The sequence below is a fragment of the Hyperoodon ampullatus genome (genome assembly GCF_949752795.1).
Source record: "Hyperoodon ampullatus genome assembly, chromosome: 11".
In the NCBI taxonomy this organism is placed as follows: Eukaryota; Metazoa; Chordata; class Mammalia; order Artiodactyla; family Ziphiidae; genus Hyperoodon; species Hyperoodon ampullatus.
The window spans coordinates 11,263,085-11,551,442 of NC_136924.1; the positions used below are offsets into that span (position 1 = coordinate 11,263,085).

General features: G+C 35.9%; 1 pseudogene across 1 annotated transcript; it reads left to right on the forward strand.

The window, feature by feature from the left end:
• The first annotated feature begins 39,729 nt into the window (after positions 1–39,729).
• On the forward strand, positions 39,730–200,357 carry LOC307059970 (annotated as a pseudogene). The gene is made up of 5 exons: positions 39,730–39,772; positions 42,265–42,324; positions 43,780–43,877; positions 60,993–61,102; positions 199,847–200,357. The product of its transcript is annotated as an uncharacterized misc_RNA (transcript).
• The last annotated feature ends 88,001 nt before the right edge of the window (positions 200,358–288,358 follow it).

Genomic DNA, 288,358 nt, shown 5'->3' on the forward strand with positions numbered 1-288,358 from the left:
CTGTTCATTTCCTTTCCACAACTACTTCCTTAACACTTGGTTCTTTCTGTTACCCTCTAATTGTTTCTCTGCTACCATCTTTTAAAGTTGCTTGTCAAAATTCTTACCCTGATGTTCAAAACTCCTCATGATCCGGTTTCTGCCTCTGACATGGATCTCTATCCACTCAGATTAAATCTCTTGGTTAAATGGACATGCCACACCATTCACTGTACTCCATTTTAATTTTGTGTTATTTATTTATTTTTTTCCATGTTTGGATACCTTCCTTGTCCTTTTTGGACACTTTCTGAAAACTACTTTTGCTTTAAAAGGCCCATTTCAAGTTCTGTTTTCTCTAAATATCCTCTGAAAACACATTTGTTCTCATCCTAGTCTGATTATCTTTAAAATTAAAGTCTTAGAGTTTAGCGGTGAAAGAACTTTAAGAGGTCATGTAATTCAACTTTTTGGTGAGGTCTGAAGAGTTTAAGTGAGCTTGTCATGTCAGCTAACTCCTGCAGAGCCGTGATTAGAATTTACGTCTCCAGATTTTATGACACAGGATAGTGCTCTTTCCTCAGTAGCATGCGGTTTTGTTTTGACATTTAATCACATACTACTTTTTGGTATTATTTTATTATCTCATTGCATGAATCTTGCTTTCCAGTTTGGTAGAAGCTTCTTGAAAATTAGGCTCATACTTGTATATCCTCCAAATGCGTAGCGTGATCTGAGCCATGGAGCTATTGTTTGTGCATTCTCACTCTGCATCATCTTGGCCACACCCCCCCTTTTCTTTCTCTGTTCGCTCTCTTGATCTCTGTGTGTATGGTACCCTAGTTCCAATTATAGACTTAGTAGATGTCTGTTGTTTATTTTTTTATTAAAGATTTCATTTTTAAGAGTAGTTTTAGACTCACAGCAAAATTGAAGAAGGAGGTAGATACTGAGTGAAGTAAGTCAGAAAGAGAAAGACAAATACCATATGATATCACTTATATGTGGAATCTAAACTATGACACAAATAAACTTATTTGTGAAACAGAAACAGACTCACAGACATAGAAAACAAACTTATGGTTACCAAAGGGGAAAGGGGGTGGGGGAGGGATAAATTAGGAGTTTGGGATCAGCAGGTACAAACTACTGCATATAAAATAGATAAACAACAAGGTCCTACTCTACAGCACAGGGAACTCTATTCAATATCCTGTAATAAACCATAATGGAAAAGAATATGAAAAAGAATATATGTATAACTAAATCATTTTGCTGTACACCAGAAACAAACATAACATTGTAAATCAACTATACTTCAATTAAAAAAAGGAGGTAGAGCTTTCCCATTTACCTCCTACCCCCCCCCATGTGCATGGCCTCCTGCATTATCAAGACTCCTACCACAGCAGTACACGTGTTACAACTGGTGCACTTATATTGACATGTTATAGTCTCCCAAAGTCCATAGTTTACATTAAGACACTAGGGTTCATCTTGCTGAGATGTCTCTTTTTAAGAGCTTTGTATACCCCATATAAGTTCTACTAAGGAATTTTTTGATCCTTTATAATTGTTTAGTTTTGACTAAAAATTAGATCATAATGACATATTGAATGATTCTCTGACTCTCCTCTGCCACCTGAATTGTTATTAATCAGACCTATTGCTTTCTTCCTTTTGCTTTCCTTGGTGGTAGGAAAGGCAGTCATCTTTATGGGACAAGTTCTCACTTCTCTTCCACCAAAATAAATCTCTTTGACAGGACACAAAGGCCAGAGTTCAGTGTAACAAAACTTTTTGCATGTTTTTAGGATCTACCTCCTTTCTCTCCTGGTCCATTACATACTTCTTATTAGTTTAGGGTTTTTTTTTTTTATGTGTGTGTGTGTGTGTGTGTGTGTGTATGTGTGTGTGAAATTGTGACAAGCGGTACTCACTGTGTTCATTAGACAAGGTATATCTTTATAGATCCAGGTGTAGTTTTGCCTGTCTTCTAACAGTCTCACCACAAATTCAGAACTAAGTCTATAAGACAGAACACGTGTGTATGTGGTGGGGGGTAGATTGGGAAGTAGCTGCTATTAAGATAGTCATGTGGAAACCACATGACTGAGTCATAAAATGCACTACATGAAGAGAGAAGAGGTTTGAACATAAGGAAGTCTTACAGTGAATTGCTCTTTCACAAGGGAACAGTCCCTCTGGAACATCAAGTTAGTAATCTAAACTATATTTTACTATTAAAACTACACAGGCTTAAAATAAGTTGTCTTAGTCATTAATTAAATCATAAAACCGCTGAATGAACTAACTGACATCTTTGTAAAATGGGGATTTAATTATAAACTTGAATCTTGGCAATGCTGCTTGAACGAAACTTAAAACTGTGACTGACCATAACTGTGTATACTCAATAAAATGTAACCTTTCCACTTATTAGCAACACTTCCCTCACTTAAGGGGTTTCCTTTTCTTAAGCTGTTGGCACATTTGACCCACTCTCCAATTTATAGGGCCTTGGGAGACATATGTACTTCTTTAACTATGGAGACGACGTCCAGAAGCCTCACAAATGACTTATGAATTAAAATTTGGGGAAATAAATGTTAAGTAGCAGAATGACATTCCTTTTCATCTGTAATTTAAGTTTTTCTTTATTATGAGACCATAATGTTTATTAACTTTAGCAAAAGGAAATTAAAGAGAAATCTTGCCTGCCTGCTGCAATATCCCTTCCCTCTTAAGAATACTCTGCTGGGCAATGTACTGCCTTAGAAGTACTTTTTCACTGAGATGACCTGAGCCCATAGCAGAAGATGCCACCTGTCCTAGTGCATGCTCATCCCTTGGATATCTCTTTTTACAGCAAGCCCTAAAAGCAGTAGCTCTGTAATGCAGCCTGTCCCAGGGAATTGTTTACATTAGTGAAAGTAGGCTAATTTTGCTAATAATACTCCCCGAAGCATATAATGGTTCTCACACAATAGTTTTTTTTTTTTTTTTTTTCTCTCACATAGATTACCTGCCAGGTGAGCAGTTGGGTAGGATGTCCTTCTGAGCAGTCACTCAGGCTCCTAGGTGAATAAGGGTGGTTCATCTTCAATAAATGTTTCCGAGGATACCCTATGGGCCGCCATCCCTGTCAGCTTGAAGGGAAATGTACATTGATGAGATTGTGTGGTAAATTTTCATGGACCAACCTTTGTAGTAGTGCATATCATTTCTGTTTCCCTTCTATTGGCTAAAACTCAGTCACATGACCAAACTTAAGTACAAGAGAGGCAGGGAAACATGGTCTCACTCTGTGTCCAGGAAGAAGAGATGCTCATGGATTTGGGTGAGCACCAGGCTGTTTCCGCCACACCCATTAAGGCTCATTCAATTTCCACTGGCATAAGAAAGGAATATCTTACCCTCAGATCCTAAGAAAGTTTTGGTCTTCCAAAGGGAGATCCAGTTAGGCCATTTTCTGGTTTTTAATTCAAGAAGGTAGAGCTGAATTCTCTCAATGAAATTGGGGCTATTGATATCAAACACATGTATCTTCAAATACATACAGTTTGCAAGAGAGATTTTACAAAATTCGTAACTGTACTTTTTGTGTTTGGAAAAAGTCAAGCACCTCTATCCTTGTGTAAGCCTGTCTTCTCTATCATATTCTTTATTGACAATTATAGGTGTAGGTAAAAAGTTCAAGGTCTGTAGAACTGACTTGAGCTTTTGGGTCTCAAAACTTGCCAGATTCCCTAATGAGATTTTTATTCTCTTTCATTTGAAAAGAGTTATACTGAAAAACTGGGATGAAGAGTTACAAACGAATGCAAAGGAATGACATGTTAATGGAATTGGAGGCTTCAGAAGACTTCACACTAAGTTCAGTCTTACATTATTCAAATCAAAATGGCTTTCCTGATAGCAATTTATGCCAAATTCATTTCCTCTTCTACCTTTTATTGCCTGTTGATTTTACTGATTTGCAAAAAAAAAAAAAAAGGGAATACTGAAGCTTAAAAAAGGTTGCTTTTAGCAGGACAGATTATCTACTGCTCCTGTGATGACTCCAGTCAATGAGCACTTCTGAATAGGACCTCTTCCCTGTTGTTAACAAAGGTAGTTGCTCTAGTTGGGATTTTCACTCCTCCTATTCGTATAATTCCTCACAGTGATTCCCCAGCAGCTAAGGTTCTTAGTGCGAATGACCTCAAGAGGCCCTCTTGTTCTTTGCTAAGCTTGCTTCTGGAAGCTACACCTGTGTACAACTCTTTTAAGATGGTTTCTTCAGTGGGGTGACTAGCTGTCCCGAGTTACTTGGGACTGAGGGTTCTCCTGGGGTGTGGGAATTTCCATGCTAAAACTGGGAAATCCCTGGCAAAACCGGGAGGAGTTGGTCCTCTTATAATCCGATGGTCCTCTAGGGCAGCCAGGTAACAACAGCAGCACAAACTATACTTCACTGTCCCTCACCGTTACTTTTGCTTCCTCTGAGGCAGGAAGTCTCAACTCACTTGGCCTTGGCTCAGCAGGAAGTAGTTCTTAAACTGTGGTCCCACACCACCTGCATGAGAATGGGGGTGGTTTTTAAAATGTACATCCCATGGTCCTACTCCAGATCAACCCCCAAATCTCAGCAGATGAGGCCTGGAGTCCCCCATTTCTAATAAGTATCCATAAGATTAAGATGTACTAAGATTTGGGCTCTATTTCATTATGGAGTCCATCTATAGAATGGCAAGAGACAGGCCCTTTTTCTACCTGTCTGGATCAAGTTTAGGTAAATACAGTGTTTGGCAAAAGCCTCACACTTCTTTTTCAAGGCACTCAACTTTATTTAGGAAATACAGGCACTTATGCAAATAAAGACCCAAGTTATATTTACACACAAGGGGTTTGCCAAACTCCTTCCGCTTGCAGGAATCTTAGGGGTATAACTGGGATTCCAGTGATCTTTGTCTCAGTGTTCCCTCACCTCCCACCCTCAGGGCAATCATCAGACTTCCAAGCTCCCATCAAGCTAGGCTTACTCTTGCACAGTCCCTAATAGCCATCATTAAAATTCACATTACTGCAGTCATATCTTCACAGCTGTCAAATTCTCTTGAGGGAGTTGCATTTTTCTTCAACTCCTGGTTATTTTCTTTGTCATTTCTTCTGTCTTGCAGTAGTTACCCCAGTGAGAACTCCCCCTCCCCCCAGAATCTGAGCACAAGTATGTATTACACAACTCTTTCGAGACACACAGCAGACCTCTTCCTCCTGCTCTTTCACTGCCTCTAAGCTGGGGGGTAGGTTTTCGACGAGGGGAGAGAGAGGGCAATGCTAACCATTACCTTGGTCTCTAGGTTTCAGTTTCTCTCCTCCGTTGCCAGATACCAGCTAGGAATTTCCTTTGCTGGACAGTAGGCTCTCCCCCAATTATTTTCTTTGTTTTAAGTAAAGCCTGTGGAAAGATAGTAACCTGTTGTGGTCGTTTCTAGATTTCTCCACTAGATGGCATTCCTAGGTTAGTTTTGTATTCAGTTTCCTACAAGGGGGTGGATTGATTTTTACCCTGAAGCAAGAACAGAGAGCCACGATTTACGTTTCATGATTTACTTGGCTGATTACAAGGACTAAGATAGTTTACGTTGTCTTGGAAATTGAGCTGTGCGTTGTACTGTTGAATCTGAGATAATTAGACTGATATATTGGGGGGCACCTCATAATGTAGGCAAACAGTCATAAGCAGGCAAATGCCTCCATTGGGCTCCCCAGCTCTATGTTGCTGCAGACCAAAGAGTCAGAAAGCACAGAGTGCCTCTTTTCACCAAGATGGAGCTTGGGCCCTACTGTATCTCTTACTGGGACAACTCCATCTCCACCCGTAGTCTCTCTTCTCTTCTGACTCCTAATTAAACAGCACAACCACTGTCCTGCACCTTTTCACTAGATCTGGTCTTCTTTCTTGACCCTCTCTACTTATACAAACTAAGTGTTAATGATGGCTCTGGTTATACTTCATGTTTCTTATTCCACTTCATGACTACTTAAAGAGAAAACATACTTTCCGAAGAAGATATGGCCAGGATTTTGGAAGAAGATAATTTTTAATTTTAAATACTCTGCCCAAATTAGTAAAATAACATTTAGCAAGTACCAGAACATACAAGGAGGAGGAATGGTACCCTAAAACAGCGTGAGTAATAACAATACATAAGTAGAATTCAAGGTATAAAAAGATAAATGGTCTTAAGCTGGATGCCCCTATTAAGAAAGTGGTGAGAATATATGAAAATGTGTAAATAGAATTGTAACTTTGAAGGATGTTGAGGCAAATCCCCAGTTTTACTTAGTTCTGATTAGACCATAGTGAGAGAATAATAATGATGGCACAAGGGGTGCCATCCTTCTGGATACAGAAGGAAAGGAAAAGTCAGTAAGGTTATTGAACCTAACTAAAGTGACACTATCTGCAGTGTTGTTTAGATTATGGTAAATGCTGGAAGGCAGGAGCCCCTTTTCACATTTCATTTGTCCCTTCTTTTGAATAGTACCATAAACGTTCCCTGGAACTGTCTACTTGTTTATCTTAAGCAAATTGCTTAACCTCTATAAGCCTCATTTTTCTCATCTGTAAAATTGTGATCACAACATTCAGTCTCCTTGCAAGGCATTGGTGAGGTCTCAATTGTACAATGTTAGGGCTTCCCTGGTGGCGCAGTGGTTGAGAGTCCGCCTGCCAATGCGGGGGACACGAGTTCGTGCCCCGGTCCGGGAAGATCCCACATGCCGCGGAGGGGCTGGGCCCGTGAGCCATGGCTGCTAAGCCTGTGCATCCGGAGCCTGTGCTCCACAACGGGAGAGGCCACAGCAGTGAGAGGCCCGCATACCACACACACACACACACACACACACACACACACAAATTGTACAATGTTTGTAAAGCACACAGTAGATTATCAGAGTATAATGTCTTTATTAGTATAGTAAGATCTCAATTAATGGGAAGCATTAATATTTTTACAATTAGTCCTCTTTAAATAGTTTTTAATAAACAAATACATGCTGTATCACCTTGCTTTTATGCTTTAACACACTTAGCAAGGAACTTCTAATTTTCTGCATATAGTTTATCTGGGAAAGAGCTCTCTAATTTTCACATTTGTAGAGAGGAAAAAAGGATGGCAGATGGGCTTCCCTGGTGGCGCAGTGGTTGAGAGTCCACCTGCCGATGCAGGGGCCACGGGTTCGTGCCCCGGTCTGGGAGGATCCCACATGCCGCGGAGTGGCTGGGCCCGTGAGCCATGGCTGCTGAGCCTCTGCGTCCAGAGCCTGTGCTCCGCAACGGGAGAGGCCACAACAGTGAGAGGCCCGTGTACAGCAAAACAAACAAACAAACAAAAAAAGAGGATAGCAGAGCCTGGTTGGAGGAATAACTGGATGAGGTTTTAATACCTCAAAATGATAATGATAAGGATTAATAAGAAAAAGGGGGTTCAGAAACCACAAATACAAATTAGTGGGCATTAGTGGGTCTTCAGCTTATGGAAAAACAATTGAAAAACTGGTTTAATATATTAATAAAAGTATGGGCTTAGTCTTCAACTCACTTTCTCCTTTGTCATGTATTAAATTTATGAAAATTCTTTATTTAAACTTTGACAATAAAAATTAAAATGTATAAATTATAGAGGCCATTCTAGATTTTCAAGTTAAGTGACTGAATGTCTTAAGTCTGTTTCACACTGATGAAGTCCTTGAACATTAACCATCAATCTCAAAGGTACTAAACTAGACAGTCTCTTCCTCTAGTCTTTTTTTAAAAATTGGATAAGTTTCTCTGCTTTATTCCAGGCTTTTGAATGTACATGCATTGTTGGAAGCAGCTTCATAGGTTTCTGTCGTATAGGGAGTCATGTTGTCAAAGAAAAAAGATGAATCAAATATTTTCTTAATATTCCCTCTAACAGACTGTTTTTCTTTTAGTTTTAAAGCACCAGGAATGACCAAGTATACTTGGAAAAGTGGTTTGCTGAAATTTTTGTTTTCTTTGTCCAAGTGAAGCTTTAGTTGGTTGGTAGGTAGATTTATGTATCACTTCAAAAGAAGCTGTTGGTAGAGTATCCCAAATAAACTGAAGTAATGCTATGAAGAGTGGACACATGAATAGCACAGATGTTGCAATAATGTGAACTTGTTTCCCTTTCTTTATTTCTGAACATTTTTATGTCTTACAATGGCATTCTGAATTCCCACCACTCGTAAAACCAGGCAACTTGACACTGTTTGTATCTTCAGTAGTTCGTACTCAGTAATTCAGATCAGGAAAAGATAACTCTCTAAGATATAGGGTTGAGGACTCACTTCCATGAACATGTTCTGCAAGCTGACAGTGGCATTAATGACAATTTATGGAAGTAAAATTCTTTTTATCTAGTTTATTAATTTGCTAAGTAAACTTTAAAAATTATTTACTGGAGTCAAGATAAGAGAGCACTGAAACTAGACATATTCAGAGTTCTAATCTGTGTAAATTTTCTAGAGGCCAGAAGTCAGCAGAATTGGAGAAAGTGCAAGAAAAAAAAAAAACCCTAAACTTTGCTTTGAATGAGGTTTTGCAGAACTATGAAAGAATATTAGAAATGTATGACTGGTATAGCTTAAACCTTTAAAATTTCAGCTAATTTAAAGCAAATGAAAGAGCATACTTAATAAAGACAGAAAGAACCTTAGCATTTCATTAATCCAAGAGAAAGTCGTAATTTTTGCTGAGTGCAAAATTAGTATCGATGTTTCTTTTCTCCTGGAAACTTTGCTGACAACTACCAGTAATTGCACATTCCATATAGCCTGGCTCTTAAAGGCTGGACTACTTATAGGAATGATTAATAGTATAGAAAATTCTCTAATTTTCTTTTCAATTTTAGAGATAACATAAAAATCAATCTAGGTATAAATATTAATGAGCACCACATTTAAATATAAGCCACAGTGTAAATAAAAATTTTAAAGAAATACAAACAATAAAATGCATTTGATATCTTTCTCCATATTCACTTTACCAATGTCTGCTAATGTGCCTCTATTTTTCATTTCAAGCCTGAATTAAATGCTAAATTTAATAAGGCTGATTGAATCTTTATTTTTAATCTAAAATCTTTTAGGACTTTATGTCTAGATCTATCACTTTGGACTTCAAGGCAACGTTTGTTGTCCTTATTTTATTTTTCATAGCCATCTGCTTAGAAGTAGAGGAAGGAAGGAAGGAAGGAAATGAAAAGACTGAAAGAATAAAAAAGAAGATAAGAATGAAAGGAAAGAGGGAGAAAGGGAGGGAGGGAAAAGAAGGAACACATTGACCTCTGCTGTTTTCACCTCTTCCTTCTCTCTCATCTCTTGGTATATGAGTGTAGAAAGAGAGCCTTGATTAGGGTTGGACATGTCATTTAACAATCAGCTTACTTATCTTACACAGTAGTAAGCACTTCACTGTGAGGACTCTTTATGTGAGATGATTCACAAGAGTGTTTCATAGATGAATCGTAAACAATTAAACCATAAACACGTAGATGCTGTTGATTTGTATAAATCTCTTAATGAGGTCTTTCTTATAGTCTACATGGAATAGTCCATGAAGAAGTCTCATCACACCTAAGGAACATGTTCTCCGAGCAATGGCTACTTCAAATCCATCTGTAAATAAATTCAGGGAAGATAAAATATACCATGGGTTATATAGGGAATGCTCTTAGACAAAGAGATTGATTGAAAGGATCATCCTCTCTATACCCCTAGTATCATTGTGGAAGAAACAACTATCTAGGAGCACTGTAGATATTCCTGAGTTCTTGAGTAGTAGCCAAGTTAAACCGTTGGCCATCTTCTAAATATTTGTCTCTTCAGCTCAGATTTTCAGAAGAAAGCTTTCACATTAAGGAGATCATGAGATAAGAGAAATTCTCAACCCTTGCAGATCCGATCCCTTTTCATAACAAGTATCCTAAAAATAATTCATAGGCAATATATCTCATCTACAAACATAATTTATAAATCTATATAATGCTCATTTATAATATAAAAGACAATTAAAAGAAATAAATAGGTGACAGAATGATCTACATTTCCATGTGTAAATACTCCAGGTACAAGTGTAATAGAAAACTTAATGAAGTAGATAGATGTCTGCACTTAAACACAAAATCATCATACTCAGCAGCTAGACAATGTAAACTAATCAAGAGGTTTTGTTTTGGCAACAAAAATACCGTAATACCATGAATGATGTTGATCAATGTCATCATTTTCTAAGATGGTGAACAAGTCTTAATAAAGCTTTAGAAAATATAAAAAGTACAATTTTTCTTTATTATATAGTACTTGCCTTCTGGAGAAAGCAATGTGTATTAAAATAGATTAAAATATTAGTTTTAATTTGCAAAGTAGAGTTGGATTCATGTAGGTGACATCCCTATTGATGATGATCTCAGCAGAAGACACAAGGTTTCTCACAGAGGGAAAAATCAGCTTTCTGAGTTGGAGATTTTTCTCTTAACCCCAGTCAGACACTTTGTAGTACTGGGGAGAAGACAGTACAATAGACATGAAAGTGAAGACAGCTAAAGAGGAGCCCAGCTCCAGGTTTTCTTTTCATGGCTCTCAAGTCCAAACTTTCTCCCACATGGTAACACAGGTTGACCCCTTCAGCAGCTTCTGGTCCAAAGCAATTCTGGTACTTAGGTCAAGTCAGTCATTCATGAACATTATTTGTACTTCCTCAGACTTGTATATATAATATGTAAGTAGCAGTACATCACATTTCCAATATCAGTAGGCTACCTAAATTAAAAATTCCTTAGAGAATGGAATGGAGGTTGTTGCTAGCCCCAAACATATCTAACCAGCAATAGAGAGGTAGATTGGTATAGTAGCTTAGAGTCAGACAAATCTGTTTTCAGATCTTAACTTTGCAGATGACTGAATGTCCAATACATTACTAAGTCACTCTGAAGTTTTCTATATGTAGTTCATGAGGCTGTCATAAGGATTAAACAAAGCTTAACTAGTGGACTCTAACCTGCTTCATTCATTCTGTTCTCTTATGAAATACCCCAGGAACAGAAATAGAAAACTAAAGAAGATGTGAGGATAGGAAACAGAAGTCAGAAGGAAAAGTAAATTTTCCTGGGAGAGAAGAAAGAAAAGAAGAGTATCAAACTGAAAAAGAGATGATAAATTTAAGACCTAACTTCACTCTCAAAATTAAGATTTTGTGCTTTTATTTGTCCAGGCAAGAAGTAACTAGAGCTCTTGATTATATGAAGGAGATAAGAGGGAGATCATTGTTCTCATCACTTACTATTTAGATTTGATGTGTATCCCCACCCACCTTTTTAAATAATGGGCTTAAAAGGAATAATGAGGGCTTCCCTGGTGGCACAGTGGTTGAGAGTCCGCCTGCCGATGCAGGGGACACGGGTTCATGCCCCGGTCTGGGAAGATCCCACATGCCACAGAGCGGCTGGGCCTGTGAGCCATGGCCGCTGAGCCTGCGCATCTGGAGCCTGTGCTCCACAACGGGAGAGGCCACAACAGTGAGAGGCCCGCGTACAGCAAAAAAATAATAATAATAATAAATAAAAGGAATAATGATATCTGGGAATACCTTTTGTTAGACTAACATCACTGTGGTTTTTGGAATATCTTACAATATGTAGCTAATCTGCTTAAATTTCACAATTTAAAATTGACATTGGCAGTAAAAAAATTATTTTCTAGAAAGAGAAGAATAAAATCTCATGATATTATAAAAATAAACATTGGGGGACTTCCCTGGTAGCACAGTGGTTAAGAATCCGCCTGCCAATGCAGGGGACATGGGTTTGAGCCCTGGTCTGGGAAGATCTCACATGCCGCAGATCAACTAAGCCCGTGCGCCACAGCTACTGAGCCTGAGCTCTAAAGCCTGCGAGCCACAACTACTGAGCCCGCGCCTAGAGCCCATGCTCCACAACAAGTGAAGCCACTGCAATGAGAAGCCCTTGCACTGCAATGTAGAGTAGCCCCTGCTCGTTGCAACTAGAGAAAGCCCACACACAGCAACGAAGACCCAACACAGCCAAAAACAAACAAACATTGAAATTTAGACTTGTAGTCAGAAAAATATTACATAAGTCAAGAATTAATTCTGCCCTAAGAATAATAATTAATCCTGCTCCCAAATACAGTTTGGGCTTACTAGGAAGGGAACCCTCATTGATTCATTAATTCATTTATTTAAAAAATTTTTTTAAATTACTACTTTAGGTTAGATTTGTGTTAAGTGCTGGGAATCCAGTGATGAATAAGGTTATAATACCTGCCTACAAGGAGATAACATCCAGTGCTAAGTACACTCTTTAGAAACAAAAATGTATGGATTTTTACATCTAGTTTACCCACATAGGCATACTTTCTACTGCTTTTTCAGTTTTTCTTTTTGTGTTATGTACCATTCATATGAAGACCAAGCATAAAATTCCTTTAGTTACAAAAATACATTAAAAAGGAAAATTAAGCACTCACAGAAATGAAAATAAGTTGAGGTGGTTTACGTAAAGCTTTTTTTTTTTTTTTTTTCAGAACTAGAAAGTAAAATTGTCAGGTAATTTGTCATGTGCAGTAATCTTCAAGGTGACTTTGGCACAGCAGTCTACAAATTTCGTATGGATCACAGTACAAAGTAATTCCTATTAAGGTTATCAGGAAATTTTAGACTGTCAAACATCCTTCTTGGCAATCCCTGCTTTTAAGTGTTAGAACATCACACTGTGATGGCTTACAATGAATAAACCCTGGAGTATTTTAGTTAAATTTTATTCTGATGCTTGGAACTAATGACTCACTCCAGTGGTTATTGCTAGAAATTTAAGGCCTTCAAATAAAAATGAAGTATGATGCTATTTCTCACCTCAAAACTCACAGTCACAGTCTCTCTCACCCTCACTCCCAAGCCAGAGCAGTGATTTAGATGTGACAAGGTTCCTGAGAGGTTGGAAATTTTCAGCTGACTAGTTTTTAAATGACAAATTTAGTTTTACTGTTCACTTGAACTCTGAAAGAATTTCACATTGAATAACACATGGGGAACTTAATTGGAAATATACTAGAAATCATAGCTTTGTTCTCAATGGACTTACTAGATATTTGTTTCATTCTTTAATTTCAGCAAAAACCAACATTTCAGGAAGTATCCAAGAGATAAAATTGGGATTGGTATAAAAATTGTTGCTTAAATTCAAATGAAAATGGTCACTGTATATACTTGTTTCTAGAAAAGTTATTGTTCATAAATCCCTGTTTCCTTCCCAAGAGTCTCTATAAAGTGACCTCTTATTACATGTCCTTAAAATATATTATCAGGTTTCTATTGGATATAGTTACTCAACTTGATGAAGTGTTATTGAAGTTTCACTATATAAGGCAGAGTGTTAGGCGCTGGAGCCCCCACAATACCTGTGATATGGCCCTTATTTTCAATTTGGTCACAGTCTATCTGGATTTCATGAGCGGGACAGATCTGTCCCTTGAAGCCAACTTTAAACACAGACTTCCCTCTCTATGTGGATCATACATGAGCTACAAAGACACAATCTTTCTTTGCTCTGAAAAGGCAAGATTTATATGCCAATGTGTGACTTGACTCATAAGACATTTTAAGCCAAAAATATAAAATATATCTTTTAGCTTTGCTGTGACAAACTTTGAGAAGTGGCAGATGTTTATTTTTCTTATATTCCATGGTCCAATTTACCTTTCTTTTGATGTTCTGTGTTATGGACTTGAATTCTGGTTTGTAAGAATAGAAAGGCAAGGAAAAAAGGAGGGCCACAGGATTTAGAACACTTATCTGGACCTTATCTAGAAGGTCAAAACTCATTGTTAAGAATTTTTTCAACTGATTCAACTTAAAAAGAAAATGTGATGTCTCTTGGGATTGAAAAAAAAATCATTAATTTTGCTCCCTTATCTTTGGTATCGATATGTACACTACATACAGGTATTCATAAGAAATAAGTTAAAAATCAACTAATTAAATAAATAAGAAGTCTCAAGTTTAGTAACTAATGTTGAAATATTTGATGCAACCCTTTTAATAAAATATAGCAAAAATATTATTATCATATGGGAAGTTGAATTTTACTTCCTAACTATATGCTTTAATGGACACACACACAGAGACACAAACACACACAAACAAAGATATTTCAAATATAAAAGACAGAAAAGGGAGAGTAATTTGTAGTAATATATTTTTTTCTTATAGAAAATTAATGCTTTTGATACATTTCTAGTTGTACCACTAGATGGAGCTCCTTGATAGAAAGTCACCTATCTCTCACCAAATGAACTACTTGAGGAAAAAATAAATATGTATTATTTTTCATTATATATTTCTTTAGAAATATGAAAAAATTAAACTGTAAAATGTAAACTAAATGTTTAATAAAATTTTCTTAAAGTTGACTAACCTACCTGGGAGTGAGATTACACATGAATATTTGAACACTAACAAATTTCAGAAAATTTCCAATTGCCCTTTAGTGAAAAATGTGGCTCAACCCTCAGAAAAATAGTCTGAAAATGTTTGGTCCCACAGAACATGTGTCTCTTACCAATTCATAGATAATACTGTCATGGGTATCCAGAATGTATATGTTCCATTCTTATAAAAATAATACTCTAAAAAATTACAAATTGCAATGACAGACTGTAAGGAGATGGATGAGGATGGTTTATGGAGACTCCTGTTAAAAGCATAAGCAAGCAATCAACATAATTATGAACAATAGGGCACCATGTTCTCAAGAACTGAGCAGCCTGGTGGAGAGATGCACATTGATCTTTGTTCCTAGTACTTTGCATACTTACTGCAATTATCATGTGACCAAGAGATATCATTAAAAATATAACTTAATAGAAAGAGGTGATGAGTGAAATTGGACTTTGTGGTCAAGATGTCCTAATTCAGAAAATGCCCATGATCACAGAGTTACCTTCACCTGCTCAGTCAAGGAGTGATTCCAAGCCCATAACAAGTTTACAGCCCAGCAGAAAAAAAGTCTTGTCAGGCTAACCATTTATTTATCTATTCATCCATCCCAGCAGTGGTATCACTGAGGGCCTATAGTTTGGGAGGCACTATGCTATTTCATGAAAATGACAAGCACTATTCATTATAAATTCTACACTAGAGGTATGAATAGATCGTGATGAAGTAGAGAAGGAATTGACAGAAGGTGCCCAGATTTGTAGTAAAATGATTTGTCAAGAAGGGGTTATTTGAACAGGCTCTGGAAGCATATTTAGAGAGATTAGCGATAAAGATACTGAAAAAAAAGAAGAAAAATAATTGGGTTGCATTGAATTGCATACAGGTATAAAGATAAGTGAGATTTAATAAAGTGAGTTATGAAAATAAAATGTGTGACTTAGTTATCATGTCATCTCTATTGAAATCCTAGCCTGGATGTAACTATGTGGAAGACTTGATGGTGAGAGTTCTAGGATGGGAGCACTCCTAGTTATCTCTCTTTAACCTAGAATATTTTCTTCATGAGCGTTTGAGGCTATAGCCCCTAAATCTGAGATGCTTTTCTCAGAAAACTACAGGTGCCTGAGTCTTTTATTCTTACAAACTCTCATGATATGTTCAATGATAAGATTGGAAGATAAAACATTAAGAAATAAATATTTGGAAAATTCTTTGGGACCACCACATCATGACCAGGTATGCCCATCATAGCTTGTCTCTATATGGGAAGAATTGAAGAGTATGGGAAGGTAGTCACCAGGAAAGCAAGCATTGTTTTTGTTTTTGGCTCTGGGAACACAGAACAGAGAGTAATAGGGACAAGGACAGTTCAGTTAATATCTTGTAGTATAGATCATTGTGATGATCCAGTAAAAAAAATCATTCAATTAGAAATGTCTTTGTTTTTTGTCTATTAATGGTGGGAAAAATACTGGTGTTAGAAGGTCTGTTGGCAGCTATGAGCTAAACCCGGAGCTCCTCAAGTGTCCTAGAAAAATATTGTGCTTTTTAGTGCATTTAGAGGTGGCTTTTGGCAGAGATTGGGCTTCTCAATTCCTGGATGATGAGGGAAAGTCTAGGTAGGATAGAGATTTGGGAGAGGGAAGTAGAAAGCAATAAGAAGGGAAATGATAGTAAAACAGAGCTTGCTTTTGTCTATTTTAATGCTTTGCTTAGAGTCCAGTACTAAAGTCTAATAAAATATTTGGTCCTTCTGGCTCTAAAACCGATGCTCTTTTCATTGTTACACTAAGTGAGAGAGAGAGAAATAATTGCAACTATAGGAAGGAAAGGAGAGAATAAAGACATATTTCATGTTGACAGAGGAACTAGTTATGTTAGCACTTCAGACTAGAACATAAATGATACAGAACAAAACTCAGACTCTCTTCCTTTGTCCCATGGATGCCCTCCAAATATTTGTCACGTTGTCCTAAATAGGTTCTAGGGCCTAATCTTCATTCATCCATTATTCAGCGTTCACTGAGGCACTGTAGTAGACTTCTTAAGAAATCTAGTCTGGACACGATTCCCTTGGCTTGGAGTATTTCTGAAAATTAGCCATCTATGTGCTGTCCCAGAAGGAAAAAACAAAAACTCTTCAATTATCCCTTTGCCTTGTGTTAATCCATCAAACATAAGTATTCTTAAGTGGAAGTCACTCATTTCTGGCATCTTGATAAATCATCTGTGTAACCACACTTTGAACTGCAATATTGTACAACAAAGGAAATGATCTTGGAATGAATATCTTAGAAAAGCATATGAAAACATATTTTCAACCACTTATAACCATTATTTTTTTTAGCAGAGGAGAAAAAGAAATACAATTTTGTAATGATGGTTGTTTAGACGAATCACTCTTTCCTTCCTCTTCCTAATCTCTCCTCTATGACAATATAATATAAATATGGGAAATGACATAAGAGATTTAGTTCCTATACTATGAGGTAAACTGGTCAGCCTCTAATAAGATAACTGAATTTTCATTCTTCTGAAGAGTTGAGAATCTCCAGTGTGGAAAGTAAAGAATAATAAGGAAAAGAAAGGTGAGGCGGGCTAACCACTGGGATTTATGGGTTAAATCTAAGAGTATTGACTTGCTGTTTTGGGGATCTTACAAATGCTTGTCTCCATAGACAGAAAGTTAGCAAATACCTTTCATATTGCTTATATAATTCATTATCTTTTCTAAACTAATGAAATTACTCTTTGGCATCCCTTCTAATTAAGATCATCTACTTATCTGAAATATCAGAATCTCCAGCCAGGGATCTAAGATAATTTGATTACGGACAAGAACTTTTTATGGTACAGAGTAAAACTGGTTTGTATTTGATAGTAGAAAATCTGCCATTATTTGGGAACTCATCACTGTAACAGCTGTTTGACAATAGAAAGTGTTTATTCATACTGACTCTATATGGCTAAATATTAAATTAATACTGAACCAGTCAGCCATCCAGCTAAAAAGAAAAATGAAAATTGCAATGTTATTTTCTTGTTTTTTCAATATAATTTGAAGGCATCAAAGTTAGATGGAACCTCAGAATTAAAACACATTACACAAATGTGTTCAGTAGAGTATAAAATATACAGGGGAAGGGAACAGGAACCAGAAAAGCACTTATTAGGCAAAGCTATTCTAAACTGGCAAAGGTGAACTTCTGCTGCATAGAAACTGGGAAGTGACATTGTTTAATGTCGACAAAAGAGATGCCAAATACTTTCTTTACAAAGGCCAGAGAGAAATAATTTGCCATGGGAACCTTACCCAATATCAGACAAAGGATGTGGTTTCCTTTCCAGTCAGGAACACTTTGAGATCTAATTCTTTGTAGAGTGTAAGAGAGGTCACATGCCTGTCTTCATTCCTTACTTTAATTTTAGCAAAAACTTGAGTATTTATTTTGTATCAGGCACTAAGCTAGATGATAGGAATACCTTTGACTTGGAATACTGTGCTGGATATACAGGAAGAAGAACACATAGACTTTTCTATGTCCCATTTTTCTATTGTTATTTCATTGAGTAAGACAACCATTGGTGTAGGCCATGGTAATCATTGTATGCACAACTAGGAAAGAGAAAGTGCTGCCAGTTAAGCTAGACAAGCTCAGATTTTTAAAGCATGTTGCAATTTCAAGGGAAATGTTCCTTTTCAATGTGAAAAAAAATGTGAATTACGGTGTGTCTCTCTCACAAGGGTGATACAAGGGCCAGGTGTATTTGAGTAGTTCACAAACCCAGCATTTTCTATGGAGTGTTCTATGAAACAAGCAGCTATGCATATACACTTGAATAAGTGTATCTGAGAAACATCAACAACTGCATAGACAACAAAATATCCCATGCTCAGAGAAGTTAGGAAAATGATAAATTAAACAACATTAAACTCTACTGTAGGATACCATAGTGTCTTTTTTTTTCATGGAATATGTGATGGCATTAGGGCTCACTAGAAAGAATGCATTCAGAATTTAATGGAAAACAAGTCCAAATTTATATCAATTGCTTCCCTAATTTTTAGGTTTCTAAGAAACACAACAAAGTTAAAATATAAGTAAAGTGCACACTCTCTCTTCCTTGGTAGTATGTCTATGCCAGAGTTCATGCAACTTTCCTTCCCTATTGATATGAGTTGGGCAATAAGGTGAGCTCAAAGATACCTGTTTGTTCTTGAGGAACACTTACTAATATTTCCCATCCTCTGGTTCCCTGGGAAGCAATCTCCATTAGAATATACTCCTCCTCCTTGCTCTACCTCTTAGTCATTCCTCTCCACAGGGAAGCATGTGTTTTCTCTCTAGATTGGAGGCAGGTGCTGTTCCAAGGTCTGGACTGAGTGTTTGTGTAGGGAGGGTGTTAACAAGCCCATGTGGCCACACACTTAAGCAACATACTCCAGCCTAGGTTTTATCTGTAATAAACCTCCAATTTTATCTCTAACTCTTGTATCTCTTTGTTGGTTCTAAACTCTGGCACAGAAGAGAGAAGTCTTATTGCTTAACCCCCAAAGCTTCAGAGTTTTTTTACATTAAAAAACTTTACATTTAAAGTGCCTGAGAGAGTGCAACCCAAGCAGATAACTGTTTACTATGTATACTCTGAACCTTACCCTGGCACCTCCCAGCCTTCAAAGAGTATCTTTTTTTTTGAATTTTAGAATTTTATTTATTTTTTTATACAGCAGGTTCTTATTAGTTATCCATTTTATACATATTAGTGTGTATGTGTCAATCCCAATCTCCCAGAAGATACATGTAGGTACTACTCAAAAGGTAAGCATAAATTAAGAGGAACTGTAGAGGCCCACGGATCTAAAATCCCACATAAAGACTCTTAAACCAGCATTACTTTACACAAGCTTTCCTAGAATAATCCATTCATTCCTACTGAGGCCTCAGAGGAGATGTTTCTCTATTTTTTTTCTACTCTCTTTATTTTGCATTATATAAAACAATAGCAACAACCAGTAATATACTGCTCTTCTTCACATTTTTATGGATTTTAGGAAGTTATTGTCTCTTTCTCTGAAGAAATAACCCACAGACAAAATGTAGTACCACTTTGTGAAATCTGCAAATCCCGGAAGTCAACAGCTTGAAGATACCCTCAGGAGAAGGGAAGAAAACTAGTGTTACAAGAGATGAGACAAACCAGGGAAATGTAGATTTCAATGCCACTGACGCAGACAGTAGGTACATTTTTCCTCTGGCACCCACTGCCACCATCTCAATGGGGTGATTTTTGTTCTCTGATATGAAGAACTGTTCTTCAAATGACAGAAGAGTTGCTTTGAGGAAAGGTGCAACAAGAAAGTTTCAAGTATGAATAAGAATCACATCAAAGTCCAAAGTCGGGGAAAAAATCCACAGCGATAAGAAAGCCCAGAAGTGTCAGTGTCTTGCTACTTCAAATGAATGCCTTCATTAGACCCAAGAGAGAATCTCAAAAACATTTGAGGGTTCCAATCAGCATATATATCATGTCCCTCCACCCTGTAGGGATATTTTCTTGACTATATGCCAGAAACAGAGATAACTAAAGAGTTGAACATCCTCCAGTTGTTTTAGCTCTGAGATACTTGATGCCACTCAAGCCATTTCCTCCCTGAGAAAATTGAAATGACAGGGGAATAGGGTGTGTGTAACCAACTCATTCCTTCACCTTCCTTCCTGAAAAGTCAACATTTTAGGAAGAATGAGGACACCTCCTATCTTTCCATTTCTCTCCAAAAAATTACACGGTTGTTGGTCCAGAAGAATTCTGAAAGCTCAAAGAAATATAAATGCTTCTCTTATTGTGATCTTAATAGAATTCTTAGGGACAGTTAACTTGTATCCCTCTTTTACTCTCTGAAACTTTTAATTCTTTTCCTTCAATTCTGTGTGTGCTGTGTGTAAAATCTATGAAGGGTGAGACTAGTAGATTAAAAACATCTCAGCTTTTCCTAATCTGTATAAAAGTCTAAAATAACTTCTCCTCCCTTACCTCCTCCTCTTCTTTCTCCTTTGAGGGGAAGATTTCTGGCAAATTTTGGGTTGGGAAACTGCAGTCATTGTCACAAAACCTAACTGTAAATCCAGTGATTACTTTTTTTTTTTTTTTTTTTTGCGGTATGCGGGCCTCTCATTGTTGTGGCCTTTCCAATTGCGGAGAACAGGCTCTGGACGCGCAGGCTCAGCAGCCATGGCTCACGGGCCCAGCCGCTCCGTGGCATGTGGGATCCTCCCGGACCGGGGCACGAACCCGTGTCCCCTTCATCAGCAGGCAGACTCTCAACCACTGCGCCACCAGGGAAGCCCTCCAGTGATTACTTTTGAAAGGCAATTGCAAAACAGGAGTATAACCCTCCAGAAAACAGTTAATTTTGACTGAGTCTTCCTAACATTGAGCTGTACTTTGAAGAAAATTCTTTATCAGGTTATTGACATTCTCAGTATTGGAAAAATTCCTAAAGAGGAAACATTATAGGCAGCTGACATTTTCTTTTGGGGATTTTGCCCAGGATTTAAGAAAATGAATGAGGCATGTGAGAAAACATTAATAGGTGATGTTGGCATACTGTATAAATGTAACTATGCATTATTTCTTAAAGCTGTACAACATATTTTTAAAAAGTGGAGATTTTAAAAGATAAAGGTCACTGTAGCATAAGGAACAGTAAAAACATGTTATAGACTCCAAGAGACTAAGAAACCAGAGTGGAAATAGTAATTTTCCTGTCATGAGGGAAAAGTGGACCATTTTTTGTCAGTCAGTTCTGCTTCTGTATCCCCGTTTGGCCTTGGAATCCCTCTCTTTTCTCCTTATATGGGACCTGAGGGGAATTAGAATATCTGGGGCATATGTTTCCTTGGTAATGTAACCTATAATAATTTCTCTTAGGGCTGGATCCTTGTTGAAACTCAGGGCAAACCTGTTTTGCCAGTAATTTCTGAGCCATTGATCATGTTCTGCAATCTGTCCTACTTCTGTGAGATAACTTTCGAGGATGATAAAAACGAGAGTGTATTTCTATGCACCTCATGTCTCCTCCATTGTCGTACTTGGTTTTGAGCTCAAAGAAGAAAAGTAGAATCTGTAAATACAATATAGAGCATCTTTTATTTTTTTTCCTGTTGCTTCCCTGTCAGTGTTCCATGGTTGAGATATTAAAAATCAAGGCTAGTAAATGCAGCATCTTAAAGTATACTATGCAAACAACACTATGCACTTGTCCAAATTAATGAAATAAGAGGTTCTGTTAGAAAAACTTCAATTCCTAAGGAAGTGTTCATCTTATTTACAGCATTGTGTTGTTTAGAATAAAAACCCTAAACACTCTTTATGTGATCATCAGTGTAAGGAAATTAATTTTCTTCTTTTGAAGTTTACATGAATTATTGGTCTTATCATTGTGGAAAGCCTGGACTACAAGTCAGGCTGCTACCTTGTAAAGAATTATTTTAAACAAAAACTCTTCCATTTCTCACTTGTATGAACCAAAATACAAATGACTGAAGACCTGCTGAAGAGCTCTATTCACACTGTGCAGTTTGGTATGGCTATAAAGGTACTATCTGAACATAAATTTTATAAAATGCTTTAAACCCAGAGAAACATGTATTTTTTTTTTTCCTACAAAAGTCTTCAAAGCCACCCTAAGGAGACAAATTATTGGGCATGAGTCTACTGTCATTTGGAGAATATGACATAAGATCAAATTTTATTTTCTTTTTTTAGAGTTTAAAAAATGATTCTTTTTCCCAGCTCCCTTCACAGTTTATTCTCTTGTAAGCCTTAGTATATCCTTTATATTGTTTAGTTTATAGAACTGGCCATTAGAAGACTCGAACTATAAATCACAGTATGAAACAGATTTTTTGTTGACCAAGAGAAGGGAAAAAAAAAGAGACTATAGCTGCCTTTATGTCATTTTACTCCAGGTTGGTGAAAATTATATGTAATGAAGTCCCCAACTGTAAATGGACATGGTCAGACACAGATTGCATTGAAAAGTCAGAGGATAAAACTAATGAAAAGCACATTTTATTATTAGGGGATTTCCATTTCTAAATTCTAATGTATTTTAAAAATGATAAACTGTAAATACATAGATATATAATAACTATCATTTAAGAATATGTTTAGGTTGTGATGGCTGAGTGGTTTATAACTGTCCTGAGTAAAGGACAGTTATAAAAATCCCCAGTTGAATATGAATATGAGCAACAAAAGCTCCTCTGGATTCTATGGACAATGGATACAAGATGAAAAACTAGAAAATAGACACCGAGATACCCTCTACTTAAAATCAACTAATTCAATGGAAGGTGTTAGGAACTAGACCTTTGCTTCCTCCCTGCTCCACATCACCCATGGGCACAAACAAGCTCAGGGCACAGGGAATTAGAATTTAGTCTATGGTAATTAAGGTCATAGAAAGTAGAAGAAATACACCATGGTACCTGAAGCACATAACTTTTTAGGGGAAAAAAATCTCTTATATATATATAGTGCAAAATAATGGTCTTCATTTGGAGAGATCATGACTTTACTTACATATTTTGCTAGGATTGAATTTTACTAAATTATAGTTTTCTGTGTTCATTTATTAATAAAGATACCTCATTAGGCAATTTGGTGTGCCTGACAAGTACTGCAACTATAATTGCCTTCAAATTAAACCTAAACACTAGGAGGTATTCATCTAAATTGAGCTAATCATAATTTAATTGCTATATACTGAGACATACCCATTACAGAATTCAGACCGTATTGGCCAAATAATAGATTACAAATACAGTATTATCATATAAGACTGGATAATAAATTCATTTATGAGATGCTTGAGAAAATATTTTAGGAAAGATTCTTAACCTAGTTCTAATGAAGAGAAGAAATCCATTTATTCAGATTTAGATTCTTTATTTTCCAGACTCATTTTTCTAGTTTGATGGCCAATCAGTTCAAAACCAACTGCACAATTGGCTTTCAAAATACAAATAGAAACTCATGGCAACACATCCTGGCTCCCACAGGTTTAAACAATTACATATCTAATTGCCGTCTGCTATGACATAAAAATAAATAGAAATGGAGCAAAATATTTTTACCCCTCAATACTTTAAATAAGGACAGCTTATGGTGGGAAATGCTTATCTGCCATGGGGGGAAATCTGCTCCCATATTTTCAAGATCCCATCTCAATTCTTCTCAAGAGAGTAAATGGTTTAAGAGTCACCTTCCTAGTTAGAACAACCAAGTTGTGGGATAAGAGGACTGTTGTGTTAGAATACAGGTTTAAATATATTCAAGTATGTACTGTTTTAGCAAATATAATTTTTTATTGTGATTTCAGTAAGAAACAGTTTTGAGGTAAGCTCATACTTTCAATTTAACTCCACAAATATTTTTAGAGCCCATAGTGCTTCTTAAACACAGTACTGGAGATTAAAATCAGGTCCAGTCACAAACCTAGAGACCCACCAACCTATGATCTTTCAGTGAAAGTTCTTTTCTTTGGGCTTCCCTGGTGATGCAGTGGTTAAGAATCCGCCTGCCAATGCAGGGGACATGGGTTCGAACCCTCATCCAGGAAGATCCCACATGCCCTGGAACAACTAAGCCTGTGTGCCACAACTACTGAGTCTGCGCTCTAGAGCCCGCGAGCCACACTACTGAGCCCGTGTGCCACAACTACGGAAGCACGCGTGCCTAGAGCCCATGCTCCACAACAAGAGAATCCACCACAAGAAAAACCCATGCACTGCAATGAAGAGTAGCCCCCACTCGCTGCAACTAAAGAAAGCCCGTGTAGTAATGAAGACCCAATGCAGCCATAAATAAATAAATAAAAATAAAGTTCCATTAAAAAAATAAAGAAAAAAAGAATGTTCTCTCCCCTAAAGCAAAGCTTACTTTATGCAGGTCACAATCCATGGAAACTTAAGCACAAAGGGAATTCCAACTTGCAAAGTCAGGGACATGGAGTCATTGCTCCATACCACTCTCTACACAATCTAAATGTTTTACCTTCAAGGACAAGTTACTCCAGAATCTGGTGCCTCAATTACCCAAGAGTCTTTCCTAAAACCCCTAAACTGATCAGATCTTTTTTTTTTCTTTACATATTTATTGGAGTATAATTGCTTCACAATTGTGTGTAAGTTTCTGCTATATAACAAAGTGAATCAGCTGTACATATACATATATCCCCATATCCCCTCTCTCTTGCGTCTCCCTTGCACCCTCCCTATCCCACCCCTTTAGGTGGTCACAAAGCACGGAACTGATCTCCCTATGCTATGCGGCTGCTTCCACTAGCTATCTATTTTACGTTTGGTAGTGTATATATGTCCATGCCACTCTCTCACTTCGTCCCAGCTTGCCCTTCCCCCCTCCCCGTGTCCTCAAGTCCATTCTCTACATCTGCATCTTTATTCCATACAAATTGTGAAATTTTTTGTTCTAGTTCTATGAAAAATGTCATTGGTAGTTTGATAGGGATTGCATTGAATCTGTAGATTGCTTTGGGTAGTATAGTCATTTTCACAATGTTGATTCTTCCAGTCCAAGAACATGGTATATCTCTCTATCTGTTTATATCATCTTTAATTTCTTTCATCAGTGTCTTATAGTTTTCTGCATACAGCTCTTTTATTTCCTTAGGTAGGTTTATTCCTAGGTATTTTATTCTTTTTGTTGCAGTGGTAAATGGGAGTCTTTTTAATTTCTCTTTCAGATTTTTCATCATTAGTGTATAGGAATGCAGGAGATTTCTGTTCATTAATTTTGTATCCTGCTACTTTACCAAATTCATTGCTTAGTTCTAATAGTTTTCTGGCAACATCTTTAGGAGTCTCTATCTATAGTACCATGTCATCTGCAAACAGTGACAGTTTTACTTCTTCTTTTCTGATTTGGATTACTTTTATTTCTTTTTCTTCTCTGATTGCTATGGCTATAACTTCCAAAACTATGTTGAATAATAGCGATGACAGTGGGCAGCCTTGATTTGTTCCTGATCTTAGTGGAAATGGTTTCAGTTATTCACCATTGAGAATGATGTTGGCTGTGGGTTTGTCATATATGGCCTTTATTATGTTGAGGTAAGTTCCCTCTATGCCTACTCTCTGGAGGGTTAATATCATAAATGGGTTTTGAATTTTGTCTAATGGTTTTTTGCATCTATTGAGGTGATCATATGCTTTTTCTCCTTCAATTTGTTAATATGGTTTATCACACTGATTGATTTGTGTGTATTGAAGAATCCTTGCATTCCTGGGATAAATCCCACTTGATCATGTGGTATGATCCTTTTAATGTGCTGGTGTTTAATGTTTAATGTGCTGTTTGCTAGTATTTTGTTGAGGATTTTTGCATCTGTGTTCATCGGTGATATTGGCCTATAATTTTCTTTTTTTGTGACAGGTTTGTCTGGTTTTGTAATCAGGGTGATGGTGGCCTTGTAGAATAATTTTTGGAATGTTCCTCCTTCTGCTATATTTTGGAAAAGTTTCAGAAGGATAGGTGTTAGCTCTTCTCTAAATGTTTGATGGAATTCGCCTATGAAGCCATCTGGTCCTGGGCTTTTGTTTGTTGGAAGATTTTTAATCACAGTTTCAATTTCAGTGCTTGTGATTGGTCTGTTTATATTTTCTGTTTCTTCCTGGTTCAGTCTTGGAAGGTTGTGCTTTTCTAAGAATTTGTCCTGTTTTTTCCAGGTTGTCCATTTTATTGGCATAGAGTTGCTTGTAGTAATCTCTAAAGATCCTTTGTATTTCTGCAGTGTCAGTTGTTACTTCTCCTTTTTCATTTCTAATTCTGTTGATTTGAGTCTTCTCCCTTTTTTTCTTGATGAGTCTGGCTAATGGTTTATCAATTTTGTTTGTCTTCTCAAGGAACCAGCTTTTAGTTTTATTGATCTTTGCTATCATTTCCTTCATTCCTTTTTCATTGATTTCTCATCTGATCTTTATGATTTCTTTCCTCTGCTAACTTTAGTGTTTCTTTGTTCTTCTTTTTCTATTTGCTTTAGGTGTAAAGTTGGGTTGTTTATTTGAGATTTTTCTTGCTTCTTGGGGTAGGATTATTGCTATAAACATCCCTCTTAGAACTGCTTTTGCTGAATCCCATAGGTTTTAGGTCATCATGTTTTCATTGTCATTTGTTTCTTAGGTATTTTTTTATTTCCTCTTTGATTTCTTCAGTGACCTCTTGGTTATTTAGTAGCATATTGTTTAGCCTCCATGTGTTTGTAGTTTTCACAGTTTTTCTCCTTTAATTGATATCTAGTCTCATAGTGTTGTGGCTGGAAAAGATATTTGATATGATTTCAATTTTCTTAAATTTACCAAGGCTTGATTTGTGACCCAAGATATGATCTATCCTGGAGAACATTCCATGAGCACTTGAGAACAAAGTATATTCTGTTATTTTTGGATAGAATGTCCTATAATTATCAATTAGGTCCATGTTGTTTAATGTGTTATTTAAAGCTTGTGTTTCCTTATTTATTTTCATTTTGCTTGATCTGTCCATTGGTGAAAGTACAGTGTTAAAGTCCCCTACTCTTATTGTGTTACTGTCAATTTCCCTTTTATGGCTGTTAGCATTTGCCTTATGTATTGAGGTGCTCCTAGTTTGGGTTCATAAACATTTACAATTGTTATATCTTCTTCTTGGATTGATCCCTTGATAATTATGTAGTGTCCTTCTTTGTCTCTTGTAATAGTCTTTATTTTAAAGTCTATTTTGTCTGATATGAGAATTTCTACCACAGCTTTCTTTTGACTTCCATTTGCATGGAATAACATTCTCCATCCCCTCACTTTCAGTCTGTATGTGTCCCTAGGTCTGCAGTGGGTCTCTTGTAGACAGCATATAGATGAGTCTTGTTTTTGTATCCATTGAGCCAGTCTATGTCTTTTGGTTGGAGCATTTAATCCATTTACATTTAAGGTAATTATCAATATGTATGTTCCTATTACCATTTTCTTAATTGTTTTGGGTTTGTTTTTGTAGATCTTTTCCTTCTCTTGTGTTTCCTGCTTAGAGAAGTTCCTTTACCATTTGTTGTAAAGCTAGTTTGGTGCTGCTGAATTCTCTTAGCTTTTGCTTCTCTGTAAAGCTTTAAATTTCTCCATCAAATCTGAATGAGGTCCTTGCTGGGTAGAGTATTCTTGGTTGTGTTTTTTTCCCTTTCATCTCTTTAAATATGTCCTGCCACTCGCTTCTGGCTTGCAGAGTTTCTGCTGAAATATCAGCTGTTAACCTTATGGGGATTCCCTTGTATGTTATTTGTTGCTTTACCCTTGCTGCTTTCAATATTTTTTCTTTGTATTTAATTTTTGGTAGTTTGATTAATATGTGTCTTGACATGTTTCTCCTGGACTTGATTTGACTACTTTAAATATTTTCTCAATCCCTTTCTTTTTCTCTTTTCTTCTAGGACCCCTATACTTTGAATGTTGGTGCATTTAATGTTGTCCCAGAGGTCTCAGATTGTCCTCAATTCGTTTCATTCTTTTTTCTTTATTCTGCTCTGCAATAGTTATTTCCACTATTTTATCTTCCAGGTCACTTATCCGTTCTTCTGCCTCAGTTATTCTATTGATTCCATCTAGAGAATTTTTAATTTCATTTATTGTGTTGTTCATCATTGTTTATTTGGTCTTTAGTTCTTCTAGATCCTTGTTAAACATCTCCTCTATTTTCTCCATTCTATTTCCAAGATTTTGGATCATCTTTACTATCATTACTCTGAATTCTTTCTCAGGTAGTCTGCCTATTTCCTCTTCATTTGTTTGGCCTGGTAGGTTTTTACCTTACTCCTTCATCTGCTGTGTATTTCTCTGTCTCTCATTTTGCTTAAGTTGCTGTGCTTGGGGTCTCCTTTTGACAGGCTGAAGGTTTGTAGTTTCCAATGTTTTTGGTGTCTGGCCACAGTGGGTAAGGTTGGTTCAGTGGGTTGTGTAGGCTTCCTAATGGAGGGGACTGGTGCCTGTGTTCTGGTGGATGAAGCTGGATCTTGTCTTTCTTGGGGGCAAGACCACATCTGGGCATGTGTTTTGGGAGGTCTGTGACCTTATTATGATATTAGGCAGCCTCTCTGCTAATGGGTAGGGTTTTTGTTCCTGTCTTGCTAGTTGTTTTGCATGGGGTATCCAGCAGTGGAGCTTGTTGGTCATTAAGTGGAGCTGGGTCTTAGGGTTGAGATGAGATCCCTGGGAGAGCTTTCGCCATTTGATATTATGTGGGCCTGTGAGGTCTTTGGTGGTCCAATGTCCTGAACTCAGCTCTCCCACCCAAGAGGCTCAGGCCTGACACCTGGCTGGAGCACCAAGACCCTGTCAGCCACCCAGCCTTGTACGTTGGGAGTTTCTTGTCTTTTGGGAAGTCTGAGGTCTTCTGCCAGCTTTCAGTAGGTGTTCTGTCAGTGTCCCACATCTGGACGTATTTTTGATGTATTTGTGGGGAGGAAGGTGATCTCCATGTCTTATTCCTCCGCCATCTTGAAGGTCCTCCTATTCTGAGTTGTCTCATGACAGGAAGTCCTGATCAGATCTTTTCATTATATGGTTCATTTCATTCCCCTTGGCAGCTGGAAAAGTCCTACCTTTATTTTAGTATCCAGATGTGGTAATACATCCTTTGAAACCTCTCTCTTCCTCAGGGAATATTGCCCCATCCACAGTTGATTGATTATGTCACTGCATTTGTATTTACCACACTATGTTGTAATTTAAACATATACAAGTCTCTCTTTCTCTCTAGAGCAAGAACCCTCTGTTTAATATTTTAATACTTTAATACTTAATAGTGTTTCAGGAATATTTTGTCTAAAAAATATTGAATGTTGATTGAGGATCAGGTTCCCCCCTTCCCTGGAAGAACTCATGCTCCAGTATTACAACGAGCATGGAATGAAACAAAAAAAAAAGACTGTAACACAAGGATAAGAGCTAACTTTTATTAAGTCATTACTGTATGGCAAGTATTGTACTAAAATGTTTTCAGGAATTATCACATAGAAACTTCATGGCAATCCCAGAAATAGTTGTTATTATGTTTCCTGTTTTACAATTTCCTCTGAGCTCTTCTCACATGATATTACCATTTCTTTGGTATTCATCAATCTAATCCATTCTAGACTGTAAGCGTTTTGAGGACATAAACTCTATCTGGCACTGTTTCATTCACAGCACTTGATACTGTGTCTACCAGCTAATAGGCTATCAAAATATTTGTTAATGCATTTGTTAGTGCAGTCATACTTTAATCAACTTTTTTCCCAGTGTATGAAATATTATTGTAGCATACATTTATGTAGTGCTTATGCTGTGCCAGATGCTCTTCTACATGTTTCACAAATATTAGTTCATTAAACCTTCACTACATCCTGTGAGCTAGCTTTTCTCACTGCAAACTACGTAATGTTTTACAGGCTAGGAAACAGAGGCAAAGATAGGTAAAGCAATTTGGCCAAGGCTATATGGCTAGGTATCTATCTTGGATGTTGCTCTTTTTAAAAATTTATTTTTATTTCTAAAGTTTATTTTATTGAAGTATAGTTGATTTACAATGTTGTGTTAATTTCTGCTGTACAGCAAAGTGATTCAGTTATACATATATATACATTCTTTTTCACATTCTTTTCCATTATGGTTTATCACAAGATATTGAATATATTTCCTTGTGTTATACAGTAGGACCTGTATATCCTATATATCCATCCTGTATACAGTAGTTTACACCTGCTAAACTCAAACTCCCAGTCCATCCCTCCCACCTCCCCTCCCCCTTGACAACCACAAGTCTGTTCTCTATGTCTGTGAGTCTGTTTCTGTCATGTAGATAAGTTCACTTGTGTCATATTTTAGATTCCACATATAAGTGATATCATATGGTATTTGTCTTTCTCTTTTTGACTTACTTCACTTAGTATGATAATCCCTAGGTCCCTCCATGTTGCTGCAAATGGCATTATTTCATTCTTTTTTATGGCTGAGTTGGATGCTGCTCTTAAAGGTGAACTGAGATTAAAAATCTAGACTATGAAATCAGCCATATGTAATCTACTAAAATGGCAAATTAGGAAGATTGTAAATAGTTTTAGGTAGTTTGGTGATCATTGTTCATCTTTCTTTCCTGGTAAAACCCTTATCCCATCCTGGTCATTTCCCTTTATGCTGGTTCAGCATCTCCAACCTGAATTGTGTGTTTGGCTTTCCTTTACTGATGCAAAGTTAATATGCTCTCTGAAAATTGCTCTTCTTGCATTATAATGTATGTTTTTTTCCCTGAAACTGCTCCTTAAAGAATAGTATCTTGGTTACAACTACGTAGATTTTAGCACCTGCATTACAATTGTCTTTTCAATTTCTGTTCCTAATTACTATTGCATAAATTTGTTTAGGTTAGGAATTGCAGGAAATGTGGTCTTTTTTCAAATGTAAATATGGCTTCTGCAATAATTAGTCTAGTGGGTTTTGTAGATATTTGCAGTTCTAAAGAGGGGGAAAGAAATCTTCCATACAGATTTTCCACATTGTTCAAAATTTCTTTTTCCAATATGGTTGTTTCCTAATTATTGCACGAGTGTCCCCATTTTAAAGGAACTATTTCAAAGGAACTTTGGTGTTCAGCCCAGTTGGTTGAAAAGTGTTTTTTTCTATTTACAGTAACACATCCATTAACATTGAATGTTCATTAACACTCCTCTCCCATATATTGTATATCTATTTTTGTGATTACATCTTTTCTATGCACATGGACCCCTTATTGAACAACAATGATCACTAATTTATTATTGGCAAAGTTGTTTCCTAGTGGTTATGAGTAATTTAGAGAGTGGTTCCTTGGTGAGTTGTAATTACACATTAATCACTTTCCTACACTAATAACACATGATATAGAAATTTAATTGCTTTCAAAGGTATGCTACTATAGAATAATAGGATATTCTAATGAATATTTAAAAACCATTAAGACCAAAGGTTAAAAGATGTTGAAAATATAAGAACATTACTCATTTTTGTAATCTTGGAGTCAAATTTTAACCTATAGAAGCATGAATGTACTATTGTAGCTTCTTAAATAGTCCTCGTATGTATTTTCTAATGCTAGATAATAAATTTCCACAAATTTCGAAGTTTAAAACAACACGCATTTATTAGTTCCTAATTTTCTACGTCAAAAGTCCAACAAGATGTGGCTAGGTTTTCTGCTCTGTCACAAGGCTGAAATCAAGATGTCTTCAGGGCTGACTTCTCATTAGGAGGAGCTGAGGAAGAATCTGCTTAGAAGCACATCCATAGGGTTGGTAGAATCGAATCTAGCTCCTTGCGGTTTCAATACTGAGATCATGAATTTTTTGCTCCTAAAGAGTTTCTACAGGTCATTCACAGGTCCTTTCCACATGACCATGTCCATCTTCAAGCTAACAATGATGTATCAAATCCTTCACCTGTTTCAAATCTCTCACTTCTGCAATTAGCCTGAGAAAACTTTTGGGTTTTATATTTGAATTTTTTTTATTGAAGTATAGTTGATTTATAATATTATATTAGTTTCAGGTGTACAACATAGTGATTCAAAAAATTTTAGATTATATTTCATTTATAGTTAATCTAAAATATTAGCTATATTATCTGTGCTGTACATTATATCCTGTAGCTTATTTATTTTATACATTGTAGTTTTTCCTCTTAATCCCCTAGCCCTATCTTTCCCCTTCTTCTTCCCTCTCCCTACTGGTAACCACTAGTTTGTTCTGTATATCTGTGAGTCTGTTTCTTTTTTGTTATACTTACTAGTGTGTTTTATTTTTTAGATTCCACATGTAAGTGATAACATAAAGTATTTATCTTTTTCTGTCTGACTTAATCGCTAAGCATAATCCTCTCCATGTCCATCCCTATTGTCACAAATGGCAAGATTTCATCTTTATTCATGGCTGTAGGGTGAATGCTTTTTTAATTGAATCTGACATTCTTCTTTTTAATTGGGACATTTAGTCATTTAAATCTAGTGCCAAACAATCATTTGGAAGAAACTTGAAAAATGCATAAGCAAGCACAGGAAAGGTAACACAGGTGCATCATGAGAAGACAGTTTGTAGAACTGTAGAATGAACACTTGGAGTGTGGAAACATATATGAAGATGTCTAGTTTGTTCTATATGGGCAGGTACATATATAGGCAATAAGTGAATATCTGTATAAAAAACAATTGACTATTGATTGAAATGAGAATGAATGAATGAACGTATGAACAAATAGAATGTTAAATAGATTATATAGAGGTTAAAAAATGAGCCCAATTAATTGGATCCAATACGAGAGGGAGGGAGTTTTTGTGGATTTTGAGCATGAAAATATTTTTGTATAATAACAATTTAATTGGATAAACCCAGTCCCTGCAACTCTTGGGATGCTCTTTCTCTTTAATATTCACACTCCTCTGTAATAAGAAGGCCTAACCATACACACACTTCTCCAAGGGCCACGTTCTTCTAATGATATTCAGAGGAAAAGAAGCAGTCAGTTCACCAGGTGCCAGGCTATTCTGCTGTCTCCTGGCACCACTCTGAATTCGAGGCTTTTCTCACTTTACAGCAATTTGAGATCCATGATGATTTCTGCAAATCACCACCAACTCAACATTGCCAAATATAATTGTTTTTCTTATGGAAAAATTTGGAGAAAACAATAGAATTATAAAGCAAGCAAGAAGTAATTTCAAACTTAATGCCAGACATGCCATTTTATGGGAATTCATGGGCTATCACTCATCACATGAAGTTTCATATGGGCAATTTCCTTTTATAGGCCCTGAATTAGGCCCATTACTTTCTAACAAATTCTGCTCCTTGGTTTACTGAAACCAACATGTTTGCCCTTTCTATTATTCAGAGCTAAGTTATGCCCTTTTTGTTTCACCCTTTTCTATCTGTGATATAGAGTATCTCTTTATTTTATTCAAACAATAGATCTATCAACTCAAAAGTTGAATTACCTCACTGTCCTAAAGGGTGTATATCACTATACTGGGTTTGCTTTTGTTTTGTTGTTTTTTATTCCCCCTTATAATATAATAAAAGAATTCTTGCAAATTTACTGTGAAGTGATGTGCAACATACTTTGAAAGGGTGATGGTTCTTTATTTAGTATAAGGAGCATACATTCATGGCTTGGACTTTTGATTTAAACAATGCTTCTTTTATACTGTAATGGGAAGAGTTCAGCCGTTTTATTCATCCATAAGATGGGATTGTGGGCTTGTTATGAGGATTTAAAGGGGGTGCTGCTTAGAGTCTGATGCATAGTGACTTTCAGCAAGTGGTAGCTCTTTATTTTGGTGCCAGGGAGCTCTGCTAGGCAGTTCTTATAGTCACCTAGACCCCAGACAGGGAGAGAGCAAAGTGATAGAAGTGAAAAGAATAAATGGAGATGCAGTTTTGTGGAGGAAATGGCAGAAGTTTGTGAGAGAGAGGGAATAAGGGAAAGGAGAGAGTGTTATATCAAGGAGAATGGCAGTATCACTGACAAGGCAGTACATGTTCTGATACAAACTCTATTTGATCTTTGATTTAAGAAAACGGACAGGTCAATGTAGCTGTTGGGCATGGTTGTGGAGGAAGAATGATTTGTATGCTGCAGAAAAACCAAAACTAAAGTAAGTGGAGTAGAGAAAGGAAGGCACATTAGAGGTAAATATGCATCATTACGGGGGTGATAATTGGTAAGGTGAGCGGGGAGAGGTAGTGAGGCTGTAAACCCTCCTGGAACAACGGATTCATATTGTGAGTCACAGTATGATTGGTAGGACATAGAACAAATTGGGTAATTATTTACCGTGTATATCTGATCAGTCTCCAGAGCCTATTACTAGCCCATTTTAAATGTCTCTCAGATTTGCTATTCCCCCCACCACATTTCTTTGTTTAGAATGTCGGTTGTCGTCACCAAACTCTGTGTGCATTAGGAAAAATTCTCGTCATAATTCTCCCCTAACTCCCACCGAGGAATTTCTCCCTTCTCCAGTCCTTGCTGTGTGCTGTGTCAGTCAATCATCATAAAGCTCTGTTATCCTCCCGTCACTTGTTATGATGAGTCACATCCAGGACTTAAGTGGCAACAGGGAACCAGGGCCAAAAAGCCAAGGAAAACCGTGAGAATATCTTGAAACAGTGAACACAGCCTTGGGTGCCTCAAAGGTGTTTGCTACATGTAAGGTGCAGGGTGGAGGATTTCTTAACTGCACTTGACTTTTAAAGGTCCTGCTCACCAATGAAAATGTCTCTTGAAAATTACTTCTTGGTTCAGTGTCTGCTCATCTTCTATTGTATAAAGAGCCAATTTAATAAACAAGGAGGGCAGGAAACTACAGAATAGAAATAAGGACAGTAAGGTGTAAAATTTTACTAGTATATCACTGCATCTAAAATAAAGTAAGAACACATAGCTTTCATATTGATTAGGACCAGCCGATGAAAGTTATTTCTGTCAATTATTTTTGGAAGGCAGTGGTAGTAAAGAGGGGAGAAGAGTTTAAAGATTATATTATATATATATATATATATATATATATATATATATATATATATATATATATATATATATATATGTATATATAAATGTCTATGTTTATAATATATTTAGAAAAATACCAAACAATAGTTAGAACGGTATACATAGCTGTCTAAAGCCGGGTCTGTGTCTCTCTCAGTGTGCTAAGTATTTTCAGTGTTTGTTCATGGAAGAAATTTACATGACTTGTGAAAATAATAAATGAATACAGGTGCCCTGAATTTAAGTTACTTTTTTTTTTTTGCATTTTCCTTTAACAAATGATTCAAATGAAAATTATTTTGTACATTTTATAAATAATTTAAAACCAGCGTTTCCCTTGAGAACACAATATTCTTGGAGTGAAATAGTTACTGGATTGGAAATCAGCTCCAGGCACCTTCACTGGTTTTATTGAGTGACATTTCATCCCTCATCTGTAAATGTAAATCCACTAAAATATTTCGGGATAAATTGCTATTATTGTTGCTTTATACAATAATATCTTTGAATATACTAGAAGGAAAAACCACTGTTTATAATCTCTATACCCTTTTAATATATATTGTTTTTTAGAGGGTGTTTATCCCTGAGGGTCTTTAAACAAAGCACAGGCAAGTTTCAGAGTTGGTTTCAAAATAGTAATTGTGATTTTATTAGCTACTGCATCAAGAACACTTCACTATATTACTTCCAAACAGTTGTTGTCTTGTAATAATATTTGTTCCCCAGAGAACTGGAGTCGACTCAGCTTGGAGGTGTTCACTAATGATCTTTTGAATCACCTACTCCTCCATAATTTTGATTCCTTTATCTTAGAAAGCTTACAATATATTGCTAATTTTTCAATAACGATACATGAAATGTAATGAGTTGTATGGGTTTCTAGATTATTATATGAATGACCTTTAGTCTTATGTTTCACTGGGTACTCCAAACTCATATCCCATAATTGCATGAAGATATTTTTTAAAATTTTGCAATCTCCACTTAATAACATACTAAATTGCACTACGTGCTTTTCCAGTTTAGCTAGTTAATTTTCATCAACATGTAAGCACAACTATCTTTTTAGCTGTGTCTCTCAACTAGCCTATCATAATTATTCTGAAAAAAGTAAACGCTGTTAATTGAAACAGACTACCTCAAGGCAGGTATATATTTTTTCCTTTTCAATTCATTTCATAGTATCTGTTTTTCTAATTACTGCTTTATTTCCTTTACAGCTCTTGTTACACTCTGAAACTAGCTTGTTTGTTTATTGGCTTTTTGTCTGTCTTCCTCACTGGAACGCAGCATCTGTAAGCAAAGGAAACTTCTGTCTTGTTGCGTGCTATATCGCCATTGCATAGAACAGCACTTGTCAAATCATAGACTTTTAATAAATAGTCATTTGACATCCTCTGCCATAGAATGCTAGATTTGAAAGCTGTCCTTAATCACAACGTCTAATAGCTTTCTTCAAAAAAATGTAGGAATATTCTATTAATAATAAACAATAAATATACTGACTAAACTATGAACATACTAAGTCAAATTTTTAATCTACCTGTGAGTACCATGTGTCCATATTCTAATAATTTTTTAGTTAAATGAAAATTTGGTAATTTAATTAAAACACAAAACAATTTCTAAAATTATGCTCAGCATGGGCTTAGGATAAGACAGAGAACTTGCTTCAAGAATATATTCCTAAAATAAAAGCACAGCTTTTTTATAAATCAAAGAAGACTTTAAGAAGTCAGGAATCAGCAGAATACATGTTCAAACCAGGAAGCTATGAATTGCTTTTAGGACACTAAAAGATAAACTGGTGCATATTAAAATTTTTTCAAGTTTATTTGAGCAGAAATTAATTTGAATCAAGCAGCATCCAATCTAGTGGATAGAAAGGAGCTCTGAGAAGCTGCACAAAATCAAAGACTTTTATAGGCGGTAGGTATCAGGAGCAAGAAAGTTCTATGAGGCAAATGTTGGTTGGTTATCACAAGGTAACTTTCCTTCAGCGGTTGGCAGGGGTCTATCGGGCAGATTTCCTCACTGCTTCTAATCAGGAGATTCCTAATTGACTGGTGTAAGATTCCATTTCTGGGAGAGGTGAAACTATAATTAAATCTTGGTTTGGTGATGTGGGGCTTACCATAAGTAGCTCCATTTGGGGCCTGTTGTCTTGTTTTTAAGAAGGGGAAGTTATCTTTAAAGAAGTAACTAAATGATTTTGAAAATATCTTAGGATGTGTCAGTAATCTATAAGTAAAAATGAGGAAGTGGAACATGAAAGAAGGCAAGAAATGCTGGAAGCTATTGCATGCATTGGAGAATTGAGTTTGGTTGGAATTGTGTGGCAAGTAAGGTTACAAGAAAGGTTTGGGTGTTGCTGTACGAAGTGTAGCATTCCAGGTTGAGAAATTATATTTAATTTATTAGGAAACAGAAACATTCCATGTTTCTAATTATGGGAGTGAAACTGTAAGAAGTCTGCTTTAGTATGATTAGTATAAGCAGGACTAGCTGATTTGACAGAATGAAAATGTAATGTGAGGCAGGAGAGTAGGTAGTAAGTGTCTGAAAGTGGTCAGGAGAGGTATCAGGCATTGCTGAAATTCAATAATGGCTCTGGGACTCCAAAGAAAGGCATATTTCAGGATGCAAAGTTAGGAGTCTCCAGAGCTTAGATGTGGATAAGATCTTAAACTAGCTCTGAACTATGATCCCAGTGCTGATTTTGGTCAATTCACCAATTGTGCTAAAGAGGAAGCTCTTACACCCATTCTATCTGTCCCATTTTTTGTTAGGCCCCTAAACAAAGGTAGTGGCATACAGAGAGTCATTTTTGTGCTGACTGTTGCTTTTGTAAACAACCCCAAATTAAAAATTTTATCAGTATTCTAATTTTGTTTCATATATGTTTTAAACCTGGGAATATCAACAGTGAAAAATCTGTTCCCATATTCCACTGTATTTTGCACGTACACTTATTCATGACCTCTTAGGAAATTTAATGATTATCAAAGACGTATTTGGTAGCATTAAGTGGTGTGATATGAAACGGACAGACAACCCTTTTTCTCTTAAACCTCCAGTTTCCAATTTGTCAAGTTTTGTTTTTGTAAATCATATTATTTATAGTGGCTAAGCTTAAGGAGAATGTTTTCCAAGAATACTGCTTCCTGGGACAGGATGCCTCCTCCTTCTCACGATGAAGAGTCTGGGGTCATAAGTTTCTGTTCTATGTCCTCCTCTTCCAGACTTTGCATACTGCTTAGTTTTCTTTGCCCATCATAAGTTTTAACTCATAATACTTGACTCACTCTAAAACTTCCAGACATAGAGACAATACTGGAAGATTTTGCTTAGGAGCTAGGAATGCACCTTTCTTTCTTTTGGGATCCCCATTTTCCCAGTCTTCTTAAGTCTTTTATTCCATCACTTTTTTTGTAAAATTAAAGTAGCTTTCTGATTCTTCTATAGAACTTTTATAGCAGAGCAATTGGGAGACTCTCCTGCCAAGGTACTCCATAAAGTCATTGAAATGTCAGTGATTTTCTAGGTCATGTCAACTTATACTCTTCCTAGGTTATTGAGAGTTAAACACTTATCTCTTGGACAAGAGAAGACTCTTTATCTCCCCTAAGGCACAGTCTTACCAATTTCAAAACAAGGCCACATACTCTTGGTCTTTTATAATTAGCCACATTCCTCCACTGGTTTCCATAAGTTCTGAAATTGAATGAGGAAAAAAAAAGATCCAAATGAGGTTATTAAATTATAGAATACTAGCAAGCCCTTTCATCTTCTTGTATGGAATAAAGTAAAGCTTAGCAAGAAGCCTGTGCTAGCAAATACCTCAGATGTAGTTCTCTTAAAAAGAGTCTTTTAAATAAAATGACCATCTTCTTTTAATGAATAACTAGATGAAAAACAACATTGAGTTTCTAATGGTATTTTGGTACTATCTGGGGTGAAGCACAGCACCTATTGAATTATAAAGATTTATATCACCTAATTAACTAGAAAAGCTAAGAAACACAACTTGTGTCTTTTTTTCTGTTAAAGTCAACATAAGCAATAATTCTAGCCTGGGCATTCTTTTGTGGGATTGATATCTAACTTTGGAGACTCAGAGTACTTCAAAGTATTGCAGGTGTTTTGTTGTTGTTTGGCTTTGTTTTGTTTTTTGGTGTTGAAACATTATCAGGGGCTACACTGGAGAATTTGAAGCCCATGTGGAAGAAGAACCACAAAGGCAGGGCAGCCATGTGTATCTCAATTTGTCTGGGCCAGTCCAGTCCGGTTCAGACCAGTTGTCCTCAGGTAATTATTAATAACTCTGCCTTTCACTTTCAAAAGCATCTTGGTTTGGATCATACATTATATGTCAGTTTTAAGGCACAGGTTAAACATTTCTTGTCACCTAAAATCAATATGTTCACAGTTGAAAGACCAGACTGGGACTGTGAAAGGGGCAGGCAGGAGAACAGAACAAAAAAATGTAGTAAACAGACCTGGATCTACTTACATGAAGGGTGCGGCCATAAAATCATTAGACTGTATTGCCACACACTAAGTTTTTTAGGTCTAATTCCATTTGGCTAGCCTCATATCACCAATGACTAAAATATTCTTTGTTGGAAATTTGGCTAAATGACAAGTAGAGAAAACTGTGTTGATAATGGCCGTCAGCCAAGTAAAGCCCATTGTTTGAACAACAACATTAATTTGCAAACATTTCTTTACCAGAATTGGAACACTTACTGATTCAGTGACAGATTAAAAATAGAATATAAAGTTTTAACTCAAGCCTGTTTCTATTAACTTATACTTATGGTTGTTAACACAAAGTTAGGTAAGCAGTATGAAGAGAGCGCTGATATTCCAGATGTGTAAAAGAGAGAGCAATTGGGGTAGTAAGTGTACTAAAAAATAAAGGTTCCATTTTGGAAATGAAATTATCAGCATGTTATATAATTCTATGATATTTTAATTGAAAATACCTAAAAAATATTACCATAAAATAGACATTTTTCACAAAGATAGAAAGTAAACATGTTTTTAAAATAATGTTCTTAAAACAATCTTTGTGGAATTTTTAGACATGATATATTAGATCCTCACGGAACCATACTTATAAAAGGAAGGAGTCCACAGTTTCATGCTCATGCCAGCGTCTCCCTTTCTCTGAATAGGGGATAGCATTGTATAGTGTCAAAGCCTACTTATTACCCAGTGAATAAATTTTTATAATTTATTTTATTTTGTATTTTTATAAGCCTATTAGAGAGTATTAAAGTTCTGTGAAAATATAGATTTTGGTGTTTTATGTCTTATAGTTTTCCTATGGATTCATTTTCATAAGTGTACTCAATTTTGGCTTTCTGATCCAGCTATTGCAACTCTGGGAGATACAGGAATATTTTACAAGATGGTGACGTGTGTGTTCACAAAACAAATGTAGTGGAGAAGTAATTTTGACCATCAAAGAAGTAAATGGACTTTGCTTTGGCAAATAGTTTTTCCTTCCTTTTAAAAAACTATTTATTATGGGAACAAAATCCAAAAATTTACTCTATTTATATCTCTTTCAATTCATGTATTATCTTTTGTCCATATCAAATGCATATATACAATGTACAAGAATTTAATCAAGGTATGTTGTCATTTTTGTTCTTTTTTCAGTATATAATATAAAATAGTATTTATATATATAAAAAGTTTTCCAAATCATTCATTTCATAGTTGGTCTGGAATAACAAAATGTTTTCTGACCATATGCCTAGTACTGGAAATTTAATTTCCACTTGTGTGCTATATAAATGTCACTATAATCAATATCTTTAACATATACATTTTTGTATTTCTTTAATAAAAATTCTTTTGATTGAAATAAATAGATCAAACATAAGAAGAACTATGTATTCTTTAAAATCTTTGGCCAAATACCTGTACATAATTTATAATACTAGTAGCAGCATAGGAGTTTTTGTCTTAGTGCAACTTCACAAGAATTCTTTTAAATTGTTAATTTAGTAGGTTTAAATGGTACCTCAAATTTTGATTAATTTGTAATTTTTTTATTTCTTAGAAGGATAGATAATTTTTTCTAACGTTTGTTTAGTATTTGTATACGTAAGAGTGTGGAGATGGGATGTAGAGTGTGGGAAGAAAAGGCACTCAGACTCTGTTGAAATTAGTAACAGATATATCATTTATTTAATACAACTTGATGATAAGACTAATTTCAAATTGAATGTTGACTATTCAATCAAATCCTTAACGGGAGATAATAGCAGATGTAGCTAAGATTATTTTGTATTTGCAGGAATAAAAATGTTTGACCCTTTCTGTAAAGTAATTGGCAGTCAATGATAAATATATTCAAACAGAATACTCATTGAATCATTACTAAGCCAAAAGATTATTCCTCTATGCGCATTCTCTGAATCCTGATTTTTTAATTAATGCTTTATTAAGATGGAAATTGGAAATAAAATCATTGAAGTGTAGGTGTATATTAGGTGATACAATTATATTTTCTTGAGATATTCTGTTTATTATTAGGCAGATAGTACTTAATGTTAAAATTTTCTTTTCCTCAGTAAAATTATTAATCCGCCAGATCTTTTGTTAAAATTTGACTTACATTTTCAGAGGTTATTATATTTATATGTTGATGAGTGAGACAAAGAAACAAAACTAAGGATATCTACTTTGAATTATCAGTTATATATTAAAAATAAGTAAAAATGTATGTATGACTTTGTGTACATAATTTGAATTTATTATGTGATTGAAGGAGACAAAACAATGTGCATTAAATTATACACACAATCTTAACTTTTGATGAAAAACCATTGCCTTCAGAAATACAATTTTTAACATTTTGAAATATATGACTCACATAATTTCCTGCATCTTATTTTATTAAGAAAATGGTTTATCAAAAATTCAATTGTAAATCTTTTAATATTTGCAAAGGCTTTTAAGTTAATATAAGTAGCTATTTGCATAATGATTATACTTGAGAGAATCATAAATGTTGTTCTCTTTTTTTCACCTTGTTGTGGCTCAGCAGTGGATCAAAAGCAAATTGTGATAATTGTTCAATCAGTTAAAAGTCAAAAAAAATTCAAGGAGGAAAACTCTTTTCACCTTTTTCTAACCATTGTTCTTTTATCACAGAACAATGGGAAGATCTGGCTGTCAACAGATTTTCTGTAATAAATCTTAGCATCGCCAATGGTAACACAGGCAGGCGTTACGCACTTCCTCTTGTGGTACAAAATATGGTACACAACATCAGGTAGGGTATTATTGTGAAAAAATATTTAATTTGAGTCCAATCAAGTCTTTGGGTATTATTTTCAGTTTATGAGAAATAAAGAAGATAGAGGAATAGTTAAGAAAATTCCTCTGTTAGATACTGAATGTCATTGTGTATAATAAAATGTGTATCATTGCATTCGATTTGTTATTGTTATTGTTTTGTATTGCTTTATAAAAAAGTACTGTACAAAACAATTATGACTTTTATTTTTATGGAATTTGAGGTTTGCCTGTGTCATCTCATTTGAAACACACAACAACCTTGGGAGACAGATACAGCTGTGCTCATTTTAAAGATGAATCTGACTCTAGGGCTTCCCTAGTGGCGCAGTGGTTGAGAGTCCGCCTGCCAATGAGGGGGCCATGGGATCATGCCCCGATCCGGGAAGATCCCACATGCCACAGAGAGGCTGGACCTGTGAGCCATGGCCGCTGAGCCTGTGCGTCCGGAGCCTGTGCTCTGCAACGGGAGAGGCCACAGCAGTGAGAGGCCCGCCTACCACACACACACAAAAAAGATGAATATGACTCTGGAAGAGTAACAGTGTTCTACTCCTAAAATATACCGCAGTTATTAAACATAACAACATTCCTGAGGAACTGCTCAAGTAGCTGGGGAGGTGGACAAGTTGCAGTGCTAGGGAGCTCAGTGTTCTAGGGGATAAGTCAGTAGAACTATTTAATTGGCATCAGCTATATGAAACTGCACAGAAATTTTTGAATCATTTAGTTGGTTGGAACATCATCTTTAAGAAGTCATTCATTCATTCAATGAATATGACTGTCAACTATGTACCAGACAGCTTTTGAGGTGTAGAGGAAGCAGCAGTAAATAAAATGCCCCTACCCTCATGGACCTAACATTCTCATGTGGAGGAAACACACCTTAAACTTTTTTTTTAAAAAACACATATAGAATTTCTCAGAAAGTAAATACATTTTATAGAGAAAAATAAAGCTGGGTAACTAAGTGAAGGGATTAATAAAGGGGAAGGCAGAGCAGAGCTATATCATTCAGGTGATTATGGAAATGCTCTCTAATAAGAGACTTCAACTGTGTCTGAAGTAAGTGGGAAGTTGAACTATGAAGATATCTAGAGAGAGACCTGCCCAGACAGAGGGAACAGAAATGGCAAAGGATTAATGCAGACATGAGCTTGACAAGTTGGAGAAATAGCAAGAAGGACTTGTGGCTGGAGTGGAATGAACCAAAGGGCAAATAGAAAGAGAGAATCAGAGAGGCAGCTGATAGCCAGATCGGCACGAGCTTTGGAAGCCATTGTAAGCACTTTAAGTCTGAGTGAGATGGGAAACCAGTGGAAGGTTTTGTCAAAGGACTGATGTGATCTGTTTCATGTTTGGTGCTTTTAGAACATTTCTATTCTGGATTATCGGGTGGCGGTGATGATGGAGGCGTAAAGCAGCAGCAGAGCCTGCCAGAAAGAAAATTCAGTGGCTTGGACGAGATGGTTAGTAGTGGAGGTGCTAAGAAATAGATTCTGGATGTATTTTGAAAGCATAATCTAAAGAAACTTACTAATAGGTTGGCTATGTGAGAGGAAACATGAGAGAAAGAGTTAAGCCAAACCTCTAAGCTTTTGGACTTAGGCACATGGAAGGAAGAAGCTGGCATTTACTGAGATATGGAAGTCTGTGAAGAATCCGGTTTTGGCTGGAGGCATCAGGACAGAGAAGGTCAGGCAGAGAAGGACAATGAATTGCATGATGAATATTATGACAACAGAAACAGACAAAACCATTTGAAGTAAAAATAATTCAGCCTGATTTCATTTTAATAGCTATATGAGTTGTGGCCCTACTATGTAGGTAGAATGTGATAGAAATAGAAAAACAAAACAACAACAACAAAACTCAACCAAAAGCAAAAAACAACAACAAATTGTAGAATTGTGTGCCCTCAAATGAGGGGATGGATGGAATCAAGAAATTTCAAAAGAGTGGCATGAAAATAACTACCAAATGACATTAGTAAATCTTGATAGACATAAGGAAAGGCACAAATGTTTTAAGAGAATGGAAGAAATGCAAATGAAGCGGGCAAAGGAAATAGCAAAAATCTTAGCAGGAGTTCAGACTTCTCTGAGTAAAAACTAAAGGAATTAGGTAACAATGTGGCTTGCACTAGGACACAGACTTCATTTTTTTAAGTTTTAGAGACTTAATTTGTGTGACCAATAATGGGCTCAGCATGTGACTTAAGGTCACAGACAAAAAAAAAAAAAAGTCCTGTGATGTGAACAGAAGTTTTAATGATTTATATGAAATCTCAATGCATTGGCATAGAAATTCTAATTTTCATGGATTGGGATATGTTAAATAAATATTTAGAATAAGTATAGAAATTATAAATTAGCATATAAAATCAAACACAAAATTGGACAATAAAAATAGCTTTTAAAAATGTATCATTTTGTCATGTTCAAAAATATCTAACTTGTTTCCCATGAGAAAACTACATTTTAAAAACTGCTAGAGCTCTATACAATCAAAAAACTATGACTGCACTCTTCCATTTGGAATAGCTGCCATGCCATTTTATACCTGTGGCTAACGTGGTGAACTCCTTTCTCAATTTTATATAGGATCTTCATTATCAACCTGGCCTTGGGGGAATCAGAATATGCTGAAATGAAATTCCTTGAGCTTGGTTCATATCTGAGGTATGGGAAGTGACACAAGTCTGTTGACTGTCACTCAATTAAGGGGTGAGCAAGTGATGTCAGGGTGCACAGGGTGAAGAAGAAAGGGTGTCCACAGACATCTCATTTTGCACATTTACAGTTCACGATTCACATTCCAGTTCAAAAATAAGATGTAATAATCCTACTGTATGATATACAGAGACAGTTTACTGTTTGATAGCAATTAGCTTTAGATGTTAATTTTCTCAGTATATGGCAGCTAGTAATTATTGATTGCTTTGTGGCATCAACTACATACAAGCAATTTTAAAGTAAATGCATCAATATCACTCAACAATGATAAATATCACAGAAACAAAAATTATCTCATTCTTTCTTGCAAATATTTAATCTTCTTTTTTGACCATATATCATGGAAACAAAAATATTTCCAGAATAATTATTTACTTCAGATTAGAAATGACAATGAACTGTTTGAAGAGGAAGTCAAACCCTTAGGTTTACTGCATTAAAATGTGTACTTTTCTCTGGAAAACAGAAGTGGGTCAAGATATATTTTGGAACTCCTATTGCAGCTACATCTTAAATTAAAACTTCCCCCAGAGAAGGAACTTCTTGTCAAAAGGCAGGTCTAGGTGGTCATTTTTGTCTTGTATGATACTCCTACTTACCCTTGACAGGGGAGGATCAGTCCATGATAGAACTATCTGTTAGAGGATGAGGAGTGTACTGTATTTTCCCTTTGGGAATTGCAGAAGAAAAATGAGGTTATACTGTAAGTTGATGCTTGTGACTTCTCAAGTTGAAACTTAATATAAAATCAGACTTGAATTTGCACTCATGGCAAACCTAATTATGGGCAGTAGAAACTATGAGTACGTAGGGTAGACCAGCCATCAGAGAAGGTATGGGAGATGTAGAGAAAGAAAAAGAAAAAAAAAAAAAATGAGAGAGAGAGAACCCAGAGCTGGCTTCATGAAAGTGGAATCTGTTTAATCACACAGGACCCCCAACACAGAAGGGCCCCACTCTTGGTTTAATGCTCTGCTGTCACTTGCTTGAAATTCTTACTTGTTTTTGAGCAAGGGATCCTGATTTTCATTTTGCATTGTACATTGCAAATTATGTAACTGATCCTGCTTGTTCCCTTACAATTTCTTCTCTACAGAGCAGCCAGATTAATCTTTTAAGCCATAAATCAATCATGCATTCCCCTACATAAGATCCTCTATTTTTTGCCTGCCAAACTTTTAGAATAAAACCTATGCTCCAGACTTCTGCCTTAGAGAACCTACATGATATGGCTGCAGCCTGACTGGCCCACCTCTCTGCTGTGCTGCTTACTCTTGCCTCATTGGCCTTCTTTATGCTCCTCCCACAAACCGAACTTTTTCCCTAGGTCTCCGTGCTTTCAAATCTTCAGCTCTCCTCCGGCTCTAGAGCGCAGGCTCAGTAGGGCTTAGTTGCTGCGTGGAATGTGGGATCTTCCCGGACCAGGGCTTGAACCCGTGTTCCCTGCATTGGCAGATGGATTCTTAACCACTGAGCCACTGGGGAAGTCCAACATCACCTCCTCTTGTCATGACACTAGGAGAAATCAGTTCCTCCCTTTTAAGGCCAAGTCTGTCACTGTCCGTGTCTGTGTTAGCTATGATGCCTATCCTTAACTTTTCCATGAATTCATCTTTTCTTGAAATAGCTGGAAATCTAGTTTCTCTCTGTACTAGTCCCTGAAGGTTGCCACAACAAATTATTATTAACTGAATGGCTTAAATGAACAGAACTTTATTTTCTCACGGGCCCAGGTGTCCGAAATCAAGATGTTAACAGGGTTCTCCTGGAGGCTCTGCAGGAGGATTTGTTCCATGCCTCTTTCTGGTGGTTGCCAACAATCTTTGTTGTTCCTAGGCTTGTAGAAGCATCACTCCGATCTCTGCCTCTGTTTTCACATGGTGCTCTCTTCTCCATGTTTCTGTGTGTCCCTTCTAGTTCTTCTGAGGACACCAACCCTTAGATTTGGGGCCTACTCTAATCCAGGATGATTTCATTTTAATTGAATTAATTACATCTTTAAAGATCTTGTTTCCAAATAAAGTCACATTCTGAGGTTCTTGACGGACATGAATTTTTGCACACCGCACAACCGACTGAACTTCCCAGCCGTCCAGCAGCTCCCATGAAGGAAATTCACCTTTCTCATTCCTTCCATTAATGAGGCAAGATGAGGTGGCCAAATATCTCTTTGAGTCAAACAATTACTTATAGATTATCATATTTTGTTTTGTTGCTTTTTTGATAACCCTGTCTGGCATTTTTGACACTCTTCCTTCTCATTGTAACCATATACCAATATCCAAGACACTTCAATTTTGTCAATGTCTTGGTAACTTACCCATTATCTTTCTTTCATCCTCATTTTCTGTCATTAACAACAGAATGTCCAGATTAGTATTGATCAACTATGATTCCAAACTTTTTCCATGTACCTGAATCCACAGATCTCCATTTCCATTATCCCTGTGACTTTCTTTACAGGCTCTGCTTTACATATAAATTGGAGCTTCTTCCAGGATCTTAAACTCAAAAGTCTGACTAGAATCTTCAATCTGGTCATTTTACCTCTTCACTCATATACTATGGTTTCATCTGTAGTATGGCCTTTAGTTTCTCCTTCCCAACCCTAGTACCTCAGTCCTTTTATTTATTTATTTTTCTGACTTTTTAGCCTTTTAAATTCTTGAATCTACCACCAGACAATTGAGGAAGCCTTTGTTTTTCTTATATTACAAGGGTTTGGTTTAAGCAAACATTAAAAATACCATGAAGGTATAAGGATCAAATCATATTAAATAAACAAAAGGTCAAATTTAATTAAATGTTAATTTCTATCTATTTTATCCCTCTGTAATCCTTAAATTCTGATGAAAAGAAAAAAATTCAAATTGTTTTATACAGCTTTTCTATTTCTAAAATAAATATATTTCCAAAATTATTTCTACTTCTAAAAAGTAGAAAACTTCCTTCTAGGAATGAAAATGGTGATCTTAAAAAAATACCAGCACCATAAAGCTTCCCCTCCAAATATATATATATATATATTTCTATGAGTCCCTCACAAATTCTGCCAACATGCTTAATATTCTGCCTTAATTATGCCTAAAATAGGTAGCTGGCTTTAACTTTATAATTCAATAGATTTAAATTGTTCATATTAATATTTTCTGAATAATATATGACAATATATAATAAATCACAATTAAAAAGTTTTAATGTTTAAGTGGATTTTCAACCCCATTTAATTCCTATGCTCTTTTATAGGTTTTCAGAATAAACTGTCTTTTTATTTTACCCAGGTTCATAATTAAGACTGATCTATACAACAATACTACATGTATTAGAATATTTATGACAACAATAATAGTAACTAAAAAAAACAGTGGTAATAATAGCAAAATAACAATAACAATAATTTATTAATACATCCTTCAAGCATGGACTAAGATCTTTATATATCATTAACTCTGCACAAAAAGCCCCACTATAGAATGGCTAATAATTCCCCAATTATACAAATGAGAAAACAGGTACAAGGAAGTTAATTGCTAATGATTACTAATCATTTAAGAACTGAGATTTGAACTCTGTTTTGTCTGACTACAAAGCCTAAGTTCTTAGTCATGATACATCATGACAACCTAAATTTGTACTGATTTTTAATTTATAAAGACAATGTTAAAAATAAGCTTTATGTCATTCTTTTATTAAGTCAGTCATGCCCATATGAAGGTGTGATGTTCAGATCAACTCAGAGAAACAAAGCTCATTCCTCCTTAAAGCAGTCTGCATTAAAAAGCATCCTTACATATGTTCTTATGAAATTTTTGTTTTTGCCACACATGTACAAAAAATCAAACTCATATTTCTTTAGCATTCATCAGACTATTGAGACAATAAAGCTCTGTGGTTATCTTATTCCCACATTTCTTTTTTTTCTTTTTTTTAAAATTTAAACTTAAGCCAGGTATAGTATTACAAATTGCAGCCAACCATCAAGTCTGACAGTTGGAAGGCCCTGCCCCTAAATCCCCTGAGGGGTTCAGGTTTATCTGCTTCTGAAGCCAGGTTCACAGGGATTTGATCACAGCATGGCAGCATGAGTGGGATGATATCTACCTTGATTCAAGTCAGAGTTTATTCCGTCAAAATTGTGTGATTTTAAGCAAGTTACTTAATCTCTCTAATATAATCACTTTTCTCAATTACAAAATCTAATCTAATCTCATCTACTCATATAATCTAGTCAGAATTTTTGTGCAGTTAGCAATAACAGAGATAAGGCACCTAGCACCCTCCTTTGAATACATTACAGAATATTTTTCTCCTCAAATCCCTATTTTAATAATAACAGTGGGACGAGCCTTTTTTTCTTTAATCAATTTACCCCATTGATAATGCAAACCACTTATTAAAAGGCATTCTACCTTATTTGTCTCTTAAACGTCAAGTTGTGGCACAAAATAATTACCTATTAAGTAGAAATGTAGAAATTAAGTAGAAATTAATTAGAATTTGTACCAAACAGGTAAAATAGGATAAAGAGCTGATCGCTACTATTGCACTTCATAAAACACATATTTATTGTTTCATTAATTCCAGTAATTTACTGGCCCATTAAAATCCCAACCTCCAAGCAAAACCTGGAGAAGCGACCTCACCTTATTAAATAGAAAATTATTTCAGAAAATGGCCCTTGTAAATTTCGTGCTTATTAGTTTAGATTGTTTTCAGCTTAGAAGTTTAGAAATAAATGTGATTAAAGGAGAAAACTGAGTTTCAAATTCTGAGACATTTAGGATTTTCACCATAATCCTTGTGAACAATATTTGGCTTGAAAATATGTCCAGTTTTCTTCCCAAATCCTGTCAATCCCAAGGATGATTAGCCTTAAAATTTCATTTTTCCCTTTAGCTACCTGAAAATTTGTGTAAAAAATACCCAACTTTCTTTATAACTGGCATTTCTATGTAATCATTTTATAAAATATAAAAATTGCTTTTCTCTCAAATGAATGAAATTACTTTCCCCCAGATTATCTCAAATATTTTCTTTGGATTTTGTGCCTGGTAAAAATTAATTGATAAAATATTATTCTTTCCAACAATTAGAAATTTTAAATCATTCTTTGTCAGATTTTTCTTTTATGAAATTTGATTATGAGAATGTATCCAACTTTTTAAAAGATTTTTATACAATATTCGTTTTATGAGAAGCAATTTCTATGTATAATTTAACACCCACTTACCTCTCAAAAAAGAATCAAAAGCATTTAGGAGCATCATTAAACTGCTCATCTTCAAATATGACAAATTAGTTTAACATTACCCTTCAGGTTTTCCTTTAAATGACTTTGGAAAAGACCATAAATGTGCATTTTCATCCGAGTGAACTGAGAAAGCAGTGTAAGACTGGCAGTGGGTATAATAAAATCATTTTGTGGACAATTTGACCTCACTGCTGATAAGAAAGAGAAAGTATTTTTCTTTTTTTTTTCTGTCACCAGGACTACAATTTTTTTTAATTTATTCTTTTTTTTACTTCCCTAATTTTGCTGTTCAGGGAGACACTGCTTCTACAATTACATTTTTAAAAATAATTTCTGGAAAATGTACAAGCCTTTCATTGCGTAGCTTTCTGAAAGATAATTCAGTTGCGGACTTGGACCCTGAGAAATTGTCAGATGCTAAAAACTAAGTTTTTCAGTGAAGGGTGAGACCAGGGGTCATTTAATCACTTTTATTCCTTTCCAGAATGAGGGGTCTGGTTGGTACTGGGAGCTTTTCCCTAGAGGGCCCCCATTTAAGAGTAGGCACACGTTCCCAGAGTCCCTGATCTCTTGTCAAATTGTATCCTAGTTATTATCTATCTCTTCTCAGAATCTCCTAAATGAGTCTGTGTGTGGAGAGTATCTTTGCAGATTAAGGGATGCTCTATACTTTTATAAATTGCAATCCTGGACCTGCTAGCTATTCTGCTTTCAGAATAGGTAGTGGACTTATACCTTCATACTCTCAACTCTTTCTTCCCTGGCCACATCCCCTGAAACTGTAAAGTAGGTGAAAGAGAAGTATGGTGGTTGAAAGTGTAGGGGCAACTCAGAGTCCTTCTCAGCCTACCCAGAGGCCTGCTAGCTCCCTTGTTGCAGCCCTGGCCTCACATTCAAGGAGCCCAGGTGCTCTGAGTGGCATAGTATGGAAACCATTGTACATGTTCTTCTGCCGTTTTCTATTTATTTTGTAATCCCTTCAAAACTTATTTCAGACACATACATGGAATCCACTCTCCTTCTCCAGGAAATGTTATTTTATGAGAGCAAAGTTTGCAGCTAACACAGAAGAGAAAAAATTCTAATATGAAATAGGTATAATAGAAATATACTCGTCCTTTTTCCTAAAATTTCTCTACCATCATTGAAACGATTCATTCATGGGTTCTAATAATTTTGATTATGTATGTAACACTGGACTTAGGTCTTTATTCTGGCTGAATGATTTGAATAAATAAAAACTTTCAGTGGCATGTAAGTTGTCACACTTCATGCACATATGATCAATGTTGTATGAATCTATAATGTAGGAAGGTGCATATAATGTAGGAATGTAACTGTGAACTCTGTAGGGTAGTAGTTAAGAGGGTATGCACTGGAGATCAATTTTCTGCTTTAAATACTTGGGAAAATTGTTTAACCTCTCTGTAATCACTCTCCTCATCTATTAAAAAAAAGACAATAATATTACTCATTTAAGATAATTATTAGGCAGACACAAATAAGATATTACTTGTAATTCAGTTAGTCTTCTTCTGGAATGTATCAAAGGCTCTATAAATATTTGGTAATAGTATTATGAACAAGCATGGAAGATTTTGGGTGTAATGAAGGCTGAATAATGAAAGGTTTTCTTTGAAGATTGTTTCTGAAGAAGCAAATATAGTTGAGAAAGAAAATTGATACATAATTATTAAATATGTAAGAAGCATTGGGCTTCTGTCTACTGTATGGTTGTGTTCATTTTCCATCCATGTGTGACCACAGAGAAGTAATATTCAATCCTGGTTTAGTGCACAATAGAGAAGGAAAAACAATCCAATACTGTTAAACTCTGAAAACTGAGATTAAGTTTCCAGTTTCGTTCAGTTTCCAGGAATAAGAAAAACAAATTGTATTTTAATGGGCAATTGATTGCTGAAGTTGGAGGTTTCCTTTAAGTGAAAAAACACTTTGTTGAATTACTTCTCTCTTCTAAGACTTCATTAAAAGTAGTAAAAGTGTACCAAATCATTCACTGTCTAGTATTTCAGAGTTTGATATTTCATCACAGCTAGCTTGCCCTCATATTATCTCCTTATTTCTCATGTCATTACCTTTGAAGAAAGATCAACTGACAATCTAATGCCTTAAGTTTTTTGTCTAAGATATATTGAGTTCCTTGCTCAATAATCATTTCTAATATTTTATTCACTTGCTAAAAACATGATCCTTTTATTTTACTGTCCATGGAGAGGAGAGGAATGGTTTGCTGTCCTCGGTGAATGCACAAAACCCTTCTACTCTACCCATTTGCACAGCCCCATACCAACCTTACTCACAGTAACCCCTGTGTGTTCCATGTTGTGATCCAAGGCCTATCCTCTTATACCTATGGGGGCCTACACAGCTCCACAGCCTATTTCTACCAAAGTTACCTGCAGTACCACTGGTAGTACAAAACTTAGGAGTCTCCAAAAACCGTAGAGCATATGGTAAGAGACCAAAGTCAGGACCGCTTGGGCCTATCCACCTGTCTCATAGCTAGCTGGACAGCTGCCTGGTGATGCCGCCTCCCTTGACTCCCCCAGCCCTCCTTCCTCCTGGTCAGCCCTGCTGCCACCTCTGGTGGGCACATCTTCACCAAATCCTCTGATTTCCATAAGGGATTACTATGGATATATCTGCATAGATACCTTTTTTTCAAAACAGTGGGATATAGATTAATGGATTGGGTGCTATATAATTCAGCGACCTGATCTAATGTTCAAAATTAAGTTCTTCTTATTATTTAACAGCTATACTCAATCATTTTGCATTCCAGTTTGGCCCAATACTAAGCTATAGAATATAGATTTATATTTTTTAAATACGTACTGTTTATAGCATTGGCAAGATATATAGTATACCACTGATAGCACCCAGGTGATTTTCAATAAATACATTTATATGTCTAAAAATATTAAGCAAGATCATGTAGTATTGTTCAACGTATTTGATATGTTCAGTAATCCACAGTTTGGAGATGTAAAACAATAACAACTACATATTCTCTGGGTCAGAAATTCTGTCAGGCAAAATTGAGGTGACTTCTTTCTGTTTTTCAATGTCTTGAATCTTAGCCAGGAGGATTGAATAGCTGGGGGCAATGAAGATTTATGCCGGGTTCTGAAGATTTAAGCAGAGTTCAGCTTGGATTGTCAACCAGAGCCCCTCCATGTGGGCTCTCCATATGGCTTGGGCTCCCGGCAGTGTGGTGGCTGGTTTCCAGGAGGGGGGTGTCTCAAAAAGAAGTATCTGGAGAGTGAGTACACCAGATGATCCAGGAAGAAGCTGCATGGTCCTTTGTGACTTAGCCTTGGAAGTAGTTTATTGGTCAGTACAAACCTGCCTCTATTCAAGGGGAAGGGATAGAGACAGAACCTCTTAAAGGTAGGAATATCAACAAATTTGCACACTTTTTTTTTTTAAAGTTCCACAATGTGAACCCTGGCTACAATATATGTATATTCTTCTTAAGTGAAAAATACATTCATTGTCTCCAAAGACCCACCCAAAACTTCATTTTATTTTAGCATCAGGCTCAGGCTTGATCTTATCAATTAAACTAGATCGAGGAGTAGAAAAAACACCTCAGGATCAATTCCTTGGCACATTATTATTATTTTTTTGGTCAGTTTGAAGACCTATTAGCTACCCCCAAAACACCCAATAAATGTGGTTGAATAGGCACAGTATAGTTGTAATAGAGACTTCCATTCAAAAAAAAGGGAAAAGAGTGGCACTCAGCAAACATGGATCCATAGCATTTCTGAAATTCAGTGAGGTACCTGTGTCATTTCCTTAATTATAGCCCAATGATGTTCTCTAGGACTGATTCCCCACAGGTCTTGACTGAATCTCCTGGAATCTTCTTTCTTCTAAGTCATTTCTCCTTGCCCTTTGATTTTAGCTGTGTAGTTTTCTTAATCGGCTCCTACATATAGAAGTTGAGGAGTCCAAATGCCTCTTTTCATTTTGTACTGCTCCTAAACTTTTCAACCCAAGCTAGTATGTAATTCCTTTATAGATTTTGTGAGCTTTAGTATTCATCAATTTGTAATCCACCACATCAGACAAAAGCCGTTCCCACAAATCTCCTTGAGATGAGTCCTTCTCTACCTTGGGTTTCTTGTGCAGCTCTGCTACACTATACTCACTATAATTCTTAGAAGTTTCATTGCTTAACATAGAGACTCTGTGAGGCACATCCTCAGTATTCTTAAAAGGCCTTCTGTCTGCCTGAATGAATTTATGAAGTTCTACGTGAAACCATCCTAAAGTCTTAACAAAGCCTTCAGAGTCATATCCTTGGTTGTATCTTCACCCAGAGATTAGTGTATGAGAAATATCTTTATTTTGAACCCCCAAACTCCTGGTTCTTTTACATTTTCTTTAAATTCTGTTTGAAAAAAAATTGAATAATTCATTGTTTAGTCTACCTCTCTATATCCATGCCTTATAATACAGTGTCTGAGTCTGCTTGGGCTGCCATAACAAAATACCATAGACTACTTAGCTTAAACAACAGAAATTTATTTTCTCACAGTTTTGGAGGCTGGAAGTCCCAGATCAAGGTCTGGCAAGGTTTGCTTTCTGGGGGGTACCCTTTTCCTGGTTCGTAGATAGCACCTTTGTTCTCATATCTCCTTTCCTCTGAGTGCATGCAGAGGAGGAAATGGAGAGGGATAGGGGGAAGGGGAGAGGGAAGGAGAGAGAGAGGTTGAGAGAGTGAGAGATTGTCTTGTAAGGCCACCAACCCTGTAGTATTATAGTCTCACTCTTAGAAACTCATCTAATAAATTACCTCCTAAAGGCCCTATCTTCAAACATAATCACATTGGGGGTTAAGGCTTCAACCTATAAATTTTGGGAAGACAGAATTCAGTCTACAGTTTATAATTCAAAGAAACCATTTGTCACTGTTGACAATCTGCCAATAATCCCTTCAGCCAGATCCATTACTTTAAGATCTATTTTCTTAGGTATATTTTCTATTTTCCATGACACTGTAGAATCATGCCAAGAAGTATGCGTCATCCCCTCACTTCCTTCAGGTCTTTACTCAAATGTGTTACTTTTACTAGAATATAAGGTCCAAGAGAATGTTATATGTTTCTGTTTACTTTTGAGCCCTTAGGATAACACCTAACATAATAGATGGTAAATATATATTGAATGAATTAATCTCTAATTCCCACACTAATCATTTCTTATTATTTTTCCTACTTTTATCCATAAGCCCCACTTAACATAAACTTGAGAGTCTGAATGTGAGAGAATAGGAAATTAAAAATAGGTGATAGGGAATAAGGAACACAAATCAACCAAAAGGATTTCATTAAGTTAAAATTTCCTCTACCAAATCATATTTCTACTACTGACTTATAGATCTAACTCAAACACTGAACTTTTTTCCACATAATAGTCTCAAAACTATAAGCTTGATTTGTATCTTATACTAAATGATTAAATATTTGTGAAATGTGGTTGACTAAAGAGGTTTGATACAAAGTTTAAATGTTACCAAATTAAAGCATGGCCTTGTTTGAGCTTTGAGTTAAAATGATACATTGTAAAAATTCATGATTAATCAAAATTGAGCCAAATTCATAAATCGAGTTAGGGAAGTCCTCACTTTGGTTTATAACAAATAAGAAAGTATACAGTTTATATTTCTTCTTTCACATCTGTAGTCCTAACATTACTGCCATGTGCAAAATATACATACACAACCTTTACAAAAGTCCACTGTTCTGTTTTCCTTGAGGGCATCCTAGTTCTGGAGTTGAAGAATGCCATTCTCTGCTAAGCTTAATGCTGAAATATTTAAGATTCTGTGACTCAATTCAAGATTGAATCAATTCATGACTTACAGGTTGTGGAGAACATCACTAGAAACAAAGGACTGATGGCTTTTTACAGTGAATACTTTTTTTGATATCTCCCTAGTGCATTTAATTTTATTTTCATTGGAATTCCATATAATAATGAAAGAAAGAGAAGATATGCTTATCTTGGAAGGAATACACAGTAGAGCATTCTAATCAATTGTGTTTTTAAAAAGTTCTTTGGTTTTATTTTTGTTTGTTTTTTGTATCTTAAAGGTAACAAATTCCATGTAATTAGAATATAAATAATGCCATTTTGACTAATCATATAAATTGTTGCAAAAATTGCTAAAATTGATTAATAGAGTGATTAAATATAATAGCTCATCACTGATTCAAAATCACACTCTCTAAATTAAGCTTGATGGGATTTTATGGCTTAGCAGATAGATAATTATCCTCAAGTATCTCTTTCTAATACATTATGTATTCAAAACTTGTGTCAGTGGGTAATAACCAGAAATTACCATTTCAATAATTGCTGTCTTAGATCAGAGTAATCAGCCATATCATTGTGAAAGTTCAGCTTTTCTTTGTGAGTTACCTGAGTTGTAGGGATGTCAGGTGCCTGGGGATTATGTGATACTTTCCAGTTCAGTTCATATTCTCTTAACGAAGGTGAATGAAGTCATGTTGCTGGTCATACATTCCATTTACAGTTTTCACTACTAAAATGTAGAATTTTAACTTTTCTAACATTTATTTCCAGATTTTTCATATTTGAAATGATTTTTAAAGTAACAAACACTTCAATAAGAAATGTAAAGATTTTCTATTTTTTATTGAAATGAAGACATGAAAATCTGTTCTTAGAGTATAAGTGCTGAGTCAGCCACTTATCCCAAAAGCTAATAGTCACTAAGCTCCAAGACAGAGAAGCAGCTATTATAATGATATGGATCTTCCCTCATTCTCTGAACCGCTCTTTCTGACTTTTGAAAGCGCTACCACACATTTTATCAATTCAGTGTTATCTAGTTTATTCTTGTGAAAGAATTGCATTTCCCTATTTATGGAATTTTAGCTTCTTGAAGACAAAATCCATTTCTTATTTTTCTTATACATGTTTTTGTGCACCCATAATCTCTCTCTTTCTCTGCACTTATAATCAAATGGTGAAACATTTAAAGAAAAATTTCTTATTGTAACATGTCCATATTATTATTTACATTATTACTTATTCTGATTACCTATTAGACTTATATATTTCTTTATTTATAGTAATGCTTTGTCTTCTGACAGAATGAGGAATACACTCTGATGGAGCAATGGGCAGATAAATCACCAGAACAGATAGACAACTGCATGATTATTGGTGATGATTTCTGTTATTTATATTTAAAAGTTAGATAGTATATATTGCATGCTGTTCAGTTTCATCAAATTACACCTATCTGGTTTATTTCTATTTTAAATGCTAAAAATAGTTGAAAGGTAAATGTTTTCATAGAATCATAATGCTAAAAATGGACCTCAACAGTTTAACATTTTCCTTTGCATTCAAATGGATTTTATCTAAGACACTCCAAATAGTTACACACTAACAGATATTATATGTAAACATATTTATATGTATGTATTTATATAAATATATATTTTTAAAGCACAGTATTTTATAATTCTTTATAACTAATCAAAATACATTAAAATTTATTCCTATGCCAATGGAAATTCTTATACATTACTCAAAGGAGCCAAAATTAATTTAATGGCTATTATCTTGTGGACATGATGGTAGAATGACAAGTTATATTGCTCCAAGGTTAAAATATCTTATAGTAATTACAAAAAACCCCCCACAACCCTTTAAAATGCAGACAGCAGAATATTTACATGTGAAAATAACAATGATTTCATAATAATTTCCCTTAAAAACTGAGTTTTATCCATACTATTTTACTACAAGGTAGCAACTTTTTTGCTGAAATAATCTTGCTATAACATAGTTTACTATTTTATGAATATTACATGACCCTGAAAAATTTACCAACTTTCTCAAACATATTTTTTAATCTACAAAATGGGAATAGTAAAGATCCAATTTGGAATTCTTAGTAATGCTGACAACCAAATAATTCCAATTCTCTTCCATGACACATGATGGGATTGTACTTCCCTGTCCCCTGGCATTTAGCTGGGAGTTATGTCTTGCTTTGGTCAATAAGTAGAAGTGATGTTTGACACTTCCATGTAAAAGCTTTAAGAGCTTGTGTGTCAACTGCCACACTCAATGTTCCAGGTAGTGTCTCCTCCGTCAGTCTGGTTTTAAGTGTCAGGGTAATGTCAACAGAGCCCCTAACTAAACAGTAGCATACATGTATCAATACAAAGAGCAAGAAATAATTTTTTGTTGGTTTAAACCACTAAGATTTGGGGATTACTAATTAATGCAGTATAATCTAGTCAAAGTATGAGATAATACATAATACAAAATGTAGACCATAAGTTTCAGTACAGGTATTATTAGTAATATTAATATAAAAGTTTCATATATGATCAATATAGGTCAAGTAAAATGTAAACACTAACTAGTTAGAACACATAAAACCTAAGTACTGAGGATTGAGTATATTCCCTGATACTAAATGTAATAAGGGAGAATGATTTATTTTCTTTCATCATTCGTGCTGAATCTTTCCCAATAATGGTTAATATAATTATTATGAAATTATAGTTTATACGGGGAAAGCTTCAGTGTTTTGAGAGGGTATTATATGTAAAGATAGTGATACTTAAGAGAATATAGAAAGCAGAATTATTGAAAAGGCAATACATATATTTGTTTACTCTCTCAACAATTCATTAAAATCATAACTCTAGCATCTAGAATAACCTCTGGTTTATATAAATTTGTTGAATGAATGAATGAATTTGATAATTCATACCAAAATGTTATTGTTTTATCATCACTTTCAACTTTATATGTGTGTTTTTTTAGTGGAATTCTGTATTTAATTTTTTTTCTCTATAGGAGGGCTATACCTTCTGTAGATATTAAAAATATATCTTCCTTGATTGTGCATATTCCTCAGATCTTTATCTAGCTATATGATCACATCCCCAAATTCTTATCATTGAAAACTGCAAATGCATTTGTAGCCTGTCCATTCAGGTAATACACTTTCATTACTCCTGAAATAGTTCTTTTCATATAGGAATTGTAGAAGGTAGTAAGAAGAGTAACTTAGGAAAGCTAATCTCATAACACAGAATTAATTATAATAGATTAAACTCGGCAACAATTTGGGCAGAGGTATAAATACAAATAGTTAAACCACAAAATTGTCATCTTTAATCACCAATATGTCTCTAGTAAGAGTTTGAGAAAATAAAAATATAAATATCATCTTTGAGATGAGAAAAGTGTTTTCTCTTATCTCAGTTGCAAGTAAATAGTAACTGAAATTAATACATCAAGGAAAAGAAATATGAGCTAATTTTCTGGAGTTATGGGTTAAATACCAGAATTAATTAACAACAATAACAACAACCTGAAATCATTAGAAGAGATTATTTGAGGAGAGTGAAAGAATAAAATTGAAAATTATTACTTTCCACCATAAGGTCTTCTGTTTTACTTGATTTGATAACATGTGCAAGTGTTGTTTCGATCTAACTCTCTACTTGACATCTCCATCTGGTTGTCTCAAATGTATCTCAAGTGAAAGACATCCAAACATGAATTCACAGTCTCCATCTTCTTCCACTGTCTCTTATATCAGTTAATGGTATGGATCCATTTATCTAATCATCCTAGACACTTTCCTCTCCCTCATCCTCTTTGTCCCATTTCTCACTAAGCACTATCAATTTTGATCTCTTAAGTATCCCTTGAATATATAGGCTTGTCTTTTTCTCCATGGTTGCCTTTAAGCTCTAGTCTTTTCTGCAATAGTGCAGTAGCTTCTTAATGGTGCTCCCTAAATCTACTGTGAGCTCTCTCATCAGATCTTGAGTGATATTTTCAAACTGCAAATGTGATTGTGTTTCATATTCTTGGTTAAAACACACTGATTACTTCCAATTGCTCTTAAGGTACAGAACAACTCCTCCTTAAAAGATCTAGGAGGCTGTGCATAGTGAAACCATAGCACCCTCTTATACCACCACATACTTCACTCTTGGTGCTCTTGTCCACTTTAACTTTTTAGTATTTTTTTATTTCTTATTTTTGCTCTTATTTCTTTTTTTTTTTGAGTTTTTTTAAAAAGAATTGAAGTATAGTTGATTTACAAAGTTGTGTTAGTTTCAGGTGTACAGCAAAATGATTCAGTTATACATATATATCAATATATATTCTTTTTCAGATTATTTTCCATTATCGGTTATTATAAGATATTGAATATAGTTCCCTGTGCTACACCGTAAGTCCTGTTGTTTATATTTTACATATATAGTAGTGTGTATCTGTTAATCCAAAGTCTTTACCTTTTTAAAACTCACATAGTCCATCTATTCACAGAACTACATAAATTTCTGCTCACTATTACAAGTACAGCAATTAATATAGTGACTGGGCAAATTGTAGAAAATCAAAAGTATTTGTTATGAATTAATATATGACCCACTGGTCACTTACTCCAGCAATAATGGAAACTTTCTCAGTCTTTTTAGCAATATTCCTCCAAGTTTTTCGCTACTTTATTTCTTGTTGGACCCTTGTTTCTATTCTTAATTGCTCTTGGACAGTTTCATACAATGCTGAGACAACAGATTACTCTAACTGTAAATGAACTGCACCCTGGAAAGACTTCTGCTACTTGGGATTTGCTAGACCCTTATGGATTTAAGAAGGAGAAGTAATTTCTTCCTTATTTAGTGCTGACCATAATTTTTCTTTAATGTTTTTATTTTTGGTCATTTTCTCTGTGTTATATATTCCTTACAGAATAAATAGATACCTATCTCCTGTAAATATATTTAGCCAATTAAACTAATTTTAATATTTTTATTTTCCAGGTAATTATATGTAGGCTATTATGTTTCCATAGAGAGAAACTTTCACATTCACCTGCAAACTGTAATTGATGTCATTGCCAAAAACAGAATTATGTTCTAAGAACTAAGAATCTACTGTTTTGTAAATTCTGAAATAAATAAAGCACAAGTTTAAAGACAGAATAAGTGATTAATGACATTTTGCTTAATGGAATAAAATTGCATCTTGCTTGAAGAGGAAAAACAAATAGAAGTCAACTTTAGTGATACTTGTGGGCTTGGCTTTGTTTTGGAACTATTATGGTGCAGGAAACCTTAAGTATCCTAAATAAGAGGTGGGCGAAGAACTTACGAGCTTATACAATTACCTTCTCTATTTTCAGGTGTGAAAAACAAGCACAGTGTAAACAGATTTTTAATTGTCCAAGATAGTAGTATACTTGTCTGTTTTTAAAAATTATATTCTTCCTGACTACTCTATATTGCTGCCCCACATCAAGGTTAATTCATTAAAAAAAAGCAGACTTAACATTTTCTATGTGTTATCAATTGGCAATCAATCTTTCTAATTCTGAGGCCAACTTATGGATTAATTTTGATTAAATAAAATTGTTCCCAGGAGAGAATTGTAGAAATAAAACTAAAGTATGTTATGTCAAGATTTTCTGTTAAGTTTCAAACTGAATGAATTACTAAAGAAATGACAAGGTTTCCTTAGTTTAACAGATGTGGTATTTTGACTTGGATAGGAGAAAAAGATTGAAGAGACAGAGATAAATTTCCACTTTCTCCTGACTTCATCAAAGTGCAGTAGAGTTTGACAAGCTCTTTTCTTTTACTAACTCCCACATCCCATAAATCTGAGCTGAGAATTCTGAATAAATGTCAAAATGCAGCTTGTCACTTAGTTTTTCTTGCGTGAACGATCCAATGAAGCATTTTCCAAACTAAAGAAAAATGCTATAATCCAGTTATAATTAAGAGGCAATTACATCATGGAGATAGTTCCAAAATGACTGCTAGAACCTATTATCTGTGTTGCTTTAATTCTCTGGAGATTCCAGGATTTACTATGCAGACAGATATCATTCCTTGAACTATCACTGAAAGTTACATTTTTATGACAGAGGCTCAATGTTGTTCATGTATGTGATACTTCTTTGTTGCTTCTTTCTTTTAGAAAGATGCTAAGATAAAACAACCTAAAGATTAATATACAACTCTCTAGCTATATATAAAAATCATATTTCACTGGCATGCACTGACTTTACATCTAATCAAATAAAATGTCCTGTATTTGGTCTACTTGTTAAGAATTAAATACAGAAATACTTTTATTGCAATTATTTTTGGTTAATGGACGGAATTATAAGTGAGACAAAGGTAGATGGCTAGTTAGATGTCTGTTGTATTTCATTTATTCTTCGATAGGTTGGATTATGGAAGTGTAATTTCATTTATCTTGAAGCATGAAAATCCATGTAACTTAAAATAGATGACACCTTCCTCCCTAGAAAATTTGAACTGATCCTTCATGGCATTTACCTTTCCTTCACAGAGAGCTATAAAATATCTGACAGATGCACACAATTTTAGTGTGAATTTGTTTGTTTGTTTTAGCTATCACATTATTATTTACTATATTCCTCACACTATACACACTTGTGACATTAATTTTGTAGCTAAAATTTTGTATCTTTTAATATCCGTCACCTATTTCTCTCATCTCCACATGCTCATCCCCTCTGGTGACCACCTGTTTATTCTCTGTATCTATGACACTGTTTCTGCTTTGTTATGTTTGTTCTTTGTTTTATTTTTTAGATTCCACAGATAAATGAAATCATACAGTATTTGTCTTTCTCTGTCTGACTTATTTCACTTAGCATAATACCCTGTAGGCCATTCCATGTTGTTGCAAATGGCAAGATTTTATTCTCTTTTGTGGCTGAGTAATATTACATTATATATACACACACAAACACACACCACATCTTTTATCAATTCATCTATTGATGGGCACTTAGGTTGGTTCCATATCTTGGCTATTGTAATGCTGCAATGAGCATAGGGGTGCATGTATTTTTTGAATTATTGTTTTTGTTTTCTTTGATAAATACTCAGGAGTGAAATTGCTGGATATTACAGTAATTCTATTTTTAATTTTTTGAGAACCTCCATACTGTTTTCCATAGCGGCTGCACCAATTTATATTCCCATCAACAGTGCATGAGGGTTCCCTTTTCTCCACATCTTCACCAATGTGTGTTATTTGTTATCTATTTGATGATAGCCATTCTAACAGGTATGAGGTGATATCTCATTGTGGTTTTGATTTGCATTTCCCTGACAGTGCTGTTGAACATCTTTTCATGTGCCTGTTGTCCATCTCTATGTCTTCTTTGGAAAAATGTCTATTCAGGTACTTTGCCCATTTTTAAATTATTTTTGTTGTTGTTGAGTTGTATGATTCTTTGTATATTTTGAATATATCATTTGTAAATATCTTCTTCTATTCAGTAGGTGGTCTTTTCATTTTGTTGATAGTTTCCTTTGCTATGCAAAATCTTTTTAGTTTGATTGAGTCCCATTTGTTTAATTTTGCTTTTTTTCCCCTTGCCCAAGGAGAAATCTCCAAAAAGTATTGTTAAAACTGATGTCAAGGAACATACTGACTGTTTTCCTCTAGAAGTTATGTCAGTCTTACATTTAAGTCTTTAATCCATTTTGAGTTTATTTTTGTATATGGTGTGAAAGTAGTTTAGTTTGATTTTTTGCATGTAGCTGTTCAGTTTTCCCAACACCATTTATTGAAGAGGCTGTCTTTTCCCCATTCTATATTCTTGCCTCCTTTGTTGTAGATTGATTGACTGTATAAGTATGGGCTTATTTCTGGGTTGTCTATTCTGTACCATTGATCTGTTTCTCTATTTTTGCGCTGGTACCATACTGTTTTGATTACTGTAGCTTTATAGTATAACTTGAAATCAGGGAGCATGATACCTCCTCTTGTTCTTCTTTCTCAAGATTGTTTTGGCTATTTGGGGTCTTTTGTGTTTCCATACAAATTTTAGAATTATTTGTTCTGGCTCTGTGAAAAAGGCCATTGGTATTTTGATAGGGATTGCATTGAATCTGTAGATTGCCTTAGGTAGTATGGTCGTTTTAACAATATTAATTCTTCCAATCCATGAGCATATTTTTTGAGGTTGTCTTCAATTCCGTTCATCAGTGTCTTGCAGTTTTACAAGTACAGGTCTTGCCTCCTTAATTAGCATAATTCCTAAGTATTTTATTCTTTTGGATGCAATGGTAAATGGGATTATTTTCTTATTTTCTCTTTCTGAGAGTTCATTGTTAGTGTACAGAAGTGCAACAAATTTTTGTATATTAATTTTTTATCCTGCGCCTTTACCAAATTCATTGTTGAATTCTATTTGTGTATAGGTGGAGTCTTTAGGATTTTCTACATATAGTATCATGTCATCTGCAAACAGTGACAGTTTTACTTCTCCATTTCCAAATTTGATTTCTTTTATTTCTTTTTCTATTCTGATTGCTGTGGCTAGGACTTCTAATACTATGTTGAATAAAAATGATGAGGGTAGGCATCCTTGTCTTGTTCCTGATCTTAGAGAAAATACTTTCAGCTTTTCACCATTGAGTATGATGTTAGCTGTGTGCTTACCATATGTTGCCTTTATTATATTGAGGTATGTTCCCTCTATACCCACTTTGTGGAGAGTTTTTATCCTAAATGGATGTTGAATTTTGACAAAACTTTTTTGCATCTATTGAGATGATCATATGATTTTTATTCTTCAGTTGTTCAGAATATCACATTGAATGATTTATGGATATTGAAAAATCCTTGCATCCCTGGGACAAATCTCACTTGATCATTGTTTGTGACCCCTTTAATGTGTTGTTGAATTGGTTTGCTAATATTTTGTTGAGGATTTTTGCATCTATGTTCACCAGTGGTATTGGCCTATAATTTTCTTTTCTTGTGATGTCTTTGTCAGTTTTGGTATCAGCGCGATGCTGGCCTTATAAAATGAATTTGGAAGTGTTCCTTTCTCTTTAATTTTTTTGGAATAGTTTGTGAAGGATATGTGTTAACTCTTCTCCAAGTGTTTGTTAGAATTCACCTGTAAAGTTATCTGGCCCCAGAATTTTCCTCATTGGGAATTTTTTTAAATAACTGATTTAATTTCATTACTGGTATTGGTCTGTTTATATTTTGTATTTCTTCCTGATTCAGTCTTGGCAGATTGTACATTTCTAGGAATTTGTCCATTTCTAGGTTTTCCATTTTATTGGCGTATAATTGTTTGTAGTAATCTCTTATGAGCCTTCATGTTTCTGTGGTTTTTGTTGTAAGTTTTCCTTTTTCATTTCTGTTTTACTGATTTTTGCCCTCTCTCTTTTTTTTTCCCTAATGATCCTGGCTAAAGGTTTATCAACTTTATCTTTTCAAAAACCAGCTCTTAGTTTCATTGACTTTTTTCTATTTCATATATTTTTTAGTCTCTATTTCATTTATTTCTGTTCTGATCTTTATTATTTCTTCTACTTACTTTGGAATTTGTTCATTCTTAGTTTTCTAGTTCCTTTAGGTACAAGGTTAGGTTTTTTTTGTTTTTTGTTTTTTGTTTTTGACATTTTCTTGTTTCCTGAGAGAGTCTTGTATCACTATGAGCTTTCCTCTTAGAACTACTTTTCCTGTATACCATAGATTTTGGATTGTTGTGTTTTCATTTTCATTTGTCTCCAGGTATTTTTCATTTCTCTTTTTAATTTCTTCAATGACCCATTGTTGTTTAGGGGCATAGTGTTTAGCCTCCATATGTTTGTGTTTTTGGCAGTTTTTTTCTTCTTGTGGTTGACTTGTAGTCTCATAGCATTGTGGTTGGAAAAGATGCTTGATATGATTTCAGTTTTCTTAAATTTACTGAGGGGTGGAGTCAAGATGGCAGACTAGGAGGATGTGGAATTTGCATCTCTGCACAACTAGGGCACCTTCCAGGCACTGGTGGGGGACCATGGACACCTAAATGGATGGAGGAACCTCCAGTGACTGAGTAGGACATGGGGCATGGGGGGAGTGAAGGGGGAGGAGGAGTGGAGGTGGGATGGGACTGATGTCCCTGAGGGGTGGCTGGGGGAGGGGAAGGGATCCCATGCCCGAAGGGGGAAATTGAGGAACCATTGGGAGGACAGAGGATCAAAAGGGAGTGTTGCCAGGTTTCCCCTGCCCACTGGGGCCCCCAGAAGCCTTCTGAGATCCTGGGCCTCATTCTCTGCCCACCGAGGTCCCCTCCAGCCGTACAGGTCCTGAGGGAGTGGGAAGGAGGGAAGGGGGAGCAAAAGTAAAGGCCGGACCTCAGGGACCAGCACCCCTGAGGGGTGGCTGAGGTAGGGGAGGAGTTCCTGTACCCAGCGGGACTCACCCATGGTTAGGGGTCCAGCATGGATAGGGGAGACCCTGGGAGGGGAGTGTGGAGGAACAGACGGGAATGTGGCCAGCACTTCCTCTGCCCACTTAGGCACTGGGGAGCCTGTTGGGCTTATGGGCCTAATCCTCTCCCCTCAAGAGTGTCCCTCCTGCTGCACAGAGCCCAATCCCTGCCCCTACACCCCCACCCAGGGCCCTACCTCACACTCAGAGAACCCCGCTGAGACCCCCTCCAACATGCTGGGCCTAAACCCCACACACACACACTCACCCAGGGCCCTACCTCCAAACTCAGGAACTCCAAACTCCAGAGACCCTCCTTGGACATGCTGCCTCTCCCCTTCCATGCAGGTCCTAAGGAGAGGCCCCGCCCCATGCTTGAACATCACCCCACCTAGGCCCCACCACCAAGGCCTTTTTCAGTCCTGAGCGTAGGCCCTGCCCCACTCTCAAATGTCATGCCCCCACCTTATCTTTGATAAAGGAGGCAAGAATATACAATGGAGAAAAGACAACCTCTTCAATAAGTGGTGCTGGGAAAACTGGACAGCTACATGTGAAAGAACAAAATTAGAACACTCCCTAACACCATATACAAAAATAAACTCAAAATGGATTAAAGACATAAATGTAAGTCCAGACATTATAAAACTCTTAGAGGAAAACATAGGCAGAACACTCTATGACATAAATCACAGCAAGATCCTTTTGGACCCACCTCCTAGAGAAATGGAAATAAAAATAAACAAATGGGACCTAATGAAACGTAAAAGCTTTTGCACAGCAAAGGAAACCATAAACAAGACAAAAAGACAACCCTCAGAATGGGAGAATATATTTGCAAGCAAAGCAACTGACAAAGGATTAATCTCCAAAATATATAAGCAGCTCATGCAGCTCAATATCAAAAAAACAAACAACCCAATCCAAAAATGGGCAGAAGACCTAAATAGACATTTCTCCAAAGAAGATATACACATTGCCAACAAACACATGAAAGGATGCTCAACATCACATATCATCAGAGAAATGCAAATCAAAACTACAATGAGGTATCACCTCACACTGATCAGAATGGTCCTGATCAAAAAATCCACAAACAATAAATGCTGGAGAGGGTGTGGAGAAAAGGGCACCCTCTTGCACTGTTGGTGGGAATGTAAATTGATACAGCCACTATGGAGAACAGTATGGAGGCTCCTTAAAAAACGAAAAATAGGACTTCCATATGACCCAGCTATCCCACTACTGGGCATATACCCTGAGAAAACCATAATTCAAAAAGAGTCATGTACCACAATGTTCACTGCAGCACTATTTACAATAGTCAGGACTTGGAAGCAACCTAAGTGTCCATCGATAGATGAATGGATAAAGAAGATGTGGCACATATATACAATGGAATATTACTCAGCCATAGAAAGGAACGAAATTGAGTTATTTGTAGTGAGGTGGATGGACCTAGAATCTGTCACACAGAGTGAAGTAAGTCAGAAAGAGAAAAACAAATACTGTATGCTAATGCGTATATATGGAATTTTAAAAAGTGGTACTGATGAACCTAGTGGCAGGGCAGGAATAAAGACGCAGATGTAGAGAACAGACTTGAGGGCACAGGGGAAAGGGGAAGCTGGGATGAAGTGAGAGAGTAGCATTGACATATATACGCTACCAAATGTAAAATGGATGGCTAATGGGAAGCTGCTGAATAGCACAGGGAGATCAGCTTGGTGCTTTGTGACGACCTAGAGGGATGGGATAGAGAGGGTTGGAGGGAGTCTCAAGAAGGAGGGGATATGGGGATATATGTATACATATAGCTGATTCACTTTGTTGTACAGCAGAAACTAACAGAACATTGTAAAGCATTTATACTCCAATAAAGATGTGGAAAAAATAATTTACGGAGAATTGATTTGTGGCCTAGCATATGATCTATCTTGTAGAATGTTCCATGTGCAGTTGTAAAGAATGTGTATTCTACTGCTTTTGGACTGATAATCTATATATATTTATTAAGTCTATCTGATCTAATACGCTGTTTAAGACCAGTATTTTTTAATTGATTTTCTGACTGGATGACCTGTCCATTGATGTAAGTGGGGTGTTATGTACCGTACTATGATTGTGTTACTGTCAATTTCTCTTTTTGTTTGTTAATATTTGCTTTACGTATTTAGATGTTCCTATGTTGGGCACATATATATTTACAATTGTTATATTTTCTTGTTGGATAGATCCCTTTATCCTTATGTAATGTGCTTCTTTGTCTCTTGTTACAGTCTTTTTGCTTTAAAGTCTATTTTGTTTGATATAATTATTTCTACCCTAGATTTTCTGTTGTTTCTATTTACATGCAATACCATTTTTCATCCCCTCACTTTCAGTCTTTGTGTCTTTAGATCTGAAGTGAGTCCCTTGTACGCAGCAGGCAGCATAGAGATGGGTCTTTTTTTGTTTTTGTTTTTTTGGCCGCAATGCACAGCATGCAGGATCTTAGTTCCCCGATGAGGGATGAAACCTGCACCCCCTGCAGTGGAGCACAGAGTCTTAACCACTGGACTGCCAGGGTAGTCCCAAAGGTCTTTTTTTTTTTTAAATCTATTTAGCCAGTCTATGTCTTTTGTTTGATGCTTTTAAGCCACTTACATTTAAAGTAATTATTGATTGTAAGTACTTATTGCCATTTTGTTAATTGTTTTCAGGTTGTTTTGTAGTTGTTTTCATTCCTTTTCTTCTTTTGATTTCTTACTTTGTGATTTGATGAATATCTTTAGTGTTATGTTTAGATTTCTTTCTCTTTTTCTTTGTTAATATAGGTTGCGGTTTGTGGTTACCATGAGGTTTATATATAACAACATATATATATGATTATTTTAAGTTTATGATCTCTTAAGTTCAAATGCACTCTTACTCCTCTCCCAGGTTAATGTTTTGGACATCACAATTTATATCTTTTGTTTAGTGTTGTCTTTACTCATTGTGGATATAGATGATTATACTACTTTTGCCTTTTAACATTTCTCTTGCTTTATAACTAGTTAAGCTACTACCTTTGCTGTATATTTGCCTTTACTGATGGGACTTTTCCTGTCATATTTTTCCTGTTTGTAGTTGTAGTCTTTTCTGCTTAGAGAAGTCTCTTTAAAATTTCTTATAAAGTCAGTTTAGGAGTGCTGAACTTAGCTTTTGTCTTTTTGTAAAACACTTTATGCCCCCTTTAAATCTGAATGATAGCCTTATGGGTAGGGTATTCTTGGTTGTAGGGTTTTTGGTTGTTGTTTTTGTTGTTTTTAAATCACTTTAAATATATTGTGGCATGCCCTTCTGGCCTGCAAAGTTCCTGCTGAGAAGTCAGCTCACAGCCTTATAGGAGTTCCCTTGTACACAGTTCCCTTGCTGTTTTTTAAAAATTATTCATTTATTTATTTAGCCACACCAGGTCTTAGTTGCAGCATGCAGGATCTTTAGTTGCAGCATGTGGGCTCTTTTAATTGCAGCATGCAGGCTCTTAGTTGTGGCAGGTGGGATCTAGCTACCTGACAAAGGATCAAACCTGGGACCCCTGCATTGGAAGCACAGAGTCTTAAACACTGGACCACTAGGGAAGTCCCTCCCTTGCTGCTTTTTATATTCTTTCTTTATCTTTAAATTTTGCCATTTTATTTACAAAGTGTCTTGGTGTGGACCTCTTTGGGTTGATCTTGTTTGAGACTCTTTGTACTTCATGGATCTGGATGTCTGTTTCCTTTCCCAGGTTAAGAAAGTTTTCAGCTATTGTATTTTTCAGTATGTTCTCTGCCCCTGTCTCTCTCTCTTCTCCTTCTGGGACCCTTATAATTCAAATTTTGGTAAGCTTGATGTCATTCCAGAGATTTCTTAAACTGTTCTCATTTTTAAAAGTTCTTTTGTCTTTTTCCTGTTCAGACTGAGCAATTTCTACTACTCTGTCTTCCAGTTAACTGTTCCATTCTTCTGTATCATCTAATATGCTTTGATTCCTCCTAATATACTTTTTGTTTGTTATTATATTCTTCAGCTTCTTTTGGTTCTTCTTTATATTTTCTAGCTCCTTGTTGACATTCTCACTTTGTTCATCCATTCTTCTCTTGAGTTAGTTGAGCATCTCTATGATCATTACCTTGAACTCTTTGTTGGGTAGATCATTTGTCTCCCTTCATTTAGCTTTTCTTGGGTTTTATCTTGTTCCTTTGTTTTGAAAATATTCTGCTGTCACCTCATTTTGCCTGATTCTGTTGTTCTTTCTATGTATTAGATAGGTTGGTTATATTTCCCAGTCTTGAAGAAGTGGCCTTGTGTAGAAGATTTCTCATGGGGCCCAGCAGCACACTCACCTCTGTTCACCAGAGCTATATGCTCTAGGGGTACCCTCTATGTAGGCTGTGTGGGCCCTTTTGTTGTGACAGGATCAACTACTGTGAGTGCATAGGTAGGCATGGCTGACTCCTAGTTCAGCTGGTTGCCAGGCACTGCCAAGTTCAGAGGCTACCAGCAGCTGGTGGGTGGTACCAGGTCCCCATTTGGCTGGCTGTGGGGCTCCTGTGGGTCCTGAGGCTAGTACCAGCCCACTGGTGGTCAGAGCTGGGTCCCGGGGGTGCTGGCTGCTGGGCTCAGGGGTGTCAGAGTAGGTGTTGGCCTGCTGGTGGGCCAGGCTATGGCCTGAAGGCTCTTGGGGCTGGTGCTGGCCCACTGGTGGGTGGATTCAGGTCCTGGGACCTTTGTTGGGTAGAGCTGGGTCCCAGGGTGGCTGGGAGCTCAGAGAAGCCTACAGCTACTATTGAACTTCTGGTGGGAGCGGCTGCTTCCCAACATGACTAGCTGTTTGACCTGGGGGTGTCCTAGAACTGTTGCCTACCTCCTGGTGGGCGGGGCTGGATTTCGGCACTAATAAACTAGAAGGAGGACTCCAAAATGCCACTGGCCAGCACTGCTGTCCCCGTGGTAGAGCGAGCTCCCCAGAATGGCTGCCGCCAGTGTCTGTATCCCCATGGTGAGTCCTATTTGCCTCCTGCTCTCTGTGAGTCTGTCTATGATTAGCAAGATGGTCTGACCCAGGCTCTTTTCAAATTACTGCTTATGCCTTGGGTCTTGGAATTTGTGTGATTTTGTTTGAACCCTTTAAGAGTGAAGTTTCTATTTCCAACAGTCCTTCAGGTTTCTTGAAAGCAAGCTCCACTGGCCTTCAAGTCAGATGTTCTGGGGCTCATCTTCCTGATGCAGGACCCCCAAACTGCGGTGCCTGGTGTAGGGCTCAGGTACTGCAATTGTGATTATCCTCTTTGTTGTGGGTCACCTACCCAGGGGTGTGGGTCTTGACTATCTCACCTCTTACCTATCCCTCTCACCTATCTTGTGGTTCCTCCTTTATATCTTTAGTTGTAGAAGATCTTTTCTGCTAGTTTTTGGGTTGTTCTCATCAATATGTGCTCTGTAAAAAGCTGTAAGTTTGGTGTGCTGGTGGGAGAAGGTGAGCTCAGGGTCTTCCTACTCTGCCATCTTTGCCACTCCCCATTTGCAGTGTGGTCTTCCTTGCCATCTGCTGGGTGGCAGATGTTCCAGCTCTAAATTCCATCACAGTAGCTGCTCTCTTATACCCCTTCCAATTCCAACCATCAAAAATTGGGTTGCCTTAGAATGTCAACATGAATAATGTATAGAATTCTGCTTGGGAAGCCAAAGTTCACTGGCCACTGACCCCAGGAGAAGTTTTCCCTTTACAAGTTGTCCCAATTTCAGTTTTACAAGATCATCAATAAACATTTATTAAGTAAGAACCTACTGTATCTTAGATCTTTTTCTAGGCACCAGTGGTTCAGAAAGAAATAAAACATGGTCTCTGATGTTGAAGAATTTATTTCAGAAGAAAGACCTATCATACATATTGACAATATAATGAGTGCTTAACTAGTGTAATGCGTGCTTAAAGAGGATTTTGTTGGAGTATAAAGGGGACGCTAATTCTATCCTTCCTGGTAGACATTTGAAAGGCATCATATGGAAATAGATGTCACAGTGATACCATTGCTGGAGGGAGCCATGAACTAAGGAATATGGGTGGCTTATATGAGGAATGGAAAAGGCAAGCTGGAAAAGACAAGGAATGGATCCTCTCCTGGGGACTCCAGAAATAAACAAACCTGCCAACACATTGACTTTAGTCAGATGAGGCTGATTTTGGACTTTCGACCTTCAGAACTGTAAAATAATAAACTTGTATTGTTTTAAGTTACTAAGTTTTTGGTGATTTGTTACAGAAGGAATAGGAAACTAATACAATTACCATAAATGGTGGTATAACTTTACAGAGTGGTGTATAAATATCTGGGAAGTGAGTCATGTGTAGTTTAAAATTAATTCAAGTCATTCTCATATTTCTTATTAAGGAAGCTTGTTCCTACCTACTCTTCTTCCTCCAATTCTTTTGGGAATCACTGCAGAGGGTAGAAACAAGATTACCTTTTTATAAGGATAAACGGAAAATATAAGCCTCAAACACGATGCTTTACATATTCCTGTTGCTTCAAGGTCTTAAGTAAGATGACTTAAGAGCATTCTGGGAACTGCTAGGGTTTGGGACTACCTTCATCATCAGCCTAGCAAATATCACTCTCTGACAGGATTTTCTTTGACTGCCAGACGAAATACTCTAAACTAGTTGAAACCTATAGACTTTAAACTTAAAGCTGGATAATGTAATAGGGTTTAATTCTAGGCATTAGTGCTGTATTTGAAATGTAGAAGTGTGATGGATGGGTTATTTTTTGCCGGAGCAACCCAACACCTGAATTCATGGTCACTCTGAGAACTAACCTCACAAATATATAGGCCCTCATGGTGATCACTCCAGCAGGCAATAAAAATATTGGAAATAGAGAATGTTTTTCAATGCACAGCCTTTTATAGACAACCCACTCACCTCTCCTTCTCCACTGGTAGTATGTTCTCTGTTATGCCTGGAGTACTTAGAAACCATGACACTTAACTCCCTCTTTGGATATGGATCTCCCCCACATTTTTCTACCTTGATCTGAAGATAAGAGGTAGAATTAAATATCAGAAATTTTCTGTGAAAGTGAGAAAAAACAAAACCTGTTCCCCCTCCACCTCTCAAAGAAGAAAAGATTCCTTTAATCACATAAATTCCAAATCCATTGATTTTTTTCTTAAAACATAACTAGATAAGTCTTGGAAAATCTAATTGCTACAGTATCGTGATCTGCCTTGATGGGCTGCTTCTAGACTTTGGGTTCCATAAACCTCATATATGCATTTTAAGGACAAATTACTTAACTCAGTATTTAGTCTTCTAAGTCATGCTAAAAAAGAGGTAAAGCAAAGTTCAAGAACTCCTCTCAATGTATGGTGGGGAAAATTCCTGGAGAAGTTTCTGTTCCATAAACAGAAGTACTATCCCTGCTGCTGGGAAACTCTGAGATCAGTAGAAAATTGTTCAAATTTCCAAGCTAGAAAAATTCCATTTAAAACAAATAGCTACATAACCTTAGAAACTTAGAAATAAGCCTGAGATGTAAATAATAATGGTTTAAAGAAAAGCCAGTGAAAACAGCAGGAAAGAGAAAAGTTATTTTTGCAGGATTTTTCACCTCCCAAACTCTGTGAAGAAGAAAGAACCTCAGCATGGCAAAAATCATTAATGTGTAAAAGCAAAAAAGAATAAAAAAGAATTGTGAAACCAAGTAGTTTGAAAATAGACAAGATTTTAAAGAAGAATAGAATCAGGAGATAGACTGGGATTCAATAAATAGACAAAATAGAATTTTACTATAACCCTGGGGAATGGATTGAATGTGAAAGAATCAGAAGTTGTGCTTGAATAAACAAATTATAGCAACCAGATGGAAGCAACTGTAAGTATTCTAAATTCCAAATAATATCTAAAGACTTTTTATAGTTCAGTGGAAATTGTAATAAGCTGTGCTTCAATGGGTCCTGTCAGGCCAAACTGAAAACAACTTTTCTCTCAATACCGATGTTGAAAACACATATCTGAAGGTAAATTTTTGCTACTATTAACTAAAAGATCAAGAAGTTTTTCTTTTTCAGTGACCATGAACTCAGAACTCCTGGGGCACTTTCTTTAGTAATCATTGTTAGTAAGATATCGATAATGGGGACTTGTCTGATAATTTTGTGATACCAGTGATAACTACTGCATCACAATACTTGCTGGCAGCTATTTTAGAGAAAACAATATTCTGAAGGCAAATTGGAATCTAAATTATATACAGATTAGATTATGTGTGAATAATAGCACTCAAATGGCCCCTATTAGCATAAGTACTGTCCTCTTCCAGGTCATTTTTAACCTTTCAGCAAAAATGAAGATCATTTTGTAATATAGTTTAAGTCAGCCTTCTTTGTAGTTGTCCTTACTTTTCCAAACATGTTTAATGCTGATGTATTTTTCTTAATTCTCTTGGTTACTACAGAAATAGGGTTGTTTTGTCTCCAAGCCTTGGAACCCATTTCTGGCTTTCGATTGCTGTATATCATCTTGAAACCATGCAAATCCAGTTTAGCCATATGCCCCTGACTTCTGATCACAGACATGTTTTGCATAGGGTACATTTTTTTTTTTTTTTTGTCCTGGGCTTATAGTGTTCTGTTTAATAACTGAATGATTTCATATTCTTGCTTTGGTACCTTCTTTATCTCCTTCTTTCCCATATGATTTATGCCTTGGCTTAATTATCTCTTTAAAATTGATTTCCCATTTTCATTATGCTTTCCTCAACCTACCCAAAATTATCACTAACCTTGGTAGACTCACCTCTTCAGCCTACACCTTCTAATTATGATAGTGGCAAAGATGAATGTTTGAAAGGGGAAATCAGTTTTTGTTTTCTTTTTTTTCCTAGAGGAAGGTTGTTTTAAGTATGCTTTCAGAAAACTTCTCTTTCTAACAGAAACATGGCAATAAAAATACGTAAGGGATTCCTCATAGCAGGATTTAATGTTTTTAGTTAAAAAATATTATGATAGGATGTATGAAAGATAAAGCTGTCACTGTGGGGTGGGTACTGGGCACTAGGCTGTATGTGTCAGTGGGTGAGTAACGTCTGCACCAAGCCAGAGAAGACACTGAGAAGTAACCCTGGATTGTCATTGGTCTTGGAGCAAATTGGAGTTGCCACCAGTTGTGGCTAAAAATATTGAGATATGTGGTAATTCCCTTCCTTAAATGAAAGATTCGAATTTGCAAAGACAAGGGCAGGTAGCCAAATTCAGCCTCAAGAAAACAGAAAGGAGATGGCCTCCCAAAAAAGAGAGTTTAAGAAAGTGAACCCAGAGTAAATACATAGAATGCAATGTAACCAAAGTAAAGAACTTCCTACAGTTAAAAAAGTATGTCATGTATTATATTGAGCAAGTGGTATGGAATCTGAAAGTTCTAGCCAAATAGCTAAAACCTATGCTGTATCCAAACAATTATAAAAGGGTCAGCATGTAGCATAATAATAATAATAATAAAAATTTAAGCGTGCTGATTCTTTATCTTTAGCAAAAATTACCAAATCATTTTGAAAAGGGATTTGTGATTATTAAGGACGTATCTTTGCTATACATACTGAAATTAATCATACGTGTGTATCAGTCAGAATCCTAGAAGGAAACAGAACTAACTTCAGGTGGTTAAAATGAGAATACTTCGAAAGAGGACTATGTAAATTGGTGTGGATTGTTGCCTAAGAAAATAAACAAAGAATGATGAGATACCCAGAGACTAACAACAATGGGCAGCTGCTATCATAACTAGAGGCAACTAAAACAATGCAGGCACCGTCACTTGAAGAGAACCACAGTCAAGGAGGGACAAAGCTACTGCCAGAGATGTAATGACAAAGAGGGAAGAAATATCCCAAGTTTTATTTTTTCTGTGCTCTAGTTTCCTGTCAGTATCTCCTCTAGGTCAGTTCCTTCCTCAAGCTGATCAGTGGATAAGCCTAGTGTAAATAGGTCATCCTTAGAATTCAGCATCTTGGGGCATGGAACATATCAGAGAAGCTGAATAATGGGTCTGAATAGAGGAAACACCTAGTAAAATATGGACCTTATTTGACTCCTTAGTAAATTTCTGTGATAGACTGAATCACTGGTCCCATATTAGTCTTATAAATCCACTTTCAAGCTCACCTTTCCACTTTTTCACTTTGAGCTTGGCCATATAATTTACTTTGGCTAATGTTAGCAGATGTGGTACAAACAGAGGCTTAAACCTTCTTGCACAGTTTGGCTTGCCCTCTTGTACTTTTGCTGTTGCCAGGAAACTATACTCCAGTAACCCTTTAGCTTGGGTCCTCTGCCACCCTCTCAAAAAATGACCTATGGAGCAGAGTCCTACAACCAACTCACAGACATGAAGCCTGAAACAGAGCTTTTCCAATTGACCTGTAAATGTGAGAATAAATTATTGCTTTTTTAAGCCACTGAATTTTGCAGTGATTTGTTACACAGCAGTTCTGCGCAGCTGACCAATGTAGCATGCATGGTGCTCATTCCATTATTACCCTTTAAAAATTCTGAGTTATTAAAATAGCACTTCACATAAATTGAAAGATAGAACTATCTGAAACTGAGAGAGCCCAACTGATTCTGTGGTCATTATCTAGTACTATCCTGGTGTCCACTCTTAAATACTAACTTTAATTCAGAAGATGGGATACTGAATATTATAAAATCAGTGCCCTGATAGAGACTTGTCTTGCATAAATTATTGGAGAAATGCTTTTTAGTCTTTTTTCTACTTGTATACTTTCTTTTCTTTTCTTTATATAACATTATATACATTTAAAAAGAATATTTATTTATTTATTTTGGGTTGCGTTGGGTCTTCATTACTGCTTGCGGGCTTTCTCTAGTTGCAGCAGGCAGGGGCTACTCTTTGTTGCACTGTGTGGGCTTCTCATTGCAGTGGCTCCTTTTGTTGTGGATCATGGGCTCTAGGCGCATGGGCTTCAGTAGTTGTGGCTCGTGGGCTCTAGAGCACAGGCTCAGTAGTTGCAGCACACGGGCCTGGTTGCTCTGCGGCATGTGGGATCTTCCTGGACCAAGGCTCAAACCCGTGTTCCCTGCATTGGCAGGCGGATTCTTAACCACTGCTCCACCAGGGAAGTCCTAAAAAGAATATTTAATATACATGTAAGGTATATACATAACAGTATAATGGATTTCTAGAACCGCCTTCCCAATGCATGTACTAGAACGTTTTCAATATTGAGTCTATCTATGTGTTCTCCCCTATTCTATTCTCCTGTCTTTCTGATTGGTGAAAATTATATCATACTGGACCTAGTCTTTGGATACTTGAAAAAAAATTTGTGTCTAAAATTCATCGATAGTGTTTTTTGTTGCTCTACTTTATTCCTTTTTGTTGTTGTATAATATTCAGTTGGGTTTATATATTGTACTTTATTTGGTAATTTTCTTGTCAATGGATATTCCCAAACTCTACCTTCTGTGGGCATAATGTTGTATAAATGAGGATAGTCACATGGCAAGAAGAGGTATAATTTAACTTACTGGTTAGTATCATTCCACCACAATGTGCAAGATTTTGGTTACCAATTCAAGAAATGTGAATTATTCTAGTAAGAGTTCTTGGACTCATTTGACATCGATTTTGAGTACCTTACTCTCTCAAATTATAATAAATCTAATAAGATTGTTATGAGAAGTCAATAAAAATTCTAGCTTTTGAGAGATTAGCTACATTTACCAAAGGAAATAAATTAGCATTTATTTAACACTTACTAGGACATAAAATTTACCCCTGCTGTGATGAAAGACTCTTAATGGGTGCAGAATACATGTTAATATTTATACAATTGAGGGAGCTATTTTCAGCTTGTACTCCAAGGGAACATGACCCTTTCAACAAAGATCCCTAATCGTTGCCACAGTGTAATACAATCCAATGGAAAGTAAAATACAGATGCTTTACAGGAAGCTCAAGCTCACTTTAAAAAGAGAGACAATGAGACTACCACAAAGCTTAACCATTTCTATTAACCAGCAAGACTGATATTTTGAACAGCAAGTTAGAGGAAGGCAAAACCTTCAGTAGAGATCAGCTGATACAAATTCAGAAACAAAGGCTCTGCTTGAGATAACGCATAAGAACTCTGCAGTTAACCAAAAGAATCCTGAAATAATAAATAACTCTCCTAACCATGGTAGTTTGGAGCAAGATAATGGGGGACCCTCTGAAAAGAATCTTTTTATGTTCAATAAAAAGAAAAAAAGCGAAGTTCACACACACAAAAAATCAACATTTTATTCATCTGATGGAAGCAAGATTAACATTATAATCCTTCTGTACATCATTTATCCTTTATAGTCTGTCATTCATACACACACACACACACACATACATATATATATGTACTTTAATTTTAAAAATCCAGTCCAGTCACTCTCAAGAAACACTTCAGTCACATTCATAAGTACCCAAGCTTAAAAAAAGTCTCTAAATATCAAAATATATAGACACATGGACGGACCGGGTGAACACATCTTGATTATTAGAGTTGAAGTTCTGGTGCTTGCGTTGTGGGCATACTTAGGTAAGTATCCCATCTTACACAGTACCATTCCTACGCAGCTTAACTCTCTCTGATATACCACAAATGTGCTAACATTATCATCTAGCTAGTCAGGAGCAGAAGCCACAGAGCTTCAAACCATTGGTTTAGTTCTTTTTCTTGCACATCTTTCTGTCTAAATTCCCATCCCAATTAACAACATCTGCTAAAATAAAATGTTGAGACCCTTTGCTCCTAAATCTGTATGTCTATTTACCTTAGGTAGCCTGAATGATCACCATGCTAATTAAGATAAAGTTACTTCCAAAGAGAAAGACCGTACTTTAACCCCAACTAGCTATCTCTAAACTCTGTGCTGTCAGTCACAACATAGATGGAGTGAGCAATTATGAATGGATGAGAGCACATCCACAATCATTAGAGGAAAGCCAACTCTAATGTATTCATATTGCTGTTAGACAATCTGCGTCATCTTTGTATTCAGAGTTGTGCATTACATTCTATGACGATCTTTGCCAGGGACAATTAAGTCTTAAGTATATGAGGGGTTATTGTACCAAGGATGCTGGTAAATTGCCAGCCATCTGGCAATGATGAAATGAGCTTAAATTTTAGCTAATGGGATTTAGGATGCTCATGATCATTGCTAATATTGATGGAACATTCCTGGAGTATGGATTGGTGGATAAAAGATGTTGGAAAACATACTGATGTGGGATTAGAGGCACTGGCACGCTAACAGGTTTCCAAGGGAGACTTGTAAATCTCCTCTCCAGGAAATTGTTGATGGACACCTTCCAGTCTGGCATAGTGAAAATCTGTCCTGCCTCAATTAGAAGTGATGATCTAATGTCTAGAGGTCCCTTCCAAGCCTATGACAGAGAACTAAACACAAGACAACACAGAGAACAAAGCATGTGTCAAATAAATTTTTTGTATCCTTCTTAAAGCTTCTCTATTCCCTGTAACAACAGATGACTCTGAGCACCAGTTATATGAATAAAATAAATCATCTCACAATTAACTAGGGTGTATATTGCATGTAGTTATCCTGACAACTATTATCCTTGTCATTTAATCATAATTTAAACTAGATTAAAAAAAAGAAAAACAGATGTGGTAGTAAAAATCTTGTAATGATTACAGTGTTTTTCTATGGGGTACTGTGGAATGATGGTGATGATTTTATAGGATAAAATTCTATGGGGAGTTCTTGGCACATGAAAGAGTAAGCACGTAAGACTTCTCTAATAAATCTTTCCTTTCCCTGTATTTGATTTAATAGGAGGGTCTGGTTCTACTCTAGTCTGGCATCATGTTTCACACACTATAGAAACTTTAACAGCAGCCCTTTTAAAGGAGCACTCATACCCGCAACTGTTTTGCTCTCCCATTGCTTCCATCTCAACTCAGACCTTTCATTGTTTCCTTTCCTTTTGACTACTTTGGTTCAAGCGTTGTTTTATCACCTTGAAAGCACATTATATCATCTGGAAAACAGGTACCATGCTGACTCCACTTCTGCTGAAATATGCTATTGCACTTACTCTGCATTTCCCTCCCACTGTTTCAAACAAGCCTTTGCAACTACAGATCAAGACTTTTAAAGTTCACTTCCTGACTTGTAAGCAGCTCATTGAATGTTTTCCAGGCTTCGAACATGCTGTTGCAAAGAAACAGTGAAGCTTTTAATGTTGAAAAGCAGCAGGGGTTCATTTCTTTAATGGAGAAAATTCAAATTTGCAGTCCCAGCTTGGCAACATGGGGTGTCACATTTCCTACAATCTGTTGTGAGGCCGGCAGGTGTATCAACCCTGCCACATGTCTAAAGGAACATAACTGCTCCTCCTGTATGTTGCAGAGTTAAGAGTTTATCTTCCTCTGTTCCATTTTCTTGCTACAAATCATTTTCAGAATCCCATTTAGAAGGCTGTACTGCAATCCAGCATTTCTGCTTTGTTTTCTTCTCATTGTGTATCTCCTGATATTCCTGACCATTCACAGGTGAACCAAGTATCATTCCCATGCATTGAATGAAACTGTATCACATTTAAACACAGACCAGAAATCAAATCTCAGCTTTCAAAAGAATACTACAGATATTGTTTCTTTTAACTCACTACTATCTCATCTTTTACCTCAAGCTACACAGTAGATAATAAGGCAGTGGTAGTACAATCAGGATATTTAGAATCAGAAGACCAAGAACAGAAATAGCTTGGTCAGCTGTTTTTTGTGTGATTTCTGTCTAAACTTCCTAACTTTTCAACCTTCAGTGTTCTTCTCTGTAAAATAAGGCACAAATTGGTTTAGTATGAGGAATAAATGAAATTATTTCATCTATCTATCCAATGAGTCACTCAGCAAACATTTATCAAGGACCAGATCACTCTATGGATCAGATTAATGGGTATACCGATAGATAAAACAAAATACTGATCCAAAGTGAAAAGCACTTAATCATAAGACATTAGACTTCTTTCAGATGTCGCTATTACAACCTAAGGTGGGAGTTCAGAGCTAGCTAAGTAGTCAAGAAGCAGTATAGATAATCTTACCATTTGTAATCATAGACAATAAGCATGTACTGAGGTAGGAACTATAAAAGTATGAAATTTGCAGAAAATTGTATCTCTCTTGTAGAGATTCTGCAGAAAAATCTGATGTAAAAAAACCCAACAAACAACATTATTTTTTCTTGTTTCAATCTTAAGAAGATACAAAAAACACTTTGTGTGAGTCAAATTATTGTTTATAATGGCAGATAATGGTTATAAAATTACATTGTTGCTTTATTTTCAATCCTGTATAAAGCAGCCTAGATTTATCAAATAAATGGAAAGAAACGTATCTTCAATCTTCAGTTGTATCAAAGGGAATTTTAATGTAATTCCATCTGTCTTCCTTCACAATGAGGGTGTAGCTCAGAAAAATCAAGGCAAACTTATTAAACAGCTGTTGGACCCAGTCCTGTGCAAAGCCTTGTGGGAGAGGTTAGATTAAGTGGAAGCACAGATTTTGCCTTTAGATAGTTTACAAGCTATTTGAGAGAAGTAGGCTTGACTTACATGAAACAACTAAAATACTGTGTTATGTATTAAGGTAGTACACAAAATTCATTAGATTTACCATAAGTATTCCAAAATACTTATACAATAAAAAATGATCATTGTAAAATAGAAATTTCAAGGACTTTCTCTAAAGGATAAATTCTATAAGCAATTCAAATACAGGACCAATGTTTTAGTCCCCTTTCATTTTCCCTAGAACTGGGTTCAAATATATATGTGTGTGTGCATGTGTGTGCATGCATGTGTGTATATGATATATACATTAGCATGAATAAACCTCAAAAACAAAATATTAAAGGACACATAAAATATGACTTCTTATATCATGTAAATATATAAATTCTGTATATTAATCATGAATGTATACATGTATAGTCAGTATATAAACCAACAAGGAATGGCATGTGCCAAATTCAGAAGAGTGATTACCTCTGCTGTTGAATGAAATTGGAGACAAATATATATAGGGGCTTACATTTTGTCAGCAACTAATTTTTCTACAGCTAGGTAGTAGATATGTTTTTTAAAATACTATCACCTAGGGCTTCCCTGCTGGTGCAGTGGTTAAGAATCCGCCTGCCAATGCAGGGGACACGGGTTCGAGCCCTGGTCCGGGAAGATCCCACATGCCACGGAGCAACAAAGCCTGTGTGCCACAACTACTGAGCCTGCACTCTAGAGCCCATGAGCCACAGCTTCTGAAGTCCATGCTCCTAGAGCCCGTGCTCTGCAACAAGAGAAGCCACCGCAATGAGAAACCCACTCACCACAACAAAGAGTAGCCCCTGTTCATTGTAACTAGAGGAAGCCTTCACGCAGCAACGAAGACCCAACGCAACCAAAAATAAATAAATAGATAAATTTGTAAAAAATAAATAAATAAAATACTATCATCTATATTTGTAAGAGTTAGTTTATAATTCCAAAAATGACAATGCCATAATGAAAGTGGTGCTTTGAGAATAATAAGTTGAACTTGTTATACAAAATGGATTGAGTGGGAGTGATAGGAAAAAAGGCAATAAAGATACCTGTTGAGAGGCTACTGTTCAGATTTCCTTTATTGCCACTGGATTTCCTGCTATTTCTATGACCTTTCTAAACAATGCTTTGCTCAGAACTTCACTTGAAGTTAATCGTCAGTAGAGTATTTTTTCAACAACATATATAATCTTAAAATTCATTGACCTTATTTTTAATAATTAGCCCCATTCAATTGAAACTGTATTTGTTTACCTGATTAAACTGGCAGTGCTTAATATCTTAAGGGAAACGGAGGCAAAGTGGTGGGGTTCAGGGAGAAACTCAATCTCACTTGATTCTGTAAAACTATTTGCAGATAATAAATAAAATATTAGCATTAAACATTCAATAATCTTCCTCTACATATTGGCATGTCGGGCCAACATTGTCAAAAAATATCTTCACTTGTGAAATTAATTCATTCTTAATTTGTGGGTTATATTATTAATATTCTGAAAACTGATGAAATAAGCAAGACATGTAAGCGTCTCTTGGAAAAAATGAAACATATTTCATTCAATGAATATATTAAAAATTGTAATTTTCAGGTGTTTCTGCTATTAGCCTTCCTAATTAGTCTCATTTATATTTATGAATGGTTTTTACATATTACTAATTATATTAAGTTTGATAAATATTACATAATCAATTATCAGAATTCAGTGATTTAAACCTCACCAGAAATTAAAGAATAATGAAATCAAGCAAAGGGATAATTCTTGAGTAATTGGTTTATACTCTGGATTACTGTCACTGAGGTTTCTTATCTATATCAACTTTTCTATGTTAAGCCAATTTCCACATTATGGAAAATAACTGTCTCTTCTTATTAGCTACTGCTGACGTGGGTGGTGGTGTAATTTATACTTTAAGCCTATCAAAATAGAGCACCAGAAAAAGCAAATGTATTTTTATATTTAGTGCATATACCTGATGCAGTTCAGCATCTAATATAAATTACTTTGGAAGGATCAGTTCTTTTGGAGAGATTGCAGAGCTGTTTCCCTATTTATTTTTCCTCTATGATTTTAGAAAAAGTCCAAAGTGGTGATGATATATGTCAAAGTAATTTCCATGGGGCCTAACAGCTAGTCAACACTTGGAAACTTACTTTTATGTGACCAAGTGAAATACAGTTAAGATGTTATGAAAAATGATGATGATAAGGGTGATGATGATGGTTTGAATGCTGAAATTGAATTGTAACTGGATATCTGGATCAAATTAAAGACACATTTAATTACAGACTTTCACTTGACCAATTGCTTAATTTTCTATATTGAATAAAACAAATAATTTAAATAATTGTGGATAGATCATGAGATGCAAATCCTCATATAAAGCAGAATAATGTGGAGGTAAGGAACATGGACATGGGGACCAAGCTCCCAGGGTTTCATCCTTGGTTCTGCCACTTAGGCTATATGACTCTCGGCATGATACACAGCCTTCTCATGCCTCAGTTTCTTCATATGTAAAAGAAGGATAACGATAACATCTCCCATATAGAGTTGATTTAAAAATTAAATGGCTTAATATCTGTAAAGTACTTAAAAGAGTGTCTGTCATGTAGTAATTACCAAATATACATTTGTTAAATAAGTAAATTCACATTTAATACAAACAACTAGTATGGATAAAACTAATGTTGAGATTATGGATCCTGGTGTTAAGCAGGCTATTGAACTCTATATATTCATTTTCCATTGGCTTCCATGCCTTCCCTCAGTTTCCTGCTTCTCCAAGTTTGGATGTAAACTTTATAGATTAGCAATAGAGGGATTTAAAGGATAAATAATTACTATATAGCTAAATACTTCTTGCCTTTATTCCAACATAGATTTCTAGGAAGCATAATTAATAATATTATTTTCCTTTCCCCATCATAAAATACGTAATCAACAGCTGGCATATAATGTTTCTTATCAAGTGGGAACACTAAACTATTACCTACTTAAGTTTTTAAATGAAAGAATCATTAAAATTGTATTGTCTTTAACAAAATTTCCCCTTCTACATATAAGAGTTTATCAAATAGATATGTCCTCTTATACTTGGGGTATCAAGGGGAATTGTGTCATCAATCAGGTAAAATGGCCTGTGTTGCTGAGTTTACGCTCGCAAACTGACTCTTTTAATTTGGCATCATGGATGCTTTTTCCCTTAGCGCTTAGGTCTTAAGCCAGGATTTGCAGGAATGGGGCATCTGATAGTTTCTCCCATGGCTTCTTCAGCTTCCCCATGGCTTCTTCAGCTTCTCCCATGGCTTCTTCAGCTTCCCCATGTTATAAAAACTAATTATTCAGTCATAGTTAATGTGCCAGTTGCTGTTTAAAGTATTTCCCATATATTAAGTCATCTTCGTCTTCACTGAAACCTTTACAAATATCTATTATTATTATTATTCCAATTTTACTGATGAGAAAATTGTTACAAAGAACAAGTTAAGTAACTTGTTCAAAATCACAGAGAAAATAATACAGCTGGTATTTAAATCCGGGCAGTTCAACTTCAGAGCTATGCTTTTAACCATTAGAATTTACTATCTCTCCCACATTATATGCATTGGAAGGGAGGAAGGAAGGAAGGGAGAGAGGGAAGGAGGGAGGAAGGAAGGAAGGAAGGAGGGAAGGAAAGAGGGAAGGAGGAAGGGAAGGAAAAGAAAGGGAGAAGGTAGGAGGGGAGAAAGAAACAGGGGAGGGGGGAGAGAGAGTGCAAGAGCGAGCGCAGGGACAGTAAATTAAGTCTTGTGAATTTCTCTGCATGTTTTTTCTCTATTCACTTTTATGAAATAAAGGACAATGGTGTTGAAACACAATGTTTACCAAGCCAAATAAAACTAATATCCACAACAACAACAAAAAAGATGCAACCAGCAATACCCAGCTTTTGAAGTCGTTGCACCAAAGCCCATCTTTGGGAATTGGCGTGGGAGTACTTGGTTGAAGGTAGATGTATACAGTTATCACCATTCCTACCATCAAAATGACACAGACGTTCAACCTCATAGTCAATGTATTTTATTTTTTAATACAAAATAGTAAATCAGGCTTGCAAAAGGTCAGTAAACATACTTACATGATTTTTCTTTCAGTATCTTCTATATTTCATTATTGATCCTTGTAATATTATGCCATCTTTTAGCAGCCTAATTTTATTACTTTAAAGACCTGAGGATATACACTTTATTGTATTATCAATAAATATTGAAAGTCATAATAGTGTTTTCTTTAAATGAGTTAAGCAATCAAGTATCTATAATGTGAAATATTTGTTTGAGACAACGTAGTTCATTTACTTTTTAATTTCTTTTAAAAAATTTTAGAAACATCTTTATTACAAGTTTTTTTTAAACACTTCATTATGTGAATGATAAAATGGATATCACTTATAAGCTTCTGTTGGCAGCTGGCTGTTCTTTTAATATGTCTTTTCTTTAACTTGTAGCCTTTACTGATTCTTCAGTCTTGACCCATGGCAAGGCATAACTTGGCAAAATAATTAAGATTCCTTATAATAACGTATCTTTGTTCTTACAAAGAACTCTATTATATGAGAGAGTATGATATCATTTAAAAATATACCAGATGTATTCCATACCAAAAAGTTTTAAGACACGTTGCCTTTTCCCTTTTCCTTATTTTTATGGGGGTATGGTTTAAAAACTATATGGTTTAAAAACTCTATAGTTTAAAAACTGAAAGTGACCAGAGTTACCTAGTTTAATTCCCTGATATTTTGAAATAAGGAAACTGAGTTCTAAATAGATTAGATTATTTCCATTGCAAATTAAAGACTTGACTGATAGATGTCTCTTTACATTTATACATGGTTGACTTTTCTACTCCAATACTAGAGAAGAAATCATGAATACATTTTCCATGATGAAATATATAACTGTATAATCTTCTCTGAGAGTTAAAAACTTAAAGCATGCTTTGGAATAAGATGAAAACAATTTGGATTAATCAAGTTTTCCTGACAGTCTTGGGAACAGTTCAGAGAAGTTAAACTTAGAATATCTCAAAGCAGGTACTGCTGTGTTGTAGTAAACCCTGTTTTTATATACCACAAAACAGTATCTATTATAAATACTTTCTCATATGACATATATAACCAGAAAGAAAATGATTCCTGTTAGTGAGTACAAATAAACACATTATTTAATTTGATATTTTAAAACATTGTGGTTTTTCTTTAATTTTTAAAAATCCCTTTTTGCTTGTGAAAATAAAACAGTTATGTCACTAATTAAAATAATTTATAAGAAAAAAGTTTTATATGTTCTGTTTTTATGGAATGTAAAACTTCTTTTGAGGAAAGACTCCAAATAAACAAAGTTCCATAATAATATATCTCCTATGTCTGTACTTAGGCATTCTGGAAAGTATCTAAAGAAAGGTCGAAAGTCTTTCACTTTTGGCTTTATAGGATACATAACTAATATTGGAGTCAGATAAAAATATCAAGGAAAGATTCATAACAAATCAGAAGTAAATGTGAAAATTCCACCTGGTGCATAAAAATCAAAGGATTATAAAAGGATTACCCAATGTAACACTTAGGAAAGATCACTCTTCAAAATGAGATATTGCTGCACCATAACACTTAAATCAACCAAAATTATTGAATAAAATTATAATTATACTAAAGTCAAGGGGAAAATAAAACATCCTCCAAGAATACTTTTAGAACTATATGATATGTATAATTTGGATGAAAACATTGTTTTTCTTGGTAAAAATCTAAAAAATGGAATTGGGTTGCATTCTAACTTTTATTGGCAGATGCTAGTAAAAATATATGACCAGAAAAGTCAACATAGACAGCAAAGAAATTAGGAAACACAGTGTGATTTTATGTTGTGTGGTTTGAAGTATATCATAATCTGTGTAGAAAATTATTATAATATTTTTGACTAGTGAGGGTGCCAGTTTGCTTTAAATGTTCAGTAATTGTTCAGTGACTTACCAAATTTAAACTATAAATTAATTGGAAGTAAGGAAGCTTAAGTATAAGCTGTGGAAATAGACAGTGAATCTATCATGCAAAAAGTAGTCACAGAAAAAGTGAAATGACCAATGCCTTATCTTTTATTGGCTAAATATATTTTGTCTACAGTCTACATGTGCTAAAGTGTTATGTCTTGTAAAAATAAGTAAATTTTCTTTACAACAGAAGCTAAATGGATATATAAAGTTAAGCAGCATTTTTTTTCATTCTCAGAAACCAAAAATCATTCAGTACTAAGTTAGGTGTTTTTTCTTTTTTAGTAGATATGCTTCCAGTGCCTGGAAAGACTATAAAATTCTTGATTCTTACATAAATATTTTAAATGGATCTCTTTTTCTCTAAGGAGAGAAACTTTTGCATAAGAGACATTCTTGTGAAGTCATTGTGAAAAGAAAGTAAAAAGTTTAGGGTAATTTATCCAGGAAAGTTCAGTAATAATGAAAACCCCAGTTGAAGCTACATGTGAGTTCTTTAGGAATTTTTCAAAGTGGATGCTTCAGGAACTTAGCCCACATGAACTGAAAACATAAAGATTAAAATATGTAATACCCAATTAGCAAGAGGGTTATGGTGGCGACGGCCTAAAAGATCTCAGAATGCTGTCAGCATACCCTCATTCAGAGAGGAATATGGATTTTTCAGAAAGTTCAAGCTTAACAGCTTATAGGACAATCACTTAATGTGAGATGTGTCATAGTTATCTTGGAGAACAAGTAGTACTCAATGAGTGAATGAAGAGAGAAATACTAGAAGATGAGTAATACTGGGATTATTAATGCCCATTTCTTTGTGTTTTTCCTTTGTAGTTTTCTCACCATTAGAGACAGCTCATCCATCATCATGTTATTAATGTGCCATGTTAGCCTCTTTATCACAGAAATGTTTGGGATTTGGATAATTTCACATTTCAGATCCAGCTAGTATGTTTATCATTACACACTAAGTGACAATCCAGCGCTTGTCTTTTTTAGTTTTTGTGAAAGCTCTGATAAATAGAATAATGGTTTTATCTTTTCTTATTAAACTGACAGATGGGCATATTATACTCAGTATACGCTATGAATGATGCCATTTATACTTTTATGTTCAATAACAAGGTTGAAACCAAGCTAGTTAATTCATGAGAGTTGAGTGAGACCCTCATGACTAAATTGTTTTTCAATATGATAGAAAGAAGATGTTCTGTAGGCAGTTGTAGTCTAATTTTCAGGTATTTCCATTTAAAATGATCTTCCGACTCCCATTTTCTTTTTCTATTGTAAGGTATATCCTGTCATTTTGTTTTTTACCTAGTATTAACACTGTTCCTGATTCTAGTAATAGAACACTGATTTTCCTTTACATGCAGTATTGATGGAACATCTTTTCCAAGACTTATGTATGTGAATGGCACTACCAAATAGATATCACTTTCTCTAGCCAAGGTGTGGTCATATTATCTCTCCTGGAAATATGGTCTTTGAGCCAAATGTAAATTCAGGATCAATCATTTTATTTCAGTGAGATTATCCAGTAGTTCCTGCTACCAGGATCTCAAGAGCCATTCTAATTCCTATCCTCACCAAGGCCTAGTTCTTCAACTTTATTTTGTGACATAGCCTATTTCCTTCCAATAAATTCCCTTTTTGCTCAGTTTAGCCAGATTTAATTTACTTTGCTTTCAACTAGAGAAACATAACTTTCATCTCCATTGCATTCATGTGTAACACCCCATTCACTATTCTTTCATTAATGCACTCATTCATAAAATATATGTTGAGCAGCAGATTCTGAAATGCAATTGGGAAAACATGCTTCCTCCCTTAAGGAATTTGACATCTGGTAAGATAGAACAGCAGCTGGTAAACCTTTTTGTAAAGCATCAGATAGTAAATATTTTAGGCTTTGTGGGCTGTATTATCTCTGTTGCAACTACTCTGCAAGAGTAGTACAAAGCAGTAATAGGAAATACGTAAGTAAATAGAAGTGCATGTGTTACAAAAACCTTATTTAAGAGCACTGAAATGTGTATTTCATAACATTTTTATAGATCTTGAGTTAGTAATTTTGATTTTTTTCAACTATTAAAAAAAAAGTTAAAAAAGCATTTTAGCTTTTGAGCCATAGAGAAATAAGCAGTAGACCAGATTTTGCTAATCCTTGAGATAGACAGAAGAGAAGATGTTCACTTGTAAACAACATAATTAGGTAGTAAAAGTTGAGTAAGGAGGTCTGTCTTAGAAGTAATTACAGGGAAGCATGGTGTTGTAGAGGTAAGACCCAAACTCAGTATTTCAAGGAAGAAAGGATTGGGGAAGCCTTTCTGGAGAAATTGCATTAAGCTGTACCTTAAGAGTAGAGCAGGAATAAGCTAACAAAAGGGAAGATATCAAATCAGAGGGAATAGCAATTATAAATGCCCATAGGAAAGGCAGAGAATTGCAGCCTTAATGGCTGGACCAATGTCCTGGAGAGTGTGAGGGAAGTAGTTGGAAGAGGAGCTGAAAAGTAACGCCTAGAGTCTTAAGAATGGCCTGTGCTTCGTTACCTCGTAGGCATATTCAATATGTGCTTACTGCATCAGCAAGGAGAGACTCCAGAGCAAAGGGATAGGAAAAGACTACTTTTGAAAGAATGCTATTAAAAATTAGTCATTATGAAGATAAAATGAGTATTGTTATATTTTCTAACATTTTATGTTTTCATTTTGTATGCTGTCTATTTTAGATTCTTACGGGAAAGAATGTAAGAAATTTTTAGTGCCTTTAAAATTTTAATTTAGACCAACTTCTAACTTAGGTTAAGTGTTTTGGATTTCTATTTAAGAAGAATGGGGAGTCATTGAAAGCCCTTAAGCAGGGAAAACACATGATGTGATCTTAATTTTGGAAAACCACTCTGGTTTCCATGTGGAAAAACAGATTAGTGGGAAAATTAAGAGACAAAGAGGGTCAAGGATATGATTTAAGGGATTGTTGCTGTCACTTTCCTTTAGAGAGATGATGATGACCTAAAATAAAGGAGTTACCGCTGAAATAGAGAGAAATGGACCCACCTCTAGTGCTATTAAATAAGTAGATTAGAAAGTCCCTCGTGGTTCACTGGATATGGAAAATAACTGTGAAAGTAGAGGCTAGGATGACTCCAGGGTTTCTGATTGGAACAAATTCTGTTGACATCTTCACTACATAGGGAACACAGGAGGAAGAAAAGCAGGTTTTGGAGGGGAAAGAGTTTGATTTGACATACTGAGTCTAGTTTGCTTTTAGACTTACAGGTAAAGATAATAAGTAAGTTCATTGGCTATACCAGAAAAGAAATCTGGACAAAATTTGCTGTATGACACAGACTTTTGGAAATTCATTATAATTAAATTTATCAAACACATGATATGTATCAAGCATAATAGACGTGCTCTGTAATCTTCACAAACCCAACAGGGTGTTATTATTATTACTATTATTGTTGTTGTTGTTGCTGTATTATTAGTGAGAAACTAAAGATTATATAGATTATGTAACTTTCCAAAATTATTGACGTTAAAAATAAATGGCAAAGATGTGATTTAAGCATCAGATTTGTTAGTTTCCAAAAGTAACACTCTTAATCACTATGTTGATTCAAACGAGCATAATATGGGAAATGGTTTCCTTCCACATTAAAGGAAATAATTCAGGGGAGAAAAGTCAGGCAAGATCTTCTTACTTCAGGAAAACAATTTTTTCTAATAGTTTTGCCCATAGTGATGCAATTTATCAAGTCTTTTAAACAATTCTAGTAAGTGAAGCAAAGAGTAGAATAATTATAAATGTAATCCCTGTAAATCTACCAAAAGGTTATCAATTTAGATTAGATGAAATCTTAATGTGCTGTGGGTGCTTTCACACATTGTCCATGAATTTGCCCAAATTAGCTAATATACCTAATAGACTATCAACCCAAATCATTATGGAAAATAGTTATTTTTACCATTTGTGAGCACGTCTAATTCAAAGTCAGTAGTTAACAAAGTAAGTGTAGTAAGTATATGACATAATGATGTAGTATCTTTAACGATTTATGCTCTCTATGGCAGATCAGCTTACACCAAGATTTTCCCACAGAGCAAGAAAATTTATTTACATATAGTAAGAGGAAAATAATCATCCCTCTCTCTCTCTCTGTCTCTCTCTCTCTCTCTCTTTCTTTTAGTCACTGCCGTGGAAACAGAATGTGTTGCATGCTTAGTAATACATTAGTGTGTAAATTATACAGAATATTCTCATCTCCCCTTTCTGTCCACTAATGTGATTTATAAAGCAGTAACAGCCATCATTTATTGGAGATGTGATGCACATAAATGTTCCCCATCCTCTGTTCTGTGTAGACACTTTCAGAGTGAATCATGCCATTAGGTATTAGGCAGCTTTCTTGTTACATATGCTTCACAGATTGGATGATGTGACTAAGTGGAAAACTGCACACCTCAATTTGGACTAATGTATAAAGGAGCTGTTGGAACTAAAAATCAAATGTGGGAGTCCCTCTCCATCAAGAGAAAAATAGCAATTTGACAAATTTGGGGAATCATAAGTTCCCTCTCCATCAGGGTTTCTCAATTTTGACATTACTATTAATATTTTAGACCAGGTAATTATTTGTGGTGGAGGATTCTCCAGTGCAGTGCAGAATGTTGCAGCTTCCCTGGACTAGATGCCGGTAGTACCACTTAAGTTGTGACGATCAAAAATGGGTCCAGACATTGACAAATGTCCCTGGGGTGATGAAATTGTTCCTGGCTGAGAACCATTACTTAATATAAAATGTTCTAAATCATAATAATACCTATAATGTATTTACGTTTTTTTTTAATTTACATTGTTTTGCCTTATTTATTTATTAGCATCATTACCCAATTAGATGTCAAGGACCTATGGAATATTTACATATGATATTTTGTAGGTAAATAGGATGGAATTAGTGAATATAAGATATACCAATTCTATCAGGCTCAGTTAAGATACTGGGAATTATGCCATATGAAATTTTGACATGTTCATTTGACTTAATACAATTACTTTTGAGAATTTTTTTCTTTCTGTATAAAAATTAACCTTCAGGTAGGTAAGGTTAGATGATATATGTACAAGAAACTAGGGGACAACAAAAAATAAGAGAGATGAATGTTTGAAAGAATTACTGTGCAAAGGAAAAAGAAAAATGATTGGAAGTTGGAGAAAGTAATTCTCAAAAACACTTCTTCCAAGGAACAGTTGTCTCAGAGTTCACTTCAGAGGAAATTTAAGTCACATATGATGGAATAGACTATTTTTGTATCACACAGATTGATTATTCTGCTCTGGATCAAACAGGAAAATTATGCAGTCTTGCTGAGCAGTTTAGAATACTTGAAGTAAATGGCAGTAAAGTTTCACTAAGATAAGAGAAATTAGCTAACATGAGAGACAATTTAATTCATTAGTATAAAAACTCTCCACAAAAAATATTTACCAGTAAGACACATTCAAATTCTGGATAAATTGTTTTTTGAGATGAAAGAGAAAGAGCAGTTGGAATGATATAATCATAATTTTTAGCAGACTGAAATTAAATTAAAGCTGATATCACAGTTTTAAATTCTCAAATGAAAATCTCTGCATTTCAAGGAACTAAAATACAGTTCCTTAAATCCACAGCAGTGGATATAGGACATAATTGTGTTGAATTACTTATTAAAGGCATATTAATTTCAATCATGTTTTCACCTGTGCCCCAAATTTTTCCATGGTGGTTTTGGAGCAACTAAAAAGTTTTTACCTGAACATGATTTAATCTTTATGACTAAAATCCACTTGCAAAAGCACTTTTGTAGGCTGCAGTGAATGCAGTTTAGAATTAGAGATTGACAACATCCCGTGAGCAAGGAATATGGACCCAGGAACACTGAGTACTACTTCACTTGCACTTTCATAAAATGTTCTATTACTTTTTAATTGTACCTTTGTACCTTATTTTGATTTCCCTATTCAAAAGATTGAATATGTATATATAAAAAACAAGTTAGAATTAATAAGCAATAGCTTACTTTAGTAGTATATACTCAAATTATAATTATTGCATACAGTAGTTTTATATGTAGTCTTATATAACTCTCACAGGTTACCTTGCAAGACTAGCAGGAAAAAATTTATTGCAGTTTTGCAGATGTAAAATGCCTTGCTTAGCTATATGAAATGCTTAGCTATATGAAATGATTAAATGATCATTTAGAGTTACTAATTAGGAGAGTTTGAGACTAGAATCCAAAGCAAGTAAATGTCTTTAAAGTACATTGAAATTTATACGTATACAAATGTTGGTGTTACTTTGGTCTCAGCAAGCTTTAATAAGCCTGTTTCAGATAAATTTCATGATTTTATAAACCTGCCGTGTTTAAACCTTTCTCTCTCCACCTTCCAGCCTGTTTTTGTTTTCACATAAAACATCTTCCCTTTCCCCCCAACCATATACATCTTCCAGACACACGTAAGTTGCAAGATCACTATAAAAATTTTTGAGCAATAGCTTAGAAATATCTTTTCACTCACTTCTTAGAGCTTTTAGAGTCATCATGTTTGCACCCAAGTACATTGCATACTGTGTTATTTGCTGTCGGTTTAAGTATGTTTTTCTTACCTTCTAAACTGTACTGTAATTTGTGAAAAGGATATATATATTCATAGTTCTATTTCCCAAAGAGTGACTTGATGCATAATGTATATATATTTAGATGCTCAATTTTACACTTGTCTTTAGTTGTTCTGTATGGATCCCTTGATGATAAAATGCTAGGTTCATCAGTTAGTTACTGACATAAACTATCTTAAGCCTAGTGGGTTGGCCAACCCTTTAATCTACTCCTAATAACCTCTTATTTTTGTGACAGCTTTTATACACACACATACACACACTCTCACATTCACACATTCTCACATATACAGAAATCTTATGCCCTAAGCTCATGTCCTCAGGAACTTATTTTCTGCTGGTTGGTCATAAGATCACTACTGTAATTTTTCCTCTGAAAAAAAAATTTTTTTATTTGGGTAACAGAAAGATCTGTATATTATTTACTGTGATAGAATAGGAAGGAACAGAATTTAATAACAGTGTTACAGGGGCAGGGTTTGGGAGTAAGATTGGTTTTGGAGTTGTTGAGTTTGAATGGCCTCTGAAAAATAAAGTATCAGTGTTCAAAGGACAATAGATACCATTTTCCAGTGAACGAAACCAGGGCTTCTTGACGAAATGGCTGATTCTAGCACTAAGGCATATCATGCGTGTAGTGCCAGAGAGTGAAGATAAGCTAAAAAAAAAAAAAAAAAAAAAGATGGGGTATATAAAAGTAACAACAGGAGCCAATTTAAAAATGCTCTCAGTGGCCAAAACTGAGTTAGTTTTAGCAACAAAATAAGCCAAGCAGTATTAGATTATAATTCAAAGTACAAAATAAATAGATATGAATATACATTTATATAAATGAAATATTGAATAAATGAATGAATGGGGATAGGGACAAATCTTCCTTACAGAAGAATCCTCAATGGTATATATATTAGGGATTATACACACACACACACACACACACACACACATGTATATATATATATATATATATTTATATATACACCTTCCTCTTTAATACAGAGCCCAGAAATAGACCCATGTAAATATAGTCAATTAATAAAGGGGAAAAGGCAATACACTGGAGAAAAGATTGTCTTTTCACCAAATGATGCTGGAACAACTGGACATCCACATGCCAAAGTAATGAACTTAGACACAAACCTTACAGCCTTCAGAAGAATTAAGTCAAAGTGGATCATAGACCTAAATGTGAACTGAAAAACTGTAAAACTTTTAGAAGATAACAGGGAAAAATCTAGATGACCTTGGATTTGATAATGACTCTTTAGATACAACACCAAAGACATGACATATAAAAGAAAGAATTAATAAGCCAGACTGAATTAAAATGAAAAAGTTTTGCTCTATGAAAGACACTGTCAACAGAATGAGAAGACAAGCCACAGACAGGAAGAAAATATTTACAAAAGACATATCTGATAAAGGACTGTTATCCAAACTATACAAAGAACCCTTAAAATGCAACAATAAGAGAACAAATAATCCAGGTAAAGAAAGGGCAAGAGACCTGAACAGACACTTCACCAAAGAATATATACAGATGGCAAATGAGCATATGAAAAGATGTGTCCACACAAAAACCTGCACGTGTATGTTTATAGCAGCTTTATTCATAATTGCCAAAACTTGGAAGCAACCAAGATGTCCTTCAGTAGGTGAATGAATAAAATTCACTGTGGTACATATCCAGATAATGGAATATTACTTAGTGGTAAAAAGAAATGAGCTATGGAGTCATGAAAAAACACAGAGAAACCTTAAATATCTATTACTAAGCTAAAGAAGCCAATTTATAAAGACTCTACACTGTATGATTCCAACTATATAACATTCTGGAAAAGGCAAAACTATGGAAAGAGTGGAAGGATCTGTGGTTGCGAGGGGGGAGGGAGAGATGAGGGGGGAGGGAGAGCACAAAGGATTTTTAGGACAGCGAAACTCTGTATGATACTCTGTGTGGTGGATACACGCCATCATCCATTTGCAAAACCCACAGAATGTATACGCTGAGTGGACCCCAGTGTAAACTATGGACTTTGAGTGATACTGATGTGTCAATGTAGGTTCATCAATTGTAATAAATATACCATTTGATAGTCGAGAGGCTGTTGCCTGTCTAGGTGCAGGGGTATATGGGAAACCTCTATGCCTTCTGTTCAAGCTGTGGATCTAAAACTTCTCTAAAAAATAAAGTGTTTTAAAAAATCTGACACAGCCTGTAATTTAGTTAATAATGATGTTCCAATGATAATGTCCTAGTTTTGACAAATGTACCAAGAGAAGGCAAGATGTTACTATTAGGGGAAATGGGCAAAGAGCATAGGTGAATTCCATGCACTGTATTTGCAACTTTTCTATAAATCTAAAATTATTACAGAGTTAAAATTTTATCTTGGGCTTCCCTGGTGGCACAGTGGTTGAGAGTCCGCCTGCCGATGCAGGGGACACGGGTTCGTGCCCCAGTCCGGGAAGATCCCACATGCCGCGGAGCGGCTGGGCCCATGAGCCATGACCGTTGGGCCTGCGCGTCCGGAGCCTGTGCTCCACAATGGGAGAGGCCACAACAGTGAGAGGCCCGTGTACCGCAAAAAAAAAAAAAAAAAAAAAAAAAAAAAAAGTTTATCTTTTAAAAAAGTCAATTAACTACATGTGTTTGAAAGTCAGGCAAATGCGATTGGTTATGCTAGGTGCTGTCCTACTTGTCCTGGATATCACAGATCATATTCAGATACATTCTTGAAAAGTAAGTAAGATCTCAAGAGACAAGAGAGTGTCTTTGGGGGGGTCAAATCCTAGCTCTGTGATTTATTTTGGCAACTTATTTAACCTCTCTTTTCATAGATCCTCATCTGCAAAATGGAGATACCATAAGTCTCTATTTTATAGGGCTACGGTAAGAACTAATTGAGATCAAGTAAGTTCAGTGCCTAGTACAGACTGCATGTTTAATAAATGTTAGCTATTGTTAGCATTACTGTTATTGAATCTTTTTAAATAAATTTTATTTCTTCTGTGCTTGACATCCATACAACCAAATTACCCTTTCTCCAGTTATACCTTGTGATTATAGGCAGGTATTTCTGTGGTATTTATGCTTCATGAAGTCCCCATGTAGTAGCAGCACCATGAGTATACCTGCAACGTCATAAAGGTAGGAGTATCATATTTTCATAGGACTCCTGGCTGGACCCATTCTATCTGGAGAGAACTGTGGCTCTCCAGTGCACTGGCTTCTCGGTTGAGTCAGTGACTGCCAGACCCCTCTGTCTCAGTTCAGAGCAGATGAGGAACCCAAAATGACAGATTGAAATCTCTGAACCCTCCTGTTTATGATTTTTTTTAATTCCTGAAATTACTTATGGCCTTTCTTCCCTGATAAATTATTCTCTATTGATGCAAACTGCATAAAATTATTCCTAGTTTTTATAGTTTTCATCTGTCCAAACTTCAGAAATCTTCTATCAACAGCTCACCTGCTATTTACACAGAATTGTGGTGTTACATCTCATCTTGAATTCATGCATGTGACCTAAGATAGAACAGGGAGTATGCTGATACAGCCATGGTTTTAAAATGGGCAAGTGCCTATGAGTTGTGATGCTCAGAAATACTGGGATAGGCCTTACCTGGAGCCAAGCTATGTTGGATTTTGTGACTTAACAGCTGTTATTTGAAGGCAATGAATTTTTCACTTTAGGGCTTTTCAAGTATACGAATATATGTATATAGGTGTGTGTTTATATTTGTGTAAACATCATAAGTAACTGAAAATAAATAACACATATATATGGAATTTAAGAAAAAAAAAGGTCATGAAGAACCTAGGGGTAAGACAGGAATAAAGACAGATCTACTAGAGAATGGACTTGAGGATATGGGGAAGGGGAAGGGGAAGCTGTGACAAAGCAAGAGAGAGGCATGGACATATATACAGTACCAAACGTAAAGTAGATAGCTATTGGGAAGCAGCCGCATAGCACAGGGAGATCAGCTCGGTGCTTTGTGACCACCTAGAGGGGTGGGATACGGAGGGTGGGAGGGAGGGAAACGCAAGAGGGAAGAGATATGGAACATATGTATATGTATAATTGATTCACTTTGTTATAAAGCAGAAACTAACACACCATTGTAAAGCAATTATACTCCAATAAAGATGTAAAAAAAAAAGATTTTAAGTTCTATATAAAAGCTGTGGGTGCTAACATTTTTATAATGACCTCACTGTTATTATGTTTTAGCATGTTTCATGAGTGTAGTATTAGTTTTTTATTGCTACATAACAAATTACCTCAAATAGTGCTTAAAATAACACATATTTATTATCCTGTGGTTTACATGTGTCAGGGGTCTGTACTTCTCAGACGATTGCTAGGCTGCAGTGAAGATTTTGGCCAGCATGCATTCTCATCTGAAGCTTGGGGTCCTCTTCTAAGTTCATTCAAGTTACTAGCAAAATTCAATTCCTTGTATTTTTAGGACTGAGGCCCTCAGCTTCTAGATGCTATTCTCTCCATTGGTGGCTCAGAAAGTAATTGTTGCTTCTTCAAGGCCAGCAGGTCAGCATTTCTGCTGTTTTGAGTTTCTTCTTTCATGGAATACCTGTTTTAAGGGCCTCACCTCATTAGATCCCATGTATCACAGACTGCTCTAAGTTTGGATCCTGTGAGCTGGGCCACAAGGCCAATTGCGCAACACCTGTGTGCCTGTCGGGCCCATGATCCCCAGCTAATTTGCACCTTGTATCCCCAGGCCTATCTTCACTGCTCACTGACATGCTTCCTTGTCTCACGGACTTCAATTCACGTTCCAAGATAAAATTAAGAATTTCAAGGTTGAGACAGCAGAGCTTTAAACCAAGTGCAGGGCTCTTCTGAGAGCAAGAGCCTATGCCTGTCCTGTCTGTGTTTGCTTATTAAACTAAAAGACTAGAATTATGATACCTACTTTATAGGGTTGGTAATGATATTAAATGAGAAAATGTATATGAAGAATTTATAGCAGGGTCTGTTACGTAGCAAACACTCCATAGATATTAGTCCTTATGTTATTATAAGGACTAGTTATAAGGACAGATGAGACTCAGTCACCTACTCAAAGGTGTCTAGTTAGAGAGACAGGCATGTGAACAGCTTATTACAACAATACAATAAATAAAAACCACTAGGCATTGAGAATTTTAAAATGCACTGTTTACAGAAATTTATAGAGGTGAAACTGACAGATATGTAATTATAGTTCAGTATGATTAGTGTAATTTCCAAATCTACTAATCCGTAGAAGTTCTCAGGAGAATGTTGCTCCTACTCTAACATTAAAAGAAAAAGGAAGATAATCTAAGAAATCATAACTTTCCTGGGCTCATCACAGAGCCAAAGTCGTAAGGTAACTAGGTAAACTGAATTCCAAGGGGTGACAAGCCCCTCCAAAAAACCTTGGACATGCAAACTATTTGGCCTTCGGTACAGTGTGAGAGCGAGCACAAGTGGTAGACATAAATATGTATAAAAAGGAAACAACTGAAATTTTAATAAATTTTCAAAGATTCTGTGTGGGTCATCAAGAGAATTTAGAATCCCTAGAAACCCAAGACACAAAGGTCACCTAAGCTTCCTCACCAGCTTTTTAATACAGGTCCGTGCTGGGTGCATATGAGAAAGAGTGGGATCAGGAAAAGGAGACTTGAAGAAGCAGCCGCTGGAGGAGAGGCATGAAATCCATACTCTTCTCTCATAGGAAGCAAAGTCTTCCTTCTACAGTGGCAGAGGAAGAATGCTCAATGGTCAAGATTTTGTACTTTTGTAGTGGCGCAAAACAACGCTGCTGGGGGGAGGGGGCAGGAAACTCACTCTTGCCGAAGACTTACCATCCTTACGCACCAGGGGAGATGGAAGGAAAGCTGAGAAAACCCCACCCTCAAGATGAACTGCACAGGGCTTACCTAAGACTGGGACTAGAGCAAGAGAACTGAGAAAACTGCCTGACCCCACCATGAGGTTTGCACCAAATAATAAACACCAACAGGCACCTGCTGGGGTAGCATCAGGAGCACAGAGACCCTTCCTACGTCATGAACGTGGGGCCTGCTCAGAGCTGGCCCACTGAGGGCTAGGGTGGGTGGGCGAGGAGGAGAGCCCTTCAGGACTCCAGGCTTCACACTAAGCAGGAGATAACAGGGTCCTCCACTCAAAGACCCAGAATCATCTTCACTGATATTTAGGCTATAACAGAAAACTGCCAGTAGATGGCATCAAATCTCAACCAGGCCCTGGACAGGTCAAGGTTTCATAGATGGACTCCTGCACCACCTGTCTTGCTAGACATGCGGGCTGGCCCTAGTCATTTCATTACCTTGTCATATTACAACCCTGTATTTAATATTAATTTTTTTCCCTTAATCACCACCTGCCATTATGACACTGAAATATCTTTTTCTTTCTTCTTCTTTTCTGTCTGTTTCCAAAACCACGTATTCCAAAAGTGGTATTACTTGAGAGATGTTCTGTATGTATGACTCCTTGGGAAGAAGTGAACACACAGCACTCACACACACTCACACACATGTGCACACATGTCACTTTAAGATGAGATAAATGTCCTGGTTTAATTTGTAACGAGTAAAAACTTTTTGAAGGACAGTGGCACACAAGAAAAGAGAGCATAGGCATGTTTGAGTGTAATTTCTCATGATCCTCAGGGATCCTAATGGAACAGGAAGCTATCATTGACAACATAAGCATGGTAGTATTTGCTGGATCTGGAAAATTCATTTCTTGCTTTATCATAGATGGCCATGGGAGGATGGCTGCCAGATATGGCCAATGAGGAAGTGCGTTTTTCTCTTTGCAGCAACTTTTTACTTTTAACATGCATTGATGATCTTGCCTGTATCGGTTATTACACTGGAGATTGGAGAATGGTGGTTTGTTCCTTCTAGGTTTATGCCTTTTAATTTCCTCTCATTTTATTTTGGTTCCAAGAGAAAAAAACAAATGACTATGCAACATCAGGCCACTGGTTTAACCGAATATCAGATCAGTTTAGAAGTCATTATGAGAGGAAAAAGAAATATTTGAGTTGAAAGATGTATTAAAAACCCTTTCTCATTGTTTTTGATGAGTTTCCAGCAGGTAAGAGTTTACCTTTTTTGTTTCTCTTCATCATTTTGTTGGTAGTTTGATGTCTTAAATAAACCTAGACAGGCATATGTGTTACTTATTACATTTCTTATCTTGACCTGCAAGGCTCTATATGATTTTGCCCTTACTTGACCTCTCAGCTTCTTCTACAATTCTCTCTTTTAATTAACACAGTACAGATGCACTTGCCCTGTCTTAGTTCTCAAGCACATACAACTCTGCTCAGCACTTCAAGGAATATTGTCACATGACTTGTTCTTGTCTTTAAATTCTTACCTTAAGTGTCCTCTCCATAGAGAATTCTTCCCTGACCATTCAATGTAAAGTAGCTGCTACCTGCTGTGTATTACAGGACTCTCCTTAAAAGCCGTCATAGCACTGGTGATATCTGACAGTTATGTTGGTCTTTTCTGTCTTCCTCTAGTATTAGAATGTAAGTTCCAGGAGAGTGGGCATCTTGGCTATCTATTCCTTGCTATATCCTACCACTGAGAATAGGATTGAAAACAATATTTTTAAATAAAAGAAACATCTCAGCTTCTGCACTTGTTAAACTTTTATCTTTCCACCATCTTTAATAGGTATAAAATCTGGACTTAAACTTGCTTTAAATATATAATGGCCAAGGAGTCTTGCTTCCAGTAGGGGCAATGGTACCTTGGGTCAACCCTTGTACTGAGATGGATTAAGAAAGTGTGGTATGTGTGTATGTGTGTGTGCATGTGTGTGTATAATATCATAATGGGATGCAATCAAGGAAATTATAGGGCCAAATTCCAAAGTAAAAGAAATAAAACCTAGAGGTGTGAACTTGGTATTTGGCACCATTTTTCCTTTACAGGGGATTTGCCAATTCTGGAAGAGGTGACTGAGAGGCCAAGAAACTGCTGAGAAAAGTTTTTGAAAGGTTTACAGAAAGAAAAATTCAGATTGGGTTCAAGGCTTGCCAGGGGCATTGGTAAACCACACAGTTTCTGGTGAAGATCCTTATGGTCTAAACCCCCCAAATAAGGGTGAAACGTACTTGCAAGGATTGAAAGATCCTTATGGTCTAAACCCCCCAAATAAGGGTGAAACGTACTTGCAAGGATTGAAGGATTGAAGAAGTGCAATTTCTCATTTCAGTCTCTGATAGTATTAAGGTCATTCTAGTTTACTGATGACCCCAGCCACCTGCATAAGCAAATGCAAATCTGCTCCAGTGGAAAAAAATCTTCCTAGACCTTAGATCCTCTTTACATATTTGTGTACTGAACCCAGCAGACGATAAAGAACATCTAGGTAAAAAAGAGTGGGTATATATATATGATTCACTTTGCTGTACAGCAGAAATTAACACAACATTGTAAATCAACTATACTCCAATAAAAAAAAAAAAACCAAAAAACAGGCAAATGAAGAAACAGATAATGTGGCAGAAAAGTAAAAGTACCAGAGAAATAAACAAACAACAGTAAACAGCAACTACAATGAACACCTGCTACGTGCTTTTAGGAAGCAGTGCATACATTGAGTGCTGAATAATCATCTCACCTTCATGAGTATAAAACTGAACTCTTCATCTTTCCCCCCAAATCCATTCCACCATGACCTTACTTATCTTTGTCGATGGCAACCCCACAGTTCCAGTGCTCAGCCCAAGACATTGCTGTGGTCTTTGACTTTTTTCTTTTTGTCACACCCTATATATGATTGGTAAAGAAATCTTCACTCTTATTTTTAAAAGTACAGATAAATACAGAATCTGATCATTTCTCATGACATTCACAGTTACAAGCTTGCCACCCTGTTCTTACTGAATTGCTTGTGTCTCTGCTTGTCTCAACACAGCAATTAGCATGATTCTGTTAAAGCATACATCTAACCAGAATCTCCTCTGCTCAAAACTTTATAATAGCTCTACTCAGAGTAAAAGAGGAAGTCCTTAAAATGGCTTACAGTATTCTATACCTTTCTAAATCCATGCCAAGGCCTTAGAGCAAGTTTTATATCTGTACCATAAAATGTTTATCTCACCCAAATTTTTACTGTGTAATGTGCCAAAGGATGTCAACTTTATTCATTTTCCTGTAATATACATGTTTACACTGAGCCAAGAAGTGTTCTTTGGCACTACAAAAACTGCGATGAAAACTATTTACTGGAAACTTATATTAATCATTTTTTAAACTCATAATTTCAGAAGCAGAATTAGGGTTCAGTCATCAAAAATGAAGATTATTATGTTGTTAATGGGCATTGACTGCTGTTGTAAACAAGCAATGTTTTAAAAAAATATCTTGATATAATAACAAATTTATTTTTGCACAAGTTCATCTTATTCCTTTTACCACTTTCCTTTCATGTAATGTTTTCTGATTAAAGTTACCTCTCATTGGGCATCAGGTGTCTATTTTATTAACCTATTTTAATCTACTGATAGTCTAAGGATAAATAAACTTGGATATGTAGGACTGTTAGCCTTAATTTTTTTGTTGTTGCTTTTGTGTAATGTTTCCTGATTAAGGCAATCTCTCATTGGACTCCAGCTGTCTCTTTTACTAATCTATTTAAATATAATGATAGTTAAAAGATAAATAAGCTTGGATATGAATAAATTTTGATGCAAAGAGCTGCATGGAGCAGAAGTGCTAGAAACTAGAGGACAGCCTTAATTACCATATAGTTATTTCTTTTGTCTATACAGCCAAGTTTAGAGCTCCATTTAAATTCAAGATTGTTAAATTTTGAAAGTTGAATTTTTACAAGAACATAGTTTCTACTGGCCTTCCAGGTATCTATTTTAATTTTTTTCTTTTCCTTGTCTACCTAAATGCAAATTATAACTACTCTTTAATTATAATTTATTTTCTTGGATTCAGTCAAATTAGATTATGTAATTGAACTAAAATCAGAATAATGAAATAGAAGTTGAGACAATGCTATATACCCATTTTATATAAACTTTTTTTAGCAAGATGACTAATACACTAATAAATCTAACAACCTTGGTTAGTGTCACCATGACCTGGACCCTCCTAGTCCACATCCTGAATCAGGATCTCAGACGTCACCCAGCATGGAACTTATGACATGTTAGTGGAAAAATGGAAACCACATTTTGATACTCAGTTCTGGGGAGGAAACTGTTTTGCCAAAAACAATTTGCCTTGTAATTTTTCATTTCAGTTATCTGCAGCATGATGGCTAAAATGTGTTTTCTTCTCTTTTGTTCTGATTTGGTAAGGAAGCACAGATCAGTCTACACAGCCACCTGAACACTGCTGCCAAGACTATTCCTTAAAAAGAGGATTATTTCTACACAATAGGGAGTGCAAGCACATTTCCTGCCCCTGTCAAAATTCTGTCTACCTTGGGATAAGAAAACAGCCCCCACTCTGCTTTCCCAAATTAGATAGTATTAAATTTTTAAAAAGAAGGCAAATTATATCTTTAAATATCATGCATTTTAAGACAGAATATTTAAAATTTACCTGGATAGCAGTGCTTGTTTTTACAAAAATGTTTTTAGACATAAACACATCTTAGTATACATTATATCTTCCATCTGTGTACTTTTAATAATTACACTTCTGTTTACATGCCTACAAAAGGGACTAACTTAATTCTACAGTTTATAATAAAAAATGTTTTAACTTATTAAAAAAACTTAAGTAAAAAGAAAACCTAGAAACATTTGAACAAATAGATTGATTGTTTCACATATAGTTTTTTCTTTTGCAAAATAAGGTAACATAACAATGTTTTATATAGAAGATTTATATTCTTACAGTAACATTTACTAAAATTCTAATCTCTATGCACTTGTAAGGCTTTTGATACTCGATTTAGGGAGATATTGATACAAACTGCATTAGGCTGGATTCAAAATTCTGAAGTTTAGAAATACTTTGTCAGTGGTATCTTTCATTTGCAAGTCTTTTTCTTAAAAAACACAAAAAACCAGTCTGGGACTCTATAACATTATTCTTATTTAGTTCATTCAATAAGTCTTGATTGAGTGCTGACTTTGTATCAGGAAAACCTTTTAAGTAGTAATGACAGCAATAAAAAAGGAAGAAACTTCCTGCCGTCAGGTGACTTAGGACCATGGGTATAATTAAATAGAAAGTGTCTATTGCTATGGAAATGTATTGATTTCCTCTGTACATTGGACTTTTTCTCAAAGTGATTAACTGGAATGCTTATCCCTCCCCACCCTTTTACCTACACATTAAATTGATCTTTTAAAATTGTTTGAAAGCAAACATGGGATTTTTTTCTGAATATGGCTCTTTTTTTATCATTATGCAGACAAAACATGTAAGACACAGTTTACAATTCATAGAGCTCTTTATTCTCTTTCCCATTCCTTTGTGACACAGTAGTTTATTTCAAATAAGTCAGTCCAGAATACAGATACCATCCCCATAACCCGTGAACAAATCTAGAAGTCAGATACGTGTAAAACATATCTTATTTTTGTAGTGGCCTGAAATATTGATATAAATCCCCGAAGTCAGTGCCAGATTAAACTTCAAATATCATTGAACCATCTTTTTTTTTTTTTTTGCAGCATATTCAGTTCACATACTTGCAATGATTTGAATAGCTTGTTTGACAAGAGTGTCAAAATCACATCCTTACCCTCTGACTCATTTTTGTACTTATTTTGATTAGAATTTTTCTGAGGTCAAAGAGCATGCTTTATTCATCACTTTAAAATAAATTTATGTGGAACCACAAAAGACCCAGTATTGCCACAGCAAATCTGAGGAAAAAGAACAAAGCTGGAGGCATAAACCTTCCAGACTTCAGAAAATACTACACAGCTACAGTAATCAAAACAGCATGGCATTGGCACAAAAACAGACATGTAAATCAATGGAACAGAATAGAGAGCCCAGAAATAAATCCACACACATACAGTCAATTAATCTACAACGGTGCTCGCTTCAGCAGCACACATACTAAAATAGGAACGATACAGAGAAGATTAGCATGGCCCGCACATAAGGATGACACAAATATTTGTGAAGTGTTCCGTATTAAAAAAAAAAAATCTACAACAAAGGAGGCAAGGATATACAATGATGAAAAGACAGTCTCTTCAGCAAGTGGTGTTGGGAAAGCTGGACAGCTACATGTTAATCAATGAAATTAGAACACTCCCTCATACCATATACAAAAATAAACTCAAAATGGTTTAAAGACCTAAATATAAGAAAAGACACCATAAAACTCCTAGAAGAGAACACAGGCAAAACATTCTGGGACATAAATTGTAGCAATATTTTCTTAGATTAGTCTCCCAAGGCAAAAGGAATAAAAGCAAAAATAAACAAATGGGACTTAATCAAGCTTAAAAGCTTTTTCACAGCAAGGAAAACCATCATCAAAATGAAAAGACAACTTATGGAATGAGAGAAAATATTTGAAAATGATGTGACTGACAAGGGGGTAAATATCTAAAATATACAAACAGCTCATGCAACTCAATATCAATAAAACAAACAACCCAATCAAAAAATGGGCAGAAGACCTACATAGACATTTCTCCAAAGAAGACATACAGATGGCCAACAGGTACATGAAAAGATGATCAACATTGCTAATTGCAGATGACATGAAAATCTTAAAGATGCCACCAGAAAAATACTAGAGCTAATCAATGAATTTGGTAAAGTAGCAAGATACAAAATGCACAGAAATCTCTGGCATACCTATACACTAACAATGAAAAATCTGAAGGAGAAATTAAGGAAACACTCCCATTTACCATTGCAACAAAAACAATAAAATACCTAGGAATAAACCTTCCTAAGGAGGCAAAAGACCTGTATGCAGAAAACTATAAGACACTGATGAAAGAAATCAAAGATGATACAAACAGATAGAGAGATATACCATGTTCTTGGATTGGAAGAATCAACATTGTGAAAATGACTATACTACCCAAAACAATCTACAGATTCAATGCAATCCCTATCAAATTACCAATGGCATTTTTCACAGAACTAGAACAAAAATTTTACAATTTGTATGGAGACACAAAAGACCCCGAATAGCCAAAGCAACCTTGAGAAAGAAAAACGGAGCTGGAGGAATCATGTTCCATTATTTCAGCCTATACTACAAAGCTACAAAGCAACTGACAATTAATCTCCAAAATGTACAAGCAGCTCAGGCAGCTCAATATGCAAAAAACAAACAACCCAATCCAAAAATGGGTGGAAGACCTAAATAGACATTTCTTCAAAGAAGACATACAGGTTGGCAACAAACACATGAAAAGATGTTCAACATCACTAATCATAACAGAAATACAAACCAAAACCAAAATGAGGTATCACCTCACACTGGTCAGAATGGCCATCATCAAAAAATCTACAAACAATAAATGCTGGAGAGGGTGTGGAGAAAAGGGAACCCTCCTGCACTGTTGGTGGTAATGTAAATTGATACAGCCACTATGGAGAATAGTATGGAGTTTCCTTAAAAACCTAACTTCGAACTACCATATGAACCAACAATCCCACTACTGGGCATTTACCCTGAGAAAACCATAATTCAAAAAGAGTCATGTACCACAGTGTTCATTGCAGCACTATTTACAATAACCAGGACATGAAAGCAACCTAAATGTCCATCGACAGATGAATGGATAAGATGTGACACATATATACAATGGACTAGTACTCAACCCTAAAAAGGAATGAAATTAAGTTACTTGTAATGAGGTTGATGGACCTAGAGTCTGTCATACAGAGTGAAGTAAGTCAGAAAGAGAAAAACAAATACCGTATGCTAATGCATATATATGGAATTTTAAAAAGCGGCACTGATGAACTTAGTAGCAGGGCAGGAATACAGATGCAGATCATATAGTAGCTCTATTTTTTATTTGTGGTTGACTATGTAACTGAATATTTGGGAAATGAGAACAAGGTTGTGCTTTCGGATGAACTCAGGGGATTCCCTTAACTAACATATCAGATTGAAGAGTTGCCAGTTCCACACATGTGAAAGCCAAAGCAACTGCATCTGAGGTTCCTTTAGAAATCATTCCCTGACCTCTCTTTCCCACTGGCCACACTGCTCACACTCACTCCTGCCCTTAGACTGTACCTCTTCTCTATCCTCCCGTAATATTTTATTATTTCATTTAACACGTAGTTTATAATCGTGAGTTGTAGCCCCACAGAGACGATGAACTCCTTAAGGGCAGGGAGTATGCTTTGTTCTTCTTTGTAAACTTGTTACATAGTATTTAATAGCTTGAGTTAACTAATATATCTCTATGCTATGGAATGTTGCTTGAATGAATTGAATGGATGAATGAATGAGATGTTCATAATTTTGGCTAGGTAGTTCTTTCCTTCAGATAACGCAGCCAGCTCTCCAGGACAGTTTTCATTTTGCTATCTCCAAGGTGGTTTTGTTTTCCATCCTGATTATTTAACAGATAATATAAATCTGAAACACAGAGAAGTTAAGTTTATTGATATAGAAGATCACTCAGTAGAGCTAAATTTACAACTCCAGATGAGTTGAAGGAATGAAACAGGTGGCCCAGTGGCTAAAAGTTTAGTCCCTTTTGTCAAAAAGACCCAGACTAGAATATGGATCCTCTTATTGACAGGGTATCCTTAGGTAATGAACATAATTTTTTCAGAGCTTCTGCTTTGAATAATGCCTATTTCATAATATTGCTGTGAAATAAGTTTGAAACAATGCTTAGCATATATTAAATAAATAATCTTAGATATATTTTAAATATGAGCATTATAGCTTTTAAGTAATTATAAATCAGACTAAAATATGTCATAAAAGAAACACAAAAAATGATGAAATAGAGTCCATATGACAGAGTATATTAACAAATAAATAATAACTCATGGAGTTAAAGAAACTAGGAGGTAATTTCATGATTGGGTAAATATATCTACAAAATAGCTGGGGCCATAGTGAGTAAATACTCATTTGTGACTGAGACAGACCCACTTTGTGATTCTTGTATTACTTTAATTATTAAGGGCTCTCCATATCACTTTTAAAATTGTCAGGGTTTGGACAGTGAATTGTGGAGTTACTATATCATGGCACATGTGCTAATCTGGAACATTTTAGGAGGAACATTTTGCACAATCTAGTAAGCATTGTACCCTGAAATCTGCACAGGCACGTGTAGGAAGAGTTTCATCTTCCAGTATACAAAGGTCTGGGTTGGTCAGCATTTCTGTTCTATCCAAATAATCAATTTTTATTCTATCCAAATAGTCAAACGCATCTTGAATGTAAATATCTTTTTAGCAATTCACTTTAATGTTCTCTTACCACACAGAGTTAAAAATGTAACTTGGTTAGAAGCAGAATATACCAAATAACTCCTTAGGGTTGTATTTTTACTTGTTTTTTTTCTCTTTCACCCTCTTCTGATAACTTACTTCCACATACACTCATTTAGAAAAAGGCTTTTTTTGGATATACCATTATAATCTGAGATTCAGAAAGTTGGAAGATATAATGAGAAATGTTCATTTTCTTTCTTCCTCCCTTTTCTATAGAGAACACTTTTTAAATTTATTATGATTTCCAGCAATCCCCTTTCCAACAATTATTTAATACAGGAAAAAAATGTTGATAGGAAATTCTTCATTGTCATTTACCAATCATCTTCTTTGTTAGCAACGTGACAACAGTAATGTTACTTCAGGTGATTTCTACAAGTCTTTTCTCAGCTGTCATCTAAACAATAAAATAAGATGAAACAAAACAAACACAAATTAATTGCACAGTTATTCATAAATCCAAAAAAAATCTTTGTTATCAAAGATAAATTATAATTTAGAAAGCAAACATGCAAATTATATTAAATAGATCAATTTTTGAAAGTACATTTCTTCAAAGTATTGTGCAGCTCTTTTCTCACTATAACTGTTAAAACATTAGTGGTGAAATAGGGCTTCCCTGGTGGCGCAGTGGTTGAGAGTCCGCCTGCCGATGCAGGGGACGCGGGTTCGTGCCCCGGTCCGGGAAGATCCCACATGACGCGGAGCGGCTGGGCCCGTGAGCCATGGCCGCTGAGCCTGCACGTCCGGAGCCTGTGCTCCGCAAAGGGAGAGGCCACAACAGTGAGAGGCCCGCGTACCGCAAAAAAAAAAAAAAAAAAAAACACATTAGTGGGGAAATAAAGCTATATCAGACTATGTTAATGTACATTTTAAACTATTACTTATGGAAACACAAATAGAGATTCAGATCACATTATGAGAAATGTAATAATTTTCAAATAATTTTCACATTATCAGAAATTTATGATGGAAAGAAATCTAGGGACATTTGCTTGGTGAATTATAAGCACAAATTTATAGTTATTATTATTCCAAGAAAATTTGAAAGATTCAATAGTATTTCAAAAGATTTTAATCAGTGATGATGGCTTTTTGGAGGGCGAAAATGATTGTGAAATATTAACGTGCTAACCTATATCTGTAAGTACAATTAAAATTATGCTGAGTTGGACATTGACAGATTTCATATTCTTGCCTTGAAACAACTATCCACAGTCTGTTTAAGCACAAAACTCAGTAAACTTATAGGTAATGAGTAACTATTTTACTATAGTTTTGAACAATCATAATGTTCCAGATATTCAGAGCATTTGAAATAACAGCATTATCATAGAAAAAGACATTAACTTTGTCCTCATGTTTAATAACCATTTGTTAGAAAATATCACTTTTAGAGTTTTTAACCAGTTACATTGAAAATGAAGTGAGGTGTTTTTATTTTAAAAGCTTTTCACCTTCTGGCTATTTGGCTTGGTTTTAGGTTTTGGATTTTTCATGTCTTTCATATTACAGATTAGATTTATGTTTGTTGACCATTTTTAAACCAGACTGCAACTCTTTGGTTTATTCTATGACACTCTGCTACATAATCATTTTGGGCAGACCAACTCTTCACAGAGGCTTAGAAATATCCAAAATTCCAAACTGAAATTATCAAAGGGTTGAAGTTAATGGTGGGACAAAGGTTTCCAATATGCTTCCATTTCCTTCTTTGCATTTTTTGAGGCATTGAATCTTAGTATACACACTGGGATAAACTAGGGTGATTATGAAGTACTAACATGAGATAATAAAGGAAGCCTCCCTTTCTTCCATTTGAATAATCATCCAAAGAAGTGCAGTTCCAGAAAAAACAACTATAGAATATGCCACAGTCTCCCAGAGTCACCTCTTCAAAAAGCAACTCTTACTCTGTACCTTCCCTTCATAAAATGAAAGCTAGCTTCCAGCTCCCTCTTCAATCTGATTTCACACCCTGCTCTCCTTCGTGCTTATACTGCAGCCACATGAGTGATTTTATTCCTTTATAGTTGCCATGTTGCATCAAGATACCAAACTGATACCTTTAGCAAAAGTGCTTTTCTCCCCATCTTTTACCTCTTATCTGCCACTCATCCTTTAGATCTCGGCTCAGGCGGTCCTTCCACAGGGAAGACTTCACTGACCTTCCGTTTGAGGTCAATTCCTCACTTTAAAGATTTTCTAGCACCGTGTACCTGTTTTGCAATATTGTAGAAGTTGAAATTAGCCATTAGTTTGTGTGATTACTCGATTAATATCTATTTCCCCCAGTAGAGAAGACTAGAAGAGGGCAGGGATCATACTGGCTTTTGCAGCTTTTGTGCAATGCCTGGCTCAGTAAACATTTGTTGAATGAATAAATGAAAAAACTCAGGTCCGTGTGTTTTATGGAAGAGGGAGAGTTTAGGCTATGATGGTTGCCTAGAGAAACTGGATATTTTTACCTTTTGGGTCCAGAAGTGAAATGATGGGGATATAATGTATTGCTCAATATAAAATTCCGAAGTTGCTAATAGAAAAGTGACAGACACACAGAATAAGAAGTAACAGTGGCCACTTGCAGCTAGAAGAGAATGCTATCCATCCAAAATGGTTCCTGTTATATTCTGGGATAAAATAAAATAATTTCCTTTCTAATTTACTTATCATAGCTTCCATTAATCCTTTATATTCTGGGTGAATCATGACATTTTCTTCAAATCCGCCCCAGACTGGGTGGTCTTAACATTGCCAACAATCTTTGTACACCACATTTTTATACAAGAGTAACTGTGTCTTTGTGCATTATGGTTACCATGGTTAGGAAATATTTCCTGAGAATGATCTTTTAAAGTAGCTCTCACAATCAGGTAAACAGCCGTTTCAGAGTTGATAAGGCTGAGAATGTAAATAACACGAAGACATTTTTGCCAATGACTACAACAGTCTCAGGAGATCATGAATATTATATTTTCAATAAGATAATTAAAAATACCAGGCAGATCAATCTCTAAGGTACATGCTAGCAATCCTATCCATTACAGAAGGGAAAGCATACCCCTTAAAAATCAAAATTATATTCAAATATAATACCATTTGTTGGATGTATATAAAGAAAGTTCAATGAATAAAGAAGAGGAGAGAATAGTGTGGAATAGAGACAATGGAGAAGTAGAAGAGAAAAAACTCTAAAATTAGAGAAAGATCAGAAAAAAAGAAAACATGAAAACTTTCATGTCATTAAGAGACTTCATGTCAAATTTAAAAAATAAAAATGTGAATACATCTCTTCAGTAAAAGAATAAAATTATATTTCAAAGTACTATAATTATGCCTTGATTAAATCAGTTCTACCCTTCTCTCAAGTGCAAAATTAATGACAAAATTCCAGTTATTAAAGGATCAAGTGGTTTAAAGATTTGTAAGATCTTCACAGAATATATAACTCAATATATTATAAATGCGCAGCTTTTAAAAAAGCTATAACAAACTCAGCCTTTTAAAATTTAAGGTGTATAATCTTTTTTTTTTTTTAATTTATTTATTTATTTTTGGCTGTGTTGGGTCTTCATTTCTGTGCGAGGGCTTTCTCTAGTTGCAGCGAGCGGGGGCCACTCTTCATCACGGTGCGCGGGCCTCTCACTATCTCGGCCTCTCTTGTTGTGGAGCACAGGCACCAGATGCGCAGGCTCAGTAGTTGTGGCTCACGGGCCCACTTGCTCCGCGGCATGTGGGATCTTCCCAGACCAGGGCTCGAACCCGTCTCCCCTGCATTGGCAGGCAGATTCTCAACCACTGCGCCACCAGGGAAGCCCAAGGTGTATAATCTTAATCCAGATACAGAACTATAAACCAAATACTTCATATAGTAAGCTAAATTAATCTCATCACTTTCTCTTAAATGTAGTCATTAGATATTGTTTACATATACATTATATATATACTAATTAAATTTCTTGCACTTTGAAGGTATTTACAATTCCAAGGGTTATTTTTTTATTTTGTTTTTGATTTTTTTTTCCCTGAGATGCTTAATATTCAGGACTCCCTTGTCTTTATATGAAAATTATATACTGTTGACCCTTGATCGACATGTGTTTGAACTGTGAGGTTCCACTCATACATGGATTTTTTTTCCATAAATATGTACTATAGTATCACACGATCTGTGGTTGGTTGAATCTGTGAATGTGGAATGGCAAAGGACCAACTGTAAAGTTATACCTGGATTTTTTACTTTGCCAGGGGTTAGTGCCCCAAACTCCTGCATTGTTCAGGGATCAACTATATACTGTTATGGACTGAATTGTGTACCCCTCAAATTTATATACTGAAGCCTTACACCTCAATGTGACTGTATTTGGAGATAGGGCCTTTAAGGAGGTAATTAAAATTACATGAGGTCATAAGGGTGGGACCTTAGTCCCATAAAACTGGTGTCCTGATAAGAAGAGGAAGAAACACTAGAGATCTCTCTCTCTGTCTTCCCATGTACACATGCGCAGAGAAAAAGCCATGTGAGGACAAAGAAAGAATGCAGCCATTTGCAAGCCAGGAAGAAAGGTCTCACCAGAAACTGGCTTTTCCAGCACCTTGATCTTGGACTTTTAAGCTCCAGAACTGTGAGAAAATAAATTTCTGTTGTTTAAGCCACTCAGTCTGTGGTCTAGTGTTATGGCAACCCTAGCAGTCTAATACACATTTTATTTTATAACACACTTGAACTACAGCCCTAATGTTAGCACATGTTAGATTTAGCACAGACATACATACTTAACTAAATCAAAGAGATAAAAAATTAAAACTTGAAAATATAGCAATGATATAGTTTTGTATTTTATGATATAGCAATATCATAAAATAGGATACATATATTGAAGATGTTAACATTTTCTAAGTAAAAAATTTAGTTTATTTGAAGAATCTCTGGTTCTTTGGAAGTGTTTTCTTTCAAATTGCCTTTAAGTAATATCTGTGTACAATGTTTGACTGTCTTCTCTCATTTAGTATTTGGACAATATCCTCATGAAAGTGATGAGGCAAAGTGGTAAGGAACAGAGAATTAAGATTTATTAAGTATCTACTGTAATAGATGAAAATTTTCCTTAAAAAGAAAAATCTTATTAAATATTAAGGGAAATTATAGCTGACCCTTGAACAACACCGGGGTTAGGGGTGCTGACCCTCCACGTTGTCGAAAGTCCAAGTAGAATTTATGGTCGGCCTTCTGTGTATGTGGTTCCTCCATATCATCAATTTCACCTCCACAGATTCAACCAGCTGGGGATCATGGAAAGTTTCAATTACTTACATCCAGGCAAGAACATCTTTGAAAAATATGGATCATTTGTATCAGAACCAGTCAGAAACAGAACTTGAGAGGTTGAAGGACAGATCAGATTCAGAAGTCCAGGTTTTGAAAGTCACTAGCATATAAATGGTAACTGAAATAATGCACATGGATGAAACCACCTGGAAAGAAAGAATAATGCAAAACAAAGCCATGGAGTATAGTTGTTAAAAACATGACCACAGAAACTAGAAAATCTAGATTCAAATCTTGACTCCACCATTTACAAGCTATATAAAATTAGTCAAGGTTAATTTGGGGCTAATAAGTATACATTGGTTTTAGGATTTTTGCAAGGATTAACTGTAGTTATAAATGTAAAGCACTTAGAAGAGTGCCTAGCTAAAAGTAAGTATTCAGTATATAGTGTCTTGTATTAGATTTCAAGGAATAATAAAAGGATACACTAATGCTTTAGGGGCTCCAAAATTGAAAGATGGAGAAGAAACAGCCAGAGGTAACAGGTAAAAGCAGAATATATAAATTCTAAGGAAGACAAATGAAGAGGGTGTCTCAAGAAGAGAAGACTTAGGACTTCAACTTCTCACCGAGAATTACCCTCCAACCTCAAAGAACTAAATCCAGATGAAACAAATGAAAAAACAGCCTCCAAGATATTGGACATCAGACAATAAAGATAATGATCCCTGCGAAGATGGGAAGCAAATGAGCCCTACAATTACCCAGCTTCAAAGAGATTCCAGGCTGGTGCAGGGAAGGGGAAATCGGGTGATACCAATAGATGAGACAGAGCCGAGAGTTTGAGAACAAGGTGGCCAGAATTCACAGGGCAGAGAACCACAGAGAAGAGAGCTGTGCATAGAGAGAACCCCAAACATCTGCAGAGGCCTTCCTTGAGTACTGCAGAGCACTGATCAGCACTCCTGAATGGGAGGATAGCACAGCTGGGGATGATTTGCCTGAAAGGATTACAGGAAACATCACCTGAGGCTCACACAGGATGGAGAATGAATGCCTTTTCTCATCAACCAGACTGGGAAGCCTCGTAATTCATGGGACTTTACAAAGAGTACTCAGAAGGCTTTGCCTGAGTAGTGGGGATATTTAGTCTAAAAGGCTGCTCCTGTCTAATTTTTTTCTGAAAAGCAAAACTAAAAATAACAAATTGTTTCCGACGAATTTACCTTTATTCCAGAACAAAGCTCAAGAATTGTAATGAGAATATTTAGCTTCCAACAAGGTAAAATTTGCATTTGGCAGCCAATGAAAAATGACCAGACATGCAAAGAAGCTGGAAAATACAACACATAATGAGAAAAATCAATCAAAGTGGACACATAACTACCAAATGTTATCATGGACCGATAAAGACATTAAATTAAAACAATTGTAACTATATTTTAAACGTTCAGAAAACTAGAGGAGAGTTTGAAATGTTAAATGGAAATATGAAAGATAAAAAAAGACTAAAATCAAACCTCTAGAGATGAAAATTATAATGCTGACATGAAAAATACACTGAATAGGAATAACGGTAATTAAAATGTTTTAAAAGACAAGATTAGTGAATTTGGAAACTAACATTTGAAACTATGTAAAATGAAACACAGAAAAAAATACTTAAAAAGATGAAAATATCATCCGTGAGCTGTGGAACAACTTAAAGTAGTCTGATATACATGTAATTTGAGTCTATGTAGGATAGGAGAGGGAGGGGACAGAAAAAAATTTGAAGAAATAATGGCCCAAAATGTTCTGAATTCAATGACAACTATACACCTACATACATATCCATACATATGCAATGGAACACTGTTCAGCCATAAAAAATATGATCTTGCCATTTGTGACAGCACAGATGGACCTGGAGAGCTTTATGCTAAGTGACTTATTAGAGAAAGACAAATACTGTATGACTTTACTTATATGTGGAATCTAAAAACACCTCATAGAAACTCATAGAAAACTCTTAGAAACAGAGATCAGATTTGTGGTTTCCAGAGGCAGAGAGTGCAGCATGGGGGCATTAGGTGAAGGTGGTCAGAGGTACAGCCTTCAATTATGAGATAAGTAAATTCTGAAGATATACTGTACAATAGTTAACAAGACTGTAGTGTATATTCTAAAGTTGCTAAGGGAGTAGATCTTAAAAGTTTTCATCCCAAGGGGGGAAAAAAGCCTGTAACTATGTTAGGTGATGGATGTTCACTAAACTTATAGTGGTAATCATTTCACAGTATATGCATATATTAATCATTATGTTGTACACCTTAAACTTATACAATGTTTTATGTCAATTATATATAAATAAAACTGGAAAAATATTATGGCTTTTAAAAATCAAAATTTTGACTATACATAATAAATATCTAAGAATATGTTTACTTCTCTCTATACAATGCATCATGGTATCACCTCTTCTACTCCCTGCCTGAATGCAGTAATGAGTACTTAAGGAAATGGGTAGTGATTTGGAAACTAATCCATATTTATTTTTAGGATATTGTGTCCTCTAGCCTTAAAATATTGAAAGAGCATATTAATGATTACTACATACAGATATACTGCCCAGTTATAAGCTGCTGGGTTTACAGATTCTATTTTCCTTGTTTATTCAGATAGTCAGTAGGAGGCCTGGAATTGATGTTCCTTAGAAACAGTTGTTCATTCAACTTATTCACCTCTTCAGAGAGAGAAATCAATTTTTATAGTCATATACAAATACCATGAAGATATCAGTACACTTCATTTTCAGAAATAGTAAACCATAAATAGAATAAGTGGGTTTTATATTTCCTGTATTGATGTGTTTAAAATATCACAAGAGTACTAGTTGTAAAAGGTAAATTCAGTCAAGTGAGTCCCTAAAATCTGTATCACCAGGAAGCTAATTCACTCATTTAAAAAACATTTGCATATTTGGTACACATCACTAACATATAAAAGTCACTAACTTTGCTTGTGCTGTGAAGGATACAAAGACAACAGACAGAAGGATAAGTGAATTCTTATCTTCAGCAAACCCATAATCTACTAGGATTGCTGAGAAGTCTCCATAATAAACTATAATGAAATGTCAGAAGGAAGTAATGGCAATAAAAGAGATATAACCAATAAGTTAGAGAAGCCAGTGTGTACCAGTGTATTCAAAGATTATTTTATACTATAGGTGACATTTGCATCGAACTATGATAGGTTAACCATGAACAGGCAGAGATCATGAAGAACATTAAAGCTGAGAGGGAAATGATAAAATTTAGGGAAGAATAATTGAGGGACAATACTTAGTTCCCATGTGGCTGGAATATAAAGGATTTAGAAATGTTTAAACTTATCTACAGTATCATAGTTCATGAAAAATAGGGAAACATTATCTAAGGTACCTGAGTTGGAGTTACAAATAATCCTTTACAAAATAATAGGTAACAATATAGCATACAACAGTTGGAACCCTACTCAGATCATTTTAGTGCTCTCAGGCCTGACATCCTCAGTCTAATAATATATATTGATGGATTCTGAGATAGTAAGGTCCAGTGTTAAAGCACAAGAGAATTTGGAAACTGCTCATTAAAGTAAAGAAGTAGAAATATTTCCTCAAGATATGTTATGAAAAAAAATGACTTGGGAAACATGTACTTAAATAAGATACTTATCTCTAAAAATGTATCTCACAGGGGAATTTTCTCTAATGTCATCTTTCCTCAAAGAAAGGAGTCATATGATCTGCTACCAAATCTGTTGTGGAAGTCTCCACCAACAGTTAGCTCTAAATGTAGAGATTAAAAAAATAATAATAATAAGAGCATGTCTCCTCAATGACTATTTCATACTTCCTGTGCCCCTTAAATTTTATACCACTCTCATTTCAGCTGATAACACTCCTCATCTGTAATTGTAAGCATAGACATCATCAAATAGGAATTTTCTTCTTTTCCCGTCAGCAAATCTGTAAACTTACTTGAACTAAATCAGTCTTCTCCAAGTTCCCATCTCTTATTAAGTGTCAGTGTTGGTAGCAAAAGCTAATGAGCCCATTTGTGTCCTTTGTCCCATTGTCTCTCATCTTCTCAAGAACCTCTTTTCATTACTACACCCCTTTCTCCTGAGTTCTCAGTCTATCCTTCTTTACTCAACTATTCCTATTAACATTCAACCCATCTCTAATATTTTTCACTAATAAAGTTTTTCTTGACCCCACATCTTCTTGCAGTCACTGTACCATTTCTCTGGTACCCTGAATTTCTAAGCTTTTTAAAAAACAAGGGTTTACATATGACAGATTTATTTCCTCATCTCCCATTCACTCTTCAATCCTCCAATCTGGTCTCTGACTCGACCTCCATATTGTCAAAGGCCATGGACACTCTCCTCTCATCAGCACTCATCACAGTTGTTAATTTCTTCCTTCATTTTCTTTACCCTGTATTCAAGACATACATATGCTTCCTCCCCTTCCACCCCAACACAAGGCTCTTTATTATTCTCTGGTTATACCTATTAGACTCCTTTACTCACTCTTTTTGTCATTACCTCTCTGCTCCAGGCTCAGGGATGAATGGACAATATGTAATTTTGCTGTCATAATTGCTCTCCTAATAACCAGGATGCTAAAATGCCTAACATTTTAATAAAGATACATGACTGAGTCTACCTGGCAGATGAATTATTTAGGTGGAGGGCATATTTTCTCAAATTCAGGGGTTATTCATTCACTTTTTCATTCAACACATATCATTTAGCACCTGCTACATGTCAGGAATTGTTATAGGTCCTGAGGATAAAACAATAAACAAGATTGACAAGATCCCTGCCTTCATGGAACATGAGAAGGTAAAGCCTGGGTAAGAGAATTGGGGATGCTTTGTAGAATTAAAAGCTTCATCAATATGGGTCAAACATTGGATTTTCATCAACTCATAGAGAATCTAAACTGCCAAGGTTAACCTAGTGTTTTCATCTAGGAATACAAATACATGCAAAGACATGATCTACCTGATCTTGCCATGTCCTTATACCTCAAGGAATTCTTGCAATCAAAAACCAAGGGAAGATTCCTGTTCATTTTAAGATTTACCTTTTTAGGCAGACTTGGAAGGAATACGGCCTGATGGTTAAAAATAAACACCACTAATGGGATAATTGATTTGATTTAAAAACTACTATTTGGAGCAAAAAAAAATTCAGTCCAACCTCCAAGATCAGTCCTCCATCATATTTCCTGCTAAAAAATAGAGGTGAGCCATCCTGGTAATGAGAAATTTAGACACAACTTGTGTAAAAGTATGCCAGGACCGCAATTACAGAGTGTTTACGGAAGCAGGTGCTATAAGAGTATATCAGGAATGTGACTTCATCTGATTTCTCAGCACTGTAATGCATCCCACTCCCGTGTCCATCTCTCTGGGCTTGTGGTATATGTGTGAATAACGTGATTTGTTTCAAATCAGAGACTACCACTCATTTTAATAAATAAAAATGTCAATTAGAATGAAATTAAAGAAGCTTTTCTTAATGTGAACCTAGCTAGATCCCTTAATCATTCTTTGCCTCTCTCTTTTCATTGAGAAAATATGACAAATTATGTCCATTCTGTCTAACTCATCAGATTGTCCTGAGAGAATTATGGGGTAAGGGTTAAATTTATGAGTTCTTATTAAATTATAAGATACATTAAAATATGAGTTACAACTATGACCATTTCATTATAATGATATTAGCAATAGTATTGCATGCTTTCCAGATTAAAGGAATTTACCTCTTTAAAAAATGCCTTTATCTTTACTTATACTTTATTATTGTTTTCAAGTATACTTGGAAACTGCCTTAAATCCTTTCTAAGACATCTTAAGTGTTGAAAATTCAAATCAGTCTGAACAGCTAATTTGAAAATGCATATGTTGTGGAAAGTGAAAGTTTATTCAATACACCTATTTGATTGAGATTTTGACTACAAGTTGTCACATGAGAGTCAAATTAGATAGCCCTAGTCTAGATGATGCTAGCTCTCTTTAAAAGATATTTCTGTGAGTTTGACAAATAGCAATTACTAAGCACAACACCAGCAGTGATAAATACTCCAATTTCAGCCTGCCAAAAATGAACTGAAGAATTGAGAGGAAACGCATGATAGGAAACATCTGGTCCCTTTCAGGTCTGCTGAGAGATGATGAGGATGTGCCTTTTGACAATAAATAAATAAATCATAAAATAAAACCCTAAAAGGCAGGGTTATTTTTTTTCATATTACCTTGTTGAACAAAAGGGTGACTGTAATTTAAAAAAATGAGATGGTTGTATCCCAATGGTTAAAACACACTAAAAACATCTTTGAATAATTTTATCTCCATATTTTAATGAGAAAGAGATTAATAAGAAACCAAAGATAGAATTTTATTTAAAGGCCAGAACATTACCAAGGTATATCGAGGAGAGGTAAGATTCTAACCCAGCATCTGGTGACTTCTTTATTTTTTTAATTTATTAGGAAACCTAGGCATTGAAAGATATTTTCACTGAAAGTTCAGTTATTTTTAAGTATTCAGCATTAAAGCAGAAAATTGTATGTAATTGGTCTGTATTCAAATGAAGGTTAGAATTGTGAACTAATTCCTTTCTGTCCCCTACAAAGTAAGGGTGCTGAAGGTTTTCCTTTCCACATCACTAGTCCTCTTTTGTACTATCACTGGCCTTCTAGGTATCCAGGCTCTCTGTTTGGCAAAAGGTGCATGAGTGCGAGTGAGAAGATTCAATAATATTCTGGGACATTAACAGGGAGATTGATGATATTGGTTGATTCCCACAGGGTAGGGTCAGACATCATTCCTGTTTAGCTGAACAGCTGATGATACAGGACATTTAGAAGTACAAGAATTATTCTGTTCTCACCTGGGATGGTGTGCTATACTCATTGGCAGGGTGATGGGATGGGCTTCTGAGGCTGCCTCAGTTTACACAGGGGATCCTTGGCAAATCTCATGTGGAGACTTGACAGTTCTCAATGTTGACTATCGGGATTTTCAGGTCTGGTCCTCTGACCACAAATCCCTCTCCTTGGTCTGATCTCTTCTTCTCTCTCCTTGCCCAGGTTGGAGATTTGGGAGATGTGGTTCTTTTGTTATTGCTCTTATAAAATGTTGTATTTGGCATGATATTCATCCTCTGCTCCCACCAAGACTTAGCCTTTTGAGTTCCAAAATACCCAGCTCTTACAAATGAGAAATTAACTTTCAAGATTATTGTCTCTGCTTTAAGCTTTAAGAGTCTATTTGGACACCCAAGCTAGATTTTGAATATTCTCTGTATGCACACCATATTGGAACTCCACGTTTTCTACTTTCAACGGTTAGTTTTAGTAGGGGGAGGGCCTCACGATAAAAAATAATAAAAATAGTAATAATAAAAGAGATTAGAGGGATAAATTGGTTAATGTATCACACATATTCTCCCACTACACATAGTGGTGTACCTTAGAAAACAAAATAGCAAAACAGAAACAAACAAACAAAACCCATAATGTAGCAACAATGTGGTGGATCAGCTGATGCTATTAACTCACTAATGATAGCATTTAGTTATTATTTTTCTTTTAAGTATATAGCTTTTCCATAAACTTCAATGTAATTTAAACACAAAGGGGAAAAATGGAAATAATTTTGAGCAGGCAGTATTCAAAGTGAGGGAAGTAATCTATACTGTTTCTCATGTTTAAATAATAAAGTAGTAGACTTACTTTTTTTTTAATTGTCTAAAAATTTTTTGGTAACCCAATTTTTGGCAAATTTGATGGGTTTTAATAGGGCAGATGTCACAATATTAACATCATGAATGGACGTGCACAGTCCAATCAAAGGATGACTGCTTTAATGTTGGAGTGGGGTCCTGGGGCTCCTGATGTGCCAAATATTACCTCTTTAGTTGCTGGATTGAGAAAAGATCAAGGATTCTAGAGAAGTGGAACCTGAACCAGGGTAACTGAAGCAGTAAAAAATTCGTTGGGCTTTGCACAGCAGCTGTTTATTCAGCTATTATTAACAGCCCATACCAATGACTACTAGCTGACCATCAGCCTTGGTTATCAGCCTGTAACAATATGAATTTTCCTCTCAGCCTCAGATGTTAGCACCATCACATGGCTCCATTTTTCTAAATCAGTAATATCAGGCTCAATCCCACCAGCTCTTGGGCCAGGCAGGAAGTTCACTTCAGTCTCCGCCTATGTGGTGGGAGGGGAAGTGCTTACACTATTCCTTCATTTCTTCTACCTACCCTACTTATATCAATACTTCTGCTACCCACTTCCCCAGTCTTCTCTCTCTAGAATCTATATGATTGTTGTGGGGTGGAAGTAGCTAATCTTATTCAGAGATGCTGCCATGTTAGGAAGCATAGTGTTGAAATGATATTTTGATTCCTCCATTCTTTCCCTCTTGTGCCTCAAAGCCCAACATCTTTTTCTGCCCTTCTGGGAGCATCCAGCTTTACTCCTCCAGCAGTGGGCCTATAGCAAAGAATTATTATTTACTGGGGTAAGGATTTGGAGTTAGCTAGTGTTTGGAGTATTTGGACTTTTGAGGGACTTAATGCTAATAGATATGGGGAAAGGTGATTCTTTGAGTTTGTGGAAAGGAAAAACACAGCACAGGAGAAAAAATATATTTTTTGTCTTTATAATTCCCCCAAGTACACAATAACCCATCCTCATCACTAAACTCTTAGCCTTCAAGATCAAGGATTGTGTTTTATTTGTGTATCTTCTCTTCTTAGAGTTTTGCCTCACACAGGTGGCATTCAGTGAATATTTGTTGAATTAATTAACTAAACAGAAAAATAATCTTAGCCTAAAACTCCTAAATGGTTTATTTCCTGGCAATTGTGAGCATTTTTTTTTTAATGAGCTGCTAATTTTTAAAGCAGTCATTAAAGTTGTTGTTTTCAGAGGTTTGTTTGATAAAAGGGAGTTAGTAATTCTAAAACATTAGCACTATAATAAAAAGCAGGTATGAAAGGCCTGTTCACCTAAGATTTGAACTGAGTTTAAATAACTCAGTCAATTTTTTGTAGTCAGACGTATTTCTAAAAAGAGATAAATGGGCACTATAATTACTATCAGAGCCCTTCTGGTATTATCAGATGACAATTCAGTGGATAATAAATAGCATATGATTACCTGATTTATCTTTTAGTCCCCTTGATTGTCCTTGCTATTTTTTAAAATGAGAACTAAGCAGCATGGAAAACTGAAATTTAAAAGACAAGTAATTACTTTGATTTACTCAAACATTAAAAGCTCCACCAATAATTACTATTAATATGTTTTCATTAATTCATTTATTCATCATTCATTTGACAGAAGAAATTGAATTTTTATTCTACAAAACACTTTCGTGTCTTCGTAATAGCCATCTCTCTTCTACTTATCATAGCTTAAGTGGGCTTATGGAATTTATATTCAGAGCCTTAACTAATATTAAAGGAATAGCATAGAGAATTTTATACGTACAGACATGGATTTTGACTTTCCTTTAATGAAGACTGAAGGAGAGAGACTGAGGGAAATGCTGGGAGTTGGAAAGTATCCTGGCAATGCTCTAGGACTTGAAAAGTGACAGCAGGCTGAGCCTAGAAAAGGCAAATCAATTATCCAGAGAAAGCTGAGGAAGAGCCTTTAATATGTTAGACTAACACTGTCTCATAGAAATAAAATTCAAACCAACTAAAAAATATTAAATATTTCAATAGTTACATTAAAAGAAGTAAAAAGAAGCAAGAGGGCTTCCCTGGTGGCGCAGTGGTTGCGAGTCCGCCTGCCGATGCAGGGGACGCGGGTTCGTGCCCCGGTCTGGGAAGATCCCACATGCCGCGGAGTGGCTGGGCCCGTGAGCCATGGCCGCTGAGCCTGCGCGTCCGGAGCCTGTGCTCCGCAACGGGAGAGGCCACAGCAGTGAGAAGCCCGCGTACCGAAAAAAAAAAAAAAAAAAAAAAAGAAGCAAGAGAACTCAATTTTGATATTTAGCTTAATATGTCCCAAATAGTATCATTTCTCTATATAATCAATATAAAATTATTAATGAGATATTTAACTTTTTTTAAACACTAAGTCTTTGAATCTGGCATTTATCTTTCACTTACCATATCAATTCAGACATTAAATTTTTATCAGAAATACGTGTTTGATATTTAGATGTCATACAATTTACAATTGAAAAAGTATATTCACATACCTAAGTTGTTCCAACAGTTTTTCCATTAACTGAATTGAAGGATTTAAGTTTAAATTAATTAAAATAAGCATTTCATTTTCAGTAGCACTAGCTGCATTTCCAGTGGTGAACAGCCACATGTGGCTACTGGTTCCCATACCGCTTACTGCAGCACTAGACTGAGAAATTTGAAGTAACAAAGGCAGCCTTAGAAAGAGAAACATTATGAAATGCCAGAGGCAGATAGAGAAAAGAGCAGGGTGTATAAAATTTACAAGTCAGGTAATCAGATGCTGAGTAAACCAGTACTGACTCTGTTAAGATCCACTTGCTCAATATTGCCCTTTCCAGTTATATATTCATAGCAAGAACAGAGTATGGTTTGAAGCAGATTTTCAAATCATTTAAAAAATGCTAGTGCAAGAGCACAGAGAAATCTTGGATATCATTTAGTCCAATTCATTTTATAATAGTGAAACATGTCCAAAAAATAGTATCCATTTATCCTAGTCTCAGGCAGTTAAGACAAAGGCAGAGCTAGAATCTAGACCCAGGTTATACTGTGTTTTCTATTTTTTTTTTTTACATCTTTATTGGAGTATAATTGCTTTACACTGTTGTATTAGTTTCTGCTGTTTAACAAAGTGAATCAGCTATATGCATGCATGTATCCCCATATCCTCTCCCTCTTGGGTCTCCCTCCCACTCTCCCTATCCCACCCCTCTAGGTGGTCACAAAGCACGGAGCTGATCTCCCTGTGCTATGTGGATGCTTCCCACTAGCTCTCTATTTTACGTTTGGTAGTGTATATATGTCCATGCCACTCTCTCACTTCATCACAGCTTACCCTCCCCCCTCCCCATGTCCTCAAGGCCATTCTCTACTCCCATGTCTTTATTCCTGTCCTGCCCCTAGATTCTTCACAACCTTTTTTTTTCTTTTTACATTCCATATATATGTGTTAGCATACGGTATTTGTTTTTCTTTTTCTGACTTACTTCACTCTGTATGACAGACTCTAGGTCCATCCACCTAACTACAAAAACTCAATTTCGTTTCTTTTTATGGCTGAGTAATATTCCATTGTATATATGTGCCACATCTTCTTTATCCATTCATCTGTTGATGGACACTTAGGTTGCTTCCATGTCCTGCCTATTGTAAATAGTGCTGCAATGAACATTGTGGTACATGACTCTTTTTGAATTATGGTTTTCTCAGGGTATATGCCCAGTAGTGGGATGGCTGGGTCATATGTTAGTTCTATTTTTAGTTTTTTAAGGAACCTCCATACTGTTCTCCATAGTGGCAGTATCAATTTACATTCCTACTAATAGTGCAAGAGGGTTCTCTTTTCTCCACACCCTATCCAGCATTTACTGTTTGTAGATTTTTTTTGTAGAAACATTTTTTTTTATTAGTTTCTGCTTTATAACAAAGTGAATCAGTCATACATATACATCTGTTCCCACATCCCTTCCCTCTTGCATCTCCCTCCCTCCCACCCTCCCTATCCCACCCCTCCAGGTGGTCACAAAGCACCGAGCTGATCTCCCTGTGCTATGCGGCTGCTTCCCACTAGCTATCTACCTTACGTTTGGTACTGTATATATGTCCATGCCTCTCTTTTGCTTTGTCACAGCTTACCCTTCCCCCTCCCCATATCCTCAAGTCCATTCTCAAGTAGGTCTGTGTCTTTATTCCTGTTTTACCCCTAGGTTCTTCATGACATTTTTTTTTCTTAAATTCCATATATATGTGTTAGCATACGGTATTTGTCTTTCTCTTTCTGACTTACTTCACTCTGTATGACAGACTCTAGGTCTATCCACCTCATTACAAATAGCTCAGTTTCGTTTCTTTTTATGGCTGAGTAATATTCCATTGTATATATGTGCCACATCTTCTTTATCCATTCATCCGATGATGGACACTTAGGTTCTTTCCATCTCCGGGCTATTGTGAATAGAGCTGCAATGAATATTTTGGTACATGTCTGGTTTTGAATTATGGTTTTCTCAGGGTATATGCCTAGTAGTGGGATTGCTGGGTCATATGGTAGTTCTCTTTTTAGTTTTTTAAGGAACCTCCATACTGTTCTCCATAGTGGCTGTACCAACTCACATTCCCACCAGCAGTGCAAGAGTGTTCCCTTTTCTCCACACCCTCTCCAGCATTTATTGTTTCTAGATTTCTTGATGATGGCCATTCTGACTGGTGTGAGATGATATCTCATTGTAGTTTTGATTTGCATTTCTCTAATGATTAATGATGTTGAGCATTCTTTCATGTGTTTGTTGGCAGTCTGTATATCTTCTTTGGAGAAATGCCTATTTAAGTCTTCTGCCCAATTTTGGATTGGGTTGTTTGTTTTTTTGCTATTGAGCTGCATGAGCTGTTTATAAATTTTGGAGATTAATCCTTTGTCAGTTGCTTCATTTGCAAATATTTTCTCCCATTCTGAGGGTTGTCTTTTGGTCTTGTTTATGGTTTCCTTTGCTGTGCAAAAGCTTTTAAGTTTCATTAGGTCCCATGTGTTTATTTTTGTCTTTATTTCCATTTCTCTAGGAGGTGGGTCAAAAAGGATCTTGCTGTGATTTATGTCATAGAGTGTTCTGCCTATGTTTTCCTCTAAGAGTTTGATAGTTTCTGGCCTTACATTTAGGTCTTTAATCCATTTTGAGCTTATTTTTGTGTATGGTGTTAGGGAATGATCTAATCTCATACTTTTACATGTCCCTGTCCAGTTTTCCCAACACCACTTATTGAAGACGCTGTCCTTTCTCCACTGTACATTCCTGCCTCCTTTATCAAAGATAAGTTGACCATATGTGCGTGGGTTTATCTCTGGGCTTTCTATCCTGTTCCATTGATCTATCTTTCTGTTTTTGTGCCAGTACCGCACTGTCTTGATTACTGTAGCTTTGTAGTATAGTCTGAAGTCAGGGAGCCTGATTCCTCCAGCTCTGTTTTTCGTTCTCAAGATTGCTTTGGCTATTCGGGGTCTTTTGTTTTTCTAAACAGTTTTGAAATTTTTTGTTGTAGTTCTGTGAAAAATGCCACTGGTAGTCTGATAGGGCTTGCATTGAATCTGTAGATTGCTTTGGGTAGTAGAGTCATTTTCACAATATTGATTCTTCCAATCCAGGAGCATGGTATATCTCTCCATCTATTTGTATCATTTTTAATTTCTTTCATCAGTGTCTTATAATTTTCTGCATTCAGTTCTTTTGTCTCCTTAGGTAGGTTTATTCCTAGATATTTTATTCTTTTTGTTGCAGTGGTAAATGGGAGTGTTTTCTTGATTTCACTTTCAGATTTTTCATCATTAGTGTACAGGAATGCCAGAGATTTCTGTGCATTAATTTTGTATCCTGCTACTTTACCAAATTCATTGATTAGCTCTAGCAGTTTTCTGGTAGCATCTTTAGGATTCTCTATGTATAGTATCATGTCATCTGCAAAAAGTGACAACTTTACTTCTTCTTTTCCAATTTGGATTCCTTTTATTTCCTTTTCTTTTCTGATTGCTGTGGCTAAAACTTCCAAAACTAAGTTGAATGAGAGTGGTGAGAGTGGGCAGCCTTGTCTTGTTCCTGATCTTAGTGGAATTGGTTTCAATTTTTCACCATTGAGGACGATGTTGGCTGTGGGTTTGTCATATATGGCCTTTATTATGTTGAGGAAAGTTCCCTCTATTCCTACTTTCTGCAGGGTTGTTATCATTAATTGGTTGTTGAATTTTGTTGAAAGCTTTCTCTGCATCTATTGAGATGATCATATGGTTTTTCTCCTTCAATTTGTTAATATGGTGTATCACACTGATTGATTTGCATATATTGAAGAATCCTTGCATTCCTGGAATAAACCCCACTTGATCATGGTGTATGATCCTTTTAATGTGCTGTTGGATTCTGTTTGCTAGTATTTTGTTGAGGATTTTTGCATCTATGTTCATCAGTGATATTGGCCTGTAGTTTTCTTTCTTTGTGACATCCTTGTCTGGTTTTGGTATCAAGGTGATGGTGGCCTCGTAGAATGAGTTTGGGAGTGCTCCTCCCTCTGCTATATTTTGGAAGAGTTTGAGAAGGATAGGTGTTAGCTCTTCTCTAAATGCTTGATAGAATTCGCCTGTGAAGCCATCTGGTCCTGGGCTTTTGTTTGTTGGAAGATATTTAATCACAGTTTCAATTTCAGTGCTTGTGATTGGTCTATTCATATTTTCTATTTCTTCCTGATTCAGTCTTGGCAGGTTGTGCATTTCTAAGAATTTATCCATTTCTTCCAGGTTGTCCATTTTATTGGCATAGAGTTGCTTGTAGTAATCTCTCATGATCTTTTGTATTTCTGCAGTGTCAGTTGTTACTTCTCCTTTTTCATTTCCAATTCTATTGATTTGAGTCTTCTCCCTTTTTTTCTTGATGAGTCTGGCTAATGGTTTATCAATTTTGTTTATCTTCTAAAGAACCAGCTTTTAGTTTTATTGATCTTTGCTATTATTTCCTTCTTTTCTTTTTCATTTATTTCTGATCTGATCTTTATGATTTCTTTCCTTCTGCTAACTTTGGGGGTTTTTTGTTCTTCTTTCTCTAATTGCTTTAGGTGCAGGGTCAGGTTGTTTACTCGAGATGTTTCCTGTTTCTTAAGGTGGGATTGTATTGCTATAAACTTCCCCCTTAGAACTGCTTTTGCTGCGTCCCATAGGTTTTGGGTCGTCGTGTCTCCATTGTCATTTGTTTCTAGGTATTTTTTAATTTCCTCTTTGATTTCTTCAGTGATCACTTCGTCATTGAGTAGTGTATTGTTTAGCCTCCATGTGTTTGTATTTTTTACAGCTCTTTTCCTGTAATTGATGTCTAGTCTCATAGCATTGTGGTAGGAAAAGATACTTGATACAATTTCAATTTTCTTAGATTTACCAAGGCTTGATTTGTGACCCAAGATATGATCTATCCTGGAGAATGTTCCATGAGCACTTGAGAAAAATGTGTATTCTGTTGTTTTTGGATGGAATGTCGTATAAATATCAATTAAGTCCATCTTGTTTAATGTATCATTTAAAGCTTGTGTTTCCTTATTTATTTTCATGTTGGATGATCTGTCCATTGGTGAAAGTGGGGTGTTAAAGTCCCCTACTATGAGTGTGTTACTGTCGATTTCCCCTTTTATGGCTGTTTGTATTTGCCTTATGTATTGAGGTGCTCCTATGTTGGGTGCATAAATATTTACAATTGTTATATCTTCTTCTTGGATCGATCCCTTGATCATTATGTAGTGTCCTTCTTTGTCTCTTCTAATAGTCTTTATTTTAAAGTCTATTTTGTCTGATATAAGAATTGCTACTCCAGCTTTCTTTTGATTTCCATTTGCATGGAATACCTTTTTCCATCCCCTTACTTTCAATCTGTATGTGTCTCTAGGTCTGAAGTGGGTCTCTTGTAGACAGCATATATATGGGTCTTGTTTTTGTATCCATTCAGCCACTCTGTGTCTTTTGCTGGGAGCATTTAGTCCATTTACATTTAAGGTAATTATCGATATGTATGTTCCTATTCCCATTTCCTTAATTGTTTTTGGGTTCGTTATTGTAGGTCTTTTCCTTCTGCTGTGTTTCTTGCCTAGAGAAGTTCCTTTAGCGTTTGTTGTAAAGCTGGTTTGGTGGTGCTGAACTCTCTCAGCTTTTGCTTGTCTGTAAACGTTTTAATTTCTCCATCAAATCTGAATGAGATCCTTGCTGGGTAGAGTAATCTTGGTTGCAGGTTTTTCTCCTTCATCACTTTAATTATGTCCTGCCACTCCCTTCTGGCTTGTAGAGTTTCTGCTGAGAGATCAGCTGTTAACCTGATGGGGATTCCCTTGTGTGTTATTTGTTGTTTTTCCCTTGCTGCTTTTAATATGATTTCTTTGTGTTTAATTTTTGACAGTTTGATTAATATGTGTCTTGGCGTATTTCTCCTTGTATTTATTCTGTATGGGACTCTCTGTGCCTCCTGGACTTGATTAACTATTTCCTTTCCCATATTAGGGAAGTTTTCAATTATAATTTCTTCAAATATTTTCTCAGTCCCTTTCTTTTTCTCTTCTTCTTCTGGAACCCCTATAATTCGAATGTTGGTGCATTTAATGTTGTCCCAGAAGTCTCTGAGAGTGTCCTCTGTTCTTTTCATTCTTTTTTCTTTATTTTGCTCTGCATCAGTTATTTCCACTATTTTATCTTCCACCTCACTTATCCGTTCTTCTGCCTCAGTTATTCTGCTATTGATCCCATCTAGAGTATTTTTCATTTCATTTATTGTGTTTTTAATCAATGCTTGATTCATCTTTAGTTCTTCTAGGTCCTTGTTAACTGTTTCTTGCATTTTGTCTATTCTATTTCCAAGATTTTGGATCTTGGAAATACAATCCTGGATCATCTTTACTATCATTATTCTGAATTCTTTTTCAGGTAGACTGCCTAGTACCTCTTCATTTGTTAGGTCTGGTAGGTTTTTATCTTGCTCCTTCACCTGCTGTGTGTTTTTCTGTCTTCTCATTTTGCTTATGTTACTGTGTTTGGGGTCTCCTTTTTGCAGGCTGCAGATTCGTAGTTCCCGTTGTTTTTGGTGTCTGTCCCCAGTGGCTAAGGTTGTTTCAGTAGGTTGTGTAGGCTTCCTGGTGGGGGGGGGCTAGTGCCTGTGTTCTGGTGGTTGAGGCTCGATCTTGTCTTTCTGGTGGACAGGTCCACGTCTGGTGGTGTGTTTTGGGGTGCCTGTGGCCTTATTATGTTTTTACGCAGCCTCTCTGTTAATGGGTGGGGTTGTGTTCCTGTCTTGCTAGTTGCTTGGCATAGGGTGTCCAGCACTGTAGCTTGCTGGTCGTTGAGTGAAGTTGGGTGCTGGTGTTGAGATGGAGATCTCTGGGAGATTTTCGCTGCTTGATATTATGTGGAGCTGGGAGGTCTCTTGTGGACCCGTGTCCTGAGGTTGGCTCTCCCACTTCAGAGGCACAGCACTGACTCCTGGCTGCAGCACCAAGAGCCTTTCATCTACCCGGCTCAGAATAAAAGGGAGAAAAAGTAGAAAGAAAGAATTAGTAGAGGAAAGAAAGAGAGAGAGAAAGAAAGGAAGAAGGAAAGAAAGGAAGGAAGGAAGAAAGAAAGAAAGAAAGGAGGGAGGGAGGGAGGGTGGAAAGAAAGAAAGGAGGGAGGGAGGAAGGAAAGAAAAAGAAAGAGTGAAAGGAAGAAGGGAGGGAGGGAGGAAGGAAAGAAAGAAAGACAGGAGGGAGGGAGGGAGGAAAGAAAGAAAGAAAAGGGAGGAGGGAGGGAGGGAGGAAGGGAAGATAGGAAAAAAAAAGAAAGAGAGAAGTTAAAGTGAAATAGAATAAAGTATAAAATATAGTAGCATTATTAAAAATAAAAAGTAATTATTGAAAAAAATAAAATAAAATAAAAAAACGGACAGATAGAACCCTAGGTCCTATGGTGGAAGCAAAGCTATACAGAGAAAATCTCACACAGAAGCGTACACATACACATTCACAAAAAGAGAACAGGGGGGAAAAATCGAAAATCTTGCTCTCAAAGTCCACCTCCTCAATTTGGGATAATTCATTGTCAAAAGAGGAAAAGGGGGAAAAGTCTGAAATCTTGTCCTCAAAGTTCACCTCCTCAATTTGGGATGATTCGCTGTCCATTCATGCACTCCACAGACGCAGGGCACATCAAGCGGACCGTGGAGCTTTAATCCGCTGCCTCCGAGGCTGCACAGAGAGATTTCCCTGTCTCTTCTCTGCTCTCACAGCTCCCGGGTCTCAGCCTTGGACCTGGCCCCGCCTCTGCGCGTAGGTCGCCGGAGAGCGTCCGTTCTTCACTCAGACAGGACGGGTTTAAAGGAGCCGCTGATTCGGGGGCTCTGGCTCACTCAGGCCGAGGGGAGGGAGGGGCATGCAGTGCGGGGCGGGCCTGCGGCGGCAGAGGCCAGCGTGACGCTGCACCAGCCCGAGGCGCTCCGTGCGCTTTCCCGGGGAAGCCGTCCCTGGGTCCCGGGACCCCGGCAGTGGCGGGCTTCACAGTCTCCCCGGAAGGGGGGGTGGACAGTGACCTGCGCTCGCACACAGGCCTTGTGGCGGCGCCAGCAGCAGCCCCAGCGTCCCACGCCCGTCTCCGGGGTCCGCGCCTTTAGCCGCGGCTCGCGCCCATCTCTGGAGCTTCTTTAAGCAGCGCTCTTAATGCCCTCTCCTCGCGCACTAGGAAACGAAAGGGAAGAAAAAGCCTCTTGCCTTTTCGGCAGCTCCAGACCCTTTCCCCGGACTCCCTCCGGGCTAGCCGTGGTGCACTAACCCCTTCAGGCTCTCTTCCTGCCGCCAGCCCCAGTCCTCTCCCTGCGCTCCGACTGAAAGCCGATACCCGAGCCTCAGCTCCCAGCCCCGCCCACCCCGGCGGCCGAGCAGACAAGCCTCTCGGGCTGGTGTGTGCCTGAGGGCACCGACCCTCTGTGCCCGAATCTCTCCGCTTTGCCCTCCGCACCCCTGTTGCTGTGCTCTCCTCCGCTACTCCGAAGCTTTCCCCCTCTGCCACCCGCAGTCTCCGCCCGCGAAGGGGCTTCTAGTGTGTGGAAACATTTCCTCCTTCATGGCTCCCTCCCACTGGTGCAGGTCCCGTCCCTATCCTTTTGTCTCTGTTTATTCTTTTTTCTTTTGCCCTACCCAGGTATGTGGGGAGTTTCTTGCCTTTTGGGGGGTCTGAGGTCTTCTGTCAGCGTTCAGTAGTTGTTCTGTAGGAGTTGTTCCACATGTAGATGAATTTCTGATGTATCTGTGGGGAGGAAGGTGATCTCCGCGTCTTACTCTTCTGCAATCTTCCTCCGTCTCCCCCTGTAGATTTTTTTGATGATGGCCATTCTGACCAGTGTGAGGTGATGCCTCATTGTAGTTTTGACTTGCATTTCTCTAATGATTAGCGATATTGAGCATCTTTTCATGTGTTTGTTGGCAATCTGTATATCTTTTTTGGAGAAATGTCTATTTAGGTCTTCCGCCCATTTTTGGATTGGATTGTTTGTTTTTTGGATATTGAGCTGCATGAGCTGTTTGTATATTTTGGAGATTAATCCTTTGTCAGTTGCTTTGTTTGCAAATATTTTCTCCCATTCTGAGGGTTGTCTTTTCGTCTTGTTTATGGTTTCCTTTGCTGTGCAAAAGCTTTTAAGTTTCATTAAGTCCCATTTGTTTACTTTTGTTTTTATTTCCATTTCTCTAGAAGGTGGGTCAAAAAGGATCTTGCTGTGATTTATGTCATAGAGTGTTCTGCCTATGTTTTCCTCTAAGAGTTTTATAGTGTCTGGCCTTCCATTTAGATCTTTAATCCATTTTGAGTTTATTTTTGTGTATGGTGTTAGGAAGTACTTTAATTTCATTCTTTTACATGTAGCTGTCCAGTTTTCCCAGCACCACTTATTGAAGAGGCTGTCTTTTCTCCATTGTATACTCTTGCCTCCTTTATCAAAGATAATGTGACCGTATGTGCATGGGTTTATCTCTGGGCTTCCTATCTTGTTCCATTGATCTATATTTCTGTTTTTGTGCCAGTACCATACTGACTTGATTACTGTAGTTTTGTAGTATAGTGTGAAGTCCAGGAGCCTGATTACTCCAGCTCCATTTTTCTTGCTCAAGATTCCTTTGGCTATTTGGGATCTTTTGTGTTTCCATACAAATTGTGAAATCTTTTGTTGTAGTTCCGTGAAAAATGCCATTGGTACTTTGATAGGGATTACACTGAATCTGTAGATTGCTTTGGGTAGTATAGTCATTTTCACAGTGTTGATTCTTCCAATACAAGAACATAGTATATCCCTCCATCTGTTTGTATCATCTTTAATTTCTTTCATCAGTGTATTATAGCTTTCTGCATACAGGTGTTTTGTCTCCTTAGGTAGGTTTATTCCAGGGTATTTTATTCTTTTTGTTGCAGTGGTAAATTGGGGTGTTTCCTTAATTTCTCTTTCAGATTTTTCATCATTAGTGTATAGGAATGAAAGAGATTTCTGTGCATTAATTTTTTATCCTACTACTCTACCAAATTCATTGATTAGATCTAGTAGTTTTCTGGTAACATCTTTAGGATTCTCTATGTATGTCATCTGCAAACAGTCACAGTTTTACTTCTTTTCCAATTTGGATTCCTTTTATTTCTTTTTCTTCTCTGATTGTCATGGGCAAAACTTCCAAAACTATGTTGAATAATAGTGGTGAGAGTGGGCAACCTTGTCTTGTTCCTGCTCTTAGAGGAAATGGTTTCAGTTTTTCACCATTGAGAACAATGTTGGCTGTGGGATTGTCAGATATCCTTTATTATATTGAGGTAGGTTCCCTCTATACTTACTTTCTGGAGAGTTTTTATCATAAATGGGTGCTGCATTTTGTCGAAAGCTTTTTTGCATCTATTGAGATGATCATATGGTTTTTATCCTTCAGTTTGTTAATATGGTGTATCACATTGATTGATTTGCATATATTGAAGAATCCTTGCATTCCTGGAATAAACCCCACTTGATCATGGTGTATGATCCTTTTAATGTGCTGATGGATTCTGTTTGCTAGTATTTTGTTGAGGAATTTTGTATCTATGTTCATCATGATATTGGCCTGTAGTTTCCTTTTTTTGTGACATCTTTAGTTTTGGTATCAGGGTGGTGGTAGCCTCATGGAATGAATTTGGGAGTGTTCCTCCCTCTGCTATATTTTGGAAGAGTTTGAGAAGGATAGGTGTTAGCTCTTCTCTAAATGTTTGATAGAGTTTGCCTTTGAGGCCATCTGGACCTGGGCTTTTGTTTGTTGGAAGATTTTAAATCACAGATTCAATTTCAGTGCTTGTGAGTGGTCTGTTTATATTTTCTATTTCTTCCTGGTTCAGTCTCAGAAGGTTGTGCATTTCTAAGAATTTGTCCATTTCTTCCAGGTTGTCCATTTTACTGGCATATAGTTGCTTGTAGTAATCTCTAAAGATCCTTTGCATTTCTGAAGTGTCACTTGTTACTTCTCCTTTTTCATTTCTAATTCTATTGATTTGGGTCTTCTCCCTTTTTTTCGTGATGAGACTGGCTAAAGGTTTATCAAGTTTGTTTATCTTCTCAAAGAACCAGCTTTTAGTTTTATTGATCTTTGCTATTGTTTCCTTCATTTCTTTTTATTTCTGATCTGATTTTTATGATTTCTTTCCTTCTACTAACTTTGGGTGTTTTTGTTCTTTTTTCTCTAATTGCTTTAGGTGTAAGGTAAGGTTGTTTATTTGACATTTTTCTTATTTCTTGAGGTAGGATTGTATTGCTATAAACTTCCTTCTTAGAACTGCTTTTGCTGTATCCCATAGGTTTTGGGTCCTCGTGTTTTCATTGTCATTTGTTTCTAGGTATTTTTTGATTTCCTCTTTGACTTCTTCAGTGATCTCTTCATTATTTATTAGTGTATTGTTTAGCCTCCATGTGTTTGTATTTTTTACATTTTTTTCCCTGTAATTGATATCTAATCTCATAGTGTTGTGGTTGGAAAAGATACTTGATATGATTTACATTTTCTTAAATTTACCAACGCTTCATTTGTGACCCAAGATCTGGTCTATCTTGGAGAATGTTCCATGAGCATTTGAGAAGAAAGTGTATTCTGTTGTTTTTGGATGGAATGTCCTATTAATATCAATTAAATTCATCTTGTTTAATGTGTCATTTAAAGCTTGTTTTTCATTCTTTATATTCATTTTGGATGATCTGTCCATTGGTGAAAGTGGGGTGATAAAGCCCCCTACTATGATTGTGCTACTGTCTATTTCCCCTTTTATGGCTGTTAGCATTTGCCTTATGTAGGTGTTCCTATGTTGGGTGCATAAATATTTATAATTGTTATATCTTCTTCTTCGATTGACCCTTGATTATTATGTAGTGTCCTTCTTTGTCTCTTGTAATAGTCTTTATTTTAAAGTCTATTTTGTCTGATATGAGAATTGCTACACCAGCTTTCTTTCGATTTCCATTTGCATGGAATAACTTTTTCCATCAACTGACTTTCAGTCTGTATGTGTCCCTAGGTCTGAAATGGCTCTCTTGTAGACAGTATATGTACAAGTCTTGTTTTTGTATCCACTCAGCCAGTCTATGTCCTTTGGTTGGAGCATTTAATCTATTTAAATTTAAGGTAATTATCAGTATGTATGTTTCTATTACCATTTTCTTAATTGTTTTGGGTTTGTTTTTATAGGGCTTTTCCTTCTCTTTTGTTTTCCTGCCTAGAGAAGTTCCTTTAGCATTGGTTGTAAAGCTGGTTTGGTGGTACTGCATTCCCTTAACTTTTGTTTATCTGTACATGTTTTAATTTCTCCTTCAAGCCTGAATGAGATCCTTGCTGGGTAGAGTAATCTTGCTTGTAGGTTTTCCCTTTCATCACTTTGAATATGTCCTGCTACTCCCTTCTGGCTTGTAGAGTTTCTGCTGCAAGATCAGCTGTTAACATTATGCGGATTCCCTTGTATGTTATTTGTTGCTTTTCCCTTACTGCTTTTAATATTTTTTCTTTGTATTTAATTTTGATAGTTTGATTAATATATGTCTTAGTGTATTTCTCCTTGGATTTATCCTATATGGGACTCTCTGTGCTTCTTGGACTTGTTTGACTATTTCCTTTTCCATATTAGGGAAATTTTCAACTATAATCTCTTCAAATATTTTCTCAGTCACTTTTTTTCTCTTCTTCTTCTAGGACCCCTATATTTCGAATGTTGGTGCATTTAATGTTTTCCCAGAGGTCTCTGAGACTGTCATCAATTCTTTTCATTCTTTTTTTCTTTATTCTGCTCCTGGCACTTATTTCCACCATTTTATCTTCCAGCTCACTTATCTGCTCTTTTGCCTCAGTTACTCTGTTATTGATTCCTTCTAGAGTATTTTTAATTTAATTTCTTGTGTTGTTCATCATTGTTTGTTTGCTCTTTAGTTCTTCTATATCCTTGTTAAATGTTTCCTGTATTTTCTCCATTCTGTTTCCGAGATTTTGGATCATCTTTACTATCATTACTCTGAATTCTTTTTCAGGTAGGTTGCCTATTTTGTCTTCATTTATTTGGTCTTGTAGGTTTTTACCTTGCTTCTTCATCTGTAACATTTTTCTTTTGTCTTTTTTTTTTTTTTTTTTTTTTTTTTTTTGATGGATGGTTCTGTATTCCTGTCTTACTGGTTGTTTGGCCTGAGACGTCCAGCACTGGAGTTTGCAGGCAGTTGGATAGAACTGGGTCTTGCTGCTGAGATGAGGGCTTCCAGGAGGCTTCACTCCAACTGATATTCCCTGGGGTCTGAGGTTTTCTGTTAGTCCAGCTGTTTCGACTCAGAGCTCTGACCACAGGAGCTTGGGCCCAACTTCTGGCCTGGGAACCAAGATCCCATGAGCTTTGTGGTGCAGTTAAAAAAAAAGAAAAGGAAGAAAGAAAGAAAAAAAGGAGCAGTTCAATATCAAAGAATAAAAAGCAATGTAAAATTAGAAAGATAAAAAGTATATCAGGAAAAATAAAACTGTAACTGAAACAACTGCAACAAGGTAAAATAAAACCACAACAGAAAAAAAAAAAAAAAAACGGGGGAAGGGAACAAGCCAAGAGGAGAGAACAGTAACAAAGTATAAAGAATAAAATAAAATTAGAAAAATAAAAGATTTATTAGGAAAAATAAAAATATAAATGAATCAACAAGGTAAAACAGAACCCCAATGTAAAAGAGGAAAAAAAAAATCCCTGGCTATGGGGGCGGAGTTTAGGCAAGGGTGGAACTTAGGCACGGGCAGGGTTTAGGGTGGGGTGGGACCTAGGCAGGTGGGGGGTTGGTGTTTGAGCATGGGGCAGGACCTAGGCTCTGAACCCACTGCAGCCTGAAAAGGTCTTGGGGGGCAGGGCCTAGTTTTGGCGACATTCAAACGTGGGGTGGAGCCTCTGCTTAGGACCTTCACGGAAGGGGAAGGCAGCACGTGGGAAGGAGGGCTACTGGAGTGTGGAGTTTTGGAGTTTGGAGGTAGGGCCCTGGGTGAGGATGTGTGGGTGTGGTTTGGGCCCAGCACGTTGGAGGGGTTCTCCAAGCATAGAGGTGGGGCCCTGGGTGGGGGTGAAGGGGCGGGGCTTGGGCTCTGCTTAGCAGGAAGGAGGCTCCAAGGGCAGAGGTTTAGGCTTGGAGCCCAACAGGCGCCCCTGTGCCTAAGTAGACAGGGAAAGCGCTAGCCACGTTCCCTTCTGTTCCTCTGCGTTCCTTCCCCCCTGTACCCCCCACTGTCTCCTCTGTTGCCGCTGGACCGCTAACCGCGGGTGGGTCCCGCTGGGTGTAGGAACACTTCCCCTCCCCCCGCCGCCCCTCAGTGGTGCCCGTCCTGGAGGTCTGGCCTTTACTTTTGCTCCCCCTTCCCTCCCTCCCACTCCCTCAGGACCCGCACAGCTGGAGGGGGCCTCAGTGGGCAGAGGATCAGGCCCGGGATCTCAGCAGGTTTCTGGGGGCCCAAGTGGGCAGGGGAAATCTGGCCATGCTCCCTTTTGATCCTCTGCCCGCCCAGTGGTCCCCCAATTTCCCCCTTTGGGTGTAGGATCCCTTCCCCTCCCCCAGCCGCCCCTCAAGGGTCATCAGTCCCATCCCACCTCCACTTCTCCTCCCCCTTCACTCCCCCCATGCCCCACGTCCTACCCAGTCACTGGGGGTTCCTCCCATCCCCTTAGTTGTCCATGGTCCTCGACCAGTGCCTGGTAGGTGCACTAGTTGTGAGGAGGTGCAGATTCCGTGTCCTCCTAGTACTCCATCTTGACTCCGTCCCCTGTGTTTTCTATTGTATCAAATAGGAGTCTAATATAATATTAATATTAATGAATAATCTGCTAATAAAATTTTAATCCATTTACCTTAAATAAAGAGGGAAGGAGGAAACTTTTGGAGGTGATGGATATGATTTTGGCTTAGATTATGGTGATGGTTTCATGAGTGTAAACAAAAAATCAACTCTGCTGGGTAAAAGACTTAAAAATTAAATGGAAAAAAATGAATATAAATTCTTTCAGTAACAACGAGAAAAATACAATTTGGAATTAAAACTTTAGTCTTGAACCTAACAAACCAAGCATCATATAAATTATATGTAGGGCTTCCCTGGTGGTGCAGCAGTTGAGAGTCCACCTGCCGATGCAGGGGACACGTGTTCGTGCCCCGGTCCGGGAAGATCCCACATGCCACGGAGCAGCTGGGCCCGTTAGCCATGGCCGCTGAGCCTGAGCATCCGGAGCCTGTCGTCCGCAGCGGGAGAGGCCACAACAGTGAGAGGCCCGTGTACCATGAAAAAAAAAAAAAAAATTATATGTAAGAGAACTCAATTTAAAACGCTTTATCTGATAAACTCATGAATCCACTGCCATGTCCTGAACCAAGGTAAGGGAAGAATGTAGTTTTCCTGTTTGACTTGTCTCTGTGGATTGAATGCATACATGACACACTTGTAATTACTCATCAATTACTTCCATACTTTGTATGTACTAGAATAAAACGTTGCAGCTGTTTTTTGTCTTTAGAGAATAATCATTGGTATTTTTTCAATCTGTGACCAACTGAACATGTTCATACACCTCAATTGTTGTTCATCATTGAATATGCCCTATGCTATCTACATTACCTCTACAGACAAATTAATAAAGGCTATTTAAGTTTTGAATTGTAGATAAATTATTCAACAGTTACATATATTAAGTACTTATGGTTGCATAGACCCAGCTATTGGGAGTAAACTCATAGAAATAGTCACTAGATTTTTAGCAATTCATCCTCTACTTGGCTCTTTTACCCAAAAGGTTTGTGTAAGAAAAAGCAAAGTTTATTTATTCAGGGCAAGAGAGTCAGCCACCATCACTGGTGTTCTGGCAGAGACTCAAAGGCAGAGAGAAGAGTGGGAAAGTTTTGTAGAAGAGAAAAGAGAAGGCTTCAAGTATGTTTTGATTGGAATAGTCTTTGGCAGGGGAAGCTGCAGACAGGCTACCTTGAAACAGGGTATTATGTGATTGGTTAGGGGTACATATTTGGCTTTCTCTGGTTGGTCTTGGAAGTGGAGATAAAAATTAGGGAAGCTGTCAGTTTTTAATCAAGTCCTGGACTAAAATGGCCAATTGATACAGGGGTTATTGTTTAGCTTCCTAGATTATTACTAGAGATAGTGCTCTGACTTCCTAGAAATTTGACTTATAGATAGCTTCCTGAGCTGGTTACTGTAGAGAATGTTTTGGTTTCCTGGGCTTTTTGCTGCAGGTTGTGGGTCAGAATTCTATTTTTTGTATAGTCTGGCTATTATTCATTTGTATATTCAGTCTTTCAGTCTCTGAATAATAATGATTCACTGTGACACTTTTAACATCAATCAACTGGGAGTTTTTGGGTTTTTTTTTTTTTTTTTTTTTTTGCGGTACGCGGGCCTCTCACTGTTGTGGCCTCTCCCGTTGCGGAGCACAGGCTCCGGACGCGCAGGCTCAGCGGCCATGGCTCACGGGCCCAGCCGCTCCACGGCATGTGGGATCTTCCTGGACCTGGGCACGAACCCGTGTCCCCTGCATCGGCAGGTGGACTCTCAACCACTGCGCCACCAGGGAAGCCCTAGAAGTTTTTTTTTAATTAATGACATTGCTTTTCTTCTTACAGTAATTAAATTTGCATTTATCTTGCTTTTGGTTTGTAATCCTGTTGCTCTGAGGTTGTATGAATTGCTCAATCCGTGTTAGGTATTTTACAAGATAAAAGAACAAAATACCTGCTTGAATGTCATTTTCTAAAATCATCAATCATAATCAGACACTTCTTTGATTTTTATATTGATATTTAAGACTAAGAAAGGAATTTGAAAGTAGGAATAAATCTGCTTAAATAGAAGTGCAAACAAAATGCTTGGTCAAGAAATTAAAAGTGATATTTTCAAAATTTAGTTTCTTATTTTCTTTTTTGTCACAAATTAGGAAATACTGTGATAAAATTTTCCTTCTTTTTAGAAATTTGATTATTTCGATGGTGTAAGCCCTCAGGACTAAAAACTTATGTGAAATGTTTGAAATTTAAGTAAACCATGATCTTCCATTTTTGTTATCTAAATATGATTAACCATAGAGAGGAGATGACCTAGAAAATGAAACATATACAATAATTTAGTTGAAGAGACAGTTTGTATATTTCTGGACTATTTCAATTGAGAATTATAGACTTCTAAGACTAGAGATTTTATTCATTTTATTTACTTACTTTTCTTTTTTTTACAAAAATATTTGAAGTTAATGAATATTAAGTACCATAAGCTGGGTGGCTTAAAACAACAGAAATGTATTTTCTTACAGTTCTGGAGGCTAGGAGGCTAGGGAACAGGGCCTGTTCCCTCTGAACGATCTATAGAAGAATATTTCCTTGCCTCTTCTATCTTCTGGTGGTTGCCTGCAATCCTTGGCATTTCTTTGTGTCACCATAGTCCCAGTCTTTTCCTTTTTCTGTACATGACCCTCTTCCCTGTTTCTCTATATGTCTCTGTGTCCACAATTCCCTCTTATAAGGACACCAGCCGTTGAATTAGGGCCTGTCCTAATCCAGTATGAATTCATCTTGATAACATCTGCAAAAAACGTATTTTCAAATAAGGTCACATTTACAGATACAGGGAGTTAAGACTTCAACGTTTCTTTTTTGGAGAACACAATTCAACAGCATTGCCCGAAGTCTTAGCTCTTATTAGATTTCCTAAATAGTTTTATCTTTTTAGCTTAAAGCTCTCACCATGATCAACTTTCCGGCAGTTATAAAATTTTCAGCCTGGTAAAGCCCTAAGAAACATAGATACCAGTGTCATTCATTACACTTACCAAATGGCAGGCACTGTTCTAAGCATATATATATATATATATATATATATATATATATATATATATATATATATATATATATATATATAATTTCATTTAATTTTCACAGAGTCTCTCTCTGTTTAGTACTCTTATTACTCCATCTTCTTATAGAAGATAAACGAGTGTTGTGAACTAAACTAAATCAATTTGATTGTTCACAATCATTGGATTGTTTTAGGTAGCTATATTAGATATTGGAGAATCAACTTTGCTGCAGGTGGTATGAATTATAACGAACTCAAGTCTCCAAGTGAATTTGCCTCATACTTAACAGCAAGAAGGTACAAAAATAGCCATACCACCTGTTCTGTATGATTGATGAAATTCCAGTTCTCTATTATTTTAAGTACTCTGACAGCACATATCATGAAGGATTCATACTAGGCAAAAGCAGCATTATTACAGGCAGAGTAGCAGAAATTGGCTAACCTATTTGAAGCCAAATGAGAAAATCCTCCAGTAAGTATTTTAACCTAGTACCGTCAGAAGTCTTCTGAACCTGGGACATCATTCTGATGGGTATAGATTTTTAGACATGCTACATTCATGTGTACTTATATAACACTTCTACACAGTCAACATGTCTTGAAAACTATCCATTCCACCAAAGCAGTGCACTTCTAATTGCTGATTAATTATTCCTCTGGTGTTGACAAAAACAAAACAAAAACCAACACAAACACACACACACACATGCACAAGAATATGACAAGCACTTAAAAGAAACTTGCCCAAAGTATACAAAAATCAATTTATGGAGACAAGATTTTAACTACCAAGCTATAGTGTCTATTGCAGAAATCAAAATATGGTGAATATGAAAAAATAATTTTTAAAAATACAGGTTTATTTATAATAGTCTCAAACTAGGAAAAGAAAACACAAAATGTCTATCAAAAGGTAAATAGACAAACAACATGTGGTAAGATATATCCACACAATGGAATTCTCTCAGCAATAAAAAAGAAACAAACTATTGATGCACCCAAGATATGGATGAATGTCAGGATCATGTTTGGTGAAAAAGTCAGGCAATACAAAAGCTCATACTCTATTATCCATCTACATAAAATTCTAGAAATTGCAAAGTAATCTGTAATGACAAAAAGCGGATCAATGATTGACTATCACGGTGACAAAAAGGGACCAGGGTAAAGTGAGGGATGATACCATATGATACCATATGAGGGATCATACCAAGGGGCATGAGGGTACTTTTTTGGGTGATAAACATGTTTGTTCTTCTGACTTTGATGATGGTTTTAAATATGTACATGTGTCAAAGCTCATCAAATGGTACCCTTTAGTAAGTACACTTTATTTTATGTGAAAGAAACCTCAGTAAGATCTTAAAAAATGTAACCATTACGAGTGTTGTCTCTAAACCTGAAAAGAGAGCAGCCCAGAGGGAGCAGAGGAAAGAGGTGAACCCTGCAACTTCATTTCAGATTGAACTCAAGATGCACTTGGAGAGGCATCATGCCGCTCTCACCCCTGCCTGGATCTTAGTCATATGAGTCAAGAAATTGCCCTCTTTCGCCTTAGCCATTTGGGACCTGTATTCTGTTGCTTGTAACAGAGAGAACCCTAGCTGAAACAGAAGTTTGGCCTGTCAGTCGGTTCAGGTACAGATAAATAAAATTGTATATGATAAACCTAGTTTAAAACTTAAGTTTTTCAATGATTAATGTGTCATGTGGCAGCTTATCATTTACTAATTGAAAACGTTTGGCCCAAATCAATAGTTCTGTCAAGGGTCTTGATTATCCTTGGAGATTTGTTTATTCCCCAGTAGGTTCTGACCAATCTTTGCTACTGGATTTTGAGATGAGTCCCGTGATCTGAATCTCCTTTTGCCCAGAACAAGAGGACTTGTGTCTAAGAAGGTTTAGATTTTAATTGACTGGGTCTCAGTATACAGTAATGCCTACATAACAGCAGTTGGCAGTTTTGCCTTGCAAAAATAGAAGAATCTCCCCAAAGTGCAAATGCCACTTCTCCCATGAAGGCTTTATCCTTTCTACCTTTCCTTCTCCTCTCAAGAGAATGTAATTTCCCTTGATAGTGATATTTATTTTCCCTTACTTCTCCTCAGACTCTGTTTTTTTCCTAAAGGCTTAGTTATTTAGCAATAAAAGGATCCATTTAAATGTACACTGGAAGATTATGTTAGCTTGCTGGGGCTGCTATAACTCAAACAACAGAAATGTATTTTCTCACAGTTCTGGGGGTTAGAAGTCCAAGATGAAAGTGTCAGCGTGCTTGGTTTCTTCTGAGGCCTCTTTCCTTGGTGCGTGGATGGCCACCTTCTCACTGTGTCCTTGCACAGTTGTCCTTCTGTCTGTGTTGTCTGTGTTCTAATCTCTACTTCTTATAAGGACTCCGGTCATATTGAATTAGGGCCCACCCTAAGAACCCCATTTTAATTTAATTACCTCCTTAAAGGCATTATCTCCAAACGCAGTTATATTCTGAGGTTTTAGGGATTAGGGCTTCAATGTATGCATTTTGGAGGAAGACAGTTCAGCCTATAATCCATGTTTTCTGCTCCTTATTCTTCTCTTATAAAGTGAAAGCTCTGAGAGAATGATGCTCAACTGTCAACGTATACAGCGTGCAATAAATATCTTGAACTTCTAATGATGCCAGGCATGTTTACTTCAGAATTAGATAATCAAGTTGTCATCAATAATGATAGGTCAAGTTGAAATGCCTGAACGGGTATATCTTATAAACCACACTCCATTACACATCTCAAAGTCATTTGATGGAACTAAATTATAAATGCTTACCTTTATATTTTCCCAGCATAACAAATTATCAACCTGATCAAATAAAATATCCCTACAGAGAATTTCCTCTTCTAATACACCTCCTCACTCAAATACTTAAGCATTGTATACATATTCCCCACTGCCTGTGCTTTTGCCTTATTCTGCTTCATGTTCAATCAAAATATTATCTACCCTCTTAGCTTTATGACCTTCTCTTTTGCAATATGCAATATTAAATTCCTTTGAACTTACCTTTTAGAGTTTTCTTTGCAGAGTTTCCCTGTTGCCCTCTGATTCCCACTCTTCCCCTCAGGGAGATAATACCCTCCTACATATAAGAGGCTAAGAGGTGGACGATTCCTTACTAGGCCACTGCCATTTCTTCCAGTGAGAAAATTTAGTAACTTCTGGGGTACAATGCCACAAAACTATGTGGATGTTCAGTCTCTCTCCCTGAAACTGTGAGCTAAGATATACTCTGACTCATTTCATGCTCAGCACATGTCAGCCTATCATTTGCCTGACTGACATATGTCAAGCTGTACTGAGGCTGGAATTCTCAGAGGTGTTTATAGGACAACCTCAGCATGTGTCCAAAGACTATTTTCTAAAATATCTCAATGCTATAGAAAAAAGCATGAATAGAAGATAAAATATTAGGAGAGATAAAAATAGCTCCCATAAATTATTTTTCTCTGGGATCAAGATTGCAAGACTAAGCTGTTGCTCACTTTTTTCTTAGCCACTCACTGTCTGAACAAGTTTTATGCCTCAGTTTCCTCAAATGAGGTATTAACATTCCTGAAAGAGTATATCATATATAACCAATAATGGTAATGACCTTGAACATATGAAGGTTTATTATAAGTCCTGTATGCTTTCCACACACTAGTGAAAATAATCATTACATTCTCTATTAAGGTTCCTACCATACAGAATCTCCAAAAGAATTACAGTTCCTATAGCCAAAAACTGTAGGAGGCAATTTCAGTCTAAAGAATGATTCGTCAATTAAGCCAGGACTCTGGGGCTGAAATGCATTCTTTTTTAACTGTCAGTCTTTTTATCTCTGAAATTGGTTCACCATATCTACATTTTTATAGTTCCCAATTTTTTCATAAAGTAATTTTGAGCAGATAGGAACATTTTTACAGGTGATATTTTATGTAACAATACATAAAATAATTCACTGGACAGAAAAATTTATCTCTATAAAGGATTCTTTGGCCATATTCTCCACTTTTTTCTTCCCATTCAGGCTTCTCAGGTGATAAGAAGAGCAGGCCAATAAGACCTTGAAGAAAACGTCTGCAGGAAATGTAGTTCATTCACCCCTAGAAGCCCAAGACACCCAAACATTCGCCGTTCCCAGACTTTTTTTCTTACTGTGATTTTTTGAAATATAACATAAATATCTTTCATATTCACAAAAAGATATTAAAATCAAAAGCTGTAATATGCTGTGTCCAAAATTGCAAATTGATAACACATTGTAGTGCCATATTACTTCAAAGGTGATACAATTGAATTGAATTTCAGTGTGCATACTGTTTCACAGATTTATGTAACCTGAAGTCAGGGTATAAAGCCATTCTTTGTTAGGAACAGTAACATTAAGTGTAACTGTATATACCAATTCAGTTATATTTATAAAAGATTAATGTGATTGAGAAAAGCTATAGTGGCATTGTTTTGTAAGAACGTATAACTTTTAAACACTACAGGAGAAAATACGATTTTTTTTCAGAGAGAAAAATTTTTCCTTTGTAAACCTGATTTCAATTTCTAAATAAATCCAGGGGGTAGAGGAGATAAGAAAATACATTTTAAGGAAAACTGCATTAATTTTTTTAGAATCATCTGGCAATTTTAGTATATTTCTGTGGTCCATTCAATCTCCCACTCTCTTCAACAATTTCATATCCTTTTTTCTTTCCTTAAACCTGAAATACTTCTTGCCTCTTATTCTGTGCAGATGATACCCGTTCCTTTTCCATTTGAAACATGGAAGAAATCAGAAGACAGCTAATTTACGCTCCAGCATTTGCTAGCCTGCATCCATCTGCTTCCAAACATTCTTTTTTTTTACATAAATTTCACTTTATGTAAAACATATGAAAGAGGGTATTTCAAATCACACTAAACATAATAAATATATAACTTGCTTTGTTAAAAATCTACAGTATACATTCAAGGAAAGGCTAAACTTCCAATGCCAGCTATATATGAGACAAATCAAACATTTACAATAATCAGTTTCCTAAAAGTGCTATTTTTAATACCTATAAGAGGAAACTCATTCTAGTGCTTTGTTTCCATCCAAATGTCTATACCTTCCTTTATTCAAAGAACCAGGTGCTTCTGTTACTAAAAATACATATCCAAAGCTTTTATATCCTTTTAAATAGATTTAACATTTTAGCTCTTTGGGGGAGGAACAGGGAAGTCCAAACAAACAACACTGACCATCTTAAATTATTAGAGGTGATTGATTTTATAACATACCCTGTTTCAACTCAGCTGTAAAATTTGATGAACGTGTTGATGAAACAAAAAAAAAAAAAATCCCAGATATTCTTTAGTTCCCTGTAACCATGGACAAAGGAAGAGCTAGTGTTCTTACCTAAAGCCAGCCTCTCTCTTCATGGCCAGCACTTCTCACTCACTGAAGGGTGTTGCTCTAGTACTTTCTCCCTCTCTTTCTCTTCCACAATCAACTTTACTTCCTTCTAATGAATCTTTCCTATCAAAACACAAACACACCATAGTATATCCACCTGAAAAATAAGTAATATATTTGAATAAAATCCCAATTCACCTTACTTTTCTCTTGAGCTTCTATTCCATCTCTCTTACCCCTTTCACAGCAAAAATCCTCAGCAGTATTGCCTCCCATGCTGTCTCCCCTACCATTCTTTTTATTGTCCCTCTAACTCACTGTAATCAGGTCTTCATCCCAACCCCTCCTTTGTAACAGCTCTTGACACCATCTGGCATGTTTATCATTCATTCAACAAAAATTGTGAGCACATTATGTGCCACATCTCTTCAGAGGTAATGAGTGGAGAACCTCAGAATGATATTTTTCTTTCCTTCTGCCCTCGGAGTAAAGTTTTAAACCCTCCAAGGGGAGCATAGCTGGAAAAATCTTGGTTTACTTTCAGCAAAATTGTGCAGTTGAGCAAATCCTGGGCACCTCAATTTCCTGTTTGTCCGAGGAGATGGGATACACAGCCACCCCAAAACAGACCAAGGACATCTTGACCAGTGAGTACATTCAGTTGTGCCATACTGCCCTGGGTGTGGCTCCGGCAGTCACACTCTGAGTCTCTACACAGTTTCAAATATGCAAGGAACCTCAGTGCACAGATTCCTTTCAATCAGCTTTATCTTCATCACTGTCTTAGCCTCTAAGACAGCACACTTAACTGCTAGATGGCTTCTAGACATTTAGTGTTTTATGTTATGTAACTTTTCTTTTTCATTTCTACTTTCAAGTGCCTTCACCATATAGACTCCAGAAGATTCCCTGATGATTTTGGCTTCTCTTTTTTACTATTTTATTACTTTTCTCGAAAATGCATATAAAAAACCTTCAGTGGCTAGTGTAGAGAAGAGAAGTGATTTGCTAATTGGCTTTGGACCCTGGGATACTGCTCTAGGAAGATACTTACCTACTTGATCGAAGACTGAGTTTGCCAAGGAATTTATAAGGTGCAAGAGAGAGGGCCACTTTTTTCCTTTCTCCTTCTCAAAAGGTAGTTCTCTCCCAGATGTATTTTAAAAAATGGAAATCACCTATTTAATCTTTGCTGACAAGTAATTTGAGTCCTAAATTTCAAATAATGTTATAAATAATAGACTATAATGACTACTTTCCTACTCTAATCTCAAGTGATAAATGCTCTGCAGTTCCACTGACAGAAGTGTCATCTAATATGTTCCAGGTTCCTTAGAAAGGCATCCTCTTGTATTGCAGTCAGTAGTCAGGTTGGCAAAAATAGCCCTTCTATCCAGACACCTCTAGCTTTGTCTGAAGAGCATCCTCTGTTTTACAAATGCAAAGCACTTATTAGGTCAACTGGTTGTCTCTAGTGATTAACAAAGAACATAAGTGGAAGCTGCTCTGTGGAAACAGTAATGAACCTAACAATAGGATGTTACATTAAACAATCAAGAACTGCTTTGATTAGAATTCTGAACACACAAAAATAACAAAACTAGACTTACAGAGTTCCTTCTATTGTATAACACAAGAGCCTTATATCAACAATAGCAACACCTTTTCCAATGAGGTACAAATCTCTAGGCTGGATGCCTATAGGTATTATTATCAGTGCTTTTCAATCCTAGTCCTTTTAAAATTCCTCAAATGAAAATAAGTCAAACATTTGATATAAAGCCACCTTTAGGAATTTTTAAAACAGGTTTTCTCCTCCATAGGGTAGTAACAGATTTAAATCTTTCTAGCATACCTCTAACAGTTTATGCTGGCAACAATGCAATTTCAAACAGCAGATGGTTACTTGCATATCATAGAAAAGGAGGGAAAAAAGCAAGTGATACACCAACTGGGATTGCAGCTCTGGGAAAAGTTGCAAAATTCAGCAAAGCCTACGGAGATTGAATGTTTATGAGCAATAAGGAAAGGAAAAGTGAACAGGAGGCAAAAATTTTAATAGATAAAAAGGGAAAGGTTAATGTGGCAGGTGGCATGGGCCTGTTACTCTTCCCTGAGGAGAGACCAAGTGCATTTGATAATTTCATTGCTGCATAATTCATACACCATCGGAAGAGTGCAGCACAGACACAAAGTTCTGTAATGAGGCAGGTAGAGACTCATCATGCGTTCATCACCAAGGATATCTTCACACTGCATGACTCCCTCTGCACACACAGTCAAGCTCATACTCCTAGCCTAGCTTTCCTTTCTTATCTGTTGATCCTAGTGGGTTTTTTTCTCATTTTATCATTAATCTATATCAATATACAAACTTACTAATAAATATATCACCTCTGTAGTGTATGGTTAATGCTCTAGTTTGCTCACAGCTTTAGCAGAACATTCTGGTATATGAATGAGACTTGGAACACATTGGCTGTAGAGTTCATTGGATTTCAGGGCAGTGCAGAAAAAGCTTCTATAGCTCATTTGATACCTAAAGCCCATTTTCTTATTTAACCTATATATGTCTTCATCTGCAAAACGGGATACTTATAGTACCTGCCTTACAGGTTTGCTGTGAGGATTTAATGAGTAAACATAAAGCACTAGAAGAGCAAGCACTCTGTTGGCTACTCAGTAGTATTTTTAGTGTTATCATATTAATATGATTTGCATGTGTGGATAACACTGCCAAGCTCTTACTTCAGACTTTTCTCTAAGAATTCCAGTTTTCCTCCAGTACAGCAGATGATTTTCCAAATAATTAGAGCTAACATTTAGTGTTTATCTTGTACTAGGCACTATTCTGAGTGCTTTATATGTATTAACACATTTAATGGTCACAGCGGTGCTATGATGAAGATACTAATACTCTCCCTATTTTATATATAAGGAAATGGAGGCACAGAGAAGTGAAACCTATTGTTCCTAGGGCAACATGGTTAAAAACTGGCAGAGCTCAGCTTCAGACTCATGCTATCTGGCTCCAGGCTCCACATCCTTGACCACTTCCCTCCATGGCTGTCTACTTTTATTCTCACATTATCCTACCTCTCTGTCTCAGCACTTATGAAAGCGCTAACTCAGCTGAGCTTCTCACCTGTTCTTTGACTTGATTACTTCCATCTCTTGCCCAGTAATTAACTGGTAGTTCTGTCTTCAAGTGTTTTCAGTCTCTTCTGTTTCATTTTTTCAGTTGCTTTCCAGACAACCAGCTTTCCATTTTCTTTAAAATAAATAAACACAACTCTTAGGTTCATATCATCATGTATAGGAATATTCAGATTTCTCCCTTTTTAGTCCATATTGAACTTCACGAAGTAACCACATTCTATGGGCTCCTTCCTTGTCTACTCCCACCATTGCCCTGGAACTGCTCTCTGGAAGTTACTCTGGAAATCTAAAGATTTCCCTTGATTCACCTCTAACTGGAGGTGGGAAGGGGCCTTTGGAAATAAAGCCCACAGAAGCGGTTATTCCAGACAATGAGTGAATTAGGGTAAACACTGGGGCAAATAGTATAAAAGACTTGCTTAAAAAATCAGATCAACTCGGTGCTTTGTGACCAGCTGGAGGGGTGGGATAGGGAGGGTGGGAGGGAGGGAGACGCAAGAGGGAAGAGATATGGGAACATACGTATATGTTTAACTGATTCATTTTGTTATAAAGCAGAAACTAACACACCACTGTAAAACAATTATACTCCAATAAAGATGTTTTAAAAAAAAAGAACTTAGAGGATGTGGATTCTTGTTCTCAACTCTATTAAACACTAAGAATACGTTATTGGATAAACCATTTAACTCTGAGCCTCAGTTTACCCTTCTGTAAAGTTACTTTTAACATTTCAAGTACACTGAAAATAAAGAGAACTGTTAAATAAAAAAAAATCAGTGTTCTTTGTTTTACTTCTATTTATTAGCTCTTCAGAAGCTACTCTTGCTTACTTAGAATTTAAATGGCTCATTCTTTTACATAAATCTTACCAGTATCTTTGGAATAACTATTCATTTCTCTATATTTGAGGATTTATTTATTTTTTGTTCATTCTTTTGACATTTCCTTAGCATTGTTCCGTCACCCCAAACTCTAACAATCTTACCAAAATATCCTTGCAAAAGAAGTAGACAATTAGCATAATAATGTCTGTGACCCTCCATTTCTTAAAGTAATTGACATTTAAGAACTAGTAGAACAGGTTGTCATTAAACTATGATAATTATCTATGGACTTTGCAGGTAATTGCTAGTTTAAATATAGTCATATTTTGATACGGAGTATTGTTTAAAAAGAAACCTCAGCATCTATGAAAGGGCATATTTTGATTGAACTGGCATTCATGCAACGTCATTTCCTGACAGGGTTGTAGGCTCACTTTTTTAAGAGCATTTTTGGATCTCTCACAACACTAGCATAGTGTCTGATATAGAATAAGCTCTCAATAATTGTTTGTTGAATGAATGCATAAATTCATGGTGGGTTGAAAAGACATAAGGGAGTATTTGCAGTCTCTCTTGCTTCCTATCCCCATGTTTCATTTAAGAATGATGTGGGGGCTTCCCTGGTGGCACAGTGGTTGAGAGTCCACCTGCCAATGCAGGGGACACGGGTTCGTGCCCCGGTCCAGGAAGATCCCACATGCCGCGGAGAGGCTGGGCCCGTGAGCCACGGCCACTGAGCCTGCGCATCCGGAGCCTGTGCTCTGCAACGGGAGAGGCCACAACAGTGAGAGGCCAGCGTACCGCAAAAAAAAAAAAAAAAGAAAAAAGAAAAAAAAGAATGATGTGATATTCCAGGAGAAGAATCCCGGAAATTGAACTAAAAATGGAAAGAGGGTGGGAGAAACATAGTACACAATATCCCCTCCTTCCACCAAGTTCTATTATAGCAGTTGGGTGTTTAGCAGGAAATAATAGTTGCATACTCATAATAATGCAAATTCTGAATGTTGATTTAAACACAATTGTGCTAGAACTACATTGGATTCTGTATTAGGGTTCTCTAGAGAAACAGAATCAATAGGCTAGATATCTATCTATTTATCTATATATAGTTATAGATACAGATGTAGGTGTAGATATAGATATAGATAGATAAATATAGATGGTTATATCTATATATTTCCATAAAGAGATGTTTTTGTAATAAATAAGCTCACACAATTATGGAGACTGATTTTTATTTTTTTTTAATCTTTAATTAGCAACCATGAGGGGGAAAAGGACATCAGGACTTAAAGGCAGAGGCAGAGACCTGAAACCAGCTGGGTTTTTCTTGTTAGGCTGGAGCAGAGTTTAAACCGGGGCAGACCCCCTTCAGCTCTGGCTGAAGCCTCCTCCTTACATCCTGGTCCCATGTTGGTTGTAAACTGGCTTCACTTCATCCGAGGAGCTCACACAATTATGGAGACTCAAGATTTGCAGAATGAGTTGGCAAGCTGGAGATCTAAGAAAGCCAGTGGTGTAGTTCTAGTCCAAAAGCTGCCTGGTTAAAGACCCAGGGAGAGTCAGTTTTTCAGTTCAAATCTGAAAGCAGGAGAAATCCAATGTCCCAGTTTGAAAGCCATCAAACAGAAGGAATTTCATCCTACTCGAGGAGTTCGGCCTTTTTATTCTATACAGGCCCTCAACTGATTAGACGAGGCTCACCCACATTAAGGAGAACAATCTGCTTTATTCAGTCTACCAAGTTAAATGTTACTCTCACCCCAAAACACCCTTGTAGAAATACTCAGAATAATGTTTCACCAAATATCTGGGCACCCCAAGGCCCAGTCAAGTTGACACATAAAACTAACCATTGTTGATGCTATCATTGTATAGTGTATGATGGAGAGGAGCTAAGCACAGGGGATGGGGAGAGACGAGAAAGAAATCTAAACAGTTAATAAGCAAATAGGTAACTCTAAGGTGCATAAATCAGAAACTAACAGTATAAGAATAATACTTGAAACTCTGTATTAGAGTACTTTATAAATATGAAATAGGATGAGCTTAGGACAGTACCCAGCATACCTTAACACTCAATACATGTTAGGTATTGTTTCTCAAATATTAGGATCCTTAATGATCCTTTATTTTAATATTATTTTTATGTTTTATATATAAATTTCTCAAGCATTCTCAATTTTAATATTAAGTAATAATTTTTCATGTAATATGCACTGAGAATCTAATATGTATGACAATCTATGAAGAGGATAAAAAGACTTATGGTCAGTTCCTACCAAAGCACTGTGGTGAATTGTAAAAATGTGCGTTTTGAAGTCATGCAGAACTAGTTCAAATACTGGACTCATCTTTTACTAATGTGAGGTCTTACTGATGTTATTCCACATATAGCACTTTCAGTTTGTGAAACAGAATAGTAACACCTACCTCAGAATGTGTTGTATCATCTAAATGAATCTTACATGTATAATACTCAGCCTACAGAGGCAGGATGTATTCAAAGAGTACTAATTAGTTTTATTTCCTATGAGGACTCAACAGACTGATTAAGAATATATATATTCTAGACTGATCTGGAGCAATTAACTTAGCCTCTCTGTGCCTCTGTTTTCTTATCTGTAAAGTGAAGATAATAATACTATCTCATTATTATAATAATGAGTTTTGTGGGGATCAACTGAGTGAAAATTTGTAATGTGTAGAAAGTCCTTAAAGCAGTCCTAGCATTAATGGGGGCTATTTAAGTGTGATAATAATAATACCACAATAATAATCATTGTTATTGTAATATTACTTGCCCCCAGAAACTAAAACAAATAACAAATAACAAACAACTAAAACAAATAACAGCTATTATATTTTCCAATGTCTGGCTTTTGAATAAGCCATTTGCAGACTAGTCTTATGCAATTTCAGGCAAGGTGCTGTGGGGGCACTAGAGGGATATCAGGAGATAGGACTCTATTCTTATAAGAAATGCCTAAGAAAATGACAGTGGATGCTGATTGCAAGGAATTTTGTGGAAAGATTTGCCATTATGTTTGTATTCTATTTCCCTTCCCACTCCCCCAAAGCAAGGGACTCTTTAAGAGAAGTATCCTAAAGGCTTACATTATGTTCCTGAACGTAAGGGAGTAATGATGGGTACAAAAAATCACTTCCCCAAAGCATTTTCAAACAAAAGGCCAGCTGAAGAAGCCTGAGGAAGCAATATATGAAGTGGTGTGCTAGTACATGTTTAACAATTGCCTCCAGCAGGGGAAAAAAAATTGTTTTTAAAGCCCTTACTTGGAGGACTTGCCAATTTCCATCATGTAAATATTCCCACCATGGTGGATTTCAAGTTACCACCATGAAGTTACTGAACACAGAATTGGGAATTGATGCTATCAGCTTTCATGGGCCCTAGGAGCAAGCTGCATTCCTACAGCAAGCATTACCTTTAACAGTTGAAGTTTCAGCAGGGGAGGCTATCAGAAGAAACCACAAAAGCATCCCACAAAAAGAAAAAAAAGCCAGCATCCAATACAAAGACCCAACATTAAGGTACAACTTAACCCATCTCGTAAAGCTTTTTTACCCCTTTACCACGTCTCTATTCTCCTACACTCTGAAAACATTTAATAAACAGAAACCTCAATTAAACTGAGAGACCTGAAGGGGGAGCTCTTACACCCTGTGACAATAACAGAGTCCAGCAGAGAAGAAAGACTCGTCTTCTTTCCTGGGAGGGAGTCAGACCATGAAAAGCCATGGACTCCTTATTTACTAAGCCCTCCCAACTTCCTTTTCCCCTCTATAAAAGCATGCCCCTTCTCTTGCTGTGCCGGAGGACTTGCACATGGCTCACCACGGTTGCAGACCCCAAATTGCAATTCTCACCTGATCCTGAATCAACCCATATTTGCTGGAGAAATATCTGGCAGTCTATTTGTTTCAGACCTATTGGCCTGATACTGTAGAGAACAGAAATGTGAGGTAAGAAGTGACAGAACATGAAGTGTATCAAGAAAATAAAAAGGAAGTCCACTATGACATTCTTCCCCAGGACAACCTGTGGCAGGTTTGAGCAGATGTTGGAAAGAAGTTTTTTTGTTGTTTTTTTTTTTGCGGTACACGGGCCTCTCACTGTTGTGGCTTCTCCCGCTGCGGAACACAGGCTCTGGACGCGCAGGCTCAGCGGCCATGGCTCACGGGTGCAGCCGCTCCGCGGCATGCGGGATCCCCCCGGGCCGGGGCACGAACCCGTGTCCCCTGCATCGGCAGGCGGACTCTCAACCACTTGCGCCACCAGGGAAGCCCGGAAAGAAGTTTTAAATTGCATAATGGTCTGTATTTTTATGTGAAAGGCCTAGATTTTGTTATTGTTGTTATTTTCAAGTTTTCTAAAAACTATGGAATGTACTGAACTTCATCTAGGAAAAGGAAATAGCAACAATAACAACAAGTCTTCAGATACAATCCAAAAGGTAGAGGTGAAAAAAAGAGTTGCATTCTTCCTATGCCCAACCTAGTCTAACTGGTTCAATAAATTGGCTCTATAAGGAAAATAGAAGTCAATCAAGAATGAGTACCTAGTAAAGATATACTTTTAATAAAGAAGCATAATGGTCACAGTGAAGCCCAGCCTTACCTGGGCCAGCCTCTGCTATTACAATCACATTGTTAAAATTAATCACTCTCGGGCTTCCCTGGTGGTGCAGTGGTTGAGAGTCCGCCTGCCCATGCAGGGCACACGGGTTCGTGCCCCGGTCCGGGAAGATCCCACATGCCGCGGAGCGGCTGGGCCCGTGAGCCATGGCCGCCGAGCCTGCGCGTCCGGAGCCTGTGCTCCGCAATGGGAGAGGCCACAGCAGTGAGAGGCCCGCGTACCGCAAAAAAAAAAAAAAAAAAAAAAAAAAAAAAAAAAATTAATCACTCTCTTTGACACCCAGTGAAGGTTATTCTTCCTATAAAGCTCTTAGCACAGTCTTCCTTGGGTTTTCTCTTGACTACCTAATGTCCTCTGACTGTGAGCACTTAGGGGTTGGAACTATGGTGTGTTGATTTTTTGTACTTCTGCACTGCTTAGAACAAGGTATAGTTTTTCACCTGTATGTAGTTGTGCACCATCATGTACTTGGGAAACGTGTTTCCTTTAGTAGATTAAAAATATTCTTTGTTCTTTGTATGGAAGTAATTTGCTCAACAAGTCATTTTTTATTGGAAATGTAAAGGTCAGTTTAATCCCAATTACAGTCCATAAAATCATATATTCTACTCAACTAAAATAAAAAATAATGGTATCTTATTATCCAGTGGGGAAGATTCACAGCTCATACAAACCTGACAAACCAGCAGAAATTGGAAAGAGCACAGTTAAATGGTTGGACACACTGTGTCCTTAACACCAGCACCATAAAAGTATTTAACCCTTTTGAAGAGTACCTTTCCCTTGGAATTTTATGCCATTAAAAGGATAACTTCTTAATTACATGTGCAATATTATTGTTAAGAAACAGAAATGTTATCAGACATCCTATAATTTATGTAAATTAACATAAAGTATATGTTAATTCCTATTTTGTGGTAACTAAGGAGAAGAACACCATCCTTTTCCAGTGCTTTAGAACAAAAATCTGTTAGCTCTTGCTCACATTCTTCCTGTGGTCTGAAATCTATGAATCATTTCACCTGTGTAATGGGCTTATCCTCAATCATATCTATTTTGGAATTTCCTAATTTGTTCTCTTGATGCATTTTCTTCTCAAACTTGTACCTGCCCAACTTTCCCTAGTTTGTTTGACAGTGACACTATTAGCTTATAGTTGTTCTGGTCAAAAACCTTAGCATCACCTATGACCCTTTTCTTTTTCTCATACTTCACACTTATTCTGTCAGGAATCCTGCTAACTTAACCTCAAAAAATATATATAGAATCTGACCCTTTTTGTTGGTCCAAACTATCATCTGAAATCTTCACAAACTGGTATTCCTGTTTCTACTTTGTTCCTTCACTTTTTTCCTCTTATCGTGAACATTACTTTCTTACAAAAAAATATTAGTCACTTTTAATTATTTAATGGTTATATCCTCTATTATATTATATATTATACATATTATATTATATTATATCCTCTATTATATTTATTATATATTATATTATATCCTCTATTACAATGTGAGCTCCACTAGGGCAAGCATCTTTCTCTGTTTTCTGTTCACTGATGTATCAAAGACACTTAAAACAGTACCTGGCATGCAGTAGGTACTCCTTAAATATTTGTTGAATGAATGAGTGCTTGGCTTAACAGATATATTTGGATAATGGATATTATCCATTTTATCCAAATAATTATCCAAATATAATTATATTATATTTGGATATAATTTGGATAATATATCCAAATATATTTGGATAAACATTTTTATATGTAGTGTGTGTATATGTACATATCTATATATATTTTTTAACACACACATATTTCTGTATACACACATATGTATCTGTGTATGTGTATATTATTTGTATAGAAATTTATTTTTCTGGTGGGGTGACTGCAAATATATTTACTTTGGATCTTCCTAAACATATTTGTTTTTCAAAATTCCATTCTCCAAAAAAAATGGGCTTAACTTGTATCTATAAAGTTTAAAGCCACACTTTGAATGAAGACTGGAGCACCTCAGACTATAGAGAAACTATTAGAGGAATGGGCTTATGTCACTTATGGATATATCTACAAAATCAGCATGTTGTTTGTCTTATTTAACAGAAAAATGACTGACCTCTCTTTCAAAAATATTTCTTTAATGTATACTGCATGTATGTTATTGTAAACAGTTTTTTATGCACAAAAGTGAATGGGTATTGCTCTCAGGGATCTAATAAGTAGAGAGTTTTATGTAATGTTAAAATAATTATAGCATGTGAGTCATAATGTAATTATTACCATGCCAGGAGCATATACATAGTGTTATAGCCACTCAAAGAAAGAAGGGCTAAATATGAAGTTTTGTGTTTTTATTTCCTTAATGTGCTGTTGTGATGGAGAGCAGCAAGAAAACTTTTCAAGTTGGAAAAGATTCCCTTCCTCTTTGAAATGAAATATCTATAAAAGTTTATTAAAATTTCTTGCAGCAATGAAAGACATTTTGAAAGCATTATCTTTTTTTAAAAAATATCAAAACTGTTGCACTTTGAAATGTGGGATGGTTAAATTTTTATAACATGAAAGACTACAAGAGCTTTGTTTTTGTTGAACATTGCAATATGGCTGTTTCAGCAAAAACATCCAAGTTAGGCACTAATTAAGTAAAAAGGGCCACCCATATAAAAGAACCTTAAATACCCCTGAAATTAAGGTAATTTATGTTTATGTAGGAATAATTAGCCCATTCCTAAGTTATAGAATGAAGAATATAAATTCATGTTCCAGAAGCAACAATCTCATGTAACATTTACTTTTAATTGTGAAGAACACAGTGAAAATATATGTGCATTTTTAAAAGATAGTCTAATTTCTTAAACTTAAAATTTGTAGTTATTCCATTTGGCAATTTCTGGGTATAAATTTTATTCATTTTCTCCTTAACATAGCCATCTCTAAAAGGGAAGAGAAAGACTTTCCTAAGATATTATGCTTTTCTCTCAGCAAAGGCAAATCTCACAAATTCAAAATATTCAGACAGTTCTCCCTAATTCTACTTTTTCCTATTCCCACAGAATATAATACACTCCCCTAGTATTTATTCTTCTTTTATTCTTACCATTTTACTTCTAACTTCCTTCACAAATTTCCCTGACTTTACTACCCATATTACTTCCTTCTGTTTTTTTTTAAACTCAGTTTATATTCTCCTACATATTAATACATCCATAGGGTTTTAGATGTGGAAGCACAAAAGCTTTTTATTATTGCACTGACATCATCTATAAAGATCCAGTGGTATGCTGGTAAATTGGCTCTCAAAAGAAAAAAATATCCTGATTTATAGTGTTTGCCAATTTCTCTAGTGCAAGTATTCCCACAGTTTACTGATTTTAAGTTACCAAACCAGCTGACAAAATTCCTAAATATTTAACATTTGGCTTTCATAAGGTGATAGGAGCTCACTCAAGTATGTTGCAGGTATCCAACTATCTCTATTTAGAATATTTTTAGTGACCTGCAACTACTTCATGAAGAAGCTTATGTCCTGATGGGCTTCAAGTTTTAAAAGATCTCCCTTATATAGACTGAACATCTTTTTCCCTGAAATTTACCTTTGAGTTGGCATTAATCACAATTCAAAAGCTACAGAATGTAAATAGAAACTTTTTGCCATATGACGGCCATTCAAAGACTTTAAGGCAGCTTCTACTTCTATTAATGTCTTCTTTCACAGGTTAACCATGACTTTTTTTCCAACTGCTCCTCATCCCACAGTTTCCATAGTCCTTAACAACGAATTATATTCCTGGGGTGTACTATAATTAACTGTCAATGGGGTCTAGAAATTAACACATAGCTCCAGATGTGGTCTAGGCAAAGCAAAGGGGTAGAGAATTATTACTTTGCTTTCCCTGGCCACTATAATTTTGCTAATGCAGTTTGAAGATTCATTAGATATTTTCTGGCTCCCGTATCACAGAATTATAAAACCAGCTTTATCCACCCAAGTGTTTTTTGGGTTTTTTTTTTTTTTTTACCTAAAATGTAATTAAGCCATTTTTTTTTTTTAAACCATCCTGTACTTGTCCAGCTAATTTCTGAGCCAGGTGTAGGAATTTATATTACTATTTCTTGCATTTCATCCTATTAATTAAGCTTTTCTTTTCAAATAACAATACTATTGAATTCATAGTCTATCAACCTCTCTTATCTTTATGTTTGTGATATTTTCAGATATAAAAGTATGCTTTCTCTGTTTTCATCCAAATACAAAATAATCTAAATTGTAAAGATGGCAAGAATGAATGGAGAGCCTTCCTATGGGAAGCAGCATATGGGAAAAGCCTGTGCTTTAGATGTTTTCATTTTCTCCTGAGATGTTCTCTTTTTCTTCTCTGACATCCAGCATTCTGAAATGAGGAGCTGTAGCCTGGAAAACACAATCAGATTTTTTTTTTTTTTCAGTACGCGGGCCTCTCACTTTTGTGGCCTCTCCCGTTGCGGACCACAGGCTCCGGACGCGCAGGCTCAGCAGCCATGGCTCACGGGCACAGCCGCTCCGCGTCATGTGGGATCTTCCCAGACCGGGGCACGAACCCGTGTCCCCTGCATCGGCAGGCGGACTCTCAACCACTGCGCCACCAGAGAAGCCCCACAATCAGATTTTTTGCATCATCTGCATGGACTTAATTCCAAATGCTTGTTTGTCTCCAAAATGCATTGTTCAATTAGATAAAGGGCTGACAACTCCACCTGTACAATCCAAATCCCCTACCCCCAAAATTTCAGACTTCAACCTAAGACTTCAAAGTAACTAAAGATATAATTCATGTTCCTTTCTGAGATATCACTATTTTCTCATGACTCAGCAGGGGAAGGAAGTAGCTTGGGCCTTTTTTTCTTTTTTTTCTAAATAGGTTTGGTCAGATTGCTCCTTAACCCAGATAAGAATTTCTTGGAAGATAACACCTTTCCCAGTTAGCTGTAGGGAGTGTTTGTATAACTAACTCTATATACTTCAAGAGAAAATCACTAGTGCTTATTGTACATCTTTTCTCCAGGAAACAATACCACTCTCTCTGTGCTTATTTGCACGTTCTATTTATTTTGCACACATCAATGTGAATATATAGTTGTATCAGCCTGTGTTGTCATATACTTCGATGTGTGTGGTAAGCTTATCTCCTTAAGTCACTTCTTAAAATCAAGATCTGTTTTAGTTATTTTATATCTCACAAGGAACTGAAATTGCTTAACAAGTTTTGTTAATATGCTGCCTATATATCTTAAGTGAGAATTTTCTAAGGGACTAACTAATATAGTAATGATTATAAGATTGATTGAAATCTCTCTGAAAACATCACTGTTTCTTTATTGAAATAATAACAGCAACAACAATGTTTTCTCCATCATTCCCAAATGAATTAGATATCAGAAAATAATTTCATCTCTAATTTTCATATTCTAACTGATATTTTAACAACCCCACTCCTCTCCTCACATACAACTTGGTCCTTCTTGCTTCTTGGTTTTATTGCTTCTACTTGTGATGCTTCTCTCTGTCCTTATCTTATCTATTCATGTCTCATATCAAACCGGGGCTCTAAGCAAAGCTTTTCTAGGAAGCCTGTCCTTATTAACCATGCCTGACCTTCATCAACCCTTTCTATGCATTCTCTCAAGCACTGATGTACGCAATGTGAAGCACTAAATCATACTTATTAATATGTCATTGATATATTAACACTCATTATTTTTCCATCTTTGTTGCATGCCTCCCCACTTACATAACACCCTCTACGTGGGTATGGATGTTTTCTGTTTAATCATATAACTCCCTGCTCAGAGCACTTCCAGGGCCTTTGCAATAAAGCTAAAGCTTCTTTGAATAAGATATGAAACTTCTGACTGCTCTCCATCTTCTAGGCTCAACAGTTGATACAGAGCTCCTCATATCCAAGTCTCCTGAGTTGCTCCATAAAGTTCCCAGAAACTGCTGTACCATTATTCTACACCTAGTGTGTTCCTGATGCTTCCTGGAACTACTGAAATCTCTGCCCCTTTTGGAAGAACATGTCTTCATCTTTAAATATCAGGTTCAACCCAAGTATACTTTCTTGATGAAATCCATCCTGTGTCCATAACCATAAGAAGTGTTCCACTTTTCCATTCAACTGTCTTTTCCACCAACCATGACATTCTATAGGCAAGAGTCACAGAGCACAAGCTTCACAGTCACATAGACCTAGTGTGAATCCAGCTTTACAACTTTCAAGTTGTGTGATGTCTGATCTTAAACCTCAGTGTCCTCATGTGTCAGTGGGTATAACTTCTCCTTCGTAGGGTAGTTGTAAGGATCAAATGAGTGATACATGTGAAGAGTGCTTTGTAGTAATGCTGGCACAGAGTGAACCCTAATAAATGACAGCTCTTTGGACCATAAGGTCCTTGAGACCAGGTCATTTTTGGAATAAAATGTCTAATGCTTATAAGTGCTCAGTAAACATTTACTGAATGACTGAAGTGAATACCTCTATCACAGGGAAGCAAAATATTCCCTGAGGAATATTATTAAAGAGGAAGCAAGAAGTAGATTGTTGAAATCCTTTTTAGATTTAGTCCTTGACTTTAGGCCTGACTTATAAAATGACTCCGAGATTTTTACTAGGCTTTCCGTACATTGATACATGAGTGATACTTGAGAAATGAATAGAATTTATAGGCAGAAGAGTTAGAAAGTTAGTATTAGAGATAAATATTTCAATTAAGAATATTTTTAGACTTCTAATGAGACCAAAAGCCTTTTTCAGGTACTCACTCTTACATTAATTTTCAGATATAGGAAATGGTAGGAGGGAATCATTATTATGCATATATGACAAGTTCCTTAATAAAAACACATGGCAGTTGGAATTTCAAAAGGCCATAATGAAAATCAATAAAGTTGTTGAGAATGAGATATGCAAGCTGTTTTGTTGTGTTATAATTGAACCAGACTCAAGTTAAAAATAACATCCAAAAATACTAGGTCACTCTGGGATAATGTCTATAGGTAGAAGCTAACCAATTATATTGCATTTTGAAAGGCAAAAATACCAGCATTTATAAGTTCACAAACAAGTCTAAGTATTTACATAAAACGTATTTATTATAGAGCAGATCTTCTTGTCTTTTGCTTATATGTTGAATAGCCTCCTAATGATTCTTCCCAGCTTCAATCTTGACCTACCAGAATGACTCCTTTGAAAATTTGGCTAGTATAATTAACCTAAAGCATAGTCCTGATCATATCTCATCTCCACTCTATAATTTAAAGTTTTCTCTGTGGCCCTCAGAGTAAAATTTCAACAAGATGAGTGTGACATTCAGCGGTCTTTACAATCAGGCCCCAAGCCCCATTTAGTGTACTTCTCTCAGCATATCCTTCAAAGGAAAAATAAAAACAAAAACAATAGTTTTTGGCATAGACTTGGTATTTTCTGATACAACCCATGTTGTGTATTCTCTAAGTTCTTTCTAGAATGTTCTTCACCCTCATCCCTGCCCTTTGAATGTTAGGCAAGGCTACGAAGTCGTTCTAGGTAGCATTATGCACACCCTACTTTTTCTTCCCATCATATTTAATTTGTATATCTCTTATAATCGCCGCTTAATTTGTATATGAAAGAGATTCTTGAAAATTGAAAGGTGATTAAAATTAAATCAAGTAGAATTTTCTCAAGAAATGGTAGAAAAATGAGAGAAAACATTTCTATTATTTTTTCCCATATCACATGAAACTGAATAACACATAAATATTTATAGAGAAAAGTGAAACTTCAGATGACTAGTCTATAATCATGAATTTATTATTCTGCTTCTCCATTATAGAATTTCTTTCATCCAAGTATCTGTCATGCTGAAAGATTTTGCAGATTTAGCTGTTTCTCAGATTGCACTGGCATTGTCATGTATTATTCTCATTGCATTTTCAGGATGGTGAAGCAAGTGGATGGCCACAATACATTCTTGTTGGCTTTGTGTCTGATGAACCTTACTTTTCCTTCATGGTGATAACCTTCTAACAGTGATCATCAGAGATCTTCCTTTTAAATGCATGTATTTTAATTATTTCTTAGTTTTGACTTAAAATAAAAATTAAAAGAAAAAGATCACTTGGGATAACTCTAAATTCAAAGACTATATTACCAAACAAAACAATGTCATCTGACAAGGTCAGTTCCACTTAGGAAAGTACCTGTCCTCTTGCTCTGAGTAGTTATCTTGCTCTCTTCATTCACAGGGGCACTGGAATGAGTTCCTGAAAAGTACTGATGTTTAATTCACAAGATGTTGGTGGAGTCTCCTAGTTTCTGAATTTCTCTTATTAATCTGAATGCACATTTTAAAGAAAGAAAGAAATATCATCACTACAGTATTTCAAAAAGCATATCAATTAATCATCCATAAATGAGAGGAAGGTATATTAGGATTATTATATTCTACCTGGTATTCTACTTATAGTTATGCATTTCATTCTCTCCTACTTGATTTGGAGCTCCTGTAGGTAAAATGCCTGCCTTCTCTATTTCGTTTAGCACTGAAAGAACCAAATACTTTTCCTTATTAATAAGAGTAAGTACATTAAAAATGTTGAATCAAATTGCATTTGATTAAATCTAATGACTGGATAGTTGTTTTGAGGAGAGGGGAATTTTATTTATTTATTTTGTTGTTTTGTGACTATACACTATAACATTCAACAAAAGTTTAGAGCAATTTAAATTTAGAAATGTGTACTGCAATCAACATTCATCTTTATCACAAAAATTCCACCTCTCTCATCAAAAATGTCAAGTCTCATTGCTGTTAAGAAATGAGACATTCACATAGAAATCAAATGATAAAACATATCAAGCACCTGCTGCCTTTAGGCAAACTCTAAATTAAAGTTTTCTATGTTTAGAAATACTACACGTCTAGATAGCAAAAGTGTAAAATTATTTTGTTTGGCAAGATTTTCCCACTTCAACTTCTTGATGTCTAGATACATGTGTGAAATAAGTCAGTCAATCACCCTTCATTGGCTATGTGAAAAAACCTTTTTACCCTTCTATTAGAGGGTTCACAAATTTATTATTTATTTATTTGTTTGTTTTATTTTATTTTTTTTAACAAGTTGTTTTTTGTTTTGTTTTGTTTTTTAATTAATTTATTTATTTATGGCTGTGTTGGGTCTTTGTTTCTGTGCGAGGGCTTTCTCTAGTTGCGACAAGTGGGGGCCACTCTTCATCGCGGTGCGCGGGCTTCTCACTATTGCGGCCTCTCTTGTTGCGGAGCACAGGCTCCAGATGCGCAGGCTCAGTAGTTGTGGTGCACGGGCCTAGTTGCTCCACGACATGTGGGATCTTCCCAGACCAGGGCTCGAACCCGTGCCCCCTGCATTGGCAGGCAGATTCTCAACCACTGTGCCACCAGGGAAGCCCCACAAATTTATTGATTGGTCTTCCTAGGGCCTCCTTCTGACTGTAAAGGTACTAAATTATAATTTACATAAAGGTAAAATTATAAAATATAAAATAAACATGGGCCAAAGTTTTATTTAATTCATTAATTAATGAGGGAACCCATAAGATGTTATAATCAATTCAAAGGAGAATTTGGCAATCGGGCCTTCAGAAATGCTGAAATTAATTTGCCAGTAGATTTAAAACTCCTTAAACTTCCATACAACAATGTTAGGTCATATTTGATGTTATCCTTTCCATGGGGCGAAAATCAAGTTCTTTCCTTGCTGGGCCATATTGATTTGCACTACTATCATTTTTTATAAGTTATCTTCTGTTCTTACAGAGATATAAAATGGCCTAATCAACAGAAAACCAGTTAAAGCTACACACCTTTATAAAATCAGTTAAAACCCAGAGGGTACACTAAAAGTGTATCTAATACTCTCCTTTGTCACTTTGGGTGTTTTTTTCATGAAAAGGGATCTAATTTTGGAATGTGATCTTGATATTTAATCTTTTCCGGGATTTTTTTCTCAGTAATGGAGCATATTACAGTTTGTTTTAATGTTATTCAACAGTATGATCAATTTTTTAAGGATATAAACTTTTTTTAACATCTTTATTGGAGTATAATTGCTTTACAATGGTGTGTTAGTTTCTGCTTTATAACAAAGTGAATCAGTTATACATATACATATATCCCCATATCTCTTCCCTCTTGTGTCTCCCTCCCTCCAACCTTCCCTATCCCACCCCTCTAGGTGGTCACAAAGCACATAGCTGATCTCCCTGTGCTATGAGGCTGCTTCCCATTAGCTATCTATTTTACATTTGGTAGTGTATATATGTCCATGCCACTCTCTCACTTTGTCCCAAATTACCCTTCCCCCTCCCTGTATCCTCAAGCCCATTCTCTAGTAGGTCTGCATCTTTATTCCCGTCTTGCCCCTAGGTTCTTCATGGCCATTTTTGTGTTTGTTTTTTAGATTCCATATATATGTGTTAGCATACAGTATTTGTCTTTCTCTTTCTGACTTATTTCACTCTGTATGACAGACTCTAGGTCCATCCACCTCATTACAAATAACTCAATTTTGTTTCTTTTTATGGCTGAGTAGCATTCCATTGTATATATGTGCCACATCTTCTTTATCCATTCATCCGTTGATGGACACTCAGGTTGTTTCTATGTCCTCGCTATTGTAAATAGAGTTGCAATAAACATTTTGGTACATGATGCTTTTTGAATTATGGTTTTCTCAGGGTATATGCCCAGTAGTGGGATTGCTGGCTCATATGGTAGCTCTATTTTTAGTTTTTTAAGGACCCTCCATACTGTTCTCCATAGTGGCTGTATCAATTTACATTCCCACAACAATGCAAGAGGGTTCCCTTTTCTCCACACCTTCACCAGCATTTATTGTTTGTAGATTCTTTGAAGATGGCCATTCTGACCAGTGTGAGATGATATCTCATTGTAGTTTTGATTTGTATTTCTCTAATGATTAGTGATGTGTTTGTTGGCAATCTGTATATCTTCTTTGGAGAAATGTCTATTTAGGTCTTCTGACCATTTTTGGATTAGGTTGTTTGTTTTTTTAATATTGAGCTGCATGAGCTGCTAGTAAATTTTGGAGATTAAAGGGATATAAACTTTTGATGGGCAACACACTGGTTCAGGATTTAGCTTGATACCAGAATCATTCAATTTAGGAGGAGACTCAGGAATTTCTCATTCTATGACTTTTCTCAACTCAGTCCTTTTAAGTTAACGTTTTACCTTATTTTTTCTGCTTCTCTAGTTACTAAGAGTTTTGTGATCTGGTTTAAACTACAGGTCCAAATTTAAAATTAAAAGCTTTTTCCAGTTCCCAAGATCAGAAATTCATTCTATTTCTTTCTTAATTTCCATATCCAGAATTTCTTTTAGTCTTATTTTTCTCAGGCCAGGGTAAATATCCTTGCTGTCAAATGGAGCTAAGAGTGGAGTGGAAGGGGAGTTCAAACAGATTTTCTCTAGCAGTGTATGTCAATGAATCACTTATTCCCTGATGAAAGACAGGAGTAGTTCTCTTTGTTGGGGTGGTGATGAGGGGTAGATATATGCCTTTAGAACCACATCTTAACCAAATAGAATGATAGCACTTTAAAAAAGACACTTCAGAAAGCACCTTTCCACTTCAAATCAGAGGAAGCATTTGTACAGAGCTAGATTTCCAAGGAATCAACATGTGGGAGTATAGCTATGCAGGTGATAAACTTATTATTTTAGAGACTAATTGTATTCTATACCTGGTGACCTGAAGAATGACACGGCCAGATCATTTGCCAAGTATAGAAACATGGTTAGTCACTCCTTGAAACTATTTTCAAATAGTCAGATCACACTATGTTTGTATAAATCAAATATGCTTTCATGTTCTGTTACTTAGCAGTGCTATCAAAGATGAATTAATAACAGGTAAGAATGAAGGCAAGGAGCCCAATTTAATGGCTATTTCAATGGTTCAAGTAAGATTTAATGACAGCCTGAAACTAGGGCAGTTGCTATAGGAAAGGAGAGACAGTTCGAAAGCATAATGATCAGAATTTGGTGAATTAAGTGTGAAGGAAAATGTTGGGTGTAAGTCAACTGAAAGTTTTTTCTTCCAGAGGTTTATGGCTTTATTAACGCAAATACAATGTGCACATCAGCTGTCTATTCACTTTCTTCGCTGTATATCCCGGCACAGGAATTGGAGACTCTGATGGCCATCTGGGCTGCTCTTTCCATAATGGCTTTGTGGTCCTTGGAGGAGACATAAGGAGAAATCTCAGCAGAGTAAGATTTGTGGCACATCAGTAGCACTTCAAGGACCAGAAACTTCTGAAAGTCACTGAGCAGCATGTGCGTTGTTTTCATCTTGTTCCCATAACCAATGTTAGGCATCAACATCTCTCTAGACAGAGCTTTAATTAATCAGGGTTTTGTACCTGAATAATAGGTAGAGGAAACAAAAGATGGTGTAAAATTTGACCTTGATCATGTTGAGTTTGAAACATTATTAACTGTTCTGGAAGGTAGGTTCAGAGCCTAACCTGGAAATACACATTTGAGGCTGTTGAGCTTATAGGCTTTAGTTAAAACCATGAGTGATGATATTGCCAAAGAGGGCGTGTGCATGGAAAGAAAAGAATGATCGTTAAGGGAATGATACTTGATAACGGAGCCAAAAAGGAAACTAGGAAAGAGGAGTCAAGAGTTTATTGAGAAACTGTGGAGAGGTAATTCGGTGTCAATTGGATCATTGGAAATAGTGTTTAGAGTTGAGAGCCTTGAACATATATATACATATATACATACATACATTGACATTATATATATAATATCTATGTCTATATCTATATCTATCTGTCTTGAAGGTAAAGAACCAATAGAAATTGGGAGAAGTTAAATATATAGGAAAAGAAGATAAACTTGTAGGTAAAAGCTCCTGGAAGAAGAAAATTTAAAGCTTATGCAAATATAAATCATTTTATACAAAGTGGGCAAGTAGCTGAGTTAGTTTGTGCCTGATGACCTCAATCTTATTTTTAAAATGCAGGTAAGCTTGTTAAATGTGTTGAGGGTAGGCTTTGTGTAAAAGTTTGCAGACAAAGATAAGTGTATGAAAGGTACTAAAAAAAAGGAAAAAGTAACTGACCAAGAAAAATAGAAGAATGGTTGAGTGTATCTGTAGTGCCGCTGAAATGGGATTCCATTGATTTATAGTGGCTTAAATCTAGGCAATTCCATGATTTTCTCCAGTAGTGGCAGATATGTGTATTAAGAGGTTGAGAATACTTGTTAGAATGAGGCTCAGTGATTAACCAAACATCTAGGTACATCAGAGAAGAAAGTTCAATATGAGAATAATATACTGGGGAAAAAAGGACCAGCAGTCAAAGAGTAGCTTATGGAAGTGAGGGTATGAGAGAACAGAGATGTTAGGAGATGGGAAATTTGAGGTTTATTATTAAAGAAGTGAAATTGAATTGAATTTGACTGGGTTTAAAGCAATAAGAATCTGTGAAATTAGGCCTATTGGTAGGTCCTTCTTCTGGACTTTGAAATCACCACAATAAATTATAAAACATGGGAGAGGAAAAAATACTGATTCAGATTCCCAAACCTTTCATCAATATGGGATAGTGACTAAAAGATTTTTAGATTATTGTAAAAAGGAAAAATAGAGAATGATGTATTCAGAGGTTATGAAATTCAAATACAAAGAGAATATTGCATGAGAGTAGAGAGTAAAACTTTGGGAATCAGTAGTGATAATCACCCTTATAGGCCTTATGCTATGTGGGAAAACAAATATTTACTTTTGGGGAAAGATTTAAGAGAAGAGTGTTCTTCTAGTATGGCAGGTAGAAAGCAAGTATTAAGAATATTGTTGAGAAAGAGTTGGCTTTTTGTTTTATTTTGTTTTATGAATCTTTTAGAATATTAGACTAGTAATTCATTAGGCATATTTGAAAGGTTTGGGAAGGAGGGTAAGAAGAACAGTTCTATGTGAGAGGAGATTGGGTAGATAATACATAAAAGAGAGGTCTCCATAGTGAATGATGATCAAGATGTAAGGACCAAGGTTATAAAGCATTTTGCAATGATATGGTCATAAAATTTGGAACTGTAATGTCAACTTGGGCACAGCCTCCTTGTGTCTCAGTAAGGGAGGCTCACATGGAAGCTAAGGCTTTGGAGTGAGAGTTGTTGGAGTTTGGGTCTAGAGCATAGTGTTGGCCTTTATGAACAGTTTTCAGATGTTCCCCTTTTTACCACTAACCATCGTCATATAGTGTGATTTTCTCTTTTATCCCAGATCCTCTTTTGAGCAAGCTCTGGCTTTCTCAGTGTTCATAATGTGGTACCCAGAAATAGCATACATAGTTATGTTCTGACCTAAACACAGAAGAGGGCTAAGATACCCCCCAATGAACATATGAGTATCTGTGCAGGGGAATACTGTGTTAGCTCCCTTGACACATTGTGCTATTGACTTAGATCAAAGTAACTCCCTATAGAGCCCAATACTTTTCTTTTTCAATATGATATATATGTATTTTAGATTTGATCAGACTGTAATTATTATTTGGCATCATGATTTCAATGTACTGATTTTCCTTCCTAATGTGTTTTGAAAATTTTGATAACTTGGAATCACCAATGTTAATTATAAATGTGAAATAAGGCATAGTCAAAGATACAGCCTGTGGCATGATATTAAAGATCTCTTTTCAAGTCGACATCCATTATGTGTAGTGCTTTGTTCACTTAAAAACCACTTAGCCATAAACCGTTATCATCTTTCCCAGATTTATGTATTATCTGTAAGTGTACCATGAAAAACTTTGCAGGCAGCTTAATTAGTGCTATGCAGTCTCTTTACTTGAGTCCAAAAATCCCATATATCTGCACTTCCTAGAATTTCTATGGTGTGATGAAACTATTTTGTTAAATCCATCCTTTGAAGGCTCTTGCTCTTGTTTCCCTATTCCCCCAATTCTCCTTGACACCTCTCACAACTTTAAATCTTTGGTCAGTTGTCTTTGGACAAGTATTTTAACTAAAGATTTTTTTTTAATACGGTTAATTTTATAGTTTTTTTTTTTTTTTAGATGTTGGGGGTAGGAGTTTATTAATTAATTTATTTATTTTTGCTGTGTTGGGTCTTCGTTTCTGTGCGAGGGCTTTCTCTAGTTGTGGCAAGCAGGGGTCAGTCACTCTTCATTGCGGTGCACGGGCCTCTCACTATCGCGGTCTCTCTTGTTGTGGAGCACAGGCTCCAGACACGCAGGCTCAGTAGTTGTGGCTCACAGGCCTAGTTGCTCCTCGACATATGGGATCCTCCCAGACCAGGGCTCGAACCCGTGTCCCCTGCATCAGCAGGCAGATTCTCAACCACTGCGCCACCAGGGAAGCCCTTAACTAAAGATTTTAATACAAGGTTTCTAGAGTTGTTTCTGACTGGAGAGACTGTGGAAGATCTTGGAAAATAATAGAAGCTAGTGCCTGACTTATAAATAGCCTAAGACGATAAATATCTTTCTGTCCCTCAAGACTCATTCAAAGTCATTTATTCAACAGAGGACTTACTCTGTCCTATTTCTATTGAGGTCACTTTTTGTTGAATATTGTATGTACCAAGCACTTAAGCAGATATTGGAAATCCAAAGGTGAATACAACTTAGTTTTCATCCTTAAGGAGCTCACAGTCTAACGACAGAAATAGATATTTAAATAGATACTGCATGGTAACAAGTGTAAATAAAATGAGAATAGGTAAGACCTGAAGCACATGCCAGCTGGAACCTAAGTCTAAAAAATGTCATAGTGTTCTCAAATTAGTAATAGTTATATAGAGTTTTGTCTGAAACTTTCCTCATTACATAGAACATTCTGTTTTCAGGCAAACACTTCAAAGAAGCATTTCATCAGACCAGTATTGGCCCACCGACATGAAACTGCCACCCATACATATATTCATCAACCAGTTATGTTATGTACCTTTTAATTGCAGTTGTCTACTTGGGCTCAGTATAATACAGTCAGAGCATTCCTGGGCATAACTTAGAATACTAATTAGCAATCCAGTTTGGTCTCTATTTCACATGAACCTAAGGTCTGTTTCTCCACGTATATTGTTCACAAAGGAAAAGGAAATAAATTCATTGCTTTGTGGATGAGAAAGCAGGCCTAGGCTTGTTGACATCTGTCTGTGGCTTCTTTCCAAGCACTTAATTTCAAAAGCCAGATCTCTATCCTTTTGTTGATTTGAAAAAATCAAAAACAAATTAAAAAGCTATAGGAAACTTCTTTTGTGGAGGAAGAAACCATGTGTGAAAAATTTTCATCCACCATGCACTGCCAGTGTTACTAAGTCTAAGTATTGAGGGTATCGCCTCATGATTGAATCTGCCTACAACTGATTAAGGCCATAAATTACATAAAGAAAATGAGCAGACTGCTAAAATAATTGCTCCAACACTAATTCTACCCTGTTACATCTTGCTAGGAATTCTTTGCCATCCATGCAGTCCTATCATGTTTATTGCAATTTTCAAGCCTGGTCTAATAAGATATTTTTCCCCCATTATATCCTACTCCTTTTTTACCTTTAAGGATCATAAGGACTGGATAATTAAAACTTTTGAATTACTCTGCAATTACTGCTTATGAGGTAGTCGAAACTATCCAAATTTGTTAGTACATTAAAAAAACATATGAGGGCCTCCCTGGTGGCGCAGTGGTTGAGAGTCCGCCTGCCGATGCAGGGGATACGGGTTCGTGCCCCGGTCTGGGAGGATCCCATATGCCGCGGAGCGGCTGGGCCCGTGAGCCATGGCTGCTGAGCCTGCGCGTCCGGAGCCTGTGCTCCGCAACGGGAGAGGCCACAACAGTGAGAGGCCCGCATACCACAAAAAAAAAAAAAAAAAAAAAAAAAACATATGAAAGAATTAAATTTATATGTTTTGATGCTAGCGGCCCTATTACAATATTCTTTTTGGTTTCTATGAAAGGCCTTTCATCCTTAGAACTACAAACTTAGGAGACATTCTGCAGTGAAATAAGTTCCTTTCATGTTTTAAGCATCAGACTGATTTACAACTCCCCATTGACATGAAGGTGCTCAAATTATCCCCCCACCCATCTTTCTTTTCAAGTTTAAGATGAACTAAGTGAATTTGCCTTTGGTGTTTTATAATGTCAATGAACTTTAAAAAGCTTTTGAACAAATTGTATTGCCTAGGCAGCCACCTGAGACCAGATCATCAGTTTCTTTGTGTTTCTATTCAATTGAAACTATCTCACTGATTCAGGCAGGGCTCCCCAACCTGGTTGCCTACATACTTCAACCATCGCCAACACTGTTCCCAGGAAGCTTGCCCAACTGCACTTTCCTTGAAGATCAGTTCTCTTGTGTGCCTTTCTCATGAAGAAGAGTTACTACCAGCAGATGGACTTACTACTACAAGGATGATTTGGGCCGTCCTTCAAGATAAGTCTCCACCCTATCAAATAAATCTCTTTCTAAGGCTCCTGTTGTGCACATGAAATTTTCACAAGAGCCCTGCTAAGCCCCATCCTTTTACACTAGCATGGCTGCCCGCTACCCATGTCCCATTCAAATTAGAAATTGTCTCATCCTCCTTTCTTCAGGCATCAACAGATTTACGCACAGCCACTGCTACTTCAGTTGCTCTGCAGCTAAATTGCCTTTGATGACCAAAAGTTGAGCTTGCGCATGAAGTAAGACTTTCAAAGCTTGAGCCTTAATTCACCAAACAGGGACAGAGCATAACTAATATAAAAATAATAGTTCTTTTCAATTCCGGGGCATTATTAGCTGTCACAAACAAAGCCGGCTTGGGCCTGTATCTCTCAGGAATGACGGACCTTGAAATAAACACATGCTGCTTCATGAATATGTTGTTGAATCTTGAGAATCTTTTTTTTTTTAGGGGTGATGCTGTTTAGAAGAGACTACGTGGTGCCCTCTTGAAAGGTTTAGCTATTTATAGGCATGTCATGTTAAAAGTTTCTTTTCATAATAAAGACTATAATAAGCATATCTGAAAAGGTACAAGCCTCTCTAGACAATTACGCTTAAAACAGTTTTTGAAAGTTAAGTAGAATTTACTGCTTTAACACGGAACTCAAATGTTACCATTCTGATTTTTCCTAAAATAATTAAATGCAATTTCTCTTGCCCAGCAATAGTATATTTGTTTTTTTAGCCTTCATTACACTCTTTAATCATACTTAATCTTTTTTTTTTTTTTTTTGTGGTACGCGGGCCTCTCACTGCTGTGACCTCTCCCGTTGCGGAGCACAGGCTCCGGACGCGCAGGCTCAGCGGCCATGGCTCACAGGCCCAGCCGCTCCGCGGCACGTGGGATCCTCCCGGACCGGGGCACGAACCCGTGTCCCCTGCATCGGCAGGCAGACTCTCAACCACTGCGCCACCAGGGAAGCCCCATACTTAATCTTTTTGATGCCAATAATCATTGTCTAATTACAATCTGATACAAATTAGATTTGTAACCTGGATATTTGAATAAATAACTGAATTGTATTTTATTATAAACAACTGTGTTTCACAATTTATTATGTTGTTTTATATGCCTATAGGTAGTTATATACTAACTAAATTATGGAAACTTTAGAATGAGCTGACAATACTTTTTTAATGGAACATGACTATAAGTAAAAATAGAATGGTTTGTTAATCTATTTTCAACTATATCTTATTGGACATATAATATTTTCACAAATAAACGTTTCTTCCTGAATCCAAATATGTGCTAAACACACAAGTAGCCTGAAATCTAAATTGTTATGATTGAATTCCTAAATTTTAGTTTTTAAGAACTGAGCTTGAATGGAGAAGTATTTCAATTAAGAAAAGGTCATGACACTGTTAGGGAAAAAATTATTTTTCTCTACCCCTTTAGGTTCTTCTGGCTGGTCTGAGAATTAAATTGACATGAGACAGATTAAGAGAAGAAAATCAAATATGGTTAATAACATGTATACTTGGGTGAGACCCAGGAAAACTGAATAACTTGCCAAAATGGCTGAAACCCTCACTTAAATATCATCTTTAGGGGCTTCCCTGGTGGCACAGTGGTTGAGAGTCCGCCTGCCGATGCAGGGGACACGGGTTCGTGCCCCGGTCCGGGAGGATCCTACATGCCGCGGAGCGGCTGGGTCCGTGAGCCATGGCCGCTGAGCCTGAGCGTCCGGAGCCTGTGCTCCGCAACAGGAGAGGCCTCAGCAGTGAGAGGCCCGCGTACCACAAAAATAAATAAATTAATTAAATTAAATTAAATAAATATCATCTTCAGCTAAAGACAAAAGAGGATGTTGGGGGTAGGGGTTTGGGACTTAAAGAAGAGGAAGGCAATGGACATAGAGTTAGAAAAGCAAAGGTTTGGTAATTAATATTTGCTGGGCTATGCAGAGACAATGGGACACAGTGTGAACTCTGAGCTCTAGTGAACCCTGTTTCTGCTCCCCACCACAAGTAGCTCCTATTCTTTGCAGCTAAGTCTGGTGATAGTTCTATTTCAGGAACATGCCCTCCACCTAAATTTTTTCTAGGCAATTGGGGAGGAAGGTCAAAATTTCTTCTTGAGTTTTTTGGGCCTTGATTGTTTTTAGCTCTGAATAATCCACATGCCAAAGAGACATTGGGGGTCGCAAATTTTGCTCCCCTACAATGTATCCCTGAATGTATGCTCATATACACCTTAGATTTAAAAGTTGTTTCCTACTACTAAGAAGGCTAGCAAACATGAGGAAATGGCCCAGACGGTGAAATTTCAGTATTCCGCCAAATGGACCTGATCCTTATATTTACTTTCTCTTCTTATTTTTAACACATTGAATCTGCTGATGGCATTTTAATTCAGGCTGACAGTGTTATTATCTTCTGAGATTATAGAGGTGTTTTCTGGACATCTTTATTCCAGGGCAGCCAATTAACAAGCTGAACTGGGTTACAGGTTATTACCACTTGGAAGCAGGAGGTGTTTGCTTCAAACTTGTTTTCTTCCCTGTGTTAGAGAACATATGTGTGCTTGTAAAAATATCATTAATCCTTGAAAACATTTATTCAGCTGGACAATGGTTCTTCTCCTGTTACAATGTGAAGTTTATGGCTTTCTAAACAGAGATCAGGATGTTCCCAAAGTAAATATTAATAAGGGTACACCACCTTTAGGGAATGAAAACAAAAAACAAATAAACCAAAAAAAAAAAAAAAAAAAGCAAACCCACTCATCGAGTTACATATGTCTAATTCAATCTAGAAATAAATATATGTAGAATTAAGTAAGAATTCTGAATACAAATATGTGATTTTTTTCACATTGGTCCTCTTTCTATATAATGAAGCATTATGAGTTCTGTCCAAATATGCCCACCTTTATAAAAAGTATGGCTGAGAACACTAAATATATGACTTGTAGGTTTTTCTACAAAGGGTGGTTGGTTATATAGCAATAATTTAGTTTATCTGATCCATGAGAAAAATCAATATGGGAAAATTCAGATTGAAAAAACTGTTGGCTCTATGGGTTTTATTTTTTTTTTTTTTTTTTTTTTTTATTTATTTTTTTTTTGTGGTACGCGGGCCTCTCATTGTTGTGGCCTCTCCCGTTGCGGAGCACAGGCTCCGGATGCGCAGGCTCAGCAGCCATGGCTCACGGGCCCAGCCGCTCCGCGGCATATGGGATCCTCCCAGACCGGGGCACGAACCCGTATCCCCTGCATCGGCAGGCGGACTCTCAACCACTGCGCCACCAGGGAGGCCCTATTTTTTTAATTTGTTATCTAGATTGACCATGTAACAATGATTATTGCTGAGTCTTCAATTAATTTTTAAAATAGAGACAGACTATAGCAAGATCGATAAGTTATATTTTATTGTTTGTTTACTTCTTAATTAATTATCAAATATTTTAGGCCTTTAGTATATCCTAGACTTGGCCCATCAACTCACTTTGCATGTGCTAATTCTATTCTAAATAATGATATGAAAGTTTCCTAACCTGTTTTTCCTTCCCCTTTTTTTGGCATGTTATGCTTACCTGGAGACTGATAAGTGCTAATATTTTATTTAGAATAAAATCATTTTTGTAATTCATAATAAGAAAATTTAAGTTGCTGTTTTGTATTAAATACAAATCATCTATTCATCCACCAATTTATTAATTCCCACATCTCCTCCCTCTTGCATCTCAAAGACCTGAGCTGATCTCCCTGTGCTATGTGGCTTCTTCCCACTAGCTATCTATTTTACATTTAGTAGTGTATATATGTCCATTCACTTTGTTATAAAGCAGAAGCTAACACACCATTGTAAAGCAATTATACTCCAATAAACCTGTTAAAAAAAAAAGAGCTGTGGTATATATCTACAATGGAATATTACTCAGCTGTAAAAAAGAAGGAAATAATGCCAAAAAAATTTATTAATTCCTTCCACAAATATTTATTGTATCTTTTATTTTCTAAATATGTGATAATAATTATTCCTGTTTCAATTCAAATCAGATTAAAATATATCTATGAATCTCTCTCCTTCCTGATAAATCAGATTACAGAACCCAATCCAGATGTGTTCATTAGTCATACATTTAAAAATGGCCTCTCTGTCCCAGAAATCCAATAGTCCCTATGAAAGAAACTTGCTGATTCTCTTCTAAATACTACTTAATCTGAATTATCCCTAATATGCACCTAAAAAAAACTCTCATGGATATTTATCATAAACAATGTTTTAGTTTTGTGTAATATAAAAGCCATGAAGAAGATTTTCAGTTTTATATATATGATCATATTTGAAATTATTTTATTCTTAGAGAGTCTTAGAATCTCTTCCAATCACCCAAACCATCATATAATGATAGTTTTTATATTTTAGGGCCAGAGTTCATAAGTTTTTATATTTAATACTTTAAAAATTAGGAATAATTTTCAAATAATAAGTAATCTGACATCTCAGATAACTAATGCCTGTATCGTAGTAGGCTCTAAAATTTCCTAAAATATTTACCTATAATACTATTATTTCTCAGACTCACCAAATGTGTTCTCATGTCCAACGTCTTCACAATATCTATTATTGATACACTTATAAAACCCCAGGTTCATTACTATTTTAAAATAAAAGTAACATATATCATTCAAATGGTTCTTATTAATGGAAAGACAGTACTTTGTCCCTCTGGCACCACGTTAACTTGTCTCAAAAATTAACCGCTATCAAGTTTCTTATGTATTCTTCTAGAATCATTTAATTAATATTTAAAAAGATGTATACAGATACCTTTGCAATGATTCAGTTATAATTTTTATATGATATCTGTCTATATCAACAATACAGATAGTGATCTTTCATCTGTATAAAATCTATATAACGTTTCATTATATTGACATTATAATCATTTAACCACTTTCCTATTTATTGGTCATTAATTCTTTCTAATTTGTTTTAATTATAATATTGCAATGAATAACTTTGAATGTATGTTTCGATACATTCTTGCGACTCAATCCAAGATCACATTAATAGATGTGAAATACTAGAACAAAGAGAACATACATTATGCATTATGCATTTTGATGGCCAAATTCCCCTCAGAACACTTGCATCCTTTTACATCCTCCCCGAAAACTTGTGACAGTCCTTATTTCCTTACTCTCTCACCAACACTAGATATTATCCAACTTTTCATATTTGTCTATCTGATGGAAAAAAACAGAATCTCATGTTTTATTTGTATATCTTTATGTATGAATGAGGTTGAAAATCCACTCATATATGTATAGGTTTTTTTGAAAGCTTCTCTTTCTTAATCTTTTCAAACTTTAATTGCCATATTTAACATATTATCTTATTGTGGTTTTGTATACATATTATTTAACTAGAGAAAATGAGTTATTTGCTGTTTTATTTGCTATATGCACTATATGTGCCTCCAATGCAGGGTCACAAATTCTACGTTTTTTTTTTTACTTTGGATTTTTTTTTATATAAAACTTTCTACTACCTGAACCACTGAATTTTGTATATTGATATAGACATATAATGGGAGTGTGGTGGATAGAGCCGAAGAAACTCAGGGATCAGCTAGTTCAAACATCTTATTTTCTGCAGATGTTGAGACAAAAGCCTTCAGAGAAGAAGTAAGTTTCTGACATAGTTTGTAAGAGAGTGAAGCGAAGAATTCAGGTTTCCTGACTCTCAGTCTCATCCAACATCACACATTTATTATTAACCTATATCCATGTGGAAAGAGAAATTATTTAGTATACTCAAGGAATAATCAAATATAAACAAAGAGACCCAAACAGGACATTAGCTACCTAAGAGTTAATGTTTAAGTACATTTGTATCCTAACTATAAACCTCCCGTTGCTTTATATAATGCAGATCTCAGTACCTTTATTCCATAGAAGAGGAGGAGGTTTATATCAGACCTTGACCAGCAAATGCCTTAAAATTCCTCATCATATATGTTTACTCTCCAGCCTCTTCTTCCTTTTCCTGTAGGAGTGGAGGTTCATGTTCTCTGCTTTTTTCCACATAGGCTCCAGATCTTGTCCCCATCTCTTTCTTTCTAAACATCCCAATCTCAAATGCTAGCCCTCTTTGGGGGCAGAATTATTCAGATGTTTCTTGTTTCTGCTTCCAAACTTGCATTCACAACTTCCAAGGTGATCACCAACAGAAGTTCTGTTGCAAACTGACCTAACCCAAAAAAGTCATCAACAACTCAAAGATCTTTTATTAGTAGTCCTCTAAAAAATTTGTGGTAGTCAGAGTTTACTCTACCAGGTCACTACCAGCTTACAATGAAAGTAAACAAATTCTCACATCATATCTGCCACACACATAGACATTAACTCAACAATCATTCATTCAAGTGTAGACATAAAACCTTTTCATACAGATCGTTTGGCAAGATTCATGATATATTACTGGCTTTCAGGGCATTTCTGGCTTTTCACGTCATTCCAAAAAGCTCACTTGAAATTATGCCAGAAGGAGAAATCTTTTAACCTAGTTGTCATCAGGCAACAAGAAGTCATACTAATGATGGTAGGACAGAGAACAATTTGGGAAATCATATCTTGGGCTCCATTCCTAAATAAAGGCTACAGACTTGGCTGGAGTCTTATACACTATTCATGCCAAGGGAAGAACTATCTCTAAAGAATTTTAGCAAAACCCCAGATCTTGAGTGGCCTTAATTTTACCCATGGGAACCCATTTCTAATATTCATCATGCTCATTGATCAAACTATTAATATCATTTATTATGCTACTTATCAAAGCATCTGGTTTACATCAAGATATGGATTATTTAGTATGGATTAAGATCTTTCTGATGTAATGCTAACCCATCACCCCTGGGAGCAAATTTTTGATTAGAATGCTAACTGCATCAGGTTGTGACTTTAACTAACTCACATACTATACTCACTTTTTAATGCTAAAGTACTTAAAAATCCATCTTTGTAACATCCATCCAATTATTATGATCCATTTAGAAGGCAGTTAGGAATAAGTAAAAACTAAAAATTTTCTGTTGCATATTTTATATATGAAATTAACAGGTTTTATATGTTGAAATTGAGAAATGTAAAGGTCTGAGTTCAGTGAAGAGTGAATGTTACGTTGAATGTAGCGTTATGTAAAAGAAGACATTCCAGGAAATTACTGAAGCGAGGAAAGGTGATTTTTTGAAATTTAGTGGGGAACAATTTTTTATATTATTTGGTAGGCTGTGAAAGAAGTTGTAGTTCATGAAATCAGATGATTATCTGAAGAGTTTTGTTTAACATTTCCCAGGACAGTCAGGACAGTAACTCTATTTGATAATAACTCAGTATCTTTATTGAAGAAGTATTTTTAAAGAACATTTAAAAACAATTTAGCATCTAGATTTAAATAAATCATGGAAGAAGACAGAGTTTTGGTAAGATGAATCTAAATATTCACATGAAAAAGCTATTCATAAGATGGAAATACACAGAAATATGTGTATTCTAGTATTAATTCAGGGAGAAAAATTGATCTTATATGTGTCAGCCATTCTGCCTGGTATTTTTTATATCCTATCATATAATTCTTATTAAAATATTGAGACATATGTTAATTATTCATCATAGTATTCCATAAATTTTCTTAATAACCTCTAATATTATGAGGAAATTCTTTTCTGGTACCTTGGTACAATACTAAACTCTAGGCATATTTTTTATGTTGTTTTTTATTTTTTGTTTTCTATTATCATCAGTGAGATAGAGGAAAATCAGTTTGTTAGATATTTTTATAGAATGTTGTAGGTATTCCATAATCAGGAATGCTTTCCTTCCCTAAGATGGATTGTATTTTTCAATCTTGTTCTCTTCTTAAGACAATGGACACCAAAGGTCAGAGAACAATCAAGGCATTCCAACAGCCTTTATTCTCCCCACCAAATAAAATAGTAAGTCATATCTAGATTTTACCTGTTTTGATAGTTGCTCTCTTCCCCTCCAAAAGAAGAAACTCCTTACTATGATCATTTAAATAGTTTTTAATGCAAAGCTGGTATTCTTTAGCTTTGGGGCATAAGTCAGAGGGTTCACCACAACTTATTAAAAAAAAAGTCAGGGTAAGAAATACCAGTTGACTATTTCAGCAAAGGGACTGAGTATTTTGATGCTCGTGATTAACTGCACTGTGGTAGAAATTATGACACTTGATGAAATGTAGGTACATTTCCTTTTGCTTAGTCTGAGATACAAAGGGTAAATTTCTTCCTAAGGTATCTTTGGAAACATACATATTCTAAACAAAGGGACTTTACACAATGGATTTGCCAATTTTTGGTAGTCTTCCCCTATGGCTCAGTGACATTGGCACACTTTGGAAAGAATATTATTCAAAAATATTAAAGACAAATATCATGATATCTCTTATATCTAAAAAAAACTTTTAAAAATCTTAAAAAAATGATACAAACGAACTTATTTACAGAACAGAAGCAGACTCAGAAACTTAGAAAATGAACCTATAGTTAACAGAGTGAAGGGTGGGGGGAGTTTGGGATTGACATGTACACACTGCTATAATTAAAATAGATAACCAACAAGGACCTACTGTATAGCACAGGGAACTCTGCTCTATACTCTGTAGTAACCTAAATGGGAAAAGAATTTGAAAAAGGACAGGAAAAAAAAAAGAAAAAGAAAAAAGTACACTAGTTTTCTTCAGTAAAAAAATTAGCCAAATCTACACCTGGTAGAAAGAAAATGTAGGTAGACAGTGGACACTGGGGAGCAGTTCTCAAGCCCTATTTAGAGAGTTTTCCTAAAGGACTCATGTAAGATAGAGTCAAGATGATCCATAGAATAAATTATTTTCATCCTATTACATTCACTTTGAGGAAGCAGGAATATATTGAAACCTATTAGAATTTGTAGACTGAGCATACTTAAAGTTGCAAAGATTTTAAAGATAACCTATTTTGGATCCTTCATTTGACAAAGACAGTGCTAAGTCCCTGAACAAGAATATAATCTTCCAGCCAGAGTTTAATGGAAGATGTAGAAATCAGATCTATGAATTTCCTGTCTAATGCAAGTTCTACAATAAAAAACACCATTATTGATATTTTTCTGCACCAAATTATAAAGATGACTAAGCTGACTAAAAAGAAAATAAAAGCAGAGTCTGACTGAAGGAAAGGCTGTGAGGAGATGATGATGAAATTTCCAGCTCAGAGAATAAAGAGATGGAAGAATCAAATAGTCAGTCTGAGACAAGATGCCCTGTAAGAAGAATAAGATGTGGAAATGACCTGAATAAAGAGGGAAAAGTCCAATGGGGAAATGGTAAATGAAGTTTATGTGCTAAAGCCATGGGAGCAGAAGGGCCCACAGAAAAACTAATTGAGTTTATAGTTAAATTATCTGCCTGCCCAATATTGTTATCAATATTTAATGTTTGATATGTTAGATAATAAATAAGGACCATAATTAAAATGACGTATGCATGTTGAGGTTAAAAACATGGTTCCTTCTAAATAGGAACTAATCAACTTATAGGAAATCTTATGTTTAGTATCTAACAACCGTAATGATTTCATTTGATAGGTTGTAATAATTACAAATAATTAACAAAACAAGTATGTTATAGAAATTGTTCTAAAATTATGATAATATACTGCTACCATAGCAGTATACTGGGGTCTACATTCTTGAAAATCATAAACCATTTAGCTGGTACTTTAAAGTTTATTTTAAAGTTGTGAAAATATATTTTTATGAAGATTACATATTCTTAGCTCTAATAAAGTACAATGCTTTAAAAGTTGTGGACAGGCAACAAAATTATCACTGATACTTAAAAAATAAGTATTTCATTTGGAACAAGCAACAAAATAATCACTGATAATTAAAAATCAAGGCATTTAGTTTAGCAAATTATTTCCTCTTAATATTTTATTCCAACAATGACAGCGAATTCAAAAAAGTAAAATAATTCTATCTTAGGATTTCAGTACTTTAAGATTTAACAATAAAATTTAATAAAAGTTGTAATAGTTACAGTACTACTCTGTTGGCTTTACTTGTGTGATATTTTTAGAAAAAGGGTTCAGAGAATAAGCAGAAGTCTATGATCCTTAAGAAAAAGGCCCAGGGCTTCCCTGGTGGCGCAGTGGTTGAAAATCTGCCTGCCAATGCAGGGGACTACGGGTTCTAGCCCTGGTCTGGGAAGATCCCACATGCCGCGAAGCAACTTGGCCCGTGAGCCACAACTGCTGAGCCTGCGCGTCTGGAGCCTGTGCTCCACAACAAGAGAGGCCACGATAGTGAGAGGCCTGCACACCGCGATGAAGAGTGACCCTTGCTTGCCTCAACTAGAGAAAGCCCTCACACAGAAACGAAGACCCAACACAGCCAAAAATAAATAAATTAATTTTAAAAAAAGAAAAAGGCCCATTTTTACTCTATTGAAACAGTGAACTAATCAATGTCTAAAGAAAAGAAAGTCATCCAAAACAAGTGTCTTAGAATTCTGGCAAGAATTCTTGACCTTAGGCAAGTAAAATAATGATCAACCTTAATTTAACTATGTTTTAAAATCTCAGTATAGAATGTTGTAATCTAGTTAAGTAACATTTGCCACAATAAATTATATGGTTGTTTTATTACACGTGTGGTTCCCATGAGGTAGAATATAGGCAAACCACCAAAAACCTAACGTGAGGGATGCCTAAACCAGAGTAACTACAGTGAAAAGATATATGTGTCCCCACAAGGCAAATGATACCATTTGACATTTATATATATCCTGTTACCTCTAAATTTAAAAAAATTTTGAAACTGATAATGAGTAAGGATAGTAAAATTTTACTTCAGGGAGTCCTGGGTGAGATGGAAGAGGGAAGAACACGAATAGTTCAGAGGGAAAAATGAAGAGATACTATAGCTTAGAATCTATTGATTCTCTAAAAAGTTTTAAAATGTCTAAAACTTCTATAAATAGACAATATTTCATTGGATATTAAATAACTGGACCCTAAGAGAAGATTTAAATCACTGACCCATAACAAATAAGTTCAAAACTCACAAACAAAAAGGAAGAAATAAAAGCTCCTAATCCCTTTAGAGAAGTTATTTCATTTACTTCGTAAATCAATACTGTGCAGATAATATTATCTTTCTCATTTTTTCTCGTTTTAAAGAAGAGCTTCTGCCACTGCTCTAACGCCAACTACCTTCCCAGTGTAGAAAAGTGGATTACTTACTTACAAAGCCAAAGTTTGATAGATGACTTTGTTTTTAGGCTGCCACCATCTTCCTACTTATCATTGCCTTCTTCTTAGTCACTGAATCTCCTTCAACCTCCCATCTTCACTTTTTTATCAGAATGATTAGAGCTGTATTATTACTTACTCTTCCATACCAATGAGTCCATCATGAAAGTTTCAGAATGTCATTTAGTTTCCAGATTTTTGACACTATAATTTGCTTTAGCGTTTTTGTAAGAAATATTATTTAGGTTAATGATGAACACATTGAAATTTTCAGTAAGATTTGTGGAATGGAAAAATTACATATCCACAGGCACGGTCTAATGTACTTACCCTCAGCGCTGATGTAGCTGCCCAAATGGGAAGCTGGTTTTCTGGTAGCTGATTCCAAATCTTTTTCCATAGTACCCATTGGTAGGCTTACACAAGTACTATATATACCACTTACTTGCTTCCCTGAAAGAGAATGGTGGTATGGAGCCAAAGTGATTTTTTAGAACCCTTGGCCCTGTGAATGTACCAGGTCAGGAAAAAAATTAAGGGAATAAAAATTAAGTGGAAATATTTTCTCTACCCAGGGAATTTTCCCTGTAATAGGAAGAAGAATAGAGAATTTATTTGATTTTCATGAACTAACAGATTTCATACTTATCCTTTGCCATCTGTATACAAAGTCATTCTTTCATGATGAAGTTAGAGAGACTTGTTCTTGTGTACTAATGTCAATAAATTGTGTGTATATACCCTGATATTGTATAAAATCATTCATAATAGCTGGGTGAGTAAGCTGGACTATAATTACTTTTTTCAGCACTGTTACCTTAACTCAACTTAATGGTATTGTGTTTTAGTCTATTTACAAGTTTTTCAGGACTTTAGCTAGAGTATTTTTATTTAATAATTGTTAAGCCTGATTTTATAAAGGCATTTAATATTAATAATAATAGTTATTGTTATAACAATAATACTAGAATAGTAACAGCTGTCAGAGAACTCTTTTTGCAATTTATTCATTAAATACCTTTTCCAACTAACTTCTCTTTGTCCTTTGAATCTTATCTCAGGCATGATCTCTACCAGAAATCTCTATGTATTTGACCAACCTCAGTTTGAAAATGGGGACTCTTAGGGCTTTAAGTGTCACCCATACTTCTCCCAAGACAATAGCTATGTTTTTCTGTCTTAGGCCTTCCACCAGGATTGTAAACATCAGTTTCCTTAACTATCTTGCTGACTATAGAGAAGATAAACCCTTTGTTTTATTAACATTTTTCTTCTTTCCTTCCTTCCCTCCTTCCTTTCTACAACATATGAATTAAAATATGAGTTCAAGAACCATAACATTTGATGGACACTTAATGGATGCTCAGTTCTCCATTACGCAGCCCAATTTTCTGATAACTGCAATGGACATTGGAAATAAAGTGATGAAAGGACAGAGAATACCCCTGCCTTCATAGAGCTTATGTTGAAAATGAAGGAGAAATCAGAAAAAAAGTAAATAAGCCAGATCATTTGAGATGTTAATTAGAATTATGAATATAAGAAACAGTGTAAAGTAATAGAAAGTAACTGAGAAATGGAGTATAGGAAGGCTTCTCTGAGGTGAGATGTGTATCCCAAAAATTTAGCTCTTTCTTCAGGAGTTATTTTTAAGGAATAAATTAAACTTTCATTTGTTATCAAAATTAAAAGTAAATGTACCGTATTTCTCTCCAGTGAGCTGAAAGATTTATTTGATTTAGGAGTCAAAGAATAGATGCCAGTCAGGGCCATGAGAATAGTTGTGCAGTTTATGTCCCTTGCAAAGGTGCCTGGCTGAAGGGGGCATGGTGGCTAAAGGCAGCCCAAGTTCAGCTCATAATGCCATGCGCTCATATAGAGACTCTGGCGCTCACAAAGAGCTCAGGCAACTGGGAGGGAAAAGCAGAATTTTTTTCCTGTTCAGAGGAGTCACCTTTTCCTAATTGCTCTTGCAGAGAAGGGTGCCTTTTCCTAATTACTTCTTTCAAAGGGGTGCATCTTTTAAAATTTATATGAGAAACCCATAAGTTGTATCTGTTGCCCTGACAGCCCTAATAATTTTAAGCTTTATATTTAATTAGTCAGAAAGGCACCCAAATGATTATCCTTGGTTTGTTCCATATAAAACTAATAGTTCATAATTATTTTCTTCTGTTATTATTCTTGACATTTACCAGACTTGGGAGTGATCCCTTTCCTAGGAACAGCATAATTTTGGTTCTTTTAAGATAAGCCAAAAGGAAGAAATTTCAGGTTCCCAAGGAACCTAAAACAGTCAAGAAGGCCCCTTTATTTTTTACTTAAATTATCATACAACATTAGATAGTATCACCTGGATTCTAGCTCCAATGCAATAATGTCTAATTGTATATTGATTACTAGAGTACTTTATTTTTATAAGTCCAAGTATGTCTGTAACTCCTCCCACACCCATTCTTTTGGGGGATTGACAGAGGCAATTTTGTTTGTGGTTGGACATGAATTTCAAAGAGACTACTGCTTTTGTAGCTTCTCTTAGTGCGGAAATGACTGGATGTAGATGCGTTTAATCATAATTCCATGACTTCACTTAATGAGGATTCAAAAAGCAGGACCCTCTGTTCATTAGTAGCAACTTTAAATGGTAAGTTGGCACAACTTTTGTACAAAATTGTCTCACAGAAATTTTCTATTATAAGAACAATTTTTAAGACTCTTTTTTTTAGCTTTATTGAGGTATAATTGACAAATAAAATTTTAAGATATTTAAAGTGAGTAATGTGATTTTATATACACATATATATTGTGAAAGCATTTTCCCCCATTTGGTTAATTGGCACATCCATTACTTCACATATTAACTTTGTTGCCAGGGATGGGGTGGGTGGGAGATGAGAACACTTAAGTTCTACTGCCTTAGCAAATTTCAGATACCCAACACAGTCTTATCAACTACAGTTACCATGGTATACATTTCATCCTCATGCATCTTATATTTGAAAGTCTGTATACTTCTACCATCCTCTCCCTATTTCTCCCACCCCGCAGCCCATGGCAACTACTTTTCCACTCTCTGTTTCTATGAGTTTGACTTTTTTTTTTTTTTTTTTGGATCTCACTTGTAAGTGATACTATGCAGCATTTGTCTTCTCTGTCTGGCTTATTCCACTGAGTAGCATCCGTGTTTTCCTAAATGGCAGGATTTCCTTTTTTAGTCTAAATAATATTCCATTTTATATATGTATCACATTTCCTTGATCCATTCATCCATTGATGAACACATGTTTTTTCCATACTTTGGCTGTTGTGAATAATGCTGCAAGGAACACAGGACTAAGATATCTCTTTGAGATAATGATTTCATTTCCTTTGGTTATATACCAGAAGTGGGATTGCTGGATCATAAGGTAGTTCTATTTTCAATTTCTTGAGGAGACTTCATACTATTTCCATAGTGGCTATACCAATTTACATTACCACCAATAGTGAGCAAGAGTTCCCTTTTCTCCACATCCTTGCTAACATTTGTTATTTCTTAGCTTTTTGATAACAGCCATTCTAACAAACATGAGGTGATACCTCATTGTGGTTTTGATTTACATTTCCCTGATGATTAGTGAAGTTAAGCACCTTCACTTTTCATGTACCTGTTGGCCATTTGTATGTCTTATTTTTGGAAAAAAATGTCTATTCAAGTACTTTGCCCACTTTTTAATTGGGTTATTTGGTATTTTGCTATTGAGTTGTTTGATGTACTTTTATATTTTAGATATTAACCCCTTTCTGGAAATGTGGTTTGCAAATATTTTCTCCCATCCCATAAGTTACCTTTACATCTTGTTGACAGTTTCCTTTGTTGTACAAAAGCTTTTTAGTTAGGAAGTCCCACTTGCTTATTTTAGCTTTTGTTGCCTTTGCAAGGTATCATATTCAAAAAAATCATTGTCAAGACCAATGTCAAGGAGCTGAACCCTGTGTTTTCTTCTAGGAGTTTTATGGTTTCAGATCCTATGTTCAATTTTTAAATACATTTTGAGTTCATTTTTTGTGTGTGGTTTAAGATAGAGGTCTAATTTCATTCAATTGCATGTGGCTGTCCAGTTTTTCCAACACCATTTATTAGACTATCCTTTCCCTGCTGTGTATTCGTGGCATCTTTGTCAAAAATGAATTGACCATTTATATATGGGTTTATATATGGGCTCTCTATTTTGTTTCATTGATCTATATATCTGTCTTTATGTCAATACCATATTATTTTGATTACTATAGCTTTGTAATATAGTTTAAAAACAGGAAATTTGATGTCTCCAACTTTCTTCTTTTTTCCCAAGATTGTTTTGGCTATTCAAGGTCTTTTGTGGTCCCACACAAATTTTAGGATTTTTTTGTTCTACTTTGTGAAAAATTCCATTCAAATTTTGATAGGGATTATGCTGAATCTGTAGATTGCTTTGGGTAGTATGGACATTTCAACAATATTCATTCTTCCAATCCATGGGCATGGAATATCTTTTCATTTATTTGCCTCTCTTTCAATTTCCTTTATCAATGTCTTACAGTTTCTAGTGAATAAATCTTTCACTTCCTTCGTTAAATTTATTCCTAAATATTTTATTCTTTTTGATACTATTATAAATGGCATTGTTTTCTTAATTTATCTTTCTGATAGTTTGCTATTAGTGTATAGAAATACAACTGGTTTTTGAATATTGATTTTTGTATACTGCAACTTTACAGAATTTTTTTTTATTGAAGTACAGTTGATGTACAATATTACATAAGTTACAGGTGTACAATATAGTGATTCACAATTCTTAAAGGTTATACTCCATTTATAATTATTACAAAATATTAGCTATATTCTCTATGTTGTACAATATATTCTTATTGTTTATTTTATACATAATAGTTTGTACCTCTTAGTTCCATACCCTTATATTGCCCCTTTCCTCTTCCCTCTCTCCACTTGTAACCACTAGTTTGTTCTCTATATCTGTGAGACTGTTTCTTTATTGTTATATTCACTAGTTTGTTGTAGTTTTTAGATTCCACATAAGTGATGTCATACAGTGTTTGTCTTTCTCTGTCTGATTTATTTCACTTAACATGATACCCTCTAAGTCCATCCATATTGTTGTACACGGTAAAATTTCATTCGTTTTTATGGTTGAGTAGTACTCCATTGTATATATACCACATATTCTTTATCCATTCACCTGTTGATGGACACTTAGTTTGCTTCCATATCTTGGCTGTTGTAAATAATGCTGCAATGAACATTGGGGTGATTTTATCTTTCCAAATCAGTGTTTTTGTTTTTTTTCAGATATATACCCAGGCATGAATTTGCTGGGTCATATGGTAGTTCTATTCTTAGTTTTTGAGAAACCTCCATACTGTTTTCCACAGTGGCTGCACCAATTTACATTCCAACCAATAGTGTATGAGAGTTCCTTTTTTTCTCCACATCCTCTCCAGCATTTGTTATTTGTGTCCTTTTTGATGATAGTCATTCTGACAGGTGTGAGGTGATATCTCACTGTGATTTTGACTTGCATTTCACTGATGTAGGGATGCTGAGCATCTTGTCATGTTCCTGTTGGCCATCTGTATACCTCCTTTGGAAAAATGTCTATTCAGTTCTTCTGCCCACTTTTTAAACAGGTATTTTTTTCTGTTTTTTTTTTTTTTGGATGTTGACTTGTATGAGCTGTTTACATGTGTTGGATATTAATCCCTTACCAGTCATATCATTTGCAAATATTTTCTCCCATTCAGTAGGTTGTCTTTTTGTTTTGTCTATGGTTTTCTTTGCTGTGCAAAATCTTTTAAGTTTAATTTAGGTTCCACATATTTATTTTTACTTTTATTTCCATTTTTTTACAAGACAGAAAAAAAATTGCTACAATTTATGTCAGAAGTGCTCTGCTTATGTTTCCCTCTAGGAGTTTTATGGTTTTCCACTCTTACATTTAGGTCTTTAATCCATTTTGAGTTTATTTTTATATATGGTGTTAGGGAATGTTCTAATTTCATTCTTTTACATGTAGCTGTCCTGTTTTCCAGCACCATTTATTGAAGAGACTGTCTTTTCTCCATTGTATATTCTTGCCTCCTTTGTTTTTTTTTTTTTTTTGCGGTACGTGGGCCTCTCACTGTTGTGGCCTCTCCCATTGTGGAGCACAGGATCCGGACATGCAGGCTCAGTGGCCATGGCTCACGGGCCCAGCCACTCCACAGCATTTGGGATCTTCCCGGACTGGGGCACGAACCTGTGTCCCCTGCATCGGCAGGTGGACTCTCAACAACTGTGCCACCAGGGAAGCCCCTTGCCTCCTTTTTCATAGATTAATTGACCATAAATGTGTGGGTTTATCTCTGGGCCCTCTATTCTGTGCCATTGATCTATATGTCTGTTTTTGTGCCAGTACCATACTGTTTTGATTACTGTAGCTTTGTAGTAAAATCTAAAGTCAGGGAGCATGATTCCTCCAGCTCTGGTCTTCTTTCTCAAGATTGTTTGGCTATTTGAGGTCTTTTGTAACTTTACTAAATTTGTTTTTTAGTTGCAACAAATTTTTGGTGGAGTATTTAGGGTTTTCTACATATAATATCATGATATCTGCAAATAAGAAAAAATATTGTTTCTTCTTTTCTGATTTGGATGTGTTTTATTTCTTTTTCTTGATTAATTGCTCTGGCTATGACTTTCAGTACTATGTTGAATAAAAAGGGTGAGAGTGGGCATCCTTGTCTTATTTCTGATCTTAGAGGAAAAACTGTCAGCTTTTCACCATTGAGTATGATGTTAGCTGAGGGCTTTTCAAATACAGGCTTTATTATGTTGAGGTACATTCACTCTACAACCATACTGTTCAGAATTTTTATCATAATTTTGTCAAATTCTTTTTTTGAATCAATTGAGATTTTTCTTCATTTTGTTAATGTGATGTATCACATTTATTTATTTATTTGTTTGTTTGTTTGTATGTTTATTTATTTATTTGTGGACATTGAACCATCCTTACATCTTTAGAATAAACCCACTTGATCATGGTATATGAATTTGTGCCAAGACCTATCAGTGCCCCAAAGCAGAGGATCACATTCAGCACCTAGATATAGGCTGCTTGGAAGCTGGACCCTCAAGCAGCATCTGGCACCTTCCAAGGAGAAACTGGGAGATGAGGGTTTTTGCATGTTCCCTCTGTACTGGGCCTGTGTATATAGCTGGGGGAGCAGGGTGAAACGAATGCTCCTGTAGCCATTAAGAACTGCTTCTCTGCTTGCTACAGTCACGTGGGACTCATGAAAGCAAGCACCACTGGCTATCAGAGCCATGTGATCTTGGGATCTGTCCCACATGCAGCAGTTCATATACTGGAATGCAAACGTGTACAAACTCCTTTTAGGGATATACTGGTAACTGGGAGCAGGCTAACGGGAGACAGTGGGTAAGATGTCCACTGGTTTACCCACTCTCTATGGAGGATCATACCCAGCCCCTAAATATGTGCTCAACTAGAAGCCTGACCCTCAGGCGGCAGATCTTAAAGTATGTGGATGGACCTCTTTCAGGGAAAGACTGGGACATGTGCATTTTTGGCTGTTCTCTCTGTGTTGAGCCCTGAGGGCATAGTTGCAGCAAGTGCTTTTGTACCTTTTAACAGTTGCAGCATTATTTACTATAGCCTTATAGCTCTCATGAGCACAAGCCTCTGGCTTTCAGAGCTAGATGTTTTGAGGACCTGTACCATGGGTAGGAGTCTTAAATGTTGGGGTACTAAATGTGGGCTGCAAGCCCCTCACTCCTCAGGGAAAAGCTGAGAGTCGGGACTTCCTTCCCGATTGTATGGCACTGTGTGGAGCTATGGGGTTTATAGTGAGAGTGTGTCTCAGCCTTTCCTATGCCTTCCAATGTATTTTCTCATTTGCTCAATGTGTAGGAGTCACTCAGCTAGTTTCAGAATTTCTTTCAGAAACAATTGCTCCTTGTGTAGCTGTATATTTGATGTGTTTGTAGGATGAGGGAAGTTCAGGAACCTCTATATCATCATCTTGGTTGACCCTCCTTCACAATTTCTTATGTCCTTTTCCCTCAGGGAAAGAAAAGAAATCATTAGGTCAGTGGGAATTATAACTACAAAGGGAACTTGATTAAAAATTTCTTTGAATCATATATAATCATCAATATTATATATATAATATAATCAGCAAAATTACTAATCACCTTCTTGCAAAACAGAATAAAACAAAATGAAATAAAATATGGATTTCATTAACTGTTAAAATAAAATATTAACTTAGATATAAAATCCAGTGCAACATATTATCTAAGAAACATCCAAATAAAATCAATAATCTCAATTATATCCTTGGTTATGTGTACAAAAATGAATGTGTTCCTTAATGAGCGTTCTTGTATGCTATGTAGATAACAAGGAAAGGTGATTGTTATAGATATTGGCTATATTAATCAAAGATATTAATCTTAAAGTTTATCTACATCTATTGAACAATAGGGATTATCTTTTAGTAACTTAAAGTACCACAAAGTCTTTTTAAGTTATTTCATTTGTTTGCTTCAATAACCTCCCAAGAAATACAGAGGGCGTATGTAATGAAGTCAAATTGATAATAATGTACTTCCATTTTCCTTTTCATTATGGAAAGATTTAATTGAACTATATTAACCTCTGTGTTTATGTTCTTATAGGAAACTGTCTGTTTTGATGCCTTACACATTTTCTTTCTCCTACATATTTACTCAACGGGCAGTGAGCCAATCCTTTTGAAAATACACATTCACACATATAATCAATGCAAATATTTGTTTTTTTAATGAGGATATTAATAATCAAGGTTATGGATGTTTAAACTGCTTTCTATAGTTACTGAAATCCAAAGTTAATTTATGCTTTTGAAATAAATTCACTAAGATTACCACAATTCAAATATTTGAAGAATATTATCTATTCACTTTCAGATAAACTTGTTTCTGAGGCATAAAACTTTCTTTTGTGATAGCCTCACAAAAAGGTAAACTCTCTTTTGTATTTCTGTAATACTGTAATGCTATGTGCAGCTGAACTTGTGGCAGTTACATCAGTTGCTCAGTGTCCTGGACTGGTCTTTCACTGAAGTGTACTTTGGAAGAAGCTTTGGAAGAAGCTTATCAACATGGTTTCAGAAAGGGGTTAAGTTATCGTGTTGTTTCAGTCCCTTTGCTCTTGAAGGTGGGGAATTCATGACAGAAACCAGTCTAAATTAAAGTCATTACATTTTCACTTTACTAGTCTTGCCAAATCCTTTCTACTTTGAGTTCTCACACCAAAGAATTCTGAGTGATGAATAAAACTTTTATTTTTCTTTCCCATAACTTCCTTCCAAATATCCCTCTAATTATCTCATTTCCTTCCCCAGTGAACAATCTGTTCATAATAAGTGTTAACAATTTTATTTTGGAAAGATTCATTTATGTTTTGTTTATACATGAGTATTGCACAGAAACATTGGGAAGTGATTTCCTATGTATTTATCATGAGAGATGGTAATCAAAGTGTTTTAGGGTTTTAGCTATTTGCTTTTGATGTCATAAATGTTCTCCTGGATATTGTATTTTCAGGACAGTTTATGCTTTTATCTTAATGTAAAAGACAGTGCAGCTTAAGTTCATGATTTACCACCACAAACATTTTTGGATTAGATGAAAAATGGAATGATATACTGATTTTTGAACAGTTTGTTGTACTTAAATCCAGTAAAGCAAAGTGATTGTATTAATACAGGGGATATATGCTTTAAGTCTGCCTTTAAGTCTTGCTTTAAGTCTTATAAGAAGGCATTTGATATAATATAGAGCATATTAACATTATAAAAACAAAATTCAGTGAAAGAAAATGCATATGTTGAGAGCTGTTGAAAAATGTAACTAAAATTTTACATTAATCTCATCTAATTTAGGTAATAAGTTGGCAAACAAAGGTTTTGCTTACTAAGTTGATAATTTTGACAGCTCTGATTATTTGAATAAGTTAAGTAATGAATTTTATCACAGAACTTATTAGTAGATTAATTTAATAGTTGTAGCAATAATAAAGGCCTATATTTTATAATATCTTTGATTTCAGGACAAGAATAGATTAGATAAATATAGTAGGTATATATCCAAATAAATATAAAATAGTTCTGAATTAACAAAATAGAGGGGAGACCCTACATATTTTATTGTAGATTTTGACAACTTTGTGTTTATTTTAGCTACATTGCATTTATGAATGAAAATATTCTGGTTCATTTTATCAAATGAATAACACATGACCTAATGTGAAGAGTTTGCATTGCAGATACTGATTTTTTTTTCTAGTTTCAGTGAAGTATTTTATACAAAAATTTTTCACAATCATAGATCATGCCAGTATGTGACAAAGAATATAATGAGATTGATTCATTTGTCTTGTTCCCCAAAATGATGTGAATTACCAGTAAATTGGTCACTTTGAAGGAACTGCTGATCATAAAAATGACCAGGATGAAAACCCTGCCCTATGGTTTTATTCCCATTGTATATGTAAGTACAGTCATCACTGCAGCTAAGAAATGCCAGAAAAAGAAAAAGACTACATTTTAAAAGTACAGCTGCAAGTTATTAACTCCTGATTTATTGAAGCTATACAACTAAATGCCTAAGGCAGTAACAGGCATATAACAGGTATTACAAAACATCTACTGAATAAAATGACTATCTGACCTTACTGAATATCCAGTGTGATGGGGAACTCATCACACTTGCAAGTAAGTTTCTATACACTTAGTAATAGCTCATGAGTCCTTATTTCTATTACTTGGGCAGAATTATTGTTGAAATAGTCTGAGACCTCAACAGATGACCAGTTAGAAATGCGGAAAGGTTGGAATTGGGCAGTACTAAACCTTGGGGAACTGACATTGGTATAAAGAAGAATGGTATTCAAAATAGACAGGAAAAATTCAAATCACAGTGTGTCTAAAGATATATATTGAATATGTACTGATTTGGGAAGTTGTCAGTATTTGAGAAAATTTTTACTTCGGTTTCAATTTGTTATTGATATATAATTTACATGACAGTAATATCACATATCTTATGTGTAATGAATTTTAATGAATATATATATATATATGCCCAAGTATTGAGTGCCTCAATCAAGATAGAGTTCCCTCCTGCTGGTTTCCAGTCAGGTCTTCCTAACCCTAGCACTGTGCCTACCATGGTTTCTTTCACCACAGAAGTGTCTTCCTTGTCCTTGAACAGTATCTACATACAATTACAGAGTATATACTCTTTTGAGTCTGTTTTATTTTCATTCAAAATTATGTTCATGTGATTTACCCATATTGTTGCATGTATCAGCAGCTCAGTTATCTTTACTGCTCAGTCGTGTTCCACTCTATGACTATGTCACAATTTGTCCATTTCCCAGCTGATGAATATTTAGGATGCTTTCAGTTTTTATTTATTACAAAAGAGGTTGTTATGAGCATTCTATAAAAGTCTTTTTCAAATTTTTATTTATTTTTTACAAGCGTCTTTATAAATACAAGATTTTGTTTCTTTTGGGTAAATTTCTAGAAGTAGAATTGCTAGGAAAATTTTTTTAGCTTTTCAAGAAACTAGACAACTCTTTTCTAAAGCGGTTACACCATTTTGTACTCCCAGTTACCAATCTCTGAGGGTTCTAATTGTTCCATACCCTTACAAACACTTTTCTAAAAATTGAGATATAATTGACGTATAACATTATATTGGTTTCAGGTATATAATATAATGATTTGATATTTGTATATGTTGTGAAATGAGCATCAAAATAAGTCTAGTTAACATCCATCACCAAACATAGTTAACATATTTTTTTCTTGTGATGAGAACTTTTAAGTTCTATTCTTAGCAACATTCAAATATACAAGAGTATTTTTTTAATTTATTTTATTTATTTTTATTTTTAGCTGAATTGGGTCTTCATTGCTGCACACGGAGTTTCTCTAGTTGTGGCGAGCAGGGGCTACTCTTGGTTGCGGTGCACGGGCTTCTCACGGTGGTGGCTTCTCTTGTTGTGGAGCATGGGCCCTAGGTGCGCGGGTTTCAGTAGTTGTGGCATGCGGGCTCAGTAGTTGTGGGTCACGGGCTGTAGAGTGCAGGCGCAGTAGTTGTGGCGCACAGGGCTTAGTTGCTCCGTGGCATATGGGGTCTTCCTGGACCAGGGCTCGAACCCGTAACCACTGCATTAGCAGGCAGATTCTTAACCACTGCACCCCCGGGGAAGCCCTGCAATAAAGTATTATTAATTATAGTCAATATGCTGTACGTTACATCCCTAAAATCACTTTTAATCTTAGCCATTCTAAAGGTGTGAAATGGTATCTCATGGCAGTTTTAATTAGAATTTCCCTGAGAACTAATAAAAGAAGCACCTTTTCTTCTGCTTATTGGCTTATTGGCTTCTGCTTATTCTGCTTATTGGCTACTTGCATATTTGTCTTGTTGTTTAAAGCTCTGCTCATTTTTTAATTGGGTTGTTTGTCTTTTTAGTATTGAGTTATAGGAGTTCCTTCTATATTATTTATGGTATATATATTCTTATATTATACCCTTCCATATTCTTTATATATACTAGATATGTCTTTTATTAGATACATATATACTATAATATTTTCTCCCAGTTTGTGGCTTACCTTTTCATTTATGTTAACTGTTTCTTTTGATAACAAAATTTTTAAGTTGATGAAATATAATTTATAAATATTTTCTTGTATGGTTTTTGCCTTCTGTGTCTTACCTGAGAAATCTTTGAAAGTTCTTGAAACTTTTCTCATGTATTTTGTCTATAAGAGATATAGTTTTAGCTTTATATTTATGTCTATGATCCTTCTTGAATAAAATATGTATGTGAGTGAAGTGCAAGGGGAATCAAAGTTTTGGGGTTTGTTTTTGTTTTTTCCATATGGATATCCACTTGGTCAGGAACTTTCTCTCCCCCATTGAATTATATTGTTACCTTTGTTAAAAACTGACTGTTGAAGCAGTGGTGTAAAGGTGACGGGACACCTGGATTCCTGTTTCCTTCTTTTTCCATTCCTGGGCTGGAGGAAATACCTAAACATATGGAATCCCAATGCGGGGCAGCCAGGGCCATATCCACACCCCCCTAATGTCGGGTACCCTGGAGGTTGCAATCCTGCTCATCCACCACCTACCTACCTTTCCTCCAGGTCCCTTTCCCACTTCCCCAGGAGCACCCCAGGGGAATTCAGCCTTTCCCCCTGGTGGGCCCTGTCATCCTGTGCCACAACAAGGGTATCAGGCTGCCAACCCTCAAGTCCCTACCCCCTTCAATACCCGCCACCTGCCCCTGGCATGTGTCCTGGGAATCCATTGACTCCTGGCAAGGTAGGACCAGGAATGGTGATTGACAAGAAGATGCAAAAGAAAATTTAAAAAGCTCATAAAAAGAAGCAGAAACACCACAAACATGGCAAGCATTCCTCCTCCTCCTCCTCCTCCTCTTCCTCTTCCAGCAGTGACTCTGACTGAATACAGGGCCTGAACAATTTCCTCAAGTCTTTCCAGGTCTGCTCTCCCACCAAGCTTCAGATGTCATCTTGTACTGGGGGAAATTAGCCCTTGTGTCCCTCCTCCCGCCATCCCTACAATCTAAGCCTCACTCTGCTGTTCAACCCTAACTGGCTAGGGGAAATGGGAGAAGAATTGCCATGGGTTAGCAAAGGCTGTCTTCCCACTGCTTAGATAAAACTTTTAGCTGGTGAATTTTTCAGAATTATATTTTGAAGATGGTGAGATTTGAGCTAAATGCTGAAGACAAGTCTAAGATCTGTAAAATGTGATTTTTTACTTTCTTTTGTAATACTCATGATTGGGGAGATGCTGTGGAAATTTAATTATGGAAAGAAAAAAACGACCTGTACCTTTCTTGTAATTGTGGCATGCTTGGGTGATTTAGTGGCAAATAAACATTTCCAAGCAGGCCTTTTATTGATTGCACTCACTGCAAGGCTGCTGGGAAGTGGAGTCCATTTGGCTGATGAGCTCTGACTGCCATTTTGGAAACTGATCTCTACCCCTTAGCTCAGTACGCTATCTCAGGTCCTGCTCTCACTCTCCAACTCTCAGTCCAAATAAAGCTGTTTCTCCTGGGGAGAAAAACAAAAAACAAAAAATGACTGTTAATACATCTTTATATTTCTAGACTTTCTATTCTGTTTCATTGATCACCTTGTCTATCCTTATTTTACTACCATACTGTCCTGACTGCTATAACTTTAAGTCTTGAAATCAGGAAGTGAAGGTCTAACAACTTTGTTCTTCTTCAAGATTGTTTTGTCAATTCTAGAATCTTTGTATTTCCTATAAATTCTAAAGCCAGGCTCTGATTTATATAAAAAATACTAATTGGCTTTTGAAGAGAATTACATAGAACCTATAAAGACATTTTGAAGAATTGGTTTCTTAACAATTTGTCTTATAATGCACGAACATGCACAAACATTATGTATCTCTTCATTTATTTTGGTCTTCCCTCGTTTCTCATCAATATTTTGTAGTTTATAGTAGAAGGATTTGCATGGGTTTTGTTAAGTATTTTCTGTCCTTGAATGCTAAGTTTGATTTCCTAGTTTTCTGTTGCTAATACATAGAAATACAATTAATTTTTGTGTATTAACTTTGTATTCTGTGCTAAGTTCACTGTTCTAGTAGGTTTTCTTTTAAGATTCCTTTGGGGTTTTCTACATAAACATAATGTCATCTGTGTATAATGACAATTTTACTTCTTTTGTTTTAATCTGAATGGTCTTTTATTTCTTTTCCTTACCTCACACTAGTATTTCCAGCTCAGTGTTGAATAGAGGTAGCAAAAGTAAACATATTCACCACGTTTCTCAATCTTGAAGTGGAAATGTTCCATTTTTTACCATTAAGTATGTTAATTATAGGTTTTTCATAAATGTCCCTTATGAGATTGAAAATCTTTCTTTCTCTTCCTTGTATACTGAGTACATTTATCATGAATGGCAGTTGAATGTTTTTTTAATACTTTTTCTGTATCTATCAAGATGCTCATGTATTTTACTTTTTGTTATGTTAACATAGTGAGTTTGTTTGATTTTCAAATATTAAACCAACATTATATTGATGGAACATATCCAACCTGTTCATGATATATTTTTGTGTATGTATATAAATATTGCTGGATTCAATTTGCTATTTTGTTAAGTATTTTTGCATCTATATTCACAAGGAATATGACTCCATAATATTTTTATGATGTCATTTTTAGAATTCATTATCAAGTTTGTGTTGATGTTATAGACAAGTTGGAAAATGTTCCCTCCTCCTATCTCTTTCTTATATGTTTAATAATATTTACTGGGAATGGGATATGACCCTGGGATTTTCTTTTATGTTTGAATTCATTTTTCATTAACAGATATAGGGCTATTCAATTAAGTTTTCCTATTTCTTCTTGTGAAAAGAATCTATTCAAAAATTCAGAAATCATACTTTACTAAGAGCTGCCGAAATTGAACTTTGAAAAGTGACAGTGTTAAGCTGACAACTGGCCTACGACTTTCTAGGATTCCATACACTGATTGGATGTTTGAGAGCTGCAGCTCCTAAGGGGGAGGCAGGAGCGGGGCAAGAGCCAAGCCAGTTGAGATCTAAGACACACAGCTGGATTTCGGGGTAAGATTTCATTTCCTGTGGAGAGAGTGAAGCTAACTAAAGAAACAGAACAGGAATTTCAGTTACACTGAATGAGCAAACACAATACAGGTTAAAAAAAAATTCTGCCTTGAGGATTATGTCAACTGGAACATAGATGGAAGTGACACAAGACCTAAATAAATAATAAATATTTAATGCAAAAGGGAACTAATCTCAAAAGGCTTTAATAAAAGGGGAACCGATCTCAAAAAGTTACAAACTGTCTGATTCCATTTATATAATGTTCTCAAAATGACAAAATTATAGAGAAAGAGAATGCACAAGTGGTTGCCATGGGTTAAGAGCATGATTAGAAAGGAAGCAGCATTAGAGAGTCGCTTTGTAGGGATGTAATGATGTAATGATGGTTCTTTATGTTGATTATAATGATGGTTATATAAATCTATACATATGAAAAAATATCATAGACTTACACACAACAGCATAAAATAATGAGTGCATGCAAAATACAGTAAAATTTGAGCAAGGTCTATAGTTTGGTTAATTCTACTATAGCAATCAAGTTCCTGGTTTTGATAATGCACTATAACTATGTAAGATGTCACCATTGAGAGAAGCTGGGTGATGGGTACAAGGAATCTCTCTACAATTTTTACAATTTTATGTGAATTTATAATTATTTCAACATATAAGTTTAAGCAAATTTAAAAATAAATAAAAAAGGAAATTTGTTGGCTCACAAAAGTTAAATATCCATGGTTATACTAGTACCAGAGTTTCAAATTATATTACTAGGACCCATTCTAAGAAAACGTCTTAATTCTGCTCTCTTTCTTGTTGGCTTCTGTCAAAGATTTAATGAAAAGACAGTAGCTTCCCAGACAAGTACATTTTGTGTGTATGTGTGTGATGGGGGTGGGGGAGAGTTAAGGAGGACACAATTATCTTCTTCCAGCAATTCAAACATAATATTCTGTGTCTAAGTGTTACTGGACAAAATTGGGACATATGATCATCCCTAAGCCAATCACAGTGCCCATACCCAGAGTATGTTGTTGAGTCGACCTCATAAAAAGCACAGTGAATTGGGACTGTGGGAGGGGTAAGTCAAAGGTACATCAAGGTATTGTTACCAAAAGACAGAATAGACACTGGGTTCCCTGAAAAACCACTAGGAGGGCATAAAATTACTCAGAGCTCATGTCAGGTGTGCCAGACACTTAAAAGAATATGGTAGGCTCACTATTCTAGAATGCACTCATCATTCAAGCAGAAATCTTAATACACTTTCTGACTTAAACAACATTGGTTTAGAAACTGGGTGGCATTTGAGAAGACAGAAATTGACATATTAAAATGGAAAATACTTTCCCCTAAGCCTCATTCATTAATCATATATAAAATATGCTTTTGAGAGCTGCATAAAATAAGTCTAATTGTTATTTAATTTAGAGTTCTTTAAGTTAGGCAAATATCATTTTACCCTGAAATCTTTTTTTTTTTTTTTTTTTTTTTTTTTTGCGGTATGCAGGCCTCTCACTGCCGTGGCCTCTCCCGTTGCGGAGCACAGGCTCCGGACGCGCAGGCTCCGGACGCACAGGCTCAGCGGCCATGGCTCACAGGCCCAGCCGCTCCGCGGCATGCGGGATCCTCCCGGACCGGGGCATGAACCCGTGTCCCCTGCATCGGCAGGCGGACTCCCAACCACCGCGCCACCAGGGAAGCCCTGAAATCTCTTTTTTTACGAAGCTAAACTTCTTTAATTTTTATAGGACTCCCTTATATATCATGGTTTTCAAATGTATTTCTCTTAAAGAGCTGTGTGTTTTATTCTAGATGTGGCCTGACAAGCACAGAGTAAAGCAAAACTCTTACCTTCCATGTTCTGGACACTGTATCTATGCTATTAGTTAGTTTGGTGGACATCTTCACTATGTCACTGACTCATTATATTTGCAGTCGACCAAAACTCTTCCTTAAATCTCTCCTACATATACTTTTATTTATTTGCACCTTTTCAGTATTGAACTTGTAAAGATTTTTTAAAATAATTCATTCTTTTACTTTTGGTGTTGGAAAAATTTCTATTTTAAATATCAAATTCTCAGATTTTTCCCCCTGTAGTTTTAACCACCTAGGATTGTCTTGCAGTCAATATCTTCAATTTTGTATGTCAGTAATATTGCCAGTGTTTTCTCATCAATAAATTTCAATTAACATGTTATCTGTATCCAGCCCTATTTATCATTATATATCTTGGTCAAGAAACAGCCCTTTCACATAGATTTAACACTATTGGGATCTGGGCATTAAGTCCATCTGAGTATTTTATTGTCAAATATGGTTTGAACTCTCTATGTGTTGAAAACAGCTCCAAGAACCCTATGTGTTGCTTTACTTAATCATCACAACAACCCATGAGGATGTAATATTGTCAACCCCATTTTACAGATTAGAAAACTGAGTCACACAGAGTTTAAGTAACTTTCCCAAAGTTGTATCATTAGTAAGTAGCTGAGCCAGGACTCTAACTAAGGCAAACTGACTCCAGAACCTGTTTTCTTCCAACCTCATCACTTTCCCTCACCACTCATGCCTACAAGAATATCATGTGCAGTCTCTCAAAAGGTTTACTAAAATTCATATGTCATTAGAACTCTAGAACCAAGTCTGAATCACTAAGATTATCACTATTTTCCCAATTTATCATAGTCATGACTGCAAAGAAATAAGTAGAGATGTATAAATATTCACTAAACCATGTGCACTCTTACAAGCCTGAAAGGGACCCAGAGGACATTATACTCTGGGTTACAGACTTATACTCACCTAACTTTTAGCTGCATTATTCAATATAAGAACTATTCTATTATGAGCTGGACAACTCAAATTTATTATGGAAAATCTCAAGCCAAGTCTATAATCTTGTTTTTGCTACAATTATGATATCAATATTTGTTTAACTATTTCAGGTTCAAGGTTACTTTGACCTTTCCTACTATTTCTGTTCCCAAGAGATCTGCCTCAGAATTCTGTTCTTATATTCCTTAAATCAAGAATTCCTCTTTTCATCTCAAATTTGTCCTAGCAGGTGAAATTCCCCTCATCTTCTACTTCTATAAGTAAAAGGAATTTTGAATAGAACTGTTATTCTTAGGAGTCATTACCAATACCATGTCTTCAAGGACCCGAAAAGAATATATACTCAAAATCTGAAAATTTTATCAAGGTATTAACAATGAAATAAAATAAAGAGAAAAATAAATTAGAGTCATCAAAATTTTATGGTAACCAATCCAGACGCCTGTACCCTGAAACTCTGCCTATTATGAGCTCTTACCATCTATTCTGGTTTGCATTCTGTTCTCTCCTCTCCATTATTCTGGAGGAAAAATAATCATAGACCTTGTATTCGTTAGATCTCTACTGGTAAAAACATCAGAAACTCAATTAAAATCAGCTCAGAAAAAAAAAAGAAAGCTCACTGGCTTCCTTAAAAAAACCCAGAACTACAAGAAAGCCAGAGATTGTGCTAAAACTGAAACAATTAAGAGAACTCTAATGCCACCATCATCCAGTCTTTCTCTTTCACACATTTTCTCCTTCTTTCTTTTTCTTTTCTTTCTCTGTAGGTTGGCTTTATCTTAACAAAGCTAATTCTTTTAAGACATCAGAGACTTTTACCTGGCAGCTCTAAGAATTTCATTCATTTCACCATCAGAGAGTAACGGCCCCTTTTTCTTTAGTTCTAATTACAAAAATCCTTGGGGAAAAATGTTGATTGACCTGACATGAGTCTGTACCCATTCCTGTGGATAATGGATTGGGTTTCCATGATGGAAATATCCCAGTACTACCTGAGGATGGAGTGGAGGAGGAGCTATTCCCACCAGAAAGGGGAGAGTTCCTTCTGGAATAAGGGAGCAGTGTTCAACAGGCAAACAGTATTTGCCCAATGCATGCTCTCTTTACCCACACTAATAAAGATATTCCTCCCCTATGCTACATTCTCTATACTGACATGAAGAAAAACAACCTTTTTCAACTCTGGAATTTATCTGCAAAATAGGCATCTCACATTATCAAGATCTTTCTATCAAGATCTTCGTACTGTCTTTTATTCAAGTGCCAAAGCACTTTCTTTCCAGTTTTTACCTATCTCACAGTGTTCACAGGCAAGTAAAATCCCTGCCAATGAAACTACCCAGGGCTACTTATATCTGCCCAGAATCACCTAAATATTCAGTATAGACACAGCTTAGATTCTAGCTCTAGGATCTTTACTATATAAAATTAAAAGATTATATAGCATTCCCATACATTAAGTTTGCAGTTTGACGAATTTAGAAGGGATTAGGTATAAACCACATAATCAGTCAAAAACATGAATCACCTGTGTTGCTTAGCTTGCAGGTATTTCAACATGAAATAAAATTAAGATTGCAGGTATTTTAAAAAGTTAATTACTTTTAAGTTGATCCAAGACCACAGGTTACAGCCCTAACTCCTGCAGCTGGTCAAAACATCATGCATGGAAAACAGAAATGGTTCAAGTCATTCAACTCCACAAAAAGAAAAGCAATAGAAAGCATTTTCTTTCCTTTGAGTTATTAAGACCCCAGTTCTCAATGCTATTTTCTCTACACATTTGTAACTTGCCATGAATTATGACATATGTCATAAACGTTTCGTACTAACAAGAACTACAACAATAAAGTTTGTAAGTAATTCCTTTTTCAGTAATTTTATGTAGATCCAAGTTCATCCCATACCATAATACATTATTCCTATTTACATCTTTTCAATATTCCTCCTTGAATGGGAGGGAAACTAGTGACCTTATAGTGAGAACACAGGATTAAAACCACTGAAGAATATTTAGTAGGATGGACATGACCAGATTTGCTTTCATTAAAGAGCACACTGGCTACATTGTGAAAAGCAGGGAGACAACTTACAGGCTGCTGCATACAGTAATTCTGCAGAGAGATGAGAAAGCCAAGACCAGAAACAGCAGCAGTGGTAATACATGTTTGAAAGTGGATTGATAAGATACAACAAAAGTCTCATAGGCAGACCACTTTCTAAAAATCGCTCAGAGAAGTTGACTTTACGTTAATAAGAAATTAAATATTTATTGTGCAGTGACCTCATGCAGGGCACTTTTATGGACACTGCTGATTTAGTTACAAACAACACACTAAAAATCCCTGCTTTTATGAGGCTCACATTCTAGGTGGGCATGTGAAGAAAACAAATGATAGTAATAAGTTCAAAGTATACTACATTTGATACTGATAAATACTATAGGGAATAATAAAACAAGGAGGGGGGTTAGAGGTACACTATCTGAGAGCTGAAAATGTAGATGTTCCCCAAGAAGAGCTCACTGAGAAAGTGGATTCGAGAGTAAAGTCCTGAAGGAAATAAAGAGCCAAGCAAGTATAAGGGAAAGAGAATTTCTGGCAAAGGAAATATCTTTGAGGCAAGAAAGTGGTATTCTCTGGGATGTCAGCATGACTGGAGAAGAGGAAAGGAGGTGAGAATAGTAGAAGATGAGATGAGAGAAATACAGGGTTTGCAGGGACCAGATCACACAGGGCCTTGTAAATTGTGTCAGGATTTAGGTTTTTATTCAGAATAAGAGGGGAAAGCATTGGAATCATTTGAACATAAGAGTGGCATGATCTGACTTTTAACAGAATTACTCTAGCTACTGTATTGATAATAGACTGAGGAGGGAAGGAGGACAATGGTGGAAGAAGCCTCATCAATTAGGAAGCTACAGAATAATCCAGGTGAGGGGTGATGGTGGATTAGATCAGGAAATAGCAGTGAGGTGGTAAGAAATGGCTAGATTCTGAATATATTTTGAAGGTAGAGGTAGTAGGACTTGCAGATGGACCAGATAAAGGAATGAGAATAAGAGATGAGTAAAGAATTTTGCCAAGGATTTTGGACTAAGCAATTGGAAGACAGGAGCTGGAGGCCATCATTCAACCCATGATAAATATATATCCTTTGTAATGCAAGCATCCAGCAAAGCATTTCTAAAAACTGTACTGGAATTATTAAGCTACACCTATTAAATAGTATTACTGAGAATCTTTGGAGATTATTGGCAAAGAAAAGTAATGAGATCTGGATGGAGAATATGATAGTTACAACACTAAATGAATTTTCCCTGTTTTAACTGTGACATAATAAACAGATCACTTACCTGGACTTTGTTGCTTAGGCTATGAATAGAAATGTTATTAGTAATAATTATTATTAGATTCTCAGGAGACTACATTCATTTATGCACATGCAAAAATATTACAGAAGTTTTAAATACAAAAATAATGCAATATATTTTGTTAATATTGTGTATTATTATATAATATTATGGAATATTCATCTGTATCTACTTTGTTTTTTTTATTTTTCTAGCATAGACTTTTATTATCTCTTCATATAGCCATAATTTTGAAACATCTTTTTCTGTAGGGTTAATATAAAGATAATTTAGTCTTTCTTCTAGTTAGTTAACCAAATTTCATTTTTCATGATAGAGAATTTAGAAAAAATTTTTTGTAATTTTAACCATCAGAGGTTTTAAGCTGCATTATAATGTAATAAAATAGTTATGACATTTTGAAACTCTGCTGGTCCTTTTTTTTTTTCTTTCACTGTACATGTCTGGCTTTCACTAGAATATCTTCTGTCATACTTAAATTTTGGCAAGATTAATAATTCTGAAAAAAATGTAAAAAATTCATCTGAAATTAAGGCCTACCCACAAACACTTCAAATGCATGTTCTAATTGTCTCTATGTGGTATTGAGCTACTCAGTTTTGTAAACAAATGACTTATACTACACATTTTGAATTATTGACAAATGTGTAGGACTCTCATCACTGGAACACTTGTTTCTTCAGGCTGTTTGCTGCATTGGTGTCAGTTTGCAACATCATTTTATCTGAAACTGCTAGACTTTATCAAGACAAAATGTGTTAGATAGGTTAAGACACGATCCCTATACATAAAATATGAAGGTTCACATCCAGATTTGTAGTGCTGCTGTCAGTGTGCACCCACCCCACAAACACGATAACTCTGATAATTTCCGTTTTGTACAATTCCCATTTAAAAAAGAGGGTGCAGGGCTTCCCTGGTGGCGCAGTGGTTGAGAGTCCGCCTGCCGATGCAGGGGACACGGGTTCGTGCCCCGGTCCGGGAAGATCCCACATGCCGAGGAGTGGCTGTGCCCATGAGCCATGGCCTCTGAGCCTGCGTGTCCAGAGCCTGTGCTCCGCAACGGGAGAGGCCACAACAGTGAGAGGCCCGTGTACTGCAAAAAAAAAAAAAAAGAGGGTGCACATATAATTTGCTGCTTGAGTGAATATACTCCTGATAAAAGAGGACTTCTGTTTTCGCTAGGCATTGAAGCAACTAAACTCTACTGCTTAATATTTGCACGTATAATGACTAGAAGAATTTTCCACAAACTAGTTATGGTTCTGGTTCTGTATATTTCAAATTTTGTTTCTCCTTTACCATCCACATGTATCTGGGGCTAGGAGGTAAAGGACATAGTCATACTGTAATATTGCCTCTGGCAGGCAGCTTTATGAGTCCATGATTTGCACCTGGTAAGTCAATGTGGCAGGTGATGGAAGTCTTTCTGAAGGTCATTCTAATTGTGGCTGGCAAGAACTTAATTATACATAGAAATGACTATAAATCAAAGAATAATATCCTACCAAACCCAATTAACTGTCAGTTCTACTCATTTCCCTTTATCCAGATCCAAAATAGTGCCTGTGACCACTCCAAAGTCAACTATCAAAAGGGAAGTGTGATCAAGGTAAGGTCAAAGTAATAAGATGTATGAAATTGTAAGCATATTATACACCAGATATACTAAGATATAATTGTAATACATAAAAAATTGTGAGTTCACACAGATGAATTCACCATTTGTAGCAGTGCTATATGTTTGCCTTACAAATATAGGAATTCTTATTAAATGTATTTTGTGTAATTCCATAAAAAATGGAAAAAAGATGGTGCATTTATAATTATAGTACTGTGCATATAAGAAATGTTCATATTGTGATTATATCTGGCCCTATATCTCACAATGCCAGCTGAATCTGAAAAACCCAATTTGTATTCAGATAAAGTATGAAATTATAAATGTTACAACATGACATCTTTTCACATCATGTGGTACCCTAGATATTAAACACAAATGTCATTCTTTTTTTATCCCTAAATAGTATCAGAATCCAGATGAAATCCATGTAAAATAACATATTTCAACCTATTTTTAATAACTTGGTGAAAATGAATTTAAATATTTATGAAGATAGAGTTTATTTTTGAGTATATTATTCACAGGCCTATCTCTTTCATGTAACCAAAGCTCATGGAAAATATCAATCAAGGATCATAATTCTATCCACTATTATTTATTAAACCCTCAACAGAACTATTTTCTATAAACGGATGTTTTGTATTATGATTGATTGCCAAGTGAGATAAACTGACTCAAAAATTGCCAGCCTTTTCAGTTTCTGGTAGGGGGTATATCAGAATTAATTTGAACAGATACTTTTTATTCAAAGCAAAGCAATGTAGAGTTTGGCCCCTTTCCTTTTGAAGTTCAACATTATTCAAATATCTTTGATGAAATGAGAAGGCCTGACTGAGGTCGTCTTGCAAATGTGGACAGCAGGTACTCAAAAAGAGGAGTTTACTGAAAGGATGAAAAAATATGGATTAGCGATCTGGGCTCAAAACCAATTTCTAGAGCTGTGTGGTTGAGACCAGATTCCGCCTCTGACCTGGCCTTGCTGGTACTATTATAGCTTGCCTTTGGGAAAATGGCAATGTGTAAACTTAAACTTATAAAGCCATGTGATACAGAACTTCTATTTTAGAAGCCTAGCTCTTCTTTTATCATGGAGTAACTATTGCTAATCATAGTATGAAGGGAGAGAGAATTTTTCTACCCTACCGCTGTCCACTCTCTGAGAAACTGCTGCAGACCAGCAGATAAAAAGAATATCTAATTCTCTACAGGTTTGCTAGTTCTCACTGTGTAGCTATAATCACAGTACAAGAGATCAGGATTCTCTGACAACTTGAGCAGGCTTTCTGGTTTTCTATCCTTCAGTAATAATAACTAATTTTGGTTTCATGGCAGGAAAAAAGAATGCCAGCAAGGAAATAAAACAATTCTCTCCACCTGTAAACTGAAGCCTGGGATGACTTAATTTGAATGGTCTCATATTGTGCTCTTCTATTGCTGGAGATGCATAGAACATTTTATAACAAACTCTAAGCCCAACCTTGGAGGAAATGAATGATAGAGTTTCTATTGATAAGATAGAACCCTAGAGGCTAAGTATTATTTCTGATAATTTTGTTTCTAAAATTTGGTGGAATTCTTCTTTAAGTTACCTGATTAGTAGTCAGATGGATATCTGAATGTTTTTATATTTAATTGTGATATTTAAATTATTTCTATATAACTCTTGATTAAATAATGAGTATTAATATAAATTAAACTTGTAAAGCATCATGACATGACATAGAGCATAGATGAGATTATCCAGAGAGTGTGTGGCATGTGAGGAGAAGGGACAAAGATGAAGACCACATGAACACTGAATTTCAGGAGTTGGATAGAAAGGCCTGCTAATTAGACAGAGAAGAGGTAGATAGAGGAGGAGACCAAACAAAAGGAGGAAGTAGTCAAAGTGGCTGTATTGACACCTGGAAAGCCACTGGTAATTTGTGAAGAGAGTGTGATGTCATGTTATATAATGTGTGTGTGTGTGTGTGTGTGTGTGTGTGTGTGTGTGTATGTGTGTGAAAAGTCGAACCGTTAAGTGAAAAACCACTTTATAGTTGAAAAGATCTGAATTTGTAACTTGGGTCTGATACTTATTAGCTGGATGATTTTGTGTTGCCTTGGTGTTATCATTTTTTAAAGAGAGACATTAATGTTTAAAGTGGCTTTAGGGAATAAACTGAATATCATGTGTATACTCCCTAGTCAAGTTTAAGTCCTTACTAATGATAGCTATTGGTACTGTTAAAAAGTAGCTTAGATCCTCCCTCCTTCTGATAGCTTTATTATTAATAATGAAATTACTCATGATAATAATAATGCTAAATGCTATTGACAGACTGTCTCTACTAATCAGGTTTTCTTGATGGCTAACATGAAATTTAATTAACTTAAGTATTAAGGGAATTTATTGGAAGAGTGTGTCATGTAGCTTACAAAATTATATAGGAAACAAAGGTGCTGAGATCAAGCAGGCAGTCAAGGAGATACGGCATAGTCAAGATGTCAAAAGGTTGTCACAGAAGACATCTGCTCAAGACACTGAAGTTTGGCCAGACAGCTAGACATTCCTTATCACCTCCTGACACTCACTGCTATGATACTGCACTGTCCACTCTGCCACTGGTGCTATTCCAGGGCTGCTCAACTTCAGCATGATTGACATTTTGGATCAGACTTTGATTTGTGGGGCTTTCCGGTGAATTGTAGGATGCTTAGCAGCGTCTCTGGCTTCCGCCCACTCGATGCCAGTAGCCCTTCCCAAATCTTGACGTCAAAAATTTCTCCAGACAAAAAAGGCCCCAGTTGAGAATCACTGTGCTTTACAAATATCTCTGACATACACCTTTGCTTCCCTCTTTTTCAAAATTCAAATATAGAAGAGGGGCATCCACTTAGTTATACCTGGGTCACATGACCAGCCTCTAATTACCAGGAAAAAGGAATATTGCTCCAATTTAATTTTCCTTGTTGGGGACACTTGGTTCCCACTGTTATATATGAATTGTGTTAAAATACTCTTCCACAAAAACAACAAATATCCATGGAGTCCCCTCTGTGCCAAAATTATGCTAGACCGTTTACAGTGATTTATGATCTTTACCACAACACTTTAAGGCAAATATTGTTAGAATTATTTAACTGATGCACAAAATGGTGCTTTAAGACTACATATTTTGCCCAACACCACACAGATGAAAAACCAAGTTTGTCTGATGCAGATGTCCATTATCTTTTATCAGGTCAAATTCAACTCCAGTTTATAACAAGCCCACCTCAAGTTGCTATCTTTTCATTTTGTTTATTACTTAGAGCAAATGGTTTTTGATTATATTGAACTATAATTTCTTCATTGTGGGAATGCTTCTACATGGTGTTTACAGTAGTGAATTATTGCAGGATTGTTTTTAACTTATGTCTCTATTCAATGAACAAAGAACACTGCGCATTTTTTTCATTCCAAATTCTTCTACTGTCACTCAAGTCTAAGTTGTTTCAGTGTCATGTACACAAGAAAGAATTTCAGTTCTGAAAACTCCTTGAAGGTGTTTTTCAGATGACATCTGAATAAAAAATGTCAATTCTAGGTTTCCTCTTTCCTAAGAGTTTTTTTTTTAACATCTTTAGTGGAGTAGAGAGTTCATTTTTACATCCTAATTCTGTATAAACTTGCCAACTCATGATTTCTCCTCAAAACTAGCAACCTAGCCCAAAATCTGTCAAATTGAGTAAGTCCCAGTATGGAAGCTTGCTGGCTGTACAACTAAAGTAGCTTGAGGACACTGTCCAACTGGCCCATGTATTTTGGGCTATGATGACTCAGTTTAGTGGTATTTATCATATAAACATTATTAAATGGCTCTTTGTTGACCACTTATTTTTTGGCTACTTGGTAATCTCTGTAAATACCTTATTGTTTTATTCTGTTTAGGCTACTATAACAAAAACACCATAGTCTGTGTGGCTTAAATGACAGCATTTATTTCTCACATTTCTAGAGTCTAGGAAGTCCAAGATCAAGGCTGGAAGATTCATTGGCTGGTGATAGCCTGCTTCCTGGTTCATAGATGGTCTTCTTCTCCTGTGTCCTCACATGGTGGAAGGGGGAAGGGAGTTCTCTGGGGTCTCTTTTATAAAGGGCACTAATATCATTCATGAGGGCTCACCCTCACAATCTAGTCACCTCTCACTCCCTTAATACCATCACATTGAGGATTAGGATTTCAACATATGAACATTCAACATAAAGATTCAGTCCTTTGCATTTATTTTCCTTTGTATTTTATCCTCTCCACACCCGTGCATTTATTATTAGGTCATTTATAGATGTTTCGCTTCAACAAATATAAACTGTACCAAACAATCATGCAAAAATCAATAAACATTTATTACAGTTTTGTTATCAATAAATGTTTTGGGGACTTCCCTGGTGGTGCAGGAGTTAAGAATCTGCCTGCCAACACAGTGGACACAGGTTTGATCCCTGGTCCGGGAAGATCTCACATGCTGCGGATCAACTAAGCCCGTGCACCACCACTACTGAGCCTGAACTCTAGAGCCCACGAGCCACAACTACTGAGCCCATGCACCACAACTACTGAGGCCTGCTTACCTAGAGCCTGTGCTCTGCAACAAGAGAAGCCACGACAATGAGAAGCCTGCCCACCATAACAAAGGGTAACCCCTGCTTACCACAGCTAGGGAAAGCCCGCATGCAGCAACGAAGACCCAATGCAGCCAAAAATAAATAAATAATTTTTTAATGGTTTTGACTACATGCCAATCCACTTGCCAAAACCAGAAATATTATAGCATCCATCACTGATAATGATCGTTTTTGGTCTAAGAAGTCTGTTGCTCTTATTATGATCCAAATGCTTTCATTCTCTGGTGAATATCATGCTTTTTAAGTTTTATCTTTCTACATGAAATTAGATAAGAAGAATGGGAGAGGTTGGCAAAAGAAAGAAATTTAATCTCAGTGGATTTCACTCTCTTTCCCATAGTGTATCCATGTCATCCAAGTTGCCAAAATGTAAGAGTAGCATAACGATATTAATAGCCATTCTTAATTGAGTGTATACCAGGTTACATGTACTGGACAAAGTGGTTTATATGCCTTATTCATTTATTATTCAAAAACCACTAGGAAATAGGTCTATTCTTCTCATTTTATAGCTAAGGAGTTTGAGTTACAATAAAGCTGAACATGAAGCAGGTCAGTACCAGGGCCATGTCCTAACTGCTGCTTTCTAGTTCAGAAGCCTAGTTTACATTCTTGTTACAGAAGTGTTACTGCTTTAGGAGAGCAAATCGTTAGTAGTATTATTTGGACTAAAGGGGGGAAAAAATGAGTTCAGGTAAGATGACTATCACTAGGAATTTACTTGTTTATTTTTGCATGTGATATATATATTTGCCAGGATATTATACTTGCTCTTGTAACCTCTTTACAAGCATCAACTAATTCAGTTCTCATACCAACTTTCTGAGGAAGGTTTAATTATTATCACCATTTTAGGGTGAGGAAAGTGAGATACAGAGAAGTTAATAGCTTGCTTAAGTCACAGAGCTGGCAAGTGGCAGGAGTGGAATTCCAAACCAGGTGGTCTGGCTCCTACACTCTTGGCCTTAACTGTTACTGTATGCTGAGGTGAGACGAGAGTTTCACACATTCTCATGTTCTCATCTCCTTTTTAGTAGGCTTAAATTCCATGGTGAATTATAACCGATCCCTTGCACAGCAGTTTTTCCTTCCCTACTTGATCTTTTACATCAACTTATAAACGTGTTATTATATCTCTTCTCAAAAAGAACAAAATTTATATTACTCCCATTTCTCTTTGGAAATACTGCCCCATTTTCCTACTGGTCTTCACAGTAAAACTCCTATAAGGCATTTTTCTATATTTATTATCACCAATTTATCTTCTTCCATTTCTTCTTGGACCACTACAGGTCTTTACCCCCAGTGTTATATCAAAAGTGCAGTAACCAGGGTCATCATTGATCATTGTTCAATCCAGAAATTAATTCTTAGCCATCATACTTTTTGACTCATCAGCAGTTCTTAAAACTTAAAATACTTTATTTTTTCACTTTTTCTTTCAGGACACCAACCTTACTTGGTTTCCCACTTAACTTTCAGGCAGCTTTGTCTTAGTCTATTTTTCTGGTCCCTCAACATCTCCTCCAACCTTTAATCAGTGGAATGTCCCAGGACTCAGTTCTTGGACCTCTTCTCCTTATATTTTTATTTTTCCATTCATATTTACTCCCTATGTGGTCTCATCTAGTCTCACAGCCTACTAACACCTATACAGATTATTCCTAAACTTTATTTCAAACCCATACCTCTCCTCTGAACTACAAACATATGCATTCAATTGCTTACCTTACATCTGCATTTCAAACTTAACAGGTTTAAAAGTTAGTTCCTAGTCTTTTTCTCTCTGTACCTGTTCCCATTCCCATCCCCCCACCAACATTCCCCCTCCATTCCAACCCCCCATCCTCACTCCCCCACCACTGTCAACCTGCTCTACCCATAGTTGTCCCATTTCAGTTGTCCCATTCCATTCCTTGTGTGATGGGCTTTATCACACATTCCACAGAGTATCTTGTTTGCCTCAAAATATAGCCATAGATTCATCACTCTTCATGACCCTCCTTCTTTCACTCCCAACCACCTGGGTTGTGCAGGTTTCCTAATTGTGTCCATACTTCTGCCTTTACCACACCTGTCTGTTTTTCCACACAGAAATGAGAATTATCTTTTAAAAACACAGTTAGATTCTCTGCTGAAATTCTTCCATTGGCATCCCAACTCAAGAGTGAAAGTCTAAGTTCCTATAAGGTGGATGGGCCCAACTTGACTTTTACCTTTTCTCCTGTGTCTCTGCACCTAGTTCCCTCTCCTCCTCCCCTTTGCTGTTCCTTGAACGTTTTGGACATTCTATCCCAGGAGAAACCTGCTTTTTCCTCAAATGAAACAACTATACCCGTGTGGCTCATTCTCTCGCCTCTTTCAGGTCTGTACTCAACGGCCGTCTTCTCAGTGAACCTCCTTTAGCAACCCAGCCAGACAGTTCCATCCTCTGTCACCTTCCGGTACTCACTGTACTCCTTTCCTGCTTTGGTGTTCCCCTTAAGGCTCATCAACAGTGAACACATTGTATACTTTATACATTTTTAAAAATCATCACACAGAATGTTAAAAAGACATCAAAGGTAAAGATTTATGAGATTAATAACTATTATTCTTCAATCAAGGATATTTTTAAGTGACACTGGCCACCCTATTCGTGCCTGGCAGTGAAGAGCACAATGGCTAACAGTAAGTTTCGGGACACTGCCTTGATTCCTGCTAAGGTACCAGCGTACCATTGCTTTTGTATATCAGTGCAAGTGTCAATACAATGAAAAAGACAAACAGTGTCTTAATAGTGCTAAAAAATAGCTTTGACTTTATGGATGCTCTGAAAATGTCTCTGGAACCCACAGGGTTCTGAGAACCATATTTTGAGAACTAATAGGCAAAGTGCTTTGGAAACTCAGAATAAATGTAAGGCAATATAAATATAAGAAGCTTACAACTGTAATAACTAGGTTGATATCGCCAACATGCTGAACAATCAAATATTCAAGAAGAAATGCAAATAACTAGCAAACATTTTCAGATGCAATGCCATTACCTAAACACAAACCCTCAGAGTGTAAAGAGGAACAGAGCGTTAGAACTTCAAAAACAGAATTTCTCAGTTCACGGAAAATGTTAGGGTAGAGTCAAAGTTTAAAAATTCTGGAAACTTTAAATGACTTATCCTCATTTAATTGTTGACAATGATAAGATTGATTTCTTCCCAGTATGCTGTGCTATTTCGGAAATGACACTAGCACAATTCTTGAATCTATGTGTCTAACTCAGATATTTCTCCTCATTACAGAGTCATATAGCCTTTCAAATACTTTCTGGGCATCTGTCAGAGTACTTGTCACTCTATTCATTTTCTGAACACTCTACTATCCCACAAACTCCTTGGGGGAAAACAGCACATTATTCCTTTCTATGCCCCACACGTGTGCAGCCTAGCATTTAGTATAATGGCTGGCATATGGTAGTTAACATTTCCGAAAATTTTTCTCTTTACCCTTACTTTAGTAAATAATAGCTTTTACTGTTCTAAGGCCTTTCCATGGGTTCTCATTTAACCCTCACAACATTGCCATAAGGTAAATATATTGTCTAAATTTTATGAACATAAATGTAAAGTACTCTAAGACAATGAATAATTTGGCCAAGTCACCAATGCTAAAAAGCAATGAAGCTCAGGTTGAGCCTCACACTCACAGCCATGATGAAGTGTGTAATAATGCTCAATAACTGTTAATTGAGTGAATAAAAGTCACTTGGAGGACCTTTAAAAACATGTATGAATAAATTTCATTTTGGTGGATTTTTAAAGACATGTTTGTTTCATTTATTGAATTATGGGAAAGCAAACTTTCTTATAAATTATATCAATTCTGTCCTTAGTTAAAAGTATTATGAATTTTTACCAAGGTTAAAATGATTTTATATGGAAAGTTTATATTGATATAACTGTTCTGAGGATATTTATATTCACTCACTTTTTTCTATCTCATCAAATATATTTATTCGCTATTCATAAACAGTAGGGAGATTTCGTCTTTGAAAGTTAGCACTATATTAATAAACGTTTATAGCCAAAATATTGAGATAGAGTAAATGGAAAGCAAACTGCATTTTTGCTTTAAAATTCTCAGGTTGTTTTTCCTGGGCAAGTAATGCATTACTTTCTTGAGTGTGGAAATTGTTTTGTATGGGGTTTATAATAACAGAAATATACATTATATTTCTCTTGATAATGACTGGGGTGGTGTACACACAAAACTAAACTGGATGCTTGTCAGTCAAATAATCATCAACTTGATAGCTCATACTTCAGGGAGGATGCTTTGGAAATTTTATTCTGATGGAGTCAGTGATCATTCGACTTACTTTCTATCCAGTTACTAGCATTTACTTTACTTAGCTTCAGAAAAGATTTCTTGATATCTCACATCACATACTTTCTTCATTTTGTATATATACATAAGAATCTGTCACTGTGTGTATAATTTTCCTATTTATCATCCTTCCCTAGCTAGCCTTTTTGGATGAAATGGAATTTTACATATCACCACTGCCCCAGAGCATTTGATGGAAGGATCAAAGTTGTCAAACTTCTCTTTTTCCTCCAACAATCTGTTTTCCCAAAAGTTCTACCTAATAATAAATACTATGCCATATCCATCAGAAATCCTAAGCACACTGTAGATTACTAGAAAGATTAATATCCAAGGGAAGATGACAGGACTCAAATACCAAGGAAGCAGACCTCACTTGTGAATCATACACCATAAGGAACAAGAGCTTTCAAATTGGACACATGTTGGTTCATATCTATGTCCTGTCACTTTTTTAGGCAATTTAGAAAGCTTCTCTGAGAACTAGCTTATAATTTTGTAAAACAGGGATAACCAGCTATTACTTTGTGAATTTAATATATATAATCATATATAAATATATATAATCTATTACTGATTATTATTATATATAGTTAATATACAATATGGTATATACTATGCCACATCATATCATATATCATATATACCATATACCATACACTGAAACTGCCTATTACATAGTAAATATGTAAAGTATATAAATACTCAAATATAACTACCATTAGTTCCAAGTTATAAATTGGAATAAGCAGAAGAAATGTTTATAGGGGCTTCCTTGGTGGTGCAGTGGTTAAGAATCCACCTGCCAATGCAGGGGACGTGGGTTTGAGCCCTGGTTCAGGAAGATCCCACATGCTGTCGAGCAACTAAGCCCGTGCACCACAACTACTGAGCCTGTGGTCTAGAGCCCACAAGCCACAACTACTGAAGCCCGCATGCCTAGAGCCTGTGCTCCACAACAAGAGAAGCCACCGCAATGAGAACTCAATGCTCCACAACGAAGAGCAGACCCCGCTTGCCGCAACTAGAGGAAGCCCGCATGCAGCAATGAAGACCCAACGCAGCCAAAAATTAATTAATTAATTAATTTTAAAAATGTTTATAGCTTGAATATAGGTTTGCTATTACAGATTAGCTAGCAGTGGAGCTAACAGTTCTAAAGTCAAATATATATACTACCAAATGTAAAATAGATAGCTAGTGGGAAGCAGGCACATAGCACAGGGAGATCAGCTTTGTGACCACCTAGAGGGGTGGGATAGGGAGGGTGGAAGGGAGACACAAGAGGGAGGAGATATGGGGATATATGTATATGTATAGCTGATTCACTTTGTTATAAAGCAGAAACTAACACACCATTGTAAAGCAATTATACTCCAATAAAGATGTTTTTAAAAAATCTAAAGTCAAAGAAGGCAAGTTTTTAATCAAATGTTCAATTGCTGACCATAATTTAAACCACAGTTGAGTAAAAAAAAAATATCTTTAATGTGTAAATAATAATCAACAAAATTTTGGCTTTGATATTTTATCTTATATAGTTTTTGTTTTGCTTTGTTTTGTTAGTGGTGGGGTTAACTCGTGGACAAAGCTTGCTTTGAATGGTTCTTCATGGTCTGTAAGACACAGAAGCACACAGAAATGAGGCCATTTGAAGGGCATTTCTATCATAGGTGATGCAACAGTGAGGATAATAAATCTTTGAACCAAAGGAATGTGTGTTCACCTTTATAGATGACAGATCATTAATTTTACTTACAACAGATCAATAATCTACTCCCTAGTCTATAATATTGGTAGGTTAACGGAACCAGATGACTTTGATATTGATTACAAAATATAACAGAGGCAATCATTTTTCAAGCAAAAATATAGAAATTAACAATCTTCTCTTCAAAATCAAATCTCTCTGATCTTAAAAGGTGACTTTGCCACAGTGCCTGAATGGTTAAATAACTTTTGCACAGCTAATTAATCATGGATCAAAGATTATATTGATATAAATGCTAGAATCACCATAAATTTGACTGGTGCCAAACCTCAGGCCTTTTGAATTGTCAGATTTGTATTATACTGTTAATGTTTATAGCAATGTTAATAAAAGGTTTGTAATGCTTATAAAACTTCCTGGCACACAAATATCCATCTTAGATCTGATTCCTGGGAAACCTGATATAAGATATGTTGTATCAGGAATGCTCCTAAAGGCAGGCACAAAAATGGGATTTTGTAGATGTGACACCAGCTGGAAATAAAGACTCCATCACTGATGGTAGCTGACAGCTCCTAGCATGCTATAGTGGTGCAATTGCTAAAAATTTTATTGAGGACAAACTGGGATGATACACACATACAAGGAATTGTCCTTGGCTGTTGCAACACCTCATATGACTCTTAGAAAAAATGAAAAGTCAATGGCTCACATTAAGTGAAGTCTACTTACCATAATTACTATGGCCGATGGTGGAAAATAGAATAAAAAAGCTCATAAAGTGAGCATAGTAGGAAGGCAGAACACACAGGATCCACCTATGTTCTGTGAGAGAACTGGTAGGAGTTACAGGAAGAAATACTGTAGCTGAGTAGAATAATTTAAATAGTGCCTTGCTAACATAGTATCTTAATTTTGTTTACTTCAGTTGTTACTGAAGGTACACTTTTTTTTTTTTTTTTTTTTTTGCGGTACGCGGGCCTCTCACTGTTGTGGCCTCTCCCGTTGCGGAGCACAGGCTCCGGACGCGCAGGCTCAGCGGCCATGGCTCACGGGCCCAGCCGCTCCGCAGCATGTGGGATCTTCCCGGACCGGGGCACGAACCTGTGTCCCCTGCATCGGCAGACGGTCTGTCAACCACTGCGCCACCAGGGAAGCCCGAAGCTACACATTTTTAATATCTATTGATCATATATTATGTTACATTGTGAATTACCAGTTTATGTTCTTTGTAAATTTTACTATTGTGGTATTTGTATTTTCTTTTTAACTTGTAAGAGCCTTTTGTACAGGAAGGCCATTACCTTTACCTACTATATGTAGCACACATATTATTACTATATTTTTAAAACCACTCATTTCAGTTTTGGTATTTTTGATACAGAGCTCTCCTTAAAAAAATTGTGTACTTCAAACCATTAATTTGTTGCTGTTGTTTCTTCATTTGTTTTTATGTCTAGTAAAGCTCTTTCCCATAATTAGAAAAAATAAACAATCATCTGTATATTTCTTGAATCTGTTTTTAATTTGTGCATTAATTTTTATATTATATCTGTAAATTCTTAAGGACTTTTAATGGCAGGCTAAGGAATCTTGGAAAAAGAGGGGAAAACAGTCTAACCGAGTTGTTATATTGTCAGTAAACCAATCTAAAGTTTACTGAGTGCCTATAGCAAGCCTGACACAGTGCTGGTTCGTTTACAGACTGGTCATAAATGTAACATCACTATTAACATGGTATCATTATGCTTGGTTTATAGATAAAAAATCCAAGTCCACAAAGTGTAATAGTTTGATCAATAACACCCAGTTAGTAAGTGGTAAGGCAGAAATTTAGATGGTTCTGTTTGACCTAAAGCTCATGTTCTTTCTATGACAGCAATATTCTATAAGCAGTAGGGAGGCTCCTGGGCTTTTGAGTGGAAAATGACATGTCAGAACTGGGCTGTAAGAAAATCATTTTAAAAATAGTTGACATGGGAAATTTTTGTTAGAAAAGGACATGCTGGAGGCTATTGAAAAGTAGACCAAGTCAAGGATAATGAAATCCCTGTGTCTGAATGCAAGTAGTAGCTGGAAATTACAGAGGAAGAAATAGAGAAGAGATACTGCAGAGAGAGGATTGGCAGGACAGGATAACTGACTGAGTGCTGGGGAAAGAAAATAGATGTGCTAAAGATGATTAGAAATTTTCCAACAATTTAACTTGAATATATGAGTAGTTTTTCAAATATGAAATTTTTCTAAGGAAGATTATAAGATTAATTTTGTATATCCTGGAGTGCCAAATGAAGAGGGAAAATCCTACATGATGGTGTAAACTCTGGAACTGCATCTTGGGACAGGAAAAAAGGGTTGAAATTGAGTTATACATGTGGGAATCATCTGCATTGATACAACAAAAACCATGAGATTGCCAAAGTTATGAGGTGAATTGAGAAGAATCATGGGCAGATGCTTGGAAAATGTCTGCACTTAAGTGGTGAAAATAGGACAAGACTGTAGATATGAAAATAAAGGAGTGTGTAGAGAAGTAAAAAGGGAAACAAAGAGTTTTTATAAAAAGAGAATAATCATCTGTTGCAAACAATGTAAATATTTTTAAACAACATATAACCTACACTGTCAGTGTCATGCCCATAAGCCCTCACACTAACCAGGTTTGTGCCTGGCTGCTGGAATTCCCTCTCCCAGCAACTGCATTACTCTGTCTTCGAGCTTTCTCTGGTCACAAGCACCTGTCATCTGTGCTCACGCCACAGGCTAAGAGTGTCAGAGAATTCCCTCCCAACCCAAGCAGCACTCAACCAATTAACGGGACTTGATGTATAAGCACTCCAGCTCCCTTAAGTCTTGAGAGGATACCTCTGAGGCACATCTCCCACACTGGCTACGCCAGTTCCCCAACATGCTTAACTTTAAGTTATTCTCAGGAGAAACTTACCTGGTGACAAAACTTTATTGACTGTCTTCTCTTTTATCATTGCCCTAGTAATGTTTCCTAGAATCATTTAAGAATGTGTTCTCAAACTCAAATCTACCTCAAGATCTTCTGGAAGAACCCAAGTGAAAACAGAACACGAAAAATGGTAAAGGATATTAGTCTTAGGGCCAGAGAAGTCATTCCTGACTTCAGGGACAGCCCTCACAGATGAGTGGAAGATAAATTGCATGTAAGAAAACTGATGCAAGAGAGAGGAGATATGGGAACATATGTATATGTATAACTGATTCACTTTGTTATAAAGCAGAAACTAACACACCATTGTAAAGTAATTATACTCCAATAAAGATGTAAAATTAAAAAAATTAAAAAATAAAATAAAATAAAATATTCCAAAAAAAAAAAGAAAACTGAGAATGAGAGAATGCTTGGAGATGCCAGGTAATTTGATGTAGAGGGAAGTTCAGAGGGTTAGATCCTGGTCTGAGCCAAGAGTGGGCTTGAGCCTTGCTTCTCAGCCTAGAGTGAGGTGAGGAGAGATGTTGAGGTTCTGAGAAAAGTAGATGAATTCTAGAATAGCTGCTGCAGATAACATGATAAGCCATCGATCAAAGTTAAAAATATTTTAAGATACCATTAGGTAATAAAAAGAGCATTTTTTTTTCAATCCCTGCATAGGAATTCTGGCCTTACCTTACTGTGTAACCACATGCAGGACATTTAACTTCTCTGGCCTCATTTTCTGTCTGTGAAATGGGTATAAGATTCATCAATCAAATATTTGTGGATTAAATGCAACAACGTATAGGGTTTCCTGGCACATACTAAATAAGAAATGTGAGCTGTTAACCCATCTGAGGGATGAAAAGAATCCAGCTGCAGTGTGATTGCATAGTTCAGAATGGCAATATTCAGCTCGGTGCTATGTACCTTTAAAAAAATCAAAATGTTGACCTCTATTACCTAAATCTCGAGATAAGAAATACCTATTTGTTCCAAGTTTTCCTTTCTCAGGGGTTCTAAGGGACTCACACGTCCTATTTTGATAATATACTACATTTGCCTGGCATGCACTTTAAAAGGTAACAAAAATAATGGTGACTTCAGCTTTGGCTTTATGGATGTTTTCATGGGTATTATTTTTCAGGCAATGAATGGTATCTGATTATTCTGGGAATATCAGATTTGACTTGAGGTTTCCTTCTCAGATTTTATTTACAAATCAAAACAATGGACTGAATACCAAATTAAAAAGAATTTTTCAGGCACACTGTTATGCCCCCAAAGGAAGCAACAACCTCAAGTGAACTTCCTTGTTCTTAATACATATTCTAATTTCTTTAAGTTTTTCTCTTTTAAAAGTAGATTTTATATACTCAAACATTCTTTTTATTATTAGGATTGATTAGACATGGCGTTACAGCAGAAAACACTATTTTACTGTTATTTCTATAGCTATGAATCAATCATGTGAATTTTTTGTGTACTGTATCTCCTAAAGAGCATGGAAGGGAAATATTCACATAATCATTATACTTCAAAGTTTATGGGGTCAGTTGCACTTATTAGACACTAGCAAGTAGGAAGCAAAATGTTTAAGTATCAGCTATGACGCTTCTGGCTTTTGAATATGGATATTCTGGTCTTCTACTTGCAGATTGCAAGTTTTTTTTTCTCTTCACAAATCCAGATTAAAGTAAATTTCAATGCAGAAAAAAATGTTAAAGGTTATCAGAAAGCATTTTGCCTGTATTGAATTGCACCTGAAACGATATAAAAAATTATGCAAAGAAAGCTTCTTTTGGTAATTGTGGTAGAATATGGATTTATACCCTTATGTTCATTTAAATTATTCAACACTATCTTATTGAAAATTACTATTTCATATGTTCTCTACTAGACACAAAAGTCACAAAAATGAAAAACTCACAGTGCCTTCCCTCAAGGATCTAACCATCCAGGGAAACTATTAACCTGTGCACTTCCCTTTTATGAATATAAATTGTAAAAATGGGATTTCCTTTGCCAGGGATTCAGCCAGCATAAAAATAGTTTTTTCTTCCTCTCATTCTGTGGCTTCCAGAATTTTGGCAACAATCTGAGCCCTGAACTGAGCCATCAACACATATAGCACAGAATACTAAAATGACCTCCTAATCTCCACTGGAATAATTCTAGACATATTAAAGTTTATGTTCTCTCCAAAACCTTCTCCTACCCAAGATTTTTCCATTCAATTCAACAGTGTGCTTAGACCCCAAAGCTAGAAATCATCCTTTATCTCTTCCTTAACACTGCTAATCTAGTACATCAGCAAGTATGCCAGTTGTAACCACTTATCATTTCTCCATTTACCTTATCCAAACATTATCATTTCTCACCTTGGCTAAAACAGTAACTTCACAACTGATCTCTTTCTTTCCACTCTCACTCCTATGTCCACTCAGCCACTAGAATAACTTTTTTTTTAAATTAATTATTTTATTTATTTATTTATTTGGGGCTGTGTTGGGTCTTCATTTCTGTGTGAGGGCTTTCTCCAGTTGTGGCAAGTGGGGGCCACTCTTCATTGCAGTGCGCAGGCCTCTCACTATCGCGGCCTCTCTTGTTGCGGAGCACAGGCTCCAGACACGCAGGCTCAGTAGTTGTGGCTCACGGGCTTAGTTGTTCCACGTCATGTGGGATCCTCCCAGATCAGGGCTCAAACCCATGTCTCCTGCATTAGCAGGCAGACTCTCAACCACTGCACCACCAGGGAAGCCCCTAGAATAACTTTTAAATTACGTAAGTCAGTCATATCCCACAAAATTTGATCCTATATCATATGTCATATCCTCTCCCACCTCCAGTCCTGCTTTAAATACTCCAGTGGCTTCTATCCCAATTAGAATAACATTTACACTCCTTACAACATCCCACAATCTGTGACCTCACCCATCTCTTAATGTCTTCTTTCACTCTTCCATTTTTTCTCTCTGCTACCCTGGTCTTACTTTTCTTAAGAATGCCATTGAGTTTCTTCTTTTTTAATACAGGCTTTTCAACTGTAATTTTTTGCCTCTAAGCACTGCTATAGCTGCATCCCGTAAGTTTTGGTATATTCCGTTTTCACTTACAATCATCTTAAAATGGTTTCTATTTTTCCTTGTGATTTTTTTCTTTGACTCATCAGTTATTTAGAAGTGTGTCACCTACTTTCCACATAGTTGCAATTTTCCCAGATTTCCTTCCGTTATTGACTTCTAACATCATTATTTTATGGTTATATAGCATACTTCGTATAATTTCAATCCTTTTATATTTATTGAGACCTGTTTTAAATAGCTTATATTGGAGAATGTTCCATGTGCAATTATAAAGAATGCACATTCTACTTTGTAGGATGGAATATTCTATAGATGTCTATTAAGTCTACTAGTTTATAGTGTTGTTCAAGTCTTATTTTTCCTTGTGAATCATCTTTATAGTTGTTCTATTTACTACTGAAACTGGGGTATTGAAATCTCAAGTTATTATTCTCAAATTTTCTATTTATCCTTTTAATTTTGTAAGTTTTTGCTTTACATATTTTGGGACTCTTTGTTAGTAATTGTTAGTAACAATTCTTGTCTTAAAGTCTACTTTCTCTGATATTACTTTGTCTGCTATTAGTATAGCTTCTGCAGCTCTTTTGGTTACTGCTTACGTGGTATGTCTTTTCCATCCTTTTACTTTTCCATCCTTTTACTTTCAATCTTTGAAGTGGGATAATTTTTTAAAATCCATTGTGTCAATCTCTGCTTTTTGATTGGAATGTTTAATCCATTCTCATTTAATGTAGTTACTGATAAGATAGAATTTACATCTTCCATTTTGCTGTTTGTTTTCCATTTGTGTTACATCTTTTTGTTGTTGTTCTCTATTTCTCCTTACTGCTTTTAATTTTTTTGCTAAAGAAATATTTTCAAGTATACAACTTTAATTCCCTTAGTGTTTCTTTTTTTTTTTTTTTGTAGTACGCGGGCTTCTCACTGTTGTGGCCTCTCCCATTGTGGAGCGCAAGCTCTGGACACACAGGCTCAGCGGCCATAGCTCACAGGTCTAGCCACTCCGCAGCATGTGGGATCTTCCCAGACTGGTGTGCGAACCTGTGTCCCCTGCATCGGCAGGCGGACTCTCAACCACTGTGCCACCAAGGAAGCCCCCTTAGTGTTTCTTAATTATTTATTTATTTATTTATTTATTTTTGGCTGTGTTGGGTCTTCATTTCTGTGTGAGGGCTTTCTCCAGTTGCAGCAAGCGGGGGCCACTCTTCATTGTGGTGCATGGGCCTCTCACTATCGTGGCCTCTCTTGTTGTGGAGCACAGGCTCCAGATGCGCAGGCTCAGTAGTTGTGGCTCACGGGCCTAGTTGCTCTGCAGCATGTGGGATCTTCCCAGACCAGGGCTCCAACCCGTGTCCCCTGCATCAGCAGGCAGATTCTCAACCACTGCACCACCAGGGAAGCCCCCCTTACTGTTTCTTGTACTGGATTTTTTTGAGTTATTTTCTTAGTGGTTGACCTGGGTAATACAATTAAAATTGCAATTTATAGCAACCTAGTTTGGATTAATACCAACTAATTTCAATAGTATACAAAAGCTTTACTGCATTCCCTCCCCATTCCTTTGTGATCTTATTGTCATACAAATGACATCTTTGTATATTATATGCCCATGAATATAGACTTATGATTACTACTTAATGCAGCTGTTTTTTAAACTTAGGAGAAAAAAAACGTTACACACAAAAAACACATTTACACTATCTTTTACATTTTCCTATCTAGCTAGCTATTTCTTCACTGATGCTCTTTATTTCTTCATGTCAGTTTGAAGTACTGTATTGTTTCCTTTCCTTCCAGCCTGAACAAATCTTTTAACATTTCTTACAGGTCAGGTCTACTAGTGACAAATTAACTGTTTTTCTTAACCTGGGAATGTCTTAATTTCTCCTTCATTGTTGAGGGTAATTTTTCTAGATGTAGAATTATTGGTTGACAGTTTCTTCCTTGCAGCCCTTTGAATGCCTCCTGCATTCCAGGTTTATGTTGAAAAACCATCTATTAATCTTACTGAGCATCTCTTTTATGTGATGAGTCACTTTTCCCTTGTTACTTACAAGACCTCTCTTTTTCTTTGTCTTTCAACAGTTGAATTTTGATATGTCTATGTGTTGATCTCTGTGTTTATCCTCAATGCAGTTTAAACTTCTCAGGTATGTAAGCTTCTTGGGATTTTTTTTTTTTTTTTTTTTTTTTTACCAAATGTGAGATGTTTTTGGCCATTAATTCTTCATATGCTCTTTCCGCTTTTTCTCTTTCTTCTTTCCTTCTGGGACTCCCAATACGCATACATTGCTATCCACAGGTCTCTTATCCTGTTTATTTTTCTCTTTTTTTCCTTCTGTTCCTCAAGCTGAATAAACTCAATTGACCCATTTTCAACTTCACTGATATTTTCTTCTTCCAACTCATATCTGCTATTGAGTCCCTATAGTGCACTTTTAATTTGGTTACTGTACTTTTCAACTCCTGAATTTCTATCTGTCTCCTTATTGATAGTCTCTATTTGGTGAGACATTGTTCTCCAACTTTCTTTTAGTTCTTTGCACATGATTTCTTTTAGTTCTTTGACTATATTTAAAATAGCCAATTTAAAGTCCTTGTCCAATGAGTACAAAAAATGTGCTTTCTCAGGGTCCTAGGGACAGTTTCTATTAATTGCTTTTTTGTTCATGTATATGTGCCTAACTTTCATGTTTCTCTGCATGTCACACATTTTGTAGAAAACTGAACATTTTGAATAATATAGTGTTGCAACTCTAGAAATCAGATTTCTTTTCCTAATGTTTATTTTTATTCCTACTTCTTCTTATTGTTGTTGCTGCTACTATTTTTGTTTAGTGACTTTTCTGAACTGATTTCATAAAGTCAGTATTTATTGTCATGTGTAGCCATGGAAGTCTTTGCTTGGTTAGTTTAGTTACTAGCTAATGATTAGATAGAGATTTCCTTAATTGCCTTCTACAAATATGTCTCCTAGGCTTTCTCAAGGGGCTGAGTGTATGTTGGGGTATGCGTTCAATGTTCAAACAATTTAGAACCGTAACTTAATCTTCACTTCCTGTTTTCCTGGTGCCTCATAATCATCCTGACGAGAGCTTAGAGCCTTCTCAGATCCTTCATGGGCATCTACACAGCCCCAAGCATGTATGTGCCTTTTAGATTCCCAAGAATATATTTTCACTTTTCAAACCCCCTATGGACAGTTCACCCATCAGATTTTCCTTTTAAGTTTGTTGATCAGCTTGTTTGCCCCATCTGTTATTGCTGCCACAGGCAACTGCAACATTAAACAATTGCTGCTAATTGTTTTCCATGAATGCCCAAAGGGAAAGGCTGTTCACCCTGAGTGAGACCTGAATCAAGTCAAATAGAGATAGGTCCCATAAATGCAGTTTTTCAGGAAACTGAAAACAGGTCAAATAATGACAATTCTTTCGAAATTGAGCTTTAGTGGAACTCCAGTCCTATTCTGTCCCCTTTCATTGATGCTAGGCTGCTTGTATTCACTGTGATTGTACAGATCTGATGTCAGCTACTACAAAGCTGTGGAGAGTAGAATGGGAATAGGGCAAGTTAAAAACAGCTCAGTGCTTTGTGACCACCTAGACGGGTGGGATAGGGAGGGTGGGAGGGAGGGAGATGCAAGAGGGAAGACATATGGGGACATATGTATATGTATAACTGATTCACTTTGTTATAAAGCAGAAACTAACACACCATTGTAAAGCAATTATACTCCAATAAAGATGATAAAAAAACACATAATTTACTGCACTTGTTTAGATTTAGCCATTTATCTTGAATAAATGCTCCCAAAATCTTGCAAGCTTTCAGCTAGCTTCCAGAGTTCCCCAAAAGCTGATTTTTGCCAGTGCTTTCATTAAGTGAATAGGCTAACTTTGAGTCCCGTCTTAACACAAAGAAATTACAGTACATTCAGTTTTTTATCTCCTTCTGTTTTGAACAGAAAGAACTGTGCAGAAAATTATAAAAGTTTTGATATGGCCCATCTCAGACACATTAAACTATCATTAACATGTTTGAACAAAAAGAGAAAAAGTATAAGACCTATGAAGAGGTCCAAAAGAGAAAAATATGTCTCTGTAATCAGAGTAAATTGGCCCCAGTAAAATAGAGAACATACATTAATTGAAAGAATTTTTTTTTTCATATCGCTCAGTGCTCAACTTTATTTTTTTAATTTATATTTTTAAATTTATTTTTTTATACACCAGGTTCTCATTAGTTATCCATTTTATACATATTAGTGTATATATGTCAATACCAATCTCCCAATTCATCACATTACCATCCCCCAGAAAGAAATTTTAAAAAAGAAAAGTATATTTTAAAAAGGGCAAAGTGTTCCAACAAAGAACAGATGATAAATGGTGTCAGGATACTGCTGAGAGGCATAATTAGAGTTCACAATTGTCCAAGGACACATTATTATGTGAGATCCTTTACCTATTCAACTTCCTGTAGACATACATGCATTATTCTCATTTATAGCTTTTTAAGTGAATTTGTACAATAACTAGATCCAGGAGGTATGAAGATAAAGAATGGAATAAGCACTTTTTATGTTCAGATTTCTTCATTTGGGTAAACATTACAAATGCAGGTACTTTAGAGCACAGACTTTAGAAAGATACAAATCTAATTTCAATTTCTGCCTCGTTTTAATAGTCCTGTGACATTAAAAGAGTTACTTACTATTTAGAAACATCATTTTCTCCCTATGTAAAATGTAGAGTTTATAAGAAATAAACTAAATAATGTATGTAAAGCTCTTAGCTTGGTTCCTAGCTTATAATGAATGCTAAATAAATGGCAGCTATGATAAGTGTATTGTCTGTATTAAATATCTGTGCATATAAACAGTTCTCCTAATTCAGCACTTTTCATAATAACATAATTTTAAATAAGGTCTAGTCCACATGTGAATATAAACCACATAAACTTGATCAATAGTTAATGTGTACAACACAGTTAATAAGTAAGCATTAAGAAAGTATGATTCTATCACTCCTACTCCCCTGTGTTGTTGGGGAAAATAATCCAGAGCTGTTTAAAATGAGAGGCTGAATAATTTTTTTCATTATCTTGTTGTTTCATTGCTCTTGTTTCATTTCTCTGTGATAAGTCTGAATTGTTTCTTAATGCAGCATAATTTTTTTTCTTCTTTTTATATCATGCTCGTTTTTGTTTGGTATTAGATCAGTATACTACTGTAGAAAAATCTTGGCTATCATTCAATTTGACTTTAGCATCATTTGTCTCTCAAACTCAAATGCATAATTTATATCTGCAGTATTGCTATTGCTATAGCTATTTTTTCTTAATTTCTAATTCACAGACTCACTAAATACTATATTTTTTCTTCTATAATTACAGTAATAATCATCATCATCACTACTATTCATTGAAGATTCTCTATGGACTAACCACAGTCTCAAGAATAATAATACCAATGTCTACTCTTTATTGAGAAAAATTTCATGTATATCTCAATTTTACAACAAATCTATTAAGGAATTATTATTCTTACTTTATAGATGAGAATACTGATATTCAGAAAGCTACACAGGAATAAAATTGGACAGCTTTAATTTGAATTTTTCTATTTCCAAATACATATTCTTTCTATCTTACCATATTACCACTCCAACCAAAAAGATTTTCCTTACAATCATGACTGTTACAAAATTTTCTACATTAATGTTGAAGTGACATTATATGTTGCTTTTAAATGTAAAAATAAATAGTTTTCAAATTAAATATTGTCTCTAAGATTATCCTGTATTAGTCAGAACTCTATTCTCATTGATCGATTCTTGCTTCCTCTTCTCAAGCATATCTTGTCCTTCCTACCATACTCCCTTACCGACAGCATCTGAGGTTAAATATATTTAATTATTTTATGGTAATTTACATACAAATTATTAAACATATAAATATATTCTCCTCTCATGTTTTTTGTTCCATAAGATTTCAAATCACTTCCAACCCTATGTCAGTTAGTATGGTCAGTCTCACACACACACACACACACACACACACATTTACAGATATATATGCCCACCACATACATACATACACAAAATGCTACTGAACAAACTATCCAAAAACTCAGTGGGTTAAATAATGTTTTAATTTCTCACAGTCTGGGGATCAACTGAAGTAAGCAGATTTGACTGGACTCAGCTTGGAGGCTGTGGTTATCCCAGCTGTTTGAATTCATGCATCTAGAGATAGCCTGATGTACTTTGGGCCTTGGCTCTCTTTATCTTTCTTCCTTCTGCAAGTTGGCTTGCTGGGCATATTCTCCTCATTGTAATAGTATATTTGCAAGAGAGGGACATCAATGATACAAGCACTTTTCAAATCTCTGCTTGTATCGCTTTTACTAAAATTCTCCTGGACATAGCAAGTCTCATAGCTGTGTCCATGGAAGTAGGAGGGAAGGAGGAGGATAATTTTGGACAACATTTAATACCACCAGACAGAAATACATTATATATTTCTAAAAATTACCCTAACAAGTCAGAGTCTTGGACACAAATATAGACTACTTTAATTGGCATTACATCTCTCATATCTGGATGACATCTGACATAGATATACTCTGGGGCCAATTCACCCTCGTCACAGTTCAGGAAAAGGCATCACCACACAATTTGCCATCAGCCTTATCAATTTAGAGTGAAATAATGTTCAGATAATTTGGTCTTCTTCCCTATAATTAATGATGAAAGAAGATAGGGGTAACTCATTAACATAGCCTTCTTATTTGCTTCCACATAAATACATAGACGATCTCTCTCCAAGTTCACATTTTTGGAGTGAGTCTGATATAAAGAGTGCTTAATTCATTAAAAACATATGGATGAGCTAAAGAAAACTGAAATTGTCAGTCATCAAATCACTAAGGTTAGTGCAGAAGCCCTTCTTTAACAGTGTGGAAGGCGTTTTCTAACTATGTTTTCTGTTCCCAAATATTATAATTCTGACTTCTGTATATACTGCCCATAAAGAACTACAAAAAGTAAAATAAGGCAAGATGGTAAATTGTGACTAATAGAAAATAAGTGGTGATAATTTGACTTAAAGTTTAAATAATCGTGTTCATAAAACAGGTAAGTCAGAAGCTTTTCATTTTGAGATATTTATATGAATCTAATTTTCTAAATTTATTTGGCCTAGAATTAGAGGCTATGTTTTTTACAAGGTCAACAGTTATTAATAGTATACTCTTAGGATCGTATAACACTAAAATCATTCAATTATTTACATATTCCTAGGTATGTATACATTTATCTTCAAAACATGTATATATAGATTGTATGACTCATTTGATAGTTTTATATCTCTTTCCATATGCTGACTATGTCACTAACACATATACCAAAGGCATAAACATTAGTAACTTTATAAAGGTATAATTTAAATAACTTTAAATAATTAGTCTCTTCTCTTCCATTTGACAGTATTTCTTTTTTCTTTTTTTCTTTTTTTTTTTTTTTTTTTTTGCGGTACGTGGGCTTCTCACTGTTGTGGCCTCTCCCGTTGTGGAGCACAGGCTCCGGACGCCCAGGCTCAGCGGCCATAGCTCACAGGCCCAGCCGCTCTGCGGCATGTGGGATCTTCCCGGACCGGGGCACGAACCCGTGTCCCCTGCATCGGCAGGTGGACTCTCAACCACTGCGCCACCAGGGAAGCCCTGACAGTATTTCTTGAAAATATCTAACTCTCAGGTTGATGCTATGGTAACTGTCAGTGTTACTAGTGGCAACCAAGAGAAGCAATCTTGAGGTTCAGCAATAAAAAGACATGAGAAAACAATTGGAAAAAATTTTTTATCAGTTTACGTCTAACAATATTATGAAAAATAGCAGAGAGAACACTTTGGAAATGTTCATGTCTTGTGTCAATTTGTTGACATGGTTCTAAGACTAGTTTACTTTTCCTAGAGAAAACTATTTCAGCCAGAATTACTTTAATAGTTTTAATTTTAATCTAAATATAGTTGTTGATGCGTTATTTACATTACTTTTATCATTTGAAGCAAAATTGTATAACTTTTGATGGTTAATTTTATTTTTTTAAATGAATTGTGCTTCTCTTACAGTAGAAATACATGTCACCTTGGAATAAAACAAGTAAATTAATGTTGAATATTAATTATATATTTGATTTAAACCACACAGTTTATTTTGAAGACCATATAAGAAATTATTTCAATTAACAAAATTTTGCTTTTAAAATGGTTTTCATTTAGTGAAAAGATAAGCAACCTTATTTATTCAATTTCTAGTTCCACTAAAATTTTTTAAATTTTTAAATATTTTTGATACTGAAATCAGGTACGACCTTGAGCACATTACGTTAAGTGAGATAAGTCAGGCAGAGAAAGACAAGTACTGTATGATATCATTTATGTGTGGAATCTAAAAAAATTATACCTGCAAGAAAACAGAGTAAAATGATGGTACCAGGGGATGGGGCATGGGGGTATAAGAGTCATGGTGTTTAAGGGTACAAACTTACAACAAGTAGTAAATAAGCCATGGAGATCTGATGCACAGTATAATGAATATAGACAATAATATTGTACTATGATGATATAATGTGATAAATATTGCTTCAAAGGCAATCATATTACTGTATATAAAGGAATCATAGTAACATGCTATATACCTTAAACTTTCAAAATATAACATATCAAATTTATCAAATTAAAAAAAAGAATTTTTAATTTGTGTGTGAGAGAGAGATTACCAACAGATGAATTAGAATAGAACAGTACTGAAGACATATATTTATCTAATTGTCCTCAGCTGAATTATTTGAAAAGGCAGCAAAATTTAATTTAAATTATGTTTGAATCCCTGATTGTCACTTAAAATTTGTTTCAATGATTATACTATGGTACATTCTTAAAACAAAAATTATTGTGTATTCCAATTATTCTCTGTCAGAAGCTCAGCAAGTCAGTTTAGGAAGTAGAAATAACTAAGCCCCTTCAGATGTCAGAGAATTTCCAAAGCTTGGAAAGATTGAAGATTCATCGATGTGTCACGAAAAGCAATCACTCAAGCATTGAATAGGCATCCATCAAAAGCTTCCAAATGATTTTTTAAGAGAAACTGTTTAATTTCTAGCATTGAGAAAAAAGAATGGGGTAGGGTTTACTAAAGAGGAAATACACATAAAATTCTAGAATTCTTTGATATACTGTTTTCCAAGCTGCAAATAAATTCAAGATAATGAGCATGTACTATCAAAGCAGGAGTCACCTGATGTGTGTACTTGTAGCAGTTATTCGGGAGACTATTTAGACTAAATAACGAAGACATTTAAATTTTATGATATTAAAGATTAAAATGGTCTGTAGTTATATGGAAACATATGCTGTGCTGTAGTTGTCTTTTTAAATGTCTATATTTAAGGTAATACTTTATTCTTCTCACCGAGCTTCCAGAAAATGGATGATGATGTGTCTTACAATTAATAGTGTCTATGAACTGAGGAAATATGGTCCTTATATTTCACAAAGCAAAATCACAGCCCAAATTACATTTTATTTGTAAATGCTTTTTCTAAAATGATTGATATCACATTTGCTACCTTGTAAAGGCAGACATTCTTCATATGACTCGTGTGATCTATTCATTTGTGTGGCAAAGCTTCTATCATAGACAAGGCACAGGTAAACTTTTATTGAACTTCATTACCTTATCTTATTATTACTAATTCAGTACAGTAAGTCCCCTACTTAAAAACCTTCAAGTTGCGAACTTTCAAAGATGAGAACGTGTGTTCCATCAACGTGAGGCGTGAGTGAAATTGCAGCTTGCCCTCTGTCTCCGATTGTGATGATCCTTCAGCTCTACCATCTCCCACCTCCTCTCCCTCCTCCAGTCAGTCACTCTTCTTGCCTGTTCACTCGATGCCAGCCCTGTATGCTAGCTGTTGTGCTGTACTACTGTGCTTTTCAAGGTACGGTACTTTAAGATTAAAAATGTTTTATTTTTTGTGTTTGTTTCTTATGTATTATTTGTGTGAAAAGTATTATAAACCTATTACAGTAGAGTACTGTGTAGCCGATTGTGTTAGTTGGGTACCTAGGCTAACTTTGTTGGACTTACTAACAAATTGGATTTAACGAACACACTCTCGGAACAGAACTCGTTCCTATGTAGGGGATTTACTGTAATATATTTTCCTTTTCTACTTCTTTCTATGCATCCTGCAAATTATAAAGCCTACATTATTCTCTGTTACTCTATATTTCTTATTGTAGTAACTGGGCAACATTATAACTCTTCTAGGGCTTCTCGACCTCAGCACCAATGACATTATGAGTCAGATAATCCTTTGCTGTGGGAGGTTGTCCTTTGCATTGTAAGATATTTAGCAACGTCTCTGGCCTCTACCCACCAGATGTCAGTGGCAAACTCCCCTTCTCCCAGTTGTGACAAGCTAAAGTATCTCCAAACATTGCAAAGTGTTCTCCGGAGAGCAAAATTGCTCTGGCTGAGAATCCCTGATCTATTGCTTAAGGTCTTAAAGTTCACATGTGGAACTATGGTTCAAAACCTGAATTTAGGGCTTCCCTCGTGGCGCAGGAGTTGAGAGTCCGCCTGCCGATGCAGGGGACATGGGTTCGTGACCCCGTCTGGGAAGATCCCACATGCCGCGGAGCGGCTGAGCCCGTGAGCCATGGCCGCTGAGCTTGCGCGTCCAGAGCCTGTGGTCCGCAACGGGAGAGGTCACAACAGTGAGAGGCCCGCGTACCGCAAAAAAACAAAAACAAAAACAAAAACCCTGAATTTATCCATTACTTATAAGTTTGTGTGATCTTGGGCCTCATGTTTATACAAATAATACATTTCTTATAGAATTATTAGAATTAGATGGATAACATATGTTTTAGAATAACAATTTATACCTTTTACTATAAAGAAGATTTAAAAGCATTTAAACACAAAAGGAAGAGGGGTCATATTAAAAAGTATATATTTATTATTATTTTAGCTATTGAGCTGAATAATAATAATTTTGAAAATTATTTGGTATATTTTATAAAGTCATTATCAGCATATTTTTTTCTCCTACCTGTTGTTCTTTTCATGCATTTCTTTAGACCTGATACTTTGTAGAGATACAGAACATTTGGCCACCTTATTAGTTTTAATTCCTCATGTAATTAAGTAGAATTCTTGAGTCAAACCTCACACCTACTGTAATTATACTCAATTATGCCTGTTAGTTTATGCTTTTATTATCTATCCCAACTACTACGCATTACTTTCAACCAGGTATATTTCTCTTCATGGACTGGCCACTAAAATTTCTTCCTGCTTTAATAGGGGACTAGTTAGATCCTGGGAATAGTGTCTATTTGGTTGTATCTTAACTCTTATTGGTCAATATAACTTAAGCCTATCAAATTCTTATTCTCACCAGTCTTAAATATTAGCCAACCTTTGGTGGCTTGGTGTGACTTAGGTGGCCTGGAAACAATGGAAGCAGGGAAAACTATTAGGAGACAATTTCAGTAATCTATAAGAATAATGAGATTGCAATGAAGAAGAGATGGATATAAGAAATATGTAGATAAAATCTGATTGAATGTCGTTGATGGACAAGATTGTGGCATCTGAAGTAACTGAAGGTTTGTGAGACATCTATAACCTATTTGATTAAGGAATTATAAGAGTAAAGAATAGCAAAAAATGATGATGTATTCAGTTTGGAACAAGCTAAGTCTGAGAATTAAGTGGAAAATCCAGGCCCAAATGTCTATTACGGAGTTAGATTAGACCTACATAATATCTAGAACTTAGTTTTTAGCCAAAGCTAAACCTTTGGATATACATATATATATATATATATATATATATATATATATGCACATACATATATACACACACACATATATATATACACATATGTAACCAATTACATATATATATATCTCCAATATAATTTATGTATATGTATTTATTTTTTTATGTTCCATCTTAATGCCTTAACTACTATACATACATAAACACACACGTGTATATGCAAAAATCAAATCCTCAGGCACTGGAATTATTAGTATCACGTAAGTCTTCTCAGATAGCCCTAGGAATTTTTAACGTCTTAAATAAATGAATGTTACTTGTGGAAAAAATACCAACCATCATATGATTGTAAATGGCAAGAAGATGACAATATTCTCAACACATATTACTACAGTTCACAGACCATGGCTTTGTGACAGCTGTATAATTTTAGTGAAATTATGAAGTAGAACAAAGCATTGTAATGTTGGGGGAAAGTGCTTCAAAATCAGTCTTTGAACTGTAAGACTTTATATAATAACACAATTGCTACTGACAAATACCATCCTCTCAATTCTTTTTTTCAGTAGGAGGAGCTGTCATGTATTTCCTCTCTCACATTAATTTCTAACTTCCTTTATACTAACATAACCAATCAGATCTGAATTTATGACCATAACTTACTCCTCCTTATTTCATACCTCTCAAAATTTACTTTTAATAGTTTAGTTGAAATTTCAAATTCTTCTACAAAAGTTCAATTTAATCCAGCATCCTTCAGATATTTTTTCTTCCATTGGTCTCTTTCACTAATTTGATAAGAGTTTATGAAAAGAACTGACACATGTTTTAAAATAATACCTACATATGGTGATCTAACATAATGAAGATATCAGTAGGATAATGAGTTTCTTTCAATCAGAAGCAAAGAAACATTATTTTAAATTAAAGGAGATTTGCTAATTCCTATTTATAGCTGACCTTTACATAATGTAATTGTCCAGTTTATGAATTAATACTATGGAAAATCTAATATAAAATAAAATCAATGTATGTAGCTGTAGTATAGACAAACACACACACATATATAATAAATTCCCAGTACTCATTGTATGAATTATAAAAAAGCAGTTTATTTTTAGATCTCACAGTCTCTTTGAGTCTACCTATTGGGGAACTTTTTTCCTTTTCCCTGGATAAAAAGTAGGACATTTCCATAATATTCAGTTTAATCTTAAATAGCAAAAAGTCCTACTGTTACTTTAACTCATTAATATGACCTCAGTTCCATAATTAAAAGTGCCCAGTCTCATGTCACAATGAAAACGTTGAACTTGCTTTAAAGTTAAAACTTCTCTCTCACCTAAAGGGGGCTTCTGCTAATGGAAACAGGAGAAGGAAGACAAGGTACTTCTTTTATATTTTCCCTGGTTTAAGTTTCCATCGTTCCTCTTCTGTCTGATACACTTCAGTTTCTGACTTTCTGGAGATAAAGCAAGAGGACAGCTAAAAAGCAAGAAAATAAAAGTTCTCACAACGCTTACAGTGTTTGTAAGACGCCTTAATAATGTTCTCTGCATCTGGTAGATGTTGTAAACGGATAGATTTCATAGAAGACTTTTTCCCCTCTCACTTATTCTTTATTTTATTTAAAATAACAAATGAATGTAATTGCATATATTACTTAATAAATAGTCCAAGCATAACTCCTTGCTTTACTGTTAGTACCTTTTCTATCTCTTACTTTTTGTTCAAGTTTATTCATCTTTTACTAACTTAGAAGTGCTTGAAATTCACTCCTATTCTTTCATCCTTCTTCCCATACTTAGAAAAGTGTCCGTAAATTAAACAACAAAAAATTTTAACTTTTACTTCATCAGCCTTAAATACTTTATATAAGTGACACAACAATTGTTCCGGGTTATGATTAATTGTCTTGAATCCTTTGTTGTTCCTGTCACTGGAAATGTTTTAGTGTGTTTTCTGTGGAGTAGTAATGAATTTTCTTCCTAATGGATGCCCTATATAAACATCACAAAGAGGCTTCACAGGCAAATTCTATCAAACATTTAGAGAAGAGCCAACACCTATCCTTCTCAAATTGTTCCAAAATATAACAGAGGGAAGAACACTCCCAAACTCATTCTACGAGGCCACCATCACCCTGAAACCAAAAACAGACAAAGATGTCACAAAGAAAGAAAACTACAGGCCAATATCACTGATGAACATAGATGCAAAAATCATCAACAAAATACAAGCAAACAGACTCCAACAGCACATTAAAAGGATCATACACCATGATCAAGTGGGGTTTATCCCAGGAATGCAAGGATTCTTCAATATATGCAAATCAATCAATGTGATACACCATATTAACAAACTGAAGGATAAAATCCATATAATCATCTCAATAGATGCAGAAAAAGCTTTTGACAAAATTCAACACCGATTTATGATAAAAACCCTCCAAAAGTAGGCATAGAGGGAAATTACCTCAACATAATGAAGGTCATATATGAGAAACCTACAGCCAGCATCATTCTTAATGGTGAAAAAATGAAACCATTTCCACTAAGATCAGGAACAAGACAAGGTTGCCCACTCTCACCACTATTATTCAACATAGTTTTGGAAGTTTTAGCCACAGCAATCAGAGAAGAAAAAGAAATAAGAGTAATCCAAATCAGAAAAGAAGAAGTAAAAGAGTCACTGTTTGCAGATGACATGCTACTATACATAGAGAATCCTAAAGATGCTACCAGAACACTACTAGAGCTAAACAATGAATTTGGTAAAGTAGCAGGATACAAAATTAATGCACAGAAATCTCTTGCATTCCTATACACTAATAATGAAAAATCTGAGAGAGAAGTTAAGGAAACCACTGCAACAAAAAAGAATAAAATACCTAGGAATAAACCTACCTAATGAGACAAAAGACCTGTATACAGAAAACTATAAGACACTGATGAAAGAAATTAAAGATGATACAAACAGATGGAGAGATATACCATGTTCCAGGATTGGAAGTATCAACATTGTGAAAATGACTATATGACCTAAAGCAATCTCCAGATTCAATGCAATCCCTATCAAACTACCAATGGCATTTTTCACAGAACTAGAACAAAAAAGTTCACAATTTGTATGTAAGCACAAAAGACCCTGAATAGGCAAAGCAATCTTGAGAGAGAAAAACGGAGGTGGAGGAATCAAGCTCCCTGACTTCACACTATACTACAAAGCTACAGTAATCAAGACAATATGGTACTGGCACAAAACCAGAAATATAGGTCAATGGAACAAGATAGAAAGCCCAGAGATAAACCCATGCACATATGGTCACCTTATCTTTGATAATGGAGGCAAAAATATACAATGGAGAAAAGACAGCCTCTTCAATAAATGCTGCTGGGAAAACTGGGCAGCTGTATGTAAAAGAATGAAATTAGAACACTCCCTTACACCATACACAAAAATAATCTCAAAATGGATTAAAGACCTAAATATAAGGCCAGACACAATAAAACTCTTAGAGGAAAACATAGGCAGAACACTCTATGACGTAAATCACAGCAAGATCCTTTTTGACCCACCTCCTAGGGAAATGGAAATAAAAACAAAAATAAACAAATGGGACCTAATGCAACTTAAAAGCTTTTGCACAGTAAAAGAAACCATAAACAAGATGAAAAGACAACCCTCAGAATGGGAGAAAATATTTGCACACGAAGCAACTGATTAATCTCCAAAATATACAAGCAGCTCATGCAGCTCAATATCAAAAAAAAAAAAACAACCCAATCCAAAAATGGGCAGAAGACCTAAGTAGACATTTCTCCAAAGAAGACATACAGATTGCCAACAAACACATGAAAGGATGCTCAACATCACTAATCATCAGAGAAATGCAAATCAAAACTACAATGAGGTATCACCTCACACCAGTGAGAATAGCCATCATCAAAAAATCTACAAAGAATAAATGCTGTAGAGGTGGTGGAGAAAGGGAACCCTCTTGTACTGTTGGTGGGAATGTAAATTGATACAGCCACTATGGAGAACAGTATGGAGGTTCCTTAATAAACTAAAAATAGAACTACCATATGACCCAGCAATCCCACTACTGGGCATATACCCTGAGAAAACTATAATTCAAAAAGAGTCGTACCACAATGTTCATTGCAGCACTATTTACAATAGCCAGGACATGGAAGCAACTTAAGTGTCCATCAACAGATGAATGGATAAAGAAGATGTGGCACATATATACAATGGAATATTACTCAGCCTTAAAAAGAAATGAAATTGAGTTATTTGTAGTGAGGTGGATGGACCTAGAGTCTGTCATACAGAGTGAAGTAAGTCAGAAAGAGAAAAACAAATGCCATATGCTAACACATATATATATATATATGGAATCTAAAAAAAACAACAACAATGGTTCTGAAGAACATAGGGGCAGGACAGGAATAAAGACACAGACATAGAGAATGGACATGAGGACACAGCGAGGGGGAAGTGTAAGCTGGACGAAGTGAGAGAGTAACATTGACATATATACACTACCAAATGTACAATAGATAGCTAGATAGCTAGTGGGAAGCAGCTGCATAGCACAGGGAAATCAGCTCTGTGCTTTGTGACCACCTAAAGGGGTGGGATAGGGAGGGTGGGAGGGAGATTCAAGAGGGAGGGGATATGGGGATATATGTATACATATAGCTGATTAACTTTGTTATACAGCAGAAACTAACAGAACATTGTAAAGCAATTATACTCCAATAAAGACGTAAAAAAAATAGGTAACCAACAAGGACCTACTGTATAGCACAGGGAACTTGGCTAAATATTCTGTAATAACCTAAAGGGGAAAAGAATTTGAAAAGAATGGATACTTGTATAACAGAATCACTTTTCTGTACACCTGCAACTAACACATCATTGTTAATCAACTACACTCCAATATAAAATAATTTTTTTTTAACTTAAAACAAACAAACAAACAAAATCACAAAGAGTCTTACTGCCAGGATCCCATCACCCAGCCCTCCAAATGGTCTTCTTGGGCCAAATTAAAAATGATTATGAGCCAGCTCTCTCACATGTCTCATATTTAGAAAACACTCAGGCTTTCTTTTCTCCCAACACTCTGTGAGTAAGCCCTACCAAATTGCTTCAGCCCATTTCTGCCTTCTGGATTTTTTCATACATGAGCTAGAGAGGAGTCCACTGTGTCTTTCTATTGCAAGAGATATGGGTCAAGCACTCTAATATTGAAGCTCTGCTACCTTGACCTGATGTAAAGAGGTAAGCACTTACGCTATCAATCTCTCAGTAGAAGGAGAAGCATAGATATTTCCAAAGAATTTCCATCACAGATCCTCTCCCAGTTTCCATTGCATTGGCCTGTGATTTGTACCTTTGATGTGGGTGAAAGATCAAGACTAGTGAAGCAAATCCTTGCCTTCCCTTTGGAAATGTGCTTGGTGTTCTGACTTATAATCTGATATATGGGATGTCTTATAACTTAGTACATCACCCAATATTTCTAGTTCAACATCCTGCTCTACATGTTACACACTGAGGCAATGGCTAATTGACACCAAGGCAAGACATGTAACTTATAATGTAGAAAATTATCTATGCAGGATCTGAGGAAATGTTCCTCAAAATACCTTACCTCCTGAACTTAAGAAAACATCTGAATTCCTGTCATAATTGTAATTTAATCATCCTTTTAGTTTAAGGAAGTAAAACATCTGTTAAAATGTGAACATAATTATCAGCAAATAATAATAGAAAAATAATTGTTACCCACAAGATCTTACATTAGATTTATTTTGCTTAGTAGTCATCAATAATTGAAAGATCAATGGGTACAAATAGTTAAACTCGTTAAAGTGGTTAGAATCCAGGGCAGAAGAGCCTAGATTTGGGCAAGAAAATCATGAAACTTCCAAAGTTAGTGTAATGTCTCAGTCAATATAATAAGATAAGATATCCCTCTTAAAAGTTTGGAATTGACAACCTACAGCATGAGGGCATTCTTATGAGGGTGGCAAAGCAGAAGGAACAGTAGAAAAGATGGTGGACACTGTGAATTTCACTAAGGCTAATCTGTACTGATCCAGCAAAAGACAAGATTATAAACAAAGTTTTTCTCAGAAAATACTTTTTCTAAAAAAGAAAAAAAGAAAATACTTTTTCTCTTGTAAAATGATTTCTAACATGGACAACTCCATTATGTTTAGGAAATTCTATGTTAAATAACAGTATGGGAAAAATTGACAATGATTCTAGGGTATCAACCAGAGGTATACCCACTAGACTATAATATATTATATATAGTCAATCTATCATCTCTATATCCATCTGTAATATATATTTCCAAAATTCCCAATGTGAACTTACTAGGCAGTTTAACCTACCTTCTATAATATCAATTGCAATTCCCAATGCCTTAATAAAAATAGTTTATAAATTACTCATATGATTATTGGGGCCCTGCTTCACATAGCTGTTCAGGGACCCAGGCTCCTTTCTTTTCATTATTCCACCATTTATATAATTATCGAATCCTCCATTGGATTAAATTAAGATACTCTGTATCTGGTTGGCAGAGAAGAGAAGAGAGAGGGTAAAGATAGTGTGAAATATTTAAAGAGTTATGTCTACAGATGTTGTACATTAATTCTAAACATGTTCTATTAGCTAAAGCTCAGTCACATGAGTATGCTTCCAGGAAGAAAATAGTAAACACACAGTATTGCCTCTGTTAAAATGAATGTAATGACTCCATTGTTTGTAAAAACAGTTAGTAACATTATTAAATTTTAATAAGGAAGGCAAGTAAAAGTGCTTTAAATTGATTTAGAAAATATTAACTGTTAATGTTGAAAATTCAACAGTACATTTGCAAGAATAGTCAAGATTTTTGTCATAGCTCTCAAAAAATGATATACAAGTAAATATACACAGTAAAAAATATAGACTGCCACTTATTGGTTCTAATAGTTTTTTGACTGAGTCTTTAGGGTTTTCAATATAGAGTATCATGCCATCTGCAAACAGTGACAGTTTTCCTTCTTCCTTTCCAATTGTATGGCTTTTATTTCTTTTTCTTGTCTGATATTTGCTAATATTTTTGTTGAGGACTTTTGCATCTGTGTTTATCAGGGATGTTGGCCTGTAATTTTCTCTTTTACTTATTTATTTTTAGTTTGTTATACAGCAGGTTCTTATTAGTCATCCATTTTATACACATCAGTGTGTACATGTCAATCCCAATCTCCCAATTCATCCCACCACCAACCGCACCTGCCTCTGCTTTCCCCCCTTGGTGTCCATACATTTGTTCTCTACATCTATGTCTCAATTTCTGCCCTGCAAACCGGTTCATCTGTACCATTTTTCTAGGTTCCGCATATATGCGTTTATATACGATATTTGTTTTTCCCTTTCTGACTTACTTCACTATGTATGACAGTCTCTCAATCCATCCACATCTCTACAAATGACCCAGTTTTGTTCCTTTTATGGCTGAGTAATATTCCATTCTATATATGTACCACATCTTTTTTATCCATTCGTCTGTCAATGGGCATTTAGGTTGCTTCCATGTCCTGGCTAGTGTAAATAGTGCTGCAATGAATATTGTGGACATGACTCTTTTTGAATTATAGTTTTCTCTGGGTATATGCCCAGTAGTGGGATTGCTGGGTCATACGGTAGCTCTATTTTTAGTTTTTTAAGGAACCTGCATACTGTTCTCCATAGTGGCTGTATCAATTTACGTTCCCACCAACAGAGCAAAAGGGTTCCCTTTTCTCCACACCATCTCCAGCATTTGTTGTTTGTAGATTTTCTGATGATGCCTATTCTCACTGGTGTGAGGTGATACCTAACTGTAGTTTTGATTCGCATTTCTCTAATAATTAGTGATGTTGAGCAGCTTTTCATGTGCTTCTTGGCCATCTGTATGTTTTCTTTGGAGAAATGTTTATTTAGGTCTTCTGTTCATTTTTGGATTGGGTTGTTTGTATTTTTGATATTGAGCTGCATTAGCTGTTTATATATTTTAGGAGATTAATCCTTTGTCAGTTCCTTCGTTTGCAAATATTTTCTCCCATTCTGAGGGTTGTCTTTTCGTCTTGTTTATGATTTCCTTTACTGTGCAAAAGCTTTTAAGTTTCATTAGGTCCCATTTGTTTATTTTTGTTTTTATTTCCATTACTGTAGGAGGTGGATCAAAATATGTCTTGCTGTGATTTATGTCAAAGAGTGTTCTTCCTATGTTTTCCTCTAAGAATTTTATAGTGTTAGGACTATAATGAAGTTTGCTGTGCGTTTGTATATGTGGCCTTTATTATGCTGAGGTAGGTTCCCTCTATGCCCACTTTCTGGAGAGTTTTTATCATAAATGGGTGTTGAATTTTGTTAAAAGCTTTTTCTGCATCTATTGAAATGATTATATGGATTTTATCCTTCAGTTTGTTAACATGGTGTATCACATTGATTGATTTGCATATGTTGAAGAATGCTTGCATCCCTGGGATAAATCCCACTTGATCATGGTGTATGATCCTTTTAATGTGTTGTTGGATTCTGTGTGCTAGTATTTTGTTGAGGATTTTTGCATCTATATTCACCAGTGATATTTGGTCTGTAATTTCCTTTTTTTGTAGTATCTTTGTCCGGTTTTGGTATGAGGTTGATGATGGCCTCATAGAATGAGCTTGGGAGTGTTCCTTCCTCTGCAATTTTTTGGAAGAGTTTGAGATGGATGGGTGTTAGCTCTTCTCTGAATGTTTAATAGAATTCATCTGTGAAGCCATCTGGTCCTGGACTTTTGTTTGTTAGAAGATTTTTAATCACAGTTTCAATTTCATTACCTGTGACTGGTCTGTTCGTATTTTCTATTTCTTCCTGGTTCAGTCTTGGAAGGTTATACCTTTCTAAGACTTTGTCCATTTCTTCCAGGTTGTCCATTTTATTGGCATAGAGTTACTTGTAATAGTCTCTTAGAATGCTTTGCACCTCTGCAGTGTCTGTTGTAACTTCTCCTTTTTCATTTCTAATTTTATTGATTTGAGTCCTCTCCCTCTTTTTCTTGATGAGTCTGGCTAATGGTTTATCAATTTTGTTTATCTTCTCAAAGAACCAGCTTTTAGTTTTATTGATCTTTGCCATTGTTTTCTTTGTTTCTATTTCATTTATTTCTGCTCTGATCATTATGATTTCTTTCCTTCTGCTAACACTGGGTTTTGTTTGTTCTTTCTCTAGTTCTTTACGTGTAAGGTTAGATTGTTTATTTAAGGTTCTTGTTTCTTGAGGTAGGCTTGTATAGCTATAAACTTCCCTCTTAGAACTGCTTTTGCTGCATCCCATAGGTTTTGGAGCATCGTGTTTTCATTGTCTTTTGTCTCTAGGTAATTTTTGATTTCCTCTTTGATTTCTTCAGTGATCTCTTGGTTATTAATAACATATTGTTTGGCCTCCACGTGTTTGTGTTTTTTACATTTTTTTCCCTGTAATTGATTTCTAATCTCATAGCGTTGTGGTCAGAAAAGATGCTTGATATGATTTCAATTTTCTTAAATTTACTGAGGCTTGATTTGTGACCCAAGATGTTATCTATCCTGGAGAATGTTCCATGCACACTTGAGAAAAAAGTGTAATCTGCTGTTTTTGGATGGAATGTCCTATAAATATCAATTAAATCTATCTGGTCTATTGTGTCATTTAAAGCTTGTGTTTCCTTATTAATTTTCTGTTTGGATGATCTGTCCATTGGTGTATCTGTCCATGAGGTGTTAAAGTCTTGCACTATTATTGTGTTACTGTCAATTTCCTCTTTTATTGTTGTTAGCAGTTGCCTTATGTATTGAGGTGCTCCTATTTTGGGTGCATATGTATTTATAATTGTTATATCTTCTTCTTGTATTGATCCCTTGATCATTATGTAGTGTCCTTCCTTGTCTCTTGTAATAGTCTTTATTTTAAAATCTATTTTATCTGACATGAGTATTGCTACTCCAGCTTTCTTTTGATTTCCGTTTGCATGGAATATCTTTTTCCATCCCCTCACTTTCAGTCTGTATGTGTCTCTAGGTCTGCAGTGGGTCTCTAGTAGACAGCATATAGGTGGTTCTTGTTTTGGTATCCATTCAGCGAGCCTGTGTCTTTTGGTTGGAGCATTTAATCCATTCACGTTTAAGTTAATTATCAATATGTATGTTCCTATTACCATTTTCTTAATTGTTTTGGATTTCTTTTTGTAGGTCCTTTTCTTCTCTTGTGTTTTCTGCCTAGAGAAGTTCCTTTAGCATTTGTTGTAGAGCAGGTTTGGTGGTGCTGAATTCTCTTAGCTTTAGCTTGTCTGTAAAGCTTTTGATTTCTCCGTCGAATCTGAATGAGATTCTTGCCAGGTAGAGTTATCTTAGTTGTAGCTTCTTCCCTTTCATCACTTTAAGTATGTCATGCCACTCCCTTCTGGCTTGTAGAGTTTCTGCTGAGAAATCAGCTGTTAACCTTATGGGAGTTCCCTTATATGTTATTTGTCATTTTTCCCTTGTTGCTTTCAATAATTTTTCTTTTTCTCTAATTTTTGCCAATTTGATTACTATGTGTCTCAGCATGTTACTCCATGGGTTTATCCTGTATGGGACTCACTGCGCTTCCTGGACTTGGGTGGCTATTTCCTTTCTCACCCAAGTAGGAAGTTTTTGACTCTAATCTCTTCAAATATTTTCTCGGGTCCTTTCTCTCTCTCTTCTCCTTCTGGGACCCCTATAATGCAAATGTTGTTGCGTTTAATATGCCAGATGTCTTTAGGCTGTCTTCATTTCTTTTCATTCTTATTTCTTTATTCTTTTCCATGGCAGTGAATTCCACCATTCTGTCTTCCAGGTCACTTATCCATTCTTCTGCCTCAGTTATTCTGCTATTGATTCCTTCTAGTGTATTTTTCATTTCAGTTATTGTATTGTTCACCTCTGTTTGTTTGTTTTTTAGTTACTCTAAGTCTTTGTTAAACATTTCTTGCATCTTCTTGATCTTTGCCTCCATTCTTTTTCTGAGGTCCTGGATCATCTTCACTATCATTATTCTTAATTCTTTTTCTGGCAGGTTTCCTATCTCCATTTCATTTAGTTGTTTTTCTGGGGTTTTGTCTTTTTCCTTCATCTGGTACATAGCCCTCTGCCTTTTCATCTTGTCTATCTTTCTGTGAATGTGGTTTTTGTTCCACAGGCTGCAGGATTGTAGTTCTTGCTTCTGCTGTCTGACCTCTGGTCAATTTTCTGTTTTTTGTAGTTTCTTTGGTTTCAGTATCAGAGTAATGCTGATCTCATAGAAGGAGTTTGGAAGCATTCCTTTCCCTTGAATTTTTGGGGAGCTTTATTTTATTCTCTCATTTGGAAGATATTTGTCTATCTTCTCATATTTTTTGACTTTCTCTGTCTCTGAAATTATGCAAAACAGTTACCTATCTGGTCCTGAAGGTGTGTCCTTATGTGGGAGCATCTCCATGTTGCCAGTGGCCTCAGTGAGAGAGCCAGATCTGAAGTAAGCATGGACTGTCTTCTCCTGGGGTCCACTGGCACATGCCGCCTTGATGGGAGGTAATGCCAGAGTTGGAGGGGCTAGAGTTAGTGCCAGGTGTGAGCCAGGGATTTTCCCAGGCTCAGTAGCAGTCACTGCCTTGTCATGAGGCAGGGGCAGGGCCTAAGGAGCTGAAGCCCCACTTCTGAGCTGGCTCCACTTTTCCCCAGTGCACACAAAGCCAGTCTTCACCTTATCAGGGAGCAGTGCTAGAGCAGAAGAGAGTGGAGCAGGAGTCCTCTGTGGGCATTGGGATGCACTGGGGTAGTCTTGGAAGGCCAAGCAGAGTACCAGGCAGTTCATTCTTTTGCCTCTGTACTGGGACTGAGAGCAAGCAAGCCTGTGCATGCATTCTTCAAGAGCAGTCTCAGTTTCTTACTGCCCTCATGTAAGCCCCACTTGTTTACAAACCAGCTAAGGGGGTTTGTCTTCCCAGGGGTGAACCCCAAGGCTAGGTGCCTAATATGGGGCTTGTGCCTCTCACTACCCAGGGAAGGTTTCCCAAGCCTGTAATATCCCCTTTTTTTCTGGGTCACCCATAAGGAGTGTGGGTCCCAACTAGATCGCTCCTCCTCCCCTCCTACCAGACATTTTGTGGTTCTTTCTTTATAGCCTCAGTTGTAGAAGAGCCATTCTGTTAGTCTTTATGTCATTTTAAGTGAGAGTTGTTCTATATGTATTTGTATTTTTGATGTATTCGTAGGGGAGGTGAACTCAGGGTTCTCCTACACTGCCATCTTTATCCCCCTCTCCTAGCTAGCCCATTTCTATCTCTGACACTATCAGTGTAGGTACTGATTAAGGCTGTATCCTTGACCATTCATCATTCTCTCCCTGTTTATCTGTAGCAATCATATTCTCTACTCTGTTTCAATCATCATTTCAATATAAATTGTTCTTAAAATTTTGTCTCCATTAATTCTATCCATCTGAAATTCCAGACTTTTAAAAATTACTATGTGAATGTGGATTTTTGTTAAGCTCAATTTTGTGACCAAATATTTACACTGTATATCTTGCCATCATGGCAAATTCCACAAAAAAACCCACAAAAGCCAGATTTTTTATCAACTTGGCTCTTACTACTAAATTACTTTTTTATGTTAACAATACTAGTGTTCTCTCATGAACTCAATCCTTTTCACATGTTAGTTTGTTTTATTTTATTCTATTATTTTATGCCTGTAGCTGAGCTATTATGGAAGACACAAAAAACAAATGAACTTTGAGCCTTGTCTTAAGGGGTGAACTTGATGATTAACCAGATGTATAACACTAACTGATAAATTCTCTAGTTATGGGTATGAAAAGCATACAAAGGATGTACATAAATGTCTAACTGAAAACTCAACTGAAGGGTCAGAAGGTGCCTCTAATCTCAACCTGTATGATCTCAGAAAAGAGGACCACTGAATTTTGTTTTGAAGTTTATTAGTTTGTCAGAAAAAGAGTATGGGAAAGGAAAGAGCTTCCCTGTCAGAAGGAATAGCAATTATAAAGACATGAAGTCACTTGAGCATGAAACATTCTTAACCTAACTCCTACTCTTGCCTTTCCTCCCATAATCAATTTGTCACAGAGTCTTCTACTCTGACTTCAGGACATTCCTCTCACTCTCTACATTTCCTTTGCTACCACTTGAACTTTCATTAACTCTTATCTGGATTTATCTCTTAAATTCTTAACTGATCTTCCTGCATTTCGTCTCTTCTGATTCCAACTCATCCTACACACCAAAGTCAGATAACTGTAATTATGTTAGAAACATGAACTGAATTTGGTCTTAAAGTTTGAATTAGAGCTTGTCACTATTCCGATTCAAGAATGGATGTTTGAGTCATTCTCTTAAGTAAAAGAGACAAGAAAAATAAAAGTTTGTATCTTTCTAATGTAACCTGAAGAGAGATAGCTAGATAAACATAGATGTTAGATAGATAAATGATAGATAGATGATTGATAGATAGATAGATAGATAGATAAAGATACAGAACAGAGGACTGTACCATGAAGCAAAATAAGAAGGGAAAGTCTGTTCCAGAGAGTTCAGCAAAAGTCACAGAAAGGAGTTGCCATTTGCAGGGATTCGATGTTTGAGTTAAAAAAAAAAAAAAAAAGAAGAAGAAATAAGAAAAATAAAATCCAGACAGAGGCAAAATCTTGTGGAACAACACACAACCATAAATATCTTATATATAAGTTAATATATATCTTGGGAATTATGAATGACCTGCTTACGCTAGGAAATATTATGTGCAAATCTGAATCATTGGGGGCAGTTTTCAGAGCTCCTAGTAAACTCTAGAGTGAATGCTGAACTTCTTAAGTTGAAATCAAAGGTATTTGTGATGGTTTCAGTGACCTTTTAGTTATCTCTTTCTACTTCTTTATATAACCCATTGTACTACTCAGGGTTTTCCAGAGAAATAGAATCAATAAGATGTGTGTGTATGTGTGTGTGTGTGTGTGTGTGTGTGTGTGTGTGTGTGTTTGTATATATATAGAGAGAGATTTTAAGGAATTGGATCGCATCATTATGGAGTGTGACAAATCTAAAATCTGTAGGGTCAGCCAGCAGGATGGAGACCCATTGAAGAATTGGTGTTGTAGTTCAAGTATGAAGGCCATAAAGCTGTAGACCTGGTGTATTAGTCAGCCCTGGCTGCAATGACAAATTACCATAGACTGAGTAGCTTAAACAACAGAAATTTATTTTCCCATAGTTCTGGAGGCTGAAAAGTCCAAGATCAAGGTATGGCAGTGTTCATTTTCTAGTGAGGGTTCTCTTCCTTGCTGGCAGATGGGCACCTTCTTCATATGTCCTTATAAACTGGAGATATCCTCTTCTCTTCTCTTCTCTTCTCATCTCTTCTCTTCTCTTCTCTTCTCTTCCCTTCCCTTCTCTTCCCTTTCCCTCCCTTCACTTCTCTTCTCTTCTCTTCTCTTTCTTTCTCTCTCTCTGTCTCTCTCCTTCTTCTTCTATAAGGCCACCAATCCTATCAAGTTATCACCCCACCCTTATGACTTTATTACCTCCTAAAAGCCCTATCTCCAAATACTTTAATTACCTCCTAAAATTACCTTAGTTACCTCTATTTACAAATACAATCACATTGTGGGTTAGGGATTCGAAATATAAATTTTGAAGGGATACATTTCAGTCCATAGAACGTGGGAAGAGGTGATGTTGCAGTTGAACTTTGAAGGCTTCTGCTGGTGGAATTCCTTCTTGCTCAGTGGAAGCCAATCTTTTGGTCTATTCAGGTCTTCAACTGGTTGGATGAGCCCATCCACATTATGGAGGGAATCTGCTTTACTCCACTAATATAAAGGTTAGCTTCATCCAAATATGCTCTCACAGAAACATCTGTAATAATTTTTGACCAAATATCTGGCACTGTGGTCAAGTTGACACATTAAATTAACCATCACACTCATGTTTCCTCCCAAACTGCTTTCCTCTTTTCTTTGACATGCTTCAAAACATCCTTCCCCCAATGTTTACTCACCTAGAATATATTATTTCCCTACCTCTATTTAGAAAAATTCCACCCATTTGGTAAGATACAGATCAAATGCCATCACTTTCATAAAGGTTCCTTTGATTATTCCCCAGAAGCAATTACTATACCTTTCTGTTTCAAAGTCTCTAGTAATTTGTAGCATTTGTGGCATGTAGTTCTTATTATAAACAGATATATAATTTGTGTGCTTATATAAGTTTTGTTACTAAATTTTCATCAAGTTTATCTCTGGAGTATCTCAAAAGCAGTATCTTTCACTGTTTCATATCTACTCATAATTCTTATTATTTTCTATTTCCCCATGTTGCCAACAGAGTGACACTGAGTTTCAAATGGGGTTCAGCTCTTCTACTTTGTGGTAGGATAATTAGAGAGATTATGAGAAAAAAAGAGTTGGTGAAGAATCAAATGTATAGCAGGCCTATACTATGATGTGTGAAATGTTTGAAATTACACAATTATATATGCTTACATTAGAATATGAGGTAATAAACAATTAAATCATTCTATATAATATCACAGGTGGGTTTTATCAATATTTATGATATTACAGGTGGGTTTTATCAATATTTAAACACATTTTTTACAGAAAGCTATTTTGATATTCTAGAAGCACAGGAGGAAATATTCTATAACATCACATCTTTTATAATGCAAAAATTTTTATGTTATCTAAACATGATATATTAATTTTCTAGGGTTCCCTTAACAAATCGTCACAAACTGAATGGTCTTAAACAAGTGAAATTTATTGTCTCACAGTTTTGGAGCCCAGATGTCCAAAATCAAGATGCCCATACTCTTTCAAGGCTATAGGGGAGAATCTGTCCCATACCTTCTCTTAGCTCTGGTGTCACCAGTAATCATTGGCATTCTTCAGTTTGCAATCATCTCACTCCAGTCTCTGCCTCTGTAGTCAAATGTCATTCTTCTTTTTTTAATCTCATCATCCTCTTCTTATAATGACACCAGTAATATCTGATTAAGGTCTCAGCCTACTCCATTATGACCTCATCTTAACTAATTACATCTACAAATAACCTATTTTCAAATAAGGTTACATTCTGAAGTACTGGGGGTTAGGACTTTGACATACCTTTTCAGAGGGCATATTTCAACCCATAAAAATGATCGATTAAGAGTACTTCCTTTTATATTCAGAAATATCCTAAAAGATTGATAGACCACATTTTAAAATGACTATCTCAATAGACCTAATAATTATTTGATCAAATTTAAGATCCATTCCTGAGTATAAAAACAAAACCAAAGAAAAGGCCAAAAAGTAACTCTTAAAATAGGAATGAAAGGATATTGATATTTGCAAAAAAAATATTCTGTTAGATTGTTAAAACAATTAACTAAAGAACTGTTTGAATTCATAATGAAGTTGAATGGATCTTGGACATAAGATAAATATACACAAATTGAATATTTTCATGTATACCACAGAAAACATTTAGAAAATTAGTCAAAAATAACTTTCACAACTAAAGAATAGGCAGTTTCATACATTACTAATATATATGCACCAAGACAAATATATTGTTATATATTCCATTTCTTGATAGGAAGACAATATTTAAAAGCTGATGTCAATTCTACATAAATCACACTTTAAGTTTAATATGAAGAAAACTTGACAAAATGATTCTTCAGTGAATTGAATGTTCATGAATAAAAAAATTACTCATCCTCCCCAAATGATTTCCAACATTTTCTGAGGGTTTCTCAGGGTGAGGAATGCTTAGAACAGGTCTCTCACTTTCTTCCTCCCAAGCCTCCTTGTTACCCTCATGCTGGCGGTATTGCAAATAAAGCTTATATAGTCATCTCTCTGCGGGCCACAACTAAACTCAGCTGGTGACTGCCACTGCTACCACCATTCTGGTCTCCAAGGAGACAATAATCACCTTTTTTCTTCTCTTCCAAGAAGAAAACCGGACCTTGATTTCAACTGAATGACTTACAACTGCTTCTCATTTTAAAGTCAAGCTGGTTTTCTTTTACCAACCAAAATATTCCAAGTCTTCATAATGTAGAGTCCAGAAAAAACTTTTACCTGCCCTTAAAGAGAGAAAGATAGTGGCTTTTTATTAACTTCAAGTAAGTATTTATCACCTACTAATTAATACTATTTTACCTGAATATGTTCAGCTAATATTCTGCAAAGAGCTTTGAGAGATAGAAAAATAAAAGTTAGGGTCCTGTCTTTTAAGTATTGATAAAATGAGAGTAACATATAATCACACCTAGAGAAAAATGCAAACAATATATAATTAGTTGCTAAATTGGATGGTATAGAATGTAACTGTAATAAAAGGAGAAGTTAGGCAGGATAATTTCCAACGGGCTTGACAGTCCTTAAATGTTGGGCTCCTGACATTGGTGTGCAGGTATTTTAAGGGACAGAAATGACTTAATGTAGTTTGAGCATCCCATGTTAATGAAAACATAATTTTCTGAATCTGTTTCAAAGTGAAACTTCTTTCTATAATATTTTCATTAAAGTAACATTTATGGAAATCTGATTGATTATACCCATCTTTTGCTGTACAGTGTATAGAATCCGTGGTGATTCTGATCATGTGTTAATGCAATGCCCATTATCACATGTAATACTACCTACAATCTTGTAAGGAGGGAATTACTATCCTTACTTCAAAATTGTTGAAAATGAATCCAGGAAGTTAGAGTAGTTTGCCTGATCACACCATTAGTGTTGCATAAAACTGGTGTAAGTTCCTGGAGTATTCACTAAATGTCAGAGAATAGAGTAATGGGGTAGCCTGAGGCAGGGAGGGGTGAAGTTTTTTATCAAATAGAAAACATTTTTTGGAAAAGTAGAATAAATATCCCAGGAATAAATCTGAGTTAGAAGAAGCAAAAAAATAAATGTTTCATATTAAATTTTAAGAAAGGAAAAATAGACGATAAGGAGAAATTTAGCATAAAGAAACAAAACATTATATAGGATAAGTCAAATGAGAAACCATAGGAAATAGTAACATAAGAGGGAAGATAACTCATTCAATATCTGGCCACATCTTGTCTCTTCATCCCTATTTCTTACCACTTCTTTTCCAGATAGTCTAGTCAAAATGAGCATTTTTACATGCCCTGCAAATTACAAACTCTCTAGACACTGTCTTTTTACTTGTTCTTTGGTATCCAATACCATCCTAGTCAAAATTGTAGATAGTTATTCCTATCATAAAAGGGCTATGCCATGAATAGAGAAAATCAGATTAAAGGAACACATTTTTGTAAATTAGTAATATACTCACAGAAATAAAAAGAAACAGTCTAATGTTAATGCTTACGCTGATAACTGATACTCCATGTTGCATCAAGGAAACAAAGGAACATTGTCCAGAAAAACCTGAATTGCCAGACTAAAAGGAACTACTGAATACTCAGTAGATTCTGAAATTTTATCCTGGGGAAAAAGAGAGGACTCTAAAACCTCAAGAGAGAGAAACAGAATGAAAAATGGTGATATACAAAGGTGAATGAATGGGAAAGATATAAGGTTTCTGATCTGCCAGATCAGTGAAATGATGCCTTCAAAATACCAAAAGAAAATGATTTGCAACCTAAAATTCTCTAACCAGTCTAGCTATCAATTGAGTAGGAGACTATAACAAAGACATCTGCAAATGTGTTAATTTTTTTAAAAGATAAAAATGACTTTTATGAATATATAAAATAAATCAATAATTTTATTTCACCCCAAAATTGATGTTAAAACCAATTCAAATGAGAACTTGAATATATATTTAGAAATGCTAAAATTAATTTGCAGTTATAAAAATTATTAATTCGTATAGAGCAATATGAGGTAATGATTGAAATCATCTTTTCTTTAAGGCAAAATCAATTATCTCTATATGCTAGACAAAACTCATTTGGATTATTATGGAAAAGATGATTTGAATGGCTATCAGTTTTCTACACGTTGACTTATACCCCTAAACAATTATAAAACCGTTTAGTCAATGGGAAGATTATCCAAGAAATACACTTGTATAGGTCAGGCAATTCCTGAAGAGTTTGCTAGAGGATGCCCAGAACTCCACTGAAGGGACATTCAGTAATCTTTTTGTCCTTTTCCAATTCTGTGACATTTTTTCCTGACATGAAAGAGAACTCTCAATTTTAAATTCTTAAGCATTTAGGAAGCCAGTGAAAGATAATCTTCAACAAGACAAAGAATAATCCAAGAAAAAAATAACATGAAGTTTCTGGAGGATAGGTAATTCTTCCAGTTCCATTGCTCGATTGCTGCAAGAGAGCAGAGAAGCTCCAAGATGATAGCCGAGCAACAGTCACAGCAGGAAACCAGTCATTAAGAGCAATGTGAAAAAAAAAATTAAGTGCAATTATATATTATGTATATATGGGATCTCCGGAGGAAATTATTCCCATACTTTGACCGATCTGTTACTGTATTTAGAGAAGGAAAAAAAAAAAAAAAGCAGTAGATACCCAGAAACTAAGCAAATGAAAAAGTGCAATTATTAATGCCAGGGAAAAAACACTATTTTAAAAGAAGACAAAAATAAATGCAATACAATGCTTGGATTGATACTAAGACATATTTGTATATCATAATAAAATAATGACTTATTTGATTGATTTAATGCATACTTATGATGTAACTATACTGGGCTATTGGATGCTGGGGAAATGTGTTGAAATAAGTGGGCTAAAACCATCCTATAATAGGAAGTTAGTAAATGATGTCAAAATATGATAGTCTAGGAAATAAAACCTTAACATTACTTTTTAAAAATATATATTTTTAAGTGTCTGTAAAAGAATGAATGAAACATTTGAAAATTTGTCTTGGGGGAAGAAGATCTGGGTTGAGTGAGAACTGAAGAATGAGTTCTTCATTTTCATTAAAAGACTCAGTTTTATTTGATTACTCAACTATGTGTATTTATAATATTGACACAAATACAAAATAATTTCAAAAAAATGAACAAATATGTAACTGCACAGTGTGTGTGTGTGGTAGAAACAGGATTAATACAGGTGGCTGAAGTTGGGAAATTATTCTTAGTTGAGGTAATATTTGATTTGGTACCTTTTGAGATTCAGCGTTTTCTTGATGGAAAAAGAGAAGTAAAGGTTTTTCAGTGTAGAAAATATTATGTGAGCTGGTCTCTACCATTCAAATAAGTTTACTGAGTTATGGATATAACTGAGTTGTGAATATAATTCTGTATTTAATTATCTCTGACATTTCCAGACTATTTACATAAAATTTATATCTATATATAATGAAATGCATAAAAACTACATAAATTTAATTCCTTGTATCCTTGCTTCATGTGTGTTGCATAGATTTGTAAGTGTCTGCTTTTCTGATGTTCTAATATTTTAACTTGCATTGTTCAGGAGAGAACAAAAAGAAGAATGAATTACATGTGGGCTGACATAAAGAACTTCCACATTCTTGTATGGAAAGCAAGTCTTTAATATATGCAAGCATATATTTTCTTATAAGCAGATGTTGACATTAGAAAATAACACGTAATTGAGCACAGATGGTGTGCTTGGCATACTAAAAATGCTTAGGGGAAAGCACTTAGCAGAAAGCACAGATTTTCTTTTCAGTTAGGATTCTTTTGGCTTTAAATATTCCAGATTTCTTTCTCACTTAATGCCTCATTGCAAAGGGAGTATTCTGAGCCAGTATGAAAATGATAATATACTAAATATTAATGATAGATATAAAAGTGATTGTTATTCCAAATCAACCTCAAAAGAATGATGCTACATAGCTTAAGTGTAAATGGTAATTAACATTAGTATTATATATAAATTACATATATATCTATCATATCTTTTATTTCCAATTTTTATTATAGTGATATGACTATTACATTCATTTATATTAGTCATTGAATAAACTAACCTTAAACTTGCTGTGGTGATAGCTTAGTATTTCTGATAATTGTAGTGAATTAAACCTGCAGCAGAATAAAATAGTGTCTACTTTCTCCTATTAATGTTTCCTGTTGAAGTGTGTCTAAATACTTAACCAAAATACTAATGATGATAATTGAGGGAAGAAATGGGGGGGAAAATTAGATAAATAATGGTTTCAAATTAGCATTTGGTATAGCAAAATAATGCTAATTTTCATTTTAAAGTATAATACCAAGACATCCACACCATGTTCACAGCACTGACTTTTAAAAATGTTAAAAGATGTATTTGAAGTTGTTTTCTCCTTATGAAAGAGGAGAGAGGACAGACTATATCACAAATTTCTGGGCTGTGCCCAATTTTTTATGTTCAGTTGAGAAAGGACTTGAATTATTTTATGCCCCAAAGCCATCTCTTCCTCACAAAGGTTTTCCCATAGACTTCAAAGTAGGAGCCACAGGGGTGCATATTAACACTGAAATGGATGAAAAACAGATTCAAATTTTTGAATGAGCATAACAAATTGAAAAGCAGCTAGTAGAAATAATCAGCAGATCAGTCACTGACAGACCATTTGAATCTCTATTATATTAAAGTCAAATGAAAAGGATGAACATAATTTTTTCTGTGAATGTGGAAAATCTGACAGTAGAAATGCCTATTCATAAGACAGGGGAAAAGGAAGCATTTAACTCAGATGCAATGTACCATTACTCTGACAATAAAGCATGCAGGATACTTTATTCTTTGCATACCATGCTAAATCTCAGGATATGCAAGGATCTTGGTGACTTAACAGTTCTTAATCATTCTCACAGAGAATTTTTAAAAAATAAAGACCCGAGAAGAGTTAGATACTCTGGTATTCTCTGAGTATAAGTAAGTTATTTTTTTGGGAAGGTTTGCCTCATATGAATCTCTTAAGAATCAAAAGGATAGCATGGAAGATTTATTTTGAGGGGCTTTGATTAAAATTATTTCTATACATTTCAAAATTTTCTTTTAACTCTGGGTGGAGGATTACTAATTAAATTCACTCATCACATATTTATTGAATATGTTATGATAGTGAACTAGCTGCAGAATAATCAATGGAAAAGTTTTATTCAACAAAATTTGAGGCTATTATAATACTGGAGAACAGAAAGTGTGCCATCAACAGAACAAAAATTTTGAAATATTCCAAAAAATAGCTAATGAGATTGGATAAATTCTTATAACAGAGGAACCTGCAGATGAAGGCACCAAGAGTAAGCGAGGGATTTCACCCAGTGGAGTTCCAGGTAAGCTCCAAGTTCAGTATCAACTAGTACCAACTGCAGAAACAGCAATCATTAAAGTGTTCATTAAACTCTATTCTGAACAGTTGTTGTCTTCCTTCTTACTGCCATGAAAATAGAAGCGCTATTGACGAGGGATAGATGAAAGAACAACGTGGTTCCATCTCCTTCACAGTGGCTCTAAACCATGGTGGCATTGTTAGGATTAGATGCGGAGCCTTTACAAAGTAGTAATTCTTAGCTTGCCCTCCCCAGATAGTCTGAGTCTATTGGTTTTCACAGGACCCAGAAGTCAGTATTTTTGATAAACTTCCCAGGTAGAAGTTTTTTACAGTTTGGTCACTGGTGAATCCTCAGCATCTAGAACAGTTTCTAACACAGTAGGAACTCAATAGGTGTTTGCAGAGTGAATGGATAAATGAATGAGAATCAGATTGCCTTTAAGAAAAATATGAATAACTAGATAGTTGTATATAATTGAAAGATAAGGTCACAGTTCTAAAGAAAAAAACAAATGATCCTAGATTTTACATACAATTGAATGATCAATAAAATGTAAGAAAAAAAAAGTAAGCATGTTTTGAAATATGCATACACAATTTACTACCAAAGCAAACTATGTGAAAGCATGACTCAAGGTCATACTATAAGCAAATAAATAAAAAATCCAAGAAGTAGAGCACAGGATATAAGTAGCATTTGAGTACAACACAAATGTAGTAAATAAAATCTGAAATAATTAAAAGAGAACCCAGTAGACCTTGCCACCTGGAAGATTCTCTTCACTGCAGGGAATATTTTCTTTATTTGATCTCCAATCACACTACTGGTTTTATAGTGAATAACTTTATAAATAAATTTTAAATGCTGCTTATTACACTTGAGTTAGTCAAATCAAGCCATAAATATTTAATAAAATTACCAAATAAAATATAACTGTTAATAGCTGTGGTATGAAATATATTTGGTCTTCATCACTGGTTCCTGACACAGGAACTCCTAAAACCCTTGAGATTCCCTGCGTGATGGGAACGTCTTTTGTTATTCTTGAGGAACCCCATTTGATCACACTTGAGTTTATGCTAATGAGGTGACTAAGGGGGTGTCCCTAGATAGCCTCGGGGTGGCACTGATCACCAGAGTAAGTAATCAGAGGGCTGGAACTTTCAGCTCCACCCACCAGCCTCCAGGAAAGGAGGTGAGAGGGACTGGAGATTAAGCTTTATAAAAGCTCTTGAATAACAGCATTTGATGAGCTTCCAAATTGATGAACGTTTTCACATGCCTGCTCCTGTGCTGGGAAGACTTCAGACCCTGTCCTATGTACCTCTTCATCTGGCTGTTTATCTGTATCCTTTAAAAATAAATCAGTAAATGTCGTAAAGTGCCTTTCTGATTTCTGTGAGGTGTTCCAGCAAATTATTGAACCTAAGGATGGAGTTGTGGGAACCCCCGAATTATAGTGGATTTAAAACAGTATTTCAGTCAGAAGTATGGGGGCCAGGACTTTGGACTAGCATTTGAAGTGGGGAGCCATATGTGGGACTGAGCCCTTAAGCTGAGCTAGAATTGAATTGAATTGCTAAACACCCAGTTGTTATCAGGTGAATCAGAGGATTGGTTGTTGGTTTTGGAACAATATTTTGGCCTGGTTTCTTTCAGTCAGTATAATTATTGTAATACTCTTAAGTTATATAGTATGTATCAGTAGTTCATTCCTTTTTATTGCTGAGTACTGCTTCTTTGTATAGAGATACAATAATTTATCCATTCACCTGTTGATCAACATTTAGATTGTTTCTCATTCTGGGCCTTGACACATAAAGCTGCTATGAACATTCATACACAAGTTTTTGTATAGCCATAAGCTTTCACTTCTTTTGCATAAATACCTAGGAGTGGAAAGTCTGGATCATATGGCAGGTGACTGTTTAACTTTTTTAGGAAACTGCCAAACCATTTTCCATTTTGTATCCTACCAGCAGTGTATGGGAGTTTTAATTCCTTTGCATCCTTGAGAATACTCGGTATGGTCAATTGTGTACATGTTTTTAAGTTTAGCTATTCTCATGAGTGTGTAATAGTATCTCACTGTTATTTTAATTTGCATTTTCCTAATGATTAATGATGTTTAGCATTTTTTCATACGATTATTTTTTAAAGTTGTCTTCTTTGATGCAGTGTCTGGTTAAATAATTTTGGTTTTTTTCCTTAATTGGGATGTAAAATAGTGTTTTAAAAATTCCTCTCAGGTGCTTCAAGTTCTTAAGAATTTTTAAATTTTGTCTTTTCATTCTGATAATGACTTAAAAATTAGTGCGGTTGTATTATGTTTCATTAGGACGACAGTGTATAACAAAATTCTGCCAAGCAATTTCAACTCCTGCATTTCCATTTGTGTGCATAAAGAATCACCAGAGCTACAGAGAAGCAAATAGTTGCCTATTTAATTATCAAATACTTGTACTGAAAGATTGATGCCAGGCAATCTACATCACATTATTGCTTTTACCCTCTGGAATCTTAAGATTTTTTGCATCAACTTTTCTCTAATTAATCAATTCATATAAGCAAATTGACCTTGATATTCTGTATTTTTTCTAGATTTTTCTTCCTTATGTCCTAATATCCTCCATTCTACTTACCACATACAAAAAAAAAAAAAAGACATTTTTTTAAAGTCTCTTCTTGCTAGCTTAGGAGAAGAAAGTCTCTTCAGAAGTACATTTCTTTCACCTTATGATCAAGGAGCATGTAAGATTTGCCACATTCCTCCAATTTATTTTTGTCTTTTTAACATGGAACCACAAAATTATTAACATGAAAAAGTGGGACTGTTTTGTTTATGAAGATATATACTGTTACTGTGTACCAACACCTTTTTTTCTTTAGGTCAACATTGGCACATGTCAATTTAAATATTTTAACATCACCCTTCAGCTGATAGGTGTTGAGGTACAGGAAGGAGAGGTGAAAAAGGCACGTGGACTTAGTTGTCCCGCAGCATGTGGGATCTTAGTTCCCCAACCAGGATCAAACCCACGTCCCCTGCATTGGAAGGCGGATTCTTAACCACTGGACCACCAGGGAAGTCCCATGGAAACTTGTTAATCATAGGTTAAGGGCAAACAAGAAGAGAGGGAACCAGTCAGAATGGCCATCATCAAAAGGTCTACAAACAATAAATGCTGGAGAGGATGTGGAGAAAAGGGAACCCTCTTGCACTGTTGGTGGGAATGTAAATTGATACAGCCACTATGGAGAACAGTATGGAGGTTCCTTAAAAAACTAAAAATAGAACTACCATACGACCCAGCAATCCCACTACTGGGCGTATACCCTGAGAAAACCATAATTCAAAAAGAGTCATGTACCACAATGTTCATTGCAGCTCTATTTACAATGGCCAGGACATGGAAACAACCTAAATGTCCCTTGACAGATGAATGGATAAAGAAGATGTGGCACATATATACAATGGAATATTACTCAGCATTAAAAAGAAACGAAATTGAGATTTGTAGTGAGGTGGATGGACCTAGAGTCTGTCATAGAGAGTTAAGTAAGTCAGAAAGAGAAAAACAAATACCATATGTTAACACATATATATGGAATCTAAAAAAAAAAGGGGTTCTGAAGAACGTAGGGGCAGTACAGGAATAAGAGGCAGACATAGAGAATGGACTTGAGGACACAGGGAGGGGGAAGGGTAAGCTGGGACGAAGTGAGAGAGTGGCATGCACATAGATACACTACCAAATGTAAAATACATAGGTAGTGGAAAGCAGCCGCATAGCACAGCTAGATCAACTCTGTGCTTTGTGACCACCTAGAGGGGTGGGATAGGGAGGGTGGCAGGGAAGGAGATGCAAGAGGGAAGAGATAAGGGGACATATGTATATGTATAACTGATTCACTTTGTTATAAAGCAGAAACTAACACACCACTGTAAAGCAATTATACTCTAATAAAGATGTTAAAAAAAAAAAAAAAGAAGAGAGGGAGAATCTTGTAAATCATTTAACTTATTCATTCTTTCCACAATTATATGTTTAACATTAGGTACTATGCTACATGCTGATGATACAAAGGTGAAAGAAGACATGGGCCTTGCCTTGGGAGAACTTTTACAACATGCATGTTGCATATGTGTAAAATAACATTTTTCAGGCTACATGCATTTGTAGAATTCGTAGATGCACTAACTGTGACTAGATGATTTCCCTGTTTTGGCTAATCAAGGAGAGAAATAGTAGAGAGTCATCTTTCCCCTGTGCCTAGAGATTGGAATTTTGATCATCATAGAATTAGAGTACACTAAGAATTTCAAGAACACTTAGAAACAGTGAAGAGGTATTAAATTATTTGTTAAGTTTACACATTTATTTGCAGTGAAATTATCCAATTTTACTTATCATCATCCAAGACTAGTATAGTTTCCTATGTCATGGCGTAAAAGAATGGACTTAGCTGATTACATCATCATTTATACATCTTTTATTTTCTTATATGTTTTAAAAGAAAAGGGGAAGAAACCCTTCTTTGTTATATTTATGCAATCAAGAGTTGATAAATGAGTATTTTTGGTATAACTTCATAAATATTCTTATCTCTCTTCTGCCTTCCATTTGTTGCTTTACCTTAAAAAAAAACCTCAGATTATTTGATATTCTAACAATAAAGAACAAGTTGGACACGATACTCTCACTACAGTTTAAAATTTTAAATAGCAATATTTAAGGTATCGTCAACATTATTTGTGACATTTAAAACCTAGTGTATACAAATCATTCATAATAGAAATTTAATTTCTTTGATTTGATTACAGTCTAACAAATTGTTTATTCTGAATTACTTTCATTTCTACCTACTCTTTCTCTTATTTGTATTATTTTCTTAAGTTTAATTTTAAAATTCTCTTGTTATACTCTCAGTTTGTTTTTTACTTTGTTATTTATGCTTAAATTTACAAGCTATTTCAGACAAAATGAAGCAAATTCTGTGACCTCTGTTTAATTTGTCCTATTGGTAAAATAAAAATTGTATCCTAATATGACCTATGTGCCTCTCACACTTGTTCAAAGAATTGAAGGATGCCTTATACCCTGTTACTTCACTCCACCCTATATTTCTGCTGTCATTACCACTCACTCCTCATTTCATTATTGTCTTGTTTCAACATGTTGCCCAACTACCACTTTTACACCTGCCTGTGTTCTGTGCCACATTAATTTAATACCCAGAATGTTATCCCTTTTTCATATTAACCATTTTATTTTTCAGATCAGATAAATTTTTATTTCTAATGATTTTTGTAGTCCCATTTCCAAATCGATGGAAATTATTATGAAATTAAAACATCATTTTGTGCCCATATGGAAGAGGACATTTTTTTGAAAGTACAATGCTTTGTAAAGCTACACTAACATGTATCAGATACTTTGTGTCCTAATTACCATACCCTTAATGAAAAGTGGCTGTTTTGTAAAAAATGAAAAAAACCACATATAGCAGAAATTCATTAAAAATTAAAATTTATGGAAAGTTTTCAGTTAATAGAGTGAATCAAATTGATACCCAACATTTATAGAAAGGAGACAAAAATAAACAAATAATCCTTTTATCCAAAAAAAATGTAAGTACTCTGTATACCAGAAATAATAGTACATTATAACAATTTTTATCATAGAAAAAATGTACTAGTTCCTTTGAGGAAGCATCCTTTGTCCAGAAAATTTCACTTATGGGCTTCTGAATAGAGCTTTATAACTTTATTCACAGGTTCATACTATTAACTTCTCTCCAACTACTCTCTACTGTTTATTTTACTCTCCATTGGCCTTTATTGTATAATGCTTAACATTCCTTAAGTATTTTTTATTTCATGTACTGTTTCTCAAAGTAGATTAACTGGTTTGACATCATCTTATATTTCTTTTTCATATAAATCTAGGTCCAATATTGATACTTGGTTGAGATCTGCTCCAGCCTCCATCAGTAACAATATACTTATAAATTTGTGTGAAAAAATGTATTTTAATGTGATTTTTATATTTGATAAGACCCTGGGCCACGAACATGGAATTAGCGATAAGAACAGAAAGATGAGTCAAGCATGACTGTGGTTTTCAGCTTTGGTAATTGAGTCCCTTATGTTTAGAGACTGGGAAGGGACAAAAGTAGGTGATTTGGGAGAAACATGCACAGGAGGAATAATAGATGTGCAGGTGCAAATAATGAGAGTAGATTTGGCTTGATAAGCTTCAGGTGCCTGCATTACTTTCAGGTGGTAATGATTAATAGGTAGTAGGAAATATAAGTGTAGCAACAGGGTGATGAAACAGCTTTGGTAAGACCTAGCTATTTGAAGTGACTGGACTGGATGAAATCCATTGGGAGAATGCTAAAAAAAGAAGAAAGGAAGAAAGAGAAGGGAAGGAAAGAAGGAAGGGAGAGAGAGAAGAAGGGAGAGAGAGAGAGAGGGAGGGAGGAAGGAAAGGGAAACAATGAATAGCTCAGGAATCTGACTGTGAAACTAGTGGTCAGTTATTTTAAGGCCAGATTAGTAGGCATAAGCCTAAAGGAGAACACAAAATAACACATGTAATCTATGAATAAAAGAAAAAAGGGTATATAAGCATGATTTATAGTTTGTGAACAGAGTCTGAGACTCAAGGTTTCTATCCAGGAATGTAGGAGAAGTGATTCACAAACATTCTGATGAACCACGGGAACCATCAAATTTATCTTCCACAATTGCTAACTGCCTAGCTATGGAAATTTTTGAATTCAGGATTCAAGAATTCCAACTAATGAATGAACTTGGGTAAGAGATAGAAAACTCAGTCAAAAATAGGCTTAGGCAATAAGGACTATTAAAATAGTTATCAGAAACACAGGTTCATGTACAGGGCTTAGTTAATAAGAAACTCTAGTGCAAATGCAAAGTAAGAATCCAGCAGGAGTGCCTATAAAACCACTGTACATTCTCAATATTTTCCCTTGTGTCTAGGTTGGGGCTCTTAAAAGTAGAGGCAAATAAAGTCATTTCAGCTGACGTCTATGGAGGTGGGAAACCAGGTTTATTCACTCAAACACAGGCCTCCCCAAAAGGAAAAGAACAGGTCAGGCAGGCTCACCCAAAGATCAGGTGTAGGGTCTCAGGCTCAGCTCCTTTCAGGTTCTCCAATCAAATTCGTCACTCTTCTTCCACGGAGTAGGATTGAAAGGCAAAGAGTACAACTCCAGGGAAGTCCCTCCACATTGAACCATGAGAACTGAGGATAAAGCAACCTCCCCTAGCTAACAGAACACAAGGTTTGTAGTCTCTCTGCTCCTTCTTCCAGGAGTTACTGCCAAAGATAATGAGAAAGTGCTCATTTCTCTAGGTTCCTTTTTTTTTTTTTTTTTTTTGGCGGTACGTGGGCCTCTCGCTGTCGTGGCCTCTCCCGTTGTGGAGCACAGGCTCCGGACGCACAGGCTCAGCGGCCATGGCTCACGGGCCCAGCCGCTCCGCAGCATGTAGGAACCTCCCGGACCGGGGCACGAACCCGTGTCCCCTGCATCGGCAGGCGGACTCTCAACCACTTTGCCACCAGGGAAGCCCTGGGTTCCTTTTATAAAAGCTTCCACTCTCCCTCTCCTCCCTCTCCTCTCTGTAACAGAACAATGATTCCTCCCTTTCTGGGCCTTGTTCCAGCCAGCTTAGGGTGCTTGCCATCTTCCACACTAGGGCTAAGAACAGACCAAGGCAGTTAGGATTTTGATGAGTAAGAGGCTACGTCTTGCTACCCTGCCCTAATAATTCACTAGAGTATGCCAAAGAAAAGGTTAGTATTAGTAAGAGAATTGCTCATCTTATAGTTGTTTCATTCTGATAGTAGAATAGGATTTTTCCCTTTTCTTCATTACTTTCCAAGCATAAAATCTGGAAAAAACTGATAACTTTTCCTCAACTCAAGAGAGGGGAAAGTGGGGTATAAACAGATAAATGAGGGCCAGCCTCGGAGGGAGCTGGGCTGGGGATTTCCTGTCCTTCCAAACTTCCAGGGTATAGTTAGGTGGCTTGTATTTACATCTGCCAAATCTCCCCTCACCAGAAAAAGGGTTAAGTCTACTCCCTATCCTGTAATTATGGTTTTTGGTTCTGAATTTTTGATTGAGACCCCCAGGTAGTGTTTTTGCTGACACAGATCTCTTCCTACCTAGAGCTTTGGGTGGGTCCATCCCACTATGTTGGAGGTATTTATCCTTTTTTTTTTTTTTTTTTTTTTAGTTCCTTCAGCAGCCCTCTCAGCAGCTCTGTTCACTTTAAATTGTATCAGGAAAATTAAAGAGAATATCTTTTCAATACAAAACACATGGTGAAGAGATTTTGAAAAATAAGTTTATTGGATTTCAACCCAGTGTTCTACACTGATTTTTTTTTTTTTTTTTTTTTTTGCAGTACATGGGCCTCTCACTGTTGTGGCCTCTCCCGTTGCGGAGCACAGGCTCCTGATGTGCAGGCTCAGCGGCCATGGCTCACGGGCCCAGCCGATTTGCGGCATGTGGGATCCTCCTGGACCAGGGCATGAACCCACGTCCCCCGCATCAGTAGGCGGACTCCCAACCACTGCGTCACCAGGGAAGCCCTACACTGATTATTTTTTTAGCTTCACTATATAGCATTTTATTCAGAAGTCTTTAATAAATTAAATTACCTAGGCTGTTAATAATTCAAGAGATTATATCAGAAGCCTGCGACATTTTCTCCTGCCACATTGTGCTACAATTAGTCTTTTATCAGCTTCATAATTTATTACTATTTTTTTCACACAGTCTTTTAAATTTTTCCAAAAGTTGGTTTCCTTCTTTGTAAACTTCTCTTTATTTTTAATAATATAATTTGCTTTCTGTGGTTTGGAATGACATCATACCAATGGAAATTATCATATTAGACAAGAAGATTAAAATTACATTTTACTGTAGGTCATTGAAAATGTTCATAGACAAATAGAAATGATCAGACACTTACCACTTTTGCACTATAAAATGTAAGTCCTACAAAGGAGATAATGAAAATAAAATAAATAGCAATTAAATTATGAATAATTAAATGAACCAAAAGAAAAATATGTAAAATTAGATTATCTACTCTTATTCCACATACATATGTTGATATAAAATGATGTTCCTTTATTTTTCACCAAACTCAGTGCTTTGCAATGATTGCCTCTATTGTTTTGATATTACATTAGTGCTAGTAGCATTTAGGATTTTGTTTGTTTATGTATCAGACCTATCCACAGTGGCTAAAACAAAAAGGAATTATTTTTTTTCAAGTAACAAGAGTCAGGAAATAGGCAATTGAGGTCAGTGCAGCTGCTTAACGAAATCATCAAGGACCAACACTCATCCTGGCTTCCTGATCTACCATCCTTAGCATATAATTTTGGACACTGCTCCACTTCCAGGGAATTTTATCTTATTTCAGGCAGAAAAGAAGGGCAAAAGGCAGGGCAACTCAGTCTGTCCTACAAAGAGACCTCTACTTATAACCTTGGCTGGAACACAGCAACACCAGACCCCTTTCAATTATTTTTAAACATGTGTTTTAACCAAATAAAAGTGGGGCTCTCTTAGGCCTTCCTCAAAAAAACAAGAAAAATCTCAAACAAACCACCTAATTAGAAAAAGAAGAATAAGCAAAACCTAAAGTCAATAGAAGGAAGGAAATAATAAAGATCAGAAAGGAAATAAATAATGTAGAGATTTAAAAAACAATAGAAAAGTCAATAAAACCAAGAGCTGTTTCTTTGAAAGGATAAACAAGATTGACAAACCTCTGGCCAAGCCCACCAAGAAGAAAAGAGAGAGAACACAAACAAAATAAGAAATGAAAAAGGAAACATAACAACTGATATGCAGAAATACAAAAAACCATAAGGGAATACTATGACTAATTATATGCCAACAAATTCGACAATCTAGAAGAAATGGACAAGTTTCTAGAAACATATAGCCCAGCAAAATTGAATCGAGAAAAAATAGATAATTTGAACAGACCTATCACTAGAACTGAAATAGAATCTGTAATTTAAAAACTCCCTACAAACAAAAGTCCAGGACCAGATGACTTCATAGGTGAATTCTACCAAACATACAAAGAAGAATTTATACCAGTCTTTCCCAAACTCTTCCAAAAAATTGAAGCAGAGGGAACACTCCCAAGGACATTCAATGAAGCTACCATCACCCTGATACCAAAACCAAAGACACCACCAAAAAAGAAATTACAGGCTAAAAGAAGGGCTGTCTTAGTAAGAAAATAATATATTTGCCGTTGCATCTCTTTTTGACAGAAATAGGTTACAACACTATAATGACTGCAGAAGTTTTCAAAGTTAGAATGCTTAAGATTCAACTAGAATGTTTATCAGAGGTAGATTTCAAGTCCTCAAAAGGAGAGACTCATTCAGTAGGGGAGAGTCATCTCAGTTAATTCTGATACAGATGGTTCACAGACCATTCTTTGAGAAATGCTAGTAAATTCTAGAAAAGTTCATTGAAGATCCTTTCCATTACGATTAGTTGAGTTCAAAGATAATTGGTGTTTTAATTTATTTGAACTTTTTGCTTCATCTTCTTGTAATTTTATTCTTTTACTTCTAATATTTTCCATCTTTTTATTTCTATATATGAGACTATCTGTTATTGCAAGCCTAGTCATTTCTAATAATAATAATGATTAAGTGAACTTAATAATTATTTTTCTATCTTCATTGATTCTTTTTTTTAAACACATTTATTTATTTATTTTTGACTGCATTGGGTCTTCATTGCTGTGCAGCACTTCTCGTTGCAGTGGCTTCTCTTGTTGCGGAGCACGGGCTCTAGGCGTGAGGGCTTCAGTAGTTGTGGCACACGGGCTCAGTAGTTGTGGTGCACAGGCTTAGTTTCTCCGTGGCATGTGGGATCTTCCTAGACCAGGGCTCGAACCAGTGTCCCCTGCCGGATTCTTAACCACTTCACCACCAGGGAAGTCCTGATTCTTGAAACATAACCAGTCTGGAAACTGTTATATGCTTTTGGGAATAAACACTAGATCCATTACTTAAGGTAAAGTTTGAGACATATTTAAAGATGGCAATATATTGAGACTTTTTCAAGACTGAGAGTATGCAAGCATCAAGTCCTCAGAACTGCTGGTGTAAGAAGACTCCTTCTCTATCTCTTCCCTTTGATTCTGGTACTGATTTTATCAAATATCTTTCATAGCCTTCCATTGACTAGAATGTGGTCTACCTTAAAAGAAGCAAAGGAGCTTAGTAGCTGTAAGTTACTAAGCAGTTCCACCCTCCTTGCTCATATTCAGTGATGAGCTAGAGCAGGCTTGTGCCAGCTAATTAGAGGCAAGTGTCAACACCTATTTCCAGCTCCATGCTCAATGACGTCAGCTTGGTAGTTTGAAATTGGCCTTCGTGGGTATATTTTACACCACAGAAATTGGCAAATGCTACAAATTAAGTTTTTGCTTTTTTTTTTTTTTTTTTTTTTTTTTTTTTTGTGGTACGCGGGCCTCTCATTGTTGTGGCCTCTCCCGTTGCGGAGCACAGGCTCCGGACACGCAGGCTCAGCGGCCATGGCTCACGGGCCCAGCCGCTCCGCGACATGTGGGATCTTCCCAGACCGGGGCACGAACCCGTGTCCCCTGCATCGGCAGGCGGACTCTCAACCACTGCGCCACCAGGGAAGCCCTGCTTTGTTTTTACTAGAACATTACTGCTTATAAATTTACCTGACTTTCCTCAGCTTCAACCCCTCAGAAATTTGAGTTTTGTTTTACATAGCTAAGAAGTAGGGCTGAAGGAAGAAAGAAAAGAAAAAGGAAGGAAGGAAAGTGGGAGAAAGGAAGGAAGGAAGGAAGAAAGAGACAGAGAGAGATTTGGTGAAATCAATCAAAATCTGGGCCTGCCTTGTTCTCAATTTCATTCCATATTTTTTTTTAAAAATGAATTAGAGTCTGAGGATCGGAAATAGAATTCTTCTTAATAAAATTAAATTTAAAACATTTTTTTCAATACCATACTAGTTTCTACTAAAAAATCCTTGGTTACATTAAATTTGTTTTACTCATCCATCTCCAGATGAAGAATCTAGGCATTTTTGAAGGACAGGATAGGAAGAAAGGTGTGGAATAGCTCTAGAACAAAGTCATATAAATGATTTACTGTGTTCTGTAGGATACAGATTATGGGTTGCTGAGATCATCACAATGGAAGGTACTGATTTGCTTATAAGAAAGTAGAAAGTCAGAACTGATTCAGCTCTCAAAGAACACTACAGAATGATGTCCTATAAAATTCTACCAAGACAAGCTGCATTGTTAGGCGGCCTCCACACAACTTGTTTTTGCAAGATGCCCTTGACTGATGCACAGAGCCAGCTATCCTTAAATCAACACAGTATGATAATAGTGAAGAAATAATTTTGTAATTGCTTTTGTTGTGGCAGTTCTATGGAATCCTCAAGGCAAACTGCATACTTTGAAATGGGATGAAGTTAGTACTCCAAAAACAACAGTCCCACATAGGTCATTGATTAATGACGTGCAATACATGCACTCTGGTTAAGTTTGTATTTTGCAAGTCAGTCTATATAAGTCTGGCACATCATGTAATAGACTTGAAAAATGATCTCAACCAAGGATATGAACTTTGGGAAGACAGATATACCAAGAGTCATTGTAAAGAATGCAGTCACCATCCCTTCCAAAAGAATCCAACATTACAGTTTAAAATAACAGAAATTCTGAAATAGGTATTTTATGAACAGACAAGGCAGTCATAAAACTCTATTAGCTGTGTATACATACATATTAAATGATCTTATTTTGCTTCTAATTTTTATTTAAATCTGTTGCAGTATCCATCTGGTTCCATTCACTTTTACCTATATACACCATGAAAGACATTTTTCTAATTGATATTAATATTATTAATATTATCAAGTGTTCTCAAAAATTGTATACCAAACTATTGAACTAAAAGTGATTAACTCCACTCAATCTCATGTGTATTAAATATTCACTTGGTAAAAACCTAACTCAAAGTAGAGAAAGTTTTAAAATAGGCTAATTGGGCTTCCGTGGTGGCACAGTGGTTGAGAGTCCGCCTGCCGATGCAGGGGACATGGGTTCATGCCCCGGTCCGGGAAGATCCCACATGCCGCGGAGCGGCTAGGCCCGTGAGCCATGGCCGCTGAGCCTGCGCGTCCGGAGCCTGTGCTCCGCAAAGGGAGAGGCCACAACAGTGAGAGGCCCACCTACTGCAAATAATAATAATAATAATAAAATTAAAAAATAAAATAGACCAATTTCACAATAACTGAGGACAGGTGTGGGGGTGACAGAGGCATAAGGGTGAATCTAGGGCTCACATTGTCCTTAGAACTCTTTCTACCTACTCACCCTGCTTCTCTCTGAGTTTTCGCCACATTCTCTATTAATACAATCAGGTTTCCTCCATGTGGTGGGGAAAACGGGCAACGCTAGCACTTAATTATACTTTCTGCACTGTGAATCCAGAAGCAAGAGAGTTACTTTTAAGCCTCCTAACAAAGAAAGAATGTCCAGTTTAGTCTAAATTATGTGTTTATCTTTGAATGCAGTCACTGTGGAGAGGACAATGAGTTGGTCAAAAGGCCTAAATGAGAAGCTAAGCCATATACCTTCTCCTAAATCTGGGAATAGTTGAGATTGATATGATTTATTTTCAGTACTTTTTAGCTTTCTCACAAAAGTTAGCAGAATTTTAAGAGCTTTTATTTTCCAGTTCACACAGGAATAGCTGATGAACATATATAACAATTTCCAGCTTACAAAGTGCTTCTTCACAGATGTCATCGTATTTGCTTCAGGTAGTTTGAGTAGGTTTTTGTCCTTTGTTGCTGAGAAGCCTAATTCACAAGGCCTATTGGACTTGGTTTTCCATATTCAATCTAATTCGTTATAATTATAATTATTCCAAATGAGAAAACTGAGATTTAGTGATGTTTTTCAAGTACCCAAGGTGAATAAAGATTCTATTTCAGAATTTCAGACTCCAATTCATGTTTCTCTTTTTTTGTTTTTGTTTTTAAATTTTGAATGAAACTGAAAAGAAGGCATGTCCAGCTATTGATGCATTTTATCATCTTATTGTTTAAATTTCTGTACTATCATTAGCCTGCCTTTTGAGGGCAACTATATCCCAAAGCCAGTAAGAATCCAAGTGTTGCTTTCATCTCAATGACCATTTATAAATTACTTTTTGGTGAATGAGAAACAGTGACTCCATTTGCACTGTAAGACTTCCTTGTTCTTGATTAAATTGCTAATTTGAATCAATAGGAATAGAAAGTCACCTTGGTTCTTACAACAACACTGTTAGGTGAACATATTGCTCAATTTTCTGTTCATTTTGTGGAAGAAAATCAGAGCACCATTAGCCTAAGACTTTATTCAAAAATGCTGCAAACAGGAATGTTCACAATGACCATTGTCACGAAGAAGGAAGGAAAATTTTAGCTGAGCTTTAGCAAGAGGAGTTATACAAAATTGAGCTAATTTTGGAAATAGTTGGTCAAAATCAGTTCTGAGACGATGGAGAAATTGTTCTGCAGATTAGTAGTTATTTGTTAGTCAATTCGAATTTCTCAAGAAGTATGAGGAGGAAGAGTTAGGGACTAAGGTCATGTGTCAGTAGGGTGGGAGAAACAGCTCTGGGAGACAAGGACCTGCCTCAGTCGAAACTGTCAGTCTTTCAAGCTCTCTTACAATTCTATTCTAGTCTATGTAGTATAGACTCATCTCCCTTCATTTATGTTTGGGTTACATTGTCTGTCTGGACTGCATATAAATAGAACTCTGTTAATGCGTCTCATTATTTATTTACAAGAAGATCTAGATTTTTGAATTCCTTTTTAAAATAAGTTATTTGTACTTAACTTAATCAAACCCCAAAATTTAACCAAAACAAAACAAACCTAAAGGGCTTCCCTGGTAGCGCAGTGGTTGAGGGTCTGCCTGCTGATGCAGGGGACGCGGGTTCGTGCCCCGGTCCGGGAGGATCCCGCATGCCGCGGAGCGGCTGGGCCCGTGGGCCATGGCCGCTGAGCCCGCGAGCCATGGTCGCGGAGCCTGCGCGTCCGGGGCCTGTGCTCTGCAACGGGAGAGGCCACAAGAGTGAGAGGCCTGCGTAACGCAAAAAAAAAAAAAAAGAACAAAACCTAAAAAAACCCTCTTTCACTCATTGTCACTAAATAATTTTTAAAATATTCCCCTGATAGCTTTGATCTGCATTCTAGCATCATCTATAATTGGACAGTAAGAAGTATGTAGGGCTTGCTTAATACATGAATATAACATTATATATAATTTAATACAATAGTTAAAAGGATGAATTAATGTATCTTAATGTAAGCTAAATCATTTGAAATCTGTTACCTAAAATACATTAACTTGGAAAATAGCATCAATAATTCTGTTCACGGGCTTCCCTGGTGGCGCAGTGGTTGAGAGTCTGCCTGCTGATTCAGGGGACACGGGTTCGAGCCCCGGTTCGGGAAGATCCCACATGCCGCACAGCGGCTGGGCCCATGAGCCATAGCCGCTGAGCCTGAGTGTCCGGAGCCTGTGCTCCGCAACGGGAGAAGCCACAACAGTGAGAAGCCCGCATACCGCAAAACAAACAAACAAACAAACAAAAAAATAATAATTCTGTTCACTGGAAACCATATAACAGGGGCCCTGAAAATGTATGAGCGCTGAATAATATTCATTATGGAAATTCATTTTCTAATAACATATCAGTGTAGCCCTGTCCAACTTATAATATGCTCACCTGATTTACAATGGACCTTCTTTTGTAATAGTTATCAGGGTCATACATAGTCAATAATTCAATATATCAGCCTAATTTGAAACGACCGATTGCTTTATTGAACAATATGATTAAAATATGTCTAATCTGTTGGGTATTTAAACATATTAACATGGTGACAAAACAAGTTTAACCAACATTTAAAGGTTCCCACTCATCACCACAAAACAACATGGAGGGAAAAGTAAAGAAACCAAGAGGTACCTGTCTATGCACAGTGTGTTCATTGGACTCACTGTATCTTTGGATCAGACTGGTTTTGAAAACAGAGTGTTTGTATAAATAATAAATGCAGTCACCCCAACAGAGAATCTTTCTGTTTCGACAAGAGCAAAAAATTAAAATATATAAGTTGCTTCACATCTCCCACAACATTGCAGTAATCTTGGAAACACAAATGTTTCACCTTGTCAATATTTCATTGTCAATACATGTTTTAAGCAAATATTAATATAATACATAGTGTCATTGTACCTGTAATGCATAGGAAGCCATTTCTATAATTCTAATAATTAAGATTACTCAAACACAACTGCCTACCATTGGATTAAATTGAAAATATGTAGCCAAAATTATCTGAAGTAAGAAGCTTGAGACCAGAGTCAATTTCTTATAAGAGTAAATTTAAATGTATCTTCTCTCCTGATTGAGATCCTCCCAGAAATAAATGCACCAGGTGAGTGACATTGCCTCACGACAAAATAAAGTTTAAAGTGTATCAAAGCTGCTGTACCCCTCAGCCCACAGCCTTCTCTCCTGCAGAAGCCCAGTGACATTAAGCTCTCTTGCCTGCCTGAAAGGTAGAATTCCATAGTGGTTAAACATAGAGATTCTAGAGATAGCTACTTGGGTTCAAACCTTGGCTTTCCCACTCACTGCCTTTAGGACACTGGACAAATCACTGAAAATATCTACCTTAGTGTGCTTACTTTTAAAATAACAGAAATAAGAAATAAAAATCCTACCTCACAGCATTGCAGTGATAGTTAAATTGTTGGGTAAGTGCAAAGCCCTTTAAAACAGTGCCTGGTTCGTAGTGTGAACTGTGTAAATGTGAGTTCATATTATTGTTTATCCCCATCCCTGTTCTAGATGCCCAGGGTGTCTTTCTACCGGGGAAAACCCTTAAATAAAGTTTAAAGGCATAAACCTGGGCAGAGACATAGAATTTGGGTGACTAAAGGCTAATTTGAAGATCCTAGGGAAGCGGACTCAATAAGCAGTGTGATAATTCCCATCAAAATTCAACCTTCAGGGCTTCCCTGGTGGCGCAGTGGTTGGGAGTCCTCCTGCCGATGCAGGGGACACGGGTTCGTGCCCCGGTCCGGGAAGATCCCACATACCGCGGAGCGGCTGGGCCCGTGAGCCATGGCCGCTGAACCTGCACGTCCGGAGCCTGTGCTCCACAACGGGAGAGGCCACAACAGTGAGAGGCCCGCGTACTGCAAAAAAAAAAAAAAAAAAAAAAAAAAAATCAACCTTCAGTATCATGGACAGAGACAGCAATGAAAGGTCAGACTTTTATATTCTTGCTCTTTTTTCTGTTTCCTAGGCTATTCTTAGAATAGGATACTATAGGTCCACTTTCAATGTAGTTTTGGTTTACAGTATTAGTTCTTAATCTGTCTCCAAGAAAATACTCAGAAAGTGTTCAAATTTTGAAAGTAATTCTAGTTATCATTTTACAGATAAAATAACTCAATTTAAAAATGATTGCTTGGGGGCTTCCCTGGTGGCGCAGTGGTTGGGGTTCCGCCTGCCGATGCAGGGGACGCGGGTTCGTGCCCCGGTCCGGGAGGATCCCACATGCCGTGGAGCGGCTGGGCCCGTGGGCCATGGCCGCTGGGCAGGAGCGTCCGGAGCCTGTGCTCCGCAATGGGAGAGGCCGCAGCAGTGAGAGGCCCGTGTACCGAAAAAAAAAAAAAATGATTGCTTGATCTTTCTTATGTCACACAAGTAATCACAACAGTTAATGCCATATTGGAATCAACTAGTCACAGATTGAAATACTTCCATTTGGAATCTCACTATATCAAACCAATCAAGGGTAAATTCAGTTTAAAAAATGAAATAGGTGAGTTATAGAAAAATGAAAGATTTTAGCATTAGAACAGACCATGCTGTCCAAGTTGAAATCACAAAAAAAGACTTGTAACCCAAATGCCTAAGAGAATTTTATATTCTGAAGTAATCAAAAGTGTGTTTTCCTACATCAGTTTTGTTTGCTCCTCTGATATTCTCTCTTCAGTGTTAATGGTACCATTCTGTCAATGTGAATGGCAATCTGGTGATTTATCCCAGACTTTACCTTCTCTTGTCCCTACTTCTTTGCAAAAAGCCCAATTATTATACTTGAAAATCCCTCTTCATCTCCTCTCTAGCTCCTTTCCTTCCACATCTCTACCTCACTTCCAGCTCTTAGCAGTTTTGCCTGGATTGTCTCTTGACCTCCTTTCTCAATAATATTCCATCAAAGTCAGAGAATGTCTAAACCTTAGTATTAAATATAAAGGCCCTACGTAATAAGACCCAACACCTTCCTCCTCCTCTTCACTCCTTAAGTATTTCCTGCTCTGAACTTCCATATTCTGGGTTAAACACTGGGAAAATTATTGTTTTGCTGTTGTTGTTTTCTGCTCAGACTCCTTTCCTTACCTCTCACAAAAGTAGGAGGACAGATGGCCCCAGCTTGGCTAGTCACAATACCCTCACTCCACTGGCAATAGTTGTTGGTCTAGAACAGATTTAGCCTGTCCAATCAGAGTCTCTTTCCGATGCTTTTCTTATGGTACTAACAAGAAACTCTATTGTCCTGGACACATGGAACAGGAAACATGGGGTCTTGGGTCAGCTAATGGCATGTTCCCCATCACATGAAAAAGTCTGTCTGTAAGATAACAAATGATGCTAAGTGGAGAGGAAAGATACGTAGAAAAGTAGTACTGGCAGAGTTGAATTCCTCTTCTAAACCCTGAAGTTTTCAGAGATGCCAAGATTGCAACTGATCTTCCTTTAATTGTCACAGAATCTTCATTATCTTTACAACATATCTAGTTTTTTGTATAAGCAACTTAATGGGGTTTCTGTCACTTACAACCACAGAGTCCTAACTATAAAAATATACAACCTGGACCACATGCTATCTGAGCACTCTCATTTTCTATTAATTTATGTTTGTGTATTTTATTCCCCAAATAAGACTGAATATTTAATGGAGGAGGGGAGAGGGTGGTGCTTCATACATGATTCTGCAAATATTAACACAGTAAATAATACATAATTGTTGAAAAAATATGTTAACAGATCACTAATTTAGCAAAACTTTGAAAATAAAGCAAATTTAAACTCTTTATATATAATTATGGATTTTGAAATAATAAATATTTATAAATCAATTTAAATTTTTTTCTCAAAATAAACTTATAATATTTGACCACAGTAGTCTTATAGCCCAATGTTACCGTTTTGCAGATGAAAGATATAGTCCCCAAAGTGATGAAACTTGACCAAGATCACAGTGTTGATACGTGGCAATCTTCTCAACCTTATCCAGACAAGAGACAAAAAAAAACAAAAAAACAAAAAAAAAACTTTATAGTATTTGCTTGGAATATCCAAGCAAAAGTAATTCAATGACTTAAATTAGATAAAATTACTTAGTCATCTTTATCAGTGTCATTGCTTTCATTTACTTAAAGCTTCCTTTATTTATATTTATTGTTTCTGCTTTTAACAACAAATTTCCCAGGAATTAAAATTCTAGTCACTATAAAAAATAGATTTCTTTCTTTTTTATGTGTTTATGTTTGTCCAACAGAGAGTAAATCAATAGTAAAGAAGAGAGTGATTCTGTCAATATGACACTCCAGGACATGTAATTGATTCTTAAGCTTTTGACATTTGCCCTAAGTATATACTGAGCATCATCCATCAAGTCTTCTTAAAGACTTTTTTTCTTTATTAGAAATAAACAGTGAAAGTTGATGTGAATCAGTCTTACAAAATTTTCTCTGAGGTAGGCTTCTCACAGAGTACTTAGTAAGAAATGAAATATTTCAGAAATATTCGTGAATGTTTTAAAGTTGAAAAGAATTCCAAATCAGATAAAGAGCGTGTGAAATTTAAAAGGGCAAAATTCATTTTTTTTCAGTAAAAACTATTATTTCCTTTAAGAAAACTAGTTTAAGCTGTTTGTATGAAAATTTCATCAGTAAAATTAGGGATTAATTTTATCTGTTTAATTTAGTATCTGCAAAAAAAAAAAAACTACTTTGTTTTACTTATACACCACATCTAATTTTTCAGTAAAACATTCACCACACATCAAAGTATACCCCAGATGTGGTCACTTCTCACCATCTCCACTGCTGTCACCTTCGTTCAAGACACCATTTCCCACCTGAATTATTTCAGTGGATTTTTACTGTCCTGTATACCCCACCTCCGGTGTTCTCTTTTACATACAATATCCATAGGGATCCTGTTAAAACATTGCTTTGATTTTGTCCCTCCTATGTCTTCCCAGTTTACCCAGAGAAATGGTAACCTTTATGACGGCCTAACAGGCTGACACAGTCTAGCAGTTTCCTCTCCGATTCCCCATTACTGAATCCTCCTCGCCATGCTTCCAAGCATCCTCTCTTCCTCTGTGTTCTGCGAACACATCATGCATGCCCACAGTGCAGTTTATGCACTCTCTCTTCCCTCTGAAGTGTTCTGCACCCTGTTATTTATCCATCTTGCTTATTTCCTTCTTCAAGCATCTGCACAAATTTCAACTGTTCAGGGAGACCTGGATTGACCATTGTACATAAAATTAGCCACACTTCTGTAACATGCTTTGCTTTCTCATAGCAAGTTACACTAGCTAACTGTTGAATATGTTTCTATCTCCATTAACTACAGTACAAGCTGAACGAGAGCAGGGACATTGTTTTGTTCACTGACATATCCTCAGAAACAAGGAAGGGTTCAAAAATATTTACAGGATGAAAGAATAGATAAATAAAGAATGAATGAATGAATGGAATAGCAGCATCTAAAATCTACAGGGAGGGGCTTCCCTGGTGGCACAGTGGTTAGGAATCCACCTGCCGATGCAAGGGATATGGGTTCAAGCCCTGGTCTGTGAAGATCCCACATGCCGCGGAGCAACTAAGCCCATGCGCCACAACTACTGAGCCTACGCTCTAGAGCCCACGAGCCACAACTACTGAAGCCCGCACACCTAGAGCCCGTGCTCCACAACAAGAGAAGCCACCACAATGAGAAGCCCGAGCACCACAACGAAGAGTAGCAGCCACTTGCTTCAACTAGAGAAAGCCCACACGCAGCAACGAAGACCCAACACAGCCAAAAATAAACAAAATAAAATAAATAATAAATAAATAAGTAAGTAAAATCTATAGTGAGGCATTTAAGAAAGTTTTAATTGTTTCTAACTATTGTCATTACTTCTATCATTTTCATTTCAAAGTTTGTGGGTTTTATTCTAAATAATTTGGACAAATTCTACAGTTGGAGTTAGATTCATGACTTTAAGGTAAATATGACGTATTTCTTCCAGGTTAGTGCTTGAGGACATATCCTTCCTAATTTGAGCCTTCAGATAAGACCACCTTGATTACAGTCTTGTGAGAGCTTTTGAACGAGAGGACCCAGCTCAGCTGTTTCTAGGAAACTGTGAAATAATAAGTTTGTGTTATTTCTAGGCTGCTAAGCTTTGAGATAATTTGTTATGTACCAATAGATAAATAATCAGATTAGGTAATTTTGCATGAATTTATCCGTGCATAGAACTTGAAATATAAGTTTTTCTGGTATTTTCTAAAGACATATTTTCTTCTTTTGGCAGTGCAGCAATTTATCATTAGCAAAGTATAGTTTCTTCATCACCCAGGCATCATCACCCAGATCTAAGAATAATAAAAAGTTCTTGAAAATTTTTTCATTTTTTTTAGTATAAAGGAGATGTTAAAGAAATTATTCCATCATATATTATATGTAAAAGTTAAATATGTTCTGATTTATTTACTGTCCTCAGTTTGTTTTCCACATATTCTATTGTTTCTAAGAGAAGTTGCTTATCTGTGGAACTTTCCATTTCCTATCTCTTGTAGAGCCTTTTTGATTGTTTATTCTGTTTTTGTTTTTGGCACATTCTGAGATTATTCTTTGCCTACATAATCTCTCACCTAGTTTTATGACCACTTTTTTTCTTTGTGAGTCACTACTGGTTTCTTTTGATTTACTGGATGTTTTTCCCCTCACAGTGATATATTAGCATTTCTTCTTTCGCTTTATGTAATTAAGAACTTGTATTCAAACAAGACAAAGCAAAACAAACTACAACTAAAACAAACAAACAAACAAAAATGCCACAAAGCCTACCAAGGCTTTAGGGGATACTATTATACTTCAACAAAATCACCTCACCACATTTGTGTTACAACACAATAGCAGATCATTTGTAAAAACAAGAAACTCAAGAACAGCTTTTTTAAAGGAAAAATAACTGAATGTAGCTAAAGTTAATAGAATTTAGAAGTCACAAAACCAGCATCATTAACCTAGAATTTCTGTCTCTAAACCTTCATGAAAGAAGTAGGTGGTCAATATCTTGACTAGGAAGAGAATCATGGGATCAAATAAAATATGCTCAGTTTTCAACAGGTGAAGATTGAAAACAGAGAGAATCTTATTAATTTAAGATAGTTTCATCCTAGAAAGAAAGCAATTACTGTGCCCTTTTCTCCTATTGGTGAGTTACACTGCATCTGTATATAATTAAATGTTTACTGCAATCTGACCTAAACCCTTCATCTCATTAGATTCCTAAAAGAAAACTACTGTATCCTCCCCATCCCCTGCCCATCACTTAGTAATATGTGTTTCTGTGTATAACTACACCCTGGAGCTTAATTATGTCTTAAGTATAATGCAAATCAAATTATTAATTATTTGTCCTTGGAAGTCCTTGCCATCAGATATAAGGAAATAAGAAAAGGAAAACAGCAGAATGACTTTTCAGTCCTAAACAACAACAAACATCCTACTTACTTTCGTTTTCCAAGTTATTTTCTGCACAGGAACTAGCTCTCAATTCAGTAGATGCATTCTATTGTAAATTATTAACATCCTGATGACATGCATGTTCAAGTGTTAGTTTGAGCCAAATGAAATTGTAGATTTCTTAAGTGAAAAATGGTTTAATAGCAGTAACTTTATATTGCTTAACCTAGCAGGATACCTGATTGTCAATTATTCTTTTAAGAAATGTCAACCTACGTTTGGGTTATTATTCACTTGAAAGGAGTTATTTGTTTCCCACATTGTTTGCAAAATCCATTGAACACCTTTGCATATGAGATTTTATCTTTTCCAAACTCATTTATAATCATACTTTTCAACATATTCCAGACTTGAGACAACACAATATTATATATAACCCCAACTAGATTACCTCTTGACCCAGGTGTGGACCTGTGCTGGTGTAGGTTTACATTTGTGTTTCAGTTGTCTGTAATTTTCTATGAGAACATGAATCAGCCTTTTAAAGACAGGATTGAATTTATCTTGTGAGCAGTGGAATATTTGGTCAAGCTGATTTTTTTTTTATTACAGATATAGAATATGCTCACTGTAAAAAACTTAGTATATATAATTGGACCAAATGGAAAAAATGAAAACCAATTTCTACATAGAATACCTAGGTTACTATTCTGCTGTATGCTCTTCTAGTTTTTCTTCCCCTATATTATATTTACATAAATCAGCATATGCACTTGTATCATATATTTTGGGTACGTGCATGTGTGTTATACAATTGCATAGAAAAAAATAAATGGTTGGTGGACCTGTTAACATGTTCTCTTTATGAATTCTTATTACTGTAGTATCCTCTAGTCCTCTGCATCTATGGACATTTTGAGGCAAACACTCACCTATTCTCTCACATTATTTTAGAAACATGAGTATCTGTAGATTCCTATAACACAAGTACACAAAGGTGTGCTTCGACTCATGTAAAATCAAACATAATAGAAATGAACCTTTGTCTACTAAGTTAAAGACAAAATAGAAATTAGCTGGCTACTTAATTCAATAAATAAAGTAAAAGTAGAAAAAGTAAAAAATTCCCGAATAATTTAATTACTTCTCAATGAATGTGAAAAAAAAAACAATTGTTAAGACTACAATTTAATTTGGACTAAGCAAGCCAGGGTTTCCCAAAATGCTTCATAAAATTCTACTTTAGTGGATCTTTTTTAGGTGTAATCAAAAAAACGGTGTTCAGAAACCAAATAATTTTGGACATATTCAGTTATCTTAAGTGAAGCAGGTTATTTGTTGTTGTTGTTGTTGTTTGTTATTGTGTATTTTTGTTTGTTCTTAGCACTGATATTCTCAGATCTTTTAATACGCTAATATACATTGCAAATATCCAATAATAAAAAGTAGGATACAATATTTCCCAAAATTTTGGGCTATGGAACTCCTCCACTTCTTTTATTTAAAAAAACTGACAAGGGTTTCAATGAACAATTCCTGACAAATGCTTGTGTACAAATATCAGAAATGATTTTCCTTGAATTTTTAGAATGTTGTTTCTTTTAGTAGCTTCTATTTAGTGGTCTATGTAAACTAGATTAGAAGGCTTGTGAAAATTTTCTAACTTGATAGCCTTACATGCCTTTAAACTCTTTAAATTCAGTGATCTTTACCCTTCTGACTCTTTAGTCCCCAAGGTATTTGGATTTTAATTTCCACAACTTAATCTTAAACTCTGAAATATTTTTCTTTTATCACCTCCTCTATTCTTCTTCTTTCACTTCTTTACTTGACTGAACAAATTTTCAATTACTAGACATCGGTATTTCAATGCACCTCTTCCTTCTTTCTTCCTCTTTGGTTTTATCAATATAACCAGTCACAGCTCTTCTTAAAGTCATTATAAGGGATAGCCAAGGCTTAAGGCCACTGCTCTGTGAATTTTCTCTTAGTTATAGAAACTAATTTTTCAATTCTAACAGTATCTCAAAATCAGCACCTTTATTTTTTTATCTACTCTTGGTTCTACTAAGTCCCAATCAATTTACAATTTTATATATTTTTTGTCTCCTTCCTCAACAATAACCCAGAGTTTCAAACACTTTCCTACAGTTAATACTGCTGAATATCTTTCCCATCTTTCCCTTTGTAATCCCAAGAGCAACCACTGTTTAGTACCTCATTCACTCCTAACTACACTTTTGCAATAGCATCTATTCCGTGTGTCCTTCCAGAATAATAGTCTCAAAAAGGTTTTGATAATGTTATTGCCAATTTATTGACTATTTAAATTAAATACAAGCAAATGCAACATTTATATATCACTTTTGCCAAGTCTATTTCCTTTAGCCAGGCTAGACTGGCTCAGATCTCTTGCTCATTTGTTAATCTTTGTATTCCTTTGCTTATGCTTTTTCTCTCCACCTACAGCTTTCTAAGTCCTTCAGCGTCCAAAATAAGATCTTTGACATCATGCACTTAGTTTCAAGTCTGACTATATTATCATGGGAAATTTGCTTATCCTCTTTTAGCCTCAGTTTTGTTTTGTTTTTTAAATCTGTATGGTTGAGGTGATAATATCTATCTCAGCCTTGTGCAGTTGAAATGAGATAATGATTGCAAAATCCCTTGTTAAATATAGATCCTCAAAAATGTTAGGTTCCTTTCTTAACTGATTTTCGCTTCCATATAGGCTTTCTTTAAAATTCTGTCATGTTACTTTTTATTATAATTATCACTTCCACTCTTTCATGACTGTATGTCTTGCTTCTTCAGTAAGCTCTTAGAGACTGCACCCATCTTGAATCATACTTCTTTTGTCTCCACCACAGTATATAGCATGTATTATATTCATTGTTAGGATCATCAAATATTAGTTGAATGGATTTTTCTATATAAGTTATAAAATTTTCTATTGAAGTACAAACTAAAATCTTGAAAATTTTAATTGTGAAGGATTTCATGTGAGCTCCTAATCTGTAGATGACAAAAAAAAAAAGCATCTAACTTTTGGTATTTAAAAAGAAAACACAAAAGGGAGGAAGGAAGGAAGGAAGGGAGGAAGGGAGAAAGAGAAGAACAATTAAAATCTGGTTTTTGAAAAACAAAATATATATACAGTTTAAGATGAGAAACTGATATGAAAGAGCTAGAAAACGAGTTTTATTCTCTGCCTAAAACATTAACAGTATGGTAATGCTTGGAGGAAAATACTTTGATGTGCCTTAGTTTCAGCAACTCTAAAATGCCGGTAAATTCACTTTTAACTCTCTTCCATGTGAGTTATGATGGTAGGACAATATCATATGTGGAAATGTTTTGAGACTTTTGGAAAGTTTCAAAGAACTGCTATATATAAAGTGAGATCATCATTGTGTATATTGTAAATATTGTATAGATGTGTTTCTCACAGATTTATAAATTATATTATATTATATATATTATATATTATAATATATATAATATAATATATATAATATAATATATATATTATATAATATATATTATAATATATATTATATATTATAATATATGTTACATGTATTATATATATTATATTATATTATATTAATTTATTCTTATAACTTCTTATTAGTCATGATTTCATATTTACATGGCATTCATTATACCTGATATGATGTACTCTTCCTTCCCTGACTCTCTTGATGAATGTGCTCCCTGAAGTTCAGGCATCTCCAAGTTCAGCTGTTTCACCCATCCCTAAAGGTTGTGTGCATTAAGTGTCAGACTAAAGCTCAAGATGTTTTTTTATAGTTAGAGTACAGTAAGCTCTCAATTATCTATGATAGTGGGTTACTGGGAGAGCCTATATAAACAGATTCGTTTGGAGATTTGGCACTTTGAGTAAACTCTCCCAGGATGTCCCCTGGGAGTGGCAGAAAGGGTAGGGTGAGAAGAACAGGCAGGCTGACTCCTCACAATGACTGGCGCTCCAGAGGGTGGCTCAACATATAACTTCTGGAATGTCCCTGTGTCATTCCACCCTCGAGGATGAGAAGACTGACAAAGCTGAGAGCCTCTAGCAACAAACATTTGTTGAGCAAACGAGTGAGTGAGAGGATTGACTTGGTGTGGCTCCAG